The sequence below is a fragment of the Haliotis rufescens genome, unplaced genomic scaffold (genome assembly GCF_023055435.1).
Source record: "Haliotis rufescens isolate VD_foot unplaced genomic scaffold, xgHalRufe1.0.p SCAF_5, whole genome shotgun sequence".
In the NCBI taxonomy this organism is placed as follows: Eukaryota; Metazoa; Mollusca; class Gastropoda; order Lepetellida; family Haliotidae; genus Haliotis; species Haliotis rufescens.
The window spans coordinates 16,914,653-17,203,010 of NW_025964223.1; the positions used below are offsets into that span (position 1 = coordinate 16,914,653).

The 288,358-nt window shown below is 43.6% G+C and overlaps 8 protein-coding genes and 1 long non-coding RNA gene across 11 annotated transcripts in view; 5 read left to right on the plus strand and 4 right to left on the minus strand.

Moving 5' to 3' along the window:
* LOC124113641 overlaps positions 1-16,157 on the minus strand; it is a 28,869-nt gene extending 12,712 nt beyond the window's left edge. Inside the window, exon 1 of one of the 2 annotated variants that reach the window (XM_046474099.2) lies at positions 15,633-16,157. The gene's annotated coding sequence lies outside the window, so the exon portion shown is untranslated. The remainder of the gene's footprint in view (positions 1-15,632) is intronic. The other variant, XM_046474100.2, reaches the window with a different exon arrangement.
* Positions 16,158-43,922: 27,765 nt separating this feature from the next.
* Positions 43,923-69,238, plus strand: LOC124113642. Its single transcript, XM_046474101.2, has 7 exons — positions 43,923-44,160; positions 61,704-62,642; positions 62,962-63,351; positions 65,478-65,583; positions 66,192-66,331; positions 68,014-68,098; positions 68,447-69,238. Exons 1-7 carry the CDS (start codon positions 43,935-43,937, stop codon positions 68,820-68,822), a joined length of 2,262 nt encoding a protein of 753 aa, XP_046330057.2. The 5' UTR covers positions 43,923-43,934; the 3' UTR covers positions 68,823-69,238.
* An 11,722-nt stretch (positions 69,239-80,960) lies between these two features.
* Positions 80,961-92,310, plus strand: LOC124113643. The gene is made up of 5 exons (XM_046474102.2): positions 80,961-81,492; positions 88,787-89,065; positions 89,520-89,657; positions 90,127-90,220; positions 91,170-92,310. The coding sequence occupies exons 1-5, from the start codon at positions 81,414-81,416 to the stop codon at positions 91,642-91,644; spliced, it is 1,065 nt and encodes a 354-aa protein (XP_046330058.2). The 5' UTR covers positions 80,961-81,413; the 3' UTR covers positions 91,645-92,310.
* Positions 92,311-97,712: 5,402 nt separating this feature from the next.
* On the minus strand, positions 97,713-104,268 carry LOC124113645 (interleukin-1 receptor-associated kinase 1-binding protein 1-like). Its single transcript, XM_046474103.2, has 3 exons — positions 103,915-104,268; positions 99,409-99,605; positions 97,713-98,473 (listed from the first exon to the last, which is right to left on the minus strand). The coding sequence occupies exons 1-3, from the start codon at positions 104,203-104,205 to the stop codon at positions 98,212-98,214; spliced, it is 750 nt and encodes a 249-aa protein (XP_046330059.2). The 5' UTR covers positions 104,206-104,268; the 3' UTR covers positions 97,713-98,211.
* A 1,242-nt stretch (positions 104,269-105,510) lies between these two features.
* Positions 105,511-108,607, plus strand: LOC124113646 (protein jagunal homolog 1-A-like). 2 transcript variants are annotated; one of them, XM_046474104.2, is made up of 2 exons: positions 105,511-105,734; positions 108,106-108,607. In XM_046474104.2, exons 1-2 carry the CDS (start codon positions 105,646-105,648, stop codon positions 108,587-108,589), a joined length of 573 nt encoding a protein of 190 aa, XP_046330060.1. In that variant the 5' UTR covers positions 105,511-105,645; the 3' UTR covers positions 108,590-108,607. The 2 variants fall into 2 exon arrangements, with proteins under 2 accessions (XP_046330060.1, XP_046330061.2); XM_046474105.2 differs by lacking the exon at positions 105,511-105,734 and adding an exon at positions 105,824-106,045.
* A 3,696-nt stretch (positions 108,608-112,303) lies between these two features.
* Positions 112,304-117,403, plus strand: LOC124113647. The gene is made up of 2 exons (XR_006857789.2): positions 112,304-113,931; positions 116,254-117,403. It is a non-coding gene; the product is annotated as an uncharacterized LOC124113647 (long non-coding RNA).
* Positions 117,404-122,000: 4,597 nt separating this feature from the next.
* On the plus strand, positions 122,001-152,081 carry LOC124113648 (origin recognition complex subunit 3-like). The gene is made up of 20 exons (XM_046474107.2): positions 122,001-122,105; positions 125,251-125,293; positions 126,837-126,925; positions 127,673-127,820; positions 130,383-130,543; positions 131,373-131,471; positions 132,437-132,579; positions 134,476-134,635; positions 139,985-140,098; positions 140,299-140,432; positions 141,913-141,979; positions 142,498-142,614; positions 142,771-142,850; positions 143,058-143,194; positions 146,229-146,305; positions 147,259-147,347; positions 148,023-148,164; positions 148,759-148,875; positions 149,375-149,439; positions 149,912-152,081. The coding sequence occupies exons 1-20, from the start codon at positions 122,079-122,081 to the stop codon at positions 150,015-150,017; spliced, it is 2,115 nt and encodes a 704-aa protein (XP_046330063.2). The 5' UTR covers positions 122,001-122,078; the 3' UTR covers positions 150,018-152,081.
* Positions 152,082-172,938: 20,857 nt separating this feature from the next.
* On the minus strand, positions 172,939-173,625 carry LOC125373224 (histidine-rich glycoprotein-like). The gene has a single exon (XM_048384220.1). The coding sequence runs from the start codon at positions 173,623-173,625 to the stop codon at positions 172,939-172,941; it is 687 nt and encodes a 228-aa protein (XP_048240177.1).
* Positions 173,626-215,477: 41,852 nt separating this feature from the next.
* LOC125373225 (zinc finger protein 600-like) lies at positions 215,478-216,086 on the minus strand. The gene has a single exon (XM_048384221.1). The coding sequence runs from the start codon at positions 216,084-216,086 to the stop codon at positions 215,478-215,480; it is 609 nt and encodes a 202-aa protein (XP_048240178.1).
* Positions 216,087-288,358: the final 72,272 nt, after the last annotated feature.

A 288,358-nucleotide genomic window follows, 5' to 3' on the forward strand; every position in this document is an offset into this window, starting at 1 on the left:
TGAGTGAGTGAGTGAGTGAATGAGTGAATGAGTGAGTGAGTGAGTGAGTGAGTGAGCGAGTGAGTGAGTGAGTAGGTGTGTGGGTGTGTGGTATGGTTGAGTGAGTGAGTGAGTGAGTGAGTGAGTGAGTTGGTTGGTGAGTGAGTGAGTGAGTGAGTGAGTGAGCGAGCGAGCGAGCGAGCGAGCGAGCGAGCATTTTTGGAGTCATATCACATATTACACCCGTGTTGAGAATCGAACCCCACCGCACCAGGCAGGTATGCGAGATATACAGTACCGTCAGTCCAGGAAGAAGCCGAATCGCACCACTTCCCCCATCAGCAGCCACGTTGAAGTGTAACCATATAACATGTCCTATTCATCGGTAAAGTGATGGTGTGAAGTTCGGGAAAACAAATAAGCTGTCACTTTAACATGCGCGTATCATTGAACCACAACGAAAATGGATGTTATCTTTCAGTCACACGCTCTAGCATAATGATTATTGAGTATATATCCGTCAAGACAATAGCTGACCACTTGTGATGAACCCATCCCCCTACCCACCCCACCCCCATCCCCACCCCACCTCCAACCCCACCCCCACGCCCTCCTCCAACACATGCGAGCGCACACGCATACATAAAATGTATTGCTCATAAAGTTAAGGCAACTTACCACATTCTCACTAACATTTAGAACACAATATCAATTGGAGACCATTTCATATTCGGTGGGGGCAGGTTAGGGGAATACATACATGTATGACTTAATCTGCAGCATCAAAACCAGATATGTATTTATTTGCAACTATGAATCTATAGCATCTTGCAATAATGTATTTCTTGTGCCAGACAACGTCTTTGTTTTCCAGTAAAGCATAATTGTTTTTTCAAGAATTCTCTTTGACAATGATTTTTTTTATTAATGTACAGCGTAGGGAAGGGCGGAAAGGCATCTAACATTAACTCGTTTTGACGCTGTCAATGTCACGATCACTGCTGAATAATGTTTTTTTACACACACATTATAAGGATCGTGGCTTTCGTCCCTTTGAAATAACATGAACAATAGCATTGTTATGAAGGAGATCACCACCAACTCACTGAAACAGCATTGTTAGGATCGTGACGGGTAGAAGCATGTCAAATATGTGCAGTGACGAAGCGGCAACCAGGATGCTTAATACAAGCTGCTACTTCCTAGATGAAATGTGTTCATTAATGCTGGTACATACAGACTGCTATCTCATTGTTACTATTTTTTTCTTTCATGTTATCTGAGGGCGGTCGGGTAGCCTTGTGGTTAAAGCGTTCACTCGTCCCGACATGGGTACAATGCGTGAAGCCCATTTCTGGTGTCCCCCGCCGTGATATTGCTGGAGGGGGCACGGCTGGCCCAGTCGTCTAAGGCGCCGCGATTCGCTGTGCAGAGTTGCGTCCCTTGGGCACGCCAGAAACCTATGATTGTGGGTTCGAATCCCGGTTCGCCCCGATTATGTTTCTAGGTTTGTCAGCACCATACCCGTGCTCGTGGGTTTCACCGAAGTGGTAAACGTCTGAGACCTGCATCACTTCGGGCTTTTTCTCCCATATTAAGCTGACACGCCGCGATATGACTGGAATACTGTTAAAAGCGGCGTTAAACCCAACTCACTCACTCACTGATATTGCTGGAATATTGCTAAAAGCGGCGTAAAACCAATCTCACTCACTCTCTCACCTACCTATCTACCAGTTTATACCGTACAACCCTCTTCTATTCCTACTGGTATTGTCATAGCGACTGATTTACGACTACCATTGTCTGAAGTACATTTGACTCCAAAGGCTAATTACCCTGTAGCCATGACATGTATATGTCTCCATATCTTAATTGTCATTATTTATAAGACAATAATCCCCGTTGTTAATCCTCACCAACATTTCATTGTATTTTGACTGTCAGTCAGCCTGGACTACCATATCATTTCCCTTTAACTACTGCTTTTTATAGTATGGCATTTATTGCCCCCTGAACTGTGTCGGTTCATCACGCCCATATGTCCAATGTCCAAAGCAACGTCATTGTCTCTTGGTCTGTCCATTGTTGTTCATTATATATATGTGTTACCATTACATTGTGTTAGTCAAGCTTGGTATTCCGAGTGCTGGTGTAGGGACGACCTCGAGCAGGATGTGCTGCTCGTAGGAAACGTCCTGAGGTGAGCTGGAGCTCCGCTCACCTCTTGTACGCCTGAGCTGGAAGGTCCGCTCATCGCTGTGTTTGTGTTGTCAGAGCAGGTATTCCGCTCATTGTGCAATTGTTGTTTATTGTTTACATGTTGTGCATAAAGCGTTCCGGGACAGTGATGTCGATTTTGTTCTTTATTCCCCCAAGAACTCATTCCCTGTCAACATGCTCGTTGCCAGTATAATAACTTGACCTATTGACACTGTTAATAATACACTTGTCGTACCTAAAATATGTATAAAGTATATCAAATGGTCGGTCCTCTTTTTGGAGGAAATGTTTGCGTGAAACCTAGATTATTCACTACAAGAAGATGTGGTGGTCATTTTGTTTGTTTTTGTTTGTTTGTTTGTTGTTAAACGCCGCACTCAGCAATATTCCAGCTATATGACGGCGGTCTGTAAATAATCGAGTCTGGACCAGACAATCCAGTGATTAATATCATGAGCATCCATCCACGCAATTGGGATCGATGACATGCATCAACAAAGTCAGCGAGCCTGACCCCCCGATCCCGTTAGTCGCCTTTTACGACAAACAGAGTCACCTTTTACGGCAAGCATGGGTTGCTGAAGACCTGTTCTACACCGGATCTTCACGGGTCTGGTGGCCATTTTGAAATGAAATTGTATTTTTAGTGTTGTTGCCTGGGCCAGTTTGTTGTGTTACAACTTGGGAGAAGAAGACTTGCAGGTTCTGCATGTGACCGAGTTGACCAATCAGACCTGACACTCAGCACGGGGTGGAAGGACTGGGTGATCAGGATTCCAAACAAATTGCAAACCCAACTACTCTTTCGCTGATGATATGGATGGTGACGCAGGATGTATGTGGGTGCGGGATGGTTGTGAGCGATGATGGTTGTAGATTGTTTAAGATGCGGTTGGGTGGTGATGGTTGTAGACAGCTGCTGGACGTGAGACTGTTGATAGTGTGCGGAATGAGGGTTGTGGACAAGTGTGTATGGTGAGGGTCGATGATGTGGGTGCCACTGTGAAGCAATTCCTACATCAATGTGTGCTTCAGTGTAGTTTCTCCTGCACCAATGTGTGCTACTGTGAAGCATTTCCTGCATCAATGTGTGCTTCAGTGTAGTTTGTCCTGCACCAATGTGTGCTACTGTGAAGCATTTCCTACATCAATGTGTGTTACAATGCAGTATTTCCTACATCAATGTGTGTTACAATGCAATATTTCCTACGTCAATGTGGTCCACTGTGAAGCATTTCCTACATCAATGTGTGCTTCATGGTAGTTTGTCCTGCATCACTATGTGCTACTGTGAAGCATTTCCTACATCAATGTGTGCTTCAATGAAGTTTGTCCTGCACCAATGTGTGCTACTGTGAGGCATTTCCTGCATCAATGTGTGCTTCAATGAAGTTTGTCCTGCACCAATGTGTGCTACTGTGAAGCATTTCCTGCATCAATGTGTGCTTCAGTGTAGTTTGTCCTGCATCACTATGTCCTACTGTGAAGCATTTCCTACATCAATGTGTGCTACAGTGTACTTTCTCCTGCACCAATGTGTGTTACTGTGAAGCATTTCCTACATCAATGTGTGCTTCAGCGTAGTTTGTCCTGCATCAGTGTGTGCTTCTGTGAAGCATTTCCTGCATCAATGTGTGCTTCAGTGTAGTTTGTCCTGCATCACGATGTGCTACTGTGAAGCATTTCCTGCATCAATGTGTGCTTCAGTGTAGTTTGTCCTGCACCAATGTGTGCTACTGTGAAGCATTTCCTGCATCAATGTGTGCTTCAGCGTAGTTTGTCCTGAATCAATGTGTGCCACTGTGAAGCATTTCCTGCATCAATGTGTGCTTCAATGTAGTTTGTCCTGCACCAATGTGTGCTACTGTGAAGCATTTCCTACATCAATGTGTGCTTCAATGTAGTTTGTCCTGCACCAATGTGTGCTACTGTGAAGCATTTCCTGCATCAATGTGTGCTTCAATGTAGTTTGTCCTGCACCAATGTGTGCTACTGTGAAGCATTTCCTACATCAATGTGTGTTACAATGCAGTGTTTCCTACATCAATGTTTGCTTCAGTGTAGTTTGTCCTGCACCAATGTGTGCTACTGTGAAGCATTTCCTGCATCAATGTGTGCTTCAGTGTAGTTTGTCCTGCATCATGATGTGCTACTGTGAAGCATTTCCTGCATCAATGTGTGCTTCAGTGTAGTTTGTCCTGCACCAATGTGTGCTACTGTGAAGCATTTCCTGCATCAATGTGTGCTTCAGCGTAGTTTGTCCTGCATCAATGTGTGCCACTGTGAAGCATTTCCTGCATCAATGTGTGCTTCAATGTAGTTTGTCCTGCAGCAATGTGTGCTACTGTGAAGCATTTCCTACATCAATATGTGTTTCAATGTAGATTGTCCTGCATCAATGTGTGCTACTGTGAAGCATTTCCTACATCAATGTGTGCTTCAATGTAGTTTGTCCTGCACCAATGTGTGCTACTGTGAAGCATTTCCTGCATCAATGTGTGCTTCAATGTAGTTTGGCCTGCACCAATGTGTGCTACTGTGAAGCATTTCCTACATCAATGTGTGCTTCAATGTAGTTTGCCCTGCACCAATGTGTGCTACTGTGAAGCATTTCCTGCATCAATGTGTGCTTCAATGTAGTTTGTCCTGCACCAATGTGTGCTACTGTAAACCATTTCCTACATCAATGTGTGTTACAATGCAGTATTTCCTGCATCAATGTGTGCTTCAGTGTAGTTTGTCCTGCACCAATGTGTGCTACTGTGAAGCATTTCCTGCATCAATGTGTGCTTCAGTGTAGTTTCTCCTGCACCAATGTGTGCCACTGTGAAGCATTTCCTACATCAATGTGTGCTTCAGTGTAGTTTGTCCTGCATCAATGTGTGCTTCAGCGTAGTTTGTCCTGCACCAGTGTGTGCTACTGTGAAGCATTTCCTGCATCAATGTGTGCTTCAGTGTAGTTTGTCCTGCATCAATGTGTGCCACTGTGAAGCATTTCCTACATCAACGTGTGCTTCAGTGTAGTTTGTCCTGCACCAATTTGTGCTACTGTGAAGCATTTCCTGCATCAATGTGTGCTACAGTGTAGATTGTCCTGCATCAATGTGTGCTACTGTGAAGCATTTCCTGCATCAATGTGTGATTCAGCGTAGTTTCTCCTCCATCACGATGTGCTACTGTGAAGCATTTCCTGCATCAATGTGTGCTTCAATGTAGTTTGTCCTGCAGCAATGTGTGCCACTGTGAAGCATTTCCTGCATCAATGTGTGCTTCAATGTAGGTTGTCCTGCAGCAATGTGCCACTGTGAAGCATTTCCTGCATCAATGTGTGCTACAGTGTAGTTTGTCTTGCAGCAATGTGTGCCACTGTGGAGCATTTCCTGCATCAATGTGTGCTTCAGTGTAGTTTGTCCTGCACCAATGTGTGCTACTGTGAAGCATTTCCTACATCAATGTGTGTTTCATACAGTATTTCCTACATCAATGTGTGTTACAATGCAGTATTTCCTACATCAAAGTGTGCTTCAGGGTAGTTTGTCCTGCACCAATTTGTGCTACTGTGAAGCATTTCCTACATCAATGTGTGTTCAATGCAGTATTTCCTACATCAATGTGTGCTTCAGTGTAGATTGTCCTGCACCAATGTCTGCTACTGTGGAGTATTTCCTGCATCAATGTGTTTCACTGTGCAGTATTTCCTGAATCAATCTGTGTTACTGCGCTGTATTTCCTGACTCAATGTGTTTTACTGGTCAGTAGTTACTGACACAATGTGTGCTTCTATGCAGTATTTACTTACTCAATGTGTGCTACTGTGCAGTATTTACCGAATCAATGTGTGTCACTGTGCAGTATGTCCTGAATCAATGTGTGTCACTGTGCAGTATTTCCTGAATCAATGTGTGTTACTGTTCAGTATTTCCTGAATCAATGTGTGTTACTGTGCAGTATTTCCTGACTCAATGTGTGCCACTGTGAAGCATTTCCTGCATCAATGTGTGCTTCAGTGTAGTTTGTCCTGCACCAATGTGTGCTACTGTGAAGCATTTCCTGCATCAATGTGTGCTTCAGCGTAGTTTGTCCTGAATCAATGTGTGCCACTGTGAAGCATTTCCTGCATCAATGTGTGCTTCAATGTAGTTTGTCCTGCACCAATGTGTGCTACTGTGAAGCATTTCCTACATCAATGTGTGCTTCAATGTAGTTTGTCCTGCACCAATGTGTGCTACTGTGAAGCATTTCCTGCATCAATGTGTGCTTCAATGTAGTTTGTCCTGCACCAATGTGTGCTACTGTGAAGCATTTCCTACATCAATGTGTGTTACAATGCAGTGTTTCCTACATCAATGTTTGCTTCAGTGTAGTTTGTCCTGCACCAATGTGTGCTACTGTGAAGCATTTCCTGCATCAATGTGTGCTTCAGTGTAGTTTGTCCTGCATCATGATGTGCTACTGTGAAGCATTTCCTGCATCAATGTGTGCTTCAGTGTAGTTTGTCCTGCACCAATGTGTGCTACTGTGAAGCATTTCCTGCATCAATGTGTGTTACAATGCAGTATTTCCTGCATCAATGTGTGCTTCAGTGTAGTTTGTCCTGCACCAATGTGTGCTACTGTGAAGCATTTCCTGCATCAATGTGTGCTTCAGTGTAGTTTCTCCTGCACCAATGTGTGCCACTGTGAAGCATTTCCTACATCAATGTGTGCTTCAGTGTAGTTTGTCCTGCATCAATGTGTGCTTCAGCGTAGTTTCTCCTGCATCACTATGTGCTACTGTGAAGCATTTCCTGCATCAATGTGTGCTTCAGTGTAGTTTGTCCTGCATCAATGTGTGCCACTGTGAAGCATTTCCTACATCAACGTGTGCTTCAGTGTAGTTTGTCCTGCACCAATGTGTGCTACTGTGAAGCATTTCCTGCATCAATGTGTGCTACAGTGTAGATTGTCCTGCATCAATGTGTGCTACTGTGAAGCATTTCCTGCATCAATGTGTGATTCAGCGTAGTTTCTCCTCCATCACGATGTGCTACTGTGAAGCATTTCCTGCATCAATGTGTGCTTCAATGTAGTTTGTCCTGCAGCAATGTGTGCCACTGTGAAGCATTTCCTGCATCAATGTGTGCTTCAATGTAGGTTGTCCTGCAGCAATGTGCCACTGTGAAGCATTTCCTGCATCAATGTGTGCTACAGTGTAGTTTGTCTTGCAGCAATGTGTGCCACTGTGGAGCATTTCCTGCATCAATGTGTGCTTCAGTGTAGTTTGTCCTGCACCAATGTGTGCTACTGTGAAGCATTTCCTACATCAATGTGTGTTTCATACAGTATTTCCTACATCAATGTGTGTTACAATGCAGTATTTCCTACATCAAAGTGTGCTTCAGGGTAGTTTGTCCTGCACCAATGTGTGCTACTGTGAAGCATTTCCTACATCAATGTGTGTTCAATGCAGTATTTCCTACATCAATGTGTGCTTCAGTGTAGATTGTCCTGCACCAATGTGTGCTACTGTGGAGTATTTCCTGCATCAATGTGTTTCACTGTGCAGTATTTCCTGAATCAATCTGTGTTACTGCGCTGTATTTCCTGACTCAATGTGTTTTACTGGTCAGTAGTTACTGACACAATGTGTGCTTCTATGCAGTATTTACTTACTCAATGTGTGCTACTGTGCAGTATTTACCGAATCAATGTGTGTCACTGTGCAGTATGTCCTGAATCAATGTGTGTCACTGTGCAGTATTTCCTGAATCAATGTGTGTTACTGTTCAGTATTTCCTGAATCAATGTGTGTTACTGTGCAGTATTTCCTGACTCAATGTGTGCCACTGTGAAGCATTTCCTGCATCAATGTGTGCTTCAGTGTAGTTTGTCCTGCACTAATGTGTGCTACTGTGAAGCATTTCCTGCATCAATGTGTGCTTCAGCGTAGTTTGTCCTGCATCAATGTGTGCCACTGTGAAGCATTTCCTACATCAATGTGTGCTTCAATGTAGTTTGTCCTGCAGCAATGTGTGCTACTGTGAAGCATTTCCTGCATCAATGTGTGCTTCAATGTAGTTTGTCCTGCAGCAATGTGTGCCACTGTGAAGCATTTCCTGCATCAATGTGTGCTTCAGTGTAGTTTGTCCTGCACCAATGTGTGCTACTGTGAAGCATTTCCTACATCAATGTGTGTTTCAATGCAGTATTTCCTACATCAATGTGTGTTACAATGCAGTATTTCCTACATCAATGTGTGCTTCAGTGTAGTTTGTCCTGCACCAATGTGTGCTACTGTGAAGCATTTCCTACATCAATGTGTGTTCAATGCAGTATTCCTACATCAATGTGTGCTTCAGTGTAGATTGTCCTGCACCAATGTGTGCTACTGTGGAGTATTTCCTGCATCAATGTGTTTCACTGTGCAGTATTTCCTGAATCAATCTGTGTTACTGCGCTGTATTTCCTGACTCAATGTGTTTTACTGGTCAGTAGTTACTGACACAATGTGTGCTTCTATGCAGTATTTACTGACTCAATGTGTGCTACTGTGCAGTATTTACCGAATCAATGTGTGTCACTGTGCAGTATGTCCTGAATCAATGTGTGTCACTGTGCAGTATTTCCTGAATCAATGTGTGTTACTGTTCAGTATTTCCTGAATCAATGTGTGTTAAAATGCAGTATTTCCTACATCAATGTGTGCTTCAGTGAAGATTGTCCTGCACCAATGCGTGCTACTGTGGAGCATTTCCTGCATCAATGTGTTTCACTGTGCAGTATTTCCTGAATCAATCTGTGTTACTGCGCAGTATTTCCTGACTCAATGTGTTTTACTGGTCAGTATTTACTTACTCAATGTGTGCTACTGTGCAGTATTTCCTGACTCAATGTGTGCTACTGTGCAGTATTTACCGAATCAATGTGTGTCACTGTGCAGTATGTCCTGAATCAATGTGTGTCACTGTGCAGTATTTCCTGACTCAATGTGTGTTACTGTTCAGTATTTACTGAATCAATGTGTGTTACTGTGCATTATTTCCTGACTCAATGTGTGCCACTGTGAAGCATTTCCTGCATCAATGTGTGCTTCAGTGTAGTTTGTCCTGCACCAATGTGTGCTACTGTGAAGCATTTCCTGCATCAATGTGTGCTTCAATGTAGTTTGTCCTGCACCAATGTGTGCTACTGTGAAGCATTTCCTGCATCAATGTGTGCTTCAGTGTAGATTGTCCTGCACCAATGTGTGCTACTGTGAAGTATTTCCTGCATCAATGTGTTTCACTGTGCAGTATTTCCTGAATCAATCTGTGTTACTGCGCAGTATTTCCTGACTCAATGTGTTTTACTGGTCAGTAGTTACTGACACAATGTGTGCTTCTATGCAGTATTTACTTACTCAATGTGTGCTACTGTGCAATATTTCCTGACTCAATGTGTGCTACTGTGCAGTATTTACCGAATCAATGTGTGTCACTGTGCAGTATGTCCTGAATCAATGTGTGTCACTGTGCAGTATTTCCTGAATCAATGTGTGTTACTGTTCAGTATTTACTGAATCAATGTGTGTTACTGTGCAGTATTTCCTGACTCAATGTGTGCCACTGTGAAGCATTTCCTGCATCAATGTGTGCTTCAGTGTAGTTTGTCCTGCACCAATGTGTGCTACTGTGAAGCATTTCCTGCATCAATGTGTGCTTCAGTGTAGTTTGTCCTGCATCAATGTGTGCCACTGTGAAGCATTTCCTGCATCAATGTGTGCTTCAATGTAGTTTGTCCTGCAGCAATGTGTGCTACTGTGAAGCATTTCCTGCATAAATGTGTGCTTCAATGTAGTTTGTCCTGCACCAGTGTGTGCTACTGTGAAGCATTTCCTGCATCAATGTGTGTCACTGTGCAGTATTTCCTGAATCAATCTGTGTTACTGCGCAGTATTTCCTGACTCAATGTGTTTTACTGGTCAGTAGTTACTGACACAATGTGTGCTTCTATGCAGTATTTACTTACTCAATGTGTGCTACTGTGCAATATTTCCTGACTCAATGTGTGCTACTGTGCAGTATTTACCGAATCAATGTGTCATTGTGCAGTATGTCCTGAATCAATGTGTGTCACTGTGCAGTATTTCCTGAATCAATGTGTGTTACTGTTCAGTATTTACTGAATCAATGTGTGTTACTGTGCAGTATTTCCTGACTCAATGTGTGACACTGTGAAGCATTTCCTGCATCAATGTGTGCTTCAGTGTAGTTTGTCCTGCATCAATGTGTGCCACTGTGAAGCATTTCCTGCATCAATGTGTGCTTCAATGTAGTTTGTCCTGCAGCAATGTGTGCTACTGTGAAGCATTTCCTGCATAAATGTGTGCTTCAATGTAGTTTGTCCTGCACCAGTGTGTGCTACTGTGAAGCATTTCCTGCATCAATGTGTGTCACTGTGCAGTATTTCCTGAATCAATCTGTGTTACTGCGCAGTATTTCCTGACTCAATGTGTTTTACTGGTCAGTAGTTACTGACACAATGTGTGCTTCTATGCAGTATTTACTTACTCAATGTGTGCTACTGTGCAATATTTCCTGACTCAATGTGTGCTACTGTGCAGTATTTACCGAATCAATGTGTCATTGTGCAGTATGTCCTGAATCAATGTGTGTCACTGTGCAGTATTTCCTGAATCAATGTGTGTTACTGTTCAGTATTTACTGAATCAATGTGTGTTACTGTGCAGTATTTCCTGACTCAATGTGTGACACTGTGAAGCATTTCCTGCATCAATGTGTGCTTCAGTGTAGTTTGTCCTGCATCAATGTGTGCCACTGTGAAGCATTTCCTGCATCAATGTGTGCTTCAATGTAGTTTGTCCTGCAGCAATGTGTGCTACTGTGAAGCATTTCCTGCATAAATGTGTGCTTCAATGTAGTTTGTCCTGCACCAGTGTGTGCTACTGTGAAGCATTTCCTGCATCAATGTGTGTCACTGTGCAGTATTTCCTGAATCAATCTGTGTTACTGCGCAGTATTTCCTGACTCAATGTGTTTTACTGGTCAGTAGTTACTGACACAATGTGTGCTTCTATGCAGTATTTACTTACTCAATGTGTGCTACTGTGCAATATTTCCTGACTCAATGTGTGCTACTGTGCAGTATTTACCGAATCAATGTGTCATTGTGCAGTATGTCCTGAATCAATGTGTGTCACTGTGCAGTATTTCCTGAATCAATGTGTGTTACTGTTCAGTATTTACTGAATCAATGTGTGTTACTGTGCAGTATTTCCTGACTCAATGTGTGACACTGTGAAGCATTTCCTGCATCAATGTGTGCTTCAGTGTAGTTTGTCCTGCACCAATGTGTGCTACGGTGAAGCATTTCCTGCATCAATGTGTGCTTCAATGTAGTTTGTCCTGCACCAATGTGTGCTACTGTGAAGCATTTCCTGCATCAATGTGTGCTTCAGTGTAGATTGTCCTGCACCAATGTGTGCTACTGTGGAGTATTTCCTGCATCAATGTGTGTCACTGTGCAGTATTTCCTGAATCAATCTGTGTTACTGCGCAGTATTTCCTGACTCAATGTGTTTTACTGGTCAGTAGTTACTGACACAATGTGTGCTTCTATGCAGTATTTACTTACTCAATGTGTGCTACTGTGCAATATTTCCTGACTCAATGTGTGTCACTGTGCAGTATTTACCGAATCAATGTGTGTCACTGTGCAGTATGTCCTGAATCAATGTGTGTCACTGTGCAGTATTTCCTGAATCAATGTGTGTTACTGTTCAGTATTTACTGAATCAATGTGTGTTACTGTGCAGTATTTCCTGACTCAATGTGTGCCACTGTGAAGCATTTCCTGCATCAATGTGTGCTTCAGTGTAGTTTGTCCTGCACCAATGTGTGCTACTGTGAAGCATTTCCTGCATCAATGTGTGCTTCAATGTAGTTTGTCCTGCAGCAATGTGTGCCACTGTGAAGCATTTCCTGCATCAATGTGTGCTTCATTGTAGTTTTTTCTGCACCAATGTGTGCTACGGTGAAGCATTTCCTGCATCAATGTGTGCTTCAGTGTAGTTTGTCCTGCATCACTATGTGCTACTGTGAAGCATTTCCTGCATCAATGTGTGCTTCAATGTAGTTTGTCCTGCACCAGTGTGTGCTACTGTGAAGCATTTCCTGCATCAATGTGTGTCACTGTGCAGTATTTCCTGAATCAATCTGTGTTACTGCGCAGTATTTCCTGACTCAATGTGTGTCACTGTGCAGTATTTCCTGAATCAATCTGTGTTACTGTGCAGTATTTCCTGAATCAGTGTGTGTCACTGTGCAGTATTTCCTGAATCAATCTGTGTTACTGTGCAGGATTTCCTGACTCAATGTGTGCTAGTGTGCAGTATTTCCTGAATCAATGTTTGCTACTGTGCATTATTTCCTGATTCAATGTTAGTCACTATGCAGTATTTCCTTAATCGATGTGTGCTACTGTGCAGTTTCTCCTGAATCAATGTATGTAACTGTGCAGTATTTACTGACTCTATGTGTGCTACTGTGCAGTTTCTCCTGAATCAATGTGTGTTACTGTGCAGTATTTACTGACTCTATGTGTGCTACTGTGCAGTTTCTCCTGAATCAATGTGTGCTACTGTGCAGTATTTACTGACTCAATGTGTGTCACTATGCAGTATTTCTTGAATCAATGTGTGTTACTGTGCAGTATTTCCTGACTCAGTGTGTGCTACTGTGCAGTATTTCCTGACTCAATGTGTGGTAGTGTGCAGTATTTACTGACTCAATGTGTGTTATTGCGCAGTATTTCCTGACTCAGTGTGTGCTACTGTGCAGTATTTCCTGCATCAATGTGTGTCACTGTGGAGTATTTCCTGACTCAGTGTGTGCTACTGTGCAGTATTTACTGAATCAATGTGTGTTACTGTGCAGTATGTCCTGAATCAATGTGTGTTACTGTGAAGCATTTCCTGAATCAATGTGTGCCACTGTGAAGCATTTCCTGAATCAATGTGTGTTACTGTGCAGTATGTCCTGCATCAATGTGTGTTACTGTGCAGTAGTTACTGACTCAATGTGTGTTACTGTGCAGTATGTCCTGCATCAATGTGTGTTACTGTGCAGTATTTCCTGACTCAGTGTGTGCTACTGTGCAGTATGTCCTTAATCAATGTATGTTACTGTGCAGTAGTTACTGACTCAATGTGTGTTACTGTGCAGTATGTCCTGCATCAATGTGTTTTACTATGCAGTATTTCCTGAATGAATGTGTGATACTTTGCAGTATGTCCTGAATCAATGTGTGTTGCTGTGCAGTATGTCCTGACTCAATGTGTGTTACTTTGCAGGATTTCCCACATGAATGTGTCACTGTGCAGTATATCCTGCATCAGTTTAGGTTGCTGTGCAGTTTCTCCTGAATCAGTGTGTGTTACTGTGCAGTATTTCCTGAATCAATGTGTGTTACTGTGCAGTATTTCCTGAATCAATGTATGTCACTGTGCAGTATTTCCTGAATCAGTGTGTGTTACTGTGCAGTATTTCCTGAATCAGTGTGTGTTACTGTGCAGTTTTTCCTGAATCAGTGTGTGCTACTGTGCAATATTCCTGCATCAGTGTATTTTCCTGATATACTTTTCCTCGTGTTTTGAAAGAAAAGTATATCATTACATATTGTTTTGTAATATACACATCGTATCTTGTTTCCTGTTGAAAAACATATATTCTGTAACATTGTATGTTGTAATAAACACTGTACGGCAGAATTTCGACACCCATTTTCCTGTGTGTGTTTCTAAACGCATACTGTATCAGCAAATAGTGTATTTTAATCTGAATTGTGCAGCTGATGTGTTTATTCCAGCCATGTAAATAGGACTGTATCATTTGAAAGGTTTATTGTCATGGCGGTGTGTCATACTACTTTACGATACATACATAATGTTCCCATTATGTCACACGAAAGAGGTGAAGAACATAGCTAGGGTCTATAAATAGGTCCACGCTTGCTGCTTATCGGTGTTTATCTGTACTTCAACTCAGTTAAGTAAATTCAGTGATGGAAATCAATCTTAATGTTATTCTTGTAGAATTGATTGTGTAGACCACTAGACAGCGCCGTGTGGTGTGGGTCGAGTTCAGCCATGACCAGGGTCGGTGTGGGTCGTGATCAGGGTCGGTGAGGGTCGTGATCAACCATAACCAGGGTCGGTGAGGGTCGCGATCAGCCATGACCAGGGTCGGTGTGGGTCGTGATCAGGGTCGGTGAGGGTCGTGATCAACCATAACCAGGGTCGGTGAGGGTCGCGATCAGCCATGACCAGGGTCGGTGAGGGTCGCGATCAGCCATGACCAGGGTCGGTGTGGGTCGTGATCAGCCCTGACCAGGGTCGGTGAGGGTCGTGATCAGCCATGACCAGGGTCGGTGTGGGTCGTGATCAGGGTCGGTGTGGGGCGTGATCAGCCATGACCAGGGTCGGTGTGGGTCGTGATCAGCCATGACCAGGGTCGGTGTGGGGCGTGATCAGCCATGACCAGGGTCGGTATGGCCCGAGATCAGCCATGAACAGGGTCGGTGTGGGTCGTGATCAGCCATGACCAGGGTCGGTGTGGGTCGTGATCAGCCATGACCAGGGTCGGTGAGGGTCGTGATCAACCATGACCAGGGTCGGTGAGGGTCGTGATCAGCCATGACCAGGGTCGGTGAGGGTCGTGATCAGCGATGACCAGGGTTGGTGTGGGTCGTGATCAGGGTTGGTGTGGGTCGTGATCAGCCATGACCAGGGTCAGTGTGGGTCGTGATCAGGGTCGGTGAGGGTCGTAATCAGCCATGACCAGGGTCGGTGAGGGTCGTAATCAGCCATGACCAGGGTCGGTGTGGGTCGTGATCAGCCATGACCAGGGTCGGTGAGGGTCGTGATCAGGGTTGGTGTGGGTCGTGATCAGCCATGACCAGGGTCAGTGTGGGTCGTGATCAGGGTCGGTGAGGGTCGTAATCAGCCATGACCAGGGTCGGTGAGGGTCGTAATCAGCCATGACCAGGGTCGGAGTGGGTTATGATCAGCCATGACCAGGGTCGGTGAGGGTCGTGATCAGGGTTGGTGTGGGTCGTGATCAGCCATGACCAGTGTCAGTGTGGGTCGTGATCAGGGTCGGTGAGGGTCGTAATCAGCCATGACCAGGGTCGGTGAGGGTCGTAATCAGCCATGACCAGGGTCGGAGTGGGTTATGATCAGCCATGACCAGGGTCGGTGTGGGTCGTGACCAGGGTCGGAGTGGGTTATGATCAGCTATGACCAGGGTCGGTGAGGGCCATTCAATCGGGTAATGGAGGAAGCGGGTGTGTGGCTCATTGGATAACTAGGTCACAGCGTACAACATGAACTACAGTAACATAAAACCTTAAACAAGTACACGTTCATACACGTTCGTGTCAGGAAGATGTCCTCACCTGTTAGAGTTTGGTATCCACTGTCCCAGGATGAAGGTACAAACCTCCTACATCAATTGATCTTCTCTCTTGATACGATCTGTCTGGACACCACCTGTCTCTCCTGTACCTGGTATGGGGTTGCTATACTCTTGTATGGCCGATGTCAACAGTTATCTACATGTTTGAAGTGTGTCACACACTATTAAAGTGGGGAACCAGCTAACACACAACTCTCCCTCATTCTCATGACGCGTCTCGTCTCACAAACCCGGCTTCCATGGTCGTGTCAGTGAGTGTTCGGTGGACCGGGAAGTAGAATGTATTCACAAGTAGAGTGTCGCTAGGCGGGTTGGGTCGCCCACTACTCGCTGGTTCGTCAGTTGTTACTGTACATGAATAATGCGAGAACCTACAGCGACTTCCGGGCAGATAAGGGTAGAAGTCCCAATACATCCGTCGTCTGTTTAGTCGCCGATTGTTCAACATTGAACATCTATCAAAATAGGATATACGCGTCACGAACGATATTACATAATGATAGTTGATAACTTGAGGTCTACGTGACTTGTCACACGTTTGATATCATTATCATCATAAAACATAGTGTAACTATTTCGGGAGTTTATAAACTTTTATGACTCTCTTCATTACCTAGACCATCATATCCGACGGAGTATAGATGTCTGGTCCTCACGGCTGATTCATACACCCGTTCCATATATCAAGTAACCCGTAAGAATTCCGGGTCAGAATAACCCAGGCTGGCCGATAGTGGCGACTAAATGTTATGGGTGACTTGGTCGATTTGTTGTACCCCGACCTAGCTCAGAATATGAGTCACTGGATTGTCGGGTGCAGACTCGATATTTACAGGCCGCCGTCATTTGTAGCTGGAACAGTGGTGAGTGCGGCGTTGAACAACAAAACAAAATATGACAGATATACAGACAGACGTTATGTAGCTTGTATAATGTGACAACAACTTACATAAACTTACATTAACAATATATGCTTCAGTTTGATCACGTTACCGAGTGTACACCTTTGGCATATATTTGTACAAACAAGAGATGACATAGATGCGTAAAAATTTGCATACGTGTTAACAGGGTCTGGAACGTGACCACACGCTCTTGTATTCTGTCGAGTTACCCTACGAGGAGGTCAGTGACTGGATACTGAATGACAACGCACTTTGAAGTACTCTGCAGTACCACCCCAAGCCGGGCACTTCATCCACACATGTATATGCCGCCTACGACAGGCGAGTCATTTGGGCCTAAGGGGAGTCATCAGAGCCGAGGCTCAAGTAACTCTAGAGTCGTCTGATGATTGCACCCCATTTGTTTTACATATTGTGAAATTACCAGATTTTATAGAACAGGGTCGTTTGAGCCTGAGACTCAAGAATCGTGTGTAGAACAGGGGGAGTAGTTTAAGCCTCATACTCAAGAATCGGATATAGATTAGGGGGAGTAGTTTGAGCCTGATACTCAGGAATCGGATATAGAACAGGGGGAGTAGTTTGAGTTTTGTATTAAAGAATCGGATATAGAATAGGGGGAGTAGTTTGAGCCTGATACTCAGGAATCGGATATAGAACAGGGGGAGTAGTTTGAGTTTTGTATTAAAGAATCGGATATAGAATAGGGGGAGTAGTTTGAGCCTGATATTAACGAACTGGATATAGAACAGGGGGAGTAGTTTGAGCCTGATATTAACGAATCTGATATTGAACAGGGGGAGTAGTTTGAGCCTGATGTTAGAGAATCGGATATAGAACAGGGGGAGCAGTTTCAGCCTGATATTAAAGAATTGGATATAGAACAGGGGGAGTAGATTGAGCCTGATGTTTAAAAATCGAATATAGAATAGGGGGTGTAGTTTGAGCCTGATATTAAAGAATCGGATATAGAACAGAGGGAGTAGTTTGAGCCTGATATTAAAGAATCGGATATAGAACAGGGGGAGTAGTTTGAGCCTGATATTAAAGAATTGGATATAGAACAGGGGAAGTAGTTTGAGCCTGATATTAACGAATCGGATATAAAACAGGGGGAGTAGTTTAAGGCTGATATTAAAGAATCGGATATAGAACAGAGGGAGTAGTTTGAGCCTGATATTAAAGAATTGGATATAGAACAGGGGGAGTAATTTAAAACTGATATTAAAGAATCGGATATAGAACAGGGGATGTAGTTTGAGCCTGATATTAAAGAATTGGATATAGAACAGGGGAAGTAGTTTGAGCCTGATATTAAAGAATCGGATATAGAACAGGGGAAGTAGTTTGAGCCTGATATTAACGAATTGGATATAGAACAGGGGAAGTAGTTTGACCCTGATATTAACGAATTGGATATTGAATAGGGGGAGTACTTTGAGCCTGGTGTTGAAAAGTCGGATATAGAACAGGGGAAGTAGTTTCACCCTGATATTAACGAATTGGATATAGAACAGGGGAAGTAGTTTGACCCTGATATTAAAGAATTGGATATAGAACAGGGGAAGTAGTTTGACCCTGATATTAACGAATTGGATATAGAACAGGGGAAGTAGTTTGAGCCTGATATTAAAGAATTGGATATAGAACAGGGGAAGTAGTTTGACCCTGATATTAAAGAATTGGATATAGAACAGGGGGAGTAGTTTGAACCTGATATTAAAGAATCGGATATAGAACAGGGGGAGAAGTTTGAGCCTGATATCAACGAATCGGATATAGAACAGGGGGAGTAGTTTGAGCCTGATACTCAAGAATCGGATATAGAACAGGGGGAGTAGTTTGCGCCTGATATTAAAGAATCGGATATAGAACAGGGGGAGAAGTTTGAGCCTGATATTAAAGAATCGGATATAGAATAGGGGGAGTAGTTTGAGCCTGATATTAAAGAATCGGATATAGAACAGGGGGAGTAGTTTGACCCTGATATTAAAGAATCGGATATAGAACAGGGGGAGCAGTTTGAGCCTGATTATAAAGAATCGGATACAGAACAGGGGGAGTAGTTTGAGCCTGATATTAAAGAATCGGATATAGAACAGGGGATGTATTTTGAGCCTGATATTAAAGAATTGGATATAGAACAGGGGAAGTAGTTTGAACCTGATATTAACGAATTGGATATAGAACAGGGGAAGTAGTTTGAACCTGATATTAAAGAATCGGATACAGAACAGGAGAAGTAGTTTGAACCTGATATTAAAGAATCGGATACAGAACAGGGGAAGTAGTTTGAGCCTGATATTAACGAATTGGATATAGAACAGGGGATGTAGTTTGAACCTGATATTAAAGAATCGGATACAGAACAGGGGGAGTAGTTTGAGCCTGATATTAAAGAATCGGATATAGAACAGGGGAAGTAGTTTGAGCCTGATATTAAAGAGGCACCTGGAGTTTTTCCAAATAAAGTAAAATATCACATCAAAGATTGTTCAGGATTAGGACATACATCACAAAATAGAAAGAGGTGACGCCAGACCAATTAGACCCCTTTTTATTAGCAGCCATTAGGAAAGAATGTTCCAGACAGGTGCAAGAAATATCACAAGCCAATATCATTCAGCCCAGTTCTTCTGAATGGAACTGTCCCGTTGTCATGTTTAAAAAACAGGATAACCCTTACCGCTTTGCCGTAGATTATAGACGCCTTAATGCAGTTACCAAGCCTAAATTTTACCCTCTACCACGACGCTGTCGTTGACGCCATATATAGGCAACAGCCATGCCAACATCTTAATGTCCTTGATTGTGCTAGTGGCTAGTGGCAAATACCACTCCATCCAGATAAAAAAACACAAGTCGGCATTCATTACACCCGATGGTGTTTTTGAATAATCGCCTCCCTTTCTGCCTCAAAAATGCTCCTATGGCATTTCAGCAAACCATTTCAGGCACTAAAAGAAATGAATTGGCATTACATATTAATATATGGAGATGACATCATAATATTTTCTAAAACGTTTTCAGAACATTTGAATCACCTCAAGGCAGAAATCCAAAAGATCAAAGAACCAAGTCACCTGCTTTGGGCATATCTTCAGCAAAGATGGTATCTTTTCGATCCTTCAAAAATAGATTCAGCCACACAGAAGCCATCCCCTAAAGTTGTCCATGGCATGCGTCATTTCTTAGATTTTGGGCCAACTTGATTCTCATGGCATAACTTATAATGATGTTGTTAAATCATGTCTTTTGACAATACTGGCGACTATTCTTGTCGTAAGAGGCGACTAACGGGATCGGGTGGTCAGGCTCGCTGACTTGGTTGATACGTGTCATCATATCCCAATTGTGTAGATCGATGCTCATGATGTCAATCACTGGATTGTCTGGTCCAGACTCTATCATTTACAGACCGCCGTCGTATAGCTGGAATATTGCTGAGTGTGGCGTTAGCAACAAACAAACTTTTGACAATGCAAGAACCTTCCTTGAAATTGGCCCTTTTCTGTTTTAGGACCAGCAATGTTGGTTGGTATTCTTTCACATCATCACAAAATAGCCAAGCAACAAGTTCATATTGTATTGGGTTTGTCCAAGTAAGGGTAAATGATGTTGAATGGCCATTTCACATCAAAGTCAACAACTGTTTCAGTCATATCACATATTGCCTCTCACGGTGATATCTCTCTGTTAAAGATTATGGCTTTGCTGACGAAATACTCTGTATTGATGAGGATGGCCATATTGCGGTTGAGTCTGTTTATTGAGGCTGTTTATTGAGGCCCCCCCCCCCTAGAAATCAAATGTCCCCTCCCCCACCCCCCACCCTCCACCCCACCCCCAGCTACATCACAACGTCACCACAACGCCTTTACGACATCACGACGTCTCAACAACAACACAGCGTCTTGACAACATCACACAGTCTTAACAACACAGCTTCTTATAAACCACATTGTCAAATCTACATCATTGCGTCTCTATCAATGTCATAGCGTCTCTATCAATATCACAGCGTCTCTATCAATATCACAGCGTCTCTATCAATATCATAGCGTCTGTAACAACATCACATCGCCTGCATCAATATCACAGCGTCTCTATCAATATCATAGCGTCTAACAACATCACATCGCCTCTATCAATATCACAGCGCCTCTATCAATATCACAGCGTCTCTATCAATATCATAGCGTCTGTAACAACATCACAGCGCCTCTATCAATATTACATCGCCTCTATCAATATCACAGCGCCTCTATCAATATCACAGCGTCTCTATCAATATCACAGCGTCTCTATCAATATCATAGCGTCTAACAACATCACATCGCCTCTATCAATATCACAGCGCCTCTATCAATATCACAGCGTCTCTATCAATATCATAGCGTCTGTAACAACATCACATCGCCTCTATCAATATTACAGTGCCTCTATCAATATCACAGCGTCTCTATCAATATCACAGCATCGGTAACAACATCACAGGGTCTTATCAACATATCAGCGTCTCGAACATGACACCGTCTCGAAATACTTCACAGCGTCTCTAACAGCATAACATTCTGCAACAACGCTATGCACAGTCACGTTGTCGATTTATAGGTATCCGGGGGCCGAAGGTCAGACTTTAAATGTGGCTTTGACTCATCGCAACTTCCGTGGCCTACAGATGAGACACGACGCTGAGACGCAGTTAGTTGAAAATCCGTCCACGCTGTCTGAGCGTCGTGATATCTCGGACAGTCAGTCAGACAGACACTTATCTTGGTGGGTAGCGGTCAGACAGACAGACACATAAGTTCGTGGGGCGGAAGTCAAACAGACAGACACACGTGTTGGTGGGGTGAATGTAAAACAGACACACATGTCCGAGGGGTGGGAGTCAAAGAGACACACGTGTCCGAGGGGTGGGAGTCAGACAGACACACGTGACCTTGGGGTGAATGTAAAACAGACACACGTGCCCGAGGGGTGGGAATCACAGACAGACACACGTGTTGGTGGGGTGAATGTAAAACAGACACACATGTCCGAGGGGTGGGAGTCAGACAGACACACGTGCTAATGGGCTAAATGTTAACAGACACACGTGTTGGTGCAATGAAAGTAAAACAGACACACGTGTCCGAGGGGTGAGAGTCAAACAGACACACGTGTCCGTGGGGTGAATGTAAAACAGACACACGTGCCCGAGGGGTGAGAGTCAAACAGACACAAGTGTCCGAGGGGTGGGAGTCAAACAGACACAAGTGTCCGAGGGGTGGGAGTCAAACAGACACAAGTGTCCGAGGGGTGAGAGTCAAACAGACACAAGTGTCCGAGGGGTGAGAGTCAAACAGACACAAGTGTCCGAGGGGTGGGAGTCAAACAGACACAAGTGTCCGAGGGGTGGGAGTCAAACAGACACAAGTGTCCGAGGGGTGGGAGTCAAACAAACACACATGTTGGTGGGGTGAATGTAAAGCAGACATACGCGTCCGTGGGGTGGGAGGCAGAGTGACACACGTGTTAATGGGCTGAATGTTAACAGACACACGTGTTGGTGGGATGTAAGTAACACAGACACACGTGTGCGCGGGGTTGGAGTCAAACAGACACACGTGTCCGTGGGGTGAATGTAAACAGACACACGTGTTGGTGGGCTGAATGTAAAACAGACAAACGTTTCCGAGGGGTGGGAGTAAATCAGACACACGTTTTTGTGGGCTAAATGTAAAACAGACACACGTGTCCGAGGGGTGGGAGTCAAACAAACACACGTGTTGGTGGGTTGACGTCAGACACATAGGTTCGTGGGGCGGAAGTCAAACGGTCAGACACACGAGTCCGTGGGCTGAATATAAAACAGACACCTGTGTCCGAGGGGTGGGAGTCATACAGACACACGTGTTGGTGGGCTGAATGTAAAACAGACACACGTGTGGGAGGGGTCGGAGTGGAACAGACACACGTGTTGGTGAGCTGAAGGTAAAACAGACACACGTGTCAGAGGGGTGGGAATCAAACAGACACACGTGTTGGTGGGCTGAATGTAAAACAGACACACGTGTCCGAGGGGTGAGAGTCAAACAGACACACGTGTTGTCAGATGCATAAGTTCGTGGGACGAAAGTCAAACAGTCAGACACACGTGTCCGTGGGGTGAATGTAAAACAGACACACGTGTCCGTGGGGCGGAAGTCAACCAGTCAGACACACGTGTCCGTGGGGTGAATGTAAAACAGACACACGTGTCCGTGGGGCGGAAGTCAACCAGTCAGACACACGAGTCCGTGGGGTGAATGTAAAACAGACACACGTGTCCATATGGTGCACACCAGAGACAGACACATGTAAAACATTACACATGAACAGTTGGCCATCACACACTGATGACTGATGCTACAGTCTGGTAACGGCTTGTCAGCAAAATGTGGGACAGGCCATAGATCAACCCAAGGCTTGTAATCAGGGGAAACTGGAAGGCAGACAGCGGTCAGCAGGTCTTCTTGGTACCTACTCAACCATTTATTGGGAAGAATCTGCATTCTTTTCCATTACTAGTCTGATATTCTGACTCCTCGGCTATTTCGTTTCTATCCTAGTAGATATACTGTACTGCCTGTACCACATTTAACCAGGTCATTGTTTCTCACATGTGCAGTGTAGCCTCGGGACATCACAATGTTCACTGGCTGAGGGAACAGAGAGGTTAAACCGTTGACTCACGTGATGATTCAAATTGGGTTTTGTAGAATCTCGCGAAACTGCTGTCTCGGACATGTTTACAAGTGAATTTATCACATAAATGCCTGAATTGTCTCCTTTATATTCTGTTCATCACAAATTATCAATTGTGGTCGCGGTATGAATATACTGCTTATACTCAGAGCACAAGTCGACTGTCACCAGTGTTCAGTCCTAAGTCCATTTGAGATAGGTAGGATTATTACTTAATTTAAAAATGTTATGTTTCATTCTTTCAGAAATACTTTTTAAACATCTGACAGAATCGAGTCAGGTAAGTGATGCGGTAGAGAAGAAAAAAGTCCATGACGCCCTATGTCAATACCCGTGGATTTAATTTAAAAATGGTTAAATTCCATGTGTTTAATCTGGTACATTTTTTATTAAGCCGGGTGGGTTGTTCAGATTGGCAGGATAAAAATATTATCTTAGCAGAAGGAGCTCCGACGATGCGAAATAGGGTTGATGCTGAAACTCAAAGAAGCGGTCGTAATATCTCCCTATCTTACACCACATCATGTATAATCAATCCATCAGTGAGTTAAAATTTCACGTCACATCGTCAATATTTCAGTCGAATGGCGACGAGTAAATCATCCGTTGGGTAGGTATGTCCTTGGGCGCCATTTCACGTCAGGATACCACGCCTAAAGCCGTCGATTCACGTCAGTTGAAGTTGACGGGTAAGCTATCCTATATAAGTAGTCTGCAACAGCGATCCACAATACACAATTCACTATGTTAAGTGTCACGTGATTAAACGTCGTTTGTTTGTTGTTTAATGCTGCATTCAGCAACATTCCAACTATATGACCGCGGTCCGTAAATAATCGAGTCTGGACCAGACAATTCATTGATTGACATCATGAGCATCGCTGCACGTAATTGGGGTACGATGACATGCATCAACCAAGTCAGCGAGCCTGACCACCCGATCCCGTTAGTCGCCTCATACGACAAGTATAGTCGCCTTTTACGGCAAGCATGGGCTGCTGAAGACCTATGAAGCTGAACAAATTTATATAAAGCCATAATTGTAAATCCTACCGAATAGTATTTTTTGATAAATAAACATTGTACGGATAATAAAAAGTGACTTATTTCATCCTCAACTATCCATTTTAGTGGTGGTTTATGATGTTCATGAAACATTTTGTCTCTTAACGTAAGCGTGCAGGCAAGTAGGTTGAACAGGCAGTCAATTAGCCCTTTTCGAGGATGAAGTTGAATTTACGGCGCAATCTAAAAAAGGCACAAAGTGAGCCATACCATAAATTCGACATCTTAGAGAAGTATTTGTTTGTTTGTTTGTTTGTTTGGTTGTTGTTTAACGCTGCATTCAGGAACATTCCCGCTACATGACTGCGGTCTGTAAATAATCGAGTCTGGACCAGACAATCCAGTGATTGACATCATGAGCATCTCTCCACGCAATTGGGATACGATGACATGCATCAACCAGGTCGGCGAGCCTAACCACCCGATCCCGTTAGTCGCCACTTGCGACAAGCATAGTCGCCTGTAACGGGGAGCAAGGGTTACTGAAAACCCATTCTACCTCGTATCTTAACGGGTCTCTTAGAGAAGTAATACAGTCTGCTGTGTAGTGTAATAATGTATCCTTTGGCCCTGAACTATTATATAAAAAGAAAAAAGTTAAGCACACCCCTATTTCTGAACCATGGCAAATGGCACAAATCATGGCATGGGAAGACTGACCACATGTACAGGAGCTGGGCGATACCAATGTCATCGGATAGAACAAACATTTGACAACAAATACAGAAGATATTGGTGGGTTGTGATTGAAATTTACTAACAAAAACATCATGGTAACACAGGTGCTGTTTTTGACCTTAGACAATACCTAAATAAAGTATGGGGCTGCAGGATTAAGTAAACGAGTTACGTTTGATGTTTCATGTGAAAATGTTCCTTACAGTCTCCACTTGACATGACACGTGAAACAGATCAGTAGCGGGTATAAACACCACGTGCCCGGATGAGGCATTCCACGCTACGTATCATGCCTCCAGTCAGATTTTGGATCTGTTGATGGGTCAACAACAACAACCCCGCCCGATGCAATGCTGCTTCCGATATGCGTAAATCTTGTACGGGAGGATCTCGTGCCTGTATGCGCCGCCCCAGAATATCCCAAATATGTTCAAGGGGGTTCAAACCTGGGCTCATTGCTGGCCAGGGTAGAGTCGTTATAGCATTGGCCCTCATGTAATCCACGATACATGCGAAAGATGGGGCCTGGCATTGTCACCCATGTACTGGCCTCAAAACGTCCCGGATGTACTGAGCCCCTGTTACGTTGCCCTTTATGGTGACTTAATCCAACCTGCAATCATGAGACATACACCCCCAAGCCATTACCGAGTCCCCGCCGTATGCAACAGTCGGTTTAATGTTCCCGGTGACTCCACACTCTCGTTCTTCCATCAGTGATGCGGAGCAGAAAACGACTTTCGTCTGACCAATGGATCCGTCTCCAAGTTCTCAGATTCCAGTTCTGTCGCGCAATACACCGTGCTAAACGAGCAGCTTTGTGGTGATCTCTCAACAAGGGATGCTTTATGACTTGTCTAGCCCTCAGTCCTGCTGCCGGTTCCTGACAGTTCTGGTGCCGAAACGACGATTGGGCAACCACAGCTGTTTCAGACGAGTACTAGTTAAAAAGGGTTCTCGGCGTATGAGGCGAAGAAGGTCCCTGTCTTCGAGATGTGTGGTCGCAGAAGGTCTTCCCGATCTGTGACGGTCCTGTACATCACCGGTCTGAGCATGTTTCTCAGTTTGATGATACCCCACATTCCGACCAATGGCATTACAAGACATTCCTGCGTTATGCATGCCGATTATTTGCCATCTTGTGGCGTTTGACAATCGCCTTAGTGCCATGGTCACACAATGTCGTGGAATAACTGTTATAACCGAGCTTAAGAAAGCAATTTTTTACGTTTGGATACTGCTTTTAGATATACTCGAGGGTAGCATGTTGCACGGGCATACCATGCATGACACGTGAGCTTTCGTCACGCATGACTGATTACATCATCTCGAGAAAACATAATTCTTCCTGTGATTATATCTTTCATGACTGTTACAAATATTGGGACCAAACAATAATGAAATATGTTAGGGTGTGCTTAACTTTTTTCTTTGTGTATTAGTTAAAGCAAGAGGGCGCCTGTTATACTAGTTCAGGGCAAAACTATATTTTTAAAAAAAATACCCTTTGGGGTACAGCAAACTGTATTTCTTAATTCTTCATTGGCGTGCCAAACTACAGTTCAGATGACGTAATGTTATCAATTCGTGACGTCATGACGATGGGTCACACTCACTCTCATGATTAAGCAAAACACCACTGCCACAGGCTAATTTGCATATCACGTGACCGGACTTTTCTCTTGTTTATAAACAAACGCGCTTTTTCCTAAATCAGAACAGAACGGACTAACGCAAGTATTTTGGGGCGCTTTACATATTGTTTTGCTTAATTAAAAAGATATGCTACTATAGGGGAGCATGACAATATATATTTACACATCAAAGTGACCGTATCCCTGCCTCTCCGTTGGGCTTCGATGACAGCACGTGGAGCCGTACAACCAATGTTAACATAGGATAACTACGCTAATGGAAATATTTTCTCAATAAAAGTTAACCATTCTATAACATATCTGGATATGTCGACTTGCCAAAATGAAACAGATGAAAAATATATGGAATATCTTGAATGGACTGTGTGAGGGTTGACGAATCGTCACGTGGAGCTGGCCTGTGGCGGTGGAACTATGCTGGTCGCATGGAACACTGGGTAGGAGTGTGAGGGGAGATATGACGTCACTTCGACCGACCAATCAAGAGTGAGAATCGCGATAATACACATGTGAAAATACCGAAGTTATCAGCTCCATACAGCATCATGACAGTACTACCTAGTCGATGTGCGCCTAAATGTAGCACAATGGTGGCACCAACTATTCGACGACTAATGATGTCATGTATGTTTAGAGGGATACTTCAACCAGAGACAATATAATAGATGGTCTCTGCTTCAACCTATTAATTACAGCGTAATCTCGACAATCGTAGTTACTCCGGTCGCCATATTATCTCCCTTTTTCCGGATTACCTCCCCTGAAAACGTTGTGCCGATTTCCGCTCCTTTTCAATAATCAAGACGCCATTGATTAAAATGCACCAGTAATAAGTGAGTGAGTTGGGTTAAACGCCGCTTTTAACATTATTTCAGTTATATCACGGCGAGTCAGCTTAATGTGGGGGGAAAGCCCGAAGTGATGCAGGTCTCAGACGATTACCACTTCGGTGAAACCCACGAGCACAGGTATAGTGCTGACAAACCTAGAAACATAATCGGGGCTAACCGGGATTCGAACCCACAATCATAGGTTTCTGGCGTGCCCAAGGTACGCAATTCTACGCACCAGTAATAAGGGTGGAAAGTATGACGTGAGTAATAGTTGTCAGGAACATATCCAGTACTGACTGTCAATGCAGCACTGATTACTCATTTCATTTCAGTTTGGGTCGGGTAGCCTAGTGGTTAAAGAGTTCGCTCGTCACGCCGAAGACCCGGGTTCGATTCCCGATATGGGTACAATGTGTGAAGCCCATTTCTGGTGCCCACCGCTGTGATATTGCTGGAATATTGCTAATAGCGGCGTAAAACCACACTCACTCACTCAGTTGGGGTCTTTGGTTAAAGCGTTCGCTGGTCACATAGAATGCCCGGATTTGATACCCAACATGACAACAATATGTTTAGCTTTTTTCTGGTGTTCCCCGCTGTGATATTGCTGGAATATTGCTTAAACCTACTCACTCATTTAAAATAAAATATGTCTTTATTATTATTTATTAAACAAAGAAGGAATATGGATTACCCACATCTCCCTTCCGTCTATTCTAACACCTATGTACGCTTACATTTTTTAGCCTAAACGACGTTACAGCAAGATGTAAAGATAAAAACATATATTTACATGTCTTCTTTACACATAATTTTTTTTATATATTTGAAGTTTACACGATATACGGCTTTTTCATTGGACGATAGGTCGGTCACATGACCGCGAAATTGACGACTATAATTTGACGCTCATACGTTTTTCACGAGACCGTGTTCTTGAAATGACGTAAACACTGACAGACTACTTCCACATTTCTGGGGGAACCCCTGGGAATTCCCTAGCACGAATACATACAGAAGAGTTCTTTCTGATCATTTAGAAGCTTTAATCTTGAACTCAGCGTTTTAGTATGCATAGACAAATGTTAGAGGGTTTGACTACGTGATCGTTCATCGCTACGACCCATCCTAGTGAACAAAACGAAGAAACACGCAACCAAAATATCGTAGTATCGACTCGATCCGTGTCTTGGCTGACAGTGACAGTCTACAGTAATCTATGAATTACCTTAGTGTCTATTTGACACATCTTTATTCACCTTTATAATGATCGGTCAGTTGATCAATGATGACTAAAATGTAACTGTTTAAAAACAACTCATTAAATATCTCCCGTCACGTTTATCGTGTCGGCCATTTTGACGTCTTCATGTAAATGTATCACAACGCGCTGTCATTGGGATTGACTTACAGAAGTAGTTCGTAACAGACCTTTCTCATCTAATAGTGATATTATTTGCAGACGTGTTGTGTAAGATGTTTCTGAAGAGCAAGTTGTGCATACATACGCTCATGTCACCTCTCCTAACGAGGAACTATTTTATTCCGCGATACAGCTGTTTGTTGTATGGCTGTCAGTGTTAACATAAAGTCACACATACCAAATGAAATTGTGTATAGATCTAGGCCTACATCCCTTGATGTAGGAAATTATGATAAAAAATATATGAATTGACTTTCACTTTGTGTCCGTTCATTTGAGTATGAACCTTCATAGAGTGAGGGCCAAACTGTATGAACGTCGGAGCTTGCGACTAATACTTAACTAATACTCTCAAAGTTGACGGAACACATAACACACATTTTTCACCCTCTGGATTTAGTTTCTCTTTAACCGGCGATGTTCCTGCGCACTATATAGCTCTGTGTACTGATGCGAGGTGATATCAAAATACAAACGCAGAGGCTAACCCAGAACCTAGGTTCGTACAGAAGTAAATTAAGAAATCAGTAAAGTACTACACAAGGTCATTGAATATTTAACAAGTTATATTCAAACCCGCAGTTTTACAGTCCCAAAAGGCGTTATAGTGGGTCAAGAAAGTGGCGGCAGCAATACGTAACAGGCCTTATAATAAACGTCAGTGCACTCACGAGTGTCAAGAATATTGTCACTGTTGATTGCGAATCCGGAAACTGGCAGGAATTCGTTTTTTTAGAAAAGAATCCCGTCTGCACTTGGCAATTACACTCTTCAAATAAAGAAAGCACAGGTATTATGTAGTTCATTGAACCTGACTACACAAAAAATCTGGTATTTAAAATAGATAAATGTCATTGGAAAATATTGGTGGCCTGACATTCGACAAACGGTGCGTCAATTTGCAATGTCTTAAACGGCATTGATTTCACACTTGTTCCAAAATGTCATGGAGTAAAACAGTAAAACAAAATGCACGTGCAAGTTATGGTATTTGAAACTCCTGGTAGTGGCTGTAAAAAGGCAGGCATGAGCCAATAATTTGTCATTCAATTGTCAACATGTTTCAAGTTCGAAAATGCCGAGACTCAGCGCTGCCGATCGGAACATCGCCATAGGACGTATCCAAAGAGAGATATCGCAGTCTTCTGTTGCACGCCACTTCAACGTCCACCACAGCACCATTTGCCGCCTTTGTGACCGATACACCCAGTTCAATTCCACTGTAGACGGTCCGAGAACCGGCCGACCAAGAGTTACCTCCCCTGCACAGGATCGCCGTAGGACAGAATTCGTACACTTATCCAGTCAGTGCCGAGCCGTGATTGCTGCCCGGGGCGGTCACGCGAGATACTGAGTTCAGCGAAACCGTGTGGCATCACAATGAACAGTTATCAATGCCTTTGTACAACGACAACATGTGACTATCGAGCTCCAAAATTTCATATTTGCATCTATGATATTAAATTAAATACATCGACTTTGTTAGGTACAATAAATTTACTAAAAATCTACCTGTGCGTTTCTTTTTTTGAAGAGTATAGATAAGACGAAAATCAGAACGTAAAATGCCTGAAATCCACCTCGTGTCGCTCTAAAAAGGTACAGCCTTCTTTAAACTGTTATATCACGAACCTTCTCGAAAAAGCAAGCTGTCGTGTGTCACTCAAACTCCTACTTCCTATTACAATCTGTCCACTACAACACTCCATATTGTTAGAGCGTTTCAGCCACTTTCTACCACTGAACAATCAGTTTTAATCTCTACTGCCACATGAGAGTACCTTTACAGTGGATTGTCAGTTACGCCGTTTTAGCAATATTCTAGCAATATCACGGCGCGGTACACGAGAAATGGGCCCTAATTGTACCCATGTGGGGAATCGAACCCGGGTCTTCGGCGTGACGAGCGAATGCTTTAAACACACGACTACCACACCCCGTCCTTGATTTCTATGAACAACAACCGATCTCAGGTCCATGTTCAGAAATATTTATACCTGATTCTCGTAGATGAATGTTTCATTAAAGCACAGCTAGATATCAGTTTACATGTACGCACTGGTAGCACACAGGTCATTTAAGTGGCGGTTGGGTAGCCTAGTGGTTAAAGCGTTGGCTCGTCACGCCGAAGACCCGGGTTCGATTACCCACATGGGTACAATGTGTGAAGCCCTTTTCTGGTATCCCTCGCCGGGATATTGCTGGAATATTGCTAAAAGCGGCGTAAAACCATACTCACTAACCTAGCGTCTATACTCCTTGTGTCATGCCATGGGAATCAGGCCCAAGAGCGAAGCAGTGGTAGGAAATGGATCCAGGATATTTATCAAAATAGAAAGGCGACATAATACACTGTTTAATGGAGGATGCTTTATTACGATATCGACTTGCTTCGCTCCAGACAACATAGATTCACAGTTCAGATTAAGTAAGGCCTCCGAAATAGAATCATAACAATAAATACAGTTTCAGATCAGGCATTAGCACCGTGAGTTACGGTCATATCATGGAAGCACCAGATGATTGATATCACTGTCCAGACAGATGTCACAGTGGCGTAAAAGTGGCGTAAAACCATACTCATTCACTCACGGGTCTTTAAAAGGTAACAATCGAATACGCATTCAAACCTCTGCCTAATCCCCGACCGAGTGAGTGACTGAGTATGGTTTTACGCCGCTTTTAGTAATATTCCAGTAATATCAAGGCGGGGGACACCAGAAATGGGCTTCACACATTGTACCCATGTCGGGAATCGAACCCGCCGGGTCTTCGGCGTGACGAGCGAACGCTGTAACCACTAGGCTACTTGACCGCCCCAATCCCCGAACGAGGCTTTATTACCGTGCAAGTGCTTTTATCACCGAAATGATAGTTATATTGTGCATAAGGTGTTTCAATGTGATGTATATAGGACACGTGTTACTTAAGGACTTAACGCCTTTGGGTATCCTCGACGGCCCCCTTTAATTTACAGCCTGCAATGCATGAATTGCTCGATTACAGCCTTCGAGGGTGCTTTAATTGCAATTGGAATAAACCCGTCCTACTGGTTACATATAGCGTGATGAGTAGGTTGTTGAGGAGAACATGTGAGAATCTGTCAGCTCGTAATCACGAACCGCCGAGCCGCGGAGATTAGAGGTGATTCATTTTTACCAGGTCACAGTCATTCTTATGTTCTGTAGCCTAAAGGGGGCACGGGTGGCCCAGTCGTCTTAGGCGCCGCGATTCGCTGTGCAGAGTTGCGTCCCTTGGGCACGCCAGAAACCTTTGATTGGGGGTTCGAATCCCGGTTCGCCCCGATTATGTTTCTAGGTTTGTCAGCACCATACCCGTGCTCGTGGGTTTCACCGAGACCTGCATCACTTCGGGCTTTCCATTAGGCTGACATGCCGCGAGATAACTGTAATACTGTTAAAAGCGGCGTTGACCCTAGTCTGTCTTACAGACCCTGATACAAATATATATCAAATACAGCCCATGCAAGTCTATAATGTTTGGCAAGTCTAGATCACTGCAGTATCTGAAAATGAAGAGAGTCACTGGGCTCCTTTTTATTATATTTTTATTAAGATAACTGAACAACTGTTTTTTTATGTACGATATGTTCATTTCAGAGACTAGATTTTAGTCTACGTTGACCCCAACTCACTCACTGTAGCGTAAAACTATGGAATCCTAGAAGGAACAGTGTCGTGTTGTCGCTTTGTCGCCCTTTAGTAAAATAAAAAGCTTTTTCCAAACGCGACAATGCAGCAACGCGACAATGCGACAAATGGCCAACATGTCGCTCTGAGTGTACATCATTCATTATTCAGGATTATGAACACATGAATAATTGTCAACTCACCGCCCATTCGTGAAATGGGAAATATCTGTGAGGCTTCTCCATTAAACAATAGATCGCCGTCACAGATGTGTTTAAACAGGGATATCTAGACACTACAACACCTGTTGGGGACCTTCCTGCTTTGTTAAGGTCGCATCATCTCTCATCATTTCTTACCTGTCAGGTTATGTCATGTGTTCATGATCAATCAAACAAATTCATGAAAAATATTGTAGTTTGTTTACAACAATAAGAGGATTATTGTCCCATCAACCAGTATAAAACTAGACCATAAAGAAGTTGTTGTATAGATACATTTTTTGCTATATTTTTATATATTTTAAACCAACCGAATCATATAACCTGTATACATATATAACCAATATAATGGTAGATATGTAGCTGTAATTGCACCAAAAAAGCACATGCAATAATTATTTTTCAACCGTAATATTACCCCGCTTTAAGCCAAATGTTGTATATAGATATTTTTGTGGTTCTAATTATCTATTGAGGTCAAAAGTTCAACTGTTTTTTGTAGGTGTCCAGTTTTCATGAAACATATACATAGCAAAAATCTTAAACATTCTAAATAAACATTTTTATCTCCAACTGCTTGTGACAGCCAACCAAACCCAAACCATGATCAAATGGTAGTTATTACTCATATGGGCTCAAATATGCAGTGTAATAACCTTTTTGATATTTGCACAGTGTGCAATTAGTGATTCTCGAAGCTGATTGGTCAGTTAAAAAATGTCAATTTTCATTGGACGACGGGACTATTTTTCATTCACAAATCCAGGGCATTCATTCACATATTGCACGTGCTACAATCTCACTTATTCGAGATTTATAAGACTAGAACATAGTTTCATATCAACCACCTGATTTCAAATTATAATAAATAAAGCATTTATTTCCCATGAGTTTTAGTTTGCAATAAGCGTAATTACAAAAACATGACAAACAAACAAGACTGACCATTTTACACCTGTGAAAGTAAAAATGACCTCGTTAAAGTGGACGGAGATCTGACAGGAAGAGTTATTCGCACAATTCAACCTCTGAACACATTTAATGTATTTGTTGTATCTAATATTGAAGCCTAATTTTATACCCTAAACTGTCTAAATATAGTAACATGTTCAACGCTCAACACGTCCGTTCGTCCCTATGCTAATCCCTACAGCTAGTGCACGTTCTTTTCTGGTCATTGATCCAATTATGAAAAAAACATATATGTGATTCATTCTAAATTTGTTTTTATCCGGAAGAAAAGAGATTATTCAACTTCATTAATGCATGTGTTAAACTAATTTCAGTTGATGCGGTAAGTAAAGATGTCTTATTGCCCAAAAAGTTGACAAAATTAAATATATCCCTCTTTTCCTGGTGTGAGTCATGGATATTAATAGCAGTTTCTAGGAACATTTGAATATAAAACATAAAACTCTCAGAATATTTTCGCCATGTGAAATATGCAACATTGCACGCTACCAGATTTAGCGCTCCACACGTCATACCAGCAGATGAAATATGTGAGTTTATATAAAGCAATAATTCAGTCGTGACGTGTCGGTGAGACTGCCTCGAGCCACGCCATGCGCTAACCAATTCAAGCAGACAGGTTCCCGGTCGCCTTGTACCGGATGTCGGGGCGCGCGTTGATCCGAACGTCATGGCGTCATCGTGTGGAAATGTATGAACATATAATATCAGCAACAATGGACATTATTGGACCATGTGTCTAGACGTGTCGCTTATAAGAAGGCAGATTCAACGCTTTACAAACTGATATGATATCGTACAATGTGAGGCTTGAAGTGAATCACAAAGTTTGACAGGAACTCCGCAACCATTGTCAGTCGTGGGGGAAGCATCACGCTCTTTTTTTTCGTGTTCAGAGAAATGTCTACTTTCCCGATGTCTCTCCAACAGCTAATTTGACCTACATCTCCAAACCTGACTAAACGTGTTATACTCTTGTCAGTTTATAATTAAATCTAATAGGTGTCCCATGGAGCTTAGTTAATGTCGAATATTTGCCATCAAATCATTCATCATTTATTATGCTGTGATGTTAAAAAAATGCGTTAAGACATATTATTAAATATTTTGCTTGAAGCGGATTGAATTACAGACCTTCATGATACATATACTGCACTCGAAATACTATTCTTGTAGGAACAAGCGTGTGATTCACGTACATTCGGAAGACTGGGCTATTAAGCCTAGGAAGTCTTGACTGGTCTATATCTCACAGAAAGTGAGTGTGAACAGCCAGTGAACAACAGTTGTTCACAAAATGCCCTAATAATAATGATGATGATGATGATGATGATGATGATAATAATTCAGGGTATTGACACCCTCACACGAAGAATCATTTCATCACCCTCGCTCCTACCTCAATCACTTATATTTACCAATCATTATGAGAGGACCTGGTTTGATTAACGTTGGGGATCTTCATGATGGAATTGTTTTGTGCACTTTTGCACACATTTATTTGTCTGATGATCCTCTTGTGAAGTATGTCAAGACTCATGATGAAAACAAGGCATTCCACAGTTTTCTAAAACGAGCCAAGGATGTGGGACATAATTTCAATGTCGGTGTTGATTTTGTTGATGGTTCTGCACTGATGGACGGTACAGAAATGAGTGTCAACCAAGCGAAGTTCCATATCAAGTCGGTCCAGACTCAGTTTTTAAAAGGAGAGGCTATCTGAACGACCACTGCATCGAGTTTATGTGCAGTGTGTTGAGAAGATCAGCAATCCTGCAGAGTCCTTTGCTTGGATGAAGTCCTCTGGCCTGAAAAGTTAAACAGAAGGCTTTCTGTTTGCTACTCAGGGCCAGTCACTTCCCACTCGAAACCGTCAATGTGTGATTTTGCATCAAAATGTAAATATGAAATGTAGATTATGTGAGGAATTTAATAAGACTGTCCAACACATTGTCAATGGATGCCCAGCTTTGGCACAATCACAGTATCTTAAGCGACATGATGGGGTGGCTCAATAATTTTATTACCGCCTTCGTCATGCTTGTGGTTTTGACCCAGAGATCCACCCATGATACGACCCGGAATATGTAGAGGGCGTCATGGAAAATGATAAATACAAAATTCTTTGGAATAGGCCCATTTACAGCCTCAGACGTATCCAGGCCAACAAACCTGACCTTGTCCTTTTTGATAAATCCAATGAAATCATTTATATCATTGAATTTTCTATCCCCTTTGAAAACTAATGTGATTGACAAGATTGAGGAAAAACATGGCAAATATGCGGACCTCGCTTTCGAAATGTCACGCTTGCATCCCAAGTACCAAGTTGTCCGACTCCCCATTGTTCTCGGTGCCTTAGGTTTGGTACCTCCCAATCTGTTGACTGACATTGGGAGAGTACCCATGTGTGCTACCAGGAATACAGCCCTTCTGACAATCTGGGTAATGTAGAAGGCTGCAGTGTTGGGGAGTCGTCACATTCTCCGAAAAGTTCTGGGTGGGTTTGACTAGGCAGCGCTTCCTGGGAGAAGTCCCATTCGCTGTCTGGGCTGCGTGTAGAGGGGGAAAAGGGCCCTGAGTTGATGATGCGCCTAACCAGCCTTGATCACCCAAACCCTCTTTGCTGCCTTTTTTATTTTAATCTGTAAATAATTCTCATCATTATCAATTCCTAGGGAGTATACAACCCAAGTTGTCTGTGAGTGGCTAGAAGGTTAACAACCACATTGCCATCTAATCCTACCGGGTACCCATTCACTGCTGGGTGAACAGAGGCACATTTCGAACAAAATCACTTACCCAAGGAGCACCACATGTGTACATGTGCATCAGTGTGGGGCAGGACCGAAGCCCTAGAAACTCTCAGGAGTCAAGCTGCCGAACACGGTCACCCATCCAACTACTCTCCGCGACCAACGTTGCTTAACTTCACCTGATTTGTGACCTGTGCGCAGTGCACAGGACCACGATTCAGGAACACAATGGCACTCCAGGGTAGGTCCACAGAACCCCATACCTGTCGTAAAAGCCGACTTTAGAGGTTCGGGTAGTAACAATGTGTGACCAGACGTGGATTGGTGCTCACTATGTCAACCACTGGGTTGTTAGTGTCTCTGAAGAGACCCAGAGCATTTATTTAGCAAATGACTCACCCCTATTCCATCCCACCCCTCATCCCCTTCTCAGCTCTAGCAGCCCATACTCTTTCCTTTCTCAGCTCAAGCAACCTTAACTCATCCCATTCTCAATTCTATAATCCTATACTCGTCTTATTCTAAGCCGTACGCTGAAACGAAGAGACATGAGTGTTCCCCAATACTCGAGGGCTCCCTTATAGAATGTATTACATTATGTCCTACCAGAGACATATACCGAGTCTCTGGTCCTACTGACTTGTCAGACTGTGGTTTCAGACTGTGCCGTGATAGCTGATCAGCGTTAAACAACATATATTCGCCTTTCTCCGTCAGAGACAACGCTGCAGCTAATTGTATGAGATTTGGCCTCTCAGCGAGTGTGTGTACGGCATAGGTATCGTAGTGATGAAGTTCGGGGATTCTCTGAAACTATCTGAAACTTGTCACTGATGCGTCAAATTTGGAAATGTCCTCCAGTAATAATAAATAATATACACCACCGCCCCAAAACAGATGGTTTACCGAATGATGTATGACTTTAGTTTTGATTGTAGTTTTGTTTGTTTGATATTTGACTCTGCATAAAAATGCATATTCCAGCTTTATGACGGCTGTCTGTAAATAATCGAGTCTGGACCTGAAAAAGTAGTGATTGATAAAGTGAACAAGATCAACGCCGCCGGGGTACGCAATCAAATGCCATTCACTGAACCTGTCACACCGATCCATTTAGTCGTCATGTACGATAACAGCACGTTGCTGAGGAGCTGTTCTTGCCCGGACACCCCCACTAGGGATTAATGATTGTAACAGTAAAGAATAGCATTGACAAACTATCGTGGGTTGAACCAGTGTACTACTGTACTACAGTAAACTACGGTTATAACGAACTCAAAGGGTACTAATTTTAGTTCGTTATAACCGTAGTTCGTTATAAGCATATATACAGCATAGCTACAGCAAATAGTCGGGACCAAAAAAGTAAGTTCGTTATATCCGTAAGTTCGTTATAAGCGTGTTCGTTATAACCGTAGTTTACTGTACTTTCAAAGACTTCAATCATGTTTGAAACAACAAAGTGTTTCACTAAACGGGTTTATTTGTCGCTCTCTATGTTAGTGCTACCTCAGTGGGTCTTAATTACTTTGTGTACAGACTGACTGCACAAATTTACACAATTGTCGAATAAGATTAAATATTTGAGAATTTTTTTGTCAATACTTTTTTTTATCTTGTACCCGATGAATAATTTTAATAAATATGTTGAATTTGTAAAAAAAATATTTCAATATTATTTCTACAACCGGCGTAAATAAGTCAGTGCCGTATGTTACACGGAAAGGGGGATTAACATCACACTATTTCAGATAAAATATATAGCTGAAATACAACACCGCACAAACCAACCCACTTAACCACCAAACACTGAACACACTTGATCAAATGACAATTACACCTGATGAACTAACGCATACATCAAGTCTTGTCAGTACAACATTCGTACCTTCAGTGTTAATGCACTGGTATTTAACCCAGTGAACCGTGTGAACCTGCTGTAACACTTGCTGAACGAAAGTGGGGTGTCTTTGTATACGAGTGATCTCTGATATGGAAATAAGATTGGTTTGTCAAATAGTTAAAGTACCAGTGCAATAAAATACAAGAGACAAATCCTTTTTCACAATCATAAGAAATATCTGTTTAAATCAGGGCCCACTGTACGATTCTGACAATATCATGCGCATGTGTTTATGACACACCACAAACTAGTGAAAAGGGGATCGCATCCTGTCTCACCGGAGGCACCTATCACAAACACACGCAAAGGTAAGTGAATTGCTGACCTAAACAAAAACCGGGAACATTTGGTACTAGTCAAAATAGGGAATTGCAGCGGACATAAAGTTGGTAGGTCTAAATGTCCCCCAGATGTCCATCATAAACTGTTTCAAAAGCTTTACAAAGGCCGTGAATGCTGCTACCCAAATCAAACAAATTTTGAGCAAGTTCTGCATGAGGCTCTTTGAAATATTCGTAAGAAGAGCATGCTCGACTTTACCTCACAAAAGTTGTGAACTGTAGACATCTAGGCTGGTGCCTACGTGATAGTGCCTCAAGGGTTGTGTCTACCGGACATCGTGTATATCAATGTGTCTAACAAGATGCCTGACATTGTCTATCTGGTTGTGTCTCATTTGTGTTGTCTACGTGATAGTGTCTAAAAGGTTGTGTCTTCCCGATATTGTCTATCCTAGAGTATCTAATGGGTGTGTCTATCTGATATCGTCAATAGGAATGTCTAAAGGGTTGTTTTATTGTCCATCTGGATGTGTAAACACTGATTTCAACCTGAAATTGGTTATCATGGTATCGAGAAAAAGGTTTGGCCCATGGGCGATAATATTTTCCTTTGCTCAAGAGTTTTAGTTTCGCAAATGCATAAAGGTGTTATAAGCATGACACATGATTCAACTCATTTTAACTTAATTCAACTAATTTGAGACGTTATTAAAATATTTCACCCATGCCTTCGTCAGTCCCTTTAAAGCATTAACTAATTGTGTACAAAGTATATTGTATTATGTGAAATATACTTTATATTATATCATTACATTACTATTTTAAAAGGGCCTTTGGTTGGATGTTTCCTTTACAGACGTTTTACAAATTTCACCTTTTTTACATATTGCAACGATCTTTAATGAACCCGGCCTTACCTCTCAAAACGTTTTGACACTTTATCATACGAATTCATGCGCGTTTACTCCAATTCATTTGCATTATTTTCCAACACATTAAAGTTTAGTTAGTTTCTTTTTCATTTCCCATTTTATGTCTCGTTAATACATCACACTGGGAAATTAAGTGACACTAGGTATGCAATATACAGGTACATGTGCGTGTATTTTAATGAAAAAAACCCGATTCGTCTTTCTCGAAATCTCGAAATAATTATTTAATTATATGCGGTGTCGATCTAACCAATGGGAATTATGTTTCAATGCGATTGAGGAAAACTTGAGTGAATATCATGACACTAAAGCAACTTTTAAATGCATTGCCACTTATGGTATGAAAACGGTAACAGTTCAGAAAAAAAACAGCCTTCTTATGATAATTCTCATATTCTCATTAGTACGTTGTATCTAATTACAGTGTCGGCCTCATTTACAAGTGATTCTACAATACCTGCTCTCGGTCAATTACAATCTACCACACCACGCGTGAATAAACAGTTATACGGGTGTTGCTGTGGGCAAATACATAACCTGTATATGTATATTTTTGTGTGGATACATGTATTACATATTTTCGTTGATATGTGGATATATTAAGCAGAAAGACAAAAAAAGTTATGAAATATGAACTGGTGCCTTGATATATTCAACGAGATGTGTATCACTGTTTAATGGGTCATTCAATAAAAGTATGTTTGGAGGCGATATCAGAGGAGCCGCCCAATATACACAGTGTCATCCGATGAAGAACTACCACCATACCCTGTCAGTAAGAGTTATGTAATCGGTACACAAATATATTTGATGCGGTGTCAGTGTGGAAGGAGTTTGAATTACGTCCGCCACTGGCCACAGAAATCTTCCAGTATAGTAACAATCAACGAGGCCAATGCCGTACTAATAACCTAGTGACACACGTAACAACGACTGTCAATCTATCTGCTACAGCTATCATACCATCATCCCTGTAACAACTGGCGTATTAACGGCTTATTCAAATATTAATTGTAGAAAGTTCGTTAAGAGACTAAAGAATGTCGTATACAGTCCTCTTATTTGATAAAAAAAAAGTAAGTACGTCAACTGGAAATTCAACTGGATGTTACATTCCTTATATCAGCTAACAGCCCAGTTTGTGAAAAATGTACTAGAAATAAGATTTAAAGACTAATAAAATCAATTGTAAGACCGCATAGACCATACAACCGAATAAAATATGTCTTGCTATCATCTCTTGTGTATTTGATGATGGTAATAACCTGAAATGTTATAACGTTAGATTAGGAAGGAGAAACATTAAAGTGTTTCATAATATTTGGGAACATGAGCAATAAGATGTAGCAAAATAAACATGCATGGAATAGGGAAAATGGTGAAAACAAATTGAAAAGGATTTTAATACAAAATTATTGAACTAAATAACTTGCCTGAACACAAGGCACAGCATGTATATTTTTGTAAATATCTTTGACCGAGACTGGGCAAAGACCGTAGAGTTTCTGGACTATTGGGTTTCCAGAATTAAAATGGGACGTGTTCGCCGCTTTTAACAGTGTATATTGTTGTTAAAACTCGGTTAGTAAGTAAACTGTAAGTATTTACCCAGTTGTGTGTAACTGTTGGTATCACCCCGGCTGTGTATAACTGTTGGTATTTACCCGGCTTTTGTGTAACTGTTGGTATCTCCCCGGTTGAGTGGAACTGTTGGTATCTATCCCCTTGTGTGTAACTGTTGATATTTACCCGGTTGTGTGTAACTGTTGGTATCTACCCGGTTGTGTGTAACTGTTGGTATCTACCCGGTTGAGTGGAACTGTTGGTATTTACCCGGTTGTGTGTAACTGTAAGTATTTACCAAGTTGTGTGTAACTGTTGGTATTTACCCGGCTTTTGTGTAACTGTTGGTATCTCCCCGGTTGAGTGGAACTGTTGGTATCTACCCCGTTGTGTGTAACTGTTGGTATTTACCCGGTTGTGTGTAACTGTTGGTATTTACCCGGTTGTGTGTAACTGTTGGTGTCTACCCGGTTGTGTGTAACTGTTGGTATCTCCCTGGTTGTGTGTAACTGTTGGTATTTACCCAGTTGTGTGTAACTGTTGGTATCTACCCGATTGTGTGTAACTGTTGATATTTAACCGGTTGTGTGTAACTGTTGGTATCCACCATGTACTGTGTAACTGTTGGTATCTACCATGTACTGTGTAACTGTTGGTATATACCATGTACTGTGTAACTGTTGGTGTCTACCCGGTTGTGTGTAACTGGTGATATCTCCTTGGTTGTGTGTAACTGTTGTTATCTCCTCGGTTGTGTGTAACTGGTATTATCTCCCTGGTTGTGTGTAACTGTTGATATCTACCATGTACTGTGTAACAATGTATATATCTCTTCGGTTGTGTGTAACAATGTATATATCTCTTCGGTTGTGTGTAACTGTTGGTATTTACCCGGTTGTGTGTAACTGTTGACATCTTCCATGTACTGTGTAACAATGTATATATCTCTTCGGTTGTGTGTAACTGTTGACATCTCCTCGGTTGTGTGTAACTGTTTGTATTTACCCGTTTGTGTGTAACTGTTGATATCTACCATGTACTGTGTAACAATGTATATATCTCTTCGGTTGTGTGTAGCAATGTATATATCTCTTCGGTTGTGTGTAACTGTTGACATCTCCTCGGTTGTGTGTAACTGTTTGTATTTACCCGGTTGTGTGTAACTGTTGATATCTACCATGTACTGTGTAACAATGTATATATCTCTTCGGTTGTGTGTAACAATGTATATATTTCTTCGGTTGTGTGTAACTGTTGACATCTCCTCGGTTGTGTGTAACTGTTTGTATTTACCCGGTTGTGTGTAACTATTGATATCTACCATGTACTGTGTAACAATGTATATATCGCTTCGGTTGTGTGTAACAATGTATATATCTCTTCGGTTGTGTGTAACTGTTGACATCTCCTCGGTTGTGTGTAACTGTTTGTATTTACTCGGTTGTGTGTAACTATTGATATCTACCATGTACTGTGTAACAATGTATATATCGCTTCGGTTGTGTGTAACAATGTATATATCTCTTCGGTTGTGTGTAACTGTTGACATCTCCTCGGTTGTGTGTAACTGTTTGTATTTACCCGGTTGTGTGTAACTGTTGATATCTACCATGTACTGTGTAACAATGTATATATCGCTTCGGTTGTGTGTAACAATGTATATATCTCTTCGGTTGTGTGTAACTGTTGACATCTCCTCGGTTGTGTGTAACTGTTTGTATTTACCCGGTTGTGTGTAACTATTGATATCTACCATGTACTGTGTAACAATGTATATATCGCTTCGGTTGTGTGTAACAATGTATATATCTCTTCGGTTGTGTGTAACTGTTGACATCTCCTCGGTTGTGTGTAACTGTTTGTATTTACCCGGTTGTGTGTAACTGTTGATATCTACCATGTACTGTGTAACAATGTATATATCTCTTCGGTTGTGTGTAACTGGTATTATCTCCCTGGTTGTGTGTAACTGTTGTTATCTACCATGTACTGTGTAACAATGTATATATCTCTTCGGTTGTGTGTAACTGGTATTATCTCCCTGGTTGTGTGTAACTGTTGTTATCTACCGTGTACTGTGTAACAATGTATATACCGGTTGTGTGTACATGTTGATATCTACCATGTACTGTGTAACAATGTATATATCTCTTCGGTTGTGTGTAACAATGTATACATCTCCCCGGTTGTGTGTAACTGTTGACATCTCCTCGGTTGTGTGTAACTTTTAATAGCTACCCTTTGTGTGTACATGTTGATATATCCCCGGTCGTTTGTGACTATTGGTATCTTCCCAGTTGTGTGTAATTGGTGATACCCTTGATGTCTACCATGTAGTGTGCAACGGTTGGTGCCTTTCCTATTGTGTGTAACTATTAGTGTCTATCCGGTGTTGTGTAACTGTTGGTTTTTATCCAGTTGGTCACGACTAGGGACTGTGAAAAATTGTTGGTGTCTGCATGGCTCCTATGTTACTATTGGTGCCTTCCAGGTCTGTATTGGCTTATGCCGGGTTAATAGTGTGTAACGGTTTGCGTTTACCCGTTAGAACGTGACGGTTTGTGTCTACTTAAATTAGACTTACTGGTCAGCACACTTCACCTCTTGCGTCAACTGGCGACACCTGTAATCAGGACACGGCTCACCTCACCTGAACATTCTAAAATATACAACTTTGTCCGTCATTTCAAGCAGGACAGTGACTGATGAGATAATGATGAATAGATCATCATTGTCTTCACTGGAGTCACAGCTAATCGCCTGTCAGGAAAGTATCGTCACGTACGAGGAAGGCAGGCAATGCAGAGCTGTTTTTGTCCTTATCGTGACGCCAAGCCTTGTCAGTGTCGCAGTAGCAGTGCACATCTCCAGGTGCAACATGCGATCCACCGCCTTTTGGTTGTGTGTAGCGGCCATTGTGTCTGTTGGGGGCGCTGCAGGTGAGTTATGCCTAATGTACTTACATTTCTTGTTGCGGTATCGAGTTTATAACTATTACAATATACTTGAATCTACTCTAAAACTTATTCACTCGGGAATTAACACTGTGAAGTTGTTCCCTGCAATGCGGGGGACAGGAGTTTTAACACGCCTAGGGTTAGATATTTTGACAGGTACATGTATGTTTAAATGTTGCAGGTGAAATTGAGAAATTGAGTGACATCGCCTATGTCTTGCATTCACACAATGTAGTAAGCTTAGGATATGTATCGTTGTTTTCGATTGAGAACTATAGTGGTATATATATATATATATATATATATGTGTGTGTGTGTGTGTGTGTGTGTGTGTGTGTGTGTGTGTGTGTGTGTGTGTGTGTGTGTGTGTGTGTGGCTATACTTGTGTCGTGTATCTAAACCAGGTGACTGAATAACACACGCTATTTGTCGGCTTTACTAGTATAAAGATGAGGCACTAACTGTGTTCTTTCATTAAAGTATTGGCAAACTGTGTTCTTTCATTAAAGTAGAGTACAAACTGTGTTCTTTCATTAAAGTAGTGTACAAACTGTGTTATTTCATTATAGTAGAGTACAAACTGTGTTCTTTCATTAAAGTAGTGTACAAACTGTGTTATTTCATTATAGTAGAGTACAAACTGTGTTCTTTCATTAAAGTAGTTTACAAACTGTGTTCTTTCATTAAAGTAGAGTACAAACTGTGTTCTTTCATTAAAGTAGTGTACAAACTGTGTTCTTTCATTAAAGTAGTGTACAAACTGTGTTCTTTCATTAAAGTAGTGTGCAAACTGTGTTCTTTCATTAAAGTAGTGTACAAACTGTGTTCTTTCATTAAAGTAGTGTACAAACTGTGTTCTTTCATTAAAGTAGTGTACAAACTGTGTTCTTTCATTACAGTAGTTTACAAACTGTGTTCTTTCATTAAAGTAGTGTACAAACTGTGTTCTTTCATTAAAGTAGTGTACAAACTGTGTTCTTTCATTAAAGTAGTGTACAAACTGTGTTATTTCATTATAGTAGAGTACAAACTGTGTTCTTTCATTAAAGTAGTGTACAAACTGTGTTATTTCATTATAGTAGAGTACAAACTGTGTTCTTTCATTAAAGTAGTTTACAAACTGTGTTCTTTCATTAAAGTAGAGTACAAACTGTGTTCTTTCATTAAAGTAGTGTACAAACTGTGTTCTTTCATTAAAGTAGTGTACAAACTGTGTTCTTTCATTAAAGTAGTGTGCAAACTGTGTTCTTTCATTAAAGTAGTGTACAAACTGTGTTCTTTCATTAAAGTAGTGTACAAACTGTGTTATTTCATTAAAGTAGTGTACAAACTGTGTTCTTTCATTACAGTAGTTAACAAACTGTGTTCTTTCATTAAAGTAGTGTACAAACTGTGTTCTTTCATTAAAGTAGTGTACAAACTGTGTTCTTTCATTAAAGTAGTGTACAAACTGTGTTATTTCATTATAGTAGAGTACAAACTGTGTTCTTTCATTAAAGTAGTGTACAAACTGTGTTATTTCATTATAGTAGAGTACAAACTGTGTTATTTCATTAAAGTAGTGTACAAACTGTGTTCTTTCATTAAAGTAGTGTGCAAACTGTGTTCTTTCATTAAAGTAGTGTACAAACTGTGTTCTTTCATTAAAGTAGTGTACAAACTGTGTTCTTTCATTAAAGTAGTGTACAAACTGTGTTCTTTCATTACAGTAGTTTACAAACTGTGTTCTTTCATTAAAGTAGTGTACAAACTGTGTTATTTCATTAAAGTAGTGTACAAGCTGTGTTCCTTCATTAAAGTAGTGGACAAACTGTGACCTTTCGTGAAAGTAGTGGACAAACTGTGACCTTTCGTGAAAGTAGTGGACAAACTGTGTTATTTCATTAAAGTAGTGTACAAACTGTGTTCTTTCATTAAAGTAGTGGACAAACTGTGTTATTTCATTAAAGCAGTGCACAAACTGTGTTCTTTCATTAAAGTAGTGTACACACTGTGTTCTTTCATTAAAGTAGTGTACAAACTGTGTTATTTCATTAAAGTAGTGGACAAACTGTGTTCTTTCATTAAAGTAGTGTACAAAATGTGTTCTTTCATTAAAGTAGTGTACAAACTGTGTCGTGTCATTTAAATAGTGTACAAGCTGTGTTCTTTTATTAAAGTAGTGTACACACTGTGTTCTTTCATTAAAGTAGTGTACAAACTGTGTTCTTTCATTAAAGTAGTGTACAAGCTGTGTTCTTTTATTAAAGTAGTGTACACACTGTGTTCTTTCATTAAAATAGTGTACACACTGTGTTCCTTTATTTAAGTAGTGTACAATCTGTGTTCTTTCATTAAAGTAGTGAACACACTGTGTTTATTCATTAAAGTAGTGTACACACTGTGTTCCTTTATTAAAGTAGTGTACAAGCTGTGTTCTTTCATTAAAGTCGTGTACAAACTGTGTTCTTTCATTAAAGTGGTGTACAATCTGTGTTCTTTCAGAAAAAGGTTTGTGCAAACTGTGTTTTATTTATATGTAGGAGATGGTGAGCTGAAATTGGGTTTAACGTCGCGTCCAAGATAATTGCACTTATATATAGCGACGTGCACGCACGTGTTTGTGTGGCTGCTTGTACTATTTATAGTGCTAGCTCACTGAGATACCATGCCGCAGTTTAACATGAATACCCAACTCAGACACAATATACTGACTCCGAACCGACCAGTTCTTGTTTTAGCCCATTAATGTCGAGCGCCAGACACGGTAACAACAAGTACCATCTTTTAACGTCTTTTGGTATGACGCGGCCGGGCATCACCCCGCACCTTCCGCTCTACGGGCGGACGCTCTACCACTAGACCACGAAGGCGGTCATATATATGAAAAAGTACGCAGGGGTGCAATTTGTAGTTTGCTTTGTATGAGGTTGACAAGTACATACACAGACATATACACAGATATTGCACAGACACACATATCATATGAGGTATTCTTTAAAATTATGTATATTAATTGGCATTAAACATATTGGTTATTTTTTGCACATTAAGTAGGTATAAACAAGGATAATTTATTGTTTATGTATCTTGAGGGTTCATAATATTTATGAATATGTTTACTGCACTGTCATTTCCGATGTAATTACCAATATACTTTTTCTAATAGAGGTTATGAATCACATAGAAGCAAAACATGAATATCGTCTTCTATGTACATTTTGTCATAAGTCTACAATCACCACAAATCTTATGAAACAAATTCTCAATGTAAAGAAAAAGCAATGCACAGATATGCTTCCACATGTAAAAGTGTATATTTTAACACATAGGTGGCACATTTATGAGAAGAGTGTTGAGTAGAAAACCAGTTTTGTTTTACAGTGTCAAGAAGTCTTATTTTAAATATTCTTGTAAAAATGTTAATATTCCCAATATTCTGGCTAATCCATACGAAACCAAACCAAAACTGAAGCAGAATATGTTTGATATGTCTAGCCCATGTCATAATATTATTTTAATGACACCAGAGACGTTTAAAATAGAAGTGAATATCTTGCACATAAAGTCTATCAATGATATGGGGCGGTCGGGTAGCCTAGTGGTTAAAGCGTTCGCTCGTCACGCCGAAAACCCGGGTTCGACTCCCAACATGGGTGCAATGTGTGAAGCCCATTTCTGGTGTCCCCCGCCGTGATATTGCTGGAATATTAATAAAAGCGGCGTAAAACCATACTCACTCACTATCAATGATATGACTATAATTGTTGGGATCACCAGACTTGAAGATGGGACAAATAATGCTTTTCCCCCAGATATAAGGAAAAGATCCGTCTGGGAATATTTTATTAGACTGTGTAGTACTATATAAATGATATTAAAAGGTCAGATTGATGGATCGCAGTGAGACAATTCAATTCTGTGTGTTCCAGAACAAGAAAAAAGAGAAATCTATCAATCAAGTGTTGCTCGTTTTGGGTGACGACAAGGTGAAATATTCGTAAAGTATTCTTGTACATTACAGGCCACTTTACTGAAACGTCTAATTTGGGGTGTGGCGGAGTATGATGAGGCCGGGCGAGAGTGTCGGGGTCATGGAGTGATATGAACATGTATTTCCCGGGGCGCTGGCCTCGGGCACGTGCAGCACACGTCAATCGTGTACTGAGGTGTAATCACCAACGGTGCCATTGTCACCACAGCCTGTGATAAGTCCTCAACACGAAGTAACGGTCATAACTCACAGTAACTGTGGCAGATATGGAACTGTCTGTATTCCAAATATTTATGGGTAATTTGAAACCGATATGTCACACTATAGCCCGTTCATGTGTTCACGTTTCATGAACGTAATGTTTGATCATGATCATGAAAACTGTTTGCTATTCCATAATCATTCCATATGTCATTCTCTTATACCTTCAGGTACTGTAAACATAACATTACGTATATCTATGTACACTGAGTAGGTATACTGAAGAAAGACACATCGACAGTATGCATTTGTTATTAGGTGAGTTAGTGAATGTTGTTATATGCCGTTATCAGCACTATTCGAGTTATGTCCCGACGATGTGTAAATTGACAATCCGGTGATTCATATAATGAGCATCGATCCAAGATACGATGGGATACGATGGCATGCATCAACCAAGTCACCGTGCCTGACCACCCGATTTAAGCAAGGTCGCCATACAATAAGCATGAGTTGCTGAAGATCTATTCTAACCCGGATCTCCTCGAGGCAGATTAGTACCAGTATGTAACCATAAACACAATGGGAACCAATTAGTCGTGCAACAAAAACATGTGTAAACTATGAAACCCTGTTCACAAACCAAATATTCCTCCAATATATGTATCTTTCTTTGAAGATTTACATCTGTATCACCTAATATCGTCAGCAAATAATAACAGACAGGTTTCTTCAATAGTACTGTATCCAAAAACACCACTCGGTTAATTTTTAACAATTGTTGGAGCTAATACTTGAATGTACATCACTAATGAAATCGGCGACAACATACATCCTTGTTTAACGCCTCTAGAGGAAGAGAGCACAACTGCAAAATTGGCATGGTGCAATCTGACACATGATTTTACATTATTCTATGTACTTTCAAACAATTGAGATAATTTACCAAGGTAACCTTTCTGAAAAAGTAATTTACAGTAAACTTCGTTTATAACGAATACGCTTAAAACGAACTGACGGATATAACGAACTTATTTTTAGTCCCGACCATTTGTTGTATATATGCTGTATGTATTCTTATAACGAACTACGGTTATTACGAACTAAAATTAGTGGTCCCCTCGAGTTCGTTATAACCGTAGTCTACTGTACTTCTATCCGCGCAGTAAAATGCTGTTTTAAAATCTATAAAAATACGATAGGAGCTTCCTTGTTTTTTAGCCTTAGGTACTTATGACGTAACGTATTTAAAATAGAAATGTGAGGAATACCCATCTCTGAAACCAGTCTGCGCCTCAGATACAGCTGAATGTAGTTCTACCAAAATTTTACTCTGGTATTAATAATCGAGGTGAACACTTATCCTAACGTATCAAGCAGAGTAATCCATCTGTAATTATCTGGATTCTCCTTACATCCCTGTTTAAATCATGGTATAATAAGTTCTTCATTCCATGCATCTGGGAAATGGCCTGTTGTAAGAATGTGTTTTAACAACAAAACTTACTATGGTGATAAAATGTCATCTATTACTTTTAACGCTTCTGCTGGAATGCCGTCTTAACCCGGTGATTTACCACTCTTAAATGCCTTTATTGAACGTTTTATTTCTTCTTCGGTTGTGGTATCTCCAAGAATGGCTTCACTCTCGGTACAATCCTAACAATTTGATTGATTCAGTTTTTATAACCAGTGCCCTCAAAATGACAAGTTTACTATCTTTAGTAGTAGAAGTATGTATACATAGACACGAAGAGAATGAGAACCAATTAGTTGTGTGTGAAAAGATTGTGTAAATAAAGCGACAAAACCCTTTCCACATCCAATAGAAATCTCTGCATAAAGCAGAGTCGATAGTACGATTACGACTGTATCATAATCATGTGTTTATGATTCACTATCAGGTGAGGTTTAACGTCGCGTCCAAGATTATTGCTCTTATACACGTGTGTGTGTTTGTGTGGCTGCTTGTTCTAGTCCGGACTGATGCCATTTTATAGTGCTAGCACACTGAGATACTATGCCGCAGTTTAACATGAATACCCCACTCAGACACAGCATACTGACTCCGACCCGACCAGTCCTTGTTTTAACCCCTTAATGCCGAGCGCAGGACAAGGTAACAACAAGTACCATCTTAAACGTCTTTTGGTATGACGCGGCCAGGGATCGAACCCCGCGCCTTCCTCTCTCCGGGCGGACGCTCTACCACTAGACCACGGAGGCGGTCTTATTCACTATCAAATAATGATGATGCAGGGTGATCGAGTAGGGTACAATACCGAATACACTGCACGAGTGAGTTGAGAAACAGCTGAGACACAACCGATACACCGTCATTTTGTGTACTGAATCTTGTTTTGGGCAATACGTTAGTTCCCAGGTGCGGATGGCATCTATCAATCAAGCTGACACCGTACGCAGAATTGACTTTGAAAACAACATTCAATGAATAAATTTTAAATGATTCAGCACTAAAACAAAGCTGTGATATGTGGAAGGTTGTAATTGATCGATAGCTGTACTTTAATGAAATATGACTGCTTTGAAGTTACTTTTGAATTCATTTTAAGGAATCTCTTGTGTTGTTTCATGGGCATTTTTGTATGTTTTGAAGTTGATGGATGACAACGCGGACACAATTTATGAATAACAACGTGTTTATTATAAATTTAGTACTCTAATTGTGACGTTTCGGTTTTGACTTACACGATTGTCAAGCACGTGTGATCAATGAACGTGGTGTAACATGTCATTGAGTGGGGGAAGGATTAACAGAACAAAATTTACATACATGAATGGGATTAAAACAAGGTGAACTAATAACAACAGAAGAAAATATTGTGACTACATGGTGGATAGAGAACACTTGATGAGGCCAATTAGACCTGAAGCCAATAAAACCTGAATAAGTATACGTTGGTAGAAAGATTGGAAAACAATATTGCTTAATTTGTTCAGAGGAGGCGGATGAGACGGAATTTAATATTGTGACTACATGATGGATAGAGAACACGCGATGAGACCAATTAGACCTGAAGCCAATTAAACCTGAATAAGTATACGTTGGTAGCAAGATTGGAAAACAATATTGCTTAATTTGTTCAGAGGAGGCGGATGAGACGGAATTTAATATTGTGACTACATGATGGATAGCGAACACGCGATGAGACCAATTAGACCTGAAGCCAATTAAACCTGAATAAGTATACGTTGGTAGCAAGATTGGAAAACAATATTGCTTAATTTGTTCAGAGAGGCGGATGAGACGGAATGGTTTTGATCTCTGTTGATTGAAGGCTTGTGACGGCGAATTTGGACTGCTTCTACTTGTTTATATTTTCTTGTGTTTGTACTTGTCCAAGAAAATCACTTGATAAGTTCAGTTAATTCTCTTAGATTTTCATATGATCCTATTTGATATATATTCTGAGCCGTAAAAGAAACGTCACCATGGATAGATATATGAGAAACCGTATTTGTCCAATCACTGTAAACATACTTTGAGACATATTAAAAAGATGAAACTTGGTAAAACTGATCATCAAGTTTAAAATTAAAGTGTCAAATGTTCTTAAAGTGAAACACAACACTAGTCTCTACGAAAATGGCATCACAAGTCAGTATCTCGTGTGTCCGCCATTTGCATTGATGACTGCCGTGCAACGTCGATACATGGAATGGATGAGGCGGTTGATGAAGGCCATAGGCACTTGATCCCACACTCTGAGGAACGCATGATGCAGTTCAGCTGCAGTTGTCGGCCTTGGTCGGACGTCATTCAGCCGACTTTGAATCGTCCCACAGGTGCTCAATGGGATTTAAATCGGGATTGAGGGCAGGCCACTGCATGGTTCTGATACCATTCTGCTTGGGGAAGTCTCTCGCAGTGTGAACACGGGCTTCATCATGTGCCAAATGAGGTATGGCGTGTGGTCTCAAGACTTGATCAATGTACCACTGCTGTGACACCATTGCCTCTCCCTGGACCGATGTTCTGGAAGACCACAGGGCCGACGCTCTGTGCAAGACCAATTCCACCCCTGATGATGCTCGAACCACCCAACGAGTCTCTCTCAACAACACAAGCCTCCGAATAACGTTCTCCACGGCGTCGCCAGACACTCTCTCTCTCTCTCTCTGCCATCTGCTGTTTAGATACAGTAACGGCTCTCGTCTAAGAAGAGGACTCTTCTCGACTGCTGGTGGCGCCAATGCTGGTGCTGTGTTGCTTACTGAAGACGTTCCCGTCGATGACGTGCTGTCAGAATGGGTCCTGGGTGTGGCCTGTGACAGTGGAGGTGTCTGCTCGTCAATCGCACGCACGGTGTCCGCACTAATGTGTCGTTGGTGTGTCCCCATGGTCTGTTGAGCAGTTTCCGCAGCAGTAACAAAGCTATCATGAAGATGTTGTCGCACAATCTGACGATCCTGACGTCGGGTAGTGACCCTTTGTCTTCCACTACTTGGTCGGTCATCTGTAGTTCCTGGAGCCTGTATATGGTCCTTACGTGGATTGGCTACTTGCCGGGTGGTTTGTCCAGCTTGCAATCATCCAAGGGCTTGGTGTCGCTGATTTCGTGTCAATCTTAGCATGTGGTAGCACTTCAATAACGAATGAATGTTATCCGATCTGGGTGGATTTTTATAGGGCAAGAAATGGGGGAACGCATGTGCATTTAAATTTGCACGGAACTCACGTGCATCGGGTTACCATGGCTATTGCCGTGATGTGTTTGGGCGATCAGTTTTATTGACATCTGCTTTGTTTTTTATCATCAATTTTCATTTTTCCGGACGAGGTAATGTTAAATTTTAGAGACTTTGACAAAAATTACCCAGATGTTTAAAAGACAACTTTTCATGCAATGTTACTTGGGGTGACGTTTCTTTTACGGTTCAGTATATAGCAAATAGGAGAGCAAGGCAGGATAGATTAAAAAGAAATTACAGATTGACATGGCGTTAAGAAGATTAAATTTAAATTATTAAGTAATCAGTAAAATTTGCACTTCAAACAATAACAGTTGACTGAAAAGAAGAAATGATCATTCATGATGATTGCACATCATAAAAAAATATATCATTTCATTCTGATAAAGGAACAAATATGCATATGATACAAAAGTATACATTATATTTTTCTTATAAGTGAACACATATATGAGAAAACATATTTTAGATACATAATTCTGAAAAATGAATTATACATATCCTACAAATTGTATATTATTTAAAAACATTCTGATTAATGAATACCTCCTTACCAACTTCTAACATGGCAATCAAACAGTTCATATAACATCACTGTTATGACTGGAGAGGCATAGCATATTATATAAACAGCATTCTGATGAATGAACAGATATCAGAGAAATAATATTTTATTTTATAGCACTTTTATATATAAAGGCATATCTGAGAAAACTATAGTATATAATGTCATTGTTGTTCATGCGTTCAGTCACCAGTTTGCCTGCTCCAGACTTTACCAGGCGAGCCGATCCTCGACACCTTCCAGTCGCTATATCCACTGTACGTGTAATCGCATCTTCCCGAGACAAGGGAGTTAAGTGGCTTTAAAAGTCCAGTTTCTATTAGATTTTTATAGCCAGTTAACTCCCTTGTCTCGGGGAGGTGGTGTAATCGAGGACGTGTCACTTCAGGGTTCTTTTGTGCGTTAAGATCTAATGTACAGTTTAAAAAAATCAGTGTTAATAAAATATCTGGTTAGTCCATAAATCAAAGAATACAGAGCTGCTACGGTTTACCCCCAACGGGACACTGTGATATATAGTGCTGTCTTGAAGCAACTGTCAGTATTATTACTCGGGAAAGTAGTATCTTTGATGTAATACATCCCCAAATATTTTGTGACAACTTATAAACTCCGTATCCTTGAAATGACATCTCACGAAACACCCAGATTACCGACTAACTGCAGCCCATAAATAACACAGGTTGGCCTTGTGGCTGTAAAACTCGATATGTCAAGCTGATGACAATATTAATTCCTCAAACAAACCCTTTGCTTATAGATCTGTCAGTATAGTAATCGGCATATCGGTGAATAGAAACGATCTTGGGCGTGTTTATTTTTATTTCGTTTAGCTCTTTTCAATTTGAAAGAAGGAAACAATGAAATATGAACATCGAAGAAAAATTATTACATTACACTTTTATTAATAGCAACTTCTTTTATTCTTTGTCACGACGTTTCACAGCTACTCCTTCCTCCTTCAGGTGATAGCTGAGTAAGTGCACTGAGTCTGTCTGTATGTATGTCTGTATGTCTGTATGCCTGTCTGTCTGTCTGTCTGTCTGTCTGTCTGTCTGTCTGTCTGTCTGTCTGTCTGTATGTCTGTATGTCTGTATGTCTGTCTGTCTGTCTGTATGTATGTATGTCTGTATGTCTGTATGTCTGTCTGTCTGTCTGTCTGTATGTATGTATGTCTGTATGTCTGTATGTCTGTATGCCTGTCTGTCTGTCTGTCTGTCTGTCTGTCTGTCTGTCTGTCTGTCTGTCTGTATGTATGTCTGTCTGTCTGTCTGTCTGTCTGTATGTCTGTATGTCTGTATGCCTGTCTGTCTGTCTGTCTGTATGTCTGTCTGTCTGTCTGTCTGTCTGTATGTCTGTCTGTCTGTGTGTCTGTATGTATGTATGTATGTATGTATGTATGTCTGTATGTCTGTCTGTATGTCTGTATGTATGTATGTATGTATGTATGTATGTATGTATGTCTGTCTGTCTGTGTGTCTGTATGTATGTATGTATGTATGTATGTATGTATGTCTGTATGTCTGTCTGTCTGTATGTCTGTCTGTCTGTCTGTTGATAAGGTTACACAACGTAAGATGGGATGACTGTACAGAGACAACAATATGATCATGAAGCCAGTATGATTAACAGGAGAGGTTTCAATTAAGTGAGGTGAGGTGAGGTGAAATTGGGTTTAACGTCGCGTCCAAGATTTTTGCGCTTATATAGTGACGTGCATGCACGTGTGTGTGTGGCTGCTTGTACTAGTCCGGACTGATGCCGATTTATAGTGCTAACACACTGAGATTCCATGCCACAGTTTAACATGGATACCCCATCTGACACAGTATACTGACTCCGAGACGACCAGTCCTTGTTTTAGCCCCTTTATACCCAGCGCCAGACAGGGTAACAACAAGCACCATCTTTTAACGTCTTTTGGTATGACGTTCAATTAACTACACCGGAGGTGTAGTGATGTCAAGGCTATTGTGACACAAGCATTAAGGCAATCAAGGTGTCCATAGTGGTTGATGGCGTGATCATAGCACAGTGGTGGAGTACACACTGGGTAGGTAGATACCTTGGTCTCTGTTAATGGCTGACATTGGAGAGACTTCACGCCCTTGGCCACCAGGATAAAAGAACACAAGACCTCTGTTGAAACTCTGACATGAAATTTGCCCTTTCGGAATTCTGAAAACCATATTTCCTGGTTACAAACCAAGATTCTCCATACCAACATCAGTCATGGGATAAAGGAAACTTCGAAAGCATCGAAATCCGAAGCAAGAAGCCAGCCATTAACAGAGACCAGGGTATCTACCTACCGAGTGTGAACCATTGTGGTCTAACCACATATAACCATAAACTGTAGGATTCCTTTGGAATCCCAGGACACTAGTCTCTAAGAAAAAGGCATCACAAGTAAGTAGCTCGTGTGTCCGCCATTTGCATTGATGACTGCCATGCAACGTCGATACATGGAATGGATGAGGCGGTTGATGAAGGCCATAGGCACTTGATCCAACACTCTGAGGAACGCATGATGCAGTTCAGCTGCAGTTGTCGGCCTTGGTCGGACGTCATTCAGCTTTGAATCACGTCCCACAGGTGCTCAATGGGATTCAAATCGGGATTGAGGGCAGGCCACTGCATGGTTCTGATACCATTCTGCTTGGGTAAGTCTCTCTCAGTGTGAACACGGGCTTCATCATGTGCCAAATGAGGTATGGCGTGTGGTCTCAAGACTTGATCAATGTACCACTGCTGTGACACCATTGCCTCTCCCTGGACCGATGTTCTGGAAGACCACAGGGCCGACGCTCTGTGCAAGACCAATTCCACCCCTGATGATGCTCGAACCACCCAACGAGTCTCTCTCAACAACACAAGCCTCCGAATAACGTTCTCCACGGCGTCGCCAGACACTCTCTCTCTCTGCCATCTGCTGTTTAGATACAGTAACGGCTCTCGTCTAAGAAGAGGACTCTTCTCGACTGCTGGTGGCGCCAATGCTGGTGCTGTGTTGCTTACTGAAGACGTTCCCGTCGATGAGGTGCTGTCAGAATGGGTCCTGGGTGTGGCCTGTGACAGTGGAGGTGTCTGCTCGTCAATCGCACGCACGGTGTCCGCACTAATGTGTCGTTGGTGTGTCCCCATGGTCTGTTGAGCAGTTTCCGCAGCAGTAACAAAGCTATCATGAAGATGTTGTCGCACAATCTGACGATCCTGACGTCGGGTAGAGACCCTTTGTCTTCCACTACTTGGTCGGTCATCTGTAGTTCCTGGAGCCTGTATATGGTCCTTACGTTGATTGGCTACTTGCCCTGCGGTTTGTCCAGCTTGCAATCATCCAAGGGCTTGGTGTCGCTGATTTCGTGTCAATCTTAGCATGTGGTAGCACTTCAATAACGAATGAATGTTATCCGATCTGGGTGGATTTTTATAGGGCAAGAAATGGGGGAACGCATGTGCATTTAAATTTGCACGGAACTCACGTGCATCGGGTTACCATGGCTATTGCCGTGATGTGTTTGGGCGATCAGTTTTATTGACATCTGCTTTGTTTTTTATCATCAATTTTCATTTTTCCGGACAAGGTAACGTTAAATTTTAGAAACTTTGACAAAAATTACCCAGATATTTAAAAGACAACTTTTCATGCAATGTTACTTGGGGTGACGTTTCTTTTACGGTTCAGTATATAGCAAATAGGAGAGCATGGCAGGAGAGATTAAAAAGAAATTACAGATTGACATGGCGTTAAGAAGATTAAATTTAAATTATTAAGTAATCAGTAAAATTTGCACTTCAAACAATAACAGTTGACTGAAAAGAAGAAATGATCATTCATGATGATTGCACATCATAAAATAATATATCATTTCATTCTGATAAAGGAACAAATATGCATATGATACAAAAGTATACATTATATTTTTCTTATAAGTGAACACATATATGAGAAAACATATTTTAGATACATAATTCTGAAAAATGAATTATACATATCCTACAAATTGTATATTATTTAAAAACATTCTGATTAATAAATACCTCCTTACCAACTTCTAACATGGCAATCAAACAGTTCATATAACATCACTGTTATGAATGAAGAGGCATAGCATATTATATAAACAGCATTCGGATGAATGAACAGATATCAGAGAAATAATATTTTATTTTATAGCACTTTTATATATGAAGGCATATCTGAGAAAACTATAGTATATAATGTCATTGTTGTTCATGCGTTCGGTCACCAGTTTGCCTGCTCCAGACTTTACCAGGCGAGCCGATCCTCGACACCTTCCAGTCGCTATATCCACTGTACGTGCAATCGCATCTTCCCGAGGCAAGGGAGTTAAGTGACTTTAAAAGTCCAGTTTCTACTGGACTTTTATAGCCAGTTAACTCCCTTGTCTCGGTGAGGTGGTGTAATCGAGGGCGTGTCACTTCAGGGTTCTTTTGTGCGTTAAGATCTAATGAACAGTTTAAAAAAATCAGTGTTAATAAAATATCTGGTTAGTCCATAAATCAAAGAATACAGAGCTGCTGCGGTTTACCCCCAACGGGAAACTGTGATATATAGTGCTGTCTTGAAGCAACTGTCAGTATTATTACTCGGGAAAGTAGTATCTTTGATGTAATACATCCCCAAATATTTTGTGACAACTTATAAACTCCGTATCCTTGAAATGACATCTCACGAAACACCCAGATTACCGACTAACTGCAGCCCATAAATAACACAGGTTGGCCTTGTGGCTGTAAAACTCGATATGTCAAGCTGATGACAATATTAATTCCTCAAACAAACCCTTTGCTTATAGATCTGTCAGTATAGTAATCGGCATATCGGTGAATAGAAACGATCTTGGGCGTGTTTATTTTTATTTCGTTTAGCTCTTTTCAATTTGAAAGAAGGAAACAATGAAATATGAACATCGAAGAAAAATTATTACATTACACTTTTATTTATAGCAACTTCTTTTATTCTTTGTCACGACGTTTCACAGCTACTCCTTCCTCCTTCAGGTGATAGCTGAGTAAGTGCACTGAGTCTGTCTGTATGTATGTCTGTATGTCTGTATGCCTGTCTGTATGTCTGTCTGTCTGTCTGTCTGTCTGTCTGTCTGTCTGTCTGTCTGTCTGTCTGTCTGTCTGTATGTCTGTATGCCTGTCTGTATGTCTGTCTGTCTGTCTGTCTGTCTGTCTGTCTGTATGTATGTCTGTCTGTCTGTCTGTCTGTCTGTCTGTCTGTCTGTCTGTATGTATGTATGTATGTCTGTCTGTCCGTGGATAAGGTTACACAACGTAAGATGGGATGACTGTACAGAGACAACAATATGATCATGAAGCCAGTATGATTAACAGGAGAGGTTTCAATTAAGTGAGGTGAAATTGGGTTTAACGTCGCTTCCAAGATTTTTGCGCTTATATAGTGACGTGCATGCACGTGTGTGTGTGGCTGCTTGTACTAGTCCGGACTGATGCCGATTTATAGTGCTAACACACTGAGATTCCATGCCGCAGTTTAACATGGATACCCCATCTGACACAGTGTACTCACTCCGAGCCGACCAGTCCTTGTTTTAGCCCTTTAATGCCGAGCGCCTGACAGGGTAACAACAAGTACCATCTTTTAACGTCTTTTGGTATGACGTTCAATTAAGTACACCGGAGGTGTAGTGATGTCAAGGTTATTGTGACACAAGCATTAAGGCAATCAAGGTGTCCATAGTGGTTGATGACGTGATCATAGCACAGTGGTGGAGTACACACTGGGTAGGTAGATACCTTGGTCTCTGTTAATGGCTGACATTGGAGAGACTTCACGCCCTTGGCCACCAGGATAAAAGAACACAAGACCTCTGTTGAAAACTCTGACATGAAATTTGCCCTTTCGGAATTCTGACAACCATAGTTCCTGGTTACAAACCAAGATTCTCCATACCAACATCAGTCATGGGATAAAGGAAACTTCGAAAGCATCGAAATCCGAAGCAAGAAGCCAGCCATTAACAGAGACCAGGGTATCTACCTACCGAGTGTGAACCATTGTGGTCTAACCACATATAACCATAAACTGTAGGATTCCTTTGGAATCCCAGGAATCCGAAACAATCACCTTGCCAGCTGATGTAACAGACTTTGCATTTATCGGAGGAGTATACGTTAGATTTTCCCACTGCTTTGAATTTTGTTCTGTGTATGTCCTATACTGGTGATCCTAAGAGACTCGCCCATGGTTACAAATCATGCAACAAAATCAGCTGGGTCTGCTCCAAATCGGAGCAACGTCTTACGAGAGCCAATAAACATGGACCGGTTCCGTTCAGGAGTCAGAAGCCTTGGAACCCAGCGTCCTGAAACCTTTGTCATGCATAGTTCACATTCTCAAGGTGTTTTGGGGGGCACGGGTGGCCCAGTCGTCTATGGCGCCGCGATTCGCTGTGCAGAGTTGCGTCCCTTGGCCACGCCAGAAACCTTTGATTGTGGGTTCGAATCCCGGTTCGTTCCGATTATGTTCCTAGGTTTGTCAGCACCATACCCGTGCTCGTGGGTTTCACCGAAGTGGTAAACTTCTGAGACCTGCATCACTTCGGGCTTTCCTCCCACATTAAGCTGACACGCCGTGATATAACTGGAATACTGTTTAAAGCGGCGTTAAACCCAACTCACTCACTCACTCACTCACTCACTAAAAGCGTATTGGCTGTGTCAAGTGTTGTGAGTCTTCAATCATCCAAAATCAGATCACATACTTTCCATAGTGGTGCCAGTTGAAGGTCGTCCTGATCGTGGATGATCTTTGGGGCTCTCTCTTCCCAACTTGATCTCTGCTGTTAGGCATACACGTTACAAGTTATCGAACGACGGTTATCGAAAAGATACTTGCAATAAGGCTGTGGCAGTTAACAATATCTCATAGCGGCCAACTTATTTGCAAAGGAAATGGCTATTCGATGGTGATGTGGTTAATACAGGTATCTCATTTGTGTTTTATAAATTACGTTTCAAGTGTTTCGGCGACCTTTTTCAGCTCAGTAACGTTTTATAAAGTTTGTATTTTTTGGTCTAATCCAATTTTCAAGTGTATACACTCTTTTTCTAAAGGTATAGTTGTTTCTTGTCAGATAAGGGGGCACGGGTGGCCCAGTCGTCTAGGGCGCCGCGATTCGCTGTCCAGAGTTGCGTCCCTTGGCCACGCCAGAACCCTATGATTGTGGGTTCGAATCCCGGTTCGCCCCGATTATGTTTCTAGGTTTGTCAGCACCATACCCGTGCTCGTGGGTTTCACCGAAGTGGTAAACTTCTGAGACCTGCATCACTTCGGGCTTTCCTCCCACATTAAGCTGACACGCCGTGATATAACTGGAATACTGTTAAAAGCGGCGTTAAACCTAACTCACTCACTCACTCTTGTCAGATATCCATGGACGTTTGAAGATTTGCTAATGACAAAAATTGTTGCACATGATATCAATCATTGTATTGTCTGATCCAGACTGGATTATTTACAGGCCACGGTGATGTATCTGGAATATTTATTATTTATTATTATTATAGTGCGATGTTCAGCAACAAACAACACACAAATATTATCTCATTTTACAATGTCTTCCCATCTAAGAATTGACGAGTTGAATTATCAGTGTGACAGTAACGACGTCAATGCCCTACATAAAACCCTTTTCGCAGAATGTTTGGTATTGTTCGTATTGTTGTAAATGTTTTATGATAAACTTAATGTTGAAGATAATAACGTGAAGATCCGGGGTAGAATTGGTCTTCAGCAACCCATGCTAGCCGTAAAAGGCGACTATGCTTGTCGTAAGAGACGACAAACGGGATCGGGAGGTCAGGCTCGCTGACTTGGTTGATGCAAGTCATCGTATCCCAATTGCGTGGATCATGATGTCAATCACTGGCCTGTCTGGTCCAGACTCGATTACTAACAAACCGCCGTTATCTAGCTGCAATATTGCTGAGTGCGGCGTTAAACAACAAACAGACAAACATAATGTTGAAGACATAACCTTGACTTGACCCTTAATGTTAACTGAGTGTTGTTTCTAACAGGCATATCGAGGAAGGTGTCATGTTTCAAGCCTCTTCCTCCAACCCGTACCAATGTAACAACTGACACCTCTGCTTCTACAACAACAAACCAGTCAACATTCGGCATCGACCTTCTCTCAACACACCCCTTGTTAAACGATACATTGCAAAACGGTACAGACGTCTCAGCCGATCAGGGGAAACTAGACCAGGTTGTTAACGGCGTGTACAAAGATCGAGAGACTCCACAACCCTTCGGGCCCTATGTTTATAGGGGACCCCAGGGTGCGGTGGTGGCTAGGCGGGGCTACATAGAACCAGACGAGGAGTTATGGGACGAAGAGCCAGACGAGTGGGAACCTCGTCACCAGCCTCGTAACAACCTTGGAATTTTAGGTAACCGTCTTATGGGTGGAGGTAATGGCAATGGATGGAGAGGTAACAGGCCCAGGGGAACGGGTAACCGGGGCTTGTATAGGGAGCCCGACGAGGAAGAAGAGGAAGAAGAGGAGGAGGAGGAGGAGGAGGAAGAGGATGGACCACGCTCAGGACGTCCGAATACTTGGACAGGAAACAGAAACAACTGGGGTGGTCCAGTAAATGGGGTGAATGCAAGGCCAGCGTTCGGACTGACCAGGAGACCTCCCAGTGCTTGGACCGGAGGTAGCTTGTGGAGGCGTCAAGTGTCGGACCGGAAACGGAGACAAGTGGCCGTTGTCTCGGGGAAGGTATCATGTGACCCCTTTCATAAAATAAGAATCGTCAATGTGACAGTGGGCTACTCTCACGACGGCATATGTAACAGCAGACGGCCAAGGTGTCGCAGGGATGCTACTTTAGATCAACAGGTGGCGCTTTGTGATGGCGCGGAGTCATGTGACCTCAGCTATGAACAGACGCCATTTGCAGAATGTCCTCGAGCAATCAATTTCGTCACCGTTGAACATGAATGTTTGCCAGGTGTGTAAAATAGATAAAATCGCACCATTTTTCCAAGGCTTCAGTTTTCCAAATTGATAATTGTTAATATTTCTTGTCAAATAGGTAAACATGTTTTTTATTTGTTCATTCTTTTAATTTTCGCAACACCACAAACATGATCATTGTTATACGGGTTGCATAAGCAATGGAGCTCTCAGTAATGAAACGCATTTCAATACATCTGAAACGAGTTTGGTAGCAGCAGTTTTAACAAAACAGCCACTCGTAACGTTAAATCGAAATGTGAACCTTTACGTTGTATAATACCTGTACATATCTGTAAATGTATTTTTTACAGATGAATCCACATTTGGTATATGTGACTTGGCAATTACAAGTAAAAATGGCCCCGTCATAGTTACATCCCCTGGCTATCCAGGAGGCACGTCGGGGAGGGCGGGAGACTTCATGACGTGTGAGTGCGTCCTCAGAACGGAGCCAAACTCCTCCATCACCATTACGGCCCTGTCAACTAACATGGCGGGCAACGAGACCCTGTGCACCGAGGACATGCTTCTCATGGAGAAGAAGACCCACCCAGAGGCCAAGAAGTTCATGGTCGTGGGGGAATTGTGTGGAAAGACTCGTCGAGAAGCCCAACCCCTCGGTAGCAATGTCATCCGGATGACGTACCTGACAGAGATACCTGCCGTGGCCGACAGGACCGGCTTCCTCGGCATATTCGAAGGTGAGTTTTGTATACAGTGATAAGCTTTATCCTCATCAGAGGTGCGTGTGCTCTACCCTGATAAAACGCATTCAGCTCAAGTATGCTCGATAATTTTTTTAGTTTCAATCTTTAATGGGATGTGAGCCCTACCCTGAAAACAAGTATTCCACAAGGAGCAGCTCCAACCTGTAAGGGGGGCACGGGTGGCCCAGTCGTCTAAGGCGCCGCAATTCGCTGTACAGAGTTGCGTCCCTTGGCCACGCCAGAAACCTATGATTGTGGGTTCAAATCCCGGTTCGCCCTAATTATGTTTCTAGGTTGGTCAGCACCATACCCGTGCTCGTGGGTTTCACCGAAGTTGTAAACGTCTAAGACCTGCATCACTTCGGGCTTTCCTCCCACATTAAGCTGACTTGCCGTGAAATGATTGGAATACTGTTAAAAGCGGCGTTAAACACAACTCACTCACTAAGGAGGTGAGTGTCGCACCCTGAACGCACGTGTTGCACAAAGATCAGCTCCAACCGTTTAGGAGTCAAGTGTCGTACCCTGAACACAAGGATCAACTCCAACCTGTTAGGAGGTAAGTGCCGTGCCCTGAACACAAGGATCAGCTCCAACCTGTTAGGAGGCGAGTGTGGTACTCTGAACACAAGGATCAGCTCCATCCTGTTAGGAGGTGAGTGTCGTACCTTGAACACAAGGATCAGCTCCATCATGTTAGGAGGTGAGTTCGTTACCCTGAACACAAGGATCAGCTCTAACCTGTTAGGAGGTGAGTGTCGTACCTTGAACACAAGAATCAGCTCCATCCTGTTAGGAGGTGAGTGTCGTACCTTGAACACAAGGATCAGCTCCATCCTGTTAGGAGGTGAGTTCGTTACCCTGAACACAAGGATCAGCTCCATCCTGTTAGGAGGTGAGTTCTTTACCCTGTCCACAAGGATCATCTCCAACCTGTAAGGGGGTGAGTGTCGTACCCTGAACACAAGGATCAACTCCATCCTGTTAGGAGGTAAGTGCCGTGCCCTGAACACAAGGATCAGCTCCAACCTGTTAGGAGGTGAGTGTCGTACCTTGAACACAAGGATCAGCTCCATCATGTTAGGAGGTGAGTTCGTTACCCTGAACACAAGGATCAGCTCTAACCTGTTAGGAGGTGAGTGTCGTACCTTGAGCACAAGAATCAGCTCCATCCTGTTAGGAGGTGAGTGTCGTACCTTGAACACAAGGATCAGCTCCATCCTGTTAGGAGGTGAGGTCGTTACCCTGAACACAAGGATCAGCTCCATCCTGTTAGGAGGTGAGTTCTTTACCCTGAACACAAGGATCAGCTCTAACCTGTTAGGAGTCGAGTGTCGTACCCTGAACACAAGGATCAGCTCCAACCTGCTAGGAGTCGAGTGTCGTACCCTGAACACAAGGATCAGCTCCATCCTGTTAGGAGGTGAGTGTCGTACCCTGAACAAAAGATCAGCCCCAACCCTTAAGGAGGCGAGTGTCGAACCCTGAACACAAGGATCAGCTCCAACATGTTAGGGGGTGAGTTCGGTACCCTGAACGCAAGGATCAGCACCAACCTGTTAGGGGGTGAGTTCGGTACCCTGAACGCAAGGATCAGCCCCAACCCGTGAGGAAGTGAGTTTCGTACCCTGAATACAAGGTTAAGGTCGAACATGTAAGGAGGTAAGTGCCGTGCCCTGAACACAAGGACCAGCTCTAACCTGTATGGAGATAAGTGCCGTGCCCTGAACACAAGGACCAGCTCTAACCTGTATGGAGGTGAGTGTCGTACCCTGAACACAAGGATCAGCTCCAACCTGTATGGAGGTGAGTGTCGTACCCTGAACACAAGGACCAGCTCTAACCTGTCAGGAGGTGAGTGTCGTACCCTGACGACAGGGATCAGCTCCAGCCTGCTGGCTATACAGGCAAAGAGTGTTGTACGAACAAAGGCCTCGTCTCGACGTACCAATGAATGTGTTTAGTTTGGACTGTTGTTGCTCTAACTCCCCCCCACAGACCTGGACACCATGGTGTCCCTGACAGCCGTGACATGTAGGTACATCATCACGAATAGTCCACTGATTATGCGAAAAAGGTCGTAAGTGTCTTTAGTTTTCTATATTCTGACTTTATTCCAGCCCATGGTCCCAACTCCAGCCAAGCTGCCCTGCTCATGACCTGCCGTGACATCAGCTCCGTCCCGGCCATCACAGAACAGGGGACGCAACCCAGCAACGCGCCAAGGTAGTTAAACTGTTATTTATTCCGTTTGAATTTGGACACAGCTACAGGATGACTTCTCAATGGCGAAAGACATCTGCAAGGATGGTAGATAGATCAAAATCCCATTGCTAATGGAAAGAAAAATTCATTGCAGCAATTGATGATATCACTAGGCATGTAGAAAATGATCATACACTCACTCACTCACTCACTCACTCACTCACTCACTTACTCACTCACTCACTCACTCACTCACTCACTCACTCACTCACTCACTCACTCAATCAATCACTCACTCACCCCAAAAAAACACCCACCCAACCACCCACCCACTCACTCACTCACTCACCCTCTCACTCACTCACTCACTCACTCACTCACTCACTCACTCACTCACTCAGAATTCTGTTAACCGACCCCCTGTTTAATCCCTCACGGTTATCGTTTTCCGCGTCTAGATTAATGTTTGCCTGATACAGTGTTGGATTCAGTCTATTACCTCACTTCTTTCTATCCCGTGAATGTTACATAGTACCAAGCCAGCGACAAAGGACCATGCAACGACCAAGTGGACGCTAAAGGTTTGATCTGTATAGTTGAAAACAATGCATCATTTTTTCTATGTGCAGTGCAAGCAAACCCATAACAACATCAGCCCCCAACGTGGTAAAGACGACAGCATCCATCGCCTCCGCTGGTGGAGTTGGTGCCGTCATGGGAGGGGAAGGGAGGGACCCGGTGAAGGATGAGGCTGCTGATGCTATACCAGGTACGTGATATACTGGTCCTGGGGAACAAAAGCGTCGGTGCGATGTATTGGATAAATCTGGATAGGTGTAGATGGATAGAAATGGATGATTTAGACGGGATGGTCGGGGTTGGTGCAGATGGAATGGTCAGGGTGGCGTAGATGGAATGGTCGGGGTGGTGTAGATGGAATGGTCGGGGTGGTGCAGATGGAATGGTCGGGGTGGTACAGATGGAATGGTCGGGGTGGTGTAGATGGAATGGTCGAGTTGGTGTAGATGGAATGGTCGGGGTGGTGCAGATGGAATGGTCGGGGTGGTGCAGATGGAATGGTCGGGGTGGTGTAGATGGAATGGTCGGGGTGATGTAGATGGATAGATATGGATGATTTAGATGGGATCGTCGGGGTTGGTGCAGATGGAACGGTCGGGGTGGTGCGGATGGAATGGTCGGGGTGGATTTAGATGGGATCGTCGGGGTTGGTGCAGATGGAATGGTCGGGGTGGTGTAGATGGAATGGTCGGGGTGGTGTAGATGGAATGGTCGGGGTGAATTTAGATGGGATCGTCGGGGTTGGTGCAGATGGAATGGTCGGGGTGGTGTAGATGGAATGGTCGGGGTGGTGTAGATGGAATGGTCGGGGTGGTGCAGATGGAATGGTCGGGGTGGTGCAGATGGAATGGTCGGGGTGAATTTAGATGGGATCGTCGGGGTGGTGCAGATGGAATGGTCGGGGTGGTGCAGATGGAATGGTCGGGGTGGTGTAGATGGAATGGTCGGGGTGGTGCAGATGGAATGGTCGGGGTGGATTTAGATGGGATCGTCGGGGTTGGTGCAGATGGAATGGTCGGGGTGGTGCAGATGGAATAGTCTGGGTGGTGTAGATGGAATGGTCGGGGTGGTGCAGATGGAATGGTCGGGGTGGTGCAGATGGAATGGTCGGGGTGGTGTAGATGGAATGGTCGGGGTGGTGCAGATGGAATGGTCGGGGTGGTGTAGATGGAATGGTCGGGGTGGTGCAGATGGAATGGTCGGGGTGGATTTAGATGGGATCGTCGGGGTTGGTGCAGATGGAATGGTCGGGGTGGTGCAGATGGAATAGTCTGGGTGGTGTAGATGGAATGGTCGGGGTGGTGCAGATGGAATGGTCGGGGTGGTGCAGATGGAATGGTCGGGGTGGTGTAGATGGAATGGTCGGGGTGGTGCAGATGGAATGGTCGGGGTGGTGCAGATGGAATGGTCGGGGTGGTGCAGATGGAATGGTCGGGGTGGTGTAGATGAAATGGTCGGGGTGGATTTAGACGGGATGGTCGGGGTTGGTGCAGATGGAATGGTCGGGGTGGTGTAGATGGAATGGTCGGGGTGGTGCAGATGGAATGGTCGGGGTGTTGCAGATGGAATGGTCAGGGTGGTGTAGATGGAATGGTCGGGGTGGTGCAGATGGAATGGTCGGGGTGGTGCAGATGGAATGGTCGGGGTGGTGTAGATGGAATGGTCGAGGTGGGTGTAGATGGATAGATATCGATGATTTAGATGGAATGGTCGAGGTGGGTGTAGAAGGAATGGTCGGGATGTGTGTCAATGGAATAATGGAGGGGTTGGATGTAGATCGAATGATGGAGGGGTTGGATGTAGGTGGAATGCATGGGGTGATATAGATGGATAGGTTAGTGTGAAATGTAAATGAGTGTATTGGTTTTGCAGGGGGACTTCTCTCGGGTGTCGTGGCGTCTCTCGTCTCCGTCATCGCCATCATGGGCAGCATCTTCGTCTACCTGCTCTACAGAAGGTAAGCAAGTTACATTATGTTTGTACTAGAACACAGTCGTTTGAACGTCAAGAAGTAAATGCAGTAGTTAAACAACGCAAGACTCACGCTTTATTTCACTCTAACAGATGATCAATCATTAACTTTTTGCACTGTTACGTACGGTAAGTCTACGATCTCTTCTTTTTATAGGGCGGTCGGGTAGCCTAGTGGTTAAAGCGTTCGCTCGTCACGCCGAAGACCCGGGTTCGATTCCCGACATGGGTACAATGTGTGAAGCCCATTTCTGGTTTCCCCCGCCGTGATATTGCTGGAATATTGCTAAAAGCGGCGTTAAACAATACTCATTCACTCACTCATTTTGTACAGGTCCCAGAGGAAGAAGATGAAGGAATACAACCGACAGTCTACTGGAAGCAGTGGGTCCTGGTACAATGACCCAACCTATACTGAAGCCGCGTACAACCAGCCCGACACACCCGCCACTGTCAGTCAGCCCGAGATCCCTGTACAAAAGACAACAGTTGACAGTGCCACATACACATCGCCACAAGAAATAACGCCGGCGTCTACAACATCCACCGAAACAGCGGCACCGACTCCAGCACCACCTCCTTCTGCCCCACCGAGGCGGAACAGGAAACGCCAACAACGAGACGACATCGTCTACGACAATGCTGGCGCTGGCACGGAAGATGACTACGCTAGCATATCGGACATCTATAACAACGCCAATCTGAAGTAAACTATGGCGCCGTGATCGTTCCGGTCGGTGCACCCCACCCTTGCATGGCGTCTTTTCCCTTGTGAACAGGATTGGTATGTCTTCCGTGTGTCGAAGTGTTGCGCCTATTGTGGGACAGCTTCATCCGCGCCCTGATGTCACATGCCAAGCTGTGCTTATACTCATTGCCTGGCCCCAGCGACAGTGAAATGTAAATTTTTAAAATATTCACACCAACATAAATTATTTATCAACTTTTTAACTCCATGGTCACGTTAGGAATCTTCGCATTTTTTTTGGACAACCAACTGTGCCTTAGTAGGAAAGGAGCTATGCGCCAACACATTTTGGAAATATTTAGCCTTGTTATAATTGCACACGTCGAGCACCGCTTAACTTCCATATTTCCACCTGTCTCAATAAAATCATGAACACATGCTGAGCAATTCTTGACTTCCCATCCACAATTCAGTGCATACCGTGCTCTGCTTACCCCAAGACCACAATTCAATGCATACCGAACGCTGCTTACCCCAAGACCTCAATTCAGTACATACCGAACGCTGCTTATCACAGACCACAATTCAGTGCATACCGAACGCTTCTTATCACAGACTATATATTCAGTACATACCGAAGGCTGCTTATCACAGACCACAATTCAGTGCATACCGAGCGCTGCTTATCACAGACCACAATTCAGAACATACGGAACGCCGCTTATCCCAGACCACAATTCAGAACATATCGAAAGCTGCTTATCACAGACCACAATTCAGTGCATACCGAACGCTGCTTATCACAGACCACAATTCAGTGCATACCGAGCGCTGCTTATCACAGACCACAATTCAGAACATACGGAACGCTGCTTATCCCAGACCACAATTCAGAACATATCGAAAGCTGCTTATCACAGACCACAATTCAGTGCATACCGAACGCTGCTTATCCCAGACCACAATTCAGAACATACCGAACGATGCTCACTCCAGACTATAATTCAGTACATACTGAGCGCTGCTTATCCCCAGACTATAATTCAGTACATACCGAGCGCTGTTTGTCCCCAGACTATAATTAAGTACATAACGAGTACTGCTTACCACTGAGCCAATATTCAGAGCAAATCGAGCGCTGCTTACCTCCAGACCATAATTCATTCCATACCAAGTGCTGCTTCCCCTAAGCAATACTTAAGTCAGCGAGCCTGACCTCCCGATCCCGTTAGTCGCCTCTTATGACGAGCAGTGTCGCCTTTTACGGCAAGCCTGAAACGTCTACAGTAGACTACGGACATAACGAACTCAAAGGGACCACTAATTTTAGTTCGTTATAACCGTAGTTCGTTATAATCATATATACAGCATAACTACTGCAAATAGTCGGGACAAAAAAGTAAGTTCGCTATATCCGTCAGTTCGTTATAAGCGTGTTCGTTATAAACGTAGTTTACTGTATATAGGCACACAGCTATTCAGCGTGAGGTCACCGTTTCATAAACATACTGTCACTATCCAGCTGTTCGTCATATGATGTTGACCCAATGAAGTCCCCATGTCCCATGCTGACTGTCAGGTCACTGCTGTGTGTTGACGAAATGCGGTCACCCCGTCATATACTGTCAACAGAACCATTCGTCATGTGTTGATGCAATGAGGTCACCCAGTCATAAACACACTATCAACACGGCTATTCGTCATGTATTGATGAGGTCAGCCAGTCATGAACACACTAGCAACACGGCTATACGTCATGTGTGGACAGAATGGTGACATCGTCTCCCATAAGGACTGTCAAATCACACCTCTTCGTCGTGTGTCGTCACGATGGGGACAAGGAGTCACAGATGGCGGAAATGTGAGACGCGATGAGATCATATACCCTTTACGTGAAGACAACAAACATATGTGCATCATGTATTGACTCTATGAGGTGAGGTGAAATGGGGTTTAACGTCGCGTCCAAGATTATTGCACTTATATAGCGACGTGCATGCACGTGATTGTGTGTGTGTGTGTGTGTGTACGTGTGTGTGTGTGTGTGTGGCTGCTTTTACTAGTCCGGACTAATGCCGATTTAAAGTGCTAGCCCACTGAAATACCATGCCGCATTTGAACATGAATACCCCACTTAGACACAGTACACTGACTCCTAACCGACCAGTCCTTAATTTGGCCCCTTAATGCCGAACGCCAGGCAGGGTAACAACAAATACCATTTTTTACGTCTTTTGGTATGACGCGACCGGAGATCGAACGCCGGACCTTCCGCTCTCCGGGCGGACGCTCTACCACCAGACAACGGAGGCGGTCCTCTATGAAGTCATGCATGGGTTCTATGCATGCTGTGAAAATAGATCTATTTGTCTGTGTGAAACGCTTCAGTTGGTTTGACTTCATTACCACTGTTGACTTGTTTTAGAACACGTTTAATAATTAATGCTGGTGTAAGGTATGAGTCGACGACATGCACGTAGAATAGAATTACTGACGTACTGAGGGTGAACCTGCTAGAGACGTCCCGGTTCAACCACCCTTGTCCTTGGTGGACACAGCAAAAACAACATAAAACACGACAGTCTGTAGTGGCTGATTCAATGTTTCAGTGGAATCAACACATGTTCTGGTGCATCCTGTCAGCTTCGTTTGCATCGTCACATGTTCCGGTGCATCATGTCAGCTCCCGTTGCATCGTCACATGTTCTGTGCATCCTGTCAGCTTCGTTTGCATCGTCACATGTTCTGGTGCATCCTGTCAGCTTCAGTTGCATCGTCACATGTTCTGGTGCATCTTGTCAGCTTCAGTTGCATCATCACATGTTCCGGTGCATCCTGTCAGCTTCTGTGGAATCGTCACATGTTCTGTGCATCCTGTCAGCTTCTGTGGAATCGTCACATGTTCTGTGCATCCTGTCAGCTTCTGTGGAATCGTTGCATGTTCTTGTGCATATAACAACCATTTATACGAAACACAATCACTCGAAATATTATATATTCAAGACCGCATATACAGAGGCATAGTACTAGCTCGTACAAGAAGAATATTGTATTTATTATTTCCATGGAAAAACATTCATTGATTTTTGTGAGCTGCTTTATGACTGATGACCGATGTTTATTGACATGTATTATTAATATCACTGTCTAACTTCTCATCCTGGGTATAAGACATTATCAAAGGTCACTAGAACATGAGTGGAAACAGGTGGGTAGCTGGGCTGAAGGACGGATAGAACTGCCCACAAACTGTCAACTAACTAGACCGGAACAACGTGGCTAATTGTACCCGGATGGCATGTCCAGTGATCTGACAATGCTGTTTCAAACTGACACACAGTGTACCTGAAAATACAACATACAAGTTTAATTTTAATTACATGAAATAAATTATACTCAAACCAGACGCCAACATTATTTTGTTCTTTCTTATCGTATCTTTATACAATAAATAGAAGTACCAGTGAAGACAGGATTGACTAAGGGTTTTGATGCCGGCGAATAAACACACATGGTGATAAACGAGGACTGATGTTAGAACATAAACACACATGGTACGACACGAGGATTAATGTTAGAACATAAACACACATGGTGAGACACGAGGACTTATGTTAGAACATAAACACATATGGTAGGACATGGAGACTGATGTTAGAACATAAACACACATGGTAGGACACGAGGACTGACGTTAGAACATAAACACACATGGTAGGACACGCGTTTTCGTGTTTTCTTCATGTTTATTTCCAAAAATCGAACTTTTGAATTTTCTCTCGTTATTTCAATGTGTTTTTTGTTAAATCGAAATTTCGAATGTTTAACTTGCAATATACTCTGCAAAAAAAGAAAAACAAAAGTAGTAGCATCTTAAGTGCTTGACAGAGTGTGTTCACACAAACTTGATACCCAAAATGAATTGGTCATTTCTGCATGGATTGGGATTGGTTTCAGTGAAAAGATGGAAACATCTAAAAAACACAACCACGTGAGATCCTTGCACCGAAACACACTAAGGTGACACGGTTGTGCAACGTCACTTGTTGGGCTATTAGAACGCTGGGTTTTCATTTGCATGCCATCACTATCAAGTGAACAGCGACAACATGCCACGACTGACTAAAGCCCAACGCAACAACGCCATCGGCCGACTGCAAACAGGAGAATCAACTTCAGCTGTAGCATGGTATTTCCACGTAGCAACAAGCACCATTACAAGAACTGTGGAACCTTTATCAGACACACGGGACAACACATGTTCTTCCCAGATCCGGATGACCACGTATCGCTATTAACGCATAGGACCGATTCATACGGCTACGGCCACCTCCACAACTACGGCAATACCATGATTGCGTAGGATATCAGCCATGACAGTGACGAGACACATTTTATGCTTCGCCGTGCCGGTGGTACACGTCGTGTTTACAGGGGTCTCGGGGAACGGTATGCACGAAACTGCATACAGGAAGTGGACAGATTTGGTGGTGGTAGCGTGATGATGTGGACAGCCATCTCCTACACTGGTAGAACAGGCTTGGTACAAGTTCTGGGGAATTAAACGGTACAGCGTTACTTTCATGAGATTCTTCGGCCACACGTCCTTCCAATTATGCAACAAGCTAACGTCATTTTCCAACGAAGACATCGCCCGGCCTCACACCAAGACTAAAAACAGTTGTTTTTAGGAATGACAACATTCAAAGTCTCCAGATTTAAACCCCATCGTACATTTACGGGATGCAATGGATCAACGGCGTTGAGAACTTTGAGAGGGTGAACATTCCCAAAGCCACAATTCGGGATCCCCTAGCTTCCATGAGTCGGCGATGCCAGTCAGTTTTGGACCCTGATGATGGCTATAAAAGATATTGAGAACAGATGAGTGAGTGAGTGAGTACGGTTTTACGCCGCTTTTAGCAATATTCCAGCAATATCACGGCGGGGGACACCAGAAATGGGCTTCACACGTTGTGCCCATGTCGGGAATCGAATCCGGGTCTTCGGCGTGGCGAGCAAACGCTTTAACCACTAGGCTACCCGACCCCCCCCCCCCCCCCCCCCCCCCCCCAAACCTACTGTTCATAGTGTGTTCCTAGTGTGCCAATTAAGTGTGCCATGTTTGAACAATCGATTACCATCTGTTGATTATCTATATGATCTATTAAATATATATCTAAAATCACTTTTGCGTTTCTTTTGTTTTGCAGTGTTTAACTAGAAAATGCTCGAAGTAAAAATCGAAATTTAAAAAAAATAAACAATTAATTGAAATTCAAAGAAATTTCGAATTAAGATATAAATTTATGTTACCAAAGTGGCACCATTAAGCTTTCGTACACATGTTAGCATTGTAACCAACTGTCAGGCCACGGAATCACCGGGGAAGGTAATGAAAGAGTGTTACATGTCATGTCTTCAGTTGTATGCATGCTGCACGTAGTCTTCCTCTCGACCGTTCGTCGACCGCCACCGTGATCTAATGGTAGAGCGTCCGCCCGGAGAGCGGAAGGTCCGGGTTCGATCCCCGGCCGCGTCATACCAAAAGACGTTAAAAGATGTTACTTGTTGTTACCTTGTCTGGCGATCGGCATTAAGGGGCTAAAAACAAGGACTGGTCGGCTCGGAGTCAGTATACTGTGTCTGAGTGGGGTATTCATGTTAAACTGTGGCATGGTATCTCAGTGAGCTAGCACTATAAATCGGCATCACTCCGGACTAGTACAAGCAGCCACACAAACACACACACGTACATGCACGTCGCTATATAAGTGCAATAATCTTGGACGCGACGTTAAACCCCATTTCAGCTCACCTCACCTCGACCGTTCGTTTTATACCGCGACTACTATGTTGTTTCACTATGAGATATCCGCTGTTTTCTTAATATTCTTTCTGGTATTTTAGACGGTTCATAAGTTATTTAAAACACTCCACCTCGGGTTTGGTTGAAAATGTAAAACCTCCAACGAGGGAAAAGCCTTAGGACATAACAAAAAGAAAGGTGTTTCATCAGAAAATATATACATGTAATTGTCATTTTATATGGAAATACATGGTTAGATGTATTATTATTGCCCAGGTGTTTACAGTACAAGTATAGTACCTTATATGTGAGCACGCTATTTATTTTCTTCTAGGATGTGTACAAGAATGTGCCATGGCTAGAACCCCAGTCGTGGTTACGCCGGACCGACGCCTGTAAGGCTGCACATTGGGACACTTCTGTTATGATCCAGGCACGGGCCCCTGCCTTTGTTGTGAAGTGACGTCGTCAGCCACGGTCAGCTAAATAGCCTTACCACAACCATATGCTCTGTGAAGGTGTTTCCCTCGCATGTTGGACGTGTTGCCCGACACCTGCACACCGCCAGCTCGCTGTCGTGCCATCTTTAATCACCCTGATTGCTGGCGTTCTGCCTTCCCCATTGTATTAGTAGCCAACACCATGAAAGTTTAATGTGAACAATGGGAAAATCCATTTATCGACTGATTGCTGTGGTTTTTGTCTTTGAGTGACGAACACGCGAAATCTGTATGATGCGGCATGGTTTGAGCTGACTCTTGGGGTCCCGGGTCAGGAGTGAAGCCTCTAGACTTGCACAAGCCTCTATAGCAATAATTATTAGTTCAAATCATAAGTTCTAGATTATGTAAATAATAACAAGTTGTCCCTATAAGAGACTGGAGTCCTACTGTTCACATATCTAGACTTGCCTATTAGGAGGATAGAATTATTACCCATCCGTTGACTTTTCTTTCAGTACAGCCTTGGAGCAAGGCTATGAAGCCCCACGACTGGGTGTATCACCGATATGCTCTCTGCTGCTTTCGCCCGTCCGTAATACCAAATGCACGCTTGACTGTCATGTATCTGTATGAATTCCCTTGTTTTAAACATACGAAAATCATTCCATGAGTGCATTTACCCTAATGCTGATTCAACCTATCTTGCCTATTTTAAGCATCTGCTCTTGCTCACGGAACTAGAATAAAACAAAGATGAATATTAACTGCAGATATTTATGGCAGGGGCTGAGGGTTTGTGCGAGGACATGTAATAAGGTAGAAGAAGGGGGTAAGTAATGGGGGGGGGGGGGGGGGGGGGGGGGTGAGGTTGGGGTGAGGGGGGTGAGGATGGAGTTGGGATGGAGTTATTACCCGCACAAAAATCATTCGTGCCTCTGTTCCGTTTATCAAAGGAATTAGTCGTCTTTAAAATCGGGTCGATAAATTATTCATTTTTTTCATTATCGTTTGTGGGTTATGACTGGCGCTTCTCGCTCTGCATTGTGTGGACGTAGTTTAAGCAAAGAAATGACAAGGCCTTCTGCTCGATGTTATCTCAAATGAAAGCCGTTTATAAGATTTTGCCTCATGATAAAGATAGCTAATTGGAACTGAGTGCCTGTTTTGTTTGTTGTTTAACGCCGCACTCAGCAATATTCCAGCTATGTGAGGGCGGTCTGTAAATAATCGAGTTTGGACCAGACAATCCAGTGATTGACATCATGAGCATCGATCCACACAATTGGGATGCGATGACATGCATCAACCAAGTCAGCGATCCTAACCACCCGATCCCGTCAGTCGCGGCCTACGATAAGCGTAGTCGGCAAGCATGGGTTGATGAAGACCTATTCTACCCCGGATCTTCACGGGTCAGTGATAACATAAGACTTCTGTAAGATATCATATTTGAAACGTATCATTTGAAAAAGCTTTTGACAGACTCCAAATGTATTTATAAAGAAAGTACTTGAAAATATTGTTTTGCCCTCATTTACTAAGACGGGACCATATATTAAATAATGATGCTACATCCTGCCATTTGGCGTGTTTTTATAGCGAAAGTGGCTGTAGACAGGGTGACCCAATATCGCCCTATCTTTTCATCCTGAATGCTTGGGATTGTAAGAAGCAATACAGAAATTAAAGGGATAGAACTTAAAAATGAAGAATGTAGATCAGGACAATATGCAGATGTTACAGAACTTTTCTTGTATGGTAGAGAATTGCGAAAAACACACTGCAAAATGTGTTTAGAATGAAAACACATGCTAGACATGTTTAGATCTAAACATGTTTGTGAATGTGTTCAAATTCAAAACGGTGATTCATCGCTAACCACACTCGTCTCCAGTTTCTCAAATTCCAGGGACGATAACTGGTCTTCTGGGTCGGAGTCTCGCGAAAATGGTTCCTGACAGTCTGGTCCGATATCCTCCTCAAACCAGGGTTGCGTCCTGCAGTCTCTGTAGCTAGGTGGAACAGTCGAATGTAGCGATCCTGTGCAGGGGTGGTAACTCTTTTTCGGCCGGTTCTCGGACGGTCTGCAGTGGAATTGAGCTGTGTGTATCGGCCACATAGGCGGCAAATGGTGCTGTGGTGGACGTTGAAGACGCGTGCAACAGAAGACTGCGATTCCCCTCTTTCGATACGTCCTATGGCGATGTTCCGATCGGCAGCGCTGAGTCTCGGCATTTTCGAACTTGAAAAATGTTGACAATTGAATGACAAATTATTGGCTTATCCTTGCCTTTTTATAGCCACTACCACGAGTTACGAATACCATAACTAAAGTGTGAAAACAATGCCGTTTAAGACCTTGCAAATCGACAATGGCTGCGTTTGGACGCACCGTTTGTCGAATATCAGGCCACCAACATTTTCCAAAAACATATATCTAATTTATTACCGGATATTTTGTGTATTCAGATTCAATGAACTACCTACTACCTGTGTCTTTCTTTTTATGAAGAGTACATCTTTAAATTCTAAACATGTTTAAATTATTAGGACAATACACAAACATATGCATTTTGTAGTAAACTTAAATTATTATCATGATTAGATTACGGGATGTGTTTAGGAGGTGTTTAGGCTGCGAGACGATCGTTCGATTCGTGTGTTTAGACCCGAAACTTGATTAATGGGAACACACCAAATGTGTATTCCGTTTAGGATTTAAATAATTCCTAAACATGTTCTTTTGTGTTTACCTTCTGCACAGATTGTTTCACGGTGTGGGGTAGATGGGGTGGGTGGGGTGGGGTGGGGTGGGGTGGGGTAGGGAAGAGAGATGAGGGATTTGTGCCTACAGGTGGCAGGGGGGTACGGAGGGGTAAGGTAACGCTGGTGGGAGGGAGAACTATCCAACTGGCAGTCGAGGGACGGGGTCGACTCACAGGCGCCTTTGCTTCATTACAAGCTTAATGAGGAGCAATGTGTCGTAGTGAATTAGATAATCTCCGGCAATACGTGTGATCACAGATTGGCCGACTAGTTTTTCTTAGAAGCAATGCCTGCCGCTTGCCTCAGGGCAAGAAGGGGCAAGGCGTTAATTAAACAAACAGCTCTCAATTTAGCAGTCTAAATTAACTTCAAGAGGAAGAGCGCTGATGCACCAACCTGACATAAAAATAGTTTGAGGGCTATTGTTATAAGATGCGTGAATAGTACAATACAGTAGATGTTGCATCACGAGACTCCGGGCGGAGGAACTGAATAACAACCCACACCGTCCCTTTTGTGGGTCTAATCTGTTTGTTTGTTTGTTGTTTAACGCCGCATTCAGCAATATTCCATCTATATGACGGCGGTATGTCATTAATCGATTCTGGACCAGACAATCCAGTGACAATCATGAGTATCGATCCACACAATTTGGATACGATGACATGTATCAACCATGTCAGCGAGCCTGACCACCCGATCCCGTTAGTCGCCTCTTATGACAAGCATAGTCGCATTTTACGCCTAGCATGGTTTGCTGAAGACCAATTCTAACTCGGAATCTTCACCGGATCGGGTCTATCGTGTAACTGTGGTGAATTGTTCTATGCACTTTCCACATCTATGGTATCCATCACATCCTCAAGACAAGTGTGTAACTGGGAGTTTTGTTTGTCTATTCTAGAGTTCTGCTCTCAAAGAGATAGTTCGGTGTATTCTCAGATATTGTGCCAAAGCTCGGTTTATTCTCAGACACTGTGGTCAAGTGACAAAGCTTGGTTTATGCTCAGACACTGTGATCAAGTGACAAAGCTCGGTTTAGTCACAGACACTGTGGTCAAGTGACAAAGCTCGGTTTAGTCACAGACACTGTGGTCAAGTGACAAAGCTCGGTTTAGTCACAGACACTGTGGTCAAGTGACAAAGCTCGGTTGATGCTCAGACACTGTGGTCAAGTGACAAAGCTCGGTTGATGCTCAGACACTGTGGTCAAGTGACAAAGCTCGGTTCATGCTCAGACACTGTGGTCAAGTGCCAAAGTTCGGTTTATGCTCAGACACTGTGGTCAAGTGACAAAGCTCGGTTTATGCTCAGACACTGTGGTCAAGTGACAAAGCTCGGTTGATGCTCAGACACTGTTGTCAAGTGACAAAGCTCGGTTCATGCTCAGACACTGTGGTCAAGTGCCAAAGTTCGGTTTATGCTCAGACACTGTGGTCAAGTGACAAAGCTAGGTTTAGTCACAGACACTGTTGTCAAGTGACAAAGGTCGGTTTAGTCACAGACACTGTGGTCAAGTGACAAAGCTCGGTTTATGCTCAGACACTGTGGTCAAGTGACAAAGCTCGGTTTAGTCACAGACACTGTGGTCAAGTGACAAAGCTCGGTTTAGTCACAGACACTGTGGTCAAGTGACAAAGCTCGGTTTATGCTCAGACACTGTGGTCAAGTGACAAAGCTCGGTTCATGCTCAGACACTGTGGTCAAGTGACAAAGTTCGGTTGATGCTCAGACACTGTGGTCAAGTGACAAAGCTCGGTTCATGCTCAGACACTGTGGTCAAGTGACAAAGCTCGGTTCATGCTCAGACACTGTGGTCAAGTGACAAAGTTCGGTTTATGCTCAGACAGTGTGGCAAAGTTTGCTTCGACGTTGTGGCGAAGTTCAGTTTATGCTAAGACACTGTGGCAAAGTTCGGTTTATGCCCAGACACTCTGGTCAAGTGGCAAAGTTTGCTTCGACGTTGTGGCAAAGTTCAGTTACATGCTCAGACGATGTGGCAAAGTTCGGTTACATACCCGTGCCAAGGTGGGTTTAATGCCGCTTTTAACAGTATTCCAGTTAAGTCACGGCATGTCAGCTTAATGTGGGAGAAAAGCCCGAAGTGATGCAGGTCTTCGACGTTTACCACTTTGATGAAAACCACGAGCACGGTATGGTGCTGAAAAACCTTAAAACATAATCCGGGCGAACCGGGATTCGAACCCACAATCATAGGTTTTTGGCGTGTCCAAGGGACGCAACTCAGGGACGCACAGGGAATAGCGGCTCCTAGCTACGACTGAGAGACCCCAGCTTCCAGGAAGATCAACACTGTTGAAAATAGAACTAAAATCACACTACATATGCAAATATATGTTTTTAATTTTTAAAAGTTATTAATCAAATAATATAGTAAAACATAAAGGCATGCAGAAGTATTCTTGGAGTGCAGACTAAGCGCCAGCAGAGTCCATTAGGGGATATAATATCGCTAACTTAAGATATTTTCAACTGAAAACAAAACACATAAATAAATCACCTGAGAGGTATAGCTTCCTCTGCTCCTCAGTTTCTAATGTGCAAGAATCTCGTGTTTTATGTAATGTGCAATGTGTTAAGTACAATGTGTAATGCGCAATGTACATTTTTTTCAGTGTAATGTACAATTCAAAATGTTAAACGTAAAATGACAATGTATAACGTATAATGGATGAAGTACAAAGTCCAGCGTAATAACATGTAGCTATTATAGTCAGTTTAATATGGGCTTCATTATGTCACTGTTGAGATTTATTACCATATCAAACTGAGAGCTAGCTTACGCTTCATCGGAGAGCGCGCTTTCTACACCTGCTCTAAAACCCCGCCATTTTCAGCGTACCTTTCTTTTGCTATTCATCCCTTAAGCCATCTCCTTCAGCACCCAACCCTCCCCCATCCCCTATTCCCCAGGCACCATCTTTCCCTGTTCCCCATTCTACACTACTGTGTCTGTGTTATCTTCCATCTCGCGATATGCTCTGTTGATTCCCATTCATAGTTCAGCCAATCCAAGAACTCCTATGTTAAAGTTCACAGATACAATTTCCTTTCTTGTCAATAAATTTAGGTGCTAACATTTTCAGCTGAATGAAGTCGTGTATAGGGGATGACCCGCCGCTGACGAGCGGTTGTGTTGTGAAAGCCTCGCACGCTCCACCCTACAATTGTTTTCAGCCCGGGGCAAATTCGTCTTTGTGCTCCGTGCGCTGTGCAGCTGCGACTCTGCTCAGCGCTGATTGGTCGATCACTCTGAAGACTAGCCAACCGTGACCCGTCTTCCCTGCAGCGGGAGAGATTAGGTTACAACGGCAGATGTCTTTGCAGAATTCATAGCAAAACACCTTCTTGAAAAACTCACAGGTATACGACGTTAGAAGGGTTTAGGGGTCTTTCTTGAGCTTTCTACGACAGTAAAAGTATTTTATCCCACGAGTGCGCTAAAGTGTTGTCGTGAAGAAGTGAGCTGTATCAGTTGTAGCAGACGATATCCGGCGGTGAAGCAGACGACACGGTTCAACTTGACGGTGAGGCATATTGGATACTGATGCAGAGGGAGATCTCCTAGTCAACGATGTTTACAACAGATAAGATGTCCCCGTGTGTTCGGATGCTGTTTTTGCTTGCGTCAATTTCTACAGTGATGTCTCAAGGTAAATATCAATATATCTAGCAGTTGTGAACAATGTACATTATTAATTCATGGTTTCTTGTAAATGTTAAATGTCAGTTTATGGACTTGAGCGTGTAACCTGACAAGGATGCTGCTGAAAGCAACATCACTATTGCACTCCGCCTGATGAAAATAAGCGACACGTGTACAGAAAGTGGCATATAAAACGCACGTGTAAATATATTTAACTAGCCCCACACGTGCACACTGGCATAGTGTGTTGAAGCCTGTCTTTTCAGAAACTACTTTATTTATGGTCAACCCTACAGCCTGCCTGATATAAGGCCTATATGTCACCATATAAAACCAGTATGTATCATAACTTACCTACACCTTGATCCTTTGTAATAGTAGCCTCTGGCAGGGGATGACTAGACAAAATGTATTTTGACTTTTTTTCAGGTTTAATATTTCTTATGTCCGGGTTAGAAATAGTTGTCATGACATTTTGTTTGGTGACAGTGGTCGTGTCTAGCCATTTGGCCTAATAAAACAACTTAATACTATACCAAATATATGTGTAAGAAAATGGTATCCAAAACAAATGCTTACACATTGTTTTCTTCAGATACTAATCAACTACATTTAAAAATAAATAAATATTATAATGAATCGTATGTTTATGCGTACGCGTGCCTAATATACATTTAGTGTATATCCGTAGTGTATATCCGTGTAATATTCGTTTGGCGATGTCATCCGTCGATCTTACAGCGAACATCAGTTACGAACATAGAGAGTACGTACACCCGTAACGAATAGGTATTATCGCGTACCTTGCTGCATATCACACCCGATTAAAGCACGTACATAGGTATTAATGTATAACATAACTGTACGTACCGCCTATTTATAGAGGAGCACGTATACACCCGTGTTACAGACTACGTATAGATTGTACGAATGGTATACTTTGCTCCAGCGTACGTCCCCAGAGGATACGACATTCGGGTACCTTGTTATATCCATGATAACGTACACGATGTTACAGAATATGTCATTCTTGTACGTTGACACATAGCCAAAGCCTGGGATATATATACAGATATAGGTCTACTTTACTGTATCACAGGGACGAACCGACGCTCCACACGTGGTGACAGATCACACACAGGCATGACGTAAAGGGCGAATGGTTCCCATGTTCGAGGACTGTGAGAACTGCGTAGCGGAGGCCAGGGCAGGATATTACCAGCCTCGAGGTTGGGCCACACGGGGGCACGGCTGTACAAACAACTCAAACCAGAGATTTTCCAAAATAATGCTGATAGATCAAACCACAACATAAAATGAACACACTGAGGTATTCGATACTGACGTCACTGTGATTTTGTTGTTCGAACCATGCATTTATATTATGTATCCAATGTTCCCGTAGTTATATATCGGTATCTATATCCGATACATGGTTAAAGTCACTTTCATTTAAAAAAGTCACTAAGTGTTCAAAACTAAGAGAAGGGAGTGGCACTCCGATTCTTAGGGTCTTCTGTGGCTGTATCCTCAAAGGGGGTTGAAGAACTGTAAAATTATTGTCCCCCTGAGAAGGAATGTAAGACCACATTATTCGAAGTAAGTCTATTCCTACTATCTTTTTGTAGTAGTATACTTGTTTGTTTTAATTTTGGCTAAACTTAAGGATCATCTCCAGTAGCTAAGGGATGGTGTAAATCATGCTCGGCAACCGTACAGGTAGCAGAAGTATCGTAAGTCCCGACGGTCCCTAGCACAGGGCCACTGATAGCCATACTATACTGACTGTACTGATTACATTAAAAAAAGTTTTTTTTTAATGTAATCAGTACAGTCAGTATAGTATAGCTATCCGTGGACCTGTGGTCCCTAGTATGGTGGCCTAACTTTGGTTGCTGGCTATCCCTAGTCCGTTTTTATAATATATTGTTATTTATCGAAAACTGTTATACATCTGTGATAATCTAGTTGTTTACTGTCCTTAGTCGACAGGTTTTATAATCAAACTGTATCTATTATTACTGTTTAACTTGATTTAGTCACGATATGGCTGAAATATTGCCGATGTGATAAATATTCACTCACTCACTTAGGGTCTTCTCCTATGTTATTTGAATAAGTACTAAAGAATAAGTACCCCCTGTTTAACGGAAGGCCATGTCAGGAACCCTTTAATTTACATGCTGAATTTAGAACACTGCAAATGCTCTATACAGCGTGCCACGGAACAAGTGTGGAGAGTATCGAACATACAGATGTATATCTATGACATTTATAATTAATAAGCTGGGTAATGACTTGACCTTTTGTCTGGCCCACATCCTCGGGGCTGGATATCCAGTATCTGACATACCATCATCCTAGGGGTCAGGCTCTCACCCCCGGGGACATCCAAATGATCTGATGTAACACGGTGTCGCCTGTTAGGGATCAAGAGATTATCCTATTGTGCTTGTTGTGTCGTCCGTCTCTACTTACCAAGTTAACTCGACATACATAGTCATCTCTGCTTGGGGCATTGGGACAGCCGAGCGTCAGAGTGTTCGCTCGTCACGCCGAAGGCACTGGTTCCGTTCCCCAAATGGATACAATGTCAAACCGAGACAGGACATGGTCGGCAACATCCTTAGGATAGTGTTTACATTGTCTGCCTATGTCGCCAGCACTTGTCTCGATGGCAGCTGATAATAAGGGCCATCATTCACTGACCAGGGTAACCACATGTCTATAGGTACCACAGAAGGGCCTTATGTCTGCTGGTAACACGAACGGGCACAATGTGTCATTCACAGTCACCAGGGTACCTCCTGTCTGCTGGTAACACGAACGGGCACAATGTGTCATTCACAATCACCAGGGTGCCTCCTGTCTGCTGGTAACACGAACGGGCACAATGTGTCATTCACAGTGACCAGGGTACCTCCTGTCTGCTGGTAACACGAACGGGCACAATGTGTCATTCACAGTGACCAGGGTACCTCCTGTCTGCTGGTAACACGAACGGGCACAATGTGTCATTCACAGTGACCAGGGTACCTCCTGTCTGCTGGTAACACGAACGGGCACAATGTGTCATTCACAGTCACCCGGGTACCTCCTGTCTGCTGGTACCAAGAACGAACCCTGTGTGTCATTCACAGTCACCAGGGTGCCTCCTGTCTGCTGGTAACACGAACGGGCACAATGTGTCATTCACAGTTACCACCGTACCTCATGTCAGCTGGTAACACGAACGGGCACAATGTGTCATTCACAGTCACCAGGGTGCCTCCTGTCTGCTGGTAACACGAACGGGCACAATGTGTCATTCACAATCACCAGGGTGCCTCCTGTCTGCTGGTAACACGAACGGGCACAATGTGTCATTCACAGTTACCACCGTACCTCATGTCTGCTGGTAACACGAACGGGCACAATGTGTCATTCACAGTTACCACCGTACCTCATGTCAGCTGGTAACACGAACGGGCACAATGTGTTATTCACAGTCACCAGGGTACCTCCTGTCTGCTGGTAACACGAACGGGCACAGTGTGTCATTCACAGTTACCAGGGTACCTCATGTCAGCTGGTAACACGAACGGGCACAATGTGTCATTCACAGTCACCAGGGTACCTCCTGTCTGCTGGTACCAAGAGCGAACCCAGTGTGTCATTCACAGTCACCAGGGTACCTCCTGTCTGCTGGTAACACGAACGGGCACAATGTGTCATTCACAGTCACCAGGGTACCTCCTGTCTGCTGGTACCAAGAACAAACCCATTGTGTCATTCACAGTCACCAGGGTACCTCCTGTCTGCTGGTACCAAGAGCGAACCCAGTGTGTCATTCACAATCACCAGGGTACCTCCTGTCTGTTTGCTGATATCAATTGTACACTACATTACGTAGTATACATGCAGTATACACTGTACAGTGGTTTAACTCTGCTAATGTATGGATTTGCTTATGTACATTGATCACATAAGCCCCCCCCCCAAAAAAATATATATAATTTAGATGTCCTTGATAAAAACGCCTCTTGTGTGAACTGAAGAACCTGGGCCGCGTACATGGTATATGGTTCAGAGCAAAACATACATGACTGTCCTTTAACTTCCTGCATGGTTTCATAAAACCTAAATATAGCTCGTCTCCCCATGATCTACGCCCCTTCCAGCGAGCCCCAGCGTCTCCAGATATCAGGCACCGGAGGATAACCTCCCCCTCTCCCCGTCCCCCTCTGGATCATCCTCGAGCCGCCACACTTCCCTAATTGCAGGAAGCCGATGCTTGCCTCTGCCTGGTTAGTTGAGAATCGGTCTCAGCCTACTGCCCAATGTGTCATGCGGCTTCGAGCCGGCAACATGGATGTTGTTTCCAGATCAAATGTACAAAACAATAGTCCAGCGCTGAGGAAACGCGATGAGGCCAGGTGTTATGCTTGTTGCATCCAATACCGGGCTGTGGGGCACGCCATCTGGCGAGACCATTGACCCTCAGGTTCCGGGGGAGAGTCCGAGGAAGTTGAAGGTGGATTAGGGCCCTTGTCTCCATTCATAGCCTGATGCGGTCTATAATGCTACACCCCTCTACACACGGCGGTGTTTCTAACATGTTTTCAATTACCGTCTGTTTATGCTCCCACCCCCATGACCCGACCCTCTCATTAATTTCCTCACCCCTAGGGTCACACGAAGGTGCTGACCGCCATGTCACACGTTTTCGCATAGAAACGTGCTTTGTCGAAAACTATGAAAATTTCACTTTAATGATTTATCAGCATTTGGGTGAAAAAACCCACAGGGAATGTTCTGGTGTGCAAGTTCAAAATTTAGATGGGCTGGGTCCCGTTCCACAAAGCCATCTTAGCACTTGGGCGTGCTTTAATATGGGCTTACGAGAATCGCAGTGCTAAAATCGCTTTGTGGAATAGGGCCCAGAACCCTGTTTCACAAAGCGATCTGAGCCCAACAGTTATCGTAAGCCTATGTTAAAGTATGGGAGTTACGATCAACTCAACCCTAAGATCGCATTGTGGAACGGGGCCGAGCAGTATATGTATGTATTTAAGGTAATGAAGTATATGTTTGTTTGTTGTTTAACGCCGCACTCAGCAATATGCCAGCTATATGACGGTGGTCTGTAAAAAATTAAGTCTGGACCAGATAATCCAGTGATTGACTTCGTGAGCATCGATCCACGCAATTGGGATACAATGACATGCATCAACCAAGTCAGCGATCCTGACCACCCGATCCCGTTAGTCCTTTTACGACAAACATAGTCGCCTTTTATGGCAAGCATGGGTTGCTGAAGATCTACTCTACCCCGGATCTTCACGAGTCTAGTGAAGTATGTCGATTGGAACTCCACCACATGGGGATTTCGGGGCAGACTTATCTCCATCACCCAATATGTGCCTAAAGTGACTACACTTAGGTTCGGGAGGTGTGGCTTACCGTGTGGCATCGTATCCCGATGGCTTGGGTCGTTGCTCATGCTTTCAACCACTGGAATGTCTGGGTCGAACTTGATTAGCAGTGAGTGAGTATGGTTTTACGCCGCTTTTAGCAATATTCCAGCAATATCACCGCGGGGGACACCAGAAATGGGCTTCACACATTGTACCTATGTCGGGAATCGAATAGCCGTGATAAAGCCACATGGTATGTCTGACTGGCGTACAATCATATTGGGCTCCCCCCTTTAACTTCGCCAAAAATAAACCTATAATCATGATAATAGTGTACAGGCCACACGTTGTGAATTGACTGCACTTTGCTTCACCCTTCGCGAATGTTCTTGTCATGAAAAGTTAATCCTCACAACAATGCAAGCTTTGAACAATAGACAAGAACAATCGTATTTCCCGATCTGCCCGAGGTGACACCTTGCCGTATTGATGTATTGATTACCGTTATCTCAAGGCAACGGCGCCTACATCCCAACATAACTGGTTACGACAATACAACAGACACAAGACATTGTTTTAGCATATTTCAAGTCGCCATGTGGTTTCTGTACCGGCGCGTGCAGCACGTGCTGTCGGCGACAGGTGTTACGTTTCAAGGGTCGGCCAGCAGGCCTTCTGGTAATGTGACCTCTCCGGGCACGAGCTGTTGTCATGGAAACACTATTAAAGGAATTTTTATAATATGTTTAACTGAAATACCATTTCCGTTTCATTGTAGTCAAAGTTTTATTGGATGATTAAAGGCCATTAGCACAAACCTATTGTCCATAAATGGTCTGTAGAAGTAAGTCGAGCAAATAAATTGTTCCAAGTTTCCTTATAACTAAAAATCGTTTACGAGAAGGGTACGTGTGTGTTGTTGAAGGATGTTTGGTTAGAATAACAATAAAATACAATATGTTTATTCACATGAACTTAATTGTGTACAGTTATGTGCGACAACAGTGATAAATGGGTAAAACACAGAGCTCCAGATAAGCTGCGTATCTGCGTAAAATACGCATCAGAAATGCAGAAATAGGCAGTGAAATAATATTCAAGCGTATCAAATACGCAACGAACATTACAGATACGATACAAAAATAAAACTTGTGCGTATCATCAAAATATTGTGAAGTAACCCTGCGTATTCGATTAGCAAATCAGCAACTAATTTTGAAATTATATATGGACATTCTGTCAACCTTTACAAACTCCACGATGACAGTTATATCATGATCATTTGCCATCACACTTTCTTGTGGAAGTATCGCAGTATTTTTGAGTCCTATACAGCTCTCGAACCCACGCGACACCAGTTTGCAGGGACTAGTTTTTAAATATTTAACTTAAATACCCACATGTGTAAAAACTAGAGGGAAACAGAAATTTGAATACCCAGATAGAATTACTGATACCCAATTATTTTAAAATGCATGGGTAAAGTACCCACAACACCAAAAGCTTGTCTGGAGCTCTGAAACATGTCACAAGGTACGATCATGCCTTGTACATGTTTTGTAATACTATATAAAACTGCATGTTTCCCGTAAGAGGCGACTGTGCTTGTCTTACAAGGCGACCAACAGGATCAGGTTGTCAGGCTCGCGGACTTAGTTGATGCATGTCATCGTATCCCAATTGCGTTGATCGATGCTCATGATATCAATCACTGGATTGTCTGATCCAGACTCGATTATTTATAGACAACCGTCATATAGCTGACATATTGTTGGGTGCGGCGTTAATTAACAGACAAACAAAAAGCATATTCAAATGGCTACCAACATTATGATCAATTTAGACTTGTTGTTCAAGATTATACCATATGACATTGCGTCAAACAAACTATTCTTGTCTCCTCAGATTCCCCAGTGAAAATGTGTCTGACGGACGACGACAGGAACCGCACCCTGAACGTGACGCTAACGTGTCCATCAAATACGATCATCGTCGTGGGAGAGGCGTTCTTTGGTCGGAATCAGTGGGGACTGTGTACCTTCACGGGAGACGACTGCACTGAGAACATCCTCAGTTTGAAGGTCTGCGACGGCAAGAGGAACTGCAGCATCTCCTTCCCCGGCACCTACACCACCAAGTGCGGCTTCGCCACCTTCCTCAGGGTCGTGTACGACTGCGTAGTTGGTAAGTACATCTTTATCTAAGTTATTTGTATATATTCACAATCTATTGTGTATAGACCCGCGGGAATACCGGGTAAGAATATGTCCCCAACACTCATTATTGCCATAATAGGCGACAAGATGATCGATAGATGGCTTGGTCACCAAGTAGCTGGAATATTGGTGAGTGCGGCGTTAAACAACAAACAAACATTCTATTCTGTGGCCACGTGTTCATTAATTCTGACCTGTATCTGTAGCCCCATTCTCAAGTCCACAGGTATCATATCTCCATTTTATTAGTATGGCTATATAATATACTGGCTAATGGGGTATCCTGGACACCCAAATGTTTCTTACGCAACAGGAACGAGAGCCAGATGTTATTTGGTATGAAAGGATCGGTGCATTAAGTGCCAGTGTTTGATAAAGTTACACGCTAGCAACACTCCTCACTGTTCTCTCTCTCACTCCAGGGGCCGTTAATACACCTTCCCACATTGAGCAGCAGGCACCTGTCCACCCCCAGCAGAATGGACCTTTGACTCCGCCCCCTCTTCACCCCAGGCGCGTGGCCAGCTCGGACCCCGTGGTGACCCCACAAAACAATGACGGTAAGCCTGAAATGAGGGGCTTCACGAATGTACTCTTGCCCCTGGGCATATTACAAACACAATGGAGGTGGGCTCATCGTGTGTTGAGCTGCTTGGCTCACAGCTGTAGGCAGTTAGACAAGCTGAAGAAGCCGACTGAATATATTAATGAGATTACTTGCCGTTTCATCTTTCAAGAAGTTTGTTTAATTTTCAATCCTGATTAATCCTTTGATTGTACTCACATATGTAGATCGTTCAGTTATTGTAGGAATCTATTGCGCTGAAACATTACAGGGATGGGACTGTTCGATTGTCTGGACATTCCGACAGGGAATGTTTTCAGATGAAGCGAGATAATTTCCCTTTGTTTGATGTTGATTCAGTGTAACAATGCAAAGTATTGGTTACTTGTGCAAGAAAGGTAATTAACCAGCTTCTGATGGGTATATAGTCAACTTGTACGTAACTACATCGTTGTATGTTTCAGACCCCGCCTTGATTGCCGTGTGTGCTGTTGCTGTCGTCATCACGCTGCTGGTTCTGACCTTCGCAATCTACCTCGTCATCAGGCGGCTTGTGGGGTGAGTTAGTGAGTGGAGTCGGGTGAGAGAGTGGAGTCATGTGAGTGAGTGGAGTGGACTCGGTGAGTTAGTGAGTGGGTCCAGTTGAATCGGGTTAGACTGTATGTGGAATCGGGAGAGTAAGTGAGTGGGGTGAGTTGAATCGGGTTAGAGAGTATGTGGAGTCGAGTGAGTTAGTGAGTAAAGTCGGGAGAGTTAGTGAGTGGAGTAGAGTCAGTTGAATCGGGTTAGAGAGTATGTGATGTCGGGTGAGTGAGTGGAGTGGAGTCGGGAGAGTTAGTGAGTGGAGTCGGGTGAGTTAGTGAGTGGAGTAGAGTGAGTTGAATCGGGTTAGAGAGTGGAGTGGAGTCGGGTGAGTTAGTGAGTGGAGTCGGATGAGTTAGTGAGTGGAGTAGAGTGAGTTGAATAGGGTAAGAGAGTATGTGGAGTCGGGTGAGTTAGTGAGTGGAGTGAGTTGAATCGGGTGAAGAGAGTCACGCGAGTGGAATCGTGTGAGATAGTGAGTGAAATCGGATTGAGTGAGTCGATTGAGTGAATGGAATCTGGTAAGAGGGTGACGTCGAATCGAGTGAGGTGAATGAAACCAGATGAGTGTAGTCGAGTGTAGTTAACGTGTGCTCTAGCGTTTGTAATGAGACTGCACATACTACAATTTGCCTAATGTTGGTTAGTTTTCTGTTGTAGAATTAGAATGCTTGGGTTGTAGACCGCTATGCAAAACGTAATGCTATTTTTACGGATTAGCCATAACCATTTAGACAGTCGCACTGCATGTATTGGTTGAATAATCACCCAGCATCTATACACTTCAGATTAAACGTACCTGAACTGCAATCTCATTAAAATCAGATTTTTTTTAACGATAGCGAGAACTAAGATCTGATTTTAATGAGATTGACCTGAACTAATGCTCATATACAAGTTTTCTCAACTGTGTTCAATGTTTCAGTGTCCGCCAAGACGTGCACAGTCCAGGTCTTCTCAAGAGCAACGGAATCTCAAACCTAATCTGGGAACAGTTTGGATGTATATTATCCCGTTGTCAAGAGCAAGACCCTGAAGATGGTGGAGGGGAACTCGGCGCCCCACCCGCGGAGCAGGATGATGACGATGAGAGTAGAGTGGCACCCTTAGGAGCTGCCGCGGTGGAGGAAGTGTACGAGTTGGGCAGACCGGATATGACATCAGACAGTCAAAACCAGACAGTAGTTACGGGTCAGAATCCCAGTGAACATAACCCTGCGCGTGGGTCACATGGAACGGAAGTACACATTGAACAGAGCCCACGGGGTAGCAGAGTTGTAGGCGTCGGTGCAGCTGCTACTTCCGGTGAAGGGGTCAGCGCTGCCCGGGGTATGGACGCGAGCCATGTCCGGTTGGATGCTGTGGCAGTGCCGAACACTGAGCTCTCTACACTGTGCTAGACAGGAACAGACACCAGACCCACCGGCTATGGCATCCACAGGGCGACATCGGCCACTGTGACAGGTCTGGGTGAAAACACCATAGGCAGCTCGAGAGGGCAAGATCACTTGCGCATCGTTCTTCTGACCACTTGCTCACAATCACGGAACGTTCGCCAGTGATTGAGTCTCATCGACCAAACTAATGCATGAGACATACATTGACCATATTTATGATGCAGAAATTTGTGAACTCTGGATCTTGTTCTGTGTTGACTGAAATCTTTCCAAGGAAGACGATTTTGGGGTGCTTCTTTGATATCGTGACATGAGTTAATGCCTACCGCCGGCATGACCAGCTATCGGATGTACGTGTGACGTGGAACTAGCACGTGATTTGGGAAGACTCGGTCGAAGTTAATTATTTATATTTATATTGTTGACGTTTGAGTGTTTGAACTGTGTGGAAGAGTGGTGCGGGAGAAAGTGGGGTTGACACAGAGTGTGATGTTGTTGATTTTTTTAATATGTTGGCATATTATTATTTCCATAAACAAACAATACATCAAAAAGGAGGTGTGATTTTGGGGACACCATACACTGTGTGGCCTCATTTCAATGCAAGCTGATGTACTACAACGACGGTGACTGCTGTGACACTGTAAATATTAAACAATACATATTTGCTGAAAACGTCTTGTTATTTGTCTCTGTGTGTGCATCTTCGGTACTGGGGGCGGTCGGGTAGCCTGGTGGTTAAAGCGTTCGCTCGTCACGCCGAAGACCCGGGTTCGATTCCCGACATGGGTACAATGTGTGAAGCCCATTTGTGGTGTCCCCCGCCGTGATATTGCTGGAATATTGCTAAAAGCGGCGTAAAACCATACTCACTCACTCACTCACTCACTCTTCGGTACTGAAATGTAGAGAGCCCGGTAGCTCAATCTAAGGCCCAGGGATATGCGTTAAAAGACTGCGTCCTTTAGTGGTGCCAGGGTCTGCTGTTCGAATCCCAGATTCGTCTATATTATGATCCTAATTATGTCAGTACCAAACGATGCTTCGAGTTCCATCAAAGTGGCATATTTCTACGACCTGATTCACGTTCGGGTTGTCATTAAACTGCCGTCAAATAACTGAAATGCTATTCAAAGCAGCTTTATTATCCCCCCGGCATATAATGGGGGGGGGAGAGAGGATATAGCGATCAGCCAGCCAGTATTTGATTGAAACTTGGCATATCTATCAGTCACATACTGAAGTTGTGCCTTTTGCTATTTAGGAATTTTAGAATTTTTTATTTTTTACGTTTCCATGGTAACAAGTTGGACTTAGGTTCTAAAAGGGTGGTGTTCGTTTCCGGAGCGTAACTCAAAAACTGTTAAATACTTTCTTACAAAACTTTGCAATTCTACCAGGCACATACTGAACTGGTGCCTTTTGCTATTGAGGAAATTTTTTAAAATTTATTTTTACGTTTCCATGGCAACCAGTTGAACTTAGGTTCTATAGGGTAGAGTTCGTTTCCGGAGCATAACTCAAAACCCATTCAAAACTTTCTTACAAAACTTTGCATGTCTATCAGACTCATGCTGAACTGGTGCCTTTTGCTGTTTAGGAATTTTAGAAATTTTTATTTTTTACGTTTACATGGCAACAAGTTGGACTTAGGTTCTAAAAGGGTGGTGTTCGTTTCCGGAGCGTAACTCAAAAACCGTTAAATACTTTCTTACAAAATATTTGCATGTCTACCAGGCACATACTGAACTGGTGCCTTTTGCTTTTTAGGAATATTATAAATTTTTATTTTTTATGTTTCCATGGTAACAAGTTGGACTTAGGTTCTAAAAGGGTGGTGTTCGTTTCCGGAGCTGAACTGGTGCCTTTTGCTTTTTAGGAATTTTTAGAAACACACGTTTTACTTTTCATTTCATATGGATGCGACCATGGTTGATCTTTTGTTGGTAAACAATGTATGCTTCTTAAAGAACATTCAACTCTTGACTCATTACATACAGAATTGCACATTTACTTGTGGTTACTTTACAGACAGCTGCCGGGGGGGGGGGGGGGGGGGGGCGCCTCAGTATTGCTGTAATACTACTGAGCGGGACCGTGAGAAATTCGAATCGAAAGGCGTGGTGTTATCATGACGAAAGACATAACTTTAGGCTTCAAATACGTAAAAATGTGGTGAATTAATGAAGTCTGACGAACGAACGCTTTCACCAGTAGCTGCAGGCCGGTAGGAAAGAATTTCATTGTGTGCGATCTAGCCCTTTTCGTACATGGAATGCATAGTCAAGGAACCTGTGCATGCAAGCCTGGGGTACCTCACCGCCCCAACCAGCCCCTGAAGAAGGCACGTAGCTGAATGCTGGTATATGTATAAACTCGCACTGATATCGTCCGTGCATCGTTGCTTCCACATAAAGTATTCCCACACATTGCCGGAGGAAACCACACGAGTTAGATGTAGGTGCCATATGGGTGTTCCGCTTACATACTGACCATCACCACTGCGCTGCAGCTCACCTGGTTAGATAATATTACTCCATCAGTGTGGAACGTCAAGAACAAGCACTGAAGAAGATTGTTTGTTTGTTTGTTTTCTTGTTTGTAATTTAACCCCGCACTCAATATTCCAGCTATATGAAGGCGGTCTGTAACTAATCGAGTCTGGATCAGACAATTCAGTGAATGACATCATGCCTATCAATCCATGCAATTGGGACATGATGACATGCATCGACCAAGTCATGAACCTGTGTCCAAGAGAATTCCTCCATTTCTAAAAATAACCATGCACATGTATATTAGATTCTAGTTTAATATGGAACGGTGTTGAACAAACACAAAGATCTGCTAACATCCACAAAAGAGACTTGATTGGTTCTGAGCATCCATATAATTAAGACAGCTTCAGTGGTCTAGTGGTAGAGCGTCCGCCCGGAGAGCGAACGGTCCAGAGTTCGATCCCGGCCGCGGCATAACAAAAGACATTAAAAGATGGTACTTGTTGTTACCCTGTCTGGCGCTCGACATTAAGTGGCATGGTATCTTGGTGTGCTAGCACTACAAATCGGCATCAGTCCGGACTAGAACTAGCAGCCACACACACACGTGCATGCGCGTCGCTGTATAAGTGCAATAATCTTGGATGCGACATTAAACTCCATTTCACCTCACCTCACCAATACCATTAAGTTGGCTAATACATACATCTCTTTTCATATTGTCTCAAACAAATACCTCTGCAAATTTAAGTGCAATTACATTAAACATAGCATCTTTTATAAATTTACCATCATCAAATGTTTTTGACATATTTTCTGTCATTCCTATCAGAGAGAAAAGAGTGAGGGACTGAGTATACACCCTTGATGGACACCAGTTGAACAGGTGAAATAAGCGGAAAGTCTTCTGCTGCCATCAGTACCAACTGCCGGCTTGACACTTTTATACATACTCTTAATGACATAATGTAACCTACCACATGTAACATTCTGCAATAACAAATACAAGCATGTCTCAATTTACCATGTCAAAAGACTTTTTGAAATCAATGAATGCAGAATATAGCTTTCCTTTTGTACCAGTGGCAAGCGCTTGGAAAATTAATACATATCTTAGGTTGAGTGTCCTGCCCTGATATTTCCCAAAAGTATCCTTTGTTTCTACACATTCTGTTAATCAGTTCAAACACTGTTATCAAACCTACACTGAAACATTGCTCTTATTTGTAATAAAGAAGTTGTTCATCCATAAATTCTTATCCTTACTTAGTACTCCAACTTCTAAATGCCTATCAAAGAAGTTGTTAAGAAACGTAGAAAAACATCTACTCTACTCTTCTCTTCAGCCCAACCAAAATGTTGCAAGCCACAGGCACGCTTTTGGATAACGCCCAGAATCCAATATTTAGTTAATCAGTACTACACAAATGGGAACCACAAAGTCTTTCCCTCTCCTAGGCCCCTGTCTGGCGCTCGGCATTAAGGGGCTACAACAAGGACTGGTCGGCTCGGAGTCGGTATACTGTGTCTGAGTGGGGTATTCATGTTAAACTGCTGCATGGTATCTCAGTGAGCTAGCACTATAAATCGGCATCAGCCCGGACTAGAACAAGCAGCCACACACACACATTCACGTGCATGCACGTCGCTATATAAGTGCAATAATCTTGGACGCGATGTTAAACCCAATTTCACCTCACCTCACCCACTCCTAGGGTAGAGTACCACAGTAGAGCTCACCTTCATTCATGGATATAACATATAAGGGCTGAGGATATTTACAATTATTTTTCATAAAAGACAGTAATTGGATACAACAGGTTTCTTTAAATCTCATATCTCAATCTTTTTTTAGGTTCTCATAGGAATTTGTGAAGTATTTTTTGTAATGACCTCATATTTTGTGGATTATGCTGACAAAAAAGTAATGACTGCTAGGTCATTCCCCAGTCATATTCCGCCATTTCTATGATTACAGTCCAATTCATTTTGAGGATGTCAGGTGAGCTAAACATTTTGTCGGATTGCTGTCAACACCTAGTGATTTAAATATTTTCATACTATCAATCATGATCATCAATCATAATTTCGACATCCAAAGAAGTCTATTTGACATCTGTATTTATAACAACATAAAATACTCCTCCCATGATTCAACAGATTTATTATCAAAATAATGTTTTAAGATTACTTCTTGCACTGAATGCCAGAATATTAGGTTTTACAGCAGGCAGCCTTCAAAAACTCATCACTTACATAGCCATCTTCCTGAAGCAAGGGCGTTAACCGACAATAAAAGTCCAGTTTCCATCCTCGCTGAACTAGGTTGGAAATCCTGAATTACATTTTGGCTGCACTAACGAGTCTAAGCATAGTCCAATTAAAATCGTGTGATGAACAAAACATACTGTTCACAAACACATAGCTTTGTTCGGGAAATGAAAGGGAAGTCACCAATGCAAGAGCGGATAAATAAGTAAAAAAAAAGATTGCACAGATGCTAAAGTCTACTGAACAATATACAAGATTCTGGTAGACATCCTCGGGATGTTGGAGAGGTGGGTTGCATGGATTAAATGGAGTCACTCCTAAAATCAGACTGAAATAAAATTTTACAGGGAGGATCTAAAACCATCCTGAATCATAAAATCAGTGGTTTCCAGAGAAAAATTGAAGAAAAGTTATATGATGAAAGTTGGGCAGAGATCCATTTTCACATTACCATGATTTTTTTAACAGTACATTGAAACTGTCTTGGTAAAGATTTATTAATTGGAACAAACAAACAAGTTGAATTGATTCTGGACTCTATTCAGACTTTGGTCACAGCAGTGAAACTAAGCATTGTGATTGCCTATCCCTGCTAGTTCTCAGCACATAACTTGACCCCTCCTGTAGTGTTACATTTTGCTGACATTAGGGCTGGGATGCATCCAGATTATCTACCCGGGTACCCACCACCCTATTACCCGACCCTAACTGGGTACCCACTGTGGGTCTCAGGAGATGTCTCAAAATGTCCGATTGGGAACATTTTTAGCATAGCCCTGGCAAAACGTATTTAGACACATGTATTAAACAATCTGGTCATTCATACACTGAAGTTAAATTAAGTTATATCTTTACTCAACCATATGAAAAATCAGAAGGAATGGGTGCATAGTCAGAAAGAAATGCAAACATTAGTGACTTTAGTGTAACCATAGAGTTCTAGATAATTTTTGTCATTAAACAATATATCACATGACTAACTACGGGTCCTGGTAGTCCTGGGGGTACCCGGGTACTACTCAGTGCCCACCTGACCAGGGTACCCGAGTTACCCAGCCCAGCCCAAGCTGACATCGGAGCATTTTGAAACCATTGTCAAATATTTTTTGAAAGCAATAATCGTATATACAATCTACCATCGTCAGACAGATTGCTCATTAACAAAACAACAGATGGGGTTGCAAAATTATTTTAAAATCTATTAAAAACATTTGATTTGCTGGACTCATGACATGCAGGAACTTAATACTATGAAGCATCCAAAAGTTATCTCCCTTGAAACTCCTCAATGATGAAAACAGATTTCCAGTATATTTTTACTTCCATAATCGAAATACATTGTATATACACATTATGTAAAAAATAAATAACATTCACTATTGTTGTAGCAATATGAATGAGGGTTATTGGACGGATGTAATGTTGCAGAAATGCCTGTTCTGGACCGACTTGAAGGTGGCTGATCAGACATTGTCACAGCTCTGGTGTAGGTGTGGCATTGCTACACATGAGTGTTCTTTCTCTACAAAAAAACCAATTCAAGCAAAACAACTGTTTTGCATCACTGTGCAGGTCAAGGTCATATTTCATCACACTATCAATACATATTTTTTTTATCAATTCTAATGCCTGTCCTCATCTGCTTCCCATCCAGGCAACAACAATCTAGGTGATTCTTATGCCAGGTCACACATCTCTATGCTGTCAATGAAGCAAGGTGTACCCTTGTGCAAGGTCAGAATACTCCCTGAAGTATCACAGTCACGTTTCACATAAATAGTTGGTAAACCGATCCATGAACCTATCTCAGAACTTTCTTCACTTTAGGTCTGAGTTCAAAGGATGCTGAGACACGACTGCGTACAGTTATTGTTGCATTTGAGATACGTTCCTGGATTGTTGTCATGGTTACTGAGTCGGAGGCTGTGTCTGTGTGTCCTTCTATCTCCTGGCTGTCCTCCTCCACGATGTAGACAGGCCGACCTACAGACAGGTGGACAAAGCGGGCCATTTCCTGTGCCTTCTGCTTCGCGTTGTGGATGGCTACCAGACTGGCCTGTTTCCTGGAAAATAAAACCTGTGTTATTAGCAAATACTTTCCCAATTCCATAATTTACACATTGAAATAAGAATTCCCTTTTCATCAATACTGTAAACAGCTTTATTTCTGCGCCGTTAAAATATTGCGAATACCACACCATTGTGACCAAAGACAATACTGCGATGAGATATTTTTGCGAGTTGCCGTGTTGAGATTATCAAATATAATAATTGACTCAACTCAGTGTCATGACTGAGTTTGAATGCAAACCATCTAAGAAGGATTTTAATGAAAGTTGTCACTCACAAATTGTGACAATGTGGAGATATGTATCGGTACACGCAAGATGGCTTGTTTCCTGTGTGTACAAAATTGCAAAGGACACTGAAGCGATCAAGCGAGGTTGGAAGAAGTGGTTTTTGCGTTTTTAATTTTTGCGATTGAGTCTCGTTCGCAAAACTCGCAATAATAAAATGGTCGCCAAAAATTCACTGTTTACAGTACTTACTCTGAGTTTGTCACTGAATACTGGTATCCTTTAAAGCCATAAATGGCAATATCACAATTACCATGACAGACAATTTTATTTGTCTTAATATTCCTTATTTGGAAATCGACATCATTTTCAATTGCATTCTTTGACTAAGTCACTAGTCTGTAACCCTGAGTCTAGAAAAATGAGCATTTCTGATTAAATGCAATGTTTTTAATTTTATACTTACCTGATGCTACAGGTAAGGTAAAACATGCCTTTGGGTATAATAAGCTTTGCTAATAAAAGTCTAAACATTAACACGAAGATCGACTGAAAATTATTTCAATTGACAGGTTCAGGCTTGTAGGATCAAAGGTTTTTGGCACAGACTGCAATAGTTGGTGATATTTTTTTCAGCTTAACTTTTACACACAAATAATAGGGAGAGAGTTCCTGTTCCTGTATCTATGGCTTGTGCTGACCTGAGACTCTCTAGACTCTGATTCGTGTGGAAGAACTCAGGTAAGGAGACGGTGACCGTGTCATCAAGCTTCTCCACCAGCAGGTTGCCAACACTCTCGCTTTTCTTGATATCTCCAAACCTCACCCCCACCTCTGTCTCCATCACATACAGCGAGTCACTCCTGGACAGGTGCTTGTGGATGTGCAAGTCCTGCTCCTGATCAAGTCGAAATGTAAAATGTATACTGTAAATCGTGAAATGAATGCGTCTCCAAAAGAATGCTACCACTGGACCCTAGCCAAAAATACTACACAATATGAATGCGACACCCCCTCCTCTCAAGCATCAGTGGATTTCTATCTATAGATGTCCTCAGTCAGGTTTAGAATCCTTACCTTAATCCAACCTCACATTAATCCAATCACACACCAAATAGCACCGCTTATTAGCGCTGAGTAAAGTACTTCCGCAAAAACAATACCTTCGTGCTGGCTCGTGTTGGCCTTTGACGCAGTCGCAAAGAACAAAGGGTGGCGTCTGTCAGGACTTGCAGGTGTGATCAGTGATGACATAAGTGAGTAGAACTCTTGTCTTGACCCCAGCAGTGATAATTCACAGGACGTAATTAGTGTTTGAATGACATTGTTTATATACTTTATATACAAGTGCTGCTCAATAAACAGTGGTGTGGAATACATCAGCGTATATCTAAGTTGGTATTTTTGCTATCCAAAATGTCTTATTGTTGATATAAATGCAATGTTTAAAAATGCGAGCAAAGACCACTCTCATTTTTCGCATTTAATTCACGCTCGCGTTAATTTCAAGATTTACAGTATTAAATCACGTGACATTCAGATATGCTAGAGACATTTGATATGTTTAGTGGCTTAGTGGCTTTTCCTTTCCGAAATGATCCATCCAAAGCTTCAGGAGTAGAGCACTTTACGGGGCACACTTTTTCCGATTTCGATTAGCATTGTGTGAAGGATCAAACTCTCATTGCCAGCTTGAAAAGAAGCAAAGCTAATGAGTTAATATAATCAGACAATACCCTAATCATGGGACGATGGGGCTCTATCACAAATAATTAGAGTTCATTTACCAAGTGATCAACACCTAATCGTTTACCTTTATGAGCATGTGCAGTATCAATTGTCTCTGCAAAACTTGAAACTTGATAAAAAAAATTACTGATTTTCCTCAAATTACATTGGATTTATTTGTTAAAAGTTATATCTAACCCATACCCTACCTCACAACTAACACTAAGAATCATAAGTGGGTGTTTGATTGTAAAAGGGTACCTAACCCAAATAATCGTAAAGTGGTGTTTGATCGGAAAGGGGATCCAAAGGCTGAGGCTACAGTTGGGGGCAAACTTCCCTAACCATAACACAACTCACCCGAGATCTGTGAAGCGTTTTTTAGCTGCACCCAGTAAACTGCATGTTGCCAAAGCCTCATAGAAACAATGCATGCGCAAAACAAATTCACCAATTTCTATCCCCATGTCATGTTTTTGAGCCTCACCTCTTTTCGAGCCCTTAAAAAATCATCTACCCGACGCAAGGATGCTAACTTACCATAAAAAGTCCGGTTTCTACCCTTACCGAACTAGGCTGGTATTCCGGAGCTACATTTTGTCTGGACTCATAAGTCTATGCATAGTCCAATCAAAATTGTGTAACAAACTAGACATCCGGTTTGTAAGCAACATGCATTTCAATGTGCAGGTTTTAATCAACTGCAGGATTTGCAAAGCATATGTACCATCAACTGGGCATTGACAGATATTTTGCAAATCTTTTCAAGTTTTTAATCAAGGTGCTTAAGTGATTTGATGAACTTCGCATGGTAACACACGTTTTATTACAATAGAGATTTTAAATAATCGATCAGATCGCCTTGACTGGGCGCCACCATTTTGTTTGAAGCAAATGCAGAGAGATTGAATCTGAATGGTCAATAGGGGGGACATAGAAGGGACATAACTCGTAATACCCACTGGTGGCGCTACAATCGAGCCTGTAAATACCAGGCTATTTCAGCAAGGGTGGAAACTGGACTTTTAGCTGGTTAACGCCTTTGACTGGGGAAGATGTTAAACAATATGTGACAACGCGCTTAATGACATAACCAAGGTAGACGCTTCAAAGCCCACTAAAGACATCAAAGTTTTCGCCACTTGTCGATGAAGTTATGTTACGAATAAAGCTACACAAGGTAAGATATTCAATATACAAATGTAGTACGAAAACATACCTCAAAACAGACTTTTTCACAAAGGCACATTCTAATCAAACTTGATCTGATGATAATTGCACCTATGATGTATCGACTGCTGTTGGTAAACTTCTTGTCTGTAATGTCATGTGACTGATTATGTTGTGCAAATATTTTAACCTGACTTTAATAGAGGTGCTCAAAATCATTTGATGGTAACAACATGGCACCTGCTGGCGAGGCATTATCACTATCAAATTATCAAGACATGGTCATTTTACCATCCAAGTGCTAACAGAAATAAATGTTCTCCAGGGTAAGACCAAATTTTAATGTATTTGGATTGTTATAAGACACCAGGGTATGAAACTCCCACAAATTTCAGCCAGACCACAGGACTGGCTAGCTGAAATACTTGCCAGCCCTGACCAAAACCTGCCTGCCCACTATAACATATGTTTCTCAGGATAAGCTAACGGGGTTTCTTTTTGGTTACATTTTATCATTCATCTTTACATATGAATTAATGCTTATCATCGGGAAATATTAAGAATATTTTCACATATGAAATATAACCCGACCGTCGGGCAGGGGGATTTAGAAAATCTGGCAGCCCGAGTTGAAATCAACCCGTCTCGGACGGTCGGGCAGGCAGGTATTTCGAACACTGAAGACACATAATCAGAAATACATCTAAGGCGCTAAAAAAACCCACAGATACACATGTACTATAATACAGATCCATATCATAGGTCAGTATCTTGCAAACAATTTCAGTAGGTGTGACAAATTCAAGGAATAAGATGTCCCTATGCAGGGATTTTAGGAAATCATAGTACACTCAATAGTGACACTCGGTTAATGAACACTGGTTAACAGGGGCTATTTCTATTGTTTAGCGTGTTTAATGGCTTTGGTTAAACATTTGAATAGTCCGATTTGAAGTCACATAATTCCCATACCGTATTCGACATAATAAGCGCCCAGGGCGCTATCAAAATTAGAAATAGGAGGCTCTTATCAAAATATTATTTTCATGGAAAAAAATACAGTTGAAAGATAATTTTCGTGGTTTATGCTGATGGTCTGAACTGTTTATATACGACAGATATATTTTTTAAGAATTTAATTGCCCATAATTAAGGTGCATATAACACACGAGTACGTATTATACACGAATAATTAAGTCTTGTGTATATTGATCAATCGGAAGGGATGCTAATTGGGATTGTTCACTTGCCAATGGGTGCAGGCTAAAACGGCACCTCAGCAAAACGTCACCGATTTCTCTGGCGAAAACGGCACCGCATTTGGCGAAAACGGCTACTATGTGTCGGGCGAAAACGGAACCTCTATGTTTAATAACGATAACAACGATTTTTGTAGTAATATATAGGGTTTATTTACATGGCATTTGATGTATTGAGTACATCTGAAGCCGTAATGTGAATTTCCGATAGGTTTGGTACTATCATTTCTTCAGCATCTTCTGACTGGAAACTGACATGAAAGTTACCGATCACCTCTTCAATGACGGGAGCTACGCATTTCACACAGCGGAAAGGGAAGTCAGTACGGCAAATTTCTCTATAACGGGCCATAGAAAGTCCGGTTCCACTGGTCACAGTTATCACATGATACAGCATGTTGATTTTTTTCTGTCATTCTTCTCGCATGCAACACATCGAAAGGCCATTGTGAATAATTGTGATCTGACAGCACCATGTTAGGCCTCTTAAATACAGTTTCAGCTTAAATTGAGTAAAGGTACTTAAAACTTCAAAGCGTATAGTGAATAAAAGTCGGTGAGTAAATTGGAGTAGGGGGCTAATTTCTTATTTGTTTTATTTCACAATTAGTTGTGTTTGTAAGAGACGATGTGAGTTTAATTTCTATTATCTCTCGTTAAAGCATGTTATGTTTTCACCATAAGTTGAGTTGCGTATAAGCTAAGTTGGATTATAGTTGGAGCAGAGGCTAATTTCAAATGTAAACTTTTTTTAACATCTCACAATTATTGGCCTTTGCAAGTTACAATGTAAGTTTAATATCATTCTTTTGACCAAGGTAACAAAAAAAATAAGGTGCCGTTTTCGCTCGAGTCGAGGTGCCGTTTTCGCCAATCGGTGCCGTTTTCGCCCGGTGCCGTTTTGCTGAGGTGCCGTTTTCGCTATAACCCCTTGCCAATATTATTAGCAAATATCGCCGTGGGCGCTTATTAAAACTGGGCCCTTATTACGTCGAATACGGTATTTCATTTTGTGCTTTGCCCTACTGGTCTGGGGGATAGTATTCGAACCTTAATTCCGTGGTTCTGCAGGGTCTGCACGATGTAGTCGAGGCGCCTGGCCACGCTGTTCTTGGCATCCTGCGGATTGTCCTTCTTGCTGGTGACTCGCACAGTGAAGCGACTCAGATCAGGGGGCTGGGACACTTCACCCACAGCAGTAACTCGGATCTGCCGGTCCCCCGGGGACACACCCTCACACGCCGCCCTGTTGTCGTCATATTGTATTATCTTTTGAGGAGATTTCTCAATCTTGCGATTCTGCATCTCGGCAAACACTCTTACAGGGCGATATGAGGCCATTTGTTAGATATTTTCCATTTGCTGTTCGTGCACAAGCTTCGACTTGTTTATATGGAAACATGTAGAACATGGCGCGGCCTTCTCATCCGAACGTGGATTTAATACTCGCAATGTAACGACCGTGAACAATTTCTCAATCAAAAGAGTATAAAATGTATAATTAAACATTATCTTGAACATACATTACATTCCATGGTTGGGCTAAAAGTAAGGAAATCTTAATTAATCAATTCTATATATGTCTTTAAGAGTTATTGCCGATAATAATGGGCATCAAATTGGGATGGAATTATGACCTGGCGTTAACTGCGTGTCAATAATAAAGATAAAAGAGGTTAGTACATCATATTTTATTGTGATTGTCCTTTTCTTAATTATGAAATATGAACCTATAACATTATTATTGCCCATATACCTTCCTTAAACAGGAAAATGAATAATTACTTGATTTAGGACGCACGCACAGACATAGGCACAGTGATACATACGTCGTTTGATTAGTTATAATAAAAAAAGATAATTGTAATTAAACTTCACCCAAAAAGTTACAGTTTGTAGTCAATCATAACGAGATTAGCCGATTCGCAAAACGAGTTGAATATACATCCGATTGAATGTTATTAGTTGTTGAATGCCCTCCATATACAAGTCGATGGTTGTATATAACAGGTGTTCCTCATTTATTCAAATCCAGGTTGTCAGAAATCACGTGAAAGGGAAAGTCGGAGGCAACGGCTTACACTTCAGCCAAACAAATCAATTAATTATAGTCAACATCACCTCTTCTGCAAAACTTGGGAAAAGAAATTATTAAAATTGACAATCATGCCATTTGTATATTTTGAAATGTGTCACCGGGCATCCTTCTGATGGAATACAAGAATTCATTTTTAGTAGTAGTAGTAGTAGTAGTAGTAGTAGTAGTAGTAGTAGTAGTAGTAGTCTCACAACTCATATATAACTTTTAATACGTTTGTGTAATATTCAGAAATAAACAACTTTAATATATTTTTTATCAGTGAGTTGAAATTTTGGGATAAAAACAAGGCATTTCACTAATTGATCGATTAACGTTTGTTCATAAAAAAAAAACTGTTTCTTTTCGTTTCTGATTTTATATTTTGACTAATATTACTTCCGGCTCAGCGGTACTACCGCTTACTGTATTAACAAATTTTGGAACGCGGTCTTTTGTGATTGTATTCGTAACATAACCATTAGAATAAATAGCCTGTATATATCATATAAAAATTGTTACATTCTATTGTAGTTTTCCGGAAAGATAATTTTGTATTGATATCAGCGATGCGGTGTCGGAACGGAAGTCAAGTTTGCCATATCGGGAGCGACCAAACCCACCTGGCCAAGGCCAGTTGTTGCACCGTGTCCTTTCGTTAAAATCTTCAATCACCGCATTCCACATTGTATTTATATCTCCAAATGGCCTCCAAATATGGAAACAGGCCCGACGGGTCAGATGGAAGTGATTTCTGGCACAGGGAAAGTATCGCGTGGCAGTATAAAGTTAGGTGAGGGTCAAATATCTGGTTCTCAAATTGTCATGATGACCCACATTGGATGCATGTTTTGCCAATAATTACTCTTCTTGATCACACACATGTACACATTTTAACGGAAGTAGTTTAACGGGCATAGCCTTTGGTCGTATTGCAAATTGACTCCCACTTCACTTATCTTGTTTGTCTTGAGTTGGAGATTTTGGCGATACCGCAATATGTTCACTTCAACTGATGTTACCGTGCGAAGAAATGTATTGCCTACTGGCTAGTGGCTACAGCTGTGACTTACACGTCACTCATCTCACTGTATTTGTGCTTGGGTAGGTTAGTGGTAGGGTACCCCCAGCGCTATACTCAGACCTTGGATCATTTTACTGATCAATTATGATCAAATTCAGCACTTTCTGATGGAACAACCCTTTTATATTATAATAAGTGTCTAGGGTTAGGTACCCATTTCCAATGTATAGGGTTAGTTGTGAGTTAGGATAAGCAATTTCACCTCTTTTAACAAATGTTCCAAAATAATTTCAATGTAGTCCTAGTTAAAAAAAATAATCAAGTTTCTTGGAAAGAAGTCCTTATCATGCATATGCCCATGATTGTGTACGTTTCTGCTGATGTGCATTAATCTTATACTGATCACTCAGTATACAAGCATTATAATTATGTGTGTTAATGCTATTGGTTCAGTGGTAGAGTGTTTTCTTATTAACACAAAAGCCAACTGGCAGTGCCAATCTTCTATCCATATGGTGCATATGGAAATCACCAAAAGCGCAATACTTCTGTGTATTCTACAATATTCTACCTTTCCTTACGGATGCAAGTTCTCTTCTCTTGGTCCACACTTATTTTCAATGGCATACTATGGTTATTGCTTGAAACAGAACTAAAAACACATAATTACACCTCATTTTATCATTTTAATGTACGATCACACTATATAACACTGGATATATAAAACAATGATCAAGGTACTCCCCATACAATACATAGAGCGATACATTAGGTGTAATCACACAATTTCATTTCTATTTCTAGCTTGTGATCTGCTTCTAGCATTGTCTATCAAGATATCTATATTACAAACTTGTAAATATTGATATTAAATCAATAATTCACAGCCACAGAAATATTTACATCTGTTAAGATTACAGTGGTTAAGTTTGGACAAGAAGAAAGCAAAAAATTCAATTTCAAACATTTAATGGATCAGCCTACATGATATATAGCATTGAGTAATTGCAGGCCTAATAGGATTTTTTTGATTGATTTGTATCTACTCTAAGCTTATATAGTTAGTCCAAAAGGGACCTGGGCTTTGGGCTACTGCTCCCCTTGTAAATATTTGAGTAGACCCTAAACCTTTCCATCTTCCCAAGGCAAGGGAGTTAACTGACTTTAAAAGTCCAGTTTCCACCCTTGCCGACCTAGGCTGGTATTATGGAGTTACATTTTGGCTGGACTAACGGGTCTATGCATAGTCCAATCAAAATCGTGCATCGAAATCGAAATCCGGTTCGTAAACTGTCCTGCAGATTTCGGTCGATTGCAGGATTTGCAAAGTATGTGCACCGCCAACTCGTTGTCAACAGATATTTTCCAAATCTTTTCATGTTTTTAATCAAGGTGCTCAAGCATTGCGCGATGTAAGACCCGTTTTATCACAACATAGACCTTGATTATTGATCAGATCGTCTTGACTGGGCGCAACTGTTTTGTTTCAAGCAAATGCAAGTGATACGAGAGGTGGAATCTGATTGGTCTAAAGGAGAGTCTCAGCAGGGACATAACTCGTAATAGCCACTGGTGGCGCTACGATAGAGCCCAGGAATTCCAGCCAAGTTCGGCAAGGGTGGAAACTGGACTTTTAAAGTCAGTTAACTCTCTTGCTTCGGGAAGATGAAACCTTTCTTGTTTTTATTTAGTGCTACCATAGCTTTTATCACAGTATTGTCTGTATTTTATGTCACTAGCATAAATGTGTTGCTTTAGGAAAAAACAGCAGGTGTTTACTTGACATTCTGCAAATTATTGTGTTTCAAAGAAACAAAATAAGATACCGCCCAAAACAAACATCCTATCTACCATATTTTTGGATGGGTTGGAATAGGAAACACAAAATGTTTGGCCTGAGGTTAATTTGTAGTTGTGACCTCATGAAAAGATGGATGACAAACATTGAAGGAATAAAACTCAAGATATTCATTATGCGCATCCCCATTTACGTAGATCATTGCTCAAGAGGTCAATCACAGGATTGTTTAGACCACACTCCATTTTGTACAGACCACTGTAATAAACCTGGAATATTACTGAGTGAGACATTTTGTGATCGATAATATCTATTTTTGTACACATCTATCTTTTCTTTCAGCACTGAAAACAAGTCAAGGCTGCGGTTAGATTTGTTGATCCACTTCATCACAGGCTTCCTGATGTTCATACGTCTGTTGCCAGCTCTAACTGCCTTTTTCGGGATGTCAGTGAAGATGTTGCGTCGCTGGGATCTCCCGGCTCCTCGGTCGTGGGAGTACGCCTGGTTCATCAGTGTTGTAGCTGCTGTGCTGGGGTGGAGGGCCATGCCCACCAACCAAATATTTCTCATCAAACAGTACATGCTAGGATCTGTTGTATTTGGGATTTTCCCTGTCATATTTGGTTTCATAGATGTTGCTGATGATTTAGGCAATTATTACAATGAAAGGAAGTACACGTATGTGATGTTTGGCTATCCTGCAGTTATTGTGTGGTTCTTGTTTCTGATTGTAGCATTGCAGCTGCACATGTTTGGACTTTATTTTGGCACTGTGCTTGTGAAAGCATGGCGACCCCGTGTTGTAAAACCCAAAGAAGGATAAACATCTTACCCAACTGTGTTTGCATGTTTTCAGTGTTCTTGAATACTGACCTTACAGGCCAGCTATCAAACGGTTTGAATGGGTAGTCGGAACCTTGGAATTGAAAAATATGGAAGATTAGTTTGTTTGAAGAAATGACTAAGTGGCTGGATGCAAGAGATAATGGTTACGTCAAACAGTCCTGTATAGTGACACGTCATCAACACTGAGGTCAACGCCATCTTGCCTTATTTTATCTCCTCCTTCCATGGAGAAAGGGGAATTTGGGACCATCAATTATTTTTCAGTTTCTGCCACAACAGCAAGCCACTGCTTCCATTAGAATTTTAGATCTCATAAAATAGAGTTCAAAACTTTTGATAGTTGGTCATATTGATTTTTGCCCCTAATTTATTCCTCTATGTATTCATGGTGTCGGTGTAGACATTTATCCCCCTAAACAGTATGTATAAATGTAGGTATAGAGTTTTCACCCTGATAATGTCAGTGTTGAATTGAATTGAAAGTTTCCTTGGTATGCTGTTTTATTCGATACATTTAGCAGAAGTAGATGTGTACTAATATTCTACACTAATAATCTTCATGTTATCACATCTTCATGATAACACCTGTCAGGTCAGAGGGCATTAATTTTTTAACTCAGTTTATTTGTTATTGATCGATCCTTTGAAAGCAAATTTAGTTTGTATATGGTTTTAATAAACGACCACTTTGTTAATTTGCTAAGCACCTAGGGCACTTATTACAGCGAATACAGCATATGGCAGAAAGATTGCTGATACAACAGAGAGTAAGGATAAGAATTCTGGATGAACAACTTCTTTATTATTAATTGTAATAAAGAAGTTGTTCATCCATAAATTCTTATCCTTATATAGAAATCCAACTTCTAAATGCCTATTAAAGAAGTTACAACATAGTCTTAACTCACTCAGATGACTTTCCCTCTTCTTCCTCTATTAGATAAACAATATTAAGTGGATTGTTAGCAGTGTGACGACAAGTCTTTACTGAATAGATGGCTGACAGGACATTCTGTAGCAAGGAAACAGCATTATTGTTATCTATGAGGGTAGGATTACAACTGGGTCTCAGCATATTTCAAACAGGTTCATGCAACATTATACACACACACACACACACACACACACACACACACACAATTACTGTGTGCTAGTGGTTAAAGTTTTACCACATTACACTGATTGATTACCCTCATGGGTACAATGTGTGAAGCCTATTTCTGGTGTTCCCTTCTTTGATATTGCTGAAATATTTCTAAAAGCAGCATAAAATAATATTCACTCACTCACACAATGGTTAGCCTAAGAGATGAAACACGAACCTATTGGTTCATACATCAATTGTAGCTCTCTCCACTTTACTGCTTCTTCCATGGGCATTGTTCACCCAGTGATGTAAGGCACCAGGATATGCTATGTAGAGTTATGTCCCTTACCCACATCAGGATCTACTAGTCATGGTTTCAATCAAGTTGTAAACGTCTATAACCTGTGTGACTCAGGATGGTGCCCAACATAAGCAGACAGCGTGATATTCTGTTCATATTGATATTATCCCATCTCACTACTGCTCTTGCATTTTTGTTACATTACTCTCTGTACATTTGTACAGTTACCATGGTTACCAGCATGTTGTGATACTGTTACTGTTACTAATTCTTAGTTCAAAGTGGTAGGCTTTTTTTAAATTTGGCTTTTGGATACAATTTATTTTTTCAGAAATAAGTTTTGATGGTCAAAATACTTGAAATAGGAATAGCAGTGTTAAAACACATTAATCTTATGTGTGTAAGGTAATGGTTGGAAGGATGATTTACAAACAAATTCTACATGTACATGTATGTATTTAGAAACAGGCTGCTAGGAGTGTATGTGTGAATGAAAAGTGAAGTTCTAACTTACCTTCTCACCTTGATTTACTTTTGGCTCCTTTTTTCTTCTCTGAAATAGTCTCACAATATGGGACAAATATTCTACATGTTTTTATTATGCATATTTCATTTCACCAGCTTGCCTAGATCTAAAGAGTAAATGAAAATAAATACAAAATTGTTTTCAGAGTTTATTTGAAGTTACTTTACTAAATAAAGCTCTTGAAGACAGTTAGTATTTTAAGTTTGTAATGTTCTTTTATACGTTTGCAAATTCAAGGTCTGGTTCATATATTAGTGAAATGGGAAGGGGGATACAGCGCTCCAGATATCTTTTTGAGCAATTAAGTTTTTACTCTAGTGTTTCTATTTTAATTGGGTTAATACATTTTTCATTGGTTAACCAATTGTTTTTCACTCATCTATTCATCACTCTATTGTTTTTTTCCCAAAATTAGTGAACAGTTTAAGATTTAAGACAAATGAAATAATGCTTTAGATGTATATAACTGTTCTAAATGTACAGGCTTGACTCAGAAAGTAAATTAGCTCGTAATTGTGTTTCGGAAATTAGCTCCTTTGTGCGCATCCTGAAAAAGCTTCATTGGGTATTTATGAGTGCTGTTTTGAGTTTTTCATTTAATGCATGCTTTTCTGTATGCAAGTTAATTGAAAGTAATTGGGTTTTGAATATTTTTTTGGGGTATTTTACACAAATACACTGCTTATCTGCAGCTCTGGGGATAGTGTACAGGTTAAAGTGCTCTCCTGTCACACCAAAGGCCTGGGTTTGATTCTGCATGTGGACAATGTGTGAAACCTATTTCTTGGGCCCCTGCTATGATATTGTAATATTGCTTAAAGTAGCATGAAACTAACTCTCATCGGTACAAGTATGTTCAAGCTTGAGAAATAGTATGAGAAATGTAGAACAAAAAACTGATACAAAATAATTGAATATGTATTGATGTTGATAATTTTAGTATTTTATTACTGATGACTTTTAAGTTTGTTTAATACATACTCTCCTCAGAAGTAGCGTCACCTTCCAGGTCACTGTGGATGCTGGCAATATGTAGTTATTAAAATGTGTTCTAAAGCATGCTATGTTGAGAGCAACACTACTCATACCAGGGCTGTATCTATACACTTGGTCGTGGAAGGATACTTAACTTTAACACATTAACTTGATGTACTGTTTAGGAGCTGTACCTTGTTATCCCAGAAGAATCCCAATAGGTGCCATATCAGTATCCAGTTTTCGGGATCTACAGGTATTCAAACATAATTTCGACGCTCGCAAGGATGGGGTACATAACGTTTCACTGTATTACAATAGAAGTGATTCGTGATAGGATACATGAAAACAACACTTGACACGGTTGGGAACGACATTACTTCACCAAGGAATACAACATTTTTTTTCACCAAGGAGAATGAGCAAAACATTTTTAGTAAACTAGAAATGGCTTGCAAGAGTTTTACATACAGACAAGTCAGAAATTGAAACAGACACATCAGAAATGGAAAATGTTAATAATTCATATACCGTATTCCACGTAGTAAGCGCCCCGCTCTAATAAGCGCCCACGGCGATATTTGCTAATATATTGGCTAGTGAACAATCCCAACTTGCACCCCTTCAGATTGATCAATGTACACAAGACCTATTTTTTTGCGTATAATACGCATTCGTGTGTAATATGCACCCTTAATTATGGGCAATTAAATTCTGGAAATATATATCTGTCGTACATAAACATTTCAGGCAGTCGGCATAAACCACAAAATTTATCTTTCAATTCTCTTTTTCACCAAAATAATATTCTTATAAGAGCCCCCTAGTTCTAATTTTGAGAGCGCCCAGGGCACTTATTACATCAAATACGGTACATACCGGGTATATTTATATATATATACAGTACTCAACTTTTGGTAGGGATAGGCAGTATCCAGGTTGGGTCAGAATATGCCTGACTGCTTGGATATGTTGTCACACGAATAGCATTTGAATTTGCACTGGAACTGAAGAAATGCAGCTTCATTTCCTGTTGATTAAACAGAATCGCTGTATAAAATATCAGTATCCCTATAAAAAGTTGAGTCGTATATATATGCCTTTTGATAGTTTGGGATTTTCCATGGCAATGACTTTCATTTAGACTGAAAATGGCGATAGTGCTCGTTTCCGGACCAGATCTTGAAAACCGTACAATATTTCTTGCCTTGCACACAACTGGACATGTCATATTGGCAGGGGATATGAGTATGTCATGCTTGTTGCTATTGTATTGAGACATGACCACAGGATACAATACTTGTATAATGGTACAAAGTATCTTCCTACACCAAGACTTTAGATGGATCAGTACAGCCCTAACCCTTATTTTGTTCTGTAGGCATGCTGGAGGGTGCATGAGCTGTTATTGTTTTAGCCCCTGTACTCATAGTCTGTCATCTTGTGAAACACAATGCTGCCACACTGTAATTGCTCAATAGCCGTGATACTCAAGTGTGATGTTGATCTCACACAGATTAAATCAGGTAAACTCCCATTCAACGCTGAATGGTTACCTTCAGGTCGGATTCAGAACAGGGACAGAATTAGAAAGAGAAAGCCAGAGCCTCATTTTCAAGGTATTCTATGGGCGAGTAAACATATTGCTATTAATGAGTGCTTAAAAAATGGAGTTTTATTTCCTTGGAACATCAGGTTATCTTTCCAGTGATCTAATCAGAGCCATGTGTTCAAAGGGAGACAACTGTCTTGCCATCTCTGCAAGAATCCAAACAACTTGATGCAAATATTGAATGTTACAAAGTTATATACTAGTATTTACATGAACTGTTACATCTTGTGCATCAATTTTTAAGTCCGGTGTTTAGTAAAGTCTCCTAGCTCAGTTCAATCTTCTTGGAGGAAGGGGAAGAGGCTCAACCTGTCTTCTCCTTTGCTGGACGGAACAAGAACGTGGTGATACCATTTACATGGCATTGTTACAGGAGGAAGAAACATGAAAAAGGAACAATTGTTACCAAGGTCATGTGGAAATGTTGAAGACTTCTTTTTGCCACAGACACAGGTTGATGGGAATAAAGAATCATACCACCATGGAAATGGCTATTTAGAGATGTCGGCACTGGCCTCGAATATGTCGGGCCGACGGGATGTTGTCGAGCTAATTTGTGTAGTTGATGCAGTAGGCTTCAGGCGCTCTACAGACACCACAGGATGTCACCATAATGCTGAAGACAGCAGATCTAAATGTCACTGGCAGTTGTGATCAGATGTAACTGACAGTATTGCATATTCTAAGAAAAAGGACCTAGTCAAAAAGATTTTTCCAGGGCAATGAACAAGCATCCTGATGTAACTCTACAAAACACAGTGTCTACAGCATAATGTGTGACTACTTTAGCAAGCAATTGGATACAATCACTTGTCAAGGTCAGTGAACTGATATTTTGTACACTGAAAACAAAACACAAACGTCTGTGATCTTTCTAGTACTAGTCAATGTATTTGGTATGTGTAAACATGGTGAACTGAAAGTCACCCACACATTCACCCAAGTTGCATGTTACTGATAACTAGAGTGGGAACTGACCTCTAGTAGAATGTGATGTATGTCTGGATGACCTCCAGTAGAATGTGATGTATGTCTGGATGACCTCCAAGAGAATGTGATGTATGTCTGGATGACCTCTAGTAGAATGTGATGTATGTCTGGATGACCTCCAGTAGAATGTGATGTATGTCTGGATGACCTCCAGTAGAATGTGATGTATGTCTGGATGACCTCCAGAAGAATGTGATGTATGTCTGGATGACCTTAAGTAGAATGTGATGTATGTCTGGATGACCTCCAGTAGAATGTGATGTATGTCTGGATGACCTCCAAGAGAATGTGATGTATGTCTGGATGACCTCTAGTAGAATGTGATGTATGTCTGGATGACCTCCAGTAGAATGTGATGTATGTCTGGATGACCTCCAGTAGAATGTGATGTATGTCTGGATGACCTCCAGAAGAATGTGATGTATGTCTGGATGACCTTAAGTAGAATGTGATGTATGTCTGGATGACCTCTAGTAGAATGTGATGTATGTCTGGATGACCTCCAGTAGAATGTGATGTATGTAGAATGTGATGTATGTCTGGATGACCTCCAGTAGAATGTGATGTATGTCTGGATGACCTCCAGTAGAATGTGATGTATGTAGAATGTGATGTATGTCTGGATGACCTCCAGTAGAATGTGATGTATGTCTGGATGACCTCCAGTAGAATGTGTTGTATGTCTGGATGACCTCCAGTAGAATGTGATGTATGTCTGGATGACCTCCAGTAGAATGTGATGTATGTCTGGATGACCTCCAGTAGAATGTGTTGTATGTCTGGATGACCTCCAGTAGAATGTGATGTATGTCTGGATGACCTCCAGTAGAATGTGATGAATGTCTGGATGACCTCTAGTAGAATGTGATGTATGTCTGGATGACCTCCAGTAGAATGTGATGTATGTCTGGATGACCTCCAGTAGAATGTGTTGTATGTCTGGATGACCTCCAGTAGAATGTGATGTATGTAGAATGTGATGTATGTCTGGATGACCTCCAGTAGAATGTGATGTATGTCTGGATGACCTCAAGTAGAATGTTATGTATGTAGAATGTGATGTATGTCTGGATGACCTCCAGTAGAATGTGATGTATGTCTGGATGACCTCTAGTAGAATGTGATGTATGTCTGGATGACCTCCAGTAGAATGTGATGAATGTCTGGATGACCTCCAGTAGAATGTGTTGTATGTCTGGATGACCTCCAGTAGAATGTGATGTATGTCTGGATGACCTCCAGTAGAATGTGATGTATGTCTGGATGACCTCCAGTAGAATGTGTTGTATGTCTGGATGACCTCTAGTAGAATGTGATGAATGTCTGGATGACCTCCAGTAGAATGTGATGTATGTCTGGATGACCTCCAGTAGAATGTGATGAATGTCTGGATGACCTCCAGAAGAATGTGTTGTATGTCTGGATGACCTCCAGTAGAATGTGATGTATGTCTGGATGACCTCCAGTAGAATGTGTTGTATGTCTGGATGACCTCCAGTAGAATGTGATGAATGTCTGGATGACCTCTAGTAGAATGTGATGAATGTCTGGATGACCTCCAGTAGAATGTGATGTATGTCTGGATGACCTCCAGTAGAATGTGATGAATGTCTGGATGACCTCTAGTAGAATGTGATGTATGTCTGGATGACCTCTAGTAGAATGTGATGTATGTCTGGATGACCTCCAGTAGAATGTGATGTATGTCTGGATGACCTCCAGTAGAATGTGATGTATGTCTGGATGACCTCCAGTAGAATGTGATGTATGTCTTGATGACCTCCAGTAGAATGTGATGATTGTCTGGATGACCTCCAGTAGAATGTGATGAATGTCTGAATGACCTTCAGTAGAATGTGATGAATGTCAGGATGACCTCCAGTAGAATGTGATGAATGTCTGGATGACCTCCAGTAGAATGTGAAGAATGACTGAGTGACCTTAAGTCGAATATGATGAATGTCTGAATGATGTCCATAAATCCTACATGAATGACAATGTGAATATTCTTAGGAGTGCATATATTGCATATCTAAATTTGTCAAAACGGAAATAAAAGTATAATGTATTGTAATGGCTATGATCGTCAGAATCTTGGGTCGCTGTTTGTTAACAGCTGTTAAATACTGATTTCATGGGTATCTTTTCAGGACTGACACAGCTGCAATCAAAGGCACTGAAGGAGCTGCAAGAGAAGTCGATGTTTCCCTAGTTACGATCAACCCATGTCAACAACCTCACTCATCTCACATGATGAAGCCTCAAATAGTTTATGCGGCCTCGACTGTCAGAATACAAGATAAATACTGTACAGCCTATATCATACAATGAGAGCTTCTCATTGACCTCAGTAAGACAAGATAAGCACTTCACTATGCCTGAATGCAGGCAAGATGAGAGTCGCACATTGTCACACATTAAAAGAGCCTCGCATTATGTCCGATTCCCAGCAGGTTCTGGTGTAAAGAGGAACCTGAAGAACAACCAGGATGTTTTCAGTGTGATGTACTCAAAGACCATCAAAGCTTCACATTTGTGGATAGACTACATCTGTTCCTTTGTTGTATTGCTTGGGACCTTATGCATTTCACTGAATTTTCCAATACTTTTAAAAATTTACACGGATCATGATCCATTGTTTTCATTGATAGTGTACTGTAGTGTACAGACAGGGATATTGGAGATTTGTCGAGTATCATGAAGACCTCTTCCTTAACAGACAGTTGTTGATAACAGTATTTTGTGTTATTGTTTTTGGCTAATACTGCACCTTGGGTTTTTAGGATGTGAAGATATCTTTGAAAACTTGTTGCTTGATTATTTTGCACAAACCTTTTTTTCGTCATGGATATGTACATACTGGAATGAAAGCTTTGATTTTGAACATGTTTGTGTACATAAATCAAAGATACCAGTCTGTGGTACAACACACTGCTGTGTGTGGGCAGTGTCTGTGGTACAACACCCTGCTGTCTGTGGGCAGTGTCTGTGGTACAACACTCTGCTGTCTGTGGGCAGTGTCTCTAGTGCAGTACACTCATGTCTAGTGGGCAGTGTCTGTAATACAGTGCTCTGATGTCTGGTGGTCAGTGCTTGTGGTACAGTGCGCTGATGTCCCGTTGAACCTGGCTGAGAGGTCAGTTCCTTTGTAGAAGCTGCCCATCTATTGGAGAAATCTTGTACCGAGCAGTCCAGCAGGCTTTAGAGTTGCGGTATTCAACAGAACCTGTTACACAATTTAGTTTGATGAAAGTGTCTCTTCCCAGTTTGTTTCCCAAAAATAAAAGAACTTTAAAGAAGCTACTTGCGTTATTTTCTTCCATCTTTAAGTGGTATTGTTTGTCCAACCATCTCGCCTTCCATCCTGCCAACCATATTGGATTAAAGAAACAGATGATCAATTTGAGTTGGCTGAGGTATGAGGGTAAGTCGAAAAGTTCATGACCTCATACACCCTGCTTTGTGTAATGTGAGGTTTCTTCACACATATGAAGAATAATGACTGCAGATGTTTTTGAGCAGTCAACTGGTAAATTCGATGCACAAGAGAAAGTGCAAAAAATGGAGAAAACTGAGAAAAGCTCTGTGATAAGGTACCTAAAATGGAAATACACATACACGAAGATCTTAAAAGCAGTTTTGGATCCCGGCCCTTCATATTCAAATGTTGAAAACTGGGCTGCTGAATTAAAGCAAGGCAGAAGTAAGGAAGAGAATTTATGGATGTGGACATGCTTTATTCTCTTCCTTGTGTGTATCACTTCTAAATGCCTTTCAAAGACTTCAGGCAGAAGAAGCACAAACAAGGCCTTTGATCTGGTCGTGGAGACTTCCCACCGCATGGTTATAACTGACCCATGTGTTCAATTATATAATTCAGCATATCTTAGACACTATTTGGTTCAGTACATACCATCTTAAGTGAGACACTTCATATGGGCAACTTGATCACAAGATGAGTACCCAGAATGTTGACACCAGATCAGATACTGACCCGACAACATATCCAGGCATGTTCTGACCAGTTGTCACCAGAATCCTGGTACAGTTGTGTTGCGAATTGTAACCCAGGATGAGATCGAGGTCAGCTTTGACAGAGTTCAAAGTTCAGAGCAAGAAGTGGAAACATTTGGCATGACTCCAACCAATGAAGCTGGAGGCATCATTTGGGACATAGCTGGGACTTCGGTTTTCAAATAAAAATAAAACGTCAAAGCCAGGAAATAATCCGTCTCGATTATTCGCCAAAACGGATTCCATTGTGTTTAAAAGGCAAAATATCGGTAAAAACTATATGAAAATCATGATTGACCATCAGCAACGACTTCAGACTATCAATGGAGAATACTGTACTATATCTAACGATGAGGTAAGTGCTGCCGTCGAGGCTGTTCAGGGATCCCGGGGAACACTTCAGGGATAACAAAACTGGAGCATCGCCGGAACAGTAAATTTAAATAAAAGGAAATTACATCTGTATTTTGAACGATTCTCAGTGGGAACCCACAAGCTTTCAACTTTCACAATTTGGATTTCTTTAGATAAGGTGATGTGGGCGAGGCATTTTTAGTCGAATTCGTTTTAAGAATTGTTTGTGCACCGAGGACAAGAAAACGCTAAAAGGCGACTATGCTTGTCATAAGAGGCTACTGACAGTATCAGGTGGTCAGGCTCGCTGACTTGGTTATCGCATGTCATCGTATCCCAATTGCGTGGATCGATGCTCATGATGTCAATCACTGGATTGTCTGTGGGATTCCGGCTTAGAAAGGCACCCTGCAATCTATGCTTATCGCACCGCGTTAAAGGGAGGGGAAGCGGTAAAGTGGGGTAAGATGGCGTTAAAGTCATTTTGGGGATCGGGTGGTCAGACCCGGTGACTTGATTGGACATATGTAATCGTACCCCGACGAATTGGTCGGTGCTCATAATATCAGTCACTGTTTTTTCAGGTCTAGACTCGATTATTTTCAGGCCCCTGTTACGTTGCTAGAATATTGTTATTACATTACGGCATTAAACGTACAACACATCATGTTTATGTGCCGAGTTGGGTCCCTTAGTTGTCAGAATGCGATGGTCGTTGGTTCGAGTTTTGTCGGCGTTCAAAGTCCATTGGTCTACAAAATTCACGCCAGTATTCAATGTTGCTCCTAAAGTGATAAACGTCCCCAACCTACACCGCCAGACTCTTCCCTCCCAAACTGAGCGATATAACTGAAGCAATGTTCAAAATCCGGAACACCGGTGGCCCTGTCGTCTGAGGCGCCGCAATTCGCGGTGTAGAGTTACGTCCCTTGGGCACGCCAGAAACCTATGATTGTGGATTCGAATCCCGGTTCGCCCCGATTATGTTTCATAGTGTTTCCGACTGTCAGCACCAAACCCATGCTCGTGGGTTTCGCCAAAGTGGTAAACGTCTGAGAACTGAGTAAGTGAGTGAGGTTTTACGCCGCTTTTGGCAATATTCCAGCAATTTCCAGAAATGGGCTTCACACATTGTACCCATGTCGGGAATCGAACCCGGGTCTTCGGCGTGACGAGCTAACGCTTTTACCACTAGGCTACCCGACCGCCCCTCTGAGAACTGCATAACCCGGCTTTCCTCCCACATTAAGCTGACACGCCTTGATATAACTGGAATACTGTTGAAAGCGGCGTGTTACCAACTCGCTCACTATGTCTTCCTATCGGTTACATTGGAGATTAACTAATGAGCTCAAATTAAGGAATTACCGATTGTCGGAATGCATGGGTATGTGAATGACATCGTTCACAAGGGGCATATAATCCGTAATTTCTAATAGGATATTCTTTGTACATTATTATTCAGTGTCATTTTGTGAAATAAATGGAAGATATCATATAAAATACCAACACTAAATAAGCTTCACTGAAGTCGACCTGTTGTTTTGATGACGTGATGCGAGGAAAACGGCGATTCAGGGCCTCAACTCTACCCGCAAATAGGCATCAACATAACTATGAGGTGTGGAACATGGGACAAAAATCAGAACAGTGACTTCATTCTGGACTCAAATGTTTTCTCTAGTAGGTTAATTAATAATACAGTAAACTACGTTTATAACGAACACGCTTATAAAGAACTGACGGATATAGCGAACTTATTTTTAGTCCCGACCATTTGTTGTATATATGCTGTATGTATGCTTATAACGAACTACGGTTATTACGAACTAAAATTAGTGGTCCCCTCGAGTTCGTTATAACCGTAGTTTACTGTACTTGACCTTCGTATAAGAGCCGTGTGAGTCTGTGGGAAGGGGAAGTGATGTGAATAGGTGAACACAACGCGAGCAGAGAACAAATTAGTTCCTCTATCACTGTTGTTTGTTTGACTGTTTCGGGTTTTGAAAGCACTATCTGGGTATGTTTAGGGGGAAATGTTTGGGAAGTGGGGATGGGTATGGAAAGATGATCAATGATATTCTTTACTTTGTACTGAGGACGCTTGTGGAGGCCGGTATAAAATGAGATATGTATTTGTGGTCAGTAGATGTCAACAAGGTTACAAACTAAGCTGTATAAAGCTACGGTTTGTTAAACGATGTGAGTTCTGTGTCCAATGAACAGCAAACAAGAGGACAACTTAATCTTTAACCCCCGCGCTAATGTATTTATGTACAGGTGTGTCATCAAGCTGATTGAATTGATTTGTCTTTGGGTCTGATTGGTCCTAAAGAAAGGCTACGTTGAACATCCAGAAAATTACCCAAACAGTAACAGCTACCTTACAATGTATACGCAATATGCTGAATGCTGATAATTGTGCAAATCCCCGAAAAGCAATACAGAATCTTGTTCAGCGTTATACTCTTGCATCTTCACAAGGCAAAGTCCAGTTTTATAGTCAAGATGTACCCTTGAAACAAACCTACTCGCTTTTAAACACAAGCCCAGTCACTTTAACGCCCTTGCCTGAGGAAGATGTACTCTTGAAACAAATCTACTCGCTTTTAAACACAAGCCCAGTCACTTTAACGCCCTTGCCTGAGGAAGATGTACTCTTGAAACAAAACCTACTCGCTTTTAAACATAAGCCCAGTTCTCACAGTGTGAAATCAGCTCAGCAGTCGCCTTATATGTACGAAGTTGTGTGAAATATATTAAATCTTTTACAGGGTATTAACAGTGCGTCGGAAACGAACCCTAAGTTGAACCGAAGTCTAAATTGTTGCCTCGGACACGCAAAATTCAAAATCAAATATTTCATGAATAACAAAGTGCTTCAGTTCAACACTTTTCTGATTTGTATGCAATGTTTCATAATTGATGTTGAAAAGATCATGAGTTAAACTCCGGAAAAGAACCCTGCTCTCACCTGAACACAAGTGCGTCGTGTTGTCTAAGAAACGCAAACAATAAAAACTCACGCAGCAAAAAGCACGAATTCAATACCTGCCTAATGTGCATACACAGCTTTTGACTTATGCCCCTGAAGTGAGCCTAGCCTTCATTCCAAAATGAAGACCTGGGTTCGATTCCCAACATGGGTACAATGTGTGAAGCCCATTTCTGGGGTCCCCCGCCGTGATATTGCAGTAATATTACTAAAAGCGGCGTAAACCAAACTCACTTATTTCCAAATGAGTCAGACTTGTTGTCTCCGATATGCAAAAGCTTAAATTTGAATCCCGAATAGCAAAGGACACTTTTACCGGTGTGTATACAAATGTTCATGAAGAAATATTGAATAGTTTAAAAATTATTATTCATTCAATAATCACTAAAGCGGACGTAAAATATCTTTCCCGGTTAACTCTAAAAAGGGAGGCAACAATTTATCGTTCGTAAACTGGTTCACTGTTGGGTCGAGGACAGCATACTAAACGCATGTAACCTACGTAGACGGGAGCCAAGTCAATATCGTTCGAAGCTCTTCTGCAGAAGAAATATTTTCTTCGAATTTCCGGTGCGGGAAAATTGAGAAATTCGGCGTGAACAGGAGGAAGCTATGGATACTGCTGAATCCGTCTCAAAGGTAATAATAGGTTATTTTTCAACCCTGCATGTGTACACGGTGGGTTACTGCATCACAATTACGGCTTATCAGCCTGGGTTTAGGGATGGGCACCTCTTCCCTATCAAACACACCTTACGATCCTCGGGGTTAGTTGTGAGTTAGGGTATGGGTTATCTATCCACTTTTAGTAAAATACGTACAGTATCAATTGATCAAGTGGAAAAATTTCCACCCATATCCCCCCTCCATATACTGCTCAATTCTTTTAATTTTAAATCTTTTTGAGAGGGGATACTGGCGTAATAGGCGACTAACGGGATCGGGTGGTCAGGCTCCCTGACTTGGTTGACGCATGTCATCGTATCCCAATTGTGTGGATCGATGCTCATGATATCAATCACTGGATTGTCTTGTCCAGACTCGATTATTTACAGACCGCCATCATATAGCTGGAATATTGCTGAGTGTGGGGAATCTAAACAACAAACAAACAAAACAAACTGGCGGAAGTCTTACCCTAAGCTTCAAGCTGGCAACGCCTGTTCGATCCTCTGCGTGGCACTAGAATCAGTTCTCAGAATATCATACACTTTTGGTCGCTGGTTTCACCTATCAAACTTTGTAAGCAGATGCTGTCCTGGCGCATTCCAGTCGCAGGTATCACCTACCAAGCTTTGTATGCAGATGTTGTCATGGCACATACTAGTCGCCTGTCTCACCTACCAAAGTTTGTATGCAGATGCTGTCATGGCGCATTCCAGTCGCAGGTATCACCTACCAAGCTTTGTATGCAGATGGTGTCACGGCGCATACCAGTCGCCTGTCTCACCTACCAAAGTTTGTATGCAGATGCTGTCATGGCGCATTCCAGTCGCAGGTATCACCTACCAAGCTTTGTATGCAGATGGTGTCATGGCGCATACCAGTTGCCTGTCTCACCAACCAAACTTTGTATGCAGATGCTGTCCTGGCGCATTTCAGTCGCAGGTATCACCTACCAAGCTTTGTATGCAGATGGTGTCACGGCGCATACCAGTCGCCTGTCTCACCAACCAAACTTTGTATGCAGATGCTGTCCTGGCGCATTTCAGTCGCAGGTATCACCTACCAAGCTTTGTATGCAGATGGTGTCACGGCGCATACCAGTCGCCTGTCTCACCTACCAAGCTTTGTATGCAGATGCTGTCATGGCGCATACCAGTCACCTGTCTCACCAACCAAGCTTTGTATGCAGATGGTGTCATGGCGCATACCAGTCGCAGGTATCACCTACCAAGCTTTGTGTGCAGATGCTATGTCATGGCCAGGATCCGGAAATATTTTTTTGCCAATCGGACATTTGTATTTGGCCACGCCCACCTCATATATGAAGTGTTGCACGTTCACACATTCATGAATATAAGAATAAACTCAAGCGCCTCTTTCATAACATATATACATGATATACATACAATTTATTAACAAGTCAATGACACAGATCTAATATATACAATTTCAACCTATCGGGATGTTGGTTTGACTAATTTGGCTATGGAACAGTTTCCACTGTAAAGCTGTCGGTTGCGTCAAACTTTGTGTGCAGATGCTGTCATTGCGCATGTTGCACATACCAGATGGCAGTCTGATGGCAGGTACATTAATTAGTTTTGATGCTGACGTAATAGACAGACCCTGCCCCAAAACAGCCGCAGCTGTGCAGAGCCTGCCTTTAGTGCTGGCGTCGTTTCCCCAACTAAAAAATTAAACACAAAACAAACTTTATCAATTTTAATACTCCCCAATTCAAATTAATACAGAGCAAACAAGTTTGAAAATACTTTCTTGATGCATTCCATTTTTTTCAAAATATTCGATACCACGTCTTGTAAAAAATGTGGCAGACATGGGGTCGTTTATTTTCTTTCAATGTGCCAGAACACGAGAAGCAACGTTTGCCACTGCAGATCCACATTTGGAATGATCTGAATATTTCTTTTGGAAACCAGTTATTATTTCCAGGTTGGCCTGGGGGTCAATGGGGTTGGGTGGTGTTGGGTTGGTGTCTTAAATTGTAATCACACAAGGTAAGCGGTCCCTGTTTTAACAGAAAAGGAAGAATGGTCTAAATTAATGGATAATTATGGATTCACATATGTAACCATGGTAACAGTTATGTTCCTAATTGGTAATATTTGCATGTCATTGCAAATGTTGTTGGCACTACAAAATCAACATCTACGACTGGTACACCTTCGTATCAAAGTGATTTACCACAATATGTCTTCTTCATCTTTTAAAGGCCCCAACGATTGCCTACGTTTTTGTGTCAGGGATGAAATCACACATGTTTTCATTGTCTGATTAACTTGGTCGCCGCCTATGGTAGTCGCCATCTTTGTGAAGCTATGTGAGATAAGAACAGCGATCTGATTGGACATCACGTTTTCATTACAAGGGTGTCAAATCGTGATCTTCGCGAGGTGGCGCCAGGGTCAGGCCAAGGAAAGTGGCAAGTGTAGAAACTAGGCTTTAATATAGGCTAGAGGAAACGCTTGCCTCGGGAAGATGATGTAGATGAAACTTATACAAGGTATTGTAGATGTTGTAGGCAGCTGCTCAGTGGCCTCAGTTAGGGTGTATCCACTAACTGACATGAATACAAGCATATGCCGTTTAAAATAGCATTTGATGAATATTTCTTGAATAGGACTATAATGTACTTAATTTATATACTTACATCATCATGTACATGAACATGGATAAAGTGACATTTCAAAAAAAGAAAAGTTAGGCAACTAAATGTTTATAACTGACACAGAAATATAGGTAAATATCATTATATTGCCATACACACAGAAGGTTACACAGCCTGTTTGTCATACTGTTAGCATGAACTTGGACGTATTGTGTACACAACAAAATCTATCAAGCCCTAGAATATACATGTACTAAGAATTCTTTTCTCATCCAATTCTAATGCATTGTGGGCGGTCGGGTAGCCTAGTGGTCAAAGCGGTCGCTCGTCGCGCTGAAGACCCGGGTTTGATTCCCGACATGGGTACAATGTGTGAAGCCCATTTCTGGTGTCTCCTGACGTGATATTGCTGGAATATTGCTAAAAGCGGCGTTAAACCATACTCACTCACTCACTCACTCTAATGCATTGTATATTCACATGTTTCAGGGATGCTTTGCTTACAAAGGAAAGAAGAAGGTGGCAAATCCAGGTAGTTCATAAACTAAATCTATATCACTCCTTCAGATGTTTGGTGGTAAACAAAAGCTTTACTTTACCCTTGTTTTTTGTAGAATTTATTGCTATTGACAATTTAATACTGTTTGATGAAATGCTAATACTTTGGTAGTATTTTCCATGTCAACCTCTTTTAGTCTCAACTGTCCTGAAGGTCTACATGAGTTTGCTATTTGGTTTGAGTAGTTCTGCAGGAACATATGCTTCTAACATATTGGTTGGTTGGTTTGTTGTTTAACGCCGCACTCAGCAATATTCCAGCTATATGATGGCGGTCTGTAAATAATTTGATCTGGACCAGACAATCCAGTGATTAATATCATGAGCATCGATCTGCGCAATTGGGATCGATCACATGCATCAACCAAGTCAGCGAGCCTGACCACCCGATCCCGTTAGTCGCCTTTTACACCAAGCAGAGTCACCTTTTACGGCAAGCATGGGTTGTTGAAGACCTATTCCACCCGCAATCTTCATGGGTCTTCTAACGTGTAAGAGACGACTGAACAGATACCTTGATGAGTACCTTTACAGTAGGCCGGGACTCATAATATCAGTCACTGTTTTTTCGGGCCCAGGCATGACTATTTATGGGCCACCATCATCATTGTATTGGACCGCCTCCGTGGTCTAGTGGTAGAGGGTCCGCCCGGAGAGCGGAAGGTCCGGGGTTTGATCCAAAAGATGTTAAAAGATAGTACTTGTTGTTACCCTGTCTGGCGCTCAGCATTAAGGGGCTAAAACAAGGACTGGTCGGCAAGGAGTCAGTATACTGTGTCTGAGTGGGGTATTCATGTTAAACTGCGGCATGGTATCTCAGTGAGCTGGCACTATAAATCGGCATCAGTCCGGACTAGTACAAGCAGCCACACAAACTTACACACATACATGCACGTCGCTATATAAGTGCAATAATCTTGGACACGATATTAAACCCAATTTCACCTCACCATGATCGTATTGTTTTGTTAAACAACAAATGACACCAACCTGTAAAGAGCTACCTTACAGGTCCGGTTTGATATCTATTTTTTTCTGACCAGGGCTTAAGGTTGTTGAATGCATTAAGATAATTTAAGAATGATATATAATAAAATATGAATTTCACAATAAGATATTTAATGACGATGACACCACAGCTCTTTTTTGATGTTCATAACATGTGATGATGGCTGCACAGCGTTAGAAATTGGCACTAGTCCTGTAGTCCTCACCAAACTGCCAAAAAGTAAAGGTATCATAAGGACTAGTAGAAATTGGCCCATTTTAAGGGTTTTGCTATATGTTATCATTATAAGGACTAGTGGACAAAACCTGTTAGTTTCTAACCCTGCTGCATGCATCTGATTAGCTCACTGCCTCCAAAGGTCTAGTGGATAGAAAGTCTGTCTGGAAAGTGGAAGGTTGGTTGTTTGATCTCTGGCTGCGTCATACCTAAAGACGTTAAAAGATGATGCTTGGTCACCCCATTTCACCTCACCTGAGCAGTTCCTGACTGTGTCCCCATCCTGTTCCAGCTGCCTATTTCACCAAGAAGGATGTGGGATGTGAGGCCCGACTGGAAGCATACCAGTCCCTGTGGGAGATAGTGGACACCGATATAAAGGTGCGCTTCATTTATAACCCCAGATATAAGCTTCAGGTGGTTTTCTGGGTATACCAGGAAGACAAAATTTGAGCTATGAATCCTGTGTACCTAAAGCCAAACCGTTGCTGCCACCATCAAGCTCTGGTTTTAATACTCAACCAGCTGCTGCATTGTAGCTGTATTTTGTGGTGTAGATGAATCACTACTTTTTTAGGATTGTGCCGATTGTGTTTTTCTTACCTTGGACTTCTGGGACTGTCAATTTAAAAGTTAAAATGTGTCCTAAGTTTACAGGGAATATTCTGTGATACCAGACTGTTAAAGTGGCCTTTGCAGGTAAATCATGTAAATTGGGAAAAAACCCAATATTTTGTACAAAATCTTTAAGAGAGATTTTATTATTGAGTTATTTGAACATTTTTGCATTCAATACATTTATAGCTCTTCCTTATATTGGCCCTTTTATCAGTGCAATAAAATACAAGTCATCTGTTATAACGTAATGGTAATTGTGTATTCTAATTTGGGAATTTTTTGGACTTTGGGTTGAATATCGGCCTGAAGAGGTCTGATTAAATCCCTGATCTATGTTAAAGTGGAGTAGTAATGGCGGTCAAGTGCTTTGATTTCTGATAATGTGATAATGGGTCCTGTTTACTTTACAGAACTTATTAATGATTGACGTTTTTCATTCACAAGATAGTCATCTCCTTTTGTGTAAAATGTTTGAAGGATACCTGTAACAGTTTGTGTTCCTCTTTGAAGATCATGCAGTCAGACCTCAATAGTCAGATCTTTGAGGAGCTGTTGGCCTTTGCAGCTTCCAGCCATAGCCCACGCAGTAATGATGAAGAGGAAGGGGGACAACTCCGCAAGGCTATTCAGGAGATTCCAACAGCAGCTCTAATCACAGGTGAAAAGCACTCACACTGTATATGAGGCCGTGCTATTTGTTTAGGATTCATTATGACCAGTTACTGAGAAACAGTTTGGGTTACAACAAAATAATTCCCTAGTCAAACAGCTCTGTAATATCAAATAATTAATAAACAAATTACACCGTCTGAAAATACTCTTCAGATATAACCTTGAAAAGATATTTTAGCAAAGTAACTGTTTCTTATTTTGACCAGCTCAAAACTGAAATGAGAGAGGGGTTGTTGAACAACTCAATCAGCAATACTGCACCTGTATCACATCAGCTGTGTGAATGATCTATCTCTATGAGAATGCTCAGTGATTTTTTAAATGAGGGATTGTTCACTTGTAGTTGACACTGTGCTAGTTTCTGTGATGAGTGTAGACTGTGATGGGTGTGGACTGGTATGAGTGTGGACTGTGATGGGTGTGGACTGGTATGAGTGTGGACTGTGATTGGTATGGACTGTGATGAGTGTGGACTGGTATGAGTGTGGACTGTGGTGGGCGTGGACTGGTATGAGTGTGGACTGTGATGGGTGTGGACTGGTATGAGCGTGGACTGGTATGAGTGTGGACTGTGATGGGTGTGGACTGTGATGGGTGTGGACTGGTATGAGTGTGGACTGTGGTGGGCGTGGACTGGTATGAGTGTGGACTGTGATGGGTGTGGACTGGTATGAGTGTGGACTGGTATGAGTGTGGACTGTGATGGGTGTGGACTGTGATGGGTGTGGACTGGTATGAGTGTGGACTGTGATTGGTATGCACTGTGATGGGCGTGGACTTGTATGAGTGTTGACTGTGATGGGAGTGGACTGTGATGAGCGTGGACTGTGATGAGTGTGGACTGTGATGGGTGTGGACTGTGATGAGTGTGGACTGTGATGGATGTGGACTGTGATGGGCGTGGACTGGTATGAGCATGGACTGTGACGGGCGTGGACTGTGATGGGTGTGGACTGTGATGGGTGTGGACTTTGATTGGTGTGGACTGTGATGGGTGTGGACTATGATGAGTGGACTGTCATGGGTATGCACTGTGATGGTCGTGGTCTGTGTTGATACGGGACTGTGATGGGTGTGGACTGTGATGGGTGTGCACTGTGTTGATACTGGACTGTGATGGGTGTGGACTGTGATGGGTGTGCACTGTGATGGGTGTGGTCTGTGTTGATACTGGACTGTGATGGGTGTGGACTGTGTTGATACTGGACTGTGATGGGTGTGGACTGTGATGAGCATGGACTTTGATGAGCGTGGACTGTGATGGGTGTGGACTGTGATGAGCGTGGACTGTGATGCGTGTGGACTGTGATGGATGTGCACTGTGATGGGTGTGGTCTGTGTTGATACGGGACTGTGATGGGTGTGGACTGTGATTGGTGTGGACTTTGATGGATATGGACTGTGATGAGTGTGGACTGTGATAAGTGTGGACTGTGATGGGCATGGACTGTGATGAGCGTGGACTGTGATGGGTGTGGTCTGTGATGAGTGTGGACTGTGATGGGCGTGGACTGTGATGGGTGTGGCCTGTGATGGGTGTGGACTGTGATGAGCATGGACTGTGATGGATGTGGACTGTGATGAGCGTGGACTGTGATGAGCGTGGACTGTGATGAGCGTGGACTGTGATGGGTGTGGTCTGTGATGAGCGTGGACTGTGATGAGCTTGGTCTGTGATGGGTGTGGACTGTGATGAGCGTGGACTGTGATGGGTGGGGACTGTGATGAGCATGGACTGTCATGGATGTGGACTGTGATGAGCGTGGACTGTGATGGGTGTGGTCTGTGATGAGCATGGACTGTGATGAGCGTGGACTGTGATGAGCGTGGACTTTGATGAGCATGGACTGTGATGGGTGTGGACTGTGATGAGCATGGACTGTGATGAGCATGGACTGTGATGAGTGTGGACTGTGATGAGCGTGGACTGTGATGGGTGTGGACTGTGATGAGCGTGGACTGTGATGAGCATGGACTGTCATGGGTGTGGACTGTGATGAGCTTGGAATGTGATGGGTGTGGGCTGTGATGAGCGTGGACTGTGATGAGCGTGGACTGTGATGAGCGTGGACTGTGATGGGTGTGGACTGTGATGAGCGTGGACTGTGATGGGTGTGGACTGTGATGAGCGTGGACTGTGATGGGTGTGGACTGTGATGAGCGTGGACTGTGATGAGTGTGGACTGTGATGAGCGTGGACTGTGATTGGCGTGGACTGTGATGAGCGTGGACTGTGATGGGTGTGGTCTGTGATGAGTGTGGACTGTGATGAGCGTGGACTGTGATGAGTGTGGACTGTGATGAGCGTGGACTGTGATGAGCGTGGACTGTGATGAGCTCGGACTGTGATGAGCGTGGACTGTGATGGGTGTGGACTGTGATGAGCGTGGACTGTGATGGGCGTGGACTGTGATGAGCGTGGACTGTGATGGGTGTGGTCTGTGATGAGTGTGGACTGTGATGAGCGTGGACTGTGATGGGTGTGGACTGTGATGAGCCTGGACTGTGATGAGTGTGGACTGTGATGAGTGTGTTTTGATCTTGGCAGGTGTCAACACTCCAGACCACGCAGTTATGTTCTCCAACCTTGTGCAGCTGTTGAAGGAAAGAGTTAGCTCCCTTGTTGCAACTCTCCGTGCTAAGGACTGCCCGAACCTGAAGACAACCCTGTCCAAGATGATCTCCCAGCTGACCTCAAACCCTGACCTGGTACTGTTACACTTGTTTCTGACCTGGTACCCCTCTCTAGGTGATCATGTTGATTACTGAAAACATATAGCAAAGCCCTAGTCCTTATGATACCTTAACTATTGGGCAGTTTAGCAAAGAGTATAGTACAAGTGCCAAATACAAATGCTGCAGTTATATCTGGTTGTGTGGTCAAGATCTGTTGAATGTTGTCCTTTTCACAAGTTTCTCTGGTTGTGTGTCACACAATACTTTCTGGTATTCCTAATTTCCAGTACCACATCCACAGAAATACCTTTTTAAATGCAGTACAACCCTTGCATAGATTATACCATTTCAGTCTGTGACTTTAAACACTAGACCAATAGCCAAGTCTAGTAAAATGTCTTTCAGTCCACTTAGATCCACTGAAAATAATGTGAAGTGACAGGTATGGGCCAAAAGACTCATACTTTTTTGACACAGACTGCTAGATGTTCATATTTTTGAACCACTAAGTGAATGACACTTTGATCAGAATATATACAGTAAACTACATTTAAAAAACAGATTTTTTTTTTATCCCGAGCCATTTGCTGTACAGTCAACTACGTTTATAACGAACACGCTTATAACGAACTGACGGATACAACAAACTTATTTTTAGTCGAGACCATTTTTTGTAAAAATGCTGTATGTATGCTTAATATGAACTACGGTTATTACCAACTAAAATTAGTGGTCCCCTCGAGTTCATTATTACCGTAGTCTACGGTATATACGCTGTATTTTAGATTTATAGCAAACTATGGTTATAACGAACTAAAATTAGTGGTCCCTTTAGTAGTAGTTTACTGTATTGTGTATTCAGATACTAGATGATGATGATGATGATCCTGCCGCCCCGAGACGGAAGCAGGCAGCGTGTACTGTGTCCACCCTGTGCCAGTGGTATAACAGCAAGTTCAGAGTGAGTTGGCAAAAGAAAAAAACCCTGTTTAGTCTTTCTGTCAGTGTATTTAATGCCCCCTATTCTATTTGTACCCTTGTCAATGTGTTTGCTGTTTATTCATCACAGTTTGAAGTCTGTACTTGTTACATGATTCAGGGCCCCGTGAAGATTCCGGGGTACAATAGGTCTCAGTAATCCATGCTTGCAGTAAAAGGCGACTATGCTTGTCGTAAAAGGCAACTAACGGGATTGGGTGGTCAGGCTCACTGACTTGGTTTGATGCATGTCATTGATCCCAATTGTGTGGATCGATGCTTGTGATATCAATCACTGGATTGTCTGGTCCAGACTGGATTATTTACTGACCACCGTCATATAGATGGAATATTGCTGAGTGCGGCGTTAAACAACAAACCAACCAACCAACCAACATGATTCAGGGCGCTAGGAGACGGCTATCTGCATGTTGTAGACTAGCGGCATTGATCTTGACTTAGTTTGTAAAGGATACATGTATAGCTCTTGGATTTCTCATGATCTCCTGGGGCGATGGGGTAGCCTGTTGGCTAAACCATATCAACGCACATGATGGCATCACCGATACTGAGAGGAGCTTATTAAAGCTGTCATTGTTTCGGTTGAACTTTCATTGAAGACCCCTCCAGTTTTCGTCACTTTAAAAGAGCATTGTTGGATGTGAGCCAAAATTAGTCGCATCAGCCTGTAAGAGCCTGTTCTGTCTACAAATTAAACAGGTTTAATATTTAATGATTTTTTTCTTTATTAGTCGTTGAAATTTGTGGCTACTTCCCTTTGCCTTTCAGTGTCGGCTGTTTGTCATCTCCATATTTTTCTGAACTAATTTCTTTCTTGGCGACATGATTGAAGTTTTACATTGGATGTGTTTGGTAACAGTAACATGTGACTGCTGTGATCATGGCTATTTTGCATATTTGGAAACTTGTAACTGTTTTATCTTCCAGTCATCTAGTTCTTCTCCAAAGAAGCGGCGTTCTGGGGGTGGAGCTATAGAGACAACCATGTCACTGCCCCCTCTAGTGGTTGTCTTGGAGGATATGGAGAGTTTCCTGCCCCTTGTGCTACAAGATGTCATCAGTATCTGCAGGTGTGCAGTCTGTGCATGTTCAGTGCTCCTCCCATCATATCCAGCCTCTGTGTATATAAACTATGACTTTGTATAGCACACTTTCCAATTCATAACGGCTTAGACCATGATAAACTTAATTATTTCCCTGCTCACTGGATCAGTGTGCTCTCGATTTTCATTCTCAGCTCCCTATGGAGTATTCAACCAAATTCGGGCTGTGGGGTGCGAGAAGGTGAACAGTCACATTATCATCTCCTACCAGGTACCCATGCACTGCTGAGTGAACAGGCTGTGGGGTACGAGAAGGTGAACAGTCACATTATCATCTCCTACCGGGTACCCATGCACTGCTGAGTGAACAAGGGCACATATTGAACAAAGTCACTTGCCTCAGGAGACACTGCATGTGTGACATAGCAGTCTTCAACTGATCACAAGATGGCAGATGCTGTTATTAAACATCCTTATTCTGTGTATGTCTATTATGAGGTGAGGTGAAATGGGGTTTAACGTCGCGTCCAAGATTATTGCACTTATATAGCGACGTGCATGTACGTGTGTGTGTGTTTGTGTGGCTGCTTGTACTAGTCCAGACTGATGCCAATTTATAGTGCTAGCTCACTGAGATACCATGCCGCAGTTTAACATGAATACCCCACTCAGACACAGTATACTGACTCCGAGCCGATCAGTCCTTGTTTTAGCCCCTTAATGCCGAGCACCAGACAGGGTAACAACAAGTACCACCTTTTAACGTCTTTTGGTATGATGCGGTCGGAGATCAAACCCCCGACCTTCCGCTCTCCGGGCGGACGCTCTACCACTAGACCACAGAGGCGGTCACATCTATTTTAATGAATACCCTGGACTCATTAGAAATCAAAGCTTTGTTTCTTCATTTCTTTCTCATTTCATTTGATCATAATTTCTAGGATGCCTGTACTTCGCCCTCGTTAAGTTTCACGGGCGGTTGGGTAGCCTAGTGGTTAAAGCGTTCGCTCGTCATGCCGAAGACCCGGGTTTGATTCCCGACATGGGTACAATGTGTGAAGCCCATTTCTGGTGTCCCCCCGCCGTGATATTGCTGGAATATTGCTTAAAGCGGCGTAAAACCATACTCACTCACTCGTTATGTTTCTGGGTTTGTCATCACCATACCCATACTCGTAGGTTTCACCTAAGTGGTACATGTCTGAAACCTGCATCAATTAGGGCTTTCTTGACACATTATTAATCTGAATGTAACTGGAACTGGAGTACTATTCAAAGCGATGTAAAACCCATCTCACACATTTACACTCATTAACATCTATTACATAGATACCTGCCGTGATATTGCTGGAATATTGCTAAAAGCGGCGTAAAATCAAACTCACTCACTCACTATTACATAGATACAGTATTCAACGTGATAAGCACTCCGCTCTAATAAGCGCCCACAGAGATTTTTGCTAATATATTGGCTAGTGAACAATCCCAATTAGCACCCATTCAGATTGATCAATGTACACAAGACTCTTTTATTCGTGTATAAAATGTGAGTTATATGCATCCTTAATAATGGGAAAAATTAAATTCTGGAAAAATATATCTGTTGTATTTAAACACATCAGGCTATCAGCATAAACCACGAAATTTACGATCTTTCAACTCTGCTGTTTTTCACCAAAATACTATTCTAATGAGAGCCCCCTATTTCTAATTTTGAGTGCAGCGTGGGCGCTTATTATGTCGAATACTGTTATGATGGTTTCCAAGAAATACTGATAAACTGCAATGTCACTTAAATCAGTAATGTCTCAGGATTCAAAGGTTACACACATGACCAGGACATGAACTACAATGAGGATGTCTTCCAGATGCAAGCCTCGATAAACCCAGTGTAAAACATCACTTTGTCATGCCTTGTTTCAGCAACTACATTCACGAGCTGCCTCTGGTGTTGGTGTTCGGAATTGCCACGTCTGTGACGGCTGTCCACCGCCTGCTCCCCAACTCTGTCTCCTCGCTTCTGTGTATGGAGAAGTTCCAGGCCCCGCCCTCCTCCGAATACCTCACCCAGGTCATCAACAAGGTAGGTGTCCCGGCGCCTCAAACACGACCTCAATAATAATACCAAGAGGCATCAGTTTTCTCAGTCTGAACTGATAACTCTTCTAAATGGGGCCCCGAAATAGTCCAGGCGCCTCACACACGACCTCAATAATAATACCAAGAGGCATCAGTTTTCTCAGTCTGAACCGATAACTCTTCTAAATGGGGCCCTGGTATAATCCAGGCGCCTCACACACGACCTCAATAATAACATCAAGGGGGATCAGTTTTACCGATAACTCTTTTAAATGGGGCCATGGAAGAGTCTAGTGGTTAAAGCACTTTTTCAGCACACCCAAGGTTGGTTGGTTAGTTGGTTTTACGCCGCACTCAGCAATATTCCAGCTATATGAGGGCGGTCTGTAATAAATCGAGAGGACCCGTGAAGATCTGGGGTAGAATAGGTCTTCAGCAACCCATTCTTGCTGTAAAAGGCGACTATGCTTGTCGTAAAAGGCAACTAACAGGATTGGGTGGTCAGGCTCACTGACTTGGTTGATGCATGTCATCGTATCCCAATTGCGTAGATTGATGCTCATGATGTCAATCACTGGATTGTCTTGTACAGACTCGATTATTTACAGACCGCCGTCATATAGCTGAAATATTGCTGAGTGCGGCGTTAAACACCAAACAAACAAAACAAAAAATACTCGAGTCTGGACGAGACCTATTCTACCCCGGATCTTTACGGGTCAGCACACCCAGGACTAAGGTTTGATTCCCCATATAGGTACAATGTGTGAAGTCCACTTCTGGTGTCCCTAGTCCATGAGCCAGAGAAAATTTGACTACCAAACAGAGGGACAAATTACCAATATGATTTTCAGCTAGCTTGATGTCTCACCTGTATAATTTCATGTGATGGACATTTCAGATGCCCAGCTAAATACGATTTTGGTGGCCATTTTCCAAGATGGCGGCCATTTTTTCACTTTTTCTACAGATTTCAGAAATAAGCTTATAACACAGAATTTATTAATTTCAGACAACTTGTATTTCCTGATATTGTTTCAGCACTACATTGCACACATTCTGTTATGCTTTTTGTATATCATTGAGTTATAATTTTTTAGTTAATGTTGAAATTATATAAGGAAATTACCCTTTTTTAACATTTTACTGACATCTTTTCTTTCCAATGCAACGTTGTTGAGTAATAATTCACACCTTATGATAGATATAAATTGTCTAATGTAATTTCATATATAAAATACCATTTGGAAGTTAAAACACGATAGTACATAAACATAAGCAGCCATTTATCAATATAGTGCACTTTTTCACAGATAATTAAAAAATGAAGAAAGTCGTACATATTGCAACCAAAATTTGTTTTTATATTTCCTAGCTAAATTTCCAAGAATCTAAAGGGTTTAAAGTTAAAATGTACACATTGTGATATTATATTTATATGTGTTTAATAATAACATCAAAAGTATACATATAAACAAAATTCCACTTTCATTCCCACCTGACCCTTCTGCAATTAAATGGATAAGAAACATAGATCAATGTCTGGTACCAACTTAACGTTATATTTTCAAATAAAAAATAACATTTGCCGACAAATATAACTTGTTCATAATTCAAAAGCCACCACAGTCCTTCTACTTCACAAATCTTCTACTTCTTAAAAATCAGCATCTAGTAATATGAACTCACCATATTAAACAGGAGACTGTTTGCTAGAGTTTCATGTCGTTGACATTAACACTGTAACACAATTTAGCATGAATATGGCCAGTACTTGTAACAGTTTCAAGAAAATGTCTATAAATAATTTCAACAATGAGGATGTCTTATTCCGTCCCAAAACCTGCTATGTGATACACATCCAACTGTCAAATTCAGTCATTTTCATCGCTTGAGTCTTCTGCATCTTGATGTATCTCTTCATCATTGTCATCCATGTTGGAGCAGGGTGACAACTTGCAGGCAGAGGGACATTTAAAACCATTTAATATACATGTGCACTCACTTGGTCGACAAGTACGAAAACATCAGCATGACGTCAGGCCGAGGACCACTTCTGGAGCTGGCAAGCCCGTCATCCATTTGATTGCCAGATTTCCTGTCTCATTTATTTCCAAACCGCTGACTGGTAATTGGCACGGAGGGTATGCTGGAAAAGCGCATCTTTACATGGTGGGAGCTGTCCAGATTCAAGATCCCCGCCTCTACCTCGAAATATCTGGTAACGCAGCTCATTGGCCTTGTTTACCGTTGTGTTGTTGCAATATAGCATGAATGATCTTAAACACTTCAGGAGAAAGATGCCACTCAGTACCAAGATCTCCAAAAGCCTTTCTGAAAGTTTCATCTCTTAGAAGCAGTTTTAGAGCCCTCAGCTTGCCGTGACCAGCCAATGCACTCAGATAGTCACACCCAGTCGATGCATGTTGCCCCAAAAATGCTGTGCAAGCTTCACTTCCTAAAGCTTCAGCAAGTTTTGTTATGTCCACAAGCCTCAAACGAGCTTTTGTACCTCGTCTGATAATGATTCTTCTGTTGATCTTTGTGCTGAGAGCAAGACAGATAACTAGCACATCTGTGTCGTCTGTGACAAGGACCAGGTCTTGATATTCTTCTGAGGTATGCTTAGCATGCAACAGTAAACGAGTATCAGCTTCTTCGTGGCATAACTCCAGGCATGTTACATTTTGCCATCCCTCACTCGTTAACTGAATGCACATACTTCCGTGTGTAACAAACATACTTTTGTAACCGAGCTGTTCACGTCACCTTAGCACTTTCCAACTCTGTGCCAGAAATCTAGTGAGGTTGTTCTTACTCTCGGTACATGCAAGAAGTCGTCTCCAGTTTTTCAGTTTGTGTCCTTTTCTTATCTGCGTGAAGATAATGCCTTCAGTTGAACCCCGATTCAGACGCTCAGCTGACTTTATTGACTGTTCCCTGTACACATCAAACACCACATCAATTCTGTTACATCCCTGACCAGCATGCAACATCTGGGCAAACACTCGATCAGACAGCTCATCAAATGTGTGATTTTCGCCGTGGATTTTCTGAATGATGGCCATAGCACCAAGAAGAGCAGCAATTTGGGTGGGTGGGGGGGGGGGGGGGGGGGGGGGGGTACCATCTGCAAACGACACTTTAGTCTCCAAGTGTTTTGCCAGAGCAGATTTATTTGTCTTTTTCATTGTGCCATCACCATTTGCAAGAGGCCAGGGTAGTGGACCAAGAGGGTTGTTAGCACATCAAGAATGTCTAACCTTCTGTTCTGGGCAATGAGAACAATATTTGCAAACACTCTTCTGTCAGCTTTTAGGATGATTTCTGTGTTTGTACACTTGCTTGTCTTCTTGTTAATGTCCATAAATGATTTCAAATTCATCTTCTTCACGGTGTTGTAGAAACCTTCACCCTTCTGAAGCCGTTCTGCTTGGAACGCCTGATAAGCTTCCTCTCCGTTTTGTCTTGATGTCAAAAGATCGGCAGAAACTTCAAGGGGGGGGGCACTGCTCCAGTGGATATGCAAACAAGATCTGAGTCTTCAGAAAGCGGGTTTGTCCAGTTCTCCAATGTATCAACTAATGATCTGGTGTCATGTTCATCTCTACGTATGCGTGGTCTGTCCAGGTCTGAATGGCTAAGGGAACGTGACTGCACTGAAATTTGTTCACATAGTTGTCTCAATGCAGCTGCTCTGTGTTCAGCAGTGAGATAGTAGCGTGACACGGTCCCTGGCTTGAGACTGGACCCTCGTGTTCCACCAGCAGTTTGGGTGTATTTGTTTACCGTTTCTTCTGTGGTCTCATCAACTGTAATCCTGCCAAAGGTATTCATTTTCCTCCGTTGAACAGAGAAACCCTTGTTGTGAAAGTGCTCATACATCCATGGACTTGTCTCCTTTATCCGAGTCATCTGAGCAAAGTACACAGGAAGAAACCGTGCATAGTTGGTTTTGTTCATTGCCATGCACCAAGGTATGACATTTCTGATGCAAGCAAGATGAAGATACCAGTCTCCTTCTCTATCAGCACGGGTGTGGGTGTGTGTGCCATATGTAAAGCCATAACACTGAAGTAAACAATTCTTAATGTCTTTGCATAATGAAAAAAAAAAGAAAATAGATTTTACAATATAATTTGATAACAGAGAAATATTTATAACACAAAACCATACAAATTGTATATCAAAATGTGTGGAATTTAGTGCCTGACACATTTCATTACACAAAAGTTCTCTAGGAATTGTAAATTCTGTTTTTAATGCTTATTTCTGAAATTTGGAGCAAATTGGAAAAAAATGGCGGCCATATTGAAAATGGCGGCTAAAATGACATTTAGCTGGACATGTGGGATGTCCATCATGTGATTTCATGTAGTTTGGACATCAGAATATCTGAAAACCACAATGGAACTTTGTCCCTCCATTTGGTAGTCAAACATAAAAATCAGGGGTCTGGCTCATGGACTACCCATGCTGTGTTATGGCTGGAATATTGCTAAAAGAGGCATACAACCATACTCACTCACTGCCTCAAGTGAATGGTTAGTCTTCAATTGTTTTATAGGCATTACTTACAGAGCTCCAGATAAGCTGCGTATCTGCGTAAAATACGCATCAGAAATGCAGAAATACGCAGTAAAATATAATCCAAGCGTATCAAATACGCAACGAACATTACAGATACGCTACAAAAATAAAACTCGTGCATATCATCAAAATATTGTGAAGTAACTCTGCGTATTCGATTAGCAAATCAGCTACTTTTTTTTAAATTATAAACGGGCATTCCGTCAACCTTGCCCAACTCCATGATGACAGTTACATCATGATCATTTGCCATCACACTTTCTTGTGGAAGTATTGTGGTATTTTTGAGTCCTATAAAGCTCTCGAACCTACACGACACCAGTTTGCAGGGACTAGATGAATAGTGTTTTTAAATATTCAACTTAAATACCCACATGTGTAAAAACTAGAGGGTAACTGAAATTTGAATACGCAGATAGAATTACTGATACCCAATGATTTTAAAATACATGGGTAAAATACCCACAACACCAAAAGCTTATCTGGAGCTCTGTTACTTAGAAGTTAACGGATGACAAAGTAGACACAATTTATGGAAAACATCTTCTTTATTTACTGTCAAGGCGATGTTGTAATGCAACTTGATAACGGTATAAAGATCTCTACTGAAATGTCGCCTTTACAGTTAATAAAGAAGTTGTTATCCATAAATTATGTCTACATTGTCAGTGGTTAGCCTTGTTGATGAGACACGGGCTGGTCATGGCAAACAAGCAGGTTAACTTGCTACTTGTAGTACTGTGTGAATGTTATTTCTGTGCAGGTGCTGATGACAGCAACGTTTCCCTTCAAACTTGGGCCCAAAGTGTTCCAGCTGCTTCTTGACATCTTCCTGTACCACGACTTCTCCGTCCTCAACTTTATCAAGGGGCTCCAGGTACGTAGTGACAACTTTCTGTATATATCATGTGGGATTTGACATGGTTGTCATTTGAACTCATAGCCCAAAGCTTGTAGAGAAAGACAGCAAAATGACATAGCATTGTGGCATCATGACATGTGAAAGCATGACACGTGACATGATGTGAAGCATGACACATGACATGACATGACATGACATTTGTTTAATGTTCCCAGTTCTGCATGTTGGAGCATTTCTACACCCAGCCCTTGAGTCACTTGTGCTGCCACCTGGTGGATGTAGACAGCGCTGTGTCCAGTCTCAGCCACAAGGAACTGGACAGACTCCGACAGGTACCCTCCTTCACCAGGTGTGTATGGAACATTCAAGATCTATCCCCCTTCCTTTAGCAGGGCACTGGTGGCCTCTCATCCATGGTACTGTACATCACTGTGTAGAGTTGTGTCCCTTAGATGTGCAAGAATCCTATGATCCTGGGTTTGAATCCCATATTCACCCTACTTGTGTTTTATTGTGTATCTGCACCATCTGTGCTTGTGGGTTTCAACAAAGTGTTAGACATATGGAATCTGCTTCCTTTGTGCTTTCCTCCCACATCTTGACATGCTGTGATGTAACTGACATACTGGTCAAAGTGACAATAAACTAAACTTGCTTGTTCAGTCAGTACCTGTGTAGACCCCATGTGAAGATGTAGGTTAGAATTGTTCTTTAGCAACCCATGCTTGTTGTAAGAGCTGACTAAACAGATCGGGTGGTCAGGCTTGCTGAGTTGGTTGATGGATGTCGCCGTATCCCAATTGTGTAGATGGATGCTTATGATGTCAATCACTGGATTTGTATGGTCCAGACTCGATTATTTCCAGACTGCCATCATATAGCAGGAATATTGAAGAGTGTGTTGAACAAACAAAAAACAAACAAAAAAACAAAGTATTTGTTGGAATTCCCATATTCCCATACATAGGCAGTGGTAGGGTAGCCTAATGGTTAAAGCAATCACTCCGCCGGCAGATGACCTGGGTTTCATCCCCGGCACACAATGAGGGAAGGAAGCCATTTTGTGTTGTCCCCTGCCAAAATATTGCTGGAATGTTGCTAAATCAAAACCAAACTCACTTTCTCATTATAACATAAACTCACAGTAGTTCTAGTGCAGTGGGGGGCCCAGATGGCCCAGTCGTCTAAGGCGCTGCGATTCGCTGTGCAGAGTTGCGTCCCTTAGGCACGCCAGAAACCTATGATTGTGGGTTCGAATCCCGGTTCGCCCCAATTATGTTTCTAGGTTTGTTGGCACCATACCCATGCTCGTGGGTTTCACCGAAGTGGTAAACGTCTGAGACCTGCATCACTTCAGGCTTTCCTCCCACATTAAGCTGACACGCCGTGATATAACTGGAATACTGTTAAAATCGGCGTTAAACCCAACTCTCTCACTCACACTAGTGCAGTGATTTATCTGTGTGTGTCACTACAGGTACATGGAGGAGAGCTGTTCCTTGGAAGACCAGTCCAGACTCAATAGTAGTTCTAGTGCAGTGATTTATCTGTGTGTGTCACTACAGGTACATGGAGGAGAGCTGTTCCTCGGAAGACCAGTCCAGACTCAATAGTAGTTCTAGTGCAGTGATTTATCTGTGTGTGTCACTACAGGTACATGGAGGAGAGCTGTTCCTCGGAAGACCAGTCCAGACTCAATAGTAGTTCTAGTGCAGTGATTTATCTGTGTGTGTCACTACAGGTACATGGAGGAGAGCTGTTCCTTGGAAGACCAGTCCAGACTCAATAGTAGTTCTAGTGCAGTGATTTATCTGTGTGTGTCACTACAGGTACATGGAGGAGAGCTGTTCCTCGGAAGACCAGTCCAGACTCCAGGATGATGACAAGTTCTTGAAGGTAACAATGTGTGATCCGCCATGAGGCTCTCGTCAGCTAAATATTGAATGGTCAGCTATGACTCTGATGCCCCATGGATGGATTTGAGATATTTCTATATGACCTGTTTCTTGATACATTTTAACATTTTGAAATATTATGGTGTTGTGTCCGTCCTGTCCTGAATCGAGAAACACTGAAGTGAATCGAGAAACACTGAAGTGAATCGAGAAACACTGAAGTGAATCGAGAAACTCTGAAGTGAATCGAGAAACACTAAAGTGAATTGAGAAACACTGAAGAGAATTGAGAAACACTGAAGTGAATCAAGAAACACTTAAGTGAATCAAGAAACACTGAAGTGAATCGAGAGACACTGAAGTGAATTGAGAGACACTGAAGTGAATTGAGAAACACTGAAGAGAATCGAGAAACACTGAACCTTTTAGTGTTTGTTGATATGGGGTGTCAGCATTGCAACAGTTCATCCGTTGTGTTGTCGGAGTTCTACTTGTTGACATGTGGTGTTGTGTTGTCAGGAACGAGTGCAGGATCTACTTGTTGGTCTCCATGACTACCACATTGCCTTCTTCCCCATCCTACAGTGCCTGAATGTGTGGGGGTCCGTTCTTCCCAGATACCCTCTTGGCAAGCAGGTATGTTCTGTCACCGCTTCTTGAGTTATGTTACATCCTGTAGTCCTGATACAGACTTGCATCTGTGTAAACTGACATGATAATGGGTATAGAATTCCAGACTAACCCTGATGTTTCCAAGACATGCATCACTTCAGGCCTTCCTTCCTGTTGCAGCTGCGGGAGCTGTACGCCACCAGCCTCGAGTCTGATGTGTGTGACAGTGAGGCTTACAAGGAGGCCATGACACTCTTCAGGTATCTTTGCTCACTTCCACTCACTCACACACTCACTCACCTACCCACCCACCCACCCACTCACTCACTCACTCACTCACTCACCTACCCCCCCACCCACTCACTCACTCACTCACTCACTCACTCTCTCACTCACTCACTAACTCAAAATATTTGTGACTATATATGCTGATGTTTGTTGTTATCTTGACTTGTCATGCTTACCAGGATGTTGTCGAAGGATGAGTTGTCAAGCCTGGTCATGTTGTGTGTGGAGCGGACCATGTCGCTGGATCTTCCTCCGGAGCTGGATCAGCTGCCGGACCAACTCAGTGAACTCCTGGTTCTTCTGGAGAAGGAAGAAGGTGGGTGTCTGTAGGTTGGTATGGGATGTCTGTGGGGTGGTATGGGGTGTCTATGGGGTGTCTGTGGGTTGGTATGGGGTGTCTGTGGGTGGTATGGGGTGTCTGTGGGGTGGTATGAGGTGTCTGTGGGGTGTCTGTGTGGTGTCTGTGTGTTGGATGGATGTGTAGAGTGGCATGGTGTGTGTTGGGTGTCATGGGTTGATGTGTAGAGTGGTATGGAGTGTGTATGTTGGGTTGATGTGTAGGGTGGTATGGAGTGTATAGGTGTGGGGTGGTGTGAGGTATCTGTTGTGAGGTATCTGTTGGGTGGTGTGGTGTGTGGGGGTTGGGGGGTGGCATTGGGCGTGTGTAGGGGGTTGCATGGGATGTCTTTGGAGGGTGGCATAGGGTGTCTTTGTTTGGAGGGTGGCATGGGGTTTCTGTGTAGGGGGGATGGCATGGGATGTGTGTGTAGGGGGTTACATGGGGTGTCTTTGTTTGGAGCGTGGCATGGGGTGTCTGTGTAGGGGGGATGGCATGGGATGTGTGTGTAGGGGGTTGCATGGGTGTCTTTGTCTGGAGGGTGGCATGGGGTGTCTGTGTGTGGGGGATGGCATGGGGTGTCTGTGTGTAGGGGGTTGCATGGGGTGTCTGTGTGTAGAGGTTGCATGGGATGTGTGTGTAGGGGGTTGCATGGGGTGTCTTTGTCTGGAGGGTGGCATGGGGTTTCTGTGTAGGGGGGGTGGCATGGGATGTGTGTGTAGGTTACATGGGGTGTCTTTGTCTGGAGGGTGGCATGGGGTGTCTTTGTCTGGAGGGTGGCATGGTATGTATGTGTGTAGGGGATGGCATGGTATGTCTTTGTCTGGAGGGTGGCATGGTATGTCTTTGTCTGGAGGGTGGCTGGAGGGTGGCATGGGGTGTCTTTGTCTGGAGGGTGGCATGGGGTGTCTGGAGGGTGGCATGGGGTGTCTTTGTCTGGAGGGTGGCATGGGGTGTCTTTGGAGGGTGGCATGGGGTGTCTGTGTGTGGGGGGATGGCATGGGGTGTTTGTGAGTGGTTGCACAGGGTGTCTTTGTCTGGAGGGTGGCATTGGGTGTGTGTAGGGGGTTGCATGGGGTGTGTGTGAAGGGGGTTGCATGGGATGTCTGTGTAGGGGGCTGACTGAGGGGTGTGTGTGTAGGGGGTTGCATGGGGTGTCTGTGTGTAGGGGGTTGCATGGGATGTCTGTGTAGGGGGCTGAGGGGTGTGTGTGTAGGGGGTTGCATGGGGTGTCTTTGTTTGGAGGGTGGCATTGGGTGTGTGTGTAGGGGGTTGCATGGGGTGTCTGTGTAGGGGGTTCAAGGGGGGTGTGTGTAGGGGGTTGCATGGGGTGTCTGTGTGTAGGGGGTTCGAGGGGTGTGTGTGTAGGGGGTTGCATGGGGTGTCTTTGTTTGGAGGGTGGCATTAGGTGTCTGTGTAGGGGGTTGCATGGGGTCTGTGTGTAGGGGGTTGCATGGGGTGTCTTTGTCTGGAGGGTGGCATGGGGTGTCTGTGTAGGGGGTTCGAGGTGTGTGTGTGTGTAGGGGGTTGCATGGGGTGTCTTTGTTTGGAGGGTGGCATGGGGTTTCTGTGTAGGGGGTTCGAGGGGTGTGTGTGTAGGGGGTTGCATGGGGTGTCTTTGTCTGGAGGGTGGCATTGGGTGTGTGTGTAGGGGGTTGCATGGTGTGTGTGTGTAGGGGGTTGCACGGGGTGTCTTTGTCTGGAGGGTGGCATTGGGTTTCTGTGTAGGGGGTTGCATGGGGTGTGTGTTTGTGAGGGGTTGCACGGGATGTCTTTGTCTGGAGGGTGGCATTGGGTGTGTGTGTAGGGGGTTGCATGGGATGTCTTTGTCTGGAGGGTGGCATTGTGTGTGGGGGGGGGGGTGGGTGGCATGGGGTGTATGTCTGTGAGGGGTTGCATGGGGTGTCTTCGTCTGGAGGGTGGCATTGGTTGTGTGTAGGGGGTTGCATGGGGTGTCTGTGTGTGGGGGATGGCATGGGATGTCTTTGTCTGGAGGGTGGCATGGGATGTGTGTGTAGGGGGTTGCATGGGGTGTCTTTGTCTGGAGGGTGGCATGGGATGTGTGTGTAGGGGGTTGCATGGGGTGTCTTTGTCTGGAGGGTGGCATTGGATGTGTGTGTAGGGGGTTGCATGGGGTGTGTGTGTAGGGGGTTGCATGGGGTGTCTGTGTGTAGGGGGTTGCATGAGGTGTCTGTGTGTAGGGGGTTGCATGGGGTGTCTTTGTCTGGAGGGTGGCATGGGGTGTCTGTGTGTGGGGGATGGCATGGAGTGTGTGTGTAGGGGGTTGCATGGGGTGTCTTTGTCTGAAAGGTTGCACGGGGTGTCTGTGTGTAGGGGGTTGCATGGGGTGTCTGTGTGTAGGGGGTTGCATGGGGTGTCTGTGTGTAGAGGTTGCATGGGGTGTGTGTGTAGGGGGTTGCATGGGGTGTTTTTGTCTGGAGGGTGGCATGGGGTGTCTGTGTGTAGAGGTTGCATGGGGTGTGTGTGAAGGGGGTTGCATGGGGTGTCTTTGTCTGGAGGGTGGCATGGGGTGTCTGTGTGTAGGGGGTTGCATGGGGTGTCTTTGTCTGGAGGGTGGCATGGGGTGTCTGTGTGTAGGGGGTTGCATGGGGTGTCTGTGTGTAGGGGGTTGCATGGGGTGTCTTTGTCTGGAGGGTGGCATGGGATGTCTGTGTGTGGGGGATGGCATGGGGTGTGTGTGTAGGGGGTTGCATGGGGTGTCTTTGTCTGGAGGGTTGCACGGGGTGTCTTTGTTTGGAGGGTCGCATGGTATGTCTTTGTCTGGAGCGTGGCATGGTATGTGTTGGCTTGTGAGGTTTACTGGTTTTGGACATGGTGAAGTCTTTGTGTAATAAGATGCAAGTTATCAAAACTATGCAGTTGATCATGTTTTTTATTACAATTTTAGACCCAGCTTATCCCAGATGTTCCTTATTGCAAATTATAGCATCTGTAGGAGGATGTCCAGCAGTGTGTTGTGGGCACTGCTGACAGTATTGTTCTTGTGTATCAGAGGAAGCTCCAGAGGCAGAGCCGGCTGAGAAGAATGAAGTCCAATTCACAAAGACAGATCTGCACACTCTCCGCAAGGTAGGAAGTACCTAAGGCATGGTGATACTGTATTTTGGGGCCATTACCCAGGACAGATATAAGCTTGTTCCATGTGTGAGTGAGTGATTTGAATTAACACCTATTTTAACCATACTCTGGTTATATCACAGTGACGGAGGAAAGCCTGAAGTGATGCAGGTCTTAGATGTTTACTACTTTGGTGAAATCCAAGAGCTTGGGTATGGTGCTGAAACATAATCACAGCGAACCAGAATTCATACCAATGAGCATAGGCTTCTGGCACGCCCAAGGGACACAACTCTGCCCAGTGCTTTAGATGACTGGGCACTGTGTCCCCAGTTTAATATGTGTCTTATACAAAGTGGGACAACCTTTTTACCTTTCATATAAGGACTTTGTATGAGTCTTCAACCCATGCTTATAAATGAGATTAATTTGTTCTATATAAAGTGTCGGCATTGTGTCAAGACTGTTTTCAGTGTCTATGACACAAGTCCCATGTATCTGGTGCTTCATTCACCGGGGCATCATCTTTTTAGTCACCAATTTGCCTGGTCCATCAGACCACCTTCAGGTCTAGTGGTAGAGCATCTGCTCGGAGAGCGGAGGGTTGGGGGCTCGATCTCTGGCTCGTCATACCAATAGACGTTAAAAGATGGTACTTGTTACCCTGCCTGGAACCCAGAATTAAGGGGCTAAAACAAGGACTTGTCAGCTCAGAGTCAGCATACTGTGTCTGAGTGGGGTATGTTAAACTCTGGCATGGTATCTCAGTGGGCTAGCACTCTAAAATTGGCATTAGTCTTGACTAGAACAAGCAGCCACACAGATGTTCATGTGTATGAGCGTCGATGTATAAGTGCAATAATCTTGAAGCGACGCTAAAACCCATTTCACCTCACCTGGTGATTACAATATGACGATTACTGGTATTACTACATCTGACATTGCTGGACTGTTGCTGATTCCAGACTTTAAAGGAAATGGGGAAGAAAAGAAGATTTTCACCATTTGAACAACAGAGAGAAGCAGTTGTTGACTTCTTTGATGCACTGTTTAGGTAAGAATAATTGTTGGTCCTCAGTCTTGTGACAACAGGGTTTGATATCAAACTGACATCAGGGATCATGACATGAGAAGTCACAGAGGATGTTTTCTGTGTATTTTTTAAATTATTGAAGGCTTAAATGTTATGTGTTGGTGCGAGGCAATTTTATGGATCGGGTGGTCCAACTCGGTGACTGTGATTGCGTGTCCGCCTCCGTGGTCTTGAGCTAGAGCGTCCGCCCGGAGAGGGGAAGGTCCGGGGTTTGATCCCTGGCCGCGTCATACCAAAAGACGTTAAGAGATGGTACTTGTTGTTACCCTGTCTGGCGCTCGGCATTAAGGAGCTAAAACAAGGACTGGTCGGCTCGGAGTCAGTATACTGTGTCTGAGTGGGATATTCATGTTAAACTGTATCTTAGTGCGCTAGCACTATAAATCGGCAAGCAGCCACACAAACACACACGTACATGCACGTCGCTATATACGGTAAGTGCAATAATCTTGGACGCGACGTTTAACCCCATTTCACCTCGCCTCACCTAAATTGTGTGGATCTATAATCACAATATCAATCACTGGATTGTCTGGATCAGTTTTGATTATTTACAGGCTGCCTTCATATTGCTGATATTACTGAGTAGTGTTGAAACAACAAACAAACAAACATATGCTAATGTTCCTCCTGCAGGAAGTACTTAAAATGCCCAAGCAGTCAGCCTCTACATGAACTGGTCTACCACAGCTCGGTGTCCGGTGTCCGGCGACACATCAACGCATCACCACGCCTTGCTATACAGAAGGCACTCAGTAACCCAGCCAAGTACCTCCAGGTGAGTACGAGCTGTAAGGTCCATGACTCCGTAACCAGGCCAAGTACCTCCAGGTGAGTACGAGCTGTGAGGTCCCTGACTCCGTAACCAGGCCAAGTACCTCCAGGTGAGTACGAGCTGTAAGGTCCATGACTCCGTAACCCGGCCATGTACCTCCAGGTGAGTACGAGCTGTAAGGTCCATGACTCCATAACCAGGCCAAGTACCTCCAGGTGTCTATGAGCTGTAAGGTCCACAGCTCAGTAACCCAGCCAAGTACCTCCTGGTGACTATGAGCTGTAAGGTCCATGACTCAGTAACCCGGCAAAGTACCTCCTGGTGACTATGAGCTGTAAGGTCCATGACTCTGTAACCCGGCAAAGTACCTCCTGGTGACTATGAGCTGTAAGGTCCATGACTCTGTAACCCAGCCAAGTACCTCCAGGTGACTATGAGCTGTAAGGTCCTCAGCTCAGTATCCAAGCCAAGTACCTCCAGGTGAGTACGAGCTGGGAATATGTTTGCTTTTTACTCTTGTGATGTCTGTGCTAGATTCTCCTGGGTAAGAAGCACTGACAAGGTTGATGTTTTCTGACATGCCCTATCTGCTTGCAGTGTGAGTGCTGTGAAGGAGAGCATGGGGCAATCACGCCCTCGATGCCGGATCTCTGTGTTGTGTATAAACTGCACCTGGAGTGTCCTCAACTCATCAATCTGTATGACTGGCTTCAGGTGAGTGATTCAGTCATGGCCATAGCAGCATTAAGGGACGGACCACTTGATATTCTGTTGCCGAGAATACAGGAAAAATAGAATTTGTCCTCAGGTGTTACAACAAAAAGTTTAAAAAAATGTGCTCTGGTTCCCCTAAATTTGATTTATTCTTCTTTCAGAAGAACAAGTAACATACATGTCAGCACTGACTGTACAAAATATTCTGTATTGAAGAAAATTACCCCCACCCCTACCCTACCCCACCCTGTAAATTAAATAGTCAGTCCCTAATAACTATTGTCAGTCTGTTGTTTATAAGATATCGCATCTTCTTTGACTTAAGAAAAGAAGAGGTCGTCTTCATCCATTTGCAAAATTGCAATGATCTGACAGTGTGAGCAACATGGAACAGTAGGAGTCAGTTAGCCAGTCTGTCTGAATTTAAATTTATTAAGAGAATTACTATAAATATTTCCCTGTCTATGTTCATAATGGTAATATATATGTTGTCCTCCAGGCTTTCATCACAGTGGTAACAGAAGATGGGAAGAAGAGGACAAAGGATGAGGACAGTCTATTGCAGTATCCTTTGCTGAGTTGCAGAAACATAATATCACAGTTATATGTAATGCTGTTAAAGGGGCGGTCGGGTAGACTAGTGGTTAAAGCGTTCACTCGTCATGCTGAAGACTCGGGATCGAATCCTGACATGGTACAATGTGTGAAGCCTATTTCTGGTGTCCCCTGCCGTGATATTGCTGGAATATTGCTAGAAGTGGTGTAAAACCATACTCACTCACTAATGCTGTTAAAGTTGTTAAGAATGATGTTATGGATTGGCTGGGATTTCTAGTTTTTGAAACTTATTTTACTAATTTGTCAGATCTCTTTGGTTTCAGCATCATTGTTGCCAGTCAGCATGGTGAACTTCAGAAACTTTGTTGGTCATCTTCTTCTCTGAAACTACTTTGCCAGTTTGGTATTTTCTAGATGATGTAGTATGACTGTTATGCAGGCATTGTGAAATGTGTTTTGATTCTTTAACCTGTGTCAGGGCTCGATTTATTCGTTCAGTCTCAGAGCTGCAATTCCTGGGCTTCATCAAACCAACCAAGAGAAAGACAGATCATGTGGCAAGACTCACCTGGGGAGGCTGCTGATACAGTGTAACAGTTGCTAAAGTGTGTAACAGTTGCTACAATGTGTAACAGTGGATACAGTGTGTAACAGTCGATACAGTTTGTAACATTGAATACTGTTGGTAACATTGGCAGTCATGGGCAACAGTGTGTAACAGTCGCTACAATGTGTAACAGTCACTACAGTGTGTAAAACAGTCACTACAGTGTGTAACAGTCACTACAGTGTGTAACAGGTGACACTGGGTAACAATCGATACAGTGGGTAGCTGGATACAGTTAACTGTAACATTGGATACAGTGTATAAGTCTATACCACTGATACAATGGGTAAGAGTACATACAACATGTAATAGTTGGTACAATATCGAATAGTTGATACTGTGTTGAACCATCAATACAATGTGAAACCACTGATACTGTTAACAGTCAATACATTGTGGAACATTCATTATAATGTGAACAGTTGATACAATGCAATTGTAACTAAACGGAGCAGTTGAAACACGCAATACAAGCAGTTGATACAAGCAATACAAGCAGTTGATACAAGCAATGCAAAGCAGTTGATACAAGCAATACAAACAGTTGATACAAGCAGTTGGTACAAGCAATAAGAAGCAGTTGATACAAGCAATACAAACAGTTGATACAAGCAATACAAACAGTTGATACAAGCAATACAAACAGTTGATACAAGCAATAAAAGCAGTTGATACAAGCAATACAAGCAGTTGATACAGGCAATACAAGCAGTTGATACAAGTTATACAATCTGTTGGTACAAACAATACAATCAGTTGATACAAGCAATACAAGCAGTTGATACGGGCAATACAAGCAGTTTATATAAGCAATACAAAACAGTTGATACAAGCAATACAAAGTAGTTCATTCAAGCAACACAAAGCAATTGATACAAGCAATACAAACAGTTCATACAAGCAATAAAAGCAGTTGATACAAGTTATACGATAAGTTGGTACAAACAATCCAATCAGTTGATACAAGCAATAAAAGCAACGAAGAAAAAAATAAACGGAGCAGTTGAAACACGCAATACAAGCAGTTGATACAAGCAATACAAGCAGTTGATACAAGCAATGCAAAGCAGTTGATACAAGCAATAAAAGCAGTTGATATAAGCAATACAAAGCCGTTGATACAAGCAATACAAAGCTGTTCATTCAAGCAATAAAAGCAGTTTATACAAGGTATATAAGTCAGTCGGTAAGCAGTTTATATAAGCAATGCAAAACAGTTGATACAAGCAATGCAAGCAGTTGATACAAGCAATACAATCAGCTAATACAAACAATACAAAGCAGTTGATACAAGTTATACGATAAGTTGGTACAAACAATCCAATCAGTTGATACAAGCAATAAAAGCAACGAAGAAAAAAATAAACGGAGCAGTTGAAACACGCAATACAAGCAGTTGATACAAGCAATACAAGCAGTTGATACAAGCAATGCAAAGCAGTTGATACAAGCAATAAAAGCAGTTGATATAAGCAATACAAAGCCGTTGATACAAGCAATACAAAGCTGTTCATTCAAGCAATAAAAGCAGTTTATACAAGGTATATAAGTCAGTCGGTAAGCAGTTTATATAAGCAATGCAAAACAGTTGATACAAGCAATGCAAGCAGTTGATACAAGCAATACAATCAGCTAATACAAACAATACAAAGCAGTTGATACAAGCCATACAATCAGTTAATACAAACAATACAAAGCAGTTTATACAAGGTATATAAGTCACTCGGTAAGCAGTTTATATAAGCAATGCAAGACAGTTGATACAAGCAAAGCACAGCAGTTGACATGTGAGGGTAGAAGTATACAAAACACTGACACATGTTCAACATGGCAGTTGAGTGAGAAGTGCAGATGGTGTTGTGAGGCAGTGTGAGGGAGAGCAACCTGTCTGGTTTGTCTGGTAATATGTACAGCAAAGTGATTGAAGCGTTGGCTGGCCAACAAAAGGGAAATAACTCTGTTGGGTCTGGTACGACAGACACCTGTTGACTTCCTCCTATCAACTGAGCCAGATGTACCTGCAATAAATATTATTTCAGAACAATGTTGTCTTGTTTGTTGAAGTGGTTAACTGCTTTCCCTTTCCTTATGGAACTCTTAATCGACTCCCTGTTGAAATGAGTATGTTTTCTGTCCTATAATGTCATAGAGTAAATCTCTACACCTGACAGATGGATTGGCTAGAAATATCTGCATCAGTCAAATAAACCATCTCACAATCTCTAAATCTGATAGATGGACCATCTCACAATCTCCAAATCTGATAGATGGACCATCTCACAATCTCTACATCTGATGGATGGACCATCTCATAATCTCTACAACTGATAGATGGACCATCTCACAATCTCTACAACTGATAGATGGACCATCTCACAATCTCTACAACTGATAGATGGACCATCTCACAATCTCTACAACTAATAGATGGACCATCTCACAATCTCTACAACTGAGAGATGGACCATCTCACAATCTCTAAATCTGATAGATGGACCATCTCACAATCTCTACAACTGATAGATGGACCATCTCACAATCTCTACAACTGATAGATGGACCATCTCACAATCTCTAAATCTGATAGATGGACCATCTCACAATCTCTACAACTGATAGATGGACCATCTCACAATCTCTACATCTGATTGATAGATCATCTCACAATCTCTACAACTGATAGATGGACCATCTTCAATTATCTCCACACCTGGTAGATGGACCATCTCACAATCTCTACAACTGATAGATGGACCATCTCACAATCTTTACAACTGATAGATGGACCATCTCACAATCTCTACAACTGATAGATGGAAAATCTCACAATCCCTACAACTGATAGATGGACCATCTCACAATCCCTACATCTGATGGATGGACCATCTCACAATCTCTACAACTGATAGATGGACCATCTCACAATCTCTACATCTGATGGATGGACCATCTCACAATCTCTACAACTGATAGATGGACCATCTCACAATCTCTACAACTGATAGATGGACCATCTCACAATCTCTACAACTGATAGATGGACCATCTCACAATCTCTACAACTGATAGATGGACCATCTCACAATCTCTACAACTGATAGATGGACCATCTCACAATCTCTACAACTGATAGATGGACCATCTCACAATCTCTACAACTGATAGATGGACCATCTCACAATCTCTACAACTGATAGATGGACCATCTCACAATCTCTACAACTGATAGATGGACCATCTCACAATCTCTAAATCTGATAGATGGACCATCTCACAATCTCTACAACTGATAGATGGAAAATCTCACAATCCCTACAACTGATAGATGGACCATCTCACAATCTCTACATCTGATTGATAGATCATCTCACAATCTCTACAACTGATAGATGGACCATCTTCAATTATCTCCACACCTGGTAGATGGACCATCTCACAATCTCTACAACTGATAGATGGACCATCTCACAATCCCTACAACTGATAGATGGACCATCTCACAATCTCTACAACTGATAGATGGAAAATCTCACAATCCCTACAACTGATAGATGGACCATCTCACAATCTCTACAACTGATAGATGGACCATCTCACAATCTCCAAATCTGATAGATGGACCATCTCACAATCTCCAAATCTGATAGATGGACCATCTCACAATCTCTACAACTGATAGATGGACCATCTCACAATCTCCACAACTGATAGATGGACCATCTCACAATCTCTACAACTGATAGATGGACCATCTCACAATCTCTACAACTGATAGATGGACCATCTCACAATCTCTAAATCTGATAGATGGACTATCTCACAATCTCTACATCTGATTGATAGATCATCTCACAATCTCTACAACTGATAGATGGACCATCTCACAATCTCTAAATCTGATAGATGGACCATCTCACAATCTCTACAACTGATAGATGGAAAATCTCACAATCCCTACAACTGATAGATGGACCATCTCACAATCTCTACATCTGATTGATAGATCATCTTACAATCTCTACAACTGATAGATGGACCATCTTCAATTATCTCCACACCTGGTAGATGGACCATCTCACAATCTCTACAACTGATAGATGGACCATCTCACAATCTCTACAACTGATAGATGGACCATCTCACAATCTCTACAACTGATAGATGGACCATCTCACAATCTCTACAACTGATAGATGGAAAATCTCACAATCCCTACAACTGATAGATGGACCATCTCACAATCCCTACATCTGATGGATGGACCATCTCACAATCTCTACAACTGATAGATGGACCATCTCACAATCTCTACATCTGATGGATGGACCATCTCACAATCTCTACAACTGATAGATGGACCATCTCACAATCTTTACAACTGATGATAGATGGACCATCTCACAATCTCTACAACTGATAGATGGACCATCTCACAATCTCTAAATCTGATAGATGGACCATCTCACAATCTCTACAACTGATAGATGGACCATCTCACAATCTCTACAACTGATAGATGGACCATCTCACAATCTCTACAACTGATAGATGGTCCATCTCACAATCTCTACAACTGATAGATAGACCATCTTCAATTATCTCCCCACCTGGTAGATGGACCATCTCACAATCTCTACAACTGATAGATGGACCATCTCACAATCTCTACAACTGATAGATGGACCATCTCACAATCTCTACAACTGATAGATGGAAAATCTCACAATCTCTACATCTGATGGATGGACCATCTCACAATCCCTACAACTGATAGATGGACCATCTCACAATATTTACAACTGATGATAGATGGACCATCTCACAATCTCTACAACTGATAGATGGACCATCTCACAATCTCTAAATCTGATAGATGGACAATCTCTACAACTGATAGATGGACCATCTTACAATCTCTACAACTGATAGATGGACCATCTCACAATCTCTACAACTGATAGATGGACCATCTCACAATCTCTACAACTGATAGATGGACCATCTCACAATCTCTACAACTGATAGATGGAAAATCTCACAATCCCTACAACTGATAGATGGACCATCTCACAATCCCTACATCTGATGGATGGACCATCTCACAATCTCTACAACTGATAGATGGACCATCTCACAATCTCCAAATCTGATAGATGGACCATCTCACAATCTCTACATCTGATGGATGGACCATCTTACAATCTCTACAACTGATAGATGGACCATCTCACAATCTCTACAACTGATAGATGGACCATCTCACAATCTCTACACCTGATAAATGGACCATCTCACAATCTCTGCAACTGATAGATGGAAAATATCACAATCGCTACAACTGATAGATGGACCATCTCACAATCTCTACATCTGATTGATAGATCATCTCACAATCTCTACAACTGATAGATGGACCATCTTCAATTATCTCCACACCTGGTAGATGGACCATCTCACAATCTCTACAACTGATAGATGGAAAATCTCACAATCCCTACAACTGATAGATGGACCATCTCACAATCTCTCTACAACTGATACCGCCTCCGTGGTCTTGTGGTAGAGCGTCCGCCCGGAGAGCGGAAGGTCCAGGGTTCGATCCCGGGCCACGTCATACAAAAAGACGTTAAAAGATGGTACGTGTTGTTACCCTGTCTGGCGCTCGGCATTAAGGGGCTAAAACAAGGACTGGTCGGCTCGGCGTCAGTATACTGTGTCTGAGTGGGGGTATTCATGTTAAACTGCGGCATGGTAACTCAGTGAGCTGGCACTATAAATCGGCATCAGTCCGGACTAGTACAAGAAGCCACACACACACATACACGTGCATGCACGTCGCTATGTAAGTGCAATAATCTTGGACGCGACGTTAAACCCAATTTCACCTCACCTCTACAACTAATAGATGGACCACCTCACAATCTCTACAACTGATAGATGGACCATCTCGCAATCTCTAAATCTGATAGATGGACCATCTCACAATCTCTAAATCTGATTGATAGACCATCTCGCAATCTACAACTGATAGATGGACCATCTTACAGTGTCTACAACTGATAGATGGACCACCTCCAATTATCTCCACACCTGGTAGATGGACCACCCCTTATCTCTACACCTGACTGAAGGGACCATCTCACAATCTACGTCTGATGGATGGACCGTCCAACAATATCTACACCTGATGGAGGGACCATCTCACAATTTCTACATTTCAGTAGCGGGATCATCTTGCAATGACACACGAACCATCTTACGCTTTGTTCTGACATCTAGTACAGGAATACGTTTGCTTTCTGTTGTAAGATGGCTAGGTCAGACGGCAGTAAGATCGAGTCCGATTTGTCAAAGCCTGAGTCCAAGACAACAGAGATGAAAGATATGAGGTCAGGACATATTGTTTGCATCCATCTGTAAAAGGAATCCCAAGGCTTATGGAGCTGAAGCATTGCATGGAGAACCCAGCCGCCGCCATGTTTCAAATATCACTCTTCCATATTGCTTAGCCATACCTACTCGTTATTGTTTTATACTTTAGTAACATATGCTGCTTGTTGGTCATATTTCGTTGTTTTGCTATAACCAAGTGTCCTTGCAGATCTTGTTTAATTTAATTTTAGATAACTGAAACCACAATACTTGTGACAACAGGGGAAATGGCCACTGTGGCAGAAAATCAATTGTTTACACCTAAGAAAAAAACACAATTCGTTTAAACCTAAAGAAGCACACTTTTGGCATAGACGGTAAACCTCATTTTACCATCTATGCAATAAATAACAATTCAAACTCTGCACGTTCAGACTTATATGTCAAACTTGAAAATCGGAATCTTTACGCACTTTAGGATTTTAGTGTAAGATGGTTTGTGACCTAAGCAAACCGTGCTCTCACAATTATGTTCTTTATAATGACAGGTCGGCTGGCGTTAAAATATGAACAGATAAATAGAGGTTATCACGCGAGTGTGTTTGGGGATGGTAAATATCCTGCATTAGGAATAAACATTGTATTTAGCGAGCCTTGGCGAGCTAAATACATCGTGTTTATTCCTAATACGGGATATTTACCATCCCCAAACACACAAGCGTGATAACCTCTTTATCATATAATGTCATTCTTTAATTCTGTGCTTCAAAATCGCTTTTCCTCTCTCACAAACATTACCGAAACATTGCGAGTTTTCCTGGAATACGCGCATTAATATTTATTACGTCACAGGGTAAGTGATGTGTCAGTCGGACAGTGACAGTAGCCAATATAGTTCCAACTGAAATCTGTTTCTTATACAGTGGTGAAGCAACATATACGCAAAACAACAATTGTTTTTAATTGCCTTTCGCAGCAATTCATCGGTCTGTCTGCTAGAGTAACTGCCCTTTGTCAAGTGGAAGCTACTCTAATCCTAGTCTATGAGACGTCACCGCCACGGTCAGACGTTGTTGACAGTCGGTCTGTCCTGTCATAACGTTGAGAAATGTAGTCAGATGTACACACAGCGACAAAGGACCGCCTCCGTGGTCTTGTGGTAGACCGTCCGCCCGGAGAGCGGAAGGTCCAGGGTTCGATCCCGGGCCACGTCATACAAAAAGACGTTAAAAGATTGTACTTGTTGTTACCCTGTCTGGCGCTCGGCATTAAGGGGCTAAAACAAGGACTGGTCGGCTCGGAGTCAGTATACTGTGTCTGAGTGGGGTATTCATGTTAAACTGCGGCATGGTATCTCAGTGAGCTGGCACTATAAATCGGCATCAGTCCGGACTAGTACAAGCAGCCACACACACACATACACGTGCATGCACGTCGCTATATAAGTGCAATAATCTTGGACGCGACGTTAAACCCAATTTCACCTCACCTCACCTCACAGCGACAAAACGAAAGAAGGTAACCATTCAAACATATTTCGGCCAAATCCAACTATTTTAATTTGTGGAGAAAGGTTCAAGCCGCAGAGGTCTACAAGCACAGATGTGGCTACTGATCCCGCTTGGCTAGGCCTCGTGCCGTCGCAAAATTGTGTTGAAATTTATCTCAACAGTTGAAAAAACTTATAAAAGTTTGCCTTAGCTACGTCACAGTTAGACACTGATTTTCAGTATATTAGACTGTTCTTTTGATAATGAAAGCAGTTATCTCATGTAGTTTATCCAGATCGCCGATGGTTAATTCTGACTCGATCGCCGAATGACGAGGGCGACGCCATGTTTGTTTACAAACAGTGAAAGTAGTCCCTACTTGACCTTTTATATTTGCATCTCTATCCGCATATGACCCCAACATATATCGTTTTTATCTGTTGGCTTTATCCTGCCGAGAAACCTACCCGTTATGATAAATAACCATCACATACTACGAATAAACATGTAAAAACACATAAAAGTAATATTATCGATTCGGTTTAAGGTTCAGATTTCATTTGTTATAGATGTTTATTGAATGAAAGTCGTAAATGTGTTAGTGAAACATCTATCTATATATACTACTAATGCAAAATATAAGAAATAAATAAATAATATTTGTTACAAATAAAATCTAACATAAACGGTCCCAAAATGCAGCAAATATCGTTGAACAGCATTTAATTTTTAAAAAGTTCTGGGGAGTATGCTCCAAAATCCTCCCGTTTCGCGCCCTCGTACATTGGTCTTCTTTTCACTTACAAGTAGCCTAGTTGCGCCCCCGCTCAAAATCTTTGCATGGAAAATCCCTGAAATGACCATCTTCCCCTGGCAAGGACGTTAACTGACTATAAAAGTTTCCACCCTTGCCGAACTAGGCTGGATTCCGGAGTTACATTTTGGTTGGGCTAACGAGTCTATGCATAGTCCAATCGAAATCGCGTAAGGAACTAGAGGTAGCGGGTCAAAATGGTCTCATGTCAGCAGGGCCTCAAAAGGTAAAGTCAAAACGGCCTCAGAAAATAGTAATAACGCCACAACCCATAGTCAAAACGTCCATAAAAAAAGTCATAACGGCCACTACAAAAAAGTCATAACGGACACACAAAAATAAAGAAGACAAACTCAAATATTGTGTCACATTAAATGTATTATATACAGTATTTGATAGGCATTTAGAAGCTGGGAGAACATAAATACATGACACTTTTTATTGATAGCAGCTTCTTTCATTCTCTGTCACGACTACAACCCGAACTAGACATCAGGTTCGTAAACAACACGCACATCTTTTCATGTTTATAATGAAGGTGCTCAAGTGATTTGATCCAGTTCGCAGGGTAAGGCCCGTTTTATTACAATACAGATCTTGATTATCGAGTTTGAAGCAACTGCAAGTGATATTAGAGATGAAATCTGATTGGTCAGTAGGAGGGACATGAAAGCGACCTGACTCGTAATAGCCACTGGTGGCGTTTCGATCGAGCCTGGACATGCATGCCGAGTTCGGCAAGGGTCGAAACTGGACTTTTAGTAACTCCCTTGTCTCGGAAAGATGTGCAATGGCAGATCTAAAACATGTTCCCAAAATTTATATCTGTTTAAAGACATAGCCACATGTTGTAAATATCTTTTTGTCCCCATATGCACGTATTAGTGTGACCGCCTCCGTGGTCTAGTGATAGAGCGTCCGCCCGGAGAGCGGAAGGTCCGGAGTTCGATTCCCGGCCGCGTCATACCAAAAGACGTTAAAAGATGGTAGCTGTTGTTACCCTGTCTGGTGCTCGGCATTAAGGGGCTAAAACAAGGACTTTTCGGCTCGGAGTCAATATAGTGTCTGAGTGGGGTATTCATGTTAAACTGCGGCGTGGTATCTCAGTGAACTAGCACTAAAAATTGGCATCAGTCCGGACAAATACAAGCAGCCACACACGTGCACACACACGTGCATGCGCGTCGCTATATAATTGCAATAATCTTGGACGCTACGTTAAACCCAATTTCACCTCACATATTAGTGCTTAATTTGAAGTACAGCAAGTGTATGTGAGTGATCTGTGGCCCTTACTGTCACTTTAATAGCTCCACTGACGGCAATATGCCTATGATGCTGAGACATAGAAGTTCTGGGGATTCTGTATCTACAACATTCTCCCTGAACTCTGAACTCTTATATCTGCAAATATCACTGTGAAATGTCGCCTGTGGTAACTACGTAAAAGGCGACTATGCTTGTCGTAAGAGGCGACTAATGGGATCGGGTGGTCAGGCTCGCTGACTTGGTTGAAGCATGTCATCGATCCCAATTGCGTGGATCGATGCTCATGATATAAATCACTGGATTGTCTGTTCCAGACCATTTTATTTACAGAGCGCCGTCATATAGCTGGAATATTGCTGAGTGAGGGGTAGAACAATAAACCAGCCAACCAAACAATTCGCTGTGGAGAGTTGCGTTTCTTATGCCTGCCAGAAATGTATAATCGTTGGTTCGAATCCCAGATTCTCCCTGATTACGTTTCTAGGTTTGGCAGCACCTTTCCTGTGCCTGTGGGTTTCAATGAAGGGGTAAACTGTTCAGACATTCCTTCCACATCAATCTGAGACACTGATATGTTTATATTTTTACCTGAAATACTGTTCAAACTTGCGTTTAATCCACTTACTCACCCTCATGTTCCAATTGTTCACGAACAGCTCAGGTAAATGCCGAGTCGGGTCACTCCATATTAATGACTTTCCTTAAGTCATGTTTCTGACATTTAATCGTCTAAACTTTACCTCACTTCTCTCAATACCGATGTCACCCACGTTGGATTCCTGCCAAAACTGATGTCTGAAAAACTCATGAAGAACCTGACCCTGTTTGTGACACGGTATACATCAGGGCATTCTTCATTGCGTTCATTGTTAGGGCTGTTATATAAAATTTTAATGTACAGCCTTGTCATGCAGATGTTTTGCATGTCCCAGACGTGTTCTTTGTTTGTTCCAAACACTTAAATGTCAGTTTGTTGATTTCTGAAGAAAGTTCATAGTTTCAACTGTCTTCAGAAAATGTTTTATTTGAACCATGGCATTATGTTGCAGCCCCTTGATCCAGCTGATGGCGTCTTCAAGTTGGGGTATGCCCTACTGATTGTTGTCTTCAAGTTGGGGTATGCCCTGTTGATGGCGTCTTCAAGTTGATGTATGCCTTCCTGATAGTTGTCTTCAAGTTGATGTATGCCTTCCTGATAGTTGTCTTCAAGTTGATGTATGCCTTCCTGATAGTTGTCTTCAAATTGGGGTATGCCCAACTGATTGTTGTCTTCAAGTTGGGGTATGCCCTACTGAGTGTTGTCTTCAAGTTGGGATATGCCCTACTGATTGTTGTCTTCAAGTTGGGATATGCCCTACTGATTGTTGTCTTCAAGTTGGGGTATGCCCTACTGATTGTTGTCTTCAAGTTTTGGTATGCCCTACTGAGTGTTGTCTTCAAGTTGGGGTATGCCCTACTGATTGTTGTCTTCAAGTTGGGGTATGCCCTACTGATTGTTGTCTTCAAGTTGGGGTATGCCCTACTGAGTGTTGTCTTCAAGTTGATGTATGCCTTCCTGATTGTTGTCTTCAAGTTGGGATATGCCCTACTGATTGTTGTCTTCAAGTTGGGGTATGCCCTACTGAGTGTTGTCTTCAAGTTGGGGTATGCTCTACTGATGGTTGTCTTCAAGTTGGGGTATGCCCTACTGATTGTTGTCTTCAAGTTGGGGTATGCCCTACTGATTGTTGTCTTCAAGTTTTGGTATGCCCAACTGATGGCGTGTTCAAGTTGGAGTATGCCCTACTGATGGTTGTCTTCAAGTTGGGGTATGCCCTATTGAGGGCGTGTTCAAGTTGGAGAATGCCCTACTGATTGTTGTCTTCAAGTTGGAGTATGCCCTACTGATTGTTGTCTTCAAGTTGGGGTATGCCCTAATGATTGTTGACTTCAAGTTGGGGTATGCCCTACTGATTGTTGTCTTCAAGTTGAGGTATGCCCTACTGATTGTTGTCTTCAAGTTGGGGTATGCCCTACTGATTGTTGTCTTCAAGTTGGGATATGCCCTACTGATTGTTGTCTTCAAGTTGGGGTATGCCCTACTGATTGTTGTCTTCAAGTTGGGGTATGCCTTGTTGATGGCGTCTTCAAGTTGATGTATGCCTTCCTGATTGTTGTCTTCAAGTTGAGGTATGCCCTACTGATTGTTGTCTTCAAGTTGGGGTATGCCCTACTGATTGTTGTCTTCAAGTTGGGGTATGCCCTGTTGATGGCGTCTTCAAGTTGATGTATGCCTTCCTGATTGTTGTCTTCAAGTTGAGGTATGCCCTACTGATTGTTGTCTTCAAGTTGGGGTATGCCCTACTGATTGTTGTCTTCAAGTTTTGGTATGCCCAACTGATGGCGTGTTCAAGTTGGAGTATGCCCTACTGATGGTTGTCTTCAAGTTGGGGTATGCCCTATTGAGGGCGTGTTCAAGTTGGAGAATGCCCTACTGATTGTTGTCTTCAAGTTGGAGTATGCCCTACTGATTGTTGTCTTCAAGTTGGGGTATGCTTTACTGATGGCGTGTTCAAGTTGAGGTATGCCCTATTGAGGGCGTGTTCAAGTTGGAGAATGCCCTACTGATTGTTGTCTTCAAGTTGGGGTATGCCCTACTGATTGTTGTCTTCAAGTTGGTGTATGCTTTACTGATGTCGTGTTCAAGTTGAGGTATGCCCTACTGAGGCCATTTTCAAGTTGGGGTATGCTCTACTGAGGGCGTGTTCAAGTTGGGGTATGCCCTACTGATTGTTGTCTTCAAGTTGGGGTATGCCCTATTGAGGGCGTGTTCAAGTTGGAGAATGCCCTACTGATTGTTGTCTTCAAGTTGGGGTATGCCCTACTGATTGTTGTCTTCAAGTTGGGGTATGCCCTACTGATTGTTGTCTTCAAGTTGGGGTATGCCCTAATGATGGTTGTCTTCAAGTTGAGGTATGCCCTACTGATTGTTGTCTTCAAGTTGGGGTATGCCCTACTGATTGTTGTCTTCAAGTTGGGGTATGCCCTACTGATTGTTGCCTTCAAGTTGGGGTATGCCCTAATGATGGTTGTCTTCAAGTTGGAGTATGCCCTACTGATTGTTGTCTTCAAGTTGATGTATGCCCTACTGATTGTTGTCTTCAAGTTGGGGTATGCCCTACTGATTGTTGTCTTCAAGTTGGGGTATGCCCTACTGATTGTTGTCTTCAAGTTGGGGTATGCCCTACTGATTGTTGTCTTCAAGTAAAAATATGCCCTACTGATTGTTGTCTTCAAGGTTGGGGAATGACCTACCAATTGTTATCCTAAGGTTGGGGTATTCCCCACTGAGGGCGTGTTCAAGTTGAGGTGTGCTCTACTGATAGATTCTTCAAGTTGAGGTATGCCCTACTGAGGGCGTCTTCAAGTTGAGGTATGCCCTACTGTTGATGTCTTCAATCAAGAACTGGTCAGCTCGGAGTCAGTATAATGTATCTGAGTAACGTATCCATGTTAAAAACTCAGGGCATGGTATATCATTTGGCTAGCACTAGAATTGGCGTCGGTCTCGACTAGTACAAGCTGACACGCACACACACACGCACGCGCAAACGTTCATGCACGTCGCTAAATAATTGTTATAATCTTGAACGCGACGCAAAACAACCTTTTCACCTCGCCTTGTAGTTAACTTCTTTGTTGTGCGTAGCGACGTCTTCTGAAGTAGCCGTGAACTGAGGTGTCCATTATTCATCATTGACTGCTGACCTCGCATCACAAACTGGGATCAGTTGTTGTACGGCTTGGTGGAAGCGGTAGAAGAGACGACCAATTGACCATCTCACCCTGCTTCCTGTACTCTGTGTGCGCGGCTTCCGTCACCTACTCGTGGTACCAAGGGCAGGACGGTGTTTTTCACAACATGCTTGCAGAACGTTTTCACGGGCTGCCGACGATATTCTCAACCCTGATGACACCATCCTGTTTGTACAATCTTTTCGTATCATAACACGTGGTAGCTTTGGAACTTATTATCGTCTTTGTCATCAAGACCGGCCTCGGTCGTATGACAGGGGCAGTGCTGAGCGGCACCAGGCCACAAACACATACCCTTTTTGTGAATGGTGTGGCAGGTGCTTCTGGTAGGATAGGACATGCTTTTTATCGCGAACAACCGGTGTCATCACTGATTTTTTGTGATCCAATCATATCAGTGTAGCTAATATTTTGCATTTTACGCCCAATGGAATCTGTGTCGGTGGTTCATCGAGATTAATTATTTTTGACGTTGACGTTTCATATGGACGTAGGACATATTGTTTGTTGTACATATTTCTACGGAAGTCTTTTATTTATTTCTTTTTTAAAATTGAAATTTCAGGATACTAAGTTGAAATTTCAAGATACTAAATTGAAATTTCAAGATACAAACTAAGTTGAAAATACAAGATAATGATCTTGAAATTTCAAAATAATAAGTTGAAATTTCAAGATCCAAAAGTGAAATTTCAAGATATTAACTTGAAATTTCAACTTATTATCTTGGAATTTCAACTTATTTTTTATCTTGAAATTTCAATTTAGTATCTTGAACTTTTAAGTTAGTATCTTGAAATGTCAAGTGAGTATCTTGAAATTTCCACCACTTAGTATCTTGCAATTTCAACTTTGTATCTTGAAATACAAGGACATATTGTTTGTTGTACATATTTCTACGGAAGACTTTAATTTCTTTTTTTTAAAATTGAAATTTCAAGATACTAAGTTGAAATTTCAAGATACTAAGTTGAAATTTCAAGATACAAAGTTGAAATTTCAAGATACAAACTAAGTTGAAAATACAAGATAATGATCTTGCAATGTCAAGATCCAAAAGTGAAATTTCAAGATATTAACTTGAAATTTCAAATTATTATCTTGAAATTTCAACTTATTTTTTATTTTGAAATTTCTATTTAGTATCTTGAACTTTCAACTCAGTATCTTGAAATTTCAAGTTAGTATCTTGAAATTTCTACTTAGTATCTTGAAATTTCCACTTAGTATCTTGCAATTTCAACTTTGTATCTTGAAATTTCAAGAAAAAAACCCCAAAACAAAACAAATGGCCCTAAAGGGCTTCCGTATGTTTCGCCCACGGATATTTCTTAAAACATAGCAGTGTCAAATTGGAGGTTTTTTATCTGTCTCGAGTGTATTCAGTTTGTAAGTCGCCTTGACGGACACTAGAACAGTTGGTGTGAACAGCCAATCAGCTTCAAGCAATAAATAAAGCTTAGCGAGACTGAAAATAATTTGTCCGATGCTGTGTCCCCAGTGTGTCACTCTTTATGAATTATTTGCTTTCTACTTCTTCAATTTTGTCCTTTTTGTTCAACTCATTGAACAATTCAGAACTGAGAACCTATTCTGTCCCTGAATTCTACAGGGGTGACTGGCGCATGGACTACTGTTTTGTGCACAGGAATCCGTCTTCAGATAAAAGTAAGGAACCGGCATGCTTTCTGGTTCAGATGTCATCGGATCTGGACAAAAATACGAAACGTCTTTTATTTCACAGGCTGCAGAAAGTAGAGCGGTCTATATTACCGAAATCATCAACCTCGTCACCGTGCTCGCAGAGTCAATTATATAAAGCATTACAAAACATATCAGCTGTCTCTGCCATGGATACAGACTTGGTACACATGAGAAGAAAACCATTATTTTCAGCTAACCATATCACAAAAGAAGTCCGTCACTTCTGAGCATGTAAATATTCCATTTATTTCCGTAGTCATGCTTTAATTGCCACTGGCTTTTCATTTTGAAAGCTTCCAAATGTCTGCCCGATTTTGTTCAGCCTGCGTGAATCCGACTTTGTGCCGTTTCACTGCATTAAACCCCACAACGCTCTGCTCATATCAGTATTAAATTTAAATTCTGTATTCATGTTTAATATGCCACTGGCTTTACCTTTTGTCAAAAGTTAAAATGACGGCTTCAGCAGCAAATTCTATTTTAAACACTGACTATACAACAGTCTTGTTTGTAACCGCTGCAGGGGCGGTCGGGTAGCCTAGTGGTTAAAGCGTTCGCTCGTCACGCCGAAGACCCGGGTTCGATTCCCGACATGGGTACAATGTGTGAAGCCGATTTGTGGTGTCCCCCGCCGTGATATTGCTGGAATATTGCTAAAAGCGGCGTAAAACCATACTCACTCACTCACTGTAACCGCTGCACTCGTGGTTCACATGTTTGTGTCACGAGAAGGTTTGGTAGATCTGGGGCTCGCGTCATGAAGCAATCTTAACGTTAAGCCCATGTTAGAGTTTATGGGGTTTGTGGGTCGAGGATCTGAACTTTGTATAAATATTGTTTTTAAAATACAAACTTTAAAACAGCCATGATTAGGTTTTACGAAAGTCATCTAACTATCGATTAATGAATGCACTTAAAACTTTCTTGAACGTATACTGTAAAAGATATGTTTAGAATGTAAATACACACAAAACAAAGATCTAGACATGTTTTGGAATGTGCTTAATTCCTAAAATGAATACACTCCTTGCGTGCTCAATTGAAAGTTTAGGATCTAAACACATGAAATGAGCTATCGTCTCACAGCCTAAACACAGCATCCCCATAATCCCAAACAATATTTACAACAAAATGCATATGATTGTGTATTATCCTAATAATCTAAACATGTTTAGAATTTAAATAAAGTGCATGTAATTGGGCATTAAGTCAAATATATATGTGGAAATCCGATTCACAGGCTCTAGAATAACACACACACACACACACACACACACACACACACACACACACACACACACACACACACACACACACACACACACACACACACAGCCAGTACTTACGAGTACCTTGGTACAAGATTAACATCATAATGTACAAATATACCAAGCTGATATAATGGTGAACAAATTGACACATTTGTCGTCAAGAGTCTGTGTAGCACAGATGGTAGCGTGAAGGACTACAAATAATGAGGTTGCAGGTTCGTAACCCGCCGATATTTTAGAAGTGTTGTGTTTATAAATGTGATGTTGTTTAGCTAATGGTATCTCTGTCATACAGCAAATGGAAGCTGACAATAAAAGTATGTGTGATTACTGCGATCGACCCACCAACTCTTTCAAGCTACCCCCATGGAACCCTAAAGCCAAACCAACAGAAAGCGACCCTTTTGTAATTTTTTTTAGCTACAATGCAACGTTTAAACCCTGAACACGGACAGCTATTAAACACAATCCTAAACATGTTTAGACCCTCAACGCGTCAAAATTATGAGGCAGGGAATACGTATATATTTGTGTTTAGTATCTAGACACATGTTTTAGAGTGTATATGGTTAATGAATACCTTCGTTTTTTAACAATTGATCTTTTGAAACTCGGTGACCTTTACGTTTTTTCTTTCGTTTTTGTATTCGTTTTGAAAACGACACGATTTCGTCACGTTGAGTTGTCGATATTAAAATGCCGTTGCCTTTTTTACAGTGTTAGTTATGTTGATGTCATGAACCGTATCTCAAGTTATGAGGTGCAGTTTGTTTGTTGAAATGGACGTCAATGATGTTGTCGCATGGTAACCTGTGCAGTTATCTCGTCAAACACGCCTCGTCTATACCAAACATTACGTTTATTTCGTCACCAGGCAGTTATCTGGATTGTAAGAATCTGAAGAGTAAAACAGTATTGTATCAAAGCTTTGTGTATACGAATGTGTTATTAAAGTAACGAGGAACAGGATAGAACAATGCACTGCCAGAACTAGAAGTCAGGCTTCAGGTGAAATTTAGAGATATTTTGTTCGTTATTTATGTCAATATCGTCACCGGGAACTGGGAATAAATACCCAGTGTAAGCCAGTTCATTTTAATATCCCCAAATCACATCACTAATTGTCTTATTAACACTTAATTAATCAGTTTTGATTATCACAGTTACAAGTTACATGTAAAATTTCAGACTTCAGACTTCAAGACCCGTGAAGATCCGAGGTAGAATAGGTCTTCAGCAACCCAAGCTTGCGGTAAAAGGCGCATATGTTTGTGGTAAGAGGCGACTAACGGGATCGGGTGGTCAGGCTCGCTGACGTAGTTGATGCATGTCATCGATCCCAATCGATCACTGGTTTATCTGGTCCAGACTCGATTATTTCCAAGTTTTCTGCCCGAAGTCCCCACTTTCCCACTACTCGTCTCACCAGGGAAATCCGGGGAAGACTGAGTCCCCACTATCCCACTACTCGTCTCACCAGAGAAATCCGGGGAAGACTGAGTCCCCACTTTCCCACTACTCGTCTCACCAGGGAAATCCGGGGAAGACTGAGTCCCCACTATCCCACTACTCGTCTCACCAGGGAAATCCGGGGAAGACTGAGTCCCCACTTTCCCACTACTCGTCTTACCAGGGAAATCCGGGGTGGACGAAGTCCCCACTATCCCACTACTCGTCTCACCAGGGAAATCCTTTGAGGGCTAAGTCCCTAGTACCCAATGTAAACTGGATCCACTGTTGATTCGCGCAGCTGGTTAAATGTTTTTTATGCAACGGGCGACGGTCAAAACATGTGGTCCACATCTTTACCATAGCCGACCATAGGTGCGCATGCGTAGAGTCCTTAATGCCTGTAAGTGAACACTGTACATCACGAGATGGTAAATTGTTTATATTGATGGGCAGCTGGGGATGCTAAGTATATCGCATAGGGCTGTCAGTATGAAGACTTTCAAATGCCACATTTGCTGCTTGTTCACAGATAGCTGGATGACCATTTGCCATTTTCCGCACAGACATGATTAGTGTGTAGGTAGTGTTGTGATATCACCTTCTCCCGACGGGGTCTTTACCTTGGTCCAGTAGGGGAGATGGATGTCACCAGTTGCTGCAACTTCCCCATCATCTATGCTTACTTATTACCTTGCTTTGCTGCCTATGGTATTTCATAATAGAACAAATTATCTCCTCTTTTTTATCGCACGAGGGAGTGCAAAACGTTTTAAGCCTAGCCTACATAGAAGTGAAATTTGGTCCTGAACTTTAATGATTCTTCATAATAGTCGCCAACCAAAAGATTTTCAATTTAGTTTTCTTTGTTTTGTTGATTGTTTAATGCCGCAATCAGCAATATTCCAGCTACATGAAGGCGGTCTGTGAATAATCGAGTCTGGATCAGACAACCCAGTGATTGACATCATGTGTATGGATCCATGTAATTGGGATACGATGACATGCATCAACAAAATCAGCGAATCTGACCACCCGATCCCGTTAGTAGCGTTAAACAACAAACAAACAAACTAACAAACAAACAAACAAACAAACAGATAGCCAGACAGACAATCTTGACCCCTTGCATATTGAACTAGGCGTACAGTTGAAGACGCAAAACCTGTTATTTTAAGCGGTGTTTTTAAACATCTAGAGCTGTCTAAATCATATCTCCGAATTCTTTTCATTGACTTTCTTCTGCTTTTAATATAATTCAGCCACACATTTTATTGGGAAAGTTGTTTGATATGTTGATCAAAATTATTTGTAAATATTTTATTATGGATTCAAAGTTTTCTCATCAATCGGCCTCAAATGGTACGTGAACACATGCACTTTACAGGGTTGTGTCATCTCCCCCGTGCTTTTCATCCTGTACAGGAACGATTGTGTGAGGCATGCGCCCAATTGCCTGAATGTCAAGTTTGCTGATGGTTAAGTATTGGATGGTCTCACTACAGACAACGAACAACACCACAGGGAGGAAATGAGTTCATTTGCAAAGTGGTATGATGACAATTATCTTGTGTTAAATGTGACAAAAACTGATTAACGAATAATTGATTTTAGACATAAAAAGAACAACAAAACACCTGTCACCATCAATCACGAGCCGGTTGAGATTGTCACTGAATATAAATATTTGGGGAACATTTGTAGACACTAAATTAAACTTGACTGTCAAAACTGATGCTGTTTAAAGAAATGTCAACAGTGATGACATGTTATGCGTAAATTTAGATCTTTTACTGTTGACAAGAGTGTATTCTCTCTTTTTGTCTTTGTTTTGTTGAGAGTGTTTTAACGTATTCCATTCAGTGTCATGACGCTCTTTCTGTTTAAAACAAATTGTGCTTGGACAAGATTGTGTCAGTTTATCTGGGTGTTTTACAATTGTCACTGATTTTTTATCTGACCCCAATCATGTGTTGAACAAATGGACAGGTGGTCTGGCGCGTCGTTGACGAACGTGGTTGATTAACGTGGCATCGTACCTCAAAGGCGTTGATCGTTGTTTTAGATTATTGACAAACCCCCGTCATTTCGCTGGAATATTGCCGAGTGCGGCATTAAACAGCAAACAAAGAAAACAAAGAAAACAAAGAAAACTAAATTGAAAATCTGGGTTGCGATTTAATCTGGTTCGCTGGGATTTAGAGTGGTGGCCCGCGTGGTCTTCTTTCCACCCGAAGGCATTCTGTGAAACCTTCGGGTAGAAAACATGGACATGTTGATGTTTGGTTGGTTGGTTGTTGTTTAACGTCGCACTCAGCAAAATTCCAGCTATATGACGGCGGTCTGTAAATAATCGAGTCTGGATCAGACAATTCAGTGATTAATATCATGAGTATCGATCCACGTAATTGGGATCGCTGACATGCATCAACCAAGTCAGCGAGCCTGACCAACCGATCCCGCATAGTCGTCTTTTACGGCAAGCATGGGTTGCTGAAGACCTATTCTACCCCGGATCTTCACGGGTCGTTGACAAATTAGATGTCATTGTATCTAAAGTAATAAATAGAGCAAGATGATGTCGTTGAATTAGACTCATATCTAGTCTCGGAAATGAAAATATTTTACAGAATAAAAACAGTTGTTAGATTATCACATATGATAAAAAAAGGCATAAAACTGCAGTAATTTAGACTTGCAAACTGTTATAGACTTGCAAGGGCTATTTGGGATATATTTATGTCACGGTCTGTGTGACAGACTATCGTAGAATGTATTAGGAGCCAAACTGTGTAAGGTATCGCAGTTAGATGTATAGAGTTGCGTCCCTTGGCCGTGCCAGAATTCGCTGACACTGGGTACCAGATTCACAATTTGTTGGTCCTTCGTTTGTTGGTTTCACAAAAATAGTAAATGTGTACGACCTACGGCACTTGAGGCTTTCCTCCCACATCCAGCTGAGTCGCCCTGATATCACTGAAATATTGTTCACAGCATCTTCCCGAGACAAGGGAGTTAACTGACTGTAACAGTCCAGTTTCCACACTGGCCGAACTACGCGGGAATTTCTGGGCTCGATCGTAGCGCTATCAGTGGCTATTACGAATTACGTCCCTTCAATGTCCCTCCTATTGACCAATCACATTCCACCTCTCATATCACTTGCATTTGCTTCAAATAAAATGGCGATTACTAATCAAGATCTACTTTGTAATGAAAAAGGGTCTTACTTCCAATCACGTGAGCCCCTTGATTAAAAACCTGAAAAGATTTGGAAAATATTTGTTGACGCCGAGTTGGCGGTACACATCCTTTGCAAATCCTGTAATCGACCGAAATCTGCACGATAGTTTACAAACCCGATGTCGATTTCATTACGCGATTTGATTGGACTATGAATGAACTTGTTAGCCCAGCCAAAATATAACTCCACAATTCTAGCCTTGTTCTGCAAGGGTGGAAACTTGACTTGTCAGGGTTTAACTCCCTTGCCTCGGGAAGATGTGTTCACAGCGGCATTAAGCCAGTTCACTCACCCACCCACTCACATCGTCACAAAGCTCAGCCCCGCACTTATCATGAAGGTTTTACGCACGCAGCATACACTATTTGGCGGTTTGAATATTCTTTATTAATGTTATGTATTCAATCTGCCCATGTTACAGCATTACAGCAAATTGTCTGCGTGAACTTACCTGTTTACAAAAAAACACGGCCAAATTTCTCATGATTTCAGGATTATAAACAACCATTTGTATACTAAACTGATGTTGTGTAGGATAAATATAGTATTTATTAGCAATGTAGATTTTACGAAATGTACACGCATTGTATAACCATAGAACATGACAATAATAATTATTCATTCCCAGTGTTTTCACAGGAGCACATTTTACGTCATGCAGGAGTCTTCCAGGTAAGGGGATGGTCCGGTAGCCTAGTGGTTAAAACGTCATCCGAAGACCCGGGTCACCAGTCAATTCCCGACATGGGTAGAGTGTGTGAAGCCCATTTCTGGTATCCCCCGCCGTGATATTGCTGGAATATTGCTAAAAGCAGCGTAAAACCATACTCACTAACTCATCAAGGAAAGCGCCATGGGAAGCACGTGTTTAGCTGCGCGTGAATTTGAATAATAACTCGCTTATGTCTTTATCTGGTCATATTATGTTGCTCAGATACAATCGATACTTTTGTGTGTGACATTTCTGAAACCTTCTGTGGTATTAATAGATACTGAGAACAATATCTTTTGTGTATGGTTTTCATTAAACTCGTTCTGCGAACAAACGTTCGAGGTTGAAAAAAGTGGATTGTGTTATTTCTCGATATTTGTCAGACATAAAATGTGCAATGCCACATTTAGTTACATGCATAACTGTGACTCTTTATCGGGTATGCTCAAACAAGTAAAAGAAAGTTTATTTGAAACGACTGTCACAAAAACAAAAACAATTTCCATTCCAGTGGAGAAGGCCACAAACATGTAAGAAATACTAGCACAGGTCTGGTTGAAACCGCTACAGGGCGAGCAGAGGTTGTGACAGCAGTCGTGGCGGTAGTGACAGTCGTTGTAGTAGTCGTAGGTTTAGTTAAAGTGACAGTGGTTTTGGTAGTCTTAGTGGCAGTCGCAATGTCAGTCGTGGCGATTGTGGTTGCAGTCGTTGTGACAGTCAAGCTGGTAGTCGAAGTGGCAGTCGTGGTGATTGTAGATGTAGTCGTGTGGAGGCAGTGTCAGTCACGGTGGTAGTCGTAGTGACAGTCAAGTTGGTAGTCGTAGTGGCACTCATGTTGGTAGTTGTAGTGGTAGTCACGTTGGTAGTTATAGTGGCAGTCAAGTTGTAAGTCGTAGTGGCAGTCATGTTGGTAGTTGTAGTGGCAGTCATGTTGGTAGGTGTAGTGGCAGTCATGTTGGTAGTTGTAGTAACAGTCAAGTTGGTAGTTGTAGTGGCAGTCATGTTGGTAGTTGTAGTGGCAGTCAAGTTGGTAGTTGTAGTGGCAGTCATGTTGGTAGTTGTAGTGGCAGTCAAGTTGTAAGTCGTAGTGGCAGTCATGTTGGTAGTTGTAGTGGCAGTCATTTTGATAGTTGTAGTGGCAGTCAATTGCAAGTTGGTAGTCGTAGTGGCAGTCATGTTGTAAGTCGTAGTGGTAGTCATGTTGGTAGTTGTAGTGGCAGTCAAGTTGGTAGTTGTAGTGGCAGTCATGTTGGTAGTTGAAGTGACAGTCATGTTGGTAGTTGTAGTGACAGTCATGTTGGTAGTTGAAGTGACAGTCATGTTGGTAGTTGTAGTGACAGTCATGTTGGTAGTTGAAGTGACAGTCATGTTGGTAGTTGTAGTGGCAGTCAATGTAGGAGTTGGTAGCACTCGCGATGGTTATAGAGGCAGTGGTAGTCTTGGTGGTAGTCGAAGTGGCAGTCATGCTTTTGTAGGTAGTCGTGGTGACTATCGATCAGTCGTGGTTGTAGTCGTAGAAGCAGTTTGGTGGTGTCTTAGCGACCCTGTAGGTTGCAATCGTGGCTGCAGTCGTCATGACTGTCGGTGTGGTTGTGATAACGCCGAAGACCCGGGTTCGATTCCCGACAAGGGTACAATGTGTGAAGCCCATTTCTGGTGTCCCCCGCCGTGATATTTCTGGAATATTGCTAAAATCGGCGTAAACCCATACTCACTCACTCACTCACAGATTAAGAAATATCACGCTACATAAAAAAAACCTCCAAGCCGGTTTTTACTCTGTCATTTGTAAGAAGATTAAAAAAATGAAATGCATCGACTGTTATGATACTCTGAATGAATAAGCGTTTAATACGCGTTTTTAAAAAAATGTTCACTATTAATAATCTTTTTGTACCCGATGAGGTCAAGACTTCAAATAGTGAACTATTTCATCGTGACACCGAAGAATACTTATTTTTTTATTAATTAAAATAAGGTTTAAGTCGAGTATCTAATGGAACATTAACAACCACTTTCAAACAAAAACCTTGCGTGTGAATACACGCTACGTATCACTGCATATAACAATGTCTGCCGATAACTCTTTAGAACTATTCACGTCAGATATCAGAACATTATCAGGTGTTTTGTCACCTAATGGCACAGGGCACACCCACACTTGATCACATCTTATCAAACATGATGAACACTATTTCAGAACACGCACAAATAAATACATTAACATGACGTACACTGCCTCTTATCTATGTAAGTGAAACCTCACACTTAAGCTCTCCAAAATAAACGAAGAAGAATCTAATCTACGGTTAGACCCCCTCAAATTTCAAAACACAGCAGGTTTTATCTCCTTATATGTTTTTAATGTGAACTGTACACGATATACGGTATCGCTATCTCATTAAAATCAGATCTTAGTTCTCGCTGTCGCTAAACAAAGATCTGAGGACATCCCATTACGGGTCACGTCAGAACGACCTTTCATCCGACCAATCAAAGCGTCGCTTACCAGATCATGAAAGTGACAGTCAGAATGTGTTTTCTCATCATGCAACCTCGAAAACGTTAACATGGAGAATTGACTGATTCTGTCAAATGCTTATTGTCTCTCTCTCGCTTCCATGGGATAAACATTTGGACGGAGGAGGCGTTGCACAGTATGTGGGACATTCCGGACATTCGTTTGTTCAGTTTTCAACATTTTAATCGAGAACTGTGTCAACATATTTTTCAAGCGTAGTCTGAAATGGAAGTCCCCAGGTTGAAACGAGTCCCGTAAAGCTCGAGAAAGCTGCTTTCTAATTGGCTGATGTCGACTTCTTGTGAGTCATATCAGTGATCTGTCAAAGTTCGGGAAAGGTCGTTCTGACGTGACCCGTAATGGGATGTCCTCAGATCTTTTTTAGCTACAGCGAGAACTGAGATCTGATAAATTGACATTGTACGCTTTCTCCATTGGACGAGAGGCGGGTCACATGACCGTGAACTTGACGTTAATGCGTTTTTCACGTGACTATTCTTGAAATGACGTAAAAACTGACGGAGTACTTCCACATTCCTGGGAATTCCCTAGCACGAATACACAGAGAAGCGTTTTTTTCTTATACCCCTTTCACATGCACAACATTTACTAACGTGAGTAATTTTACACATGTGTAACTAAACATATGTGTGTATATGTAAATTTACTATGCGTTCACATAAAAATCAACTTAGGTGTGTAAATATAGTATGTACATTGTGCAAGGCACACTCATTCGTCAGCCTGTTTACGACTTTCAACACAAAACAGGTTGTTTTCCAATCAAAGCTGAATGAGAAGAGAGTTCATTTTCGCGTGAAGCAACATGTGTTTGATTTAATTTGTACACAAAGTTTTGAGTCCTTGAAACCAAAAGAAAACACCGTCCGCTCAACTCTGTATATACGCATGAAAGTTGGCAACTGTTGACAATTTGTTTGGTGTTGGCAAAAGAACAGATATTGATTAGATCATCCTCTTACGTTAACGTAAACGTTCACACTGCAACATATACACACAGTGCAAATTTACATTTACATTTGCACCTGCTCCAGACATAATGCAAATTTGCTCCTTGTGTAAATATACACACATGAGTAAACGCGTTCACATGACAAGTATACTTACTCATGTATGTATTTCTACACACGTATCCACATATACACACATATGTATAGAGGCGCATGTTAACGGGGAAAAGACCCTTTAATCTTGAACTCGGCGTTTCGGGATACATTCATTTGGAACACGTCAGAGAGTTTGACTGCATGCCCGTTCACGAATGTCCCAGCTACGAACAAAACGAAGAACTGCACATCAAAACTGTCGCAGTATCGACTCCATCTTTGTCTGGACTGACATTGACAGACTACAGCAATCTATGGATTACCTTAGTATCTATTTGACACATCTTTTTAATCACCTTTCTAATGATCGACCAAATGATCAATGATGACAAACGTATATAACCGCCACAGGTTCATTAACAACTTCGGAAATCTCTCCTGTCACGTTCATCGTGTCGGCCATTTTGATGTCTTGTACTTGATGTAAAATAATTACTACGCGCTGTCATTGTGACTGGCTTAGTAGTTCTTAACAGACCTTTCTCATCCAGTGGAGACATTATTTGAAGACCATTGTTGTAAACAAACTGCAACAGATGTCACTGTAAAGCAAGCAGGGCATACATGTCACCTCTCTTTGTGAAGAACTATTTTATTCCGCGATACAGGTGGTTGTTGTATGGCTGTCAGTGTAAACAGGAAGTCACACGTACCACTTTAAATACAACTCTGTATAGAAACAGCGCTTAATCCTTCGAGGTACAAAATAGTGATATAAAAAAATATAAGAATTGACTTTCACGTTGTGTGAGTTCATTGGAGTATGAACCTTCATAGAGAGAATGCCAGGATCCGACGTTCATACAGTTTGGCCCTCACTCTATGAAGGTTCTTACTCCAATGAAATCACACAAAGTGAGAGTCAGTGCTTAAAATCATCTTACATATCTTAAGCATCAGACATTTCTGTTTCCAACGAAAAGGCAGTTATATAAATTCACATTTTTTATTTTCTTACTTCTACCCTCTCCCTCTGAAGGTGAACATGGAGATGAGAAAGACGCAAGTAAATATGGATGGGTTATTGCAAGTGCCCGAGGGAAGGTGCTTCTGCAGCTGGCTATAAAATGACACGCGAATGCAGTCCATGCCATTAGAGGACCATATTGGTGCTCTTGGAGGTGTGTTCTCATACAACTCTTGAAAGTACACAAATCAATTTTTGAATTTGTTTTTCTCCCGAGCGCATGTAAGATATTAGTACAACGACCTCGTGTTCTCATTTCCGCATCCAGATGCTAGGACCCGCAGGACATCACCGTGTATCTGGTAGACTTATACCAGCATCTTATCAACCTCCGCCAAGGGAGCGTGCAGCCACGCTGACAAACACCAGATACAGAAACACTGATAATGTCAACGTTTCTCTGTGGGTAAATCAGTTATTGTTTCAAATACCATCGTCGTATTGTCGATGGCAGTTGTTACAAGAGGGGAAAACACAACGCCGCTCTAATGTCTCATACCCAGCAGATAACTAACATGTTATTGAGTTACCAGCGTTTCGTAGCCATGACAACGCCAGGTGATATTTACATGTATTTTAGCGTGCGGTTGTTTTCACCGAATTGATGCATTCTGATAAAGATCCTAAATTATCACGTGGTACTGAGTAAACGAACGCACACACATTCCTGTAAATCTGTATATCTATTGTCCAAACGACCCAACAACCCTTTTAGAAATATGCCACGTGTTATAAGTTGTTGTTAAAGAAGCATAAAGAGTTTTTAAAATGGAATTCTGTAATTGCAATAACCTTTCCGAACGCATCCCCTGCCATATTGTAACTGCAGAAAGTCAACGCTCGGCTGTAACAATAGTGACATGGAAAACTGACTCTCTAGCCGAAAGCATGGGCAAAAATATTAGGCTTGAAAATAAAGTAGAGGGGATTTGTGACTATTTTTGCGGTAATAATCAACCGTAAGCCTTTTGCTGTTTAATTCCACGAAGAAATATTTCTAATGCCGTAGGAATAGCGCGGGCTTTGGAATGGTAACTACCTAATCAAATATAATTTCCTTCATCGTTAATTGTGGGCGTAAGAAACACAATCGTCTTCTAGGAAATGTGTGAAGCCATGGAGAGAAGGTGAGAATAATTCTGTATACAATTAGAATGTGAGAAAGTTGAGTGAGAAGACAGTGAGAAGGCGTTGGGCAACAGAGGTAGATAGCAACAGAAGATGAGAAGAGAGCGACAGAAGACGAGCAAACACTGACTGAAGGAGAGACGAAACCAGCAGAATAGAGGAAGACAGCGAGAGATGGTGGGAAACAAGTTTGTTTGTTGTTTAACGCCGAACTCAGCACTATTCCAGCTCTATGACGGCGGTGTGTAAATAATCGAGTCTGAACCAGATAATCGAGTGATTGATACACAATTGGGATACGATGACATGCATCAACCTAGTCAGCGAGCCTGACCACCCGATCCCGTTAGACGCCTCTTACGACAAGCATAGTCGCCTTTTATGGCAAGAATGGCTTCCGGAAGGCCTATTCTATCCCGGATCTTCACGGGTCGGGAAAACAGGTGAGATGGCCAGAAGACTGTGGGAAAGATGAGTGAGTTATGTTTAACGCCAATGAGGAACATTATTTCAGTTGTATCACAAAAGTCTCAGCTTAATGCAGGGGGAAGAGTCAAAGTGACGCAAGCCCGAGACTTCCCCACTTCACAGAAACCCACGAGCACGGGTGTGATGCTGACTGATTATGAGGGTGTAAATGAGATGGATTGTCGACGCTTTAAGCAAGATAACAGAAATGTTACGCGGAGGACGTTATAATGCATTCACACATTGTACCGGGACCGACTTACTGAATTTTTCTGCAATAGCTAATGTCAGGAATCAGAAGAAAAGGCAGAGAGAGAAGGTGGATAAACAGCTAGAGAATGTGAGAAGACAGTGAGAGAAGGTGGATAAACAGCTGGAGAATGTGAGAAGACATGGAGAGAAGGTGGATAAACAGCTGGAGAATGTGAGAAGACATGGAGAGAAGGTGGATAAACAGCTAGAGAATGTGAGAAGACATGGAGAGAAGGTGGATAAACAGCTGGAGAATGTGAGAAGACATGGAGAGAAGGTGGATAAACAGCTGGAGAATGTGAGAAGACATGGAGAGAAGGTGGATAAACAGCTGGAGAATGTGAGAAGACATGGAGAGAAGGTGGATAAACAGCTGGAGAATGTGAGAAGACATGGAGAGAAGGTGGATAAACAGCTGGAGAATGTGAGAAGACATGGAGAGAAGGTGGATAAACAGCTAGAGAATGTGAGAAGACATGGAGAGAAGGTGGATAAACAGCTGGAGAATGTGAGAAGACAGGGAGAGAAGGTGGATAAACAGCTGGAGAATGTGAGAAGACATGGAGAGAAGGTGGATAAACAGCTGGAGAATGTGAGAAGACAGTGAGAGAAGGTGGATAAACAGCTGGAGAATGTGAGAAGACATGGAGAGAAGGTGGATAAACAGCTGGAGAATGTGAGAAGACAGCGAGAGAAGGTGGGGAAACAACTAGAGAATGTGAGAAGACAGCTAGAGAAGGCGGGGAAACAGCTAGAGAATGTGAGAACAAAGGGAGAGAAGGTGGATAAACAGCTGGAGAATGTGAGAACACAGGGAGAGAAGGTGGATAAACAGCTGGAGAATGTGAGAAGACATGGAGAGAAGGTGGATAAACAGCTAGAGAATGTGAGAACACAGGGAGAGAAGGTGGATAAACAGCTGGAGAATGTGAGAAGACATGGAGAGAAGGTGGATAAACAGCTAGAGAATGTGAGAAGACATGGAGAGAAGGTGGATAAACAGCTGGAGAATGTGAGAAGACATGGAGAGAAGGTGGATAAACAGCTAGAGAATGTGAGAAGACATGGAGAGAAGATGGGGAAACAGCTAGAGAATGTGAGAAGACAGGGAGAGAAGGTGGATAAACAGCTGGAGAATGTGAGAAGACATGGAGAGAAGGTGGATAAACAGCTGGAGAATGTGAGAAGACATGGAGAGAAGGTGGATAAACAGCTAGAGAATGTGAGAACACAGGGAGAGAAGATGGGGAAACAGCTAGAGAATGTAAGAAGACAGGGAGAGAAGGTGGATAAACAGCTGGAGAATGTGAGAAGACATGGAGAGAAGGTGGATAAACAGCTGGAGAATGTGAGAAGACATGGAGAGAAGGTGGATAAACAGCTAGAGAATGTGAGAAGACATGGAGAGAAGGTGGATAAACAGCTGGAGAATGTGAGAAGACATGGAGAGAAGGTGGATAAACAGCTAGAGAATGTGAGAAGACATGGAGAGAAGATGGGGAAACAGCTAGAGAATGTGAGAAGACAGGGAGAGAAGGTGGATAAACAGCTGGAGAATGTGAGAAGACATGGAGAGAAGGTGGATAAACAGCTGGAGAATGTGAGAAGACATGGAGAGAAGGTGGATAAACAGCTAGAGAATGTGAGAACACAGGGAGAGAAGATGGGGAAACAGCTAGAGAATGTAAGAAGACAGGGAGAGAAGGTGGATAAACAGCTGGAGAATGTGAGAAGACATGGAGAGAAGGTGGATAAACAGCTGGAGAATGTGAGAAGACATGGAGAGAAGGTGGATAAACAGCTAGAGAATGTGAGAAGACATGGAGAGAAGGTGGATAAACAGCTGGAGAATGTGAGAAGACAGGGAGAGAAGGTGGATAAACAGCTGGAGAATGTGAGAAGACATGGAGAGAAGGTGGATAAACAGCTGGAGAATGTGAGAAGACAGGGAGAGAAGGTGGATAAACAGCTGGAGAATGTGAGAAGACATGGAGAGAAGGTGGATAAACAGCTGGAGAATGTGAGAAGACAGCGAGAGAAGGTGGGGAAACAACTAGAGAATGTGAGAAGACAGCTAGAGAAGGCGGGGAAACAGCTAGAGAATGTGAGAACAAAGGGAGAGAAGGTGGATAAACAGCTGGAGAATGTGAGAAGACATGGAGAGAAGGTGGATAAACAGCTGGAGAATGTGAGAAGACAGGGAGAGAAGGTGGATAAACAGCTGGAGAATGTGAGAAGACATGGAGAGAAGGTGGATAAACAGCTGGAGAATGTGAGAAGACATGGAGAGAAGGTGGATAAACAGCTGGAGAATGTGAGAAGACAGGGAGAGAAGGTGGATAAACAGCTGGAGAATGTGAGAAGACATGGAGAGAAGGTGGATAAACAGCTGGAGAATGTGAGAAGACAGGGAGAGAAGGTGGATAAACAGCTGGAGAATGTGAGAAGACATGGAGAGAAGGTGGATAAACAGCTGGAGAATGTGAGAAGACAGCGAGAGAAGGTGGGGAAACAACTAGAGAATGTGAGAAGACAGCTAGAGAAGGCGGGGAAACAGCTAGAGAATGTGAGAACAAAGGGAGAGAAGGTGGATAAACAGCTGGAGAATGTGAGAACACAGGGAGAGAAGGTGGATAAACAGCTGGAGAATGTGAGAAGACATGGAGAGAAGGTGGATAAACAGCTAGAGAATGTGAGAACACAGGGAGAGAAGGTGGATAAACAGCTGGAGAATGTGAGAAGACATGGAGAGAAGGTGGATAAACAGCTAGAGAATGTGAGAAGACATGGAGAGAAGGTGGATAAACAGCTGGAGAATGTGAGAAGACATGGAGAGAAGGTGGATAAACAGCTAGAGAATGTGAGAAGACATGGAGAGAAGATGGGGAAACAGCTAGAGAATGTGAGAAGACAGGGAGAGAAGGTGGATAAACAGCTGGAGAATGTGAGAAGACATGGAGAGAAGGTGGATAAACAGCTGGAGAATGTGAGAAGACATGGAGAGAAGGTGGATAAACAGCTAGAGAATGTGAGAACACAGGGAGAGAAGATGGGGAAACAGCTAGAGAATGTAAGAAGACAGGGAGAGAAGGTGGATAAACAGCTGGAGAATGTGAGAAGACATGGAGAGAAGGTGGATAAACAGCTGGAGAATGTGAGAAGACATGGAGAGAAGGTGGATAAACAGCTGGAGAATGTGAGAAGACAGTGAGAGAAGGCGGGAAAACAGCTAGAGAATGTGAGAAGACATGGAGAGAAGGTGGATAAACAGCTGGAGAATGTGAGAAGACATGGAGAGAAGGTGGATAAACAGCTGGAGAATGTGAGAAGACATGGAGAGAAGGTGGATAAACAGCTGGAGAATGTGAGAAGACATGGAGAGAAGGTGGATAAACAGCTGGAGAATGTGAGAAGACATGGAGAGAAGGTGGATAAACAGCTAGAGAATGTGAGAAGACATGGAGAGAAGGTGGATAAACAGCTGGAGAATGTGAGAAGACATGGAGAGAAGGTGGATAAACAGCTGGAGAATGTGAGAAGACATGGAGAGAAGGTGGATAAACAGCTGGAGAATGTGAGAACACAGGGAGAGAAGGTGGATAAACAGCTGGAGAATGTGAGAAGACAGGGAGAGAAGGTGGATAAACAGCTGGAGAATGTGAGAAGACATGGAGAGAAGGTGGATAAACAGCTAGAGAATGTGAGAACACAGGGAGAGAAGGTGGATAAACAGCTGGAGAATGTGAGAAGACATGGAGAGAAGGTGGATAAACAGCTAGAGAATGTGAGAAGACATGGAGAGAAGGTGGATAAACAGCTGGAGAATGTGAGAAGACATGGAGAGAAGGTGGATAAACAGCTGGAGAATGTGAGAACACAGGGAGAGAAGATGGGGAAACAGCTAGAGAATGTGAGAAGACAGGGAGAGAAGGTGGATAAACAGCTGGAGAATGTGAGAAGACATGGAGAGAAGGTGGATAAACAGCTGGAGAATGTGAGAAGACATGGAGAGAAGGTGGATAAACAGCTGGAGAATGTGAGAAGACATGGAGAGAAGGTGGATAAACAGCTAGAGAATGTGAGAAGACAGCTAGAGAAGATGGGGAAACAGCTAGAGAATGTGAGAAGACAGGGAGAGAAGGTGGATAAACAGCTGGAGAATGTGAGAAGACATTGAGAGAAGGTGGATAAACAGCTGGAGAATGTGAGAAGACAGCGAGAGAAGGTGGGGAAACAACTAGAGAATGTGAGAAGACAGCTAGAGAAGGCGGGGAAACAGCTAGAGAATGTGAGAACAAAGGGAGAGAAGGTGGATAAACAGCTGGAGAATGTGAGAACACAGGGAGAGAAGGTGGATAAACAGCTGGAGAATGTGAGAAGACATGGAGAGAAGGTGGATAAACAGCTAGAGAATGTGAGAACACAGGGAGAGAAGGTGGATAAACAGCTGGAGAATGTGAGAAGACATGGAGAGAAGGTGGATAAACAGCTAGAGAATGTGAGAAGACATGGAGAGAAGGTGGATAAACAGTTGGAGAATGTGAGAAGACATGGAGAGAAGGTGGATAAACAGCTAGAGAATGTGAGAAGACATGGAGAGAAGATGGGGAAACAGCTAGAGAATGTGAGAAGACAGGGAGAGAAGGTGGATAAACAGCTGGAGAATGTGAGAAGACATGGAGAGAAGGTGGATAAACAGCTGGAGAATGTGAGAAGACAGGGAGAGAAGGTGGATAAACAGCTGGAGAATGTGAGAAGACATGGAGAGAAGGTGGATAAACAGCTAGAGAATGTGAGAACACAGGGAGAGAAGATGGGGAAACAGCTAGAGAATGTAAGAAGACAGGGAGAGAAGGTGGATAAACAGCTGGAGAATGTGAGAAGACATGGAGAGAAGGTGGATAAACAGCTGGAGAATGTGAGAAGACATGGAGAGAAGGTGGATAAACAGCTGGAGAATGTGAGAAGACAGTGAGAGAAGGCGGGAAAACAGCTAGAGAATGTGAGAAGACATGGAGAGAAGGTGGATAAACAGCTGGAGAATGTGAGAAGACATGGAGAGAAGGTGGATAAACAGCTGGAGAATGTGAGAAGACATGGAGAGAAGGTGGATAAACAGCTGGAGAATGTGAGAAGACATGGAGAGAAGGTGGATAAACAGCTGGAGAATGTGAGAAGACATGGAGAGAAGGTGGATAAACAGCTAGAGAATGTGAGAAGACATGGAGAGAAGGTGGATAAACAGCTGGAGAATGTGAGAAGACATGGAGAGAAGGTGGATAAACAGCTGGAGAATGTGAGAAGACATGGAGAGAAGGTGGATAAACAGCTGGAGAATGTGAGAAGACATGGAGAGAAGGTGGATAAACAGCTGGAGAATGTGAGAAGACATGGAGAGAAGGTGGATAAACAGCTGGAGAATGTGAGAAGACAGCGAGAGAAGGTGGGGAAACAACTAGAGAATGTGAGAAGACAGCTAGAGAAGGCGGGGAAACAGCTAGAGAATGTGAGAAGACATGGAGAGAAGGTGGATAAACAGCTGGAGAATGTGAGAAGACAGGGAGAGAAGGTGGATAAACAGCTGGAGAATGTGAGAAGACATGGAGAGAAGGTGGATAAACAGCTAGAGAATGTGAGAACACAGGGAGAGAAGGTGGATAAACAGCTGGAGAATGTGAGAAGACATGGAGAGAAGGTGGATAAACAGCTAGAGAATGTGAGAAGACATGGAGAGAAGGTGGATAAACAGCTGGAGAATGTGAGAAGACATGGAGAGAAGGTGGATAAACAGCTAGAGAATGTGAGAACACAGGGAGAGAAGATGGGGAAACAGCTAGAGAATGTGAGAAGACAGGGAGAGAAGGTGGATAAACAGCTGGAGAATGTGAGAAGACATGGAGAGAAGGTGGATAAACAGCTGGAGAATGTGAGAAGACATGGAGAGAAGGTGGATAAACAGCTGGAGAATGTGAGAAGACATGGAGAGAAGGTGGATAAACAGCTAGAGAATGTGAGAAGACAGCTAGAGAAGATGGGGAAACAGCTAGAGAATGTGAGAAGACAGGGAGAGAAGGTGGATAAACAGCTGGAGAATGTGAGAAGACATTGAGAGAAGGTGGATAAACAGCTGGAGAATGTGAGAAGACATGGAGAGAAGGTGGATAAACAGCTGGAGAATGTGAGAAGACATGGAGAGAAGGTGGATAAACAGCTGGAGAATGTGAGAAGACAGTGAGAGAAGGTGGGAAAACAGCTAGAGAATGTGAGAAGACATGGAGAGAAGGTGGATAAACAGCTGGAGAATGTGAGAAGACAGCGAGAGAAGGTGGGAAAACAGCAAGAGAATGTGAGAAGACAGGAAGAGAAGGTGGATAAACAGCTGGAGAATGTGAGAAGACAGCAAGAGAAGGTGTGGAAACAGCTGGAGAATGTGAGAAGACAGGGAGAGAAGGTGGATAAACAGCTGGAGAATGTGAGAAGACATGGAGAGAAGGTGGATAAACAGCTGGAGAATGTGAGAAGACAGTGAGAGAAGGTGGGAAAACAGCTAGAGAATGTGAGAAGACATGGAGAGAAGGTGGATAAACAGCTGGAGAATGTGAGAAGACAGCGAGAGAAGGTGGGAAAACAGCAAGAGAATGTGAGAAGACAGGAAGAGAAGGTGGATAAACAGCTGGAGAATGTGAGAAGACAGCAAGAGAAGGTGTGGAAACAGCTGGAGAATGTGAGAAGACATGGAGAGAAGGTGGATAAACAGCTGGAGAATGTGAGAAGACATGGAGAGAAGGTGGATAAACAGCTGGAGAATGTGAGAAGACAGTGAGAGAAGGTGGGAAAACAGCTAGAGAATGTGAGAAGACAGTGAGAGAAGGTGTGGAAACAGCTTGAGAATGTGAGAAGACAGGGAGAGAAGGTGGGGAAACAGCTAGAGAATGTGAGAAGACAGCGAGAGAAGGTGGATAAACAACTAGAGAATGTGAGAAGACAGCTAGAGAAGGCGGGGAAACAGCTAGAGAATGTGAGAAGACAGCTAGAGAAGGCGGGGAAACAGCTAGAGAATGTGATTTTTGTGATATACAAGAAGTATCTGACAGTGAATATATGTTTCAACAATATGGCTAGTGAACGTACCACATCAGAGTTGTTGGATTTTATGACTGATCATTAACATCTTGTTTTATTGCATATTGTTAAACTTCAGAATATACTTTTCTCTAAGATGTTCATAGTTATTTCTTATACAACATTAAATTCATCTTCAATCTCACCTAATCGGCAGTTTTAACAGATATTTATTTCAACTTCTTTGTCTTTATATCTACGTCTAAAATTTACATTGAAGTTGTGTAATGACATACAGCTCTAATAAGCGAATTATCCATCATGCTTATATACTTTTCTGGTTCTTGATATTATTACAATGGCTGAGGAAACGTGAAGAATGTATCGTTTCATGTAACTACACATGTTCTTTTACCATCGTTTTTTAGAGCATGGGAACAAATTTGCACCCCCTACATCTTGGGAAATCCACACAAAGGAAGACCACATAAAACACATTCGGCATCGAATTCGTTTTACCATGGTCATCAAGAACTTTCAGTAATTTATAACATTAACATGGACTTCTTTGCCTCAAATATTTTAGCCAACATTTTGTCATTCGAAGTTGACTTAATATATGAATAAAATATATACATAAAATAGCTTTATTGGAAGCATATTTTCCAACCTCAAAAAAAGCGTTTAAAGTAAGAAGAATGTTTTTTTTCAACAGCGTCATTATATTTTGCGCACCATATTTATGCCCATTATAACAAGATTGACGCATTTTTGCCGTCAAATATGTGTACTTACTTAATGAATCCAGTCCTTGTCTGAACTAAACAGATGAATTTATCGAACGCTTACATCGCGCGTATAGCTGTAGGGAGATAAACAGTTCAATGCGTGTAAGCTCCGTCTTGCAGTTGGCAAATATATTCACATCGCTGTTTCTATGGAGACAAAAGATGAAGAAAGACATCCACTGTTTTTGGCAGGTGACTTCAGCATTGTCTTCACAAATCGTAAATTGTTAAAGTTCACTGATACTACACGATATTCTAATCTCGCAATCGCAGGTCAAAAACATATCGCAGCCCAAACTTCAGCCACATAAGATTGGTTTGTTGTTTTACGCCGCACTCAGCAATACGCAACTATATGACGGCGGACTGTAAGTAATCCAGTCTGGATCAGACAATTCAGTGATTAACTTTATGAGCATCGATCCACGCAATTGGGGTACGGTGACATGCATCAACCAAGTCAGCGAGCCTGACCACCCGATCCAGTTAGTGGCCTCATTGCTGAAGACCTATTCTACCCCGGATTTTCATGGGTCACCCACATGAAAGATCATCTGAAAGCAAACACTGGTAGTTCCACAAACAAAACACTTGGGCTATGTGCCGAACAGGCGAACCGTAGGCCAGACACAAACCAGAACCACTTTTTAGTCACATCATTATAATATATAAAACGTCAACACCAGAGAGTATTTATTATCCGACGAAACAGATTCTATTTTGTAAAGGCAAAATAAATAACAGCTAAACACATCCTCATCTTAAACACGTTTAAGACACATCCACAACTGGTTCATAAACCAGAGAAACCAACGACTGAATTTTATACTAGACACATCAACTTAAACATAAGTAGCTATCTGTAACCATCTGTCACTGTATTCCCCCACTACCATCTGTCACCTTCCCCCCCCCCCACCATCTGTCACTGTACCCCACCACCACCATCTGTCACTGTATCCACCACCACCATCTATAACTGTACCCCACCACCACCATCTATAACTGTACCCCACCACCACCATCTGTCACTGTACCCCACCACCACCATCTGTCACTGTATCCACCACCACCATCTATAACTGTACCCCACCACCACCATCTGCCACTCTACCCCACCACCACCACCTGTCACTGTACCCCACCACCCCCATCTGTCACTGTACCCCACCACCACCACCTGTCACTGTACCCCACCACCACCATCTGTCACTGTACCCCCCCCACCACCATCTGTCACTGTACCCCACCACCACCATCTGTCACTGTATCCACCACCACCATCTATAACTGTACCCAACCACCATCATATGTCACTGTACCCCACCGCCACCATCTATAACTGTACCCCACCACCACCACCATCTGTCACTGTACCCCACCGCCACTATCTGTCACTGTACACCACAACCACCATCTGTCACTGTACCCCACCACCACCATCTGTCACTGTACACCACCACCACCATCTGTCACTGTACACCACCACCACCATCTGTCACTGTACCCCACCACCACCATCTGTCACTGTACACCACCACCACCATCTGTCACTGTACCCCACCACCACCATCTGTCACTGTACCCCACCACCACTATCTGTCACTGTACACCACCACCACCATCTGTCACTGTACACCACCACCACTATCTGTCACTGTACACCACCACCACCATCTGTCACTGTTCCCCACCACCACCATCTGTCACTGTACCCCACCGCCACCATCTGTCACTGTACACCACCACCACCATCTGTCACTGTACACCACCACCGCCACCTGTCACTGTTCCCCACCACCACCACCATCTGTCACTGTACCCCACCACCACCATCTGTCACTGTACCCCACCACCACCATCTGTCACTGTATCCACCACCACCATCTATAACTGTACCCCACCACCACCATCTGTCACTGTATCCACCACCACCATCTATAACTGTACACCACCACCACCACCTGTCACTGTTCCCCACCACCACCATCTGTCACTGTACCCCACCACCACCACCATCTGTCACTGTTCCCCACCGCCACCATCTGTCACTGTTCCCCACCACCACCATCTGTCACTGTACCCCACCACCACCACCTGTCACTGTACCCCACCACCACCATCTGTCACTGTTCCCCACCGCCACCATCTGTCACTGTTCCCCACCACCACCATCTGTCACTGTACCCCACCACCACCACCTGTCACTGTACCCCACCACCACCATCTGTCACTGTTCCCCACCGCCACCATCTGTCACTGTTCCCCACCACCACCATCTGTCACTGTACCCCACCACCACCACCATCTGTCACTGTTCCCCACCGCCACCATCTGTCACTGTTCCCCACCACCACCATCTGTCACTGTACCCCACCACCACCACCTGTCACTGTACCCCACCACCACCATCTGTCACTGTACACCACCACCACCATCTGTCACTGTACCCCACCACCACCACCATCTGTCACTGTACCCCACCACCACCACCTGTCACTGTACCCCACCACCACCACCTGTCACTGTACCCCACCACCACCATCTGTCACTGTACCCCACCACCACCACCATCTGTCACTGTTCCCCACCGCCACCATCTGTCACTGTTCCCCACCACCACCACCATCTGTCACTGTACCCCACCACCACCACCTGTCACTGTACCCCACCACCACCATCTGTCACTGTTCCCCACCGCCACCATCTGTCACTGTTCCCCACCACCACCATCTGTCACTGTACCCCACCACCACCATCTGTCACTGTACCCCACCACCACCACCTGTCACTGTTCCCCACCGCCACCATCTGTCACTGTTCCCCACCACCGCCACCTGTCACTGTACCCCACCACCACCACCATCTGTCACTGTTCCCCACCGCCACCATCTGTCACTGTACCCCACCACCACCACCTGTCACTGTTCCCCCCCACCACCACCATCTGTCACTGTTCCCCACCACCGCCATCTGTCACTGTACCCCACCACCACCACCATCTGTCACTGTTCCCCCCCACCACCACCTGTCACTGTACCCCACCACCACCATCTGTCACTGTATCCACCACCACCATCTATAACTGTACCCAACCACCATCATATGTCACTGTACCCCACCGCCACCATCTATAACTGTACCCCACCACCACCATCATCTGTCACTGTTCCCCACCACCACCACCATCTGTCACTGTACCCCACCACCACTATCTGTCGCTGTACACCACAACCACCATCTGTCACTGTACCCCGCCACCACCATCTATAACTGTACCCCACCACCACTATCTGTCACTGTACACCACCACCACCATCTGTCACTGTACCCCGCCACCACCATCTGTCACTGTATCCACCACCACCATCTATAACTGTACCCAACCACCATCATATGTCACTGTACCCCACCGCCACCATCTATAACTGTACCCCACCACCACCATCATCTGTCACTGTACCCCACCACCACCATCATCTGTCACTGTACCCCACCACCACTATCTGTCGCTGTACACCACCACCACCATCTGTCACTGTACCCCACCACCGCCACCTGTCACTGTACCCCACCACCACTATCTGTCACTGTACACCACCACCACCATCTGTCACTGTACCCCACCGCAACCATCTGTCACTGTACCCCACCGCCACCATCTGTCACTGTACCCCACCACCACCATCTGTCACTGTACCCCACCACCACCATCTGTCACTGTACCCCACCGCAACCATCTGTCACTGTACCCCACCGCCACCATCTGTCACTGTACCCCACCACCACCATCTGTCACTGTACCCCACCGCCACCATCTGTCACTGTTCCCCACCACCACCACCATCTGTCACTGTTCCCCACCACCACCACCATCTGTCACTGTACCCCACCACCGCCACCATCTGTCACTGTACCCCACCACCGCCATCTGTCACTGTTCCCCACCACCACCACCATCTGTCACTGTTCCCCACCACCACCACCATCTGTCACTGTTCCCCACCACCACCACCATCTGTCACTGTACCCCACCGCCACCACCATCTGTCATTGTACCCCACCGCCACCATCTGTCACTGTTCCCCACCACCGCCACCATCTGTCATTGTACCCCACCACCACCACCATCTGTCACTGTTCCCCACCGCCACCATCTGTCACTGTACCCCACCACCACCATCTGTCACTGTACACCACCACCACCACCATCTGTCACTGTTCCCCACCGCCACCATCTGTCACTGTACCCCACCACCACCATCTGTCACTGTACACCACCACCACCACCATCTGTCACTGTTCCCCACCGCCACCATCTGTCATTGTACCCCACCACCGCCACCATCTGTCACTGTACCCCACCACCACCATCTGTCACTGTACCCCACCACCACCACCATCTGTCACTGTTCCCCACCGCCACCATCTGTCACTGTACCCCACCACCACCGCCATCTGTCACTGTACCCCACCACCGCCATCTGTCACTGTACCCCACCGCCACCATCTGTCACTGTACCCCACCACCACCACCATCTGTCACTGTACCCCACCACCACCACCATCTGTCACTGTACCCCACCACCGCCATCTGTCACTGTACCCCACCGCCACCATCTGTCACTGTACCCCACCACCACCACCATCTGTCACTGTTCCCCACCGCCACCATCTGTCACTGTACCCCACCACCACCATCTGTCACTGTACACCACCACCACCATCTGTCACTGTACCCCACCACCACCACCTGTCACTGTACCCCACCACCACCTGTCACTGTACCCCACCGCCACCATCTGTCACTGTACCCCACCACCACCTGTCACTGTACCCCACCGCCACCATCTGTCACTGTACCCCACCACCACCATCTGTCACTGTACCCCACCACCATCTGTCACTGTACCCCACCGCCACCTGTCACTGTACACCACCACCACCACCATCTGTCACTGTACACCACCACCGCCACCATCTGTCACTGTTCCCCACCACCACCACCATCTGTCACTGTACCCCACCACCACCATCTGTCACTGTACACCACCACCGCCACCATCTGTCACTGTACCCCACCACCGCCATCTGTCACTGTACCCCACCACCACCACCATCTGTCACTGTACCCCACCGCCACCACCATCTGTCACTGTACCCCACCACCACCATCTGTCACTGTTCCCCACCACCGCCATCTGTCACTGTACACCACCACCACCATCTGTCACTGTACACCACCACCACCACCATCTGTCACTGTACCCCACCACCACCACCATCTGTCACTGTACCCCACCACCGCCACCATCTGTCACTGTACACCACCACCACCACCATCTGTCACTGTACCCCACCACCGCCACCATCTGTCACTGTACCCCACCGCCACCACCATCTGTCACTGTACCCCACCACCACCATCTGTCACTGTTCCCCACCACCGCCATCTGTCACTGTACACCACCACCACCATCTGTCACTGTACACCACCACCACCACCATCTGTCACTGTACCCCACCACCACCACCATCTGTCACTGTACCCCACCACCACCACCATCTGTCACTGTACCCCACCACCGCCATCTGTCACTGTACACCACCACCGCCATCTGTCACTGTTCCCCACCACCGCCATCTGTCACTGTACCCCACCACCACCACCATCTGTCACTGTACCCCACCACCACCACCATCTGTCACTGTTCCCCACCACCGCCATCTGTCACTGTACACCACCACCACCACCATCTGTCACTGTACCCCACCACCGCCATCTGTCACTGTACCCCACCACCACCACCATCTGTCACTGTACCCCACCACCACCATCGGTCACTGTTCCCCACCACCGCCATCTGTCACTGTACACCACCACCACCACCATCTGTCACTGTACCCCACCACCGCCATCTGTCACTGTACCCCACCACCACCATCTGTCACTGTACCCCACCGCCACCATCTGTCACTGTTCCCCACCACCACCACCATCTGTCACTGTTCCCCACCACCACCACCTGTCACTGTACCCCACCACCACCACCTGTCACTGTTCCCCACCACCACCACCATCTGTCACTGTACCCCACCACCGCCACCATCTGTCACTGTTCCCCACCACCACCACCATCTGTCACTGTTCCCCACCACCACCATCTGTCACTGTACCCCACCACCACCACCATCTGTCACTGTTCCCCACCACCGCCACCATCTGTCACTGTACCCCACCACCGCCATCTGTCACTGTACCCCACCGCCACCATCTGTCACTGTACCCCACCACCACCACCTGTCACTGTACCCCACCACCACCATCTGTCACTGTACCCCACCACCACCACCTGTCACTGTACCCCACCACCACCACCATCTGTCACTGTTCCCCACCGCCACCATCTGTCACTGTACCCCACCACCACCATCGGTCACTGTTCCCCACCACCACCACCATCTGTCACTGTTCCCCACCACCGCCACCATCTGTCACTGTTCCCCACCACCACCACCATCTGTCACTGTTCCCCACCACCACCATCTGTCACTGTACCCCACCACCACCACCATCTGTCACTGTTCCCCACCACCGCCACCATCTGTCACTGTACCCCACCACCGCCATCTGTCACTGTACCCCACCGCCACCATCTGTCACTGTACCCCACCACCACCACCTGTCACTGTACCCCACCACCACCATCTGTCACTGTACCCCACCACCACCACCTGTCACTGTACCCCACCACCACCACCATCTGTCACTGTTCCCCACCGCCACCATCTGTCACTGTACCCCACCACCACCATCGGTCACTGTTCCCCACCACCACCACCATCTGTCACTGTACCCCACCGCCACCATCTGTCACTGTACCCCACCACCACCACCATCTGTCACTGTACCCCACCGCCACCATCTGTCACTGTACCCCACCACCACCACCATCTGTCACTGTTCCCCACCACCACCACCATCTGTCACTGTACCCCACCGCCACCATCTGTCACTGTACCCCACCACCACCACCATCTGTCACTGTTCCCAACCGCCACCATCTGTCACTGTACCCCACAACCACCACCATCTGTCACTGTACCCCACCGCCACCATCTGTCACTGTACCCCACCACCACCATCTGTCACTGTACCCCACCACCACCACCATCTGTCACTGTACCCCACCACCACCATCTGTCACTGTACACCACCACCGCCATCTGTCACTGTACCCCACCACCACCATCTGTCACTGTTCCCCCCCACCACCATCTGTCACTGTACCCCACCACCACCATCTGCCACCTTCACTTCTTTTTGTCACCGCTTCTCAATACAGTTTCCTCTTTTCCCGACCAGCGGCCCACCTTCTCATTAATTTTCGTTTGTTTTTCTTCGATATGTAGTGACTGGCTGGAGTAATTATTTGTTGGAACTGTTGCTCCCAATATGTATAGCGGCACTCCATCATGCAGAGCAAGGTGATGCTCGGTGTTTGGCGGCGCGTCGGATGCAGTCACTGTAAGACATGATTTGTCTTGTCATCATCAATACATCACTGTGATCGATAGACGGGTAAGTAGAGTACAATTACAGAAATTCACATTAGTCCTGTGCGAAATACGCAACTGCTACTATTATATTGACCGCCAGCCTCCCAAGATGTTAATGACCATGTAGTTATGACGGGTGACAGACTCACAGCGAGTTGTCGAGGAGGACCAGATCCACGTCATCATGTCGGTCAGAATGGCTTCGTCTAGACAGAGGAGGAGGGGAAAACAGAAGGAAAAACATTCTCAACGATATGGAATTAAATTTTGTTATGTCCACTGCGTGTTCAGACAAACGGTCAACACTTGAACACATATGCTAGGTGTAGATCCGTTTGCACAAATCTCTGCTAGTGATTAGGAAGAAACTGGAGATGACATGGATTTCAACTTCTTATTATTTTTTAATGCGACGATTCGGAACAGGTGTTCGTACTTTCCTAAAGCATTTTACATTAGATCACATTTAAATAAAAAAGAAGTTGGAATCCATGATAAAATTCTGCCTTCACTGACAGCTTCTAACATGCCACATTTAAGTGATTACAATGCCGAGAATCAATTATTGTTGTTAACGTGGGTGGCTGTGGGATATGGGTGGGTGGTTTAGTACAGAGACACTTTAGTGGTGGTTGGGTAGCAGTGACAAATGGGTGGTGGTTGGGTAGCAGTGACAAATGGGTGGTGGTTGGGTAGCAGTGACAAATGGGTGGTGGTCGGGTGATGATAAATGGATGGTGGTGGGGTGGTGACAAATGGGTGGTGAGAAATGGGTGGTGGTTGGATAGCAGTAACAAATTGGTGGTCATGGGATAACAGTGACAGATAGGTGGTGGTGGGGTAGCAGTGACAAATAGGTGGTGGTGGGATGGTGACAAATGGGTGGTGGTTGGGTAGCAGTGACAAATTGGTGGTCATGGGATAGCAGTGACAGATAGGTGGTGGTGGGGTAGCAGTGACAAATAGGTGGTGGTGGGATGGTGACAAATGGGTGGTGGTGGGGTAGCAGTGACAAATTGGTGGTCATGGGATAGCAGTGACACATGGGTAGTGTTTGGGTAGCAGTGACAAATGGGTGGTGGTGGGGTGTGGACAAATGGGTGGTGGTGGGGTGGTGACAAAAGGGTGGTAGTGGGGTGATGACACATGGGTGGTGTGGGGTGGTGACAAATGGGTGGTGGTGCGGTAGCAGTGACAGATGGGTCGTGGTGGGGTGATGACAAAGGTGGTGACAAATGGGTGGTGGTGGGGTGGTGACAAATGGGTGGTGGTGGGGTAGCAGTGACAAATAGGTGGTGGTGGGTAAGCAGTGACAAATAGGTGGTGGTGGGGTGATGACAAATGGGTGGTGGTGGGGTGGTGACCAATGGGTGGTGGTGGGGTAGCAGTGACAAATAGGTAGTGGTGGGGAAGCAGTGACAAATGGGTGGTGGTGGGGTGATGACAAACGGGTGGTGGTGGGGTAGTGACAAATGGGTGGTGGTGGGGTGGTGACAAATGGGTGGTGGTTGGGTAGCAGTGACAAATGAGTGGTGGTGAGGTGATGACAAATAGGTGGTGGTGGGGTAGTGACAAATAGGTGGTGGTGGGGTAGCAGTGACAAATGGATGGTGAAGGGGCAGCAGTGACAAATAGGTGTGGTGGGGTAGCAGTGAGAAATAGGTGAAGGTTGGGTAACAGTGACAAATAGGTGGTGGTTGGGTAGCAGTGACAAATGGGTGGTGGTGGTGTAGCAGTGACAAATGGGTGGTGGTTGGGTGGTGACAAATGGGTGGTGGTGGGGTAGCAGTGACAAATTGGTGGTGGTGGGGTAGCAGTGACAAATGGGTGATGGTTGGGTAGGAGTGACAAATGGGTGCTGGTGGGGTAGCAGTGACAAATTGGTGGTGGTGGGGTAGCAGTGACAAATGGGTGATGGTTGGGTAGGAGTGACAAATGGGTGGTGGTGGGGTAGCAGTGACAAATTGGTGGTGGTGGGGTAGCAGTGACAAATGGGTGATGGTTGGGTAGGAGTGACAAATGGGTGGTGGTGGGGTAGCAGTGACAAATGGGTGATGGTTGGGTAGGAGTGACAAATGGGTGGTGGTGGGGTAGCAGTGACAAATTGGTGGTGGTGGGGTAGCAGTGACAAATGGGTAATGGTTGGGTAGGAGTGACAAATGGGTGATGGTGGTGTAGCAGTGACAAATGGGTGGTGGTTGGGTAGGAGTGACAAATGGGTGCTGGTGGGGTGATGACAAATGGGTGGTGGTGGGATAACAGTGACAAATGGGTGGTGTTGGGGTGGTTACAAATGGGTGGTGTTGGGGTAGCAGTGACCAATGGAAGGTGGTGGGGTAGCAGTGACAAATATGTGGTGGTTGGATAGCAGTGACAAATGGGCGGTGGTGGGGTAGCAGTGACAAATTGGTGGTGGTGGGGTAGCAGTGACAAATTGATGGTGGTGGGGTAGCAGTGACAAATTGGTGGTGGTGGGATAGCAGTGACACTTTGGTGCTGGTGGGGAAGCAGTGACACTTTAGTGGTGGTTGGATATAATGACGAATGGGTGGTGGTGGGGTAGCAGTGACAGATGGGTGGTGGTTGGGTACAGTGGCAGGTGGGTCTTGGTTGGGTACAGTGAGTGAAAATAAGTGGTGGTTGAGTCACTCTGGCATGTACGTGCATCTAGAGCCAAACCTCACCGGCTTTGTTTGTTTGTTTGTTGTTTAACACTGCACTCAGCAATATTCCAGCTATATGATGGCCCCCCCCCGACATTGACTCACACTCAAACTCCGTGATATACTATCTCTTCCACTGTTAGTTCCTTCACGCTGGAGAACAGATGCTGTTTAGCAGCTCGTCTCAGCTGTTAATATTCCATTTCTCTGTCGTCAGTTTTAACAAATAAACCAGTAACATATGTTGTGTGTACTGGACACTTAACCGAGAACACCACAGTGTTTGGCCAAACTTGTTACCAACAACATCCAGAGATCAGGACGAATCCTGTGACCTACATGGGGCGAGTCCGGGGGCGAGCGGCGGAGGCATCAAAGGCGTCGCATTTCGCCGTGCAGAGTTATGCCCTTTGGGCGTGCCCGAGTCCAGTGATCGTGGGTTTGAATCCCTGATTATGTTTCAAGGTTTGTCAGCACCTGGGTTTCACCAACGAGGTAAACGTCTAAGACCTGCATCACTTCGGGCTTTCCCCAACTTAAATCTGACACAGAGTTCAATACTGTTAAAAACATCGTTATCCCAACTACACTCTACTTTTTGATTATAAAACAACCAATGTTGTTAAGCAACTCAATTCACCTGTCAACCGAATATCTGTGGTCAGTTGAGACCAAGAAGATAATGACATCTCGTCTGTACTGGACGAAACCTTAACATAGCTTATTACTTACATCCAACAACACCAACATATCAACTTGTTAATAAGTGTCTTAGTCACAAGAAAAATAACCATTTGCTTATCAACAACACCGACATCAACAGATTGTTTCTAATTTTGTTACATATAATTGAGATTCTTTGCGACAACGGCGTTGCTGGTAGACAGAAGCCGGCCAAATGTGTCAGTTGATTTATAGATTAAGATATATGTAGAGACAAGTGTTGACCCGGTCGATGGACGACCTCACCCACGGTGGGCTGGTGTGAGACGCACCAACCCAGGTCTCATACCATACATACACGACACACATAGGGAGGACCTGTAGTTGATGTTCATGCTTACAGACGAGTTGATGTTCATGCTTACAGATGAGTTGATGTTCATGCTTACAGAGGAGTTGATGTACATGCTTACAGATGAGTTGATGTTCATGCTTACAGAGGAGTTGATGTACATGCTTACAGACGAGGTGATGTACATGCTTACAGATGAGTTGATGTTCATGTTTACAGGCGATTTGATGTTCATGCTTACAAACAAGTTGATGTACATGCTTAATACGAGTTGATGTTCATGCTTACAGACAAGTTGATGTACATGCTTACAAACAAGTTGATGTACATGCTTAAGACGAGTTGATGTACATGCTTACAGATGAGTTGATGTACATGCTTACAGATGAGTTGATGTTCATGTTTACAGGCGATTTGATGTTCATGCTTACAAACAAGTTGATGTACATGCTTAAGACGAGTTGATGTTCATGCTTACAGACGAGTTGATGTACATGCTTACAGACGAGTTGATGTTCATGCTTACAGACGAGGTGATGTTCATGCTTACAGACGAGTTCATGTACATGCTTAATACGAATTGATGTTCATGCTTACAGACGAGTTGATGTACATGCTTACAGACGAGTTGATGTACATGCTTACAGACGAGGTGATGTACATGCTTACAGACGAGGTGATGTTCATGCTTACAGACGAGATGATGTTCATGCTTACAGACGAGTTCATGTACATGCTTAATACGAATTGATGTTCATGCTTACAGACGAGTTGATGTACATGCTTACAGACGAGTTGATGTACATGCTTACAGACGAGGTGATGTACGTGTTTACAGACGATTTGATGTTCATGCTTACAGACGAGGTGATGTTCATGCTTACAGACGAGGTGATGTTCATGCTTACAGACGAGTTGATGTACATGCTTAATACGAATTGATGTTCATGCTTACAGACGAGTTGATGTACATGCTTACAGACGAGTTGATGTACATGCTTACAGACGAGGTGATGTACATGCTTACAGACGAGGTGATGTTCATGCTTACAGACGAGATGATGTTCATGCTTACAGACGAGTTCATGTACATGCTTAATACGAATTGATGTTCATGCTTACAGACGAGTTGATGTACATGCTTACAGACGAGTTGATGTACATGCTTACAGACGAGGTGATGTACGTGTTTACAGACGATTTGATGTTCATGCTTACAGACGAGGTGATGTTCATGCTTACAGACGAGGTGATGTTCATGCTTACAGACGAGGTGATGTTCATGCTTACAGACGAGTTGATGTTCATGCTTACAGACGAGGTGATGTTCATGCTTATAGACGAGGTGATGTTCATGCTCACAGACGAGTTGATGTTCATGCTTACCGACGAGGTGATGTTCATGCTTACAGACGAGGTGATGTACATGCTTACATGTGAGTTGATGTACATGCTTACATGCGAGTTGATGTACATGCTTACAGACGAGTTGATGTACATGCTTACAAACAAGTTGATGTACATGCTTAATACGAGTTGATGTTCATGCTTACAGACGAGTTGATGTACATGTTTACAGACGAGTTCAAGTACATGCATACAGACGAGTTGATGTTCATGCTTACAGACGATTTGATGTACATGTTTACAGACGAGGTGATGTTCATGCTTACAGACGAGTTGATGTTCATGCTAACAAACGAGGTGATGTTCATGCTTACATACGAGTTGATGTACATGCTTACGTGTACATGCGAGTTGATGTACATGCTTAAGACGGGTTGATGTTCATGCTTACAGACGAGTTGATGTACATGTTTACAGACGAGTTGTTGTTCATGGTTACAGACGACTTGATGTACATGCTTACAGACGAGTTGATGTTCATGCTTACAAACGAGTTGATGTACATGCTTACAGACGAGTTGATGCACCTGCTTACATGCGAGTTGATGTACATGCTTACAAACAAGTTGATGTACATGTTTTTCAGACGAGTTGATGTTCATGCTTACAGACGAGTTGATGTACATGTTAACAGACGAGTTGATGTACATGCTTATATGCGAGTTGATGTACATGCTTACAAACGGGTTGATGTACATGCTTAGAAACAAGTTGATGTACATGTTTACAAACAAGTTGATGTTCATTCTTACAGACGAGTTGATGTACATGTTTACAGAGGAGTTGATCTACATGCTTACACACGAGTTGGTGTACATGCTTACCAACAAGTTGATGTACATGTTTACAGACGAGTTCATGTACATGTTTACAAACGACTTGATGTACATACTTAGAAACGAGTTGATGTACATTTTTACAGACGAGTTGATATACATGTTTACAGACGAGTTGATGTACATGCTTACAGACGAGTTGATAAACATCTCTTGTGATCGAAGTCCTCAGAGTCAAGAAATATATGTGTACTTGTTTCCATCACAAGGGATACATATTAGTGATAAAAGTCAAAGATATTTATTGTATTTTAGGCCTCTGGTCCGTAAGCGTAGGAGATTAGCATGTTTGACATGTAAAGCCAGTTTCAATGTGACATCATTATTTGAAGAGAGAAGAGAAATAAAAGCAGGATCAGGATATCTTAACAGAGTGCGTTCTGGTATAAACATCTTTCTTAGATCACAATAATATCATACAAAAGAAAAGTGGATTTCGTGCTCTCTTGCTGAATGACATAATGGCTAATTCTTATCTGTTTTCAGTCGAGGTTCATGAGTTCACCGACTGTGCCCATTACGACATCGTCTTGACTTCATAAGGTCTTGAATGATCTCGTCCATGTAGGTATGACCAATTGTTGGTTTTATGGAATGACGTTTATTGATACTACATGGGTGATGCCCCATTTTCGTTTAAGATCCTGAATATAAGTATATAAGTATTAGTATAAGAGTGTTGGTTTAAATTCACGGCAAAAGCTTGTCAGCATCTGCTGCAGATGCAGCTTCTGCCTTAGACTTACTTGTTATGACAACAGGGCTGGCGAACAACAAAAGACGATGTCGCACTGAAGGACCCCAAAGGTTTCTTAACTCTAGATATAACGGCTGACCCCTGGACACAACGTTTAGTGGCTGAAACAAGACACACGATCTGAAATGATGTGCACGCTTTTAGCATTTGTTTCGTGTTTTGTATTTGGACCAAAGCTGTTCCATCAGTGGTAGTTGAACTAGTATCTGGGATTCTGGAAGAAACAGTGTCGGATCCAATAAAAATGGATCTGTAATTCTGGAGAATTACGCTTGACCGTAACTGGTTCAGGGCCTTCCTCTACAATTGGGATGGGGCTTGCATCTCAAATTCTCTGGGTCATTACGAGACCTTATATTTACGGGTCGTAATATTCCAAACATGAGTTAGATACTTGATGTGTGATTAGAATGTTAGATGACTGTCAAGTATGAGGCTCAGGAATCACACACCCCAATCTTAATTGGGGTAGCATCTAAAATATATCTGTTCATATTTACCATAAAAAGTGGATATTGTTGTTCTTTTCGAACATGTAACGCCTTTTTTGAATAATCATTTTCGTAAAGACACAAAGTTCTGCAGTTGGCTTTTAGGTCACTCCTATCACGCCATGAAATGTTAAAGGACAACACATCAATATGGAAATTGATTATACACCTATAACCTAATATCCATATTGTACAGCCCTCTGCTTTCTAGATTCGGGATAAATTGACACATCAAAGATTCTTTTATAGCTTACGGCAGACCTATTATCTCTGATACATGAAAGTGATAAAGAGTAAATAGAAATCAAAAGAGAGTTGAAACACATATATCTATCTAATTACGAAGTATGTCCTTCTCTCTGTTCATTTCCTATCTATCCACAAGACAAATATTATATCCAGACACAGTGATGCATATGCCATTGCACATCCATGGCGCGACAGGTGTGTTTATTATCTGTAAGCGTAATGAATGGGCTGTTAAAGTCTTGGATTTCACCATCAACACAATGGTGGTTCATAGGTTTGGCAAATAGCACGGTGAATATGTTTTTGATGTGTTCAACAGCTTTGTTTATGTCTGTAAGCACAGATCGAAGTACGGACCCATGGGATTAATAAAAGCGATAAAAGCATTTTCATGTTCATTGCACGATTCCGTCTGCATCATGAGCATGTGTTTACGAATCATTGTCACTTACTGAGGATGCCAGGTGTTCGCGGAAAGGTGCGCGAATCCTGCATCACCGGTGGCACCCATCACAAACACATGCAAAGGCAAGTCACTCAATCACCTTAAAAACACGGGAATATATGGTAGAAGTCAAAACATAGAATTGCATTTGACATCATTTATGCGTCACTTGGAAATTGGAAATGTCCTCCACATGAAATGTTCTAAAACCTTTGCTGAATATTGAAAAAAGTTGTTGTTTGTTTGTTGTTTAACGCCGAACTCAGCAATATTCCAGCTATATGACGGTGGTCTGTAAACAATTGAGTCTGGACCAGACAATCCAGTGACTGACATCATGAGCATCGATCAACGCAAATGAGATACGATAACATGCATCAACCAAGTCAGCGAGCCTGACCACCCGATCCCGTTAGTCGCCTCTTACGACAAGCATAGTCGCCTTTTACGACAAGCATTCTTCACAGTTCTTGAATGTCATAACCTTGAGCAAGAGCTGTATGACGCTCTTTGATATCTATGTAGAAAGAGCTTGCTCTATTGTACCTCAGAAGTTGTAAAATGTAGGACACCAAACGCTTGAACTGCTGGAATATTGCTCCACAGAAAGGGAAAGTTGACTATTGGAAGGCTGAAGTCATCCCTCTTGTCATATAGTCTTATATAAAATTTTTGGCACCCTGAATCTTTGTGCATAGATCTAAATATGAAACAGATGAAACTGTGTGACTGATCGCCTTTATTTCTATTTCAGGTAGGTGATTCAGTGGAAGGCAATTGGCTATTTGACCGTTATTGAAGGATATCAGATCATCCATATACCTTAAGCTTAAGTGAAACTTTTTGACCACATTACCTTGTTTTGATTTTGCCAAGCAGAGCAGAACTTCCGATTCCTATACATAAAACAGACACATCAGGAAGGGAGATACAGCTGGTGCCCATGGGGATGCCTACTCCTTGCTTAAATATCTTATCCACAAATCACACATATGTTATCAATGAGGAAGTCTCGCCTTTGACATATTGTTTTCATGTATCAATAAACTTCAGATGATATTTGCTTTCATTTTTGACAAATTGTCCTGAATCTCTGAAGATAGATATGTTACAGTAACTATATATATAGTCACCACGTTCAGGAACACATGCCCCATGGATCAAGGAACGAAGTAATTCCTTAAGTTTTCCTTATCAGATGGGAGAGGGGTGTACAAAGTTAAGTATATAAATCAGATGTTTTGAGTGAGCTGAACTTTGTTTTTGTCTGAGATTAAAAAAAGGCAAGCAAATCCTTTGAGTTTTTGGATTATGATTAATCTTTAAAAGAGGGATTTGGTGGTATAGTTGCTGGACCCAGCAATATATCTATTTTTTTCGGATTGTTATGGAGCTTAGGAAAGAGGAAAGGGCATGTCTTTAAGTTGATGTTACCGTTGTTTGAATTTGGCAGTTGTCTTCCTCGGTTAACATACTGGCTTTACATTTGGCATCATTTGATGTCACCTATACTTCTTTGAACAGACAATCAATGTAGTGATGATTACGTACAATGATTACATCATTTGAGGCCTTGTCAGTTGGAACAACCACAAACTTTTCGTGTAGGGTAGCCAGACTTTAGATGACAGCTGGCTGGGAAGGATTGGAGTTTGATCGACAGCATTTATGTTTTTAAATTGGTAGGAGGGTGCTCACGATATTTTGGTCCATATTTGATTAACAGAATGTTGTGTCTGTCAAAAGTGGAGAAGCCACATGTTATTATATGACAAACATGTTGGCAGTATGATGAGGCTTGGCAGCCAGAAGCAGTGGAATGTACATCACGAGCTCCAAAGTCCACGTTCTGCAACACGTCCCAACACGAGGTAAACGTCTAAGACCGGCATCACTTCCTCCCACATCAAGCTGACATGCAGGGAAAAAAATATTTGTGTTAAACCAAACGAAGTAACGCGCGTTCACACATAGAAACACACCTACTATCCACCTACCTACCTAGAAACACACCTACCCAACTAGAAACATACCTACCCACATACCTAACTAGAAACACACCTTCTATCCACCTACCTACCTAGAAACACGCCCACCCACCTACCTAACTAGAAACACACCTACTATCCACCTACCTACCTAGAAACACACCTACCCACATACCTGACTAGAAACACGCCTACTATCCACCTGCCTACCTAGAAACACATTCACTATCCACCTACCTAACTAGAAACATACCTACCCACATACCTAACTAGAAACACACCTACTATCCACCTGCCTACCTAGAAACACACCTACCCAACTAGAAACATACCTACCCACATACCTAACTAGAAACACACCTACTATCCACCTACCTACCTAGAAACACATTCACTATCCACCTACCAACCTAGAAACACATTCACTATCAACCTACCTACCTAGAAACACATTCACTATCCACCTACCTACCTACCTAGAAGCACATTTACTGTCCACCCACCTACCTAGAAACACATTCACTATCCACCTACCTACCTAGATACACATTTACTATCCACCTACCTAGAAACACATTCACTACCTACCTACCTACCTACCTACCTACCTACCTACCTACCTACCTACCTTGAAACACCTTTTACCAACCTACCTACCCAGAACCACATTCACTACCAACCTACCTACATAGAAACCCACCCACTCCCAACAGAGACCAACGACCACCCGACCAACGTATCTAGCAACACACCCAAATATCCAAGCATTTTGTTTTGCGTGTATCCCACCTTGGGAAGTTCACCAATTGAGGGCCGCTGGTGTCGTCTAGTGGTTAAAGTGTTCGTTCCTCAAACCGAAGAACCGGGTTCGACTCCCCACATGGAACCTCTGGGTTCTTCTGTGAAGCCCATTTCTGTCGTCCCTCCCACCTTGGTTGTGATGACATAATACTCAGTGTGGCGTAAAACTATACTCACTCACAATCTGGTGTCCAAATGGATTGCCCCAAAATTAAAGCTCTCCCGTCGGTCCGTGAGTGCCGCCCCCTCTCCCCCTATATACGCCTTCTGTGTATCCCCATTTGTACTCGCACCCATAATGCCGTTAGCGGACACATCAGGGATGCTTTGCCGAGAAGAAAGACCTCTATTCCGCCATATTTATTTCATTTTCCAGTTAAGCTGCTTCATCGACGCTGATCAAAAGGCTATTTTGTTTTATGTAGTGCTTTACGGCCTGGTGTGGTGAAGTGTGTTGATACAAACACACGGTTGGGTTTATCAGTCCCATCACACCCAGGAAATCTACATAGAGAAACGAAATTGACTTAGAGGGCCCATTTCACATTTTCAACGCGCACGCGGGTAATGGCGGTAATTCGTTTGGCACGTGATCTGCTTGTCGTGGCTGCGCATGTGGCGGCACCATTCCGGGGTGCGTTTGAAGGACATGTGTTGTGAATGCTGATGGGGGATAATTAAGGAAATATGAGCAATTCCACACTGAGACAGATGTATCCGTGGGCCCGAGGCGTAGGCTTGACTCAGGGTCACCATATCCCGATGTGGAAGCTAGAATATCCAATCAGGGGTGGGGCAGGGGCTAGTCGCTGATCCTATTCCAGCTGAATTGCTTCTCTCGTGCATCAAGGTCGAGACAGCCGAGAAGAGACTGACATTGGCAGTGCATAATGCAGACACATGTCCTCATACCACAGTTACACAATCCACCAAGTTTTGCCATGATCCGGAAGGAAAAAAGGAGAATATAGTGCCGTTTATGGTTGGGCTGTTCAGTCTGTGACGCTTTTTTGGAGGTCCTTCAAGGCTGGCTTCAATGAACGATTAGACATTGCATTTTTTTTTTTCAAATTCCCCAATCTGAACATGTTATTCACTCCAGGTTCCTATGATTTGATCCCAATTTCAAGGCCGATGTGTGTTTCGGGTCGACACTTCCGGTGACCATTGTAAGTATTGAGAAAGTTTGAAGGCCGTTTATCCAGATTGGTCCCACTTTACAACAGACAAAAGGAAACTGACAATTCTTATACAGTATATAGTGTATAAGGGACATGGGTGGCCTAGTCGTCTAAGGCGTCACAATTCGCTGTGCAGAGTTCCGTCCCTTGGGCACCCCAGAAACCTATGATTTTGGGTTCGATGTTTCTCAGTCTGTCAGAACCATACCCGTTGCCCGAATTGAGGAAGGGTAGCAAAAACAAGCTTTCTACATACAGTAAACTACGGTTATAACGAACTCAAAGGGATCACTAATTTTAGTTCGTTATAACCGTAGTTCGTTATAAGCATATGCACAGCATATATACAGCAAGTGGACTGGACCAAAAAACAGTTCGTTATATCCGTCAGTTCGTTATAAACGTAGTTTACTGTAATAGACTAAGGGCACAGAGATCTAAAATCGTTCAAGTTCAGTGATACGTCACATTAATAGCGTGTATGACAACCCCATGCTACAAGACAAGCAATTACTCCCCGGCGCACATCGTCTGGTCACTGTCTGTCGACTAACCAGATGCCATAAACCATTCGTCACTGTCAGGAATCGATTCCGGAGATTCAAAGTACGCAAGTGCCGGTCTTCATTGGGCGTAGTTACCCTGGGTTTGCCTGTTCTTGGCCTGTCTGCCCGGTCTGTCTGTAACGTTGCATCAGGTTAGTTACAGCAACACGGAAGCAACCAAAGGTTCTTGCAATGTGGGCATGGGTGGCTTCCATCTGTATCATACCCAGGGCCCGCTAGCGTTGTTAGGGTGTCAATGGTGTCATTTCGGTGGCGGGTTTTTGACCCTTATTGCACGTGTACTTTCCCCTGCCCAAGCGGCACGTGTTTTCCACTTTTTCGCATTTTCTACACACAAAAAAACCCGTGCTATGGACGTGTACCACATTCTGCATAGGGAATCGTTGTGTTTGAATGATGTATTTTGTATTGATTTAATCTTAACTTTTTTTTTAATTTTCGCAATTTCATTTTTAAAGTGGTAAAGTTTCTTTTGGTTATCAATTTATTTTCTGGCATATTAGTAACAAATAAAATACATCAAATAATAATACACGCATTTATATAGCGCAACGATTCATTTATAAATATGCCCTGTGCACTTTAGCAACTGTAAGATTGTTAAAACAGAAATGTCTCACGCTGAGATTTGAAAGTGGAAATCAAATCGTTCCACAAAGACCCTGCAGCGTATGAAAATGCTTTGATGCCGTAAGTACTTGGCTTAACACGGGGAACTGTGAAGAGATGCTGTTGAGATGGGAGAGTTCGTCGAGGAGAGTAAATCGGTAAGGGTAACTGAGGTGGGCAGGTGCAAGGCTGTAATAACACTTGTAGGCATTGATGAGGATGTTAAAGTTGACTCGTGCAGCAACTGGGATTCAGTGGAGCTCCATGAATCAGATGTTGTCGATAGATATCTATATCGCTAGCAGCTTCAAAGTTCTACATTAATGGTACCAGGAATTTAGTGTTTAGTTAATTAATTCATGTGTGAGGAAGTGTTGATGACGAGGGGTGATCATGTCATCCGTATCAGGTGGAAGGGATGAAGGCGGGGCGTGGTGATGTCATCTGCATCAGTCGGAAGTGATGGCGGGGCGTGGTCATGTCATCTGTATCAGGTGGAAGGGATGATGACGGGGCGTGGTCATGTCGTCTGTATCAGGTGGAAGTGATGAAGACGGGGCGTGCTCATGTCACCTGTATCAGGTGGAAGTGATGATGACGAGGCGTGGTCATGTCACCTGTATCAGGTGGACGTGATGACGGGGCGTAGTCATGTCACCTGTATCAGGTGGAAGGGATGATGACGGGGCGTGGTCATGTCGTCTGTATCAGGTGGAAGTGATGATGACGGGGCGTGTTAATGTCATCTGTATCAGGTGGAAGTGATAGCGGGGCGTGGTCATGTCACCTGTAACAGGTGGAAGTGATGAGGGGGCGTAGTCATGTCACCTGTATCAGGTGGAAGTGATGGCGGGGCGTGGTCATGTCACCTGTATCAGGTGGAAGTGATGGCGTGGCGTGGGCATGTCATCCGTATCAGGTGGAAGTGATGATGACGGGGCGGGTTCATGTCATCTGTATCAGGTGGAAGTGATGACGAGGCGTAGTCATGTCACCTGTATCAGGTGGAAGTGATGATGACGAGGCGAGGTCATGTCACCTGTATCAGGTGGCAGGGATGATGACGGGGCGTGGTCATGTAACCTGTATCAGATGGACGTGATAATGACGGGGCGTGATCATGTCATCTGTATCAGGTGGAAGTGATGACGGGGCGTGGTCATGTAACCTGTATCAGGTAGAAGTGATGATGACGGGGCGTGATCATGTCATCTGTATCAGGTGGAAGTGATGACGGGGCGTGGTCATGTCATATGTATCAGGTGGAAGTGATGACGGGGCGTGGCAATGTCATCTGTATCAGGTGGAAGTGATGATGACGGGGCGTGTTCATGTCATCTGTATCAGGTGGAAGTGATGACGGGGCGTGGTCATCTCACCTGTAACAGGTGGAAGTGATGACGGGGTGTAGTCATGTCACCTGTATCAGGTAGAAGGGATGATGACGGGGCGTGGTCATGTCGTCTGTATCAGGTGGAAGTGATGATGGCGGGGCATGTTCATGTCATCTGTATCAGGTGGAAGTGATGACGGGGCGTGGTCATGTCACCTGTATCAGGTAGAAGTGATTGCGGGGCGTAGTCATGTCACCTGTATCAGGTGGAAGTGATGATGACGAGGCGTTGTCATGTCACCTGTATCAGGTGGAAGTGATGGCGGGGCGTGGGCATGTCATCCGTATCAGGTGGAAGGGATGATGACGGGGCGTGGTCATGTAACCTGTATCAGGTGGACGTGATAATGACGGGGCGTGATCATGTCATCTGTATCAGGTGGAAGTGATGACGGGGCGTGGTCATGTAACCTGTATCAGATGGAAGTGATGACGGGGCGTGGCCATGTCATCTGTATCAGGTGGAAGTGATGAGGGGGCGTGGTCATGTCACCTGTATCAGGTCGAAGTGATGGCGGGGCGTGATCATGTCATCTGTATCAGGTGGAAGTGATGATGACGGGGCGTTGTCATGTCACCTGTATCAGGTGGAAGTGATGAAGACGGGGCGTGCTCATGTCACCTGTATCAGGTGGAAGTGATGATGACGGGGCGTGGTCATGTCATCTGTATCAGGTGGAAGTGATGACGAGGCGTGGTCATGTCACCTGTATCAGGTGGAAGTGATGACGGGGCGTAGTCATGTCACCTGTATCAGGTGGAAGGGATGATGACGGGGCGTGGTCATGTCGTCTGTATCAGGTGGAAGTGATGATGACGGGGCGTGTTAATGTCATCTGTATCAGGTGGAAGTGATAGCGGGGCGTGGTCATGTCACCTGTAACAGGTGGAAGTGATGACGGGGCGTGGTCATGTCACCTGTATCAGGTGGAAGTGATGGCGGGGCGTGGTCATGTCACCTGTATCAGGTGGAAGTGATGGCGTGGCGTGGGCATGTCATCCGTATCAGGTGGAAGTGATGATGACGGGGCGGGTTCATGTCATCTGTATCAGGTGGAAGTGATGACGAGGCGTAGTCATGTCACCTGTATCAGGTGGAAGTGATGATGACGAGGCGAGGTCATGTCACCTGTATCAGGTGGCAGGGATGATGACGGGGCGTGGTCATGTAACCTGTATCAGGTGGACGTGATAATGACGGGGCGTGATCATGTCATCTATATCAGGTGGAAGTGATGACGGGGCGTGGTCATGTAACCTGTATCAGATAGAAGTGATGATGACGGGGCGTGATCATGTCATCTGTATCAGGTGGAAGTGATGACGGGGCGTGGTCATGTCATATGTATCAGGTGGAAGTGATGACGGGGCGTGGGCATGTCATCTGTATCAGGTGGAAGTGATGATGACGGGGCGTGTTCATGTCATCTGTATCAGGTGGAAGTGATGACGGGGCGTGGTCATCTCACCTGTAACAGGTGGAAGTGATGACGGGGTGTAGTCATGTCACCTGTATCAGGTAGAAGGGATGATGACGGGGCGTGGTCATGTCGTCTGTATCAGGTGGAAGTGATGATGACGGGGCGTGGTCAGTTCTTCTGTATCAGGTGGAAGTGATGATGACGGGGCGTGGTCAGTTCTTCTGTATCAGGTGGAAGTGATTGCGGGGCGTAGTCATGTCACCTGTATCAGGTGGAAGTGATGATGACGGGGCGTTGTCATGTCACCTGTATCAGGTGGAAGTGATGGCGGGGCGTGGGCATGTCATCCGTATCAGGTGGAAGGGATGATGACGGGGCGTGGTCATGTAACCTGTATCAGGTGGACGTGATAATGACGGGGCGTGATCATGTCATCTGTATCAGGTGGAAGTGATGACGGGGCGTGGTCATGTAACCTGTATCAGATGGAAGTGATGACGGGGCGTTGTCATGTCACCTGTATCAGGTGGAAGTGATGGCGGGGCGTGGGCATGTCATCCGTATCAGGTGGAAGGGATGATGACGGGGCGTGGTCATGTAACCTGTATCAGGTGGAAGTGATGATGACGAGGCGTGATCATGTCACCTGTATCAGGTGGAAGTGATGACGGGGCGTGGTCATGTCACCTGTATCAGGTGGATGTGATGATGACGGGGCGTGATCATGTCACCTGTATCAGGTGGAAGTGATGACGGGGCGTGGTCATGTCACCTGTATCAGGTGAAAGTGGTGGCGGGGCGTGGTCATGTCATCTGTATCAGGTGGAAGTGATTCCTGGGCGTGGGCATGTCATCTGTATCAGGTGGAAGTGATGGCGGGGCGTGGTCATGTCACCTGTATCAGGTGGAAGTGATGACGGGGCGTGGTCAGTTCTTCTGTATCAGGTGGAAGTGATGATGACGGGGCGTGGTCAGTTCTTCTGTATCAGGTGGAAGTGATGATGACGGGGCGTGGTCAGTTCTTCTGTATCAGGTGGAAGTGATGATGACGGGGCGTGGTCAGTTCTTCTGTATCAGGTGGAAGTGATGATGACGGGGCGTGGTCATTTCATCTGTATCAGGTGGAAGTGATGGCGTGGCGTGGTCATGTCATCTGTATCAGGTGGAAGTGATGATGGCAACCCGTGATCATGTCTGAGTGAAGTTAGTATGTCGCAAGTGTTATTTTGGAGGGACGATAGTAATCGCATCTGTTGTTTTGGAGGGAAGACAGTTTACCACATGTGTTGTTTTGGAGGGAAGATAGTATATCGAATGTGTTGTGTTGGAGGGAAGATGGTATGTCGCATGTGTTGTGTTGGAGGGAAGATGGTATATCGCATGTGTTGTGTTGGAGGGAAGATGGTATATCGCATGTGTTGAAGGGAAGATAGTATATCGCATGTGTTGTGTTGGAGGGAAGATGGTATGTCGCATGTGTGGTTTTGGAGGGAAGATGGTATATCGCATATGTTGTGTTGGAGGGAAGATGGTATATCGCATGTGTTGGAGGGAAGATAGTATATCGCATGTGTTGTGTTGGAGGGAAGATAGTATATCGCATATGTTGTGTTGGAGGGAAGATAGTATATCGCATATGTTGTGTTGGAGGGAGGATAGAATATTGCATGTGTTATGTTGGAGGGAAGATAGCATATCGTATGTGTTGTGTTGGAGAGAAGATAGTTTATTGTGTGTGTTGTGTTGGAGGGAAGATAGTATATCGCATATGTTGTGTTGGAGGGAAGATAGAATATTGCATGTGTTGTGTTGGAGGGAAGATAGTATATACGAGCATGTGTTGTTTTGGAGGGAAGATAGCATATCGCATGTTGTAATCGTGTCTTTCTTTTGCAGATTTATAGTTATGTATACAAGATCGCCTCACCTAAAGTAGATTAAAAAACCCAGCTGATCTGGGAATGCAGCAAATGAATCTTAAATAATCTACACAGGAAACTGGTGATTTGACAATGCACAAGTTACTTCCAGATTGGCTTTCACAGCAAAACCTGTAATTACTCGCCCAAGCGTCTGAGAAACGACTGTTGCAACATTATCTCATCTTAGATTTTAGTTTTTAAACGGTAGTGTAAATGTAACTTGGATTAATGAGACAAATACGCACACTCAGAATTGCTCCATCCAATTGCGAATGATTCTGTGGTCACCGTGCCTTGTTTCGTTCTTCGTGCTGTTAAAGGGGCAACTCCTTTATATACGTGTAACTGCAAGGCACAGCACAAACAAACAACTGTGAAAAAGATATCTCAAAGTCCATCAACGTTCCCCGCAGGGATGAAATATTACCCGTAGCCTATTTCCAGTCCAATAAACTGTACGAGGGATACAACACGGGGAATGTTTGCTGGAAGTCCCAGCGGACCGTGTGTCACTGCCCCTCTTCATCAAACACAGAAAAATGGTTCACGTTATTCAAGGTTTTTTTCCAAACGGTTTTCGATTGGTTCTCGTGTTCAAGGTTAAGGACAAGGTGTGATGAGGGCCATTTGTGGCCCAAGGGGTCCGCATAATATAAGAATTAAGGTAAACGTTTTGAAACAGTTTGAAATGGTTAATAAATTTATCAGATAGGTTCATATGAATGGTAATTAGTCTTAATCATGTCAACACGTGCATGTTTTGGCCGTACAGCAACACCAAATACAGACACAAATGTATCCAAAAGCCTGCTTTTATCGGTTTTCGGGAGGGGTGGGGTTTATTTTAGGAATTCTTTCGACCAGCGGCAATATGTCTATCTTGTACATGACTTCTTCAGTACTGTCTTCAATACTGTCTTCAATACTGTCCCAAATACAAGTCTGAGTGCCTGGTAACATAAGGACATCCGGACCCCATATCGTAACACTCTGACGGGGCTTCACCAAGTGCAAAAACAGTACGTCCAGTATGTATAAGGACATAACTAAATTTGCACTGCGAGTCCCAAAGGAATTGGAAAAGTAAGTCTGTGTGGAGGTTGTTTTATTAATTGATTCACTCCGATTGGCGTTTGGCATAAAAGGGATAGAGCAAGGACTGTCAGTAAACATTATCTGAGTCGTATATCCATGTTAAACTGCGTAATGGTATCGCAGCATTAGCTATAAAAACGGCATAAGTCCGCACTAATACAAGTAGCCACACTTCTGAACGCGGCGTTAAACCTTTTAAATCTTTATATTTAGTAAATGATACGCCACTATTTGCGCCCGCTGCTTAAATGCATGTTGTCCATTTGGGGTGTACATATTCAAAACACTTGACTGCGCACTGTGCCCGTATATAATCATGTACCAGTGCGTGATCAGCGAGGCTAAGAGATCTTCTTCTGTGGCAGTCTAAATGGTAAGCGACGGTGTCACTGATGGTTAATGCTGAACGAGAGTAGCGTTGAAGAGAGGGATCAGCTATAATTGAGGTCGGGACACTTCCCCACACCTTCCATCCGGTTTGACGAGGGAGATGAGCAATTAACCATTCAGTACACGCATAAAGACCCTTGTCCGATTTCTCCATCGTCTCATGCCCAGCTGGGACCGCCATTGTCGTGACGTCATCATTTTGTCCAGAATTCTATAGAAATCCTCGTTGACAGCAACACGTATCGGAGAAGTGGGAAATTGTGGATCTCACGGAACAAACGTCCAGTGATGAACAGCCGCGACAGTGATGAACCGGTTAAGTGTCAGAGAGAAAGAAGTGGTACAAACCACGTACGCTGAAGGGTTAATCATTTAATGATACAACACCAGTTCTGTAGTTCAAACAATTATGTGCTGTGTGAAACAGACAAACACGTACACGCCTTAAATGATATATTGCACACTTTGTAGCGCGTAGTGTGATATATCAACATCACACCGCATGTCGGATTGTCACATGACATGTGCACCAGCCTTCCTTTCTGAGCACCAGCCTCTGGTCATTGGCACATGGTCTCTCGTAATTTGTTTACGTCTCTTGCCATCAGTTGTAAATCTCGACATCAGTATAACGTCTCTCGCCATCAGTGTAAGGCATCTCGCCATCAGTATAAAGTCTCTCGCCATCAGTATAACGTCTCTCGCGACATCAGTATAACGTCTCTCGCAACCAGTATAACGTCTCTCGCCATCAGTGTAAGGCCTCTCGCCATCAGTATAAAGTCTCTCGACATCAGTATAACGTCTCTCGCCATCAGTGTAAGGCCTCTCGCCATCAGTATAAAGTCTCTCGCCATCAGTATAACGTCTCTCGCCATCAGTGCAAGGCCTCTCGCCATCAGTATAACGTCTCTCGCCATCAGTGTAAGGCCTCTCGCCATCAGTATAAAGTCTCTCGCCATCAGTATAACGTCTCTCGCCATCAGTGTAAGGCCTCTCGCCATCAGTATAAAGTCTCTCGCCATCAGTATAACGTCTATCGCGACATCAGTATAACGTCTCTCGCAATCAGTATAACGTCTCTCGCCACCAGTAAAACGTCTCTCGCCATCAGTAAAACGTCTCTCGCCATCAGTATACGGCAGCTCGCTATCAGTATTACGTCTCTCGACATCAGTATAAGGCATCTCGCCATCAGAATCGGGCATCTCGCAATCAGTAAAACGTCTCTCGCCATCAGTATAAGGCAGCTCGCTATGAGTATTACGTCTCTCGCCATCAGTATAAGGTCTCTCGCCATCAGTATCAGGCATCTCGCCATCAGTATAACGTCTCTCGCCATCAGTATTACGTCTCTCGACATCAGTATAAGGCATCTCACCATCAGTATAAGACATCTCGCCATCAGTATAAGGTATCTCGCCATCACTATGACGTCTCTTGCCATCAGTATAACGTCTCTCGCCATCAGTATAAGACATCTCGCCATCAGTATAAGGCATCTCTCCATCAGTTTAAGGTCTCTCGCCATCAGTATAAGGCATCTCGCCATCAGTATAAGGCATCTTGCCATCAGTATAAGGCATCTCGCCATCAGTATAAGGCCTCTCGACATCAGTAAAACGTCTCTCGACATCAGTATAAGGCCTCTCGACATCAGTATAAGGCATCTCGCCATCAGTATAAGGCATCTCGTCATCAGTATAAGACATCTCGCCATCAGTATAAGGCATCTCGCCATCAGTATAAGGCATCTCGCCATCAGTATAACGTCTCTCGCCATCAGTATAAGGCATCTCGCCATCAGTATAAGGCATCTCGTCATCAGTATAAGGCATCTCGCCATCAGTATACGGCATCTCGACATCAGTATGAGGCATCTCACCATCACTATGACGTCTCTTGCCATCAGTATAACGTCTCTCGCCATCAGTAAAACGTCTCTCGCCATCAGTATAACGTCTCTTACCATCAGTATAAGGCATCTCGTCATCAGTATAAGACATCTCGCCATCAGTATAAGGCATCTCGCCATCAGTATAAAGCATCTCGCCATCAGTATAAGGCATCTAGCCATCAGTATAAGGCCTCTCGCCATCAGTATAAAGCATCTCGCCATGAGTATGAGGCCTCTCGACATCAGTATAAGGCATCTCGCCATCAGTATAAGGCATCTCGCCATCAGTATAAGGTCTCTCGCAATCAGTATAAAGCATCACGCCATCAGTATTAGATCTCTCGCATCAGTATAAGGCATCTCGCCATCAGTATAAAGCATCTCGCCATCAGTATAAGGCCCCTCGCCATCAGTATAAGGCATCTCGTCATCGGTAAAACGTCTCTCGACATCAGTATAAGGCATCTCGACATCACTATGACGTCTCTTGCCATCAGTATAACGTCTCTCGCCATCAGTAAAACGTCTCTCGCCATCAGTATAAGGCCCTTCGCCATCAGTATAAAGCATCTCGCCATCAGTATAACGTCTCTCGCCATCAGTATAACGTCTCTTGCCATCAGTATAAGGCCTCTCGCCATCAGTATAAGGCATCTCGCCTTCAGTATAAGGCATCTCGCCATCAGTATAACGTCTCTCGCCATCAGTATAACGTCTCTTGCCATCATTATAACGTCTCTCGCCATCAGTATAAGGCATCTCGCCATCAGTATAAGGCATCTCGACATCAGTATAACGTCTCTCGCCATCAGTATAAGGCATCTCGCCATCAGTATAACGTCTCTTGCCATCAGTATAAGGCATCTCGCCATCAGTATAACGTCTCTCGCCATCAGTATAAGGCCTCTCGCCATCAGTATAAGGCATCTCGCCATCAGTATAAGGCCTCTTGACATCAGTATAAAGCATCACGCCATCAGTATTAGATCTCTCGCATCAGTATAAGGCATCTCGCCATCAGTATAAAGCATCTCGCCATCAGTATAAGGCCCCTCGCCATCAGTATAAGGCATCTCGTCATCGGTAAAACGTCTCTCGACATCAGTATAAGGCAGCTCGCTATCAGATTTACGTCTCTCGCCATCAGTATAAAGCATCTCGCCATCAGTATAACGTCTCTCGACATCAGTATAAAGCATCTCGCCATCAGTATAAGGCTTCTCGCCATCAGTATAAGGCATCTCGCCATCAGTATAAGGCCTCTCGCCATCAGTATAACGTCTCTCGACATCAGTATAAGGCATCTCGCCATCAGTATAACGCATCTCGTCATCAGTATAAGGCCTCTCGCCATCAGTATAACGCATCTCGTCATCAGTATAAGGCATCTCGCCATCAGTATAACGCATCTCGTCATCAGTATAAGGCCTCTCGCCATCAGTAGAACGTCTCTTGCCATCAGTATAAAGCATCTCGCCATCAGTATAAGGCATTTCGCCATCAGTATAAAGCATCTCGCCATCAGTATATGATCTCTTGCCATCAGTATTTGATCTCTCCCCATCAGTATATGATCTCTCCCCATCAGTATATGATCTTTCGCCATCAGTATATGATCTCTTGCCATCAGTATTTGATCTCTCCCCATCAGTATATGATCTCTTGCCATCAGTATTTGATCTCTCCCCATCAGTATATGATCTCTCGCAATCAGTACATGATCTCTCGCCGTATTACATCTCTTGCCATCAGTATTAGTTCTCTCGCCATCAGTATATGATCTCTCGCCATCAGTATATGATTTCTCGCCATCAGTATATGATCTCTCACCATCCGTATATGATCTCTTGCCATCAGTATATGATCTCTCACCATCAGTGTACGATCTCGTGACGAGCGAACGCTTTAACCACTAGATTCTCGTGGCGTTTAATAAAAGAGGCCGGGGACGTTTACCGCTTTTATGTAAGAGCTGTTCAAGGTGACGTTACACCCAACTGACAGACATACTCATCGCGATAATAACGAGTGTGTATGTCCTACTCGTTCACACATGAAAGATTGTGCCAGAGTTGTTATGATGTTTAATGCTATTAATTTCAGTTAAGATTACATAGGAAACCTAGTTATCCTACACACATATATTAATTATACCCCACCGCCCCTGTCGCTGTTGTGATGATGATGATAATGATGGTGATGATTATGTTGATAATGATAATGATGATAATGATGATGATGGTGATGATTATGTTGATAATGATAATGATGATAATGATGATGATGGTGATGATTATGTTGATAATGATAATGATGATGATGTGTTTTGGTGGTTGAGCCACTGGTATTGGAATGCTAATGTCGTTGTTGCGATGATGATGTCGGTGTTGCAGGCATTGCGGTGACTGTGGTGTTAGTAAGACGTTGCACGATGCAGTCCATCACGTGTTGGCTACAGCTGTCCACCCCCGGATAAGGGAACCTGACACGACCCGCTGTTTGTGTGTATGTGTTGTCTACCATACATCACCTCGACATTCATATCGACACAGACACATTCATCACGGCCTCTGATTTCAGCAGCAGGAACGCATCACTCAGCAGCCCTACATTCACATTACACATAGAATCTGGAAGTCGCTTTATTGCACTTTTAAAGCGCCGCGCATGCACGTGTGTGCATGCGGGCGGGCGTGTGGGCGTGCGTGCGTGTGTGGCTGCTTGTACTTGCCGGACTGATGGCAATTTTTTTAGTGCTAGCCCTCTGAGATACCAAGCCGCAGTTTAACATAAATACCCCTATCAGACTCAGTAAACTGACTCCGAGCCGACCAGTCCTTGTTTCAGCCCCATGAGGACGAGCGCAATGTCTTGCACAATTACGACACTCTTTTGCACCATACGTGCACAAGATAACACAATGAAGACACTCTTTAGTGAAGCTGGACACTGTCTGGGGCAATATGGACACACACCAGCACGGCATAATTATTCTCAAATACAACACGGGCATCTTTAACGCATCACGAATACACCTTAGTGACGTCCTACAGGTTTCGGACCCGTGAAGATCCGGGGTAGAATAGGTCTTCAGCTACCCATTCTTGCCATAAAAGGCGACTATGCTTGTCGTAAGAGGCGACTAACGGGATCGGGTGGTCAGGCTCGCTGACTTGGTTGATGCATGCCATCGTATCCCAATTGCGTAGATCGATGCTTATGTGGTCAATCACTGGATTGTTTGGTCCAGACTCGATTAAATACAGACCGCCGTCATATAACTGGAATATTGCTGAGTGCGGCGTTAAACAACAAACAAACAAACACAAACTATTGGTTTCGCCAGGATCTGCTGATCGTGTGGTTGAATCCAAGGTTAATAATGGTCCTGTATCTGTCAGTGCGTTGAATTGGGTTCAGAAAAGAGGAATACGTGGACGTCCAGCGTTACTTCGGGCTTTTTCCCCGCGTTATATTGACACGCCGCAAAAAAACTGTAAAACAACATGCAAAGTTGGATCACCGTGTCAGACTTGGTACTAGATGAGAGAGCATGATCGAAGAACAGTAACGCTTGGCATCAGCACAGGAAGACCCGTCCTGTTATACACGCATCTTAACCACAGTCTGTGTGTACTGGTATCAACCAAGTACGAGTGCCACCGGGGATAGTTATCACCGCAACCATGGCAACCTGATATCAGAGAAGCTAGTACATGGGTTGTCTTGGCGACGCCACATGACCTTCTGTTATCTATCACTTGTAGGAAATACAATATCAGATTTGCCTTTGTTGTCAGTCCTCCATTTCTGGAGTGTACCTTACACTGGACAGAACTGACACTGACACTGAACATACCTGACATTGACACTGAACATACCTGTTACTGAACATACCTGGTACGAACATACCTGTTACTGAACTACCTGTTACTGACCATACCTGTTACTGAACATACCTGACACTGACACTGAACATACCTGTTACTGAACTACCTGTTACTGAACATACCTGTTACTGAACTACCTGTTACTGAACATACCTGACACTGACACTGAACATACCTGTTACTGAACTACCTGTTACTGAACATACCTGTTACTGAACATACCTGTTACTGAACATACCTGTTACTGAACTACCTGTTACTGAACATACCTGACACTGAACATACCTGGTACTGAACATACCTGACACTGAACATACCTGTTACAGAACATACCTGGTACTGAACATACCTGACACTGAACATACCTGGTACGGAACATACCTAACACTGAACACACCTGTCACTAATCATACCTGACACTGAACATACTTGACACAGAACATACCTGTTACTGAATACACCTAACACTGAACATACCTGACACTGAACATACCTGTTACAGAACATACCTGGTACTGAACATACCTGGCACTGAACATACCTGTTACAGAACATACCTGTTACTGAACATACCTGGTACGGAACATGTCTGACATAGAACTTACCTGTTACAGAACATACCGGTTACTGAAAATACCTGACACTGAACATACACGTACCTGTTACCAAACATACCTGGTACTGAAGATATCTGGTACGGAACAAACCTGACACTGAACACACCTGTCACTAATCATACCTGACACTGAACATACTTGACACTGAACATACCTGTTACTTAATACACCTAACCCTAACACTGAACATATCTACAACGCTCATTTTCTGAGGCAGCCCGCGGCGCCATGCCAAGGTTTTATCATTGCATTCAATTTATTTTTTCAAAATATCGGGGGGTACGAGTGGCCCCGTCGTATGAGGTACCACAATTAGCACAATTTTCATCCCAGAAGCACATGGTCGTGGGGTTCGAATCCCGTCCTGATAAGGTTTCTATGTTTTTTCGGCATCCATAGCCTTGCTTGTGGGTTTCACTAGAGTAGAAAAAGCAACATCTAAGACCGGAATCAATTCGAGATGTCCTCCGCATCAGGCTGCCACATCGTGTTCAAAGCGGCGTTAAACCCGTCACTCACCCGCCCATTGTATCGGAATCCTAATTCTAACTCAAATATATAATGATATGACACTCTTAACCACCTTAAGAACAGTCACAACAGTGTCTTCTACTTGGCTTGTGTTTTACAAGCAATTAGTCTAGAAACATTCTTGAGGTTTCTTTTCATTTCCAGGAACCAATGGTTTTAACTCAGTCAATACGGAACGAGTCGGTGAAGAGCTCCCCAGATAACACACTGTTTATCTTTCCGGTCTGTTTCAACGAGACAACTGTGTTGGACGTGCTATTTAACTCGTGTTAACCATGCTGAAATCAATCTAAAGCTAGTAAAGGTGGCCGTGAATGCTACGCTCTAATTAAATAATTCCTCATCAATTATACGGTACGAAATCTTTCCAAGTAGTTTCAAGTCTAACAGAAAACGTGTTATGTCTCCTTGGCTCAGTGGTATGATTAGTGGTCGATCGGTAGGTGCGAGTTTATCGTCTCTTGTCAGCGCTAATTCGGTCGTCATTGTATTGCCTTCCTGGTAATGGTAATGTCCACTTCCTCGTGCGCCATACTGTGCGCGGAAAGAGGGCAGTCACTTCCGGATATGTCGCCCAGTACACAGTAAGTGCGTGCGTGTAGATTTCCTGAAACCAGTCTGGCCTCAACATCGTCACTGACATAACAAATCCTATTTAGGTGCGACCCTGAAACACTCTGTACCAAAATATATTGTGCTCCGTATGAACAAATGCTTACTGTCATAGTTATTCTTGTAGTATATAAACGCTTCTAATCAAATTCCTCTCTTCCTTAACACACGCCCCTCTGTCATAGCAAGCGCCCCTCTTCCTTCTCATTCGCCCCTCTTTCATATCATACGCCCTTCTTTCTTATCATACGCCCCCTTTCCTTATCACACGACCAGTAGTATGCAGTATACTCACGTACTTGTGATGTGGCCACGTGTCTGTGGCAAAGTCACGTGTCTGTAGCAAAGTCACGTGTCTGTAGTATAATTAGTGGCTTTAGTATACTCCGGTGCATGTAGTATGGGCACATGTGTATGCAAATTTACTCACACATGACCACATGTGCAACGTGTCTCTTGTCTAGCCACCTGTCTTAGTACAATATAGACCCGTGAAGATCCGGGCTAGAATAGGTCTTCAGTAACCCATGCTTGCCGTAAAAGCCGACTTTGCTTGTCGTAAGAGGCGATTAACGGGATAGGGTGGTCAGGCTCGCTTACTTGGTTGATGCATGTCATCGTATTCCAATTGCATAGATCGATGCTCATGATGTCAATCACTGGATTGTCAGGTCCAAATTTGATTATTTACAGACCGCCGTTATATAGCTGAAATATTGCTGAGTTCGGCGTTAAACAACAAACTAACAAACTAAAAAACAAAACAGTTTTACTTCTAGTAAAACGCATGTATCGGCAGTATTATCATCACAAATCTACAAATTGAAATTACAAACAAAAATACAACGCAAAGGAAACGCTAAGTGACACAATTAAAATTACGCGTGTAGTTGCGAGTGTTCAGAAACTAAATGCCTGTTCCTTGTTGTTAAACCCAAATTGATTAATGTAGAGTGTCCCTGACAACTTCTCACAGTGACGACAAGGACGCCACACTACAATGTCAGCTTTAACACTTCCTCACTACTATCAATGATTCAACAGATCAGCTGCTGTGGTGTCCGCTTTGCCTCTAATGTCGTTGTTAGGGCAGTAGTGATTAGCATCAAGCCCACAGAGCTGTAAAATACTGTTAAATGTACAGTTAATCTATCATTGGACCCTCCAAGAACGTACAGTATTGATAATCTACCATTGGACCCTCCAAGAATGTATTGTTGATCTATCATTGGACCCTCCAAGAATGTATTGTTGATCTATCATTGGACCCTCCAAGAATGTGTTGATGATCTATCATTGGCCATGGAACCTCCAAGAATGTATTGATGATCTATCATTGGACCCTCCAAGAATGTATTCAAAATCAATCTTTGGACCCTCCAAGAATGTATTGAAAAACTATCGTTGGACCCTCCAAGAATGTATTGATAATCTATCAGTGGACTCTCCAAGAATGTATTCAAAATCAATCTTTGGACCCTCCAAGAATGTATTGAAAAACTATCGTTGGACCCTCCAAGAATGTATTGATAATCTATCATTGGACCCTCCAAGAATGTATTGATGATCTATCATTGGACCCTCCAAGAATGTATTCAAAATCATTCTTTGGACCCTCCAAGAATGTATTGAAAAACTATCGTTGGACCCTCCAAGAATGTATTGATAATCTATCATTGGACCCTCCAAGATGATCTATCAGTGGACCCTCCAAGAATGTATTGAAAAACTATCGTTGGACCCTCCAAGAATGTATTGGTAATCTATCTTTGGACCCTCCAAGAATGTATTGATAATCTATCTTTGGACCCTCCAAGAATGTATTGAAAAACTATCGTTGGACCCTCCTAGAATGTATTTGTAATCTATCTTTGGACCCTCCAAGAATGTATTTAAAAACTATCATTGGACCCTCCAAGAATGTATTGATAATCTATCTTTGGACCATCCAAGCATGTTCTCTTAAATATATCATTGGACATTCGAAGAAGGTACTTTTAATCTATCATTGGAACCTCCAATAATGTACAGTTAATCTATCATTGGCTCTCCAGAAATGTTCTGTTAATTCTGTGACTTGAGCCTCCAAGAAGGAGGTATTCTGTCACTAGTCGTGACACCTAGCCATGTGCTGTTTGTCTGTACATGTGGCATGTGTAAATATACATCATGCGTGGACATCAAGTTATGTAAGCGCCAAGCGTTCTGTAGGTTAGTGAATGTGATCTGGAGGTGTCTCGGAATGACATTCCTTCTTAACACACCCACTCGCCTGGGGGTAGGCTCCCCATCCAGTCCCTAACAACACCCTCAATCCCTGTCAAGAATCAGCAAACATGGGCATGTGCTTCAACTGCTCCACTCGACCCTCTCCTCCTTCCTTCAACATCGATGTCCCGGTGCAGGCCGTTTATTGTTTGCTTGTTCAAGGTCCACAAGTCGGATGGAGTGGTTCGTGGACGCGGCGATAAAGCTAATTCGTCACCATTCAACAATGATGGTTGACAGACAATACTGACCGCGCGTGCCATCACCAAGTCCCCAGCTATCAGAGAACACAATTAGCTGTCACATGCACGTGCCTGATTCTCATATCGAGGCAGGGGGAAGAAATGAGAAACAAGTTTTATTGTTGAATCGTGTGATGTGAAATTGGGCATTGTGACAAGGAAATAAATGTACTTTTTTTCCACAAAATGATAACATAAAATAGTTGTTAGAAATCAAAGCCTTCGTCGCTTATTGGGAAACTGGACTCGATCAAAATAGGAAGGGAAAAAAGAAAGTTAGTAGAAATAGCTTGTTTTAGCAGAAATCATGGCCTACACAATTAACCCATGTCGAGGTGCTTGGCATACATGTATTCAACACAAATAACCCATTCAACACAATTAACCCATGACGAGCTGCGTGGCATAGTCAACATAATTAACCCATGTCGAGGTGCGTGACATATTCAACACAATTAACCCATTTCGAGGCGCGTGACATACACGTATTCAACACAAATAACCCATTCAACACAATTAACCCATGACGAGCTGCGTGACATATTCAACATAATTAACCCATGTCGAGGTGCGTGACATATTCAACATAATTAAAACATGTCGAGGTGCGTGACATATTCAACACAATTAACCCATGTCGAGGTGCGTGACATATTCAACATAATTAAAACATGTCGAGGTGCGTGACACATTCAACATAATTAACCCATGTCGAGGTGCGTGACATATTCAACACAATTAACCCATGTCGAGGTGCGTGACATATTCAACATAATTAAAACATGTCGAGGTGCGTGACACATTCAACATAATTAACCCATGTCGAGGTGCGTGACATATTCAACATAATTAACCCATGTCGAGGTGCGTGACATATTCAACATAATTAAAACATGTCGAGGTGCGTGACACATTCAACATAATTAACCCATGTCGAGGTGCGTGACATATTCAACATAATTAACCCATGTCGAGGTGCGTGACATATTCAACATAATTAACCCATGTCGAGGTGCGTGACATATTCAACATAATTAACCCATGTCGAGGTGCGTGACATATTCAACATAATTAACCCATGTCGAGGTGCGTGACATATTCAACAAACATTGTAATTAACCCATGTCGAGGTGCGTGACATATTCAACATAATTGACCCATGACGAGCTGCGTGGCATATTCAACATAATTAACCCATGGCGAGCTGCGTGGCATATTCAACACAATTAAACCATTTCGAGGTGCGTGACATACATGTATTCAACACAAATTACCCATTCAACACATTAACCCATGACGAGCTGCGTGGCATATTCAACACAAATAGCCCACGTCGAGGTGCGTGGCATAGTCAACACAAATAACCCATGTCGAGGTGCGTGGCATATTCAACACAAATAACCCATTCAACACAATTAACCATGACGAGCTGCGTGGTTTATGCTCACCAAAGTTGATATTCAACTTAAATCAGGGATATGTTTTATAGGAAGTATCATTCACATAATCATTCTATATATACTGAACCGCAAACGAAACGTCACCCCAAAGTAACATTGCATGAAGAGTTGTTATTTAAATATCTGGGTTATTTTTGTCAAAGATTCTAAAATTTAACATTACCTTGTCCGGAAAAATGAACTTTGATAATAAAAAAACAAAGCAGATAACAATAAAACCGATCGCCCAAACGCATCACGGCAACGGCCATGGTAACCAGATACACGTGAGTTCCGTGCAAATTGAAATGCACATGCGTTCCCCCATTTCCTGCCCTATAAAAATTCACCCAGATCGCATAACATTCATTCGTTATTGAATTTCTACCACATGCCAAGATTGACAAGAAATCAGCGACACCAAACCCTTGGACAATTGCAAACTTGACAAACCGCCCGGCAAGTAGCCAATGCATTTCAAGTCCACGTAAGGACCATATACCGGCTCCAGCAACGGTACCAGACCATCAACACTACAGATGACCGATCACGTAGTAGAAGACCAAGTCCCGACGTCAGGATCGTCAGATTATGCGACAGCTTTGTTATTGCTGCGGAAACTGCTCGACAGACCATGGGGACACACCAGCGACACATTAGTGCGGACACCGTGCGTCGACGATTGACGAGCAGACACCCCCAGTGTCACAGGCCACACCGAGGACCCATTTTGAAACCACTTCATCCCCGGGACCGTCTTCAGTGGGTAACACAGCACCAGCATTGGCGCCACCAGCAGTGGAGAAGAGTCCTCTTCTCAGACGAAAGCCTCAACAGCAGATGGCAGAGAGTCTGGCGACGCCGTGGGGACCGTTATTCGGATGCTTGTGTTGTTGCGAGAGACTCGTGGGGTGGTCCGAGCATCATGATGTGGGATGGAATTGGTCTTGCACAGAGGGTCGGCGCTGTGGAATTCCAGAACATTGGTCCAGGGAGAGGCAATGGTGTCACAGCAGCTCGGTACATTGATCAAGTATTGAGACCACACGCCGTACCTCATTTGGCACGTCGCCGCAACAACGAGTTTCAGCATGATAACGCCCGCTCCCCCACTACGAGAGCAACAAGAGACTTCCTCAAGCAGAATGGCATCAGAACCATGCAGTGGCCTGCCCCGAGTCCCGATATGAATCCCATTGAGCACCTGTGGGACGAGATTCAAAGACGGCTGAATGACGTCCGACCAAGGCCGACAACTGCAGCTGAACTGCGTCAGGTGTTCCTCAGAGTGTGGACTCAAGTGCCTTTGGCCTTCATCAACCGCCTCATCCATTCCATGTATCGACGTTGCACGGCAGTCATCAATGCACATGGCGGACACACGAGATACTGACTTGTGATGCCATTTTCTCAGAGACTAGTGTTGTGTTTCACTTTAAGAACATTTGACTCTTTAATTTCAACCGAACGGTTAAGTCTGGGCTATGTGTGTCGTGATACCAAGGACGATTTCCTGGCAACATTCCACGTATTTTTTATCTACAGCCATGTCAACCCAGGTGGAGCTTTTTATCTATCACCGGAAAATATTCAAGACCGTGTGTTGCTGTAGCATTTACTCTAAGTCGTGTACATATGATAAGTAGGCACATCAAGCATCAGGTCCCTCTTCATTGACACACCGACCAGAGGCTGTACTTTGTGTTAGTGGCGTCGCGAGGCCAATAAACTAGCATACATGTATTCTTATGATATCAGTACTTTCACGAATCAGGATACAGTTTATAACGGCACAGGGATGTCCAGGCTTAAGAACGCTGACATATAGTATAAACTCACGAAGCCAATAATATACGTAGATTATAGAGGCAGAGAGTCGGATACAATGTACTATGTTGTGATAGTTTCCTACTCTGTGACTTTTCACATGTTCTGTGGTGCAATGTTGCCCGACACAATCTGGACTGGCTTTTTGTTCAGTCACTGTGGTGTGTACTGGCTTCTTGTTCAGACATTATGGTGTGTACTGGCTACTTGTTCAACACTGTGGTGTGTACTGGCTACCTGTTCAGCCACTGTGGTGTGTACTGGCTTCTTCTTCAGACACTGTGGTGTGTACTGGCTACTTGTTCAGACACTGTGGTGTGTACTGGTTAGTTGTTCTGTCACTGTGGTGTGTACTGGCTTCTTCTTCAGACACTGTGGTGTGTACTGGCGACTTGTTCAGACACTGTGGTGTGTACTGGTTAGTTGTTCTGTCACTGTGGTGTGTACTGGCTACTTGTTCAGTCACAATGTGGTGTGTACTGGCTACCTGTTCAGTCACTGTGGTGTGTACTGGCTACTTGTTAAGTCACTGTGGTGTGTACTGGCTACTTGTTCAGTCACTGTGGTGTGTACTGGCTACGTGTTCAGTCACTGTGGTGTGTACTGGCTATGTGTTCAGTCACTGTGGTGTGTACTGGCTACTTGTTCAGTCACTGTGGTGGGTAATGACAACTTGTTCAGACACTGTGATGTGTACTGGCTACTTGTTAAAACACTGTGGTGTGTACTGGCTACTTGTTCATACACTGCGGTGTGTACTGGCTACTTGTTCAGTCACTGTGGTGTGTACTGGCTACGTGTTCAGTCACTGTGGTGTGTACTGGCTACATGTTCAGTCACTGTGGAGTGTACTGGCTACTTGTTCAGTCACAATGTGGACAGGCTACTTGTTCAGTCACAATGTGGTGTGTACTGGCTACCTGTTCAGTCACTGTGGTGTGTACTGGCTACTTGTTAAGTCACTGTGGTGTGTACTGGCTTTCTTGTTCAGTCACTGTGGTGTGTTCTGGCTACGTGTTCAGTCACTGTGGTGTGTACTGGCTACGTGTTCAGTCACTGTGGTGTGTACTGGCTACTTGTTCAGTCACTGTGGTGGGTAATGGCTACGTGTTCAGTCACTGTGGTGTATACTGGCTACATGTTCAGACACTGTGGTGTATACTGGCTACGTGTTCAGTCACTGTGGTGTGTACTGGCTACGTGTTCAGTCACTGTGGTGTGCACTGGCTAGTTGTTCAGTCACTGTGGTGGGTAAAGGCAACTTGTTCAGACACTGTGATGTGTACTGGCTACTTGTTAAAACACTGTGGTGTGTACTGGCTACTTGTTCATACACTGCGGTGTGTACTGGCTACTTGTTCAGTCACTGTGGTGTGTACTGGCTACGTGTTCAGTCACTGTGGTGTGTACTGGCTACATGTTCAGTCACTGTGGAGTGTACTGGCTACTTGTTCAGTCACAATGTGGACAGGCTACTTGTTCAGTCACTGTGGTGTGTACTGGCTACTTGTTCAGTCACTGTGGTGTGTACTGGCTACTTGTTCAGTCACAATGTGGACAGGCTACTTGTTCAGTCACTGTGGTGTGTACTGGCTATTTGTAAAGTCACTGTGGTGTGTACTGGCTACTTGTTCAGTCACTGTGGTGGGTAATGGCAACTTGTTCAGACACTGTGGTGTGTACTGGCTACTTGTTCAGTCACTGTGGTGTGTACTGGCTTCTTGTTCAGTCACTGTGGTGTGTACTGGCTACTTGTTCAGTCACTGTGGTGTGTACTGGCTACTTGTTAAAACACTGTGGTATGTACTGGCTACTTGTTCAGACACTGCGGTGTGTACTGGCTACTTGTTCAGTCACTGTGGTGTGTACTGGCTACTTGTTCAGTCACTGTGGTGTGTACTGGCTACTTGTTCAGCCACCATGGTGTGTACTGGCTACTTGTTCAGACACTGTGGTGTGTACTGGCTACTTGTTCAGACCCTGTGGTGAGTACCGGCTACTTGATCAGAGACTATGGTGTGTACTCGTTACTTGTTCAGACATTGTTGTGTGTACTTGCTACTTGTTCAGACACTATGGTGTGTACTGGCTACCTTCGCAGACACTGTAATGTGGACTTACTGCCTTTGTCCTCCTGCAGGAAATACGGACAATCCATTTTACATCCCGTTAGAACAGTTTAATTGGAAACTAAGAAGATATTCGGCTTTCCGTGAAGCGATGCGAACAACAAGAGAAGAACATAATGATACATATTCATGACTTACTGTGTTCGTGGTGCTCCTCAGAAAACCGGGGCTGCAGTTATATATTTATCACCCATATCATTGGCGAAAGTTTACCGTAAGACAATACAATTACTATATTTGAAATTACATTTGTGATTCTAATCTTAGTCTGTGCTTTTATTGGGACGAAAACACATTGTTGATTTATGGCATTAGCAAGCCAAATGCTCAGCAAAAAAGTTCTAGATAATGTGTGTTACCAATTTTCAGCAGTACAAAATAAAGGGCTGTTACGTGTTACGTATATCTCGCGGAGGCATGCTGGCAATTACCTGATGAATATTCAAAGGTATGCTAATGTACCCTCCACTGTCGGGAGTATGGTGGTGCGTGGGCACGATACCGGAGTGTGTATTTCGGGCCGGAGGAATGATGAGTTGAAGGATTGGGTTGGGATGGGAAGGTGAACAGGCTTGTCTTACCTCGATGAGGGGTGGGGGGTAGGGGTGGGAAGGTGAACGGGGTTGTTGTACCTGGATGAGGGGTGGCGATGGAGTGGGAAGGTGAACAGTCTTATCATACTTGGATAAGGGATGGGGATGGGTTGTGGGGGTGGGGGTTGGAAGGTGAACGGGGCTGTCTTACCTGGATGAGGGGAGGGTTGTGGCGGGAATGTGAAAAGACTTTCTTACTTGGATAAGTTTGGGGGTGGGGGCGGGGGCGAGGGTTGGAGTGGGAAGGTTAACGGGGTTGTCTTACCTGGATGACGGGTGGCGGTGGGGTGGGAAGGTGAACAGGCTTCTCTTACTTGAATAAAGGGTGGGGATTGGGGTGGTTGTGGGAAGGTAAACGGGGTCTTACCTTGATGAGGGGAGGGTAGGGGTTGCAGTGTGAAAAGGCTTGTCTTACCTTGATATGGCATTGGTGTGGGGGTGGGTGTGGGTGTGGGTGTGGGTGTGGGTGTGGGTGTGGGTTTGGGGTTCGGGTGTGGGGGTGGTGTCGGGAGGGTGAAAAGGTGAAAAGGCTTGTCTTACCTGGATGAGGGGTGGGGCTGGGACGGTGAACAGGGTTGTCTTACCTGCATGAGAGGTGAGGAATAATGCACCAGAATTATGTTGCTGTGTGTTTTCCGCGTCAGAATATTGCTGGGAAGAAGGGTGGGAGGTGGGAGAGTGTATCTTCCCTGGATAGGGTTAGGAGAGAATGGTCTTGCGTGGGCCCTGTCGGAAGAGGGATGGGAAGATGGGTGGAGTAGGGCGAAGGGTGGGAAATGTGTGGGGGTGGTGGTTTGTGGTTGGTGGGGAGTGCTTATGGGAGTTGGGGTGGGGTATCTGAGTGTGGAAGAGGTAGTTAGATGGGGCAGTGTACTTGGCAGGGCTGGGGGTGATGGGGCTAGTGGTGCAGGATGGATAGGGGTTGTGAGAAGGCATGTCACTGGTTAGTGTTCCTCTATTTGAATAGGAGTGGGAGACGGATGTACTGAGTATTAGGGATGTATCTAGTTATATTAATGCAAGGAAGGTGTTGATAGGGGACTGTTGGGTAAACCGATCGTGGAGAGGGAATTCAGCGTATCCCATGTTATGTGCGCGGGCTGACATTTTGAACTTCTCCGTCAAGATATAACGCACCATATACAGCGTCTTGAGGCACACCGCTGTAGGCCTAACAAAGTCTGCAACAACCGAGGCAGCAGCGTAACGCCTACGGCATACATACAGGTGCCACTGAACACCTCAAAGCGTGCTGTCGTCATTGAATTAATATATATCGTGAAAGGTTAAACGCAAGAAAAACAACCCGTGTTTATCTTGACACATGGGCCGCATTTGCTACAGACACCACGCATATGTAAGGCGAACTGAAGATGAAGATGGGGACAAAAGACAGGAGAGAGAAAGACGGGAGGGAGAAAGACAGGAGGGAGAAAGACAGGAGGGAGAAAGACAGAAGGGAGAAAGACAGCGAGAGGGGAGATTGAAACGGATATCGATGTTGTTGCATAAATGTAACAAAGCCAAGTTCCAAAGGTGTTGTAGTCGAGGTAGAAAACGGGGTTGTAGTCGCGGTAGACAAAGAAGCTGAAGTCGAGGTAGAAAAAGAAGCCTTTCTCGAGGTAGACGATGAGTTTGTAGTCGAGGTAGACAATGAGTTTGCAGTCGAGGTAGACAATGAGGTTGTAGTCGAGGTAGACAATGAGTTTGTACTCGAGGTGGACAATGTGTTTGCAGTCGAGGTAGACAATGAGTTTGTACACGAGGTAGACAATGAGTTTGTAGTCGAGGTGGACAATGAGGTTGTAGTCGAGGGAGACAATGAGTTTGTACACGACGGAGACAATGAGGTTGTAGTCGAGGTAGACAATGTGGTTGTACTCGAGGGAGACAATGAGGTTGTACTCGAGAGGCAATGAGTTTGTAGTCGAGGTAGACTATGTGGTTGTACTCGAGAGGCAATGAGTTTGTAGTCGAGGTAGAGAATGAGATTGTATTCGAGGTAGACAATGAGGTCGTAGTCGTGGTTGACAATGAGGTTGTAGTCGAGGTAGACAATGAGGTTGTAGTCGAGGTAGACAATGAGGTTGTAGTCGAGGTAGACAATGAGTTTGTAGTCCAGGTAGAAAATGAGTTTGTAGTCTAGGTAGGCAAAGGGTTTGTAGTCTAGGTAGACACTGATGTTGTAGTCGAGGTAGACAAAGAGTTTGCAGTATAGGTAGAAAATGAAGTGTTGTGTCAAGGCAGTCAATGATGCTGTAAGTCAAGGCAGTTAATGATGTTTTAAGTCAAGGCAGTCAATGATGTTGTAAGTCAAGGCAGTCAATGATGTTGTAAGCCGAGACAGTTAATGATGTTGTAAGTCGAGGCAATCAATGATGTTGTAAGTTGAGGCAGTCAATGATGTCGTAAGCCGAGGCAGTCGATGATGTTGTAAGCCGAGGCAATCAATGATGTTGTAAGCCGAGGCAATCAATGATGTTGTAAGTCGAGACAGTTAATGATGTTGTAAGCCGAGGCAGTCAATGATGTTTTAAGTTGAGGCAGTCAATGATGCTGTAAGTCAAGGCAGTCAATGTTGTTGTAAGCCGAGGCAGTCAATGATGTTGTAAGCCGAGGCAATCAATGATGTTGTAAGCCGAGGCAATCAATGATGTTGTAAGCCGAGACAGTTAATGATGTTGTAAGTCGAGGCAGTTAATGATGTTGTAAGTCGAGGCAGTTGATGATGTAGTCAAAGCAGCTAATAATGTCGATGTAGTCGAGGTAGACACAATTCTCTTGATAAAGGACATCAGGTTTAGGTTCACATTCTAGAGTTTAGTAAACGCACGTTGAAAGCGTCGTGCTGGCTGTCTATTACTCCAATTGTTAATTTCCGGAAGTTATCTAATGCAGTCCTCATCGTCTGCTGCTGCGGGCATCTATCCCGGCCCAAAAACAACGTTCACCAAGCTAGTTTAATGTACATTGACAACAGCGAGAGGGACAGAAACTAACATGGCGTGACAAGGTTTTAAAACCAGCTGAGTTACCCCAGAGGTCCATCCGGCAAAACACATTGAACCGTTTCCCTCGTTATACAGTTAGACCGCCTCTGTGGGCAAGTGGGTGGAGTGTTTTGCGCGGAGAGCGAAGGTCCTTCTTTCAATACCAGGCCGCATAAAACCAAAAAACGTCACAGGGGACAGACAGAGACAGGGAGACAGAGACAGAGAGACAGAGACATAGACAGAGAGACAGAGACATAGACAGAGAGACAGAGAGGCAGAGAGACAGCGACAGAGACAGAGACAGAGAGACAGAGGCAGAGAGGCAGAGACAGAGAGACAGAGGCAGAGAGGCAGAGAGACAGCGACAAAGACAGAGAGACAGAGGCAGAGAGGCAGAGAGACAGCGACAGAGACAGAGAGACAGAGGCAGAGACAGAGAGACAGAGACAGAGAGGCAGAGAGACAGCGACAGAGACAGAGAGACAGAGGCAGAGACAGAGAGACAGAGACAGACAGAGAGACAGAGAGAAAGAGACAGATGTAGAGAGACAGAGACAGAGACGGAGACAGAGAGACAGAGACAGAGAGACAGAGACAGAGACAGAGGCAGAGACAAAGAGACAGCGAGACAGAGACAGAGGCAGAGACACAGAGAGAGACAGAGAGACAGAAACAGCGAGACAGAGAGACAGAGACAGGGAGACAGAGACAGAGACAGGAACTGAAAGAGACAGAGAGACAGAGACAGACAGAGACAGGGACAGAGAGACAGAGTGACAGTGACAGAGAGACAGAGACAGGGACAGAGAGACAGAGTGACAGATTGACAGATTGACAGAGAGACATAGACATAGACAGATACAGAGACATAGAGACAGAGACAGAAACTGAGAGACAGAGAGACAGAGACAGAGACAGAGAGACAGAGACATAGAGACAGAGCGATCAACAGACAGAGACAAAGAGAGAGAGATACAAAAAGACAGAGAGGCAGAGAGACAGAGACAGAGAGACTGAGGCTGAGAGACACAGATACAGACACAGAGACGGAGAGACAGAGACAGAGAGACACAGAGACAGACACAGACACGGAGAGACAGAGACAGAGAGACATAGACAGAGATAGAGAGACAGAGCAACCAAGAGATAGAGAGACGGAAAGACAGAGAGACAGAGACACAAAGACAGAGAGACTGAGGCTCAGAGACACAGAGACAGACACAGAGACGGAGAGACAGACACAGAGGCATAGACAGAGATAGAGAGACAGAGCAACCAAGAGATAGAGAGACAGAAAGACAGAGAGAGAGACACAAAGACAAATAGACAGAGACAGGGAGAGACACAGGCAGAGAGACAGAGAGACACAGACAGAGAAAGAGAGACACGGACAGAGACATAGATAGAGAAAGACAGACAGAGACAGAGAGACAGAGAGACAGAGACAGAGAGACAGAGACAGAGACAGAGAGGCAGAGACAGAGACAGATACAGAGAGACAGAGACAGAGAGGCAGAGACAGATACAGAGAGACATAGACAGAGATAGAGAGACAGAGACAGAGAGACAGAGACAGATACAGAGAGACATAGACATAGATAGAGAGATAGAGACAGAGAGACAGAGACAGATACAGAGAGACAGAGACAGACAGAGACGGAGAGACAGAGAAACACTCGCATGCCACTTTTAGTAAAATATACTTGTACGAGACATTAAACCCTCATTTAACCTCGTGGCGCGTGATACAGTTACGTTTTTTCCCTACCACCCACCCCACCGCTCATCCATCCATTTAGGTTGCGTGTAAATGACTCCCATTGACACTGTATACTGCTTGTCTTATGATATAATATTTATGCTCAGCGAAGATGATAGCTACTTGATTTCTTCCTTCTCATTTAATTTGAACATTTAGAAATACATTTTACTTTGTGATAGCCATATCTATTTGCTTGCCGAGTTGTCAGGCTATGATATGAGATTATGACGTGAGATACGGGGGAGTGACTGTGATTTTGCGTGCGTGGGTTCTCTTTTTTCGATCACTGCTTCAAAACAGTTTTTTTTCTCTGAAAGATGGAGCGGACAGTTTTCTTATTTTACAACAAATGTTTTTCTAGCGATAAAAACATTTCCCCCGTCCACTGTCTGGAACAAATAAGAAAAAAAGAAAATTAGACGGTCATTTCACGCTCCCCACTATAACCATTGATCTACTTTCACGTAGGGAACGAAGAGACGTTCGGGCAACCCCTTTCACGTGGGGAGCGAGGAGACATTCAGGGCAACCCCTTTCACGTGGGGAGCGAGGAGACGTTCGGGCAACCCCTTTTACGTGGGAGCGAGCAGACGTTCAGTGCAACCCCATTCACGTGGGAGTGAAATGACGTTCAATGCAACCACATTCTCGTGGGAAGCGAGAAGACATTCAGGGCAACCCCTTTCACGTGGGGAGCGAGGAGACGTTCGGGCAACCCCTTTCACGTGGGAGCGAGCAGACGTTCAGTGCAACCCCATTCACGTGGGAGTGAAATGACGTTCAGTGCACCCACATTCTCGTTGGAAGCGAGAAGACATTCAGGGCAACCCCTTTCACGTGGGGAGCGAGGAGACGTTAGGGCAACCCCTTTCATGTGGGGAGCGAAGAGACATTGAACTGACGTTCAGTGCAACCCCATTCACGTGGGGAGAGAGGATACATTGAGGGCAAACCTTTTCATGTGGGGAGCGAAGAGACATTGAGGGCAGCCCCTTTCACGTGGGAGTGAAATGACGTTCAGTGCAACCCCATTCACGTGGTGAGCGAGGAGACGTTCGGGCAACCCCTTTCACGTGGTGAGCGAAGAGAAATTAAGGGCAACCCCATTCACATGGGGAGCGAGGAAACATTCAGGGCAACCCCTTCCACGTGGGTAGCGTTCAGGGCAACCCCTTTCACGTGGGAGTGAAATGACGTTCAGAGTAACCCCATTCACGTGGTGAGCGAGGAGACGTTCGGGCAACCCCTTTCACGTGGTGAGCGAAGAGAAACTGAGGGCAATCCCATTCACATGGAGAGCGAGGAAACATTCAGGGCAACCCCTTTCACGTGGGGAGCGTTCAGGGCAACCCCTTTCACGTGGGGAGCGAGGAGACGTTTAGTGCACCCCCCTCCCTATTTTCACAAATTGTTAGAGTGAGTGAGTATGGTTTTACGCCACTTTTAGCAATAATCCAGAAATACAACGGAGGGGGACACCAGAAATGGGCTTTACACATTGTACCCATGTCGGGAATCGAACCCGGGCCTTCGGCGTGACGAGCGAACGCTTTAACCACTAGGCTACCCGACCGCCCCACAAAATGTTAGAGGCCTTTTCGCTGTTGGTTAGATTTATTAACATATGTCGGAAACTTTGGTGTGTGTGGTGGTTGCCATGGACAAACATACTTCCTACATACTAACTAAACACTGTTAGATCATCAATAACCTTAACGTGTTTTGTTTTAGAGGCCAACATAAGTCCCTGACGGATATCCGGGTTCTGTCATGATGGATGAAGGGAGATAACCCGATTAGCTCGGGAGAGGACAGCTGATGGCGTGGCATTCTTCATCGCCCGCAGCTGGATGTTCAGCAGACATTGACAACATGAAATATACATTAGAGGGTCGCACTATGACAATGATAAATGGTGTCATCTGTTCCAAGCTTTGACATAAACTGAATAGATTCATCACTCAGGTCTCAAGGACAGACTCTTGAAGTCAATGTCATTAGTCTTAAAGTCAGTGTTGAATTGTTGAAGATCAGGTTAAACAAGTTCGTACTGAAATATGTCCCTAAACTGTTGTTCCTCATTAACATCAGTAACATCATTGTGGCATCATCAGTGGCAATCTTTACGGGCAGCATCCTTTCATAGTTTACCTTGTGGGGATGCCGGGTGAGAATAAATCCCCAGCAGCCTACGATGGTCGTTAGAGGTGATTTATTGGCCGACTTTGTTTATAGAGTGTCAGCGTACCCCGACGGGATTGTTCGTTGTTCTTAATATCAATCACTGGATTGTCTGTTTCAGGCCAAACTACTTACAGGCCCCGTTATAAAGCTGGAATATTGGTCAGTTGCAAATACAAATCACGGGATTGTCTGGTCCACATTCGATTATTTACAGGCCACCGTTATATAGCTGGAATATTCCGAGTGCGTCTTGAAAGAAACCCACCCAGCATTGATTCACCCGACGTGTTAGGGGGTGGCGATCAGCCGAGGAGTGAGGGTGGGAACTGGGTGTGGGGTGGCGATCAGCCGAGGAAGGAGGGTGGGAACTGGGTGTGGGGTGGCGATCAGCCGAGGAAGGAGGGTGGGAACTGGGTGTGGGGTGGCGATCAGCCGAGGAGTGAGGGTGGGAACTGGGTGTGGGGTGGCGATCAGCCGAGGAGTGAGGGTGGGAACTGGGTGTGGGGTGGCGTTTGGGTTTGGTGGATGGTTAGCGATAGGATTATTCTAGTTAAACCACAAACCAATTTTAGGGCTAATATGTTAACTTGCTTCGTAAACACTTTACAATTTAACACACAATCATATGGACGGGTGTCATGTGGCCACTGACCACAGATACTCACCTCTAAGTTTTGCCATGAACCGGAAAGGAAATAGGAGAATATGGTGCTCTGGTTTAGGAGTGACTTGTGAAAGCTTAAGTTAAAGCTTAAATAAGGTAAACTACGGTTATTACGAACTCAAAGGGGCCACTAATTTTAATTCGTTTTAACCGAAGCTCGTTATAAGCATATATACAGCATATATACAAGCAAATGGGTGTTTGTTATAAACGTAGTTTACTGTATTGCATTTGTTGTTTTCAAAATTGTTTTGATCTACAATCTGTGCATGGTATTAACAAGTTGAAAGCCGACGTCTGTGTGACAAGTGATGACAGTGGTTACTGTGACATCTTGATGGTGGATCCAGTCTCATCTTTTACTGTTTAAGGTGAGGTGAGGTGAAATTGGGTTTAACGTCGCGTCCAAGATTATTGCACTTATATAGCGACGTGCATGCACGTGTATGTGTGTGTGTGGCTGCTTGTACTAGTCCGGACTGATGCCGATTTATAGTGCTAGCTCACTGAGATACCATGCCGCAGTTTAACATGAATACCCCACTCAGACACAGTATACTGACTCCGAGCCGACCAGTCCTTGTTTTAGCCCCTTAATGCCGAGCGCCAGACAGGGCAACAACAAGTACAATCTTTTAACGTCTTTTTGTATGACGCGGCCCGGGATCGAACCCTGGACCTTCCGCTCTCCGGGCGGACGTTCACCACAAGACCACGGAGGCGGTCCTTTTACTGTTTAAGTGTCAAGTGACAGGTTAGTCTTCATCCAAGAGAACAGCATATGGCCGATAATAATTATGGTAGACTCTCATGTCAGTGTCGAAACCAAAGAAGAAAAATACTTGTCTGTGACGTCCCCCATGCGTAGGAGGCGGCACGTGACAGGACATAGAGGGCAGCACGTGACTGCCTGTGATGAGAGGCATGTGACACGCCCAGGGCGTAGAGAGCAGTTGATGATGTGAATGAGGATGTGGAAGATGGTCATCTTATCATGTGAAACTGCATCTCAACCAGGGGCCTGACAAAGTGGGAGGGTAATATATAAATGATGTTAACGCAAGCTGGCCTTGCAACATGGATACACCAGATGGCTACCGTGTTGTACGCAAATCATCTTTCTGAGTTTAGGGAGTTAACTTATTAAGTTACGTGTTGTCTAGACTAGCGAGTCTATACATAGTCAAATCAAAATCGCGTAACGAAATCGACATCCAGTTCGACATTCGATTACAGGATTTACAAAGGATGTGGACCGCTAACTTGGCTTCAAGAGATATTTTACAAATCTTTTCATGTTTTTAATCAAGGTGCTTACGTGATATGATGCACTTCGCGAAGTAAGATCCGTTTTATCACACTATAGGTTTTAATTATCGATCAGATCGTGTTCACTTGGCGTTGAGATTTTGTTTGAAGCAAATGCAAGTGTTATGAGAGGTGGAAACTGATTGGTCAATAGGAGAGACATAAAAGGGACGTAACTCGTAATAGCCACTGGTGGCGCTACGATCGATCCCAGAAATTCCAGCCTGGTTCGGCAAGGGTGGAAACTGGACTTTTGAAGTCAGTTAACTCCCTTACCTGGGGAAGATGTACGCACAGCTTAGTGACGTGAATGTTGTTTTACGCCACAGTATTGCAGAGATATCGCAGGGGTTCATATTCGAGTTTGGACCAAGCACACAAACAACGATCCAAACCGTTAGTGCCCGACCACCCGATTATACGTGGTCACCAACAACGACAAGCAACAGAGAGCTAGTGACGCATTCGTCTTTTGGTGGCCATCAATACATTTATGTTTAAACATATGAAAGAGTGTTTTTGCATCTGGTTATTCTTCGTGGTATATTTCTAGGTGTTTAATTACCTGGACGGTAAAATATTTTGTAAACACGTTCCCTTGAAAAGCTACTCCAGAACGCTTTCAGATGACTGAGATTTGTGGTTTAACGCCCTCTAAATATTCGTGTCTGGATCCAGTAAACAAGCGACCGAAACAGCCCCAGCCATCGGGGCATGATGACATGCAATCAACCAAGTCGCATGACAAACATTGGTTACGGAGGACAAAGTCTTCCCCCATACCCTCACAGGGTGTACACTGTTGAAGCGATGCGATACGAAACGATATAGCTGGAGGAGAGTATCTTGAAAATATGTCCTGGACTTGGTGCTTGCTAGCCGCAGTTGAAACAGATTAAACACAAAATAATTTTATAATTTGAAGTTTACACGACATACGGCTTTTCGAATGGACGAAAGGTCGGTCGCCTAACCGCGAAATTGGCGTTCATAAGTGTATGAACGACTCAATTTGACGTTCATACGTTTTTCATGAGACAGAGTTCTTGAAATGATGTAAACACTGACGGACGTCTTCCAAATTCCTGGGGAAACCCCTGGGAATTCCCCAGCACGAATACATACAGAAACGCTCTTTCTGATCATTTAGACCCATTAGTCTTGAACTCAGTGTTTCAGTATACATTGAGAAACGTCAGTGAGTTTGACAGCACGATCGTTTACGAATATCATCGCTACGACCGATCCTAGCGAACAAAACGAAGAACATCCAAACTATCGTAGTATCGACTCGATCCGTGTCTAGGCTGACAGTGACAGTCTACAGCAATCTATGAATTTACCTTAGTGTCTATTTGAAACATCTTTTTATCCCATTTCAGTGAACGGCCAATTGATCGATGATGACTAAAGCAAGTAACAACTTCGGAAATCTCTCCTGTCACGTTTATCGCGTCGGCCATTTTGACGTCTTGGACTTGATGTAAATGTATTACGACGCGCTGTCATTGTGACTGACTTACTGTGGTAGTTCTTAACAGACTCCTCATCTAATGGTGATACTTTTTGAGTACATTTGTTTACATATACAACAAAAGTTGTTCCTGTTGAGCACGTTGAGCATACATCTCACATCTCGTTTTGAGGAACTATTTTATTCCGCGATGCAGCTGGGTGTTGTATGGCCGTCACTGTAAACACGAAGTCACACATACTAAATATTATTGTGTATATACTCACCACCAAAAGAAACACGAATATCATACATGTTGATTAACATATGAAGAATTATTCATATTCAAGAGATATTAGATTGGTTCGATGCACAAACGAACATCCTGGTATGTTGTGTGAACCGACGCTGATGAACGCATCACATGTGACGTCATAGATCCATGACTCAAGAAGCACCATTTGTCTCGTGCAGGATTAGTCGGTAAAATTTGGGAAATCACAAGCAGCATATCGTGATAAGAATAAAGACACTCTGTGGTAATACTTAACTGAGTGTTAGTTTTGTCATTAAGTGGTACACATTGGAAACATCTCTTCTTAACGTGCATATTTCTCTATATGTATCTATGGATCGCGTCTCTTTTGGTGGTGAGTATATATCAAAGTCTAAGTCCTTTCAGGTAGAAAAAGTGATATAAAAATTGTAAGAACTGACTTTCACTTTGTCGCAAGCTCCGACGTTCATACAGTTAGGCCCTCAATCTATGAGTGAGTGAGTGAGTTGGGTTTAACGCCGCTTTTAACAGTATTCCAGTTATATCACGGCGTGTCAGCTTAATGTGGGAGGAAAGCCTGGAGTGATGCAGGTCTCAGACGTTTACCACTTCGGTGAAACCCACGAGCACGGGTATGGTGCTGACAAACCTAGAAACATAATCGGGGCGAACAGGGATTCGAACCCACAATCATAGGTTTCTGGCGTGCCCAAGGGACGCAACTCTGCACAGCGAATCGCGGCGCCTTAGACGACTGGGCCACCCGTGCCCCCTCAATCTATGAAGGTTCATACTCCAATGAACTGACACAAAGTGAAAGTCAGTTCCTACGAAAAAGTACTTCAAGGAAAGTTCTCTTCAAGACATGATTGAAATCTCGAAAGTCTGTAGAGGACGGTTAAGCCGAAATGTAGAAAGTGGTCGGAAGACAGGTTTTATATTTTGCCGTAGTGTACAGTCGTCGAGATGTAAGGGCTTCGTCTTCACTTCATGCTCTTGTCGGAATCAATCAACTCCCTGGTTTAAGATTTGAGACTCGATCTAAAGCCACAGGTTGGACATAAGAGATAATCTCACACAAAACCTATTATTTAAGGTCATACATTTTGTCCTCTGTAGAAGATACAGCGACAAGACGCGAATGTCAGTATTGATCGCAAATGTATTAAAAGAATGGATGTCAAATATCCTCAAGACATGTGCTTCACATGTTAAGAGATTCGCGATGCACCAGCAACAGAAAGTCACCCTGATCGCGAATAAAACTAATAACAAATGCAATAAAGTTGCAGATAGCCCCTCGTCATGTCTCTCTTTATCCCTCCCTCACACTGTACTTTTTGCGGGCTCCGTCGTCTGGAGCACCGTAAGTCCTTGCACCGAGTTGCGTCCCTTAGACGCTTATGCAACCTATGATGGTGGCTTCGAATCCCACATTGTGTTTCTTGGTTTGTCCTCTCCGTGCCCGTGCCCATGCTCGTTGTAAGCGTATAAGATCTGCACCGCTTCTAGCTTTCCTCACACATTAAGCTGACACACCGTGATATGACCGAGATACCGCTCAAGGCGGAGTTTATAACTCAATTATACTCAATTATACTCTTCTTCGTTCTCTCCATCTTCACCTCTCTGTTCCTTGTGGACGATAGTTGGTACCTGGCTTAACTTTGCACAGCGAATTGCGGCGCATTAGATCAATGTGCCATGATCTGCGATCCAGGGAATGGATGTATGCATCTTTGACTGAGAGAAACTCCAAGGGATGAGGCGACGTAGTGATTGCTACCATAAGTCCCCGGAGAGATGCTTGTTCAGATTACCCATAATTAACTCCCCGGGTCTACAAAATTGTAACGTTCGACAAGTTGATTTACACCTAATTTTGATGTAGCGGTGACTTGGTAATCTGACTAAATAACCCTTCACTAACATCTCGGCCTCTGACATCTCCCATTCCCCCCCCCCCCCCCCCCCCCTTCACCCCCAGCCCCACCCCGGCTCCCCCCTGTTCAGTGATCTTAAGCTGGTCTTTCAGCTCTAAGATTCGGTCTTGCGTGCAAAAATTGATCCAGATGTATTATGCGAAGTCCGAAAACGGATATACCCACTTTTATTCCTTTAAGTTATCTTGACCCCACTCGCAATGTTAACCATACATAAACAGTATGCCAGCAATTTATTGGGTAAGACGTGTAGATATTATTCTGTTCAGCTGCAAAATAGTCAACTGGTCAGTTCGCACAGAGCGTTTGAAGAAGCGGAAGCGCGTCCCAGGAGGAGCTGCAATCAGCATAACTGTCAGTTATTTCCCCTGAGACGCAGGAGATTTGACTTCTTTGGCTGCCTCTGCAATCTCATTTACTTCTTTTGTCAGTCCCTTCAAGAGGACGCGAGGCCTACTCAGGACAAACAACGGTTGGCGCGCTGCCCTGCCCAAGAGGGGAATCTATGGGTCTTGGGTTTCACACAATAGAGACAGCGGCATGGGTGTTGCCCGCCCGGGAGAAGAACCTTTGTGAAGTTTGCGCAGTACTGACAGCGGCAGACATCCATACTCGCCCAGGAGAACCTAGGCCTGTGAAGTTCACACAGTACAGATATCTCCCAGGAGAACCTGCTGTTGTGAAATTCAAGCAGTACAGAAATCTCCCATGACAACCTGTGGTTATGTAGTTCAAGCAGTACAGACATCTCCCAGGAGAACCTTTGGTTGTTAAGTTCACGCAGTACAGACATCTCCCAGGAGAACCTGCTGTTATGAAATTCAAACAGTACAGACATCTCCCATGACAACCTGTGGTTATGTAGTTTAAGCAGTACAGACATCTCCCAGGAGAACAAACGGTTGTGAAGTTCACGCAGTACAGACATCTCCCATGACAACCTGTGGTTATGTAGTTCAAGCAGTACAGACATCTCCTAGGAGAACCTACAGTTGTGAAGTTCACGCAGTACATACATCTCCCAGGAGAACCTGTGGTTATGAAGTTCACGCAGTACGGACATCGCCCAAAGAAAACCTATGGTTGTGAAGTACACGCAATACAGACATCTCTCAGGAGAACCTTTGGTTGTAAAGTTCACGCAGTACAGACATCTACCAGGAAAACCTTTGGTTGTAAAGTTCACGCAGTACAGACATCTCTCAGGAGAACCTGTGGCTATGACGTTCACGAAGTACAGACATCTCCCAGGAGAACCAATGGTTGTAAAGTTCAGGCAGTACAGACATCTCCCAGGTTGACCTACGGTTGTGAAGTACACGCAGTACAGACAGCTCCCAGGAGAAGCTATGGTTGTGAAGTACACGCAGTACGGACATCTCCCAGGAGAACCTATGGTTGTAAAGTTCACGCTGTACAGACCTCTCCCAGGAGAACAAACGGTTGTGAAGTTCACGCAGTACAGACATCTCCCAGGTTGACCTACGGTTGTGAAGTACACGCAGTACAGACAGCTCCCAGGAGAAGCTATGGTTGTAAAGTTCACGCAGTACGGATATCTCCCAGGAGAAACCTATAGTTGTGCAGTACACGCAGTACAGACATCTCTCAGGAGAACCAATGGTTGTGAAGTTCACGCAGTACAGACATCTCCCATGTTGACCTACCGTTGTGAAGTACACGCAGTAATGAAATCTCCCAGAAGAACCTGTGGTTGTGAAGTACACGCAGTACAGACAGCTCACAGGAGAACTTATGGTTGTGAAGCACACGCAGTACTGACATCTCCCAGGAGAACCTACCGTTGTGAAGTACACGCAGTAATGAAATCTCCCAGAAGAACCTATGGTTGTGAAGTTCACGAAGTACAGACATCTCCCAGGAGAACCTGTGGTTGTGAAGTTCACGCAGTACGGACATCTCCCATGTTGACCTACCGTTGTGAAGTACACGCAGTACTGAAATCTCCCAGAAGAACCTATGGTTGTGAAGTTCACGAAGTACAGACATCTCCCAGGAGAACCTGTGGTTGTGAAGTTCACGCAGTACGGACATCTCCCATGTTGACCTACCGTTGTGAAGTACACGCAGTACTGAAATCTCCCAGAAGAACCTATGGTTGTGAAGTTCAAGCAGTACAGACATCTCCCAGGTTGACCAACAAATGTGAAGTACACGCAGTACGGACAGCTCCCAGGAGAACCTGTGGTTGTAAAGTTCACGCAGTACGGACATCGCCCAGGAAAACCTATGGTTGTGAAGTACACGCAATACAGACATCTCCCAGGAGAACCATTGGTTGTAAAGTTGACGCAGTACAGACATCTTCAAGGAAAACCTTTAGGTTGTAAAGTTCACGCAGTACAGACATCTCCCAGGAGAACCTTTGGTTGTAAAGTTCACGCAGTACTGACATCTTCCAGGAGAACCTTTGTTTGTTAAGTTCACGCAGTACAGACATATCCCAGGAGAACCTATGGTTGTGAAGTACACGCCGTACAGACATCTCAAAGGAGAACCAATGGTTGTGAAGTACACGCAGTACAGACATCTCCCAGGAGAATCTTTGGTTGTAAAGTTCACGCAGTACAGACATCTCCCAGGAGAACCAATGGTTGTGAAGTTCACGCAGTACGGACATCTCCCATGACAACCTGTGGTTATGTAGTTCAAGCAGTACAGAAATTTCCCAGGAGAACCCATAGTTGTGAAGTTCACGCAGTACGGACATCTCCCAGGAAAACCTATGGTTGTGAAGTTCACGCAATACAGACATCTCTCAGGAAAACCTTTGGTTGTAAAGTTCACGCAGTACAGACATCTCCCAGGAAAACCTTTGGTTGTAAATTTCACGCAGTACAGACATCTCCAAGGAAAACCTATAGTTGTGAAATTCACGCAGTACAGACATCTCCCAGGAAAACCTGTGGTTGTAAAGTTCACGCAGTACAGACATCTCCCAGGAAAACCTTGGTTGTAAAGTTCACGCAGTACTGACATCTTCCAGGAGAACCTTTGTTTGTTAAGTTCACGCAGTACAGACATATCCCAGGAGAACCTATAGTTGTGAAGTACACGCCGTACAGACATCTCAAAGGAGAACCAATGGTTGTGAAGTACACGCAGTACAGACATCTCCCAGGAGAACCAATGGTTGTGAAGTTGACGCAGTACAGTCATTTCCCATGACAACCTGTGGTTATGTAGTTCAAGCATTACAGAAATTTCCCAGGAGAACCCATAGTTGTGAAGTTCACGCATTCCAGACATCTCCCAGGTAAACCTATGGTTGTGAAGTACACGCAATACAGACAGCTCTCAGGAAAACCTTTGGTTGTGAAGTACACGCAATACAGACAGCTCCCAGGAGAACCTATGGTTGTAAAGTTCACGCAGTACAGACATCTACCAGGAAAACCTTTGGTTGTAAATGTCACGCAGTACAGACATCTCCCAGGAAAACCTATAGTTGTGAAGTTCACGCAGTACAGACATCTCCCAGGAAAACCTATGGTTGTGAAGTACACGCAATACAGACAGCTCCAAGGAGAACCTATGGTTGTAAAGTTCACGCAGTACGGACATCGCCGAAGGAAAACCTATGGTTGTGAAGTACACGCAATACAGACATCTACCAGGAAAACCTTTGGTTGTGAAGTTCACGCAGTACAGACATCTCCCAGGAGAACCTATGGTTGTAAAGTTCACGCAGTACGGACATCGCCCAGGAAAACCTATGGTTGTGAAGTACACGCAATACAGACATCTCCCAGGAGAACTTTTGGTTGTAAAGTACACGCAAAACAGACATCTCCCAGGAACACCTATGGTTGTGAAGTACACGCAATACAGACATCTCTCAGGAAAACCTTTGGTTGTAAATGTCACGCAGTACGGACATCTCCCAGGCGACCTGTGGTTGTAAAGTTCACGCAGTACTGACATCTTCTAGGAGAACCTTTGTTTGTTAAGTTCACGCAGTACAGACATATCCCAGGAGAACCTATAGTTGTGAAGTACACGCCGTACAGACATCTGAAAGGAGAACCTTTGGTTGTGAAGTTGACGCAGTACAGACATCTCCCAGGAAAACCTTTGGTTGTGAAGTTGACACAGTACAGACATCTCCCAGGAGAACCATGGTTGTAAAGTTCACGCAGTACAGACATCTCCCAGGAGAACCAATGGTTGTGAAGTTCACGCAGTACAGACATCTCCCAGGAGAACCAATGGTTGTGAAGTTCACGCAGTGCAGACATCTCCCAGGACGTCCTATGTTTATGAAGTTCAAGCAGTACAGACATCTCCCAGGAGAGCCTATGGTTGTGAAGTACACGCTGTACTGATATCTCCCAGGAGGAGAACCTATGGTTGTGAAATGAGTTTCATTGCTTTTACTGATTAAAATGAATGCTATTCACATTTAGCGATAGGTCCTATTCACGCTTCTACGTCTTCACACATGATTCACACATAACATCATGATTCATATTCAGGTTGTTGCATTGAAGCTAGGGAACTGGTGTTAGAAGACACACATGACTCACCCATTGCCTCGCTGTCCATGGTTCTGAAAGTACAAGAATAATATCAATTTGGCACTAAAGACACATGGAAGAGCTTGGTATTAGTGACATATCAAACCATGCCACATAATAGGTCAGTATGTTAGCCTGAAGAAGAAATTCTACCAAAACCGTGCATTAGCGATGTTAACTTTGGACTTGACTCAAAAACTTGCAGACATGTGTTCGTAAAATTCAAAAGTGTATTATGCGATTTTTTTAATTTTTAAAAGTTCTAAATCCAATTATATGAAAAACCCCATTAAACTACTTAGAAGTATTCTTTTAGTACAGCTCATGTTTTGGATATAATATCGCTAACTTAAGACATTTTCAACTGAAAAACTTACATGTGATAGAAAAAAACTGAGGTATAGTTTCTTTCGTTTTTCAGTTCATTTTACAAATTGTTAGAAATCAAAGCTACATGTTTGAAAAACAAATTTAATGATCATCAAAAGTTATCACAGAATTTATATACATTTATACCTAATCATAAACCGAGCTATAAAATACATGCTTTATTGATACTTTATTAACATTATAGATAACCATAAAAGATTTCAAGATTCTTTAAGAGATACAGACAACCATTAAGTTGACCCATGTGTAGCTATACCTTAATTCATAAACGCAAAGGCCAATGAAACAAAAGCCCCAACTTCTAACTATATTTACTATTGAAGGTAGATATGTTATTTAAAAAAAAGCAAGATATGCTGCCAGAATTGATTAATGGAAAACAAACGAATGTTTAATAGTGTCAAGTTTTTGTCTTGTACTGACACATGTGTACGTCTAGCTGTCGGGTCTTTTCACAGCTGAAATTATTTTTTGCAAATTATTATTTAAATTGTCCATTCAAGTAAAATAAAAATCACAATTGCTATTCTTAAATTTGCGGGAAAACATATAAACTAAAAAATACCTTTTCATTGTAATCTTTTTTTGAACTTTAAAATCATATTTTGGAATATACATTTGGAAATTTAAGATGATGAACAGCTGAAAATAATTAAGTTAGACGCCTTTTTCAACAAATAATTTTAATATTGTTTTAATATATCAACGAGGTTTAATTCTTTTTAAAACAGCAATACGCGAGTGCTAATGTAGCGTTTGTTACCAATGTACTCAAATAGAAATAGACCTATTGTTGACAAAGTAGACAACAAATTATGGATGACAACTTGTTTATTGTTATACTCTAACAGCGACGTTTCGGTATTGATCCTTATACCGTTGTCAAGCAAGACCGAATAATGAGTGAGTGAGTGAGTGAGTTGGGTTAAACGCCGCTTTTAACAGTATTCCTGTTATATCGCGGCGTGTCAGCTTAATGTGGGAGGAAACACTTTCTTAGTAAAGTACAGATTCTCGTACCTTTTTGGGTTGAGTCCCGTCCGGGATTCGAACCCACACTTGCCAGAGTGAGGCACCTAATCGCCAGCACACAAAGTCAGCGATCTAACCCACTCAGCCACAGAGGCTTCCACAAAAATGAAAGTCCGACAACTTGTAGTGTAGATCACGTTCTTTGAGTACCCCTCTGACAAGTGTAAATGGAATGACGCAGGTTGGTCAAGAATGCGTCGGATGATGATGATGTGAAGGTAACTGTACACATACTTTGTCGTCGTAATAAATTCAGATACATTGGAACATGCACCGGATTAATTAATGATATTTTTATTATACTGAATGCATGGACATACCGGGATTGTTATCACTGAGAGACTCTGAAAAATGTGTGGGAGAAAGAATTTCTCACTAAATGTGTTATAGCTCATCAGGTTTTGGTCTTCTTAAAGGGGAAGTGTACACGCAAAAATCACTTTCTTTCTTTTTCTAAACAAAACGCAATTTTAGAATTAGTTAGTATCTGTGTTTGAAAATATACACTCATTTTTTTTCACAGTGAAAGTAGGAAGCTCACAATAGTGTTAAAATGATATGCCGTTATGAGGCCTTCGTTTTACGAGCGAAATAGGCCTGAGTTATCCCCCTTAGATTATGACGTAATTGGTGCCAATTAAACTGGGTCCCTGTCTATTCTCAACGCAAAAGATATCAAGGACCAGTTTGCGGTAAAACAACATGGTCTACGACACACTCCGGCGCAGTGGTGACTCAGCATAACACAATTCTGGCTGGCATCTGAGACGCTAGAATCACAAAACTGTACCTACACCACGTGAAGCGGCTCTAACAAAGCATGATGACGTCATAATGTTTATCAATTGGCACCAATGACGTCATATTGCAAGGGGCATAAGCCATGGTGTTTTTGTTATGGAAATAGAACACTTGGTAAATGTGAAAAATATAAATCGTTTTAATGCAAAAAATATGTTAATTAAATATGATGTTTTTATATTTTTGTCTATGACACTTCTATGTTAACACTTTTAATGTGGAAAAAGTACAAGAAAAATTGGTTCATTTCCGTGTGAACTTGCCCTTTAAGGCCGAATGGTAAAAGCGTCACGTCAAAAGCCCGGGTTCGATTCCCCACATGGGTACAATGTGTGAAGCCCATTTCTGGTGTTCCCGGCTCACGAAGAAGGTCAATTTATTCTTGTTTTTGGTAGGTTTGACTTTTTTTTCTACCTCCTTCCTGGTGTCTGTAGCATTATGACTGAAGACGGGCCTGCTCTTCGTCAAAACACAACCATAGATCGCTTAATACATACACGACTCCGGTGAGAAGTCCAAGTTAGACTTAATCCCCAACAACCAATGCTGGTCGTAACAACTGTTCCCGTGTACAAGTGTCACGTGTACACGGCTACATGAGACTCGCTGGTCTCCTTGTTTCTCTCTCACAGAAGGTGGTCTGCATTCCCCAGTGCTTAACCATTCTCTCTTTATCCAGATTACAGCTTCCTCTTGGTCAAACATGCACGCAAGACCGTTTTTTCTCACTGAAGAGAGTTCTGTTTTTTGTTCAACCCAGACACTAAACAGACCATAGACAAGGATCTGTAATGGTCATCGTGTTGTGTTTGCATGTTGAGATTACTCAGTAGAATCCCCCATGTCTCCAAGAGGGAGGGGCCGCTTATTTAGCCAATCTGTATACATGAACTCCATTGGGCTTGATCGATGTGTGCTGTTCTTGCTTGTGAAGTCTTGTTTGTTTAAACAAGGAAGTAATAACATTAATGATGGGAAAGCATTTGAAGTTTATCATGAAAAAACGTATTTCTGTTGCACTTCCGGCAAGGTAGAGACGTTATGGTGGCCACTTGGCCAGACTGACATTTGGCGATGATGAGTTGAATTCAGACGCCATGGCTTTGATTAAAAGGCGTATAAGCCCCGGTAGTCTTACCAGGAAATTGGCAGATTAGCTGACAATATGTCTCTCATATATGATGGCATGAGGTAGATAAGGCTGAGCAGAGTAGACACTGGACAGGTGCGCGTTGACCACTGACATAGCACTGTGTGGGGCAGAGCAAGATGGGAGAGTGTATGTTCTCTCTGTGACACGTGTGTGGAGTATGTCATCCACATCCGTGTCTCTGTGACACGTGTGTAGTATGTTATCAACATCCGTGTCTCTGTGTCACGTGTGTAGTGTGTTATCAACATCCGTGTCTCTCTGACACGTGTGTAGTATGTCATCCACATCCGTGTCTCTGTGACAAGTGTGTAGTATGTTATCAACATCCGTGTCTCTGTGTCACGTGTGTAGTATGTTATTAACATCTGTGTCTCTGTGACACGTGTGTAGTATGTTATCAACATCCGTGTCTCTGTGACACGTGTGTAGTATGTTATCAACATCCGTGTCTCTGTGACACGTGTGTAGTATGTTATCAACATCCGTGTCTCTGTGACACGTGTGTAGTATGTTATCAACATCCGTGTCTCTGTGACACGTGTGTAGTATGTTATTAACATCTGTGTCTCTGTGTCACGTGTGTAGTATGTTATTAACATCCGTGTCTCTGTGACACGTGTGTAGTTTGTTATCAACATCTGTGTCTCTCTGACACGTGTGTAGTATGTTATTAACATCTGTGTCTCTCTGACACGTGTGTAGTATGTTATGAACATCTGTGTCTCTGTGACACGTGTGTAGTATGTTATCAACATATGTATCTCTGTGACACGTGTGTAGTTTGTTATCAACATGTGTGTTTGTGTGACGCGTCTGTATAGTATGCTATCAACATACGTGTCTCTGTGACGCGTCTGTAAAGTATGTTATCAACATGTGTGTTTGACACGTCTGTAGTATGTCATCAACATCTGTGTCTCTGTGACATGTGTGTAGTATGTCATCAACATATGTGTCTCTGTGACTCGTATATGCAGTATATTATCACACCTGTGTTTCTGACTTACATTGTTCAGGGATGTGAGCAGGTTTTCCCGAAAAAAAGAGGAAAATTCTAGGGGTGTGTGGGGGCATGCCCCCCCCCCCCCCCCCCCGAAATTTTTGAAACATTTGATTGCATTTTAAGCAATTTTGTGCAGTTTGGACAACATTCACACCAAGAAATGTAATAAGTCAATGACAAAAATCAAAGTCAAATAAACAAGATGGCAGATGCAGTAAAATTTCGAAGTTAAATCAGTACTTTTAAAAAATCGGGCATAGCTTTCGCGCCCCTGGCTACCCGCCAGGTCTGGGAGCAATACTGCCATAAACTTCAACCCCGATCCCCCAGACACAAGGACAACTGTCACAAGCTTGCAATGTCTGACACTTTCCCCATGTTGAAGCATATTGAAAAAAAACTTACCTTGTACTTACCTTTTGATGAAAAAAACAAAATTCCATTGCAAACATAAGACATTAATACAACATATATCCCCATGTTATGGGGTTTTGGACGTTTTTGGATGTTTTCCGGTTTTCGATCATATTTTTCGGAGTTTTTTTTTTCAAATTTTATATTTAATTTTTACACGGAAGATGATTTTTTCCGAGGACTTTTGTTTAAAAAAACGCGATTTTCCGCGTTTCCGCGGAGATTTCACATCCCTGATTGTTAAAAGGTTCGTGGCACTAACAACTTCCCACTATAATCGGCCCATCGAGAAAATGTCTTTCAATTGAATAAAATAACAAATCCATACAACCCTTGACCAACAACGTTCTAACAATTTATACGAGAAGTAACCGGTACTTCTCCGGTTCGTTAGCATAAATGTTGAAAACACCCTGCCAGCTGAGCGCAAGACGTACAACTACACGACATCATTAAGTACGACACTGACCGTGTTTTACGACAGGTTTCTTTCAGAAATGGCTTCAGACGAGGCCCAGTTTAGGGTGGTCATTGAGACTGTAGGCGTTAGCAAGGTTGTGGCTTTGTTTGGGTTGGGAGACGGTAGTCGAAACAAATAAATGAATTAATGACATGATGCAGAGAGCATATATACGTACATATATAACATCAATAAATTCTCTCTCTTATGTGTGCCACTTCTAAATGCCATTCAAAGACTTGCCACCACAATTTGTACCATCAATATATGTAAAGCCAAGTTCTTGAAAGAATCGCCGTAAATGTTTCGCGTGGAAAATCTTGATAGGTAACTCTTGACAGAAAGCATACAAACCTCTGAGTTGCTGAATTTATTTGTTGCGCATCACATCATTTGATGAACAATGTGCTACCAACCTACGTCGCCGCATTATTTCAGCGACACTATTGACGTATAGATGACTGCTTTTGTGTGAACTTGCAGAGTGAATTTGAAGTGAGTGAGTGAGTGAGTTGGAATGATCGCTGTTTTGTACACTATTTTAGTTATATCACGGCGTGGGAGGAAGGCGCAAAGTGATGCTGGTCGTGTTTACAGGCGTCGCGGGGACGTTATGCACGGAACTGCATACAGGAGGTGGACAGATTTGGTGGTGGTAGTGTGCTGATGTGGGCAGCCATCTCCTACACAGATAGAGCAGTGCAAATTCTGTGGAATCGAAAATTTATCCGATGCACCGGATCAACCACTGCGAGCACGTCAGCAAACACCTCAGAACTGCCGACAGTTTGCACATGCATTGCAGGCAGGGTGGATGAATATTTCCCAGGCAACAATTCGTGATCTGAATGCTTCAATGGGACGTCAATGCCAGTCAGTTTTGGACTCTAATGATGGCAATACCAGATATTGAGAACAGAAGACCGTCACCTTGCAAATTTAACGATCAATCTGTGCCATATTGAACCTGGGTCAATGGCAGTTATATGAGCGCGAATTTTGAACAATCGATTACCATTTGTTGTTTATTTATATGATGTATAAAAGATACCTCTAGATATATATTATTGAATGTTCCCAAATGAAGTATTTTACACCTTCTCGTCTTCCGGCAGGACTAAACGATTATATTTCGAATCCTACCATGACTAATTTATGCAGTTTCCAGTGGCTCCAAGAAATGTGCATAGCTAGGTGTTTTGATTTAATATTTTATTGTTTTATGATTGTTTTATTGTTTTTATAATTTATGCATGTCTTACTTTTTCGGCATATCTTTAAGAAATACTTCATGTAGGCGAATGAACTATACCAATATTGTATACTCATATTGTGAATACAATGACAACAACAGAATATTTAAAGAACACAATTTTTTGAAATATGCAGTAAATGGCTGGTAGTTTTATAATTGGTCAGGGACAATTTAATGAAAAGTGGTGTACCAATTAAATGTGCCACAACACAGTCACACCATGCTCTGCACCCTCACTCATACTTACAACTAGATCTCAGAAGCTCTAGGCATGACTTAGAAGCTTGTGGTAGTGTAGTCCACAAAGGCTCATAGCCATGTGCTACTGATATTACCCATCCTCCCTCAGTTGGTGTGGAAAGGTCTGTTCCGGCCTCCAGACTTTGTCGCCAACAGTGGCCAGCATGAAATGCAGCTCTTTTGACACGTTAGTACAAAGCAGCTGATATAGGAGAAATGGAATCAGTTGATCTACCTTTCTCTGTGAATATGTCTTTGCGTGCCTCATCAACTCATACAGATACTGGCCCGTTTATACATTAAGACCACAAAACGCAAAGTGACTCATGTTCTTCATTTCCTGTTCGGCTGGTACGTGATCAATGAGATGGAAACTTGCTGTTTCATCATACAGTTTCCATGTTGCCCAAGCTGCCTTTATGCATTTCCCTCCAGAACGATGTCTGGTCACAGCCAGTAATTGCAAGAAAAGCTCGACCCTAACAGGCTTTCTCTGGTCTATGAAAACCGGCTAGGACATGAACAGCCAAATATCTTAATTGTGTGCCAGTTCCAAAAGCTATCCAGACGTGAGACACATATATTCTGATAAACAATGCAATGGCCAGGACAGTGACTTCAGTATCAACTGGTCGAATCAAAATCCTATCATGACCCATAAATGTGTTGGTTAACAGAGAATTCCTCCCAGGTGCCGAGGCGGATTGTGCCAGGGCCAGAAATGTTTTTTGTTGTTGGCGAATTCGAGGCTTCACGACGATTTACTAAGAAAGAAATCAGAACTAGATGTTAGGCATCATGAAGAGAGGAGTAGCGTTCAACAAACATTCAAACGGCAGATCCAATCACTTTGTGATGCGTATGGAGGACATGGGTAACCCATCTCTAGAGGGAAGCCGTTAGGTGTTGGTGTTAGATATGAATGACGTCGTTGCAAATACTACAGTGGACACAATTCAAAAGGTAGAAGAATGTGGAGCAACACAGCTCAACAACTTTGGAGAGTAACATCTCCACAAGAAAACAAGGAGCCTTTATGAGCCAATCTCAAAGAACAAACGTTCTCTGTTTTCTTACCCACATCAAAGAGTAACTGCTATAACCAAACAAGAAATTGGCTATCAAGCACGCAGTGGCAAGCTTGAATGACGAACATGGTATAGAGTTATATATGGTAGGTGGAGGATTAACAGTAACGACAATTTGCACACAGGAGGCATTAACATGAGTAGGCAGAAAATTAACCTGTCCACCATCTGTCTCAAGGTTTGGCAAAATACACTCTGGCAGAAAGGTGATCTCACAACATGTTTAGAAACACTTTCTACAAGTACAGGGGCGCTCGGTCGGGTAGCCTAGTGGTTAAAGCGTTCGCTCGTCACGCTGAAGACCCGGGTTCGATTCCCGACATGGGTACAATGTGTGAAGCCCATTTCCGCCGTGATATTGCTGGAATATTTCTAAAAGCGGCGTAAAACCATACTCACTCACTCACTCTACAAGTACAAATATTCGCCCAGAGATTATGCACTACTCTTATATAGGGCGGTATTCGTGAACATGCAAAGACCTAGAAGGACAGGTATGATTTTGACGATTATGTAAAAGACGTTTTCATCTCATTTTCACGCATTTCATCCTGACTCGATATGTTTACCACGATTGAGTTGTCAGGGATCAGAGGTAGTTCATGTGCCAAACCAAGTCATTGACTTTCAACAGTATTTCCTAGTGATCCTATTTTTGTGTGGCGTGCCAGCGGGTCCGTTGATTCTTGCTGTACATGTCACACAAATACTTTAGATAAAGACCACCAAGCTTTTGATAACACTTCAGCCGCCCAATGAGGTGTTGATAACGGGAGCAGGAAGGTGAACCATTGTATCACTTCAGTCTCCGCTCGGCGCGGACCGCGCACAGTCATGTAACGTAGTAATTAGGCCGCACGTAATTACATAAGGTAAAATTATCGATTAAGACCATGTTGATATTAGGCGGTACACCTCAAGAAGCAGCTGGACCCGGGGGAGGGGGGACTTGACATGGGGGAGGAGGATCTGCTCCGTGGGGGAGGAGGATCTGTTGCCTGGGGGAGGAGGATATGCTGCCTGGGGGAGTTGGATCTGGGCCTGGGGAGAAAGGAACGGCCCTTTGGAAGAAGGCAGCAGACCTCGTAGGTCATTGTGTCGGGTTAACCTAACTATACTATATAATAGGACTTTGTAATATGGCATTAATATTCTACTCGAGGTTTGTGAAGCGTGTATCATGTTTGCTAATAACATTATGAATATATATTTAGCCAAATTACACAGTTACATCACATATCGTATTTGTTACTCGCAATTACAATAATCAAACTTGCTGGTTAAGCCTCGTTTGCTTTCACAACATGTCCAACCCAACCCCCTTATAGTGAATGTGTTATACCGGGGACGAAACGTGTCTGGCGTCAGTGACGGGACAAAGTGCACGTAAACATGTTCACTGGCTCGAGCTATGCTAGGCTGTGGAGCCTGTGTTCCGATGCGTCAATACTCTGATTTATCAATGCCATGATGTGCCAGTACCCTGATGTGTTTACCAATTCGGTAACTGCCTGCGACCTTGATAAGGCTCCAGAACCTTCACCGAAACGACGCAATAGTGCAGAAAATGAAGTCATCCACGCAAATTATATAAATTCATTTAGTTGACCACCAGCTCCCCTTTGATCCTTTCAGGCCTTCTTCACATGTTAAATTACCAACAGCTGTGATATGACAGGCGGCTTAAGGCGACGTTATTACTCCCGTAACTCACGCACCCCTTTCCCACCCCCTCCCCCAACCCCCCCTCCCCCCAACCCCTTCCCTCGCAAAAGGCGGCGGCGTCTTCAGCGCGACAGTACTTTGATTTGAACGTAATGTTCCGTGAACCTTCCTATCCACGGTACGCACGAGGGAACGACCAGCGACTGGCCTTTAAATATTCAGGGATTCTGGGGAATTGTAGTTTGAAAAGAAAACTTTAGGCCACGTCACTTCTTTATAGGAGAAGCCGAACAATGTTTGTTTTTTTAAAAAATATATCCAAAATGTCAAGTGAACAATTTACGGGGTTAAACCTGAAGAAATATTATTTTGTTTTCTGAAAAATCCTTGCCTTTCATGTTTTAAACATGTCTCTCATGACGTTGACTTAAGTCTGTAGTGTCGGGAGTTTAGTCAGGGCACAACCACACTGACATCGTTGGTCATGAGAATCTAATATCATGCTCATGCAGTTTACTGAAATAAAACTCCGATCGATTTCGCCCGGCTTTGATTGAACGTAATGGGAATCGTTACTGTTTCTGCAGCATTAGAAGAGGGTTAGAGTATCCCAGGTTATTGAATCTTACCAATTACTGCTCAATGCCCTAAACAACATTTGCTTTGATTTGCCCACGCACACTCATGACGTATCAATCATGTGTGTTCTTCTCCTCTGCTTAAGACGTGTAAATAGCGGGACCATATGCAAAGGCCGGGCCCCAGACTCCCTACTTCAAACCCACGTCACACCCCCTAAAGAGTAACATAGAAAAGAAATGCATATTATTCATTGTCATTGGGCCATTCTGACAAGTGATTTACCCCGTGGAGTTAAGCCGAGAAAGGGACAGTTGACAGACTGGCAGTTTTTGACCTCTAGGTTCCATTGATTTTCGATCTCTGATTGCAACCTTGATAACGGGTTCTCCGATGCTACTCTTTGAGAAGGGCAAACTACTGCCAATTTACCCCTTTCATCATTTAAATGTAATGAACATAATTGAGAGAGATGACAGTCTTAATAAAGGCGACTAAACAGTATTACTCTAAATGTGGGTTGTAGTCAATACTCACATTCTCACAGTGCCACTTCAGTACAGTGTGATGGACAGATGGTTGAAGGGCGACTCCTTCGCGAACTCCAGATGGTGGTGGGTGGATGACTGCTAAGTCGCCTCATCATCTCACCAGGGTACAGGAAGAAGAAAAATGTTGTGGGCGCTTCCGTTTGCTCTTACGGGTGAGGTTATCAAATGGGTGATGGGTGGTGTCCTCATCAGCCTCCAGCATGATAACTGATGGTTGTACGGCGCCCCCGTTTTCAAAGACTACCCCCTGTTGGCTAACGTCATCAGGATGTGATGTGTGGATAACTACTTGGTCTTCTTATGATTTCATCTGGTTACGGTATGGCACACGGCGCCCTTGTTTATGGGCGTTCTACCGGGTGAGGTCATCAGATTGGGGGTGGCAAGATGACTACATGACTTCCAGGGCACATCGTCCCACCAGGGTACAGCGTGAAGGAGCGATTGTTGTTGAGCTCCTCCGTTAACAGGTCATTCGATTGGTAGCGGCTGCGTATGGTAGGGACATGTGTTCTTATGATATCCGTGTATGGTGTTCCGAAAATAACTGAAGTATCATAATTGGGAAATGACTTAAAATCGCTTGGTGAGGGGACAACGATGGGTCACAGTTTGATGGGAGTAGAATGTATTGTCGTGAGTGTTTGTTTGTTTGTTTGTTGTTTAACGTCGCACTCGGCAATATTTCAGCTATATGACGGCGGTCTGTAAATAATCGAGTCTGGACCAGACAATATAGTGATTGACATTATGAGCATCGATTGACGCAATTGGGAAACGATGACAGCATCAACCCAGTCTGCGAGCCTGAACACCCGATCCCGTTAGTCGTCTCTTACGACAAGCATAGTCGCCTTATCCGGCAAACTCCTATTCTATTCACGGGTCAGTGTCATGAGTGATGATATCAAGTTAGAGTGTGATAATATCAGGTTACAGAGTGATGGGAGAAGACTGTAGTGTTACGCGTGATGATATGAAGTTACAGTGTGACCGGGATGCATGTAGAGATGTAACGGCTGTAACATGTAGGTAAGAGTGTCACAGTGGTCACTAGGGACGCTTCAACCCTGTTGTGATAACCATTCTCGACCGTTAATATATGTCTGTGTGCAAGTCCAGAATCTAATAATGCCCACGTGTAGTATGTCTGAGTGGAGAACTGTAACGGTAAACAAGTTGACGCATGTCTTCTAATGACCTGAGTTACCATCGATAATCTGTCAAGTCGGTGAAAAGTTCCTACTGGCTTGGTTATAATTTACATATACCGTTTTCTGCCTTGTGGGGTTCACTGTCAGTAGGTCTGTGTCGGCGTAACTCCACCATCCCCTCCCCCTGTAACACCACCAACCCCTCCCCCTGTAACACCACCAACCCCTCCCCCTGTAACACCACCAACCCCGTCCCATGTAACAACACCAATCCGTTCCATGTAACTCCACCAACTCCCGTACCCCCCTGTAACACCACCAACCCCGTCGCATGGAACAACACATACCCCTCCCCCTGTAACACCACCAACCTCTCCCCCTGTAACACCACCAACCCCTCTCCCTGTAACACCACCAACCCCTCCCCCTGTAACACCATCAACCCCTCCCCGTGTAACATCACCAACCACGTCCCATGGAACACCACCAACCTCTCCCCCTGTAACACCACCAACCCCTCTCCCTGTAACACCACCAACCCCTCCCCCTGTAACACCACCAGCCCCTCCCCGTGGAACACCACCAACCCCGTCCCATGGAACACCACCAACCCCTCCCCCTGTAACACCACCAACCCCTCCCCCTGTAACACCACCAACCCCTCCCCCTGTAACACCACCAACCACGTCCCATGGAACACCACCAACCCCGTCCCCTGTAACTCCACCAACCCCTCCCCCCTGTAACACCACCAACCCCGTCCCATGGAACACCACCAACCCCTCCCCCTGTAACACCACCAACCACGTCCCATGGAACACCACCAACCCCTCCCCCTGTAACACCAACAACCCCGTCCCCTGTAACTCCACCAACCCTTCCCCCTGTAACACCACCAACCCCTTCCCCCTATAACACCACCAACCCCTCCCCCGTAACACCACCAACCCCTTCCCCCTGTAACACCACCAACCCCTCTCCCTGTAACACCACCAACCCCTCCCCCTGTAACACCACCAACCCCTCCCCCTGTAACACCACCAACCCCTCCCCCTGTAACACCACCAACCCCTCTCCCTGTAACACCACCAACCCCTCCCCTGTAACACCACCAACCCCGTCCCATTGAACACCACCAACCACGTCCCATGGAACACCACCAACCACGTCCCATGGAACACCACCAACCCCTCCCCCTGTAACACCACCAACCCCTTCCCCCTGTAACTCCACCAACCCCTCCCCCTGTAACACCACCAACCCCTTCCCCCTGTAACACCACCAACCACGTCCCATGGAACACCACCAACCACGTCCCATGGAACACCACAAACCCCTCTCCCTGTAACACCACCAACCCCTCCCCCTGTAACACCACCAGCCCCTCCCCCTGTAACACCACCAACCCCAACCCCTGTAACACCACCAACCCCGTCCCATGGAACACCACCAACCCCTCCCCCTGTAACTCCACCAACCCCAACCCCTGTAACACCACCAACCCCGTCCCATGGAACACCACCAACCCCGTCCCATGGAACACCACCAACCCTGTCCCATGGAACACCACCAACCCCTCCCACTGTAACACAACCAACCACGTCCCATGGAACACCACCAACCCCTCCCCCTGTAACACCACCAACCCCGCCCCCTGTAACACCACCAACCCCGTCCCATGGAACACCACCAACCCCGTCCCATGGAACACCACCAACCACGTCCCATGGAACACCACCAACCACGTCCCATGGAACACCACCAACCCCTCCCCCTGTAACACCACCAACCACTTCCCCTGTAACACAACCAACCCTCCCCCTGTAACAACACTAACTTCACCCCTGTACCACCAACCCCTCCCCCTGTAACACGACCCAACCCCTCCCCTGTAACACCATCAACCCCTCCCCGTGTAACATCACCAACCACGTCCCATGGAACACCACCAACCTCTCCCCCTGTAACACCACCAACCCCTCTCCCTGTAACACCACCAACCCCTCCCCCTGTAACACCACCAGCCCCTCCCCCTGTAACACCACCAACCACGTCCCATGGAACAACACCAACCCCTTCCCATGGAACACCACCAACCCCGCCCCCTGTAACACCACCAACCCCTCCCCCTGTAACACCACCATTCACGTCCCATGGAACACCACCAACCCCTTCCCATGGAACACCACCAACCCCGCCCCCTGTAACACCACCAACCCCGCCCCCTGTAACACCACCAACCCCGCCCCCTGTAACACTACCAACCCCGCCCCCTGTAACACCACCAACCCCTCCCCCTGTAACACCACCAGCCCCTCCCCCTGTAACACCACCAACCCCTTCCCCTTTAACACCACCACACCCGTCCCATGGAACACCACCAACCCCTTCCCATGGAACACCACCAACCCCGCCCCCTGTAACACCACCAACCCCTCCCCCTGTAACACCACCAGCCCCTCCCCCTGTAACACCACCAACCCCTCCCCCTGTAACACCACCAACCACGTCCCATGGAACACCACCAACCACGTCCCATGGAACACCACCAACCTCTCCCCCTGTAACACCACCAACCCCTCCCCCTGTAACACCACCAACCACGTCCCATGGAACACCACCAACCCATCCCCCTGTAACACCACCAACCCCTCCCCCTGTAACATAACCAACCACGTCCCATGGAACACCACCAACCCCGCCCCCTGTAACACCACCAACCCCTCCCCCTGTAACACCACCAACCCCGCCCCCTGTAACACCACCAACCCCGTCCCATGGAACACCACCAACCCCGTCCCATGGAACACCACCAACCCTGTCCCATGGAACACCACCAACCCCTCCCCCTGTAACAACACTAACTTCACCCCTGTACCACCAACCCCTCCCCCTCTAACTCCACCAACCACTTACCCTGTAACACAACCAACCCCGCCCCCTGTAACACTACCAACCCCGCCCCCTGTAACACCACCAACCCCGCCCCCTGTAACATCACCAACCCCGTCCCCTGTAACTCCACCAACCACTTCCCCTGTAACACAACCAACCCTTCCCCTTTAACACAACCAAACCATCCCCTGTAACACAACCAACCACTTCCCCTGTAACAACACCAACCCCTTCCCCTCTAACTCCGACAACCCCTCCTATATAACAACCCCAACCCTTCGCCTGTAACACAACCAACCCATCACCTGTAACAACCCCAACCCCATCCCCTGTATGTCCACCAACCCCTCACCTGTAACAACACCACCCTTCCTCTGTAACAACACCAACCCTCCCATATAACAACAACCCCTCGCCGTAAAACCACCAACCCATCCCCTGTAACTCCACCAACACCTCCCCTGAAATAAAACCAACACCTCCCCTGTAAAATCACCAAGACCGCCTCTGAAACACCACCAACCCCTCCCATGAAATAACACCAACCCCTCCCCTGAAATACCACCAACCCCTCCCCTGAAATAACACCGACCCCGACCCCTGTAACACCACCGACCCCGACCCCTGTAACACCACCAACCCCGCCCCCTACACTAACTCCATCCCCACTTCCTCCACCAACCCCTCCTATATAACACCACCAACCCATCCCCTGTAACACCACCAACCCCGCCCCTGTAACACCACCAACCCCGCCCCCTATAACACCACCAACCCCGCCCCCTGTAACACTACCAACCCCGCCCCCTGTAACACCACCAACCCCGCCCCCTGTAACACCACCAACCCCGCCCCCTGTAACACTACCAACCCCGCCCCCTGTAACACCACCAACCCCGCCCCCTGTAACACCACCAACCCCGCACCCTGTAACACCATCAACCCCGCCCCCTGTAACACCACCAACCCCGCCCCCTGTAACACCACCAACCCCGCCCCCTGTAACACTACCAACCCCGCCCCCTGTAACACCACCAACCCCGCCCCCTGTAACACCACCAACCCCGCCCCCTGTAACACCATCAACCCCGCCCCCTGTAACACTACCAACCCCGCCCCCTGTAACACCACCAACCCCGCCCCCTGTAACATCACCAACCCCGCCCCCTGTAACACCACCAACCCCGCCCCCTGTAACACCACCAACCCCGCCCCCTGTAACACCGCCTCTTGTACGACAGGGTCTCCCAAATCGGACATTTCTTCACACAGATTCACAAAGCGACAGACACGTTGTGGGGATATACCTCCAACTTCTCGACGCTTCTGCTATTTTACCTTGTTGCTATGCCAACTAATGATACGCGCAGAATGGGACACCTGAAAGTAATTGGAGTCCATGGACGGTCGTTTGACATTGCGACGGTGTAGTTTATCCAGACACTAATGACAGAATGAGTGATTTTTAAGGAACATTTAGTCTCATTTCATTGCAATTTGTGTTGATTTAGCTTACTCAGTGGGAAACGCTGAAATTAGGATTTACGAGAGTGCGGTGAAAGCGATATTTCATGGCGAATGCTATGCTTCAAGCCACGTTCATCGTTTTAAAACATCAGCCATGTTGGTACAACTCTGGGTACTGTGAAGTGCCACTTTTGCCATACAATAAAATGTGTACCTGCAGAACAGAGTGAGTGAGTGAGTGAGTATGGTTTCACGCCGCTTTTAGCAATATTTCAGCAATATCACATCGGGGGACATCAGAAATGGGCTTCACACATTGTACCCATGTCGAGAATCGAACAGGGGTCTTCGGCGTGACGAGCGGATACTTTAACCACTACGCTACCCAACCGCCCCTTGCAGAACAGAGATACACACGGTACAAACATATTCAAATATAACAGATGCATGTTGGTATCTGTCCCTTACACGTAGATAGTTTGGTACCAAGCGGTATCGGGAGGAATACGGTCTACATGGAAGACAGGTAGCAATTACTGGAGTGAAGAAAGGTTTCGCCAATAATAGGGAGGAGAATACATACACGGGTTTCACACATTGAACCCACGTACAGAATCAAACCCGGGACTTTGGCGTGACGAGCGAACGCAAACGTTTCAGGGCTTAATGTGGGATGAAAGCCCGAAGTATAATGCTTTCAAAAGAAATAGCTACAATGTATATAACATTCGAAACAGTTTGTACAATGTTTGATTGTAAGATTGCTCCTATATTACTTTATGGGGCTGAAATCGGGGGGGGGGGGGGGGGGCACAATATTATGAATGTATAGCAAAAAGTACATACGTCCTATTTTAAAAATTATCTTTCAATCGGAAAATATGCCTTTAATAAAGCTATTCTTGGTGAAACTGGGCGATTAAATATGTTCGAGTTTAGCAAAATAAGGGTACTTAAATACTGGTTGAGATTGCCACGTATGAACCCATGTCGATATCCAAAACAATGTTACAATCTACTTAAACAGTTAGATGATAATGATAAACACACCTGGGTGTCTGATGTTAGATATATTTTGTTTTCTTCAGGCTTCTCATTTGTATGGATCTCTCAACATATTGGTGATGGAAATCTATTTTTACTAAAAATTAAACAAAGGCTGATTGATATGTATTCACAAGAGTGGCATGACTCTATTTCTTCATCAAAATATCTGTCACATTATGCAAATTTGAAATCACTTTAAGAGCCAGAATTTTACATCAATAATCTCACGAATAAATCACTCAGGAGAGCATATTGTAAATTCAGAATATCGCTATACGGTTTTAAGATTAACATGCTACGAAAGTTAGAACATACAAATGAAGACTTGAGTCTATATCTATGTACCCACTGTAAAGGGAGGCAATTAGAGGATGAATTTCATGTTTTGTTTATATGTTCAAAATATTCTTCTGTCAGAAACCACTATTTGCCTTGGTTATCCAATGTCCATCATGATAATCACAGTTTATGTAATCTACTCAACTCCAAAAATATCAACATTGTAAAGGCTTTGTCCTTATACTTAAATCATGTATTTAATGTGAAATAAGACTACCTGTATTTATTTTCCTGACACCACGTGACGCAGCAATTATTGTAATTGTAATTGTACTCTAGGCCACATGGCCCAAAATACTGAATAAAGAATCTTGAATCTTGAATCTTGAAAGCCCGAAGTAAAGCATGTCTTACATGTTTAGCACTTTGGTGAAACCTGCGAGCATGGTGATTGCGCTGACAAACATGGAAACATAATCGGGGCGAACCGGGATTCGAACCCACCATCATAGGTTTCCGACGAGCCAACTTGGCACAGCCAATTACGGCGGCTTTGGCAATGGGGTCGACCGGGCCCAACTGCATAGTCCTTCAATTAGTTTTACCCTCCATTGGAGCTACAAGTTGGAAACGTATCAAGTTTGCTATTTGTGTCAACTAATGCCGAAAGATTTTTTAAAAAAACATTTAATGTCGGCACTTAATTTAGGGTGTTGTTCAGGCGATTACCCTTTATCATGTTGGCGTGGTGGCTGAGATGTAGCGATCCCCAAGGACACGCCGTGGCTTATGACGCCTCTTCAAAATTCTGACATTAAAAGTAACGGTATTATTACGTCTAACTTAAATGATAAAAATCAGTCTTTTTTAGTTTAATCAGCATGTCTGATGACGTGAAGTGCGCGGTGTTGTCACTGCCGCTCGATGGCGCTATTACAGACACCCGCCGCGTCTTTAATTAAGCAGAATTCCCTTTTCATTCCACCCAATTAGATTAACGCTTTCTCAAGTTGAAGTAGACATAACTGGTTGTTAAAGACATGGTATGGGGAGATGTCTCTCTCGTCATCTCGGTGTAGGCGGCCACCTACTTAGCGCGTTACAAAACACCATGTACGAACACAGATGCGCACTCCTCATCACGCGCTCGCATACAAGAGTCTAACCTCTGTGTACGATTTCTACGAAACTTGCGTCCATAAAATGTAATCTCATAAAGAGTCTGTGCCAACGCGAAGACAGTACAAGTAACTATTGATTTGTCGGACATGGATAATAATACTTAAACCTTTTAATTCGTCAAACTGACACAAAACGCACCCTCTTAATTTTTCACAAGATGACAATATTCAAACCTCTTAATTTTTCACAAAACGGACTTGTTAATATTCCACACAGAAACGAAATGTGATATCTTAAGTTGTCACAAAATGGCGATACACGGGTCTTTTAATAATCCACACAGAGACGACTCGTAAACTCATAATTTGCCACAAGATGGCAATACACGAGTCTGTAAATATTCCACACAGAGACAACTCGTAAACTCTTAATTTGCCATAAGATGGCAATACACGAGGCTGTTAATATTCTACATAGAGACAACACGCGAACTCACTATTTGTCCCAAGATGGCAATACACGGGTCTTTTAATATTCCACACAGAGACCAAACGCGAACTCTCTATTTGTCACAAGATGGCAACACACGGGTCAGTTATAACTCTGCACAGAGACATCATACGAACTGTTAATTTGCCACAAGATTGCAATACACGAGTCTATGAATATTCCACACAGAGACAACTCGTAAACTCGTAATTTATCACAAGATGGCAATACACGAGTATGTTAATATTCCACACAGAGACGACACACGAACTCTTGTTTTGTCACAAGATGGTAATACATGGGTCTTTTAATATTCTACATAGAGACAACAAGCGAACTCTCTATTTGTCACAAGATGGCAACACACGAGTCTGTTAATATTCCACACAGCGACAACTCGTAAACTCTTAAATTGGTAATATACCGGCATTATTTGTTACCTGGGTAAGTGATATAGGTTCAACGCTACTTGACAATACAATACAAAACAAAACGTTGCACAGTTGTGTGTGACATGACAATACGTGACCTATTGGTCATATGAAGACAATGCCTTTAGATCACAGGCGGGTGTTACAAGCTTTGGGCAGTGCTACAGTCGGACTAGTGTTATCAAGACTGGAGTTTAAGACAACGTCACACGAAGACAAAGCCTTCAGATCACAGGCGGGTGTTACAAGCTTTGGGCAGTGCTACAGTCGGACTAGTGTTAACAAGACTAGAGTTTAAGACAACGTCACACGAAGACAAAGCCTTCAGATCACAGGCGGGTGTTACAAGCTTTGGGCAGTGCTACAGCCGGACTAGTGTTAACAAGACTGGAGTTTAAGACAACGTCACACGAAGACAAAGCCTTCAGATCACAGGCGGGTGTTACAAGCTTTGGGCAGTGCTACAGCCGGACTAGTGTTAACAAGACTGGAGTTTAAGACAACGTCACACGAAGACAAAGCCTTCAGATCACAGGCGGGTGTTACAAGCTGTGGGCAGTGCTACAGCCGGACTAGTGTTAACAAGACTGGAGTTTAAGACAACGTCACACGAAGACAATGGTATATTTTTGTAACGAGTGATAGATTCATGTGATCTAATTTACGGATGGAATTGATTGTGTTGTCTTCTTTTTGTAGAGGAATAAAGCGAATCAACACAGTGCCACTGTTCGGGAAACACTTACTGTGAACTGTGAAGAGAGTGAGTGTGGGAGCATGCGAGTGGGCGAAATGGGAAGATTGTGTGGGTGTAAGTTTGAGAACACGTGAGTGTGTGAACGTGTGTGTGTGCGAGGTCGTGAATGTGTATGTGTGTGGGTGGGCAGAATGAGAAGGGTGTGTAAGTTTGTATGTGTGTGTATGAGTGTGTGAACGTGTGTGTGTGCGAGGTCGTGAATGTGTACGTGTGTAGGTGGGAAGAGTGTTTACGTGTGTATGTGTGTGAATGAGTGTGTGAACGTGTATGTGTGCGAGGTCGTGAATGTGTACGTGTGTAGGTGGGAAGAGTGTGTACGTGTGTATATGAGTGTGTGAACGTGTGTGTGTGCGAGGTCGTGAATGTGTACGTGTGTAGGTGGGAAGAGTGTTTACGTGTGTATGTGTGTGAATGATTGTGTGAACGTGTGTGTATGTGTGCGAGGTCGAGAACTTGTACGTGTGAGGGTGGGAAGAAAGAGAAGAGTGTGTAAGTATGTATGTGTGTGAATGAGTGTGTGAACGTGTGTGTATGTGTGTGTGTGTGCGCGCGAGGTCGAGAACCTGTACGTGTGTGGGTGGGAAGAATGGGAAGAGTAGAAGAATGAGAAGAATGTGTGTGTGTGTATGTGTGTGAATGAGTGTGTGTGTGTGTGTGTGTGTGTGTGTGTGTGAGTGTGTGTGAATGTGTGTGTGTATGTGTGTGAATGAGTGTGTGTGTGTGTGTGTGTGAATGTGTGTGTGTGTGTGAATGTGTGTGTGTGTGTGAATGTGTGTGTGTGTGTGTGTGAATGTGTGTGTGTGAGTGTGTGTGTGTGTGTGTGTGTGTGAGTGTGTGTGTGTGTGTGTGTGTGTGTGTGTGTGTGTGTGTGTGTGTGTGTGTGCGCGTGCGCGTGCATGCGCGCGCGATAGGTCGAAAACCTGTACGTGTGTGGGTGGGAAGAATGAGTAGAGTGTGTAAGTATGTATGTGTGTGAATGAGTGTGTGAATGAGTGTGTGTGTGTGTGTCTGTGTGTGTGTGTGTTTGCGCGCGCGAGGTCGAGAACCTGTACGTGTGTGGGTGGGACGAATGCGAAGAGTGTGTATGTGTGTGAATGAGTGTGTGAACGTGTGTGTGTGTGCGAGGTCGAGAACCTGTACGTGTGTGGGTGGGACGAATGAGAAGGGTGTGTGAGTGTGTATGCGTGTGAACGTGTGTGAATGTGTGTGAGTGTTATGAGTATGTGAGTGTGTAGATGTGTGTATATGTGAGTGTAAGTGTGTGTGTGTATGTGTGTGTCTGTGTGTATGGATATGTGAGTGTGTGTGTCTATGTGTTTGAGTGTGTGTATGTTCGTGTATGTGTGAGTGTAAGGGTGTTAATGTGCGTTTATGTGTGTATATGTGTGTGAGTGTGTGTATGTGTATGTATGTACGTGTATGTGTGTGAGTGTATAAGTATGTACAATATAAGTGTGTAAGTGTGTTAATGTGTGTTTTTGTGTGTATATGATATAAACATATTTATTTCCATAAAGTGGAGGGACTGGCAAACAAGCAATCTCTCCCAAACATGATACATATACAAATAGCAATGTATTGAAAGTGACATGAGAAATAGCCTACATTGTATAGTTGACATTAAAGATAAGTATTGTTCTGTAAGTGTTTAATTACTGGATCATCTTCCATAACTACAGTTACATTATTATTTACATTCAGCACAACAACATCGCAGTATCATGTAGCAAAGCCAACATCACAGACACAATCTCAAGAAGATAGAATAAAACTGTGCACCGATTTCAAAATTTCAAGATTTGTTACTGTCGTTAAATTTGAATTACCATTTAGAATTGAATATAAAACGTAGCCTTTTACGAAATAATACATGTTTTGCCTTACTGTACTGTTTAAGGGACACATAAGAAAGAAATGAAGTGCATCTTCCGTATGATAGCCATAACAACATCTCGGGCTGTCGGATATAAATCTAGCAAATTTGTCGGCGTTAAGATCACTTCAGCCAAGCCAGAGACGGGAGTGTATAACCTGACAGAATCTTGATCCTCAATTTGTATCAAAGTTTATACCATTCCTATCATTGCTTTTTATAAAACTTTTAAAACTTCCCAAGCTATTCGCATTGGTGTATTCAATATGTGTGTATATGTATGTGAGTGTGTGTATGTGAGTGTGTGAGTGTGTATATGTGAGTGTGTGTATGTGAGTGTGTGTATGTGAGTGTGTATATGTGATTGTGTGTATGTGAGTGTGTGTATGTGAGTGTGTGTATGTGAGTGTGTATATGTGAGTGAGTGTGTGAGTGTGTATATGTGAGTGTGTGTATGTGAGTGTGTGTATGTAAGTGTGTAAATGTGAAGATGACTGGTGGGAAGAGTAGGAGGGTAGTTACGTTAAGTGATCAATGGATATAATTTCGACATATGCCTCAAAACAGTCTCACCATTCACATGATTTGGTTTAGAGTTTACAATTGTAATGCTGTTCGCGTTGCAGATTCACAATCGTTTAAACAACGAACATCGTCTGCCTCTTCATCGTCACCCAAATGCACACGTGCCCCGACAAAACCGTGACTTTGAGTTGATTACTCAATACGCTAGCAAGGCAGATGTGAACACCTCATACCTGGGCCGTGAGATCAACTGTATGCACAGAGCCAACACTGACCTCAGTCTCGTCATTATGAAAAAGTAAACATCTTATTCGTGTCCATGTCTTATGCCACTGTCCCGTTGAGACATGTGTGATAGAACAACACTAATATTTTGTCCTCTGTTCTTAAAAGCTGTATTGTATTAATTCCTTGTTACATAGTTCCCAGATCACAGACATGACACAGCCTACATGCCCCCTATCACAGACATGACACAGCCCACAAGCCCCCTATCACAGACATGACACAGCCCACAAGCCCTCGATCACAGACATGACACAGCCCACAAGCCCTCGATCACCTTCATGACACAGCCCACAAGTGATCACCAGCGTGTGTTACCCTACAGAACGGTTGTACCAGCCTGTGTTGCCCTACAGAACGGTTGTACCAGCGTGTGTTACCCTACAAAACGGCTGTACCAGCGTGTGTTACCCTACAAAACGGCTGTACCAGCGTGTGTTACCCTACAAAACGGCTGTACCAGCGTGTGGTGCCCTACAGAATGATTGCACCAGCACGTGCTGTACAAACATAACGGTTGTACCAGCGTGTGGTACACTACAGAAAAGTTTTACCAGCGTGTGTTGCCCTACAGAATGACTGTACCAGCGTGTGTTGCCCCCCAGAACGTATGTACCAGCCTGTGTTGCCCTACAGAACGGTTGTGCCGGGTTTGATTTACGTGTCATCTCCCATCCCGAAGGTGTCGTTGCAGATGTAGATGAGGCTGGGAAGTCTTCAGTATTCCTGCCAGTCCAGTTATAGAGCTCTCTATATATCACATATTGACACTTGCCTCTTAATCAGGAGCAATTAGTCGGGCCCAGCATTCAGCTACCAATATGGAGGGGTCGTGAATACTAACTGACCGCCAGGGGCATCGACGTCATCTGGGGTCAGCTGATTGCTGGGGATGGCACAATAACTAATGAGCGCTGATACCACAGCATTGCCTTGAAAGAAGTCCAATGATAATGTAAGGGTTCGTATACAAATACATAATACTACCAAGTTACCAAATGATGAAATGATGGTGAAAGTATCTCTAACGACGAAACCTTTCGTGCGTGAAGATCAAAATCGTGTGTCCACGATACATGCACGACACCTTCATTGCATACTGTGGATTAACTTGGGCATGGTTGCCCTTGGTATTGCCCGCCATTCCGCCTGAAGAACTACCCCAAACTGTGCCACGTTGGCGGTGGGTATACTCTCTGCCCCAGAAGTTCTCTACTCTTGTTAGGACATGTCAGGGAATTTAGCGGGCAAGTCCAATGTCCATATGCCTTCTAATCGGAGACAAGAGGGTAAGATGTGATCTGCCATTGTCATCTTGTAGTTCAAAATGTCTGCCGATAATTCTAGGGGATGGAACGATGACAAGACTCAAAATTTCGGATAGTGAAATGTCCATTCACAAAAATAACAAATCAGTTCGCTCACCCCCCCCCCCCCCCCCCCCCCCCACCCCCACCCCCCCCACCCCCCACCCCGCCCCCTCTCCCCTACGGATCCCCGACCCCCACCCCCACCATGACACCACCGCCCCAATACCGATCGCGGTCATAAATTGTTGCTTTGGCACACCGCTCGCCGCCACGTCGCCAAGAACGTTTTCGGCCCTCTGTGAATCGGAGGTAAAACCTTCACTTTTTGATTTGCCAAACATTCTTGCAACTTAGGCTATAGACATCCCCAATCAGCACACATCTCCCACCCTCACTCTATCGTACCCACAATTCGCCATTTTGTCTGTTCATTGAGATACTGTCTCGGAGGCCTTTTAAGCGTGTGCTTAGCTCATTTGCATAAGTGATTGTGAGTTCCTCTAAAGGCACACATTCTTTGGCGTCTGTGAGCACGTGCATCACGTGGTGTTCGTCAACGTGGTCGTATAGTCCCCCTCCCCCACACAACACGAAACACACCGGTGAAATGGGGGTTGTCGCGTTCAAGATGTTTCCCATTATAGGTGTGAAGATCATTAACGTGAATGGAAAGTACAATACATGATACCGCAGTTTTACTTTTCACATGAATAATAAACACAATACTTTGGTTCGGCGTTAAAAAATGCCTTGATGCTCGCCTCGCGTGTGTTGCTGCTTGCACAAGTCCGGGCTTATGCTGGGGATTTAGTGCTAGCAGACACACCATGCCGCAGTTAACATGGATAACCTTCTCAGACACAGTGTCCTGACTCCTAGCCGATTAGTCCTTGTTTTATCCGAGCGCGAGACAGGGAAACAAGTACCATCTTTTAACGCCTTTTGGTTTGATGCGGCCCGGGATCGAACGACAGATCTTTCACCCTCAAGGCAGACGCTCTATCCACTAGACCACGGAGGCGGTCTCTTAGCTTCGAAGATATATATTATTCGTTTTATGTATCTGAATTTTGCACTATGGTTTATTAAGTTTTACAACTATAGGATATTGTCATCATTACATCAACCAATATAATAACGTCGTGATACCAAAGAGCAATATTATGCTCCTGGGGGCGGTCGGGTAGCCTAGTGGTTGAAGCGTTCGCTCGTCACGCCGAAGACCCGGGTTGGATTCCCCACATGGGTACAATGTGTCAAGCCCATTTCTGGTGTCCCCCGCCGTGATATTGCTGGAATATTGCTAAAAGCGGTGTAAAACTATTCCCAGTCAGTCAGAATAATGCCGTTATCCTTTAACAAAACAGAATATGGTTGAATCATTAAATAAACAACATAACGTCAGAATTAAAAGCAAACAATAGTTTAACGTCATCAAAATAGCATGACACAATCGCCACATCAAACAACAGAACAACGTCATCATTACAGTAAACATGCCATCAGTTAACAATACAGTGTTAATCTGTACATCAAGGAACGCTACTGTCGTCTAAATACCAAAGGACAGTAGCAAAGCGAATATCCTGTTTGTTATTGATTTTGTCACTGTACAGAATATGGCTATAAACACAATTCATCAAAATCATTTACAAGATAAGACAAATTACAAGCAGGCTGTGACGAGCGACAGTGACGTGCGTGTCTTTGTCACTGATTGGTAAGATGAAATGGGGTTTAAATCGCGTTGAAGATTATTTCACTTGACGTGCATGTAACCTGCTTGTAACTAGTCAGGACTTAAGCCGGTTTACAGTGCTAGGCCATAGAGATGCCATGCCGCAGTTTAATATGAATACCGCACTCAGACTCAGACCCGACCAGTCCTTGTTTTAGCCCCTAGTGAAACAGAGCCAGGCAGGGCAATAACAAGTACCATCTTTTAACCTCTGTTGGCAACACGCCAAGGGATCAAACCATCAACCATCCGCTCCACTGGCAGATGTTCTATCCACTAGACCACGGAGGCAGTTTTTATTGATTGGAGAAGCTTCTACGTCCTTTGATCAAACCACAGGAAATGACTATGGTAATGACACTTCATAAAAAAAAATAACTAATAGTTTCAATATTCACAATGGTTATCATGATAATATTGCCATTTGGAAAAAAATGTTCTTTAAAAACTATGTCCGAAGGGTAATAATCTTGTATTGTGGCTGTCATCCCAGTAAAACTAAATTTTCAGACTTTCAACAGAAGTCCTCTTCAGTGTCAACTGTACATGAGTAGTTGGACCCTTAATAACACAAAACTGTCGACAACTCTCGCATCTACAAACCTAAAATAGTCTACATTTCACGAAACTAAATCATTATCCATGCAAGACTTTATTGCTCAAGACACCTGTGTCCGTCCATGTGTGAGTCCCGACCATGCGACTTCATGAACCTGAGACCTGTGAAGCTAAGATTCCGGGGTAGAATAGGTCTTCAGCAACCCATGCTTGCCGTAAAGGGTGACTATGCTTGTCGCAAAAGGCGACTAACGTGATCGGGTGTTCAGGCTCGCTGACTTGGTTGATGCATGTCATCGATCCCAATTGCGTGGATCGATGCTCATGAAATTAATCACTGGATTTTCTGGTCCAGACTCGATTATTTACAGACCGCCGTCATACAGCTGGAATATTGCTGAATGCGGCGTTAAACAACAAACCAACCAACCAACCATTCATGAACCTGACCAGTATCATGGATCATGACCATATAGCTTACATTATACAAGAACATATCACCTATTGATACAAACACATCACGTATATTCCTGAATACCTAATAAGAAACTAAAATATAAAGCGCCTAAAAGAGTTCCAAAGCAAACTTGCTTCAACTCCAGGCCCCGCCCATTCCTCAGCTTCGCCCACATCAACACTTCATTCCCACATTTCATCCAAGTCTGTGTCTCACTAACCTACAGTCTCTCATCCCTCAGCTTCACCGATACCACTACTTCAAATCCTCCATTCCCACCCCATCACACTCACTTACCCCCTTACCCCTTGGCCTGATGCTAAAAGCATTACCCATTATCCACTCTCAACCCTGAATTGGTCGGATCCATGGAACACAGAGGAGTATCCAGGGGATATCTATGTGATATTACACATGCCTCTGTACATCGCAGCCGTTTATTCATCAACAAAACTGTTTCCTAAACCTTTTCAAATTCATTTACACGTCTGAAAACTAGGCAATGCTTAATAACAGAAGGCAAACTAGCAAAGTGATGATTTTTGATAATTGAACAACTTGAAAATATGTTTAATGATGCTCTCTTACAAGACACTCGCGACACGCACCACCCGATCAATACCCGGTGCGCCAGACTCGCGTCAGGTAGTCATGGCGTTCTCCCAAAGACCCGTCTCAAGTAAACATAAAACTTTATGGTATTGAGTCATGCCATATACTCTCCATGAATTCCATGGAGCATACAGCACCGTGCTAGTCAGAAGAGCTCCGATTAAGATAAGGCTCTCGGCCGAGTTGGGCTTCTCGCCCACTCACGGCTCTCATATACAGTGTTTCAACAATCGATGATTTAAAGTAGTGTGAGATCGCCGACATGGCTTTCCTACAGAGCACGGCATATTAATCCCAAGCAAGTTCAATAATTCTTTGTTTCTGAGTGTTCCCTCAAAGCTTTGTCACTGTAAATCACATCTCTTATATGAATTACCGCCACATTGCCGTCTTCTGCTACTAATCATTTTCGAGTCCCAGCCAAGCAGCCTGTTGATTGGTCAGTTGACAAGTGTCCCGGATGCTAGTCTTACTTTGGCATTGGAGTTAGGCCGAGGTCAGGTGGTATCCGCTGTCACGTCCCAGCATCCCCCAAGTCTCACTCCTTCTCTGTCCGACCTCAACAGCTTCAACAGCGTCATCGTCGTCGTCCTCCACAGCCCAACACATCTCCCTCCCTGGATTAACCACCATCATCAACATCATCCACGACAACCGTAAGTACAACGTGTGTTTCCTATCGCCTTTTGCAGCATAACACATAAGCCTATAGTCTTCCCTCTTTCAGGATTATTAGAAATATAACAACTGTTTCATTTGGACATGGTGCGATGTAAACTGAAGGTCGTGTCAGAACAAACACATCGATAAATGAAACAGTGGCTTTACAACGGCAATGTCCCTATGTGCATGAAACTTAAAACTCGTTTCTCTCGCAGGGGAAAAAGCTGCGACTGGCTGGAGGAAATAAACTTGTAAAGTTCTTTAAAACTCAAAAACGTAGACTTTTATGTTTGAGTCGATATGTCGGGGTGTATGGAATATTCCGTGGTTGAGTTTGACGAGAGCCATGGGAGAACCCGGCGTAAAGTAATCCTGTTATCCGGTATTGTGCTTACATGGACGCTAGGGAAGGAGGCGACCGACGCTTATCTGGCAGTTGGGAAACCACACTAATAGCTGAACTCTACGGCATCAATATCGACAATATTTTCATGGTCCCGATACATTCTAAAATATAACGAATTCTGTTTGGCTCTACATGTCTCAAAGAGCATGATGCAAGTACCCAGCATGCACCTCATCTTTGAAGCTGCATTAAGATGAAAGTATCAAAAGTAATCACAGCATGCAAGATTACCGTTCATCTTTTCCACTGTTGACAGGAAATAATAGATAATAATGGTAATCATATATCAATAAAGGTTAAATTTATAGGTAAAGTTATACCTGAAACACGTGTTTTGCGAAATAAAGAGGCAGTTGACAATATTTTAATAAATAGTCGAGGCATAGCAGCTCAGGTAAAACTGATTTGGCAATAAGTCTGATTATGAGTTGAGTATCTTTAAGGCATTTCATAGTTTGATGTTTCTCTGACTCCTCATCCTCATCTCGACACGAAGGTAAGCGCAAAGTAGTTTTAAAGGTTAATTGTTTTCATAAATGTTTAAGCATGGTCGTTATACTTGACTGATATGCTAAATCGGTCAATGTGTGGTATCATATTCCTGACATTTACCAAGATGTTAGTGCTTCTGATTGATATCTGAGTAAAGCAGTACCACCTGGTCGTTAAACCAAACTTTAGGACACGTTTGAGAATTGTATATAGATCAGTGAAGTTGAACATTGAAACGCGTTCTTTGCTTTGGGAATTGAAACGCATTGTTCTACACTGATACATGTTCTTTGATGTAATATGTTCTGGTGTCCCCCGCCGTGATATTGCTGGAATATTGCTAAAAGCGGCGTAAAACCATACTCACTCATTCGCTCATATAAAGATACGTATAGATTTCTGTTTGAGGTATGTTCATGTAGAACTAGATCGCTAATGTCCACTGGTGTTTAGACATCTACGATACGCATAGATTTCTGTTTGAGGTACGTTTAGTAAAACTACATCGCTAGCGTCCACCGGTGTTTAGACATCTAAGATACGTATAGTTTTCTGTTAGAGGTATGTAAATGAAGAACAGCATCGTTAATGTCGACTGGTGTATAGACATCTAAGATACGTATAGTTTTCTGTTTGAGGTATGTAAATGAAGAACAGCATCGTTAATGTCCACTGGTGTTTAGACATCTAAGATACGTATAGTTTTCTGTTTGAGGTATGTAAATGAAGAACAGCATCGTTAATGTCCACTGGTGTTTAGACATCAAAGATACGTATAGTTTTCTGTTTGAAGTATGTAAATGAAGAACAGCATCGTTAATGTCCACTGGTGTTTAGACATCTAAGATAAGTATAGTTTTCTGTTTGAGGTATGTAAATGAAGAAAAACATCGCTAGCGTCCACCGGTGTTTAGACATCTAAGATACGTATAGTTTTCTGGTTGAAGTATGTAAATGTTAATCAACATCGCTAGCGTCCACTGGTGTTTAGGCATCTAAGATACGTATAGATTTCTGTTTGAGGTATGTAAATGAAGAACAACATCGCTAATGTGGACAGCTAAGATACGTATAGCTTTCTGTTTGCGGTATATGAATGTAGAACTACATCGCTAATGTCCATTGGTGGTTAGACATCTAAGATACGTTTATTTTATGTTTAAGGTAAGTAAATGAAGAACTACATCGCTCATGTCCAGTGGTGTTTAGACATCTAAGATACGTATAGTTTTCTGTTTGAGGTATGTAAATGAAGAACAGCATCGTTAATGTCCACTGGTGTTTAGACATCAAAGATACGTATAGTTTTCTGTTTGAAGTATGTAAATGAAGAACAGCATCGTTAATGTCCACTGGTGTTTAGACATCTAAGATAAGTATAGTTTTCTGTTTGAGGTATGTAAATGAAGAAAAACATCGCTAGCGTCCACCGGTGTTTAGACATCTAAGATACGTATAGTTTTCTGGTTGAAGTATGTAAATGTTAATCAACATCGCTAGCGTCCACTGGTGTTTAGGCATCTAAGATACGTATAGATTTCTGTTTGAGGTATGTAAATGAAGAACAACATCGCTAATGTGGACATCTAAGATACGTATAGCTTTCTGTTTGCGGTATATGAATGTAGAACCACATCGCTAATGTCCATTGGTGTTTAGACATCTAAGATACGTTTATTTTATGTTTAAAGTAAGTAAATGAAGAACTACATCGCTCATGTCCAGTGGTGTTTAGACAGCTAAGATACGGATAGTTTTCTGTTTCAGGTGTGTAAATGTAGAGCAACATCGCTAATGTCCTCTGGTGTTTGGACATCTAAGATACGTATAGTTTTCTGTTTGCGGTATGTAAATGTAGAACTACAACACTCCCTCGACACCGTTACTGCCATACTAACCTGGTACCCGGGTTACATAATGTCAAAGAACTTTGTCTTCTCGTGTGCAGGAAGAGATAACGTGCTCAGAATAATGGAAACATTCAATAATTAATTCACAGTTCTTTCAGCGTGATAAAATAATTCAAGAGAAAACCAAATGTTGAACGTTTTGATACGGCCATGCTTTGTTGTCTCGTCAACTGTTACAGCATTTATTGTGAACTAACCGTGTGTTAAATAAGTTAGAGAACGTTATATGTGTTGATGTACTTCAGGACAAGCCTGGGTTGTTCTTGGCAATTTGTGAAAGTGCACCCTGCCGAAATACCACGCCCACGTTACCAAGGTGACGATACATGTCTGAAGGTGACGTCTTTAACCGTTACAAAATGGCGTTATATTGCTAAAGATCACAATTCTTACCTGTCTGACGGCGTGTCTTCCCATGTGTGATGGTTGTGTCTTTACATGTGTGAAAGTGAGAATTCTTTAAGCATAAAGGGGACTGTTTTACCTGCCTGAAGTTGGCAATGCTTAGATAATGATGTGTTCACCTGTCTGAAGGCTACGTCGGTACCAGAATGAAGATCCAACCTTTTATTGTTTTAAAGCTTTTACTCTGTTAGGTTGACGTATTTTCGTCTGAAGGTAGCGTCTTAACCTGCTTCATGGTGACCTCTTTAACTACACGAAGGTGGTATATTACCTATCTAGTGGTGGCGTCTTTATCTGTCTTAAGGTGACGTCTTTGCATGTCTGAAGGTGACTTCTTTACCTGTCTCGTTGTGGCGTCTTAACCTCTCCAGTGTCGGCGTATTTACCTGTCTGAATGTGGCGTTTTTACGGGACTAGTGGTGACGCCGTTACTTGTCTAGTAGAGACGTCTTTACCTGTCTGAAGGTGACGTCTTTACCTGTCTGAAGGTGACGTCTTTACCTGCCTGAAGGTGACGTTTTTACCTGTCTCGGGATGATGCCTTTACCAGTCTTAAGGAGACGCCTTTACTTGTATTTGGGTGACCTTTTGTTCTGCCTGAGAATGGTATGAATACTTGTCTTAGTAGCATAGTATGTTACCATGCTCTGGCTGTTGTTCTTGTCCTCTGTAACGCATGTGTTTGTGAAGTGATAACGCATATACTGTATCGCTGAAGAAGCAACACGATGCCCCCATTGTGAACTGAGGTGACGGCTTGACGGAGTGACATCACGGAGACTCAAGTCAATGTGTCATCCTTCATGGAAATATCTGGCGGGATATAGAGATGCACGAGTGTTATGTAATATACAAATAATGGACTCTGTAATTAGTGGCTTCATGCGGCTATACAATCTCATTAAAATCAGATCTTATTTCTCGCTCCCGCTAAACATCCCATTAGGGGTCACGTCAGAACGACCTTTCATCCGACCAATCAGAGCTTCGCTTACCAGATCAGATCATGTGATTTCTCATCATGCAGCCTCGAAAATTTTAAAACGGGGTATTCCGAACGATAGTTACGGGCTTAACGACTGAATCTATACAATCTAAACCATATATCAGCCATTCGAAAATGTTCTTTTGTTCAGGTTTCAAATTTTTAAGCGAGAATTTGTCAAAATATGTTTCGAAGCGTAGTCGCCAATTTGAAATTAGTGCCGCAAAGCACGAGAAAGCTGCCTTCTGACTGGCTAATATCAACTTCTTGTCAGTGATTCCATTGGTCGGTCAGACGTGACCCGTAATGGTGTGTCCTCAGATCTTTGTTTTGCGGCAGCGAGAACTAAGATCTGATTTTAATGAGATTGTGCGGCTATACAGCTTTGTTATGCCTCAAAGTGAGATTGACCAATCAGAGAGCAGAACTACTAACCCCATATTTACACCGTCAGTAAAAATCCGAGATGGCTGTTTCTGATCTAATATGAGACGCATACCGTCAGTAGCAGCCATTTTGAATTTTCCAACACCCACCTCACATATTTCACATGAACATTCTGGTACAGAAATTGGTTATTCGACACTGTTTTGTGTTTTAATATCATCATTTGTGATGTGCAAAGACATTAATATTCAAAGAAACCATGTTCGTGACATTATTAATAAAAGCTATAGAGAAAAAAGTCTCACGACGGAGGTCACTGAAATACAAATAGCAACGTCATAAAACATAATATAGGATGACGACACAAACAATAAATGTGATGCTAATGACGTCACATAGCTATAGAAAAGATAGCAGCCCGTCGTTAGGAAAAACGGACTGCTAACAAATTACAATGGCTTCCAGATTTATGATAACATGCCTGCATATTTGTGATAATTCTAATAATATCCATTTTAGCTATAATAACGTTCACATTTACTGCATTATATTCCGTTGTTAATGTTTGTGTTTAAAGCGAAGTATCGGAAATATATGTACTGTTACTGTCAGTAATACCTTTTGTGAGTGTCAAGTTTTCATTTTGACATGACTTGTGCGCGAAATTGATACCAAATGGTGTAAACTCTTCGCATAATAAATTCGTTGTGGTGTCTTTAGTTGCCGTATACGGTGTCAAAACGGACCAGGTAACCCAATATCGTTTCCATATCATTGGTGTAAAAAGTGTTAGCCGAGCCGTACATTATATTTCCATTTCAAGCCAGTGTACATTTATTACGTGAAACGTTAATTTTTTTTACCAATACTTAAACATGCATGGAACAAAGACACCCATAAGCAGATGTAATTCTGTAATTGTTTGAATATCAATGTTAAGAATTAGGAATCTGTAGAAAGCCGAAGGGACCAATCGTCACCGTCACAAAACACAAGTGCTCTTTTCATCTTCCAGGATAAGAGAGGAAATGCTAAATTCTTTGCTTCTAATAAACACAATATCATGGATAAAACATGATCTTGCCAAAGAGGATACACAACTGGGATCGATTCTTGTGAAGCTCATTCGTCATGCCACAGCAGCGAACGATCCTGATCATTCACTCACTCACTCAAACTTCAGCGATGAACTATAGTTACAACATGTACCGAGACGGATTAGCCCCTTGTTCAGGAGTGTAACATAGATTCACGGACGTAAGTCTTACCACTTCAGTTGATATTGTATATATTATAGTCCCTCTTGAGTTTGTTCATGTGACAAGTCTACGATGGAAGAGATGAAAGTCGTTATTCATGAATGGAATTATATATAAATAAAAACGTTTTGAAGGGATCGCCTATTTTCCAATGCAGTGACGTTGACAGATCATGTCCCCAGACGCCCCGTCAGAATTCTGTTATAAATGAAACATTTCTGCAGGCTCTCAGTTCTGTAAAGGCAAATACTTGCTCTGGATGGAACATCGACAGAAGAAAGGCCAACAACGTATCTGGATCTCGCTGAGTGGGTTGTGCATTGATTTGTTTGTTTGTTTGTTGTTTAATACCGCACTCGGCAATTTGCCAGCTATATGATGGCGGTCTGTAAATAATCGAAACTAGACCAGACAATCCAGTGGTTGATGTCATGAGCATCGTTCCACGCAATTTTTGATACGGTGACATGCATCAACCATGTCAGCGAGCCTGACCACCCGATCCCGTTAGTCGCCAATTTTGACAAGCATAGTCGCCTTTTACGGCAATCAAGGGTTGCTAAAGACCTATTCGCGGGTTGGTTGTGTATTGAAGCCACTTGGGACATTGGATTGGTTATGTCATGGTGGAAGGTCACCCAGGTTGTGCACAGGGGTGTCATGCTGCTACACCAAGCATTATAATCGGGACGATTCTGGGATTGAGAACCACGGCCTGTGTTTTCTGTTGCAGAAGGATTCAACTCTTGTCATCACCAAAAGCCTACGCCACCCTCAACACCATCGACACCCTTAACACAAACAACACCCACAACACCTACACCACCCTCAACAAGGTAAACACTCACAACACCCACAACACCCTCAACACCCACAACACCCTCAACACCGTCAACACCTTCAACTCTCACAACACCCTCAACACTCACAACACCCTCAACACCCACACACCCTCAACAACCTCAACACCTTCAACTCTCACAACACCCTCAACACTCACAACACCCTCAACACCCACAACACCCTCAACACCGTCAACACCTTCAACTCTCACAACACCCTCAACACACACAACACCTTCAACTCTCACAACACCCTCAACACTCACAACACACTCAACACCCTCAACACTCACAACATCCTCAACACCAACAAGACCCTCAACACGCACAACACCCATAACACCCTCAACACTCACAACACCCTCAACACCAACAAGACCCTCAACACGCACAACACCCACAACACCCTCAACACTCACAACACCCTCAACACCAACAAGACCCTCAACACTCACAACACCCACAACACCCTCAACACTCACAACACCCTCAACACTTACAACACCCACAACACTCACAACACCCACAACACGCACAACACCATCAACACCCTCAACACTCACAACACTCACAACACTCACAACATCATCAACACCAACAAGACCCTCAAGACCCTCAACACTCACAACATCCTCAACACTCACAACACCAACAACACTAACTCATGCGCACCAGTTGTTGCTTACGCCATCCGAACGGCATTGTTGACGTCATTTGAAACTTATTGTGGCGCCAGGTCGGAATGACGTCTCAATAGGAATGACGTCATAGCTGAAGATAGTTGACGTAATTCGACAACTATGGTTTTCTGAGATGGCGATCGTGATCAGCGCATTTGTCTAAAGGGGAACTCAAAACATTGAAAAATATAGTGTAATAAAGAAAATATGTTCTCGCTTGTGTGTCATACTGATTGTACAAAATTCGTGTAAGAAATCATGTATTACTTACACTCGTTTCGAAAAATCAGTGAGACACAAATAATCCTTTTACCTCTATGTCAATGTACCATGTGTATTATGTTTGAAAGGAATTATTTGTGGTTGTTTTTCATCTTTTGTTATAAGGACATAATCGACCAACGGAAATGGAGCATTTTGATATGTCCTTGTCAATAACTCACGTGGTATCTTAACTCGTTGGAGAAGGACCACCCTTCTCATTTTCTCACAACCCCACAACCCCACAACCCCACAACCCCCGAAACCTCACACCTTCATAACCTCACTACTCCACTGACAGATATGGCTTCCCCTGTCGCTCTCTGGCACATCCAGAAGAATCGACAATGGCCCACCTAGGTCTCCAGACTACTGTGATATTTGATAGAAAGGTTGTATGACGGCTGAGCACACCATAATCCGATACAAATGCTTAAATTGAATTATAGCGGCTCAATATTAGACTTGCACGACATTTGTGATACATTAATGTCCGTCTGCTTCCTCGAGCTAAATCTAGGACTATCATATCAAATGTAACTTCTGCAGCACTCCGCTCACTTACAGATTACTTGTATCCACTCCGTACGCTGAGAGATTTCCTTTAGCCTCTCCTTACACAGACAGATTATCTCTAGCCACTCCGTACGCTGGCAAATTACCTTAAGCCACTCCGTACGCTGAGAGATTATATGTATCCACTCCGTACGCTGAGAGATTTCCTTTAGCCTCTCCTTACACTGACAGATTATTTGTAGCCACCCCGTACATTGGCAGATTACCTTAAGCCACTCCGTATGCTGAGAGATTATATGTAGCCGCTCCGTACACTGACAGATGACCTGTAGCCTCTCCGTACACTGACAGACTACCTTTTGCCACTCCGTACACTGAGAGATTACCTTTTGCCACTCCGTACACTGACAGACTACCTTTTGCCACTCCGTACACTGACAGACTACCTTTTGCCACTCCGTACACTGACAGACTACCTTTTGCCACTCCGTACACTGACAGACTACCTTTTGCCACTCCGTACACTGACAGACTACACACTGACAGGGCACACGCATACTCTCGTCTCTACCATTAGTGTAACCCCTACTCTCGTCTCTACCATTAGTGTAACCCCTACTCTCGTCTCTACCGTTAGTGTAACCCGTACTCTCGTCTCTACCGTTAGTGTAACCCGTACTCTCGTCTCTACCGTTAGTGTAACCCCTACTCTTGTCCCTTCCGTTGGTGTAAACCCCCAACTCTCGTCCCTCCTATTGGTGTAAACCCCCTACTCTCGTCTCTTCCGTTAGTGTAACCCGTACTCTCGTCCCTTCCGTTAGTGTAACCCGTACTCTCGTCTCTTCCGTTGGTGTAAACCCCTACTCTCGTCCCTTCCGTTGGTGTAAACCCCTACTCTCGTCTCTTCCGTTGGTGTAACCCGTACTCTCGTCTCTACCGTTAGTGTAACCCGTACTCTCGTCTCTACCGTTAGTGTAACCCCTACTCTTGTCCCTTCCGTTGGTGTAAACCCCCAACTCTTGTCCCTCCTATTGGTGTAAACCCCCTACTCTCGTCTCTTCCGTTAGTGTAACCCGTACTCTTGTCTCTTCCGTTGGTGTAAACCCCTACTCTCGTCCCTTCCGTTGGTGTAAACCCCTACTCTCGTCTCTTCCGTTAGTGTAACCCGTACTCTCGTCTCTTCCGTTAGTGTAAACCCCTACTCTTGTCCCTTCCGTTGGTGTAAACCCCTACTCTTGTCCCTTCCGTTGGTGTAAACCCCCAACTCTTGTCCCTTCCGTTGGTGTAAACCCCTACTCTCGTCCCTTCCGTTAGTGTAACCCGTACTCTCGTCTCTTCCGTTGGTGTAAACCCCTACTCTCGTCCCTTCCGTTGGTGTAAACCCCTACTCTCGTCTCTTCCGTTAGTGTAACCCGTACTCTCGTCTCTTCCGTTGGTGTAAACCCCTACTCTCGTCCCTTCCGTTGGTGTTAACCCCTACTCTCGTCCCTTCCGTTGGTGTAAACCCCTACTCTCGTCCCTTCCGTTGGTGTAACCCGTACTCTCGTCTCTTCCGTTGGTGTAAACCCCTACTCTCGTCCCTTCCGTTAGTGTAACCCGTACTCTCGTCTCTTCCGTTGGTGTAAACCCCTACTCTCGTCCCTTCCGTTGGTGTAAACCCCTACTCTCGTCCCTTCCGTTGGTGTAACCCGTACTCTCGTCTCTTCCGTTGGTGTAAACCCCTACTCTCGTCCCTTCCGTTGGTGTAACCCGTACTCTCGTCTCTTCCGTTGGTGTAAACCCCTACTCTCGTCCCTTCCGTTAGTGTAACCCGTACTCTCGTCTCTTCCGTTGGTGTAAACCCCTACTCTCGTGTCTTCCGTTGGTGTAAACCCGTACTCTCGTCCCTTCCGTTGGTGTAAACCCCTACTCTCGTCCCTTCCGTTGGTGTAACCCGTACTCTCGTCTCTTCCGTTGGTGTAAACCCCTACTCTCGTCCCTTCCGTTGGTGTTAACCCCTACTCTCGTCCCTTCCGTTGGTGTTAACCCCTACTCTCGTCTCTTCCGTTGGTGTTAACCCCTACTCTCGTCCCTTCCGTTGGTGTAAACCCCTACTCTCGTCCCTTCGACTCGTTCTGTAAACTCTTGTAGTTTACTGAAATTTTTTGCATGAAAACAGAATTGACCTCTGAAAATGCCCATTTGGAAACAGGCAGTAGCTAGTATCACCAAATTGACAGATGTTGTGATTTAATTGCATTATGAATATTCACGATGTCTCATTGACATATGTGCTGTTAGTGTGATCCACCACACCGGCTCCGCGGAACGACTCCACCCGAATGACTACACAGGGCTCCATGTGCCGTGCGTGCTGTTAGCAGATTGACAAACGAATGCATCTGCACATGTTGATCTGGGGAAAATCTAATAAATGCTGATAAAAGCTGATACGTTGAAATTAATCAACAACATTTTGCTTTTTACAACTAATGCCGCTGCTTAGACAAGTTTGTGATGTCAACACGAAGTGCGACAGTGAAGCAGTAGAGGCATCAGAATCTCAAAGAACACCAGATCATTGCTGGATAACAGAGCCGAGCGCTTTGTAAATACTTTTAACTGTTATTAGAAGCCTGCAGGCGAGAATAAAACAGTGTCCAGTTTGAGCGGGAGAATCATTGAAATCAAAGGACCGGTTTTGCCAATTACAATGTACAAAAACCAAAATGATTATTGGAAATTGGTGTTGATGTTTACTGCCTGGGGACGTGTGGGGGGATTAGCAGCTAGTTGTGGCAAGGCGTGTTGATGGTTGACTGGGCGTGGCACTGTTGGCACGTGGACGACTAGGCACGACAGCAACGTCCTCTACGTCATGTCGGTCAGTTCTGATCATGGTTATTGGTGATACTGGATACTGAGTTGCGACATGGAACGCGCGCGTTGCGTGCTTGGATCCAATCAGTTTACCTGCACACACAATTCGTGCTTGGAGTAAACAGATTGTTGTGTCAGACGCCCGCGCCGGATCGATGTAATGAAGTTTTTTAGTTTGATGGGTGTAGTGTGGGGTATGTAGGCTTATAATTGCTCCTTTAAGCCTAAACCTTATATGTGACGTTACCGTCTTGTCTGAAGTCGTGGTACCACGAGATACACGTGGTTCGGCCTCATTACAAATCTAGGATTTGGGTATGTGTGTAGAAATGTAGGTGAGAGGGGTTTCAACCAGGTGCATGAACAATGGTTTACCGCGTGCATTAGGGAAGGGTTTCCACGAGGTGTATGAGAGAAGTGATTTCACAAGCTATATATCAACAGCGTTCCCACGAAGTGTATAAGAAAGGGTTTCCGTGAGGTGAATGGGAGAAGGGTTTCCACGAGGTGTATGTGAGAAGGGTTTCCACGAGGTTACGTGAGACGTGTTTCTATGACGTGTATGAGAGACTTGTTTCCATGAGGTTTATGGGAGAAGGGTTTCCACGAGGTGTATGTGAGAAGGGTTTCCACGAGGTTACGTGAGACGTGTTTCTATGACGTGTATGAGAGACTTGTTTCCATGAGGTTTATGCGAGAAGGGTTTCCACGAGAATAATGACAGAAATGTTTCCGGGAGGTTTGTGAGAGAGGTTTTCACGAGATGTATTGAATAAGGGTCACCACGAGGTTTGTGAGAGAGGTTTTCACGAGATGTATTGAATAAGGGTCACCACGAGGTTTGTGAGAGAGGTTTTCACGAGATGTATTGAATAAGGGTCACCACGAGGTTTGTGAGAGAGGTTTTCACGAGATGTATTGGATAAGGGTCACCACGAGGTTTGTGAGAGAGGTTTTCACGAGATGTATTGAATAAGGGTCACCACGAGGTGTATGGGCTTTCAAGTTATCACAAAAATCGGGATAGAACACCTTTAATTGCGAGATACAACAGTTTCAAAGGCTGGATACAACTTTTTCAATGGCGAGATAGAACATTTTTAGTGGCGAGAAAGAACAGTTTTGATGGCGGGATAGAACCGTTCTAATGGCGGGATAGAACAGTTTAAATGGAAAGATAGAACCATTTTAATGGCCAGATAGAACCGTTTTAATGGCGGAATAGAACAGTTTTAATGGCGGAATAGAACAGTTTTGATGGCGGGATAGAACAGTTCTAATGGCGGAATAGAACAGTTCTAATGGCGGAAAAGAACAGTTTTGATGGCGGGATAGAATAGTTCTAATGGCGGAATAGAACAGTTTTAATGGCCAGATAGAACGGCTTAAAGCCTGTGATCAATATGCAGAGTCTAACGCCTCTAGCTCTTTAGACAAGCATCTAACGTTTCCCGACAATAAGATTATTCAAACCAAATTTCAAATCATTTAGGTCAATGAAAACCGAGTCGGCAGGCAGCAAGGCAGCAAAAACAATTTGATATCACGTGATTTCGATACAGCCTGCGGGAAGACTCTGCTATAAGTTGTGTAGTTGCATGTGATCTATGGTCTGGTTCCACAAAACGATCTTAGCGCTAGGACTGTTGTAAATTCATAAACTTACGATAGCCGGAGAACTAAGATATCTTTGTGGGAGTGTTCCCTGGACCAACAACTCCTTCAGTAATCGTCTAGAGCCTAGGGCATGTTTCACCATTCGATCTCAGCGCTACGACCATCGTGTCACTATGTTATAGTATTGGAGTAACAGTTGAACCAGTCCATAACTCGAAGTTGAAGTCATCTCGAAGAGACGAACCGTAGTGTTCTCGATAACTCGAACCTTATCACAGTCAGAGTTTTTAGTACAGTCGGTTATCGCAATTGCACCGTTGGTTGTGAAGATAACGTGCTGACAATTTAATGTAAAACAAGATTCTGACTGATTTAGTGATCACCTACCAATCCCCCGAGCGTTTTTATAGAGGTCTGAGAGGAGGTGAAACTGTATTGCACGCCGAGAACGTTGATGTAGTCGCCGACAACAATAGTTTAAAATCTCGCATCTAGGACTAAGTAGAGTGTTTCATAGCGCCTGGCGTGCTGCAGATTAAACAAATCTGGTTGACATGATGGAGTACAGGAAGACCTCTAACACAACCACTAGTCCCGGGGAAAGGGGTAATGGGTCGTGGTGACGGTGTAGGGTAGGTGTGCGGTATGGTGTAGGGATGAGTAAGGGTGGTATGCGAGAGAGAAAGGGTTGGGTTGGGAGAGTGAGTGGGTATAGCACCGCTTTTAACCCTATTTAGCTATTTCACAACGTGTCAACTTGCTGTAGGAGAAAAGCTCAACGCGATGCAGGTCTTATCAAGAGTGAGTGAGTGAGTATGGTTTTACGCCGCCTTTAGCAATGTTCCAGCAATATCACAGCAATATCACACATTGTACCCATGTCGGGAATCGAACCCGGATCTTCGGCGTGACGAGCGAACGCTTTAACCACTAGGCTACCCCACCGCCCCTCTTATAATTAGACGTTTACTGATTTTGTGAAGCCTTCGAGCACCGGTATGATGCTGACAAACCGAG

What these genes read in the sequence shown, in the direction of transcription:
- LOC125373225 (XM_048384221.1), bottom strand. Translation starts at nt 216,086, where the DNA reads ATGCCTTATACTGATGGCGAGAGGCCTTATACTGATGGCGAGAGACGT.
- LOC125373224 (XM_048384220.1), bottom strand. Translation starts at nt 173,625, where the DNA reads ATGACTGCCACTTCGACTACCACCAAGACTACCACTGCCTCTATAACC.
- LOC124113648 (XM_046474107.2), top strand. Translation starts at nt 122,079, where the DNA reads ATGGATACTGCTGAATCCGTCTCAAAG. An exon ending in CAGGTACCCTCCTTCACCAG is followed by an intron (nt 140,433 to 141,912) that starts GTGTGTATGGAA and finishes GTGTCACTACAG; the next exon opens with GTACATGGAGGAGAGCTGTT. An exon ending in ACCCAGCCAAGTACCTCCAG is followed by an intron (nt 148,165 to 148,758) that starts GTGAGTACGAGC and finishes ATCTGCTTGCAG; the next exon opens with TGTGAGTGCTGTGAAGGAGA.
- LOC124113643 (XM_046474102.2), top strand. Translation starts at nt 81,414, where the DNA reads ATGTTTACAACAGATAAGATGTCCCCGTGTGTTCGGATGCTGTTTTTG. An exon ending in GACCCCACAAAACAATGACG is followed by an intron (nt 89,658 to 90,126) that starts GTAAGCCTGAAA and finishes TGTATGTTTCAG; the next exon opens with ACCCCGCCTTGATTGCCGTG. An exon ending in GTCATCAGGCGGCTTGTGGG is followed by an intron (nt 90,221 to 91,169) that starts GTGAGTTAGTGA and finishes TCAATGTTTCAG; the next exon opens with TGTCCGCCAAGACGTGCACA.
- LOC124113642 (XM_046474101.2), top strand. Translation starts at nt 43,935, where the DNA reads ATGATGAATAGATCATCATTGTCTTCACTGGAGTCACAGCTAATCGCC. An exon ending in TGAACATGAATGTTTGCCAG is followed by an intron (nt 62,643 to 62,961) that starts GTGTGTAAAATA and finishes TATTTTTTACAG; the next exon opens with ATGAATCCACATTTGGTATA. An exon ending in CTTCCTCGGCATATTCGAAG is followed by an intron (nt 63,352 to 65,477) that starts GTGAGTTTTGTA and finishes ACTTTATTCCAG; the next exon opens with CCCATGGTCCCAACTCCAGC.
- LOC124113645 (XM_046474103.2), bottom strand. Translation starts at nt 104,205, where the DNA reads ATGGCCTCATATCGCCCTGTAAGAGTGTTTGCCGAGATGCAGAATCGC. An exon ending in TGCAGAACCACGGAATTAAG is followed by an intron (nt 99,606 to 103,914) that starts GTTCGAATACTA and finishes CGACTTGATCAG; the next exon opens with GAGCAGGACTTGCACATCCA. An exon ending in CAGAGTCTAGAGAGTCTCAG is followed by an intron (nt 98,474 to 99,408) that starts GTCAGCACAAGC and finishes TTTATTTTCCAG; the next exon opens with GAAACAGGCCAGTCTGGTAG.
- LOC124113646 (XM_046474104.2), top strand. Translation starts at nt 105,646, where the DNA reads ATGGCCTCCAAATATGGAAACAGGCCCGACGGGTCAGATGGAAGTGAT. An exon ending in GCGTGGCAGTATAAAGTTAG is followed by an intron (nt 105,735 to 108,105) that starts GTGAGGGTCAAA and finishes CTTTTCTTTCAG; the next exon opens with CACTGAAAACAAGTCAAGGC.